We start from the raw sequence: 238,071 nt of genomic DNA on the forward strand, positions 1-238,071 counted from the left end.
TAGCATGTGTGCAAAACAATGACTGGATGCTAACACTGTATGATGTTTAGTAAGATTTAGTTTGTGCACAGGTAGTATGGCAGCATTATAAACATGGATGTGGCATTTTTTTTATCATTTTAGTGTTGTCTCAAAGTAGACAGCTAAAACAGGCAAGAATTAGGTCTTTGTTTTTAAAGGTGTCTTGTCATAAAGAGTTGGGGAAGTTTAGATTTTGACCTAATGGTTGTTGGATGAAACAACAAAAATAGATGGCAATCTGACAGTAATTGAGATATTGTGATACATACATTCAGATTACATTAGTTTCTAAGGGATGTTGAACTAACATACTACAAAAATCTGTTGCTGATAACTACAGCGAGAACACAACAGTTCCCTGCCATCATATTCAGCTCCTGCTTTCTGAAGGCAAAATCTGACAATGTGGCACTAGGACCCTGTGGAGACAGCAGCTCTGGTCCTGTTTCTCGCTGCCTCCTGCTCCATCTCTGCAGTCACTGTGTGTGAGTGGAGGGGGAAAGCAGAGAGTGAGCTGGTGTCTTTGCATGCATTTACATCAGCATCATTTCAGGAAAAAACCTCTGCTGCCACAGCTCAAGTCATCCAGGGAGGAGGATGCACGAGGCAGACCAAGGGATGGGAAGAGACACGGGCTCGTGTGGTGGGGAGCACCTCATCAGCATTTACAAGGTGCAGTGATTGATGTCCACTGTGTGCCTCAGCAGTGGGAGCTACACCAGGTTTTCATCCTCAGAGACCAAAAGCAGCAGACAGCTGCATCAGGAAATACTCTGATTCAGGTACATGATGCTCTCTCTCTGCTTCTCCCCCTCACGCTCCCTGATTCTCACCACATTTCTCGCTTGCTCTCACCCTCTTCCTCTGATCTGCTCTTTACATACTGCTGAGTGCAACGACAAGTCAAATTCAATTGTGATGTGATATATAGAGTATGGGCCTTGCTTTATACAGTGGGTGTAATGCATTAATGATTAATATATAAATGAGTAGGCGGTAAGACATGACTAAACCAGGCAGGAGGGTTAACTGAATTGGGAGTACCCCTATGTGTGATTTAGAGATGTTGCTCATTGAGGGCAGTCATTCATAGGTGATGAAGGAGGTTAGAGCTCAGTTCTTACCCCGATTCATAATGTTGTCACCGCAGACAAGAGCCAGAACATCCCAGGCTTTTGTTACATCTGTGGCAGAGAGCATTCATGGCAGTAAGCAACTGGATTTTCTAGATCTGACACACACTTATAGCAGCAGCCACCCCTGTTTGTTTGTTCTCTGTAGGCAATATGCAGACAGCCTCTGCAACCTATGAATACCCACATGTTTTCCATTTAAAACACTACACTCACTCATATTTAATGGCAGATATGCTACTGTAGTACATGTCCACAAGCAAAATCATTGGATCTCAGACCCACACACTGGGGTACACACTTGTGAGGCCTTCCAGAAATCTGCACTTGTGTGGGTTTTCTTGTTTGCTTGTTTTTTTTTAGCCATGCAGAATCAGTTCAGACTCTGCATATACATATCCAACAAGAGCTCACACAGCAGGTGTAGATGTGATGGAAAAGGACTATCACCTATTTCTTTATACGACTGGTTTTGGGGAACTGGCGTGCATTCGTGCATTGGCAGGATGTGTGCTTGAAAAGTATTCACCACCAGCAGCTCCCCAGCAAAGGAGCAGACTGGATTCATTCTTGAGCGTAATAAAGGTGTAAAGAAGGTGGTCCAAAATCCTTTATTTGTTTATCTTTCTAGAGGATCAGTGTGATCGTACACGTGTGTTTTGGGCATCTTGATTTATGAAGTATAGTCTGTTCAAGTGGCTCAGGTCCTTTGCACGATGATTTGTGGTTGCTGAAATCATTTCACTCCTTCAGTTTTCTCAGCATGTTGCTAAAAAGGTGCCAAGTGTCCCTGCTTTGAATAATGCATACTTAATTGAGTTAATTGGTTTGAGGGCTGGTTTTGGATTACCTTATCAGTTAGAGTGCCTTAACGGAGATTTGAGAGGCTAAGGAGGATTTTATAAAACTTCATTCGAGTGTATAATTCTTAACGATAACTTGGGCAAAAAGTGGAGCTCAGCACGAGTGACGGATTGAATGGATTAGTTCATATGACCAAGAAGTGCAAATAAGGGGTTGATCATTGAAGGGTTACACATGCAAACTCAGGTGGACACATATTTATAATTAATGCTTATCTTTCTGTCTTGTTTTTAGGGTGGGTTGTGACTGATGGCAGACATGGAGACTTTCTAAATGGACAGGAATCATAAAATCAGAACCTCCTGACGATCGCAGCATCATCCTCTGGACTACAAGATAGCCTTTGACCTCATTTTCAAGCCACTGTTTTCTGGCCGTACTTCCTGGCTTTGAAGGATGGGTGATGGGCCTGTGACTGCTCCTGCCTGCCTGCCTCATCCCACCCTTCAATGGAGCCGATGTGGAACTCCTCCCACCCACCTCCACAGCTCATGTCCAACATGTCTGCCTCCTATCTGCCCGAGGGCTGGGCTCTGTCCCAGTCGCTAGCCCTGCTGGCCATGCTGCTCATGGATCTGCTGGCTGTGGTGGGTAATGTGGCTGTCATGGCGGTCATTGCTAAGGCCCCGCAGCTCCACAAGTTTGCCTTTGTTTTCCACCTGTGCGTGGTGGACCTGCTGGCAGCCCTGGTGCTGATGCCTCTCGGCATGCTCTCAAGCCGAGCCTTCTTCGGGGAAGCCCTGTGCCGGAGCTACCTCTTCCTCAGTGTGTGCCTGGTTAGCGCTGCCATCCTCTCTATCTCTGTAATCAATGTGGAGCGGTATTACTACATCATACACCCGATGCGCTATGAAGTGAAGATGACTGTTGGCCTGGTAGCGTCAGTTCTGGTGGGGATATGGGTCAAAGCCTTGGTCATGTCTGTTCTGCCGCTGCTCGCTTGGTTCCTGCAAGGTGGACGAACTCCTCTTCTGGAGAGTAGTGGGGTTGGGGGAGGAGGAGGTGGGGCTGTCCCATCTCCACCTGCTCAGGGTCACAGGCGCTGTTCACTACATTGGACAGGTGGAGGGTCAAACCGTTTGGCCTTTATGGTCCTGTTCACTCTGGTGTATTTCTTGTGTCCACTACTGGTCATTCTTGTTGTGTATTGCAATATGTTCAAAGTGGCTCGGGTAGCAGCCATGCACCATGGGCCTCTGCCTACCTGGATGGACACGCCTCGTCGCCAGCGGTCAGAGTCACTCAGCAGCCGTTCCACTATGGTCACCAGCTCTGGGACGGGGACTGGGACGGGCAGAGCGACTCCGCAGCGTCCCTTTGGGGGAGGAAAGGCTGCAGCAGTGTTGGCAGCAGTCGGCGGACAATTCCTCTGCTGCTGGTTGCCCTACTTTACTTTTCACCTGTATTCTGCACTGGCTGCCAGCCCTCCAGCCACACTCGCCTCGCTGGAGGAGGTGGTCACCTGGATTGGCTACTTCTGCTTCACGTCCAATCCCTTCTTCTACGGCTGTCTCAACAGACAGATCCGGGAGGAGCTGGGCAAGCACCTGCCCTGTCTGTTTCGTCGAGCGGGGGTTGAGTTGGAGGACAGACTGCCCAGCCGTGAAGGATCCATAGAGGAGAATTTCCTTCAGTTTCTTCAGGGCACCGGCTGCAACTTGGATCCTCAAAACTCTCACAGCACCTCCAGCCCTAAAGGGGAGGCCTGCTGCCCTGTGGCTCAGTCCCAACCAGCGGAGCCAGCGCAGCCCATACCGATAGATTTCCGTATCCCTGGACAAATTGCAGAGGAGACTTCAGAGTTTATTGAGACTGAACAGGCGAAAAACAACCATATATACACAGACAATTAAGTTCTAATGTCTTTATTTCCTAAAAAATTATTTCAATCATTCAAATATGAACTGTGCCAGGAGTTATTTCAGTGAAAACATGTTTCTCTATTTCTACTGAAAGCTGTCCAACAGGTAGCTCAGTTAATTAAAATGACTTTAAAGTATATCTTCGAATCATTGCACTTTGCATCATCAGATTTCATCCTTAAAAAGTCACAATTAAATGCAGTTGTTTCAGATGCATTTCTGTTGTTTGTGAACAGGGAAATTACTGCTTGAGTTTAAAAATGGCAAAAACAACCTTCCACACTACACTGCTCAGCTCTGTACAGTACATGGCATTTATGACAACTATTGGTGTAACTTGTTAAAGCCTTTTTAAAGATAAAAACATTGATCATACATATGTTTGATTCGGTGAAGGTCACTTCTTCAGAGTTAAATGTTTTCAGAACATCCCTTTGCTGAAATACACAACTCCCTCACAATTACTGACTTTACTATTGTGTGATGAAGCTCTGCTGTGAGAACAATCACCTTTGGTGTTCAGAAATGAAGATTAAACGGCTCCACACACCAACTGATACTGCATTTGTAACTGCCAAATCAATCATGTTTTTGAGACTCAGCTAAGTTGATTATTTTTGAATAAGTAATGTCAAAGAAGACAGCAATAAAATACACAAAATTACAAGTATTTCGGGAATCAACTGAGGGAATAGCACTACTGTCACTTTTAATTGGTAGCTGTGCTCTCATCAGTGATAATGCCACTTTTAACCCTCATGCCAGTCTAATTATAATCGATTAGGAGGCGTATGTATCGTGGCTGAACTCTCATGGAATTGCAGCGAGTTGTTTACAGATAACCACCTGACTTTTCCTTTCTTTGGTGCTTGTCCAAACACATCTTTTATTTTTATTTCCTGAACAGCAGATCTGTTGTGATTCAGTTCGGGATGCAGGTTAACTTCATAACTCATCTTAAGAGTCACCCAGCTTTCTGCCATGTGATGTATTTATCAGTGTATTTGGATATAGATCTTAAAAATCAGTATTCTCTTCATGACTGCATTACGTTCAAATATGATTCTATTTCTTACATTTGTTAAATGTACTAAATTGTATGTTATGTTTGGTAAAACTGTATAAGTTTGGGTTGTGTGTTTCACCCAGCACACCCATTTTTCTTTTTATTGGTGTAAATTTGTTATGATTTTCATTACAAGGAAGCTGATGTATTTTGACATGTATGCAGTAACTGCCTTCTTTATTTGTTTTTTAACCCAGAAGGAGAATATATTTAGATTTAGTTTGACTCCCCTGCTCATCAGGGTTTTTACAGTACCTCACATGCAGGAAGAAAACATTATGTTACAGTCCTGCGCAGGTCAGTGTCAAGTACGACTCCTGCACACTTTATTCTGATGTTGCAAGGAGAATAAAGCAGGTGCGACTTGCTCGTTTATTAGTAATGAGGGTGCAGAATTTGCTAATCTTTTGATGATGACATGAAGTGGTCTTTTATAGCAAACTGTTAGGGATCAATATGATAAATGTATAATGTTTGATTGAAATGACTTTCTTACGTAACGTGGATACAGGGTTTTTAAGATATTTTTTGAGTGACGATGCCAATCCAAAATCAAAAGCTTGTTGAGCTTGATATCCTCTTTTCATCCCGTCTGAATATCCCAAACTGTGAATGATGTTTGTGTTAGGATTTTCACTTGTTCAGAGGTTGTTTTTTATGCTGTGATTAAAATAAAAGAATGACTTCCACTGTACTGCAAGGACATGAATGTGTTTTAGAAAAATACACGGCTAAAAGTTGAGTGAGAGATGCTGTTGTAATAAAGAGTTTCTATGTTTGTAAAACATTTTGGATGCATTCTCATGATTTTACCAACGTCATGGGGCTGCTGCTCGCACCAATAGAGAAAGACTCCAAATATATGTGGCTTATTTTACCTAGCGTCTTAGTGTGTGTGGCTTAATCGCTCTGCTTTGCTTTGATATTTCATTGCAAAGAGGAGGGTGGGAGGATACAGTTCAAACACTTTGACCTTAAGGTAACATTTAAACTTCAAAAGGCTAAAGCCAGTGGAATGACCTTCATCAGAGAGGAAAGATAAAACCGTCGATAGATAGATAGATAGATAGATACATAGATAGATAGATAGATAGATAGATAGATAGATAGATATGAAATGCATCCTGCCACTGACGCTGTGTGTTCAGTTGGAAGATGCTGGTGTGCGACAGGCCTCACACCTCAACGATGGACCTCAGTCAAACCGCCCCCAGCTTCGCCAGGCTCTGCCATCCCCATGGCAATTATTACCTAGTGACATTTCTCAGTGCTGTAGTGGGCGGGAGGAGGAGCGTACTCTATTGGGAATCCAACAAGACACCCTTATCTGAGACTTCTTAAAATACATTCTCCAGACTAAACCACAGCTGACATTTTTTGTTGGTGTTATTTTTTTTTTTCAGAGTCTTGGGATTGCTTGTATGAGTAGCTCATACTGTAAACTGGAATAATACTCTCTGTTCTATTCTGCTGTTTGGAATGACCTTTGATTATTTCCTGGTACTTTTGGACTGGTTTACATTTGTGTCATATTTGCTGAAAGTGTGTCTGTATTCTGAAAGAAGTACCTGAGACTGATCATCTGTGAAAGAAATTATGTCCCTCGTCTTCCTTCTGTTTCAAGTAGAGTTTGCAAAAATGTACTGTGGTGCACCAAAAACAATTCCAATCAGATATGCAACAGAAAAAAGATTCTCGCTACCTAACGCTAAAACAAATATAATGCAGAAAACAGTCCTGCACAGAGCCATGTTCAGGTGGAATTTAATGCCAATGTATATTGTTCAAGAGAATATTAAGGACTGCTTCATAATTGTGTTAAAACAGCATCTGCAAACATTTCAGGAACAATGAATTGTATTCGTAAATTATAGACATGATGCTTGTATTGTGAAAGTAGAAATCTCCCTTGGAAGATAACGAGATGTGTTATTTAATACCCTGTTTTCTTGGAATTAAATGTGTGAAAGCGCAGGATGGGTAATACATATTTCAAGGTCAGACAGTCTAGGATTTATAAATTACTATGGATCTGTCTGAAGGTCAAAGTCAGGTCTGCTACAAATTCTCAGAAATTGTGGCTGAACTATATTTCCATGCCTGGCTCAATTTCTGTTAAAGTGATGAAGATTTTGTTTCTTTTGCATACTCAGTGTTAAACCAACAAGATGAGCTGAGTGTATGCATGTGTGTATGTGTGAGTGTGACCCCTGGAAGAATAGCCAGTGCTTATGCTGGTGCTAATGGGGATCCAAATAACGAAAGAAAAAGAGCCGAGGAGTCTCACACGCAGCTGTCAGTCAAGTCAATCACTGCTTGTGAGCTGAGGTCAAACTGTCAAACTAGGCAGCACTGATTAAATATGAAACAAAATTCTGTTACTGCATGGCCTATGAAATGTTTTCAGAAACATATTTTAGTGTACTGTTTACCTGTAACATGAGAAATATTGTGACACAGCTGCCATGTTGGACCACAGCGACTTTCTCGTGTTACAACTAAACAGTACACTAAAATATGTTTCTGAAAACAAATAAGGAGAGAAAAAAGCAACCCAGTAATAGTATCTTATTTTATCAGCGCCGCCTAGTTTGACAGTTTGACTGCAGTTCACAGAGCGATTGACATGATTGACAGCTGTGTTACCTCCAGTACTCCTCACCCCTCATTTGTTGTTTTCCTTCACATGCAGTAAGGACATTAGAATCGCTACAAGACAATAGAGTAGGCACAGGAATATGATTTTTTCCACATATTATCTGTCTCATTTAGTGCTGTGTGAATGTAGAGACAGTTTCAGCAAGTATGAAAAAAGTATTTTTACAATGAAAGTTACCTACTACAGCTTTAATATCTACATTTTTCTAAATTTAAATTTGAAGACTTTTATTCTTGCATTTACATTACTTTTTTGTTTTCCCAAATTGATTCCTGTGCTTTAAAAAATGTTACATGATAATGGTATAGTAAAGGTGCTGTGGCTGATAGCACCGGTTGTTCACAATAAAATCAACCTAACCTGATAGTTACTATTGTTGAAATGCACTTTTCATGTATGTGTCAAGATTAGAGCTGCATGCAAACAGAAAAAAATACAAGCACAACACAGGTTGCAAACAAAGGAATTTCAGGTTACAGTAGAAAGTGGAGAACAGAATGTGGAGGCTAGATCAGCCAAAGAAAACAGTGTCAGGCATTTGGCAGTTTGTACTGACTGTACGCCTGGACGAGGGCAAAGAGTGTTTAACTGGAGCAAAGTGATGAACCATGGCCTGGATGCACGAGAGCCCTGAGCGGGAGTAAAAGAGGGAAGTGAGACGGGAATAACCATAAATGCATGTAGATAAGGCATCAGCTTATTATAGAGCAAAGATATGGAACATTAAATAGAGCTACACAAATGCTGTACAACAGACATGTCCAAAGTCCAGGGCTTGTTATTCAAAATATATAACATGTGGTCCACCCCACATTATTGGTTAGTCAAGCAGGTTCAGTTCGTATTTCATCCGTTCACCTATTGATGTTGGGACTATCACACAGTTTGCAGACATGCACCAAGTAGAAACTACACAGGTGGAGCTATTACACTTTCATAAACAGACGGTAAACAAGAAAATGAACAATAACTTAACACCAGATATTTCCTGCTAGGTGGCAGACACGACCACAGCAAAGATGCGTAAAGTCAAGACAACAGTTGAATAACTTTTCACTTAAAGATGAAACAGTTGCGTTTGTCCCATTTATATAAGTATATATATATATGATTTCTTTTAAATAACCCTCCCAGCTCACATCATGTTATCTGGCCCCCATTCAACAAAGTTTTGGACATCTCTGCTGTACAAGCTTGAAGCTGCAGTAATAATTTTCTTTGCCACTTGGGGGCAGTAGAGCTACATGAAACTAAAACACTGACATATTGTCAGTTTATAAAATCTATGTGATCTTAGCGAATGGCTTTTGGAGTCGCGTCTTCGGCCAACACAGTTTCCTGTCTCGCTGTGAAGAGCGCACATGATTATACTGTGATGCTGTTAATCATATGGGATGATTTGATTTCAAATTTACATTTCTGAGAAATTCTGAACAGCAGTCTTCACTGTATTCTGCTGCCACAAGCTGTTCACTGAGTGTTATTTTAGTTGTAGTTGTTACTGCCCTTGTGCCATAAGGGCAATACTGTCACTAAACAAACCCAAAAAAGTTGACTCCAGATGTTTCCTGCTGCCCGCTATCAAGAAGAAGTGAAAGCAGATGGACAAGTGGGTTGCAGCTGGATTCTGTTGCAGAAACAAACCTGGATGAAGACATAGAGGACAAGAAAAAAACAACATGATTTCTTTGTTTCCACCAACTTTTCAGGCACATTATTAGCATTCAACAAAAGAGAGAGATTTACAAAGACAAATAGGCTAAAATAATTTCAATATTTGCAGATGCTACTACATGAATGATATAATCCATAACACAGTTACCTTTGTACTTTTCCGCACATACAACATGTAGCATTGAACACTGATGGTGTTAATATGAGCCTTTTAATGACACTCTGTTGTCTCTTATTATATATAATTAAGAGTCAAACCTTGTACAGCACCAGTGAATATATCAACATCACATCATGATAATATTGTAACAGGATCGACTAAATTACTCTACATCTTATCTGTTGGTTTTAAAAAGGGTCAGTGGGTTTATATTCATGAGTGACACACATGGTGAAATGTTGGACTTCAGTCTTGAAAGCCCTGAGTCAGCCGACGCTGCACTGTATGTGTTCCCATTTTTACTTCACTGGCAGTCGTCCAGTTTGCTTTTGCAAACAGCCTGTCTGGGTGTTGCTTGAACACACCAACTAAGGCTTTTTACAGCTAATTTACTTCTTAGGCCTGGTGCACTGCGTTGAAATAACAAGTGGGATCTGTTTAAGTGGTGATGTATTTTGGTACAACTTTAAGAGACTTTAACTTTAACTGAGTAATACAATTTCTGATACTTTCCACTTTGACTTGACAACATTTCAGAGGGACATATACTTTTTGCACCACTAAATATATTTGACATTTATTACAGTTTAAGATATTAAAAACTTTTATTAAGCATATTAAATACAAATCATTATTGTGCAGTAAATTAAAATATCCAAGATGATATTAAACTGCTAAATTTAGCTTCACCTCGACCTTCTACCTACAAGTACATTTTTATTTTTTATTTTTTAGTTAATTATCTAAGCATACAATATTGTTTCATTTAGTTTTCATTTTTTTTCTGAAGTCTAGTTTTTATTTTTATTTCAGTTTACTGAAATGTTTTTTCACACCTAGTTTTAGTTTCTAGTTTGCTTTAAGTTACCTTAACCTTGCCCTCACTTGACCCCCTCAGACCTGCAAAGGACTGTGTGCTGGAATCGAGCCGGTGGCCCCTGCAGCAAGGACACTGCCTCTACACATTGGGTGCCTGCTCTACCCACTGAGCTACAGGGCACACCAGTACTTTTACTCTTTAAAGTATAAAGTTAAACACATCTGTGAGACAAATTTTGAATGGGAATTTTCTACTTGTAATTGAGTATTTTTACATTGTAGTGCTACTTTTTATATGGTCAATTTCCTTAATCACTAGGTCTGATGAGGGCAAGGTTCTTATTATTAACTAAAACTAAACTAGAAACTAAAACTAGGTGTGAAAAAACATTTCAGTAAACTGAAATAAAAATAAAAACTAGATGTTAGAAAAAAAGACTAACTGAAAGAATATAATTAGCTTAAATAGCTAACTAGTTAGTTATTCAGAAAACATCTTAAGTTTTAGTCTTTGTTGGTCAAATTGATCAACACAGGAGGCACTGGAGCGTATGTTTATTGAGACTATGATGTTTACATGACTGGGGGCTAAATGTCTTCACAAAGTGTTGTGTTTGTACAGTAATACCTACTCTGAATGTCTTCAGTCTTGCCCCTAACAAACCCCCCATATTATAATTAAAATAATACATTCATTTTCCATAACCACTTATTCTGTTGGGAATTGCGGTGGGCTGGAGCCTATCCCTGCTGACATTGGGTGAGAGGCAGGGTACACCCTGGACAGGTCGCCAGACTATCACGGGACTGACACATAGAGACAGACAACCATTCACACTCACATTCACACCTACGGCCAATTTGGAGCGAATTAACCCGCATGTCTTTGGACTGTGGGAGGAAGCCGGAGTACCCAGAAGAACCCATGCTAATTCGGGGAGATCGTGCAGACCCTGCAGAGAGGGGCCCAACCCGGGGTTTGAACCCCCCATCCTGAGTTCAAACCAGGAACCCTCTTGCTGTGAGGCCACAATGCTAACCACTGCACCATGCCTCCACCATGCCTCCCAAATAAATTAATAAATAAATAGATTAAAATAAGATACAAAAAAATAAATAAAAACCAAGCTATAAGTAGAAAAATTAAAAAAGAACTGAAACAAGTAAACATATCCTGGAAACTAACTGAAACGAAGGTGAATTGATAAGAGAAATGAAAAAGAAATAAAAACTAGAGCACTCGGAGAGCGCAGACCTCCGCCAAGCAGCTCGGATTTCCCACCATTTTATTATTTTATCCACTTCGCTTCTTCTGTTCCTTGTCCCATTATCAACCTTTCCTGAAAATTTCATCAAAATCCATTCAAAACTTTTCGAGTTATTTTGCAGACAAACAGACCAACGGCGGCGAAAACATAACCTCCTTGGTGGAGGTAATAAACACTAATGAAAAATACATAAATGTAATATAAGTGACAGGGCCCACCCAGAGTTCACCCCATCCTGAGTACAAACCAGGAACCCTCTTGCTGTGAGGCCACAATGCCTCCCAGATAAATAAATAAATAAATTAATTAAAAATAAAATAAAATAAAATTAAATTAAATACTAAAACAAATTAACATAAACTGAAACAAGTGAACATACTCTGGAAACTAACTGAAACTGAGCTGACCTTTGCCCTCTGCTGACCTTTGGACCACCGCACAGTGTCACAGCGGGCGTCTCCTTTAAAACTTGTTTTAAGGAAACTGCATTTACGTCAAAACAGAAACCCACCTCCTCCAGCACGCGAAGACCGCCTGTGGTAACTAAATATTTACAACCTTAAAAGTATTGTTAATCCATTAATTCAGGTGTGACGTTAACGCGACGTTATTCACTGACGAAAAGTAACTGATGAAACGGTTAAACGTTAACAGCTACCGTTAAAGTCGAGGTAAGTTACCGTGGTCGAGTCCAGCTGTCAACGAGGCAGCGGAAACACATTTAAACATGCAGATATGTGAAGCCTTTTGGTAAAAGTTATCTTCGAGATAACCCAACTGCTCAGGTCTCACTGTTACTGATAGCTTATCAGCTCAGTCGCTAACGCATACGTACTGTCAGTTTAACGTATGTGCTTTGTCTCTGTCTGCAGGACATTTCCTGTCTCGCGCTAACTTCAGTCTGCTTCTGCTCCCAGCTGGTCCTCAACAATGTCAGGTGGTAAGTCTGCAAACAGCGACACGGTGCAAACAGCTGTCATTTAGCACAGGTACTTTGTTATGGACGAGATTACATAACTTGATGCTAGTGTATAATGCCTTTAGTTTGAAAGGTCTGAAGGCAGCTGCTAACCTCCAGCTGCTTTATGTACTTGATGTCAATAAGTCAGAGACACTCTGGCACTTTATCGTCTTCAGTGGCTGTGCAACACCCAAAATGGCTGTTAGAAAAATGGAGTCTGTCCATTACGTTATACAGCCCCAAAATCACAAATTTACCTCAAAGTGCTTTACATAAGACATCCTTTATCAGGGGTGTCAAACTCGTGTGAGTTCACCGGTAACACACAGCCCAATTTAATCTCAGATGGGCCGGACCAATAAAACCATCAAACAATAACCTATGCACGTCATCAGCTCCAAATATTTTCCCTTTTTTGTATAAAGAACTACAAGAACATTCTGTAGATGTTCATCCTTTCACAAAACAGATAAACAGCCTGAGATGTCTCAACAGTATGTCTCAGTGTTGCCACATTCAGGCAGTCTACTTCTCACTGTCATTACATGTGCACTTATCCAAACATTTCCTGATACAGATTCTTTTGAACTGAAGCTGCTGATTGACAATATTTAACATGGTCACAGTAAGTATTCATTATTATATCAGAGAACTGTATTCTGGTCAGGGTGGAAAAGCCTCTGTAATGCATTGCTGAACTTGCTCCTGAAACCTGGCACCCCTTAGTGTAGTCATCTAGTGGGACGGATTGGACACTTAGGTGGGCTGGTTCTGGCCCAGGAGCCATGTGTTTGACACCCCTGCCTTATATCCTTATAGGCCTCTGTCTCAGATAAGGACAAAATAGTAATTATTTGGCATAAATATTCCTCTATTTGTAGTAAAAGTACTAATCTTTTAAAGGTCCAGTGCGAAGGATTTAGGTGGGTATATTGGCAGAAATTAAATTTACTTTAATAAGTATGTTTTCTTTGGTGTATAATCATCTGAAAATAAGAATTGTTTTGTTTTCGTAAATTCAGAATGAGCTGTTTATATCTGCATGGAGCCAGTTCTCATCCACTGAGTCCGCCATGTTGCACTGCCATGTTTCTACAGAACAAACAAAGCAAACACTGGCTATAGACAGGGCCATTCTCATTTTTGTGTCGCCCACTGTTGTTAGCAGCCCCTCCGCAATGAGCTGTGCTGGAAAAACACAGATTTTTTAAAACATGAAACCTTTTTTAACTGGTTTAAAGCCTTAGGTCAGTTTTCTTTGGAAAGGAGTAGACCTATAATTCAGCTCCTGGTAAAAATCTCCTGAATGTCTGGGTCTACAGTTATCAGAAAAAAGGTGAGCACACATTAGCAGGTGCTGAGCTAGCGGCCTACTGCAACGTGCCAAAAACTGTAATGTAAAACTGCTTTATTCACTGTTGGTACCAATTTTGATCTTCTCGAGTCTCATTTTTAAACATTGTGTATGCACAAAAAGAGGCCTGAAAGAGGCATGTGCCTTGATGGGAGAAACTTTGACCCATGCTTAGGAACATTTTGGAGATGGGTAATTGGCGCCGCATATGGTGAGGTGGAAGCCTGATTGTAGAAATCTTTAAATATTTTTTTAGGGGATAATTTGGCTCCAGGTAAAAACCACCTGAACAATGAACACTGAAGGCATCCTTACCAGGAGTTCATGCCTGGCACATGGAGAAGTTTCAGCTGGTTGTAATCTGCAATCCTCACTGCTTGATGCCACTAAATCCTACACACTGTTCATTTAAGATTAATGTTTCAAATGTTGAAAAGTACTGATAAAACTAAACTGGAATAGCTGTTTAAAACAGTTGAGAAGGGAATGTCATTGAAAATTTAATCATGTAATAAAACAAGCTGAAAAAACAAACAAACAAAAAAACATAAGTGCTTAGTTTCAGTTAGGTTTTTGCGAATGGTTACCATCAGTCCTTGTGATTAGCAGAGGCATTGTTAATATGGCTCTGATTTGTCAAATTCTAAAACAATCACAGGTTTGCTTTTCTCATTCATAGGTGTGGCAACATCAGCCTTTGAATGCAAATTGTACTTAATCTAATTAAAGAAAATGTTGCTTTGTTCAGTCGGGTTTGATGGTGTTTTGCATTTCCTATGAAAGGTTTTACATTGAAAGAGAGAGCACTGAGTTTTTTTGGTGTATGGCCTCTGCAAACAAAATGCTGGATTCCATGAGCTTTGCTCTGTGGGAGTGGGGGAAAAAATCCCCAAGCAGCCGGTGATATGCACAGTGGTCTCATTTTTAGCAAAAGGGTGTGCAGACAGACAGCTTAAGCAAACAGGAGGCAAAGAGAAACCCAAAGAAGGAATAACGAGAACAGTCAGGCTGGCATAATTGATCGCTGCTTCCAGGTAAGGCCTTAAGGAATGTGAGTTATTTGGTTTTAGCAAAATATGTGACATAATTGTGGGGGTAGATTTTCATTTCAGACAAATGTAGGCTTCTGTTTTTTACCCTTTGCTGCTGCTGCTGCACCAGATGGTGAGCGTCAGCTCTCTCAAAAACTAGGTCAGATTTCAGAAAAGGCTGAAGACACCCAGAAACAAGATTTTTTACTTTAACTTGGGGAAGATAAACCTTGAATTCTTACACTTATGTCAGTCACCCAGCAGAATATTTATCCTTGAAAGATGTTGTTGCCAGGCTCATCTTACAGAAATGTTTAATTGCAGTTGTTTGATTTTGCTACTACAGCTCTAGTTTCAGTCTTCTAGGCATAGTTTGAATAGATTTGTGATTGGTTTAATCTATGTTTTAAGCTTAATTTCACACAAATTCTAACAGAAAATAGTTTACAGATTTACAGATATCAGTGTGGTCGGTTTCAGTGTTTCGCAGTCTGGTCTCAGGCATAGTTGTGTTTCCAGTGTTGTACAGTTTACTTGCAAAAACTTTCAGCATAATCCTGCAGTTGCAACATCAGTTGTATTCTGAAGTGTTCAGGTGGTTGGACGGTGATCAAGGAAATTAATGATCAACGGTTGGATTTTGAGTTGGTTAGTCAGTTAATAGAGGTACAGTATATCTGAAACTAAGTTCTATGCTGTATGCAGCGAGTATAGATGATCACACTCACTAAATGATCACTATGCTACATTTAAATCATCTGTGAAGCCCCTTATTGCTGTGTTTATTGTTTGTGTAAACAAAATGTTTGTTCTTACGTCTGTATGATTTGATAAACTGAAGCTGCTCGAGCAGAAATTGTGTGCTGAAAAAGAACTAACAGGTTTTTGTCAAACTGCTTAACATGTTCCTACCACTAGATGGAGATCTTTACTTTTTTTTTATAGCTCTCATGCTCTGAGTCAGTGAGTAAGTGAGGGATCTCATAGATCCAAAATACAGTGTTACATAGTCAAAGGTCAGTGTCCTTCAGCTTCAGTAATATAAGATAGATTTGTCACAGTTCTGAAATTATTTTATTGAGTTGTTTTAGTTCTATTCAGCGTAGAACCTGGGAAGTCTGAGATAAGCTTCATATTTTTGAAAAGCCAAATTAGACACGCAATCACAATCAATCACATGTAGTAAAAATGTATTTTTGTGTGAGGAATAATTTTTAGTTTTGGAGTTTATAAGGACTTTCAAAGATTTTTATTTTACATTTAAATGGTTGCATGGGTGTACAGCAGTAGGTGTCAGTAAAGCAATCTTTTGGTAAACAAAAAACCAGCTTTCTTCATTTTACTTTGTTAGGGTCTGCTGACTTGTTGAAGTTTGTGTAGTTACTACAATTTAAATCAGAGCGTGTAATATTATAATAAATGCCATCAATCTACAGGAACCAGATGAGAGGAAGTTGTGTGTGCTTGTCACAGGTTGCATTAGTAACCTTGTTGGGCATTGGTTGTCACTATTTATAATATATCATGTCAGGCGGGCCTTGCTGTGTGTGTTTAGGCTATCTGACTCCCCTCAGAATTTTCCAGCAAAGAAGATTGAGAGTTCACTAGTCAGCTTACACACTAAGCTGGTTTCTGTGCTGATCCACTCTGACCGGTCTGTTTTCTTTGACTTTTTTGTCGCTTGCCTTTCATCTGGATCCCTTTCTCTCGGTTGAATACACATTCTCTGGATATCTTGAGTATCTAATTGCTATTTTTAGATGAGTGGAAAAAACTTTTGTCCTTCACTCACCTTGGCGTTCAGCTGGCGGGGTGCTGTCGGTCTCCATGCTTGCTGCCTGTCATGCTAGCTACACACTTTGATCTGCAATGCCCTCCTCTGTGGCTGTTTTTCCCTGCATCAGCTCCAGGAAGCTCATTCCTTGGTTGCTAGGGCAACCAAGGAGGATGGCCCCCAGCGTGATCTGGGGAAGCCTTGGGCTGCCTTTCAGCTCGTCGCTGTGCAGCATGCCTCCTGACCCGCTGCTGGCTAGGAGGAGGAGGAGCCAAATCTGCAGAGGAGCTTTTCCAGGCCCAGTATGGGTCCTGCTGCCCCGCTGCCCCATCATGAGACAGAGCTCCAGCGTTAGAGCTAGTGCTCCTCTCTCCCTCTGCTGGCCACTGCGCAGCTCTGACTCGCTCTGCTCCAGTAGTAACAGGAGCACAGGCGGCAAGATGTCATCCTCTTCCTTCTCCTCCTCCTCCAACAACGATGGACAAGGAAAGCCTAAATCTAAATCCCCTTTTCACAAAAGGGGGAGCCTGCAAAGCACCACCAGCCCTGGTAAGTTTGGGTGAGAGGGGGTCCCATGTGAGGAATGAGTAAACTCTGAATGTGGAGTCAGAAAATGACACAGATGCTTGGGCAGTGGCTTTTAGGAATGCATGCTGCTCACCAGGAGCACTAAGGGAGGGAACTGAGTTTCCAGAGATGGAGACTACTGCAACTCTGGTTAACAGATCAGTTTTGTTTTGATTCTGTTGTTGGGATGTTGGTTTGATTAGTTTGAAGCTTTGACTGATGTTGTATGTTTAGCATTCAGCATGCGTGCTGCTCTGTGTGGGGCTGTAATGCAATTCACTACCAAAAGTATTTGTCTAAACTAGATGATAACTGTTCAGTAACTGACACTCGGTTCTTACTGTGCAGTAAATATACGATAATAGCTAAACTTAAGCACATTAAAATACATATCAGAATCTTTTTTAATTGATTTTACTGTCTTTTTGTGCATACTGGTGAAAGAACACACTGTATAAGAGCTCCCTTTTTCCGAGTGTTTCCCAAGCTCTTATGTGGGTAGCCCGCTCAAACAGATGTGCACCCATTAGGTTATATATTGATTATTTCTCCTCCAGGGTTGACCTGCTGAACAATGTAAATCATTTTTACAAAGTTATTATGTATTTTACTTTTTTGCATGTTTAATGCAAGAAGGTTAAAGGGATACCCAGCACCCAATGGGCCCCTTTGCCCTCCCCTTATAGCGATAACAGGTTACCATGGGTTTACTGGCTTCTGCTTATCTCATCAGCTTGGGTTAGAAAAAGTGGTGGGATTGTTTTATCTTGCAGCTGCATCCTCCCCAACTGCCAAAATCTCATTGTTTTTATTCAGGGGAATGTGCAGTGACCACATGGAGAAAGAGAAACGTCATTAAAAAACACACATTTTTTGTTTCTGCACATCCTTAAAAAGTCGTAAAATGTCTTAAATTTAATTTTGTAAATATAAGCCTTCGGAAGTATTTAAATTGTCTTAAATTTTAATCTTTATATTTGCACTCTATTCCTCTGCACAGGACTATACATATGTCCTAAACTGTCTTATATTTAATGCTTTTGAAGACCTTTTCAAGATACTTTTCCACCAAATGTTTGATACCTGTAGACACCCTGTAAAAATTATTGCATCCCGCCCTCCCTATACATTTAGGTTAGATTCCTCCAATAGCAGCTCAGAAGTGATAAGGACCTTTGAAGTTGGTGCTAACTGGTCTCTGTGGGGAGAAACTAGAAATTTAGACGCCGAAATGTATTTATGAGGCAATTAAATGTTAATATTGATTTAATTTGAAGCTACTTCCTCAGTGTGCCATAGCACAGCAGCACAAATGTTGAGTGTTTGGAGAGATGCTGCAGCAGATCCCAAGCAGTAACTCACGTTGACACACACTATGCCGTATTTGCTGAGGAAGCCTGTCTTTGCTGCAGTAATAAATAACTTAGAGGTCTCTCCATCCATGCAGTCATTTAAGTCCTCTCAATTAGCCGCTTGGCTGAGCCCCCCTGCACTCCCAGTCCGTCATAAGAGCCACATGTAGGCCACCCATTACAGCACTTCCATCTGACCACGCCAGTCTGTTAGCATTCCCAATGCCAAATTACTGCTGCAGAAACATTTACTGGAGATGCAGCTTTAGCAGTTGGTGTTAAATTCACGTCATGAACTGGAGTCTTCAGCATTTCCTGTGTTACTTCTTGTAGCAGCACCAGGAATAGCTCTGCTCCACAGCAGTTTTCCTTTCAAGAATCTCAGAGGATTTTTTTTTCCCCAAATAAAAAATCTCCAGCACTCTTGCACATTTGAAACAGATATTTTATGTAAGTGTTAGTGTTGATTTGCTGGTGGAAACATTGATTACTCTGCAGGAATCTATCTCTGCCTGCAGGCTGCTTTTACCCACTGGACCTTCATTGCATCACATGAAGCAGAATATGTAATGTCTTGGCTTTGCAGCCAGAGCTATATGACGTGATGTATAGAGGCTATTAAAGTATCTGCCAGAGAAGTGAAGGGAATTCCTCTCGCCAGCATGAGTCACTGCTGCACTTTCTGTTGTGATCTGATCTCAAAAAGAGGCTCTTGCCTTGATCTTCACTAACTTACTGGCCACTAACTTGACACTACCCTCTGCACCTTTTATCTGCAGGATGTTGGGTAGGGTAGCTGTCAGATGATTTTGTTGCAAGAGATTTTCTTTGTTCCTTTTCAGGTTGTGTTGTCAAGTCAATACTATTTGCAAAAAATGCCTCATTATATGGATTTCCCACTGTGGATTTTTTGCTCTGTATGGTGCTGGACAATTTACAGAGAGCAGAGAGGGTCTCTGGCATGTACATTGTGGATACAATTACAGTTTGCCTTTTACTTGAGCAGAAATGAGAAATGATGCTGAAAGCAGTGCCATTTTTTAGTATTTTATACTTAGTGTGAACATGTATTGATTATTCTAAATGAATGCATAGTCTATTCAAACTGCCTACTCCAAATTATGTGCATGCTTCCTGCTCAGTATACATGCTGCTCCATGCTGCAGCTGACTGGTTGCTGTGCTCCCTCCAGCACTCTGGGCTCCCTGTGTTCTGGTTCACAGTTAATCATTTATATATGATCCTGTCATGGCATGTCTCTGTGGGCTCTTAAATTTATGTGTGTTCTTCTGTATGTCATGACTTGCCTGCTCATGTGGGCTCTTTTCTTTTACCACTGGGGGGCTTTGCTGCACTCCTTTCTGAATCATTAGCACATCTACACATTGTTGCCCTATGGACTTTAACCTGCACATCAGGCAACCCCTGTGCCTATCAGTGGGATTATTTCTTTACTTCTAAGAGACGAAGCAGAACCTCAGTGTCACGACACAAGTGAACGTCATTTATGTTGTTAAACTGAACTATTTCGAGCATCGAGGGAACCAGTGACTGTACATTTGGGACTAAGAGCAACCAAAAGGTATGACAGTAATGACTTTGCAGCTCAGAACAGATGATAAATTGTGTTTGAAACCAGGTAGGCCTGTGTGTATATATGGGGACTTTATTTCATTTTGGTAAAGTGTGAAAATCTAGAACACTTTCTTTGAACTGCTTTTTCTACAGTACATTTTAATAGCACCTTCACATGTACATTTACAGTTCTGCACTTTACCATTTCACCACTAGAGGGAGTCTAAGGCACAGAAGTGCTTTGTAAAGTCAGTCCATCAGTTTTAAACAAGTGGTCGTTTGTCAGTGTCTCCGGTCTTTGACTGTCCTGCAGTTGGACATGAGTAAGGACCAGTTTGCTCTGTGTTTGGGTGGAAAATTCCAGGGCTTTCTCCTGCTATGAATAGCTCAGTTGCTTCCCATATATGACAGGAAGTGTGTCAGTTCTGGAAAAGGGATTTTGGAGGACCAGGAACCAAGGCCTGGAAAGCTACAACACCAACAGGTGGGCCTGTTGTTGCTAGGGACGAGTAGATAACCAGCAGAGCCACAATATCTGCCCTTTTAATTGTCACCACACACACACACACACACACACACACACACACACACACACACACACACACACACAAACACGCTCAGAGCCGCTAGACTCAACATCATGCCATCGGACACACCGGGGTGATTTGCAGGTTGACAGATAGTGCTTACACGCATGGTTATGATGGGTTGTATTTCATTGCTGAGGTACAGTTAAGCACGCCGCTTTGGTCTGTCTCTGCTCTCAGCATGGCCCCTAATGAAGATCTGTTTTCATTTAATCCACCTCATTGATCACAGATGAACCAGCGGCAGCTGATGTTTGGTCTCTGACTGGCTTGTTATTGTCCTGTGACCTTAATGAGTCAGTGACTCACTCGCCCACCACTCCCCTGGTCACTTAATGATCTCCACTAATGCACTGTGAAGCGATGCAAACACACATAGAGTTTCTCAACACACACTCATCACAGTTTACTGATCATCAGTGAGCTGTAAAAGTAAATCACACATCCTTGGAGAGCGGGGTGAGATGTGGGCTTTAAATCAATAGATAATATAAATTGTCACTTGTTATGTAGCCCTTGGTTCAGTTAGAAGTGTTCCTTAGTGAGAAAATTGAGCATTCCTTACCAAGACTAAGTCAAGAGCTGAAATGAAAAGTAGATTAGTAGATCGACTTTAAATAGATCAGCAGCTATTTTGATAATCAGATTATCCTTTCAGTTGTTCATTCAGCTCCTGGTTCCAGCTTCTCAAACATGAGACTTTCCTCTGTTGTATATCAGAAACTGTGCCATTTTTTCATTATTTTTTTTACTTTGCACTGACTAAACTATTAATCAGCTAATTGATACAGACGTTCTGTAAACTATCTAGCATTTGTAGTATTCTCTTCGTTCTTCATCATAGGTTTATCAAACGAGACAGCAGATTAGAGCATGAACAGGACAAAGTATGCCAAAGTAAAGATAGCAGTGCCGAGGGGTGTGTGAGTCTGTATTAAAGTTCATAGAAACAGGATGTGTGTTATCAAAAGCCCCCTCACTTCGACATCTCTGTGAAGCAACACTCTTTTTATTGCCTTTGGCTTTCATGCCTGACTCACCTTTGGTCTCGGGAATGGAATATTAACCTCTCGATGTCCAAGCAGTGCTGAGTACAGTGTGCTACATGTTGACAGTGTCGAGTGACAGAGTGATTCTCTTTGCTATATTCAGATATGGTGAGAGGTGGCAAGAGGTTTGGTGTCTGCACAGGGTTGTGGATAATCACAGAGGATTGGAGGGGGAGTGTGAATGTGTGTGTCTGTTTCTTTTGGAATGACTGTAGGGGTGTATATGCAGTTGTCGTGTATGTGTACATCTATGTGTGTGAATTTGGGAGTATACAGTCAGTGTTTTTGTAAACTTGTGTGTGATGGGCTGCAGGGAGGATTCTATTGTTTTGGGAACTGATATTCCTGAGAGATATGCACAACATCAGTGTGGATGCTGAGAACCCTGAGGACTTTTTGTCCCGTTTTATTCACATGGGAATTTCTGTGCAGGGTTAGAGATTAGGTTTGCTTGACAAAGACCTTAACATAATGTTAGCTCTCTTGTTCCTTTGGGAGAAAGGGAGTAGAAAAGGGTGCACAGCTGCTCCTCTGTGCTCTGTTGATTAACGTCTTGGGAAAAAGATGTGTTGAAACAACAGAAGTAAAAGCAGTAAAGCTGGGGCTGAAAATGACTTCAAACCCTAGGTTGTATTTAAGAATTGTGATTTAAAGTAAGAAAGTGGACATGTAGATTGTGAGGCTTTGGGCAGCAAACTTAGCAGCTTGCTCTGATTTTATTGTTGTAAGCAAGTAATGTCATCAATGGCAAACACATACTCAACATCATTTACCCCAAACAAGGGAGGCCATTTTAGTCTTTAATATTAGAGCAGAAAAACTACCAAAGTTCTCAGCAGAGTGTAGATTACTGTTGGGCCAAACACTGGACTGGATTGTTACACTGAATTTAACTAGGTGTGATTGACTCAGTAGCCTTTTCTGAGTGGAAAAGTATGACACCAGTTCCAAACAGAAAACTAGCATCTGACTATCATGTAGCACTGCTTTACATTGGAGCTCACTCTCCACATTAAATCCAATAAATATGCACTTCTGTTAGAATTATGAGACGTAAGCACTTAAAAGATTGGTGACGAGCCGACATGCTATCTTCCTGAGTTTGTAACATTACTTTTTAAAACAGAAAACACAGGTTTTATATTGCGATATTTACTGGATGTGACATACAGTACAGCCACCAGCAAGTTACCTCAGCCTTGCTTGTATTTAGCGATGGTCATTTAGCTTACCAGTAGCTTTCAGCTCCTTGGTGATCCTCCAGTCAGCTATCTCATTTAGGGTGTTGTAGCAAAATAAGGAGGTATCATGTAGATAATTACCCATTTCAACTTCATGAAACAGCCAGTCCTCTTCCATTGCAGTACTTTAAAAACAAGCCACAGGAATAAAGAGAAACATGCCGTCAGACAAAAGTTTAGCTCAAATTGGTGCTTGCTTGTAGCCCGTTAGGACCCCTCTTCCATCGGCTTCAAATCCAAAACATTGTCATATTAGTGAAGTTTTAGTTTTTTTGAGAATTAATTCTGTTATTTCTCTTCTAGTCACCCAAAAAAACACATGAACAATAAAGTAAACAGACACAGTGTGGTCGCTCTCCCCACTCCCAGCTCTGTTGAAACTTGATCTCCTTCATATTGCCGACACTGGCTTTGGCTTGGCAGTAAGCTGCGCATATCCTGTTGGACACTAGTGGCCCCGTTAGTCTGTTTCATATTGCTTATTACTAATGCAATATGAGTTGGATTTAGCGCTATGATACTGTCTGCACAGGTTGCTGATGTAGACTACTTTTTAATTTGCCATAAGGTACCATAATTACAAAGACTGGTTTTGCTGGTTTTCATAAAATCAAACTGCTTGAAGCTTGTACACTGAACTGGATGGGCAAAACCAGAAATTGACCCAACTCTAGTACAGATTTCCCCACATACAGTACAGGCCAAAAGTTTGGACACACCTTCTCATTCAATGCGTTTTCTTTATTTTCATGACTATTTACATTGTAGATTCTCACTGAAGGCATCAAAACTATGAATGAACACATGTGGAGTTATGTACTTAACAAAAAAAGGTGAAATAACTGAAAACATGTTTTATATTCTAGTTTCTTCAAAATAGCCACCCTTTGCTCTGATTACTGCTTTGCACACTCTTGGCATTCTCTCCATGAGCTTCAAGAGGTAGTCACCTGAAATGGTTTCCACTTCACAGGTGTGCCTTATCAGGGTTAATTAGTGGAATTTCTTGCTTTATCAATGGGGTTGGGACCATCAGTTGTGTTGTGCAGAAGTCAGGTTAATACACAGCCGACAGCCCTATTGGACAACTGTTAAAATTCATATTATGGCAAGAACCAATCAGCTAACTAAAGAAAAATGAGTGGCCATCATTACTTTAAGAAATGAAGGTCAGTCAGTCCAGAAAATTGCAAAAACTTTAAATGTGTCCCCAAGTGGAGTTGCAAAAACCATCAAGCGCTACAACGAAACTGGCACACATGAGGACCGACCCAGGAAAGGAAGACCAAGAGTCACCTCTGCTTCTGAGGATAAGTTCATCCGAGTCACCAGCCTCAGAAATCGCAAGTTAACATCAGCTCAGATCAGAGACCAGATTAAATCCACACAGAGTTCTAGCAGCAGACCCATATATAGAACAACTGTTAAGAGGAGACTGCGAATCAGGCCTTCATGGTCAAATAGCTGCTAGGAAACCACTGCTAAGGAGAGGCAAGAAGCAGAAGAGATTTGTTTGGGCCAAGAAACACAAGGAATGGACATTAGACCAGTGGAAATCTGTGCTTTGGTCTGATGAGTCCAAATTTGAGATCTTTGGTTCCAACCGCCGTGTCTTTGTGAGACGCAGAAAAGGTGAACGGATGGATTCCACATGCCTGGTTCCCACTGTGAAGCATGGAGGAGGAGGTGTGATGGTGTGGGGGTGTTTTGCTGGTGACACTGTTGGGGATTTATTCAAAATTGAAGGCACACTGAACCAGCATGGCTACCACAGCATCCTGCAGCGACATGCCATCCCATCCGGTTTGCGTTTAGTTGGACGATCATTTATTTTTCAACAGGACAATGACCCCAAACACACCTCCAGGCTGTGTAAGGGCTATTTGACCAAGAAGGAGAGTGATGGAGTGCTGTGGCAGATGACCTGGCCTCCACAGTCACCGGACCTGAACCCAATCGAGATGGTTTGGGGTGAGCTGGACCGCAGAGTGAAGGCAAAGGGGCCAACAAGTGCTAAACACCTCTGGGAACTTCTTCAAGACTGTTGGAAAACCATTTCAGGTGACTACCTCTTGAAGCTCATGGAGAGAATGCCAAGAGTGTGCAAAGCAGTAATCAGAGCAAAGGGTGGCTATTTTGAAGAAACTAGAATATAAAACATGTTTTCAGTTATTTCACCTTTTTTTGTTAAGTACATAACTCCACATGTGTTCATTCATAGTTTTGATGCCTTCAGTGAGAATCTACAATGTAAATAGTCATGAAAATAAAGAAAACGCATTGAATGAGAAGGTGTGTCCAAACTTTTGGCCTGTACTGTATGTCTGGGCACATGTGGATGGGGAACAGGGAGTGCAGGGCAGGCTGTCTGGTGTGTATGCATTACAATAATATAATGAAGAGGAGACAATATGTAGGTTATATTATCAAGGTGTAACCAGAGTAGAGTAGGCTATATGGAGACAAACCTCGGACACAATGTCCCATAAAACCCCTTCCTACCTCCCTCTCCCCTCCCAAACAAGGAAGAGTTGAATCTCACTCAGTTGTCCCTCCCAGCTCCCTTACAGTCAAGATGGGGGGTAAAGATAACAAAAACAGTGATTTTTTTCATCTTGTATCGTGCCTAACTTTAGTGCATCATTGCATATTGGGTACAAAATTAATCTGCAGATGCTCTGGTTCAAAATGAGAACAACCTTTTTATGGATGGCAGTTTTTTAACCACTACAAAGTCCAAAATTTGGCCTGTGATAGACCAGATAAGGCTTGTTTTTAGTCTGGAAATTCTGTTTGCTACGTGATTTAGTTGAGGTCCTTGAACACACAGTCATAAATGTTCACACAGAATATTAGGCTGATTGGTCCAGTAGTATGCAAGATTACCTGTGTACAAACGCATGATCCCCTCCAGGCTTTCACCTGACGGAGATAAAAATGCCTCAAGATAGTCCAAGTTCACAAAAATATAATGCATGAGAAATCCTCACAAGCTTTTTAGGATAGGTTGCAGGTCACATATATAAATATTTTACTTTTGAAGTGGCTGTAACTTACCAGACAGAGGTGACAGTAGTATTTATGTGTGGAAATCCCCATTAAACACCTCAATGTTCACATTAACTCCTTTATAACTTTCTGCATCTCAGGGCTTGTTTATAGGCTTCTTTAATAAATGACCAGCACACACACACACACACACACACACACACACACACACACACACACACACACACACACACACACACACACAGCTCTGTGAATATTTCGGCAGTCGCTAATTGTTGTACTGACAGTGGCTGGTTGGAAAATTTGAACAAACCTAGCTCCTACCACTATTAAAAGTTAATGTCTTATGCAAATGAACTTGATGTACTCTAGTGTTCTGGCAGAGACAGTTTATTTTGTTGTAATAGGGTTTCATTGATATGAAGTTTATGGTTACAATAAACAAACACAAATAACGGAAACTCATGTGATTGTCTGTTTAGTTGCTAGAGCTGGCTTTGGGTTACAGATTGTGTTGACTGACTTCCTGTCTGAAAAACTGCACACACTGTGCAAAAAAGGTCAAATATTGGACGCCCCACTTCTCACCTTTATGTGGACAAATCTGTTCTTGGCAAAGTACTTCTTGGCTTTAAAATGTCTTAAGTTATCATGATTAGTGTTTTTATGAATAATAGCAAGAGTATTTTAACTGTTTTGCACAAATGAAGTTGATTTCTTGTCATCTCTATCAAATTTTAATCAGCATAGGTACATACACTGATATTGTTAAAAATAAGATGAATGTAAAGGTGGCAAATATGCCTCAGAAATCATTATTTTTTAAACTTGTAAAACTTTTAAGCATTATATTTATCTATTTATTCTTTTTAATTTATTTTAGAACCCCCTCTGTGTTTGCGTGAGTTTTGAAGTAGGTCTTTTTTGAGCAAAAATTTCCAAACAGATTGTTGATTAATGGCGTGGTTAGACCTCAGCTAAGCTGTTAACATCCTGCTCAGTTAGTAAACAGCAGAGAGGATGTGGAAACGCCACTTACCACCTCATTTTAGGTCCATCATGCAACAAGCCACACAGCTTGAGCAATAAGAGCCTTGTGTATTTAGGTCAACTTATTTAAAAAACTGTGGTTGATGGGTAGGTGTTGATTGTGGTTAGCATCTGTCATATGTCTAGGATGTGGTGGTAAAGTTTTCTGTCAATTATGGAGATACATTTAGATTTAAGAACATGGTAGGCACAAAGGCGTGGCCCATTTATCTCTCTGCCTGTCAAACTGGGTTAGTACACAATAGTGAGTTTGGATAGTATGATCATACCAAAGCAGCAAAGATAAAAAACAGTCAGACAAGTAGAGCAACATTACCATCGTAGTTCTTCCTCTGCATCGTGGGTACTGTGTATTGTTGGCATGATGTGTATGTGATGTTGCACAAAACTAGGGATCTTGTCAGAATTCAGTATTTGGTGTGGTTTGTGTGTCCACCTTTTGTGTGTCTTTCACGCTGATGTTTCCTTCTGTCTCTGTGTTCCTAAATTTGTTTGACCTTCATTTGGAAAGTTCTTTGACTAGCTTTGCTTTGAAAAATGATTAAAAATGGGACTTAGTCAGGAGCAGATATCTTGTACACTGTGAAATACAGAGCACACAGACCTGTCTTGTGCCGCATAGAAGTCATGTGAGGAGGAAGGAAGCGGCCTTCGCTTGCATCATGTGATGTAACATGGCAGGCAGCATGTAAAGGAGCTCGCTTGCATGTACACATAATCATATTCTTGCATACCCGTGCTCAGTCATATGAATTTTGACCACACAAACATAAGAAGTTACACTTTAGACATTGATTTTAAATGACAGTCATGAAAAAAGTTTTTATTTAGCTGCAGAGGAAATATTAAGCCAATTAAAACAGATAATATCGAACAACTACAAAGGCTGTATTACACTGCTACAGTCTTGGTAACTACATAAGAAGCAAATCAATTGAGTGCGAATTCAGTGATTTTATTACACATACTAAGAGGAATGTTTGAATCCATGTGCAATACAATATGTGTTTAATGGACATGTTGATTGTTTTTAAATACTGGTATTCATTTCATGGTTTAAAGGTTTTCTGTCATGAGATAATCAAAGCGGTGCATCATGAATAAGAGGTGGGAGGTAGAGAAGAAGTGGGAGTGACCAGAGATGCAGGGCCTCCTCCATTTTACAGCACAATAGAGTCTGAAGTGGTTCACCCCGGTCCCTCCCCTTTTCTGCCACGTGGTATATTCCAACCCAGTATTTAAATCCGGGAGCTTGAAGGCTGTACTGTTCATGCACTGAAAACCGGTGTAATCCAGGAAGCAGCTGAGGGACAGAGGCAGAGAGAGAGAGAGAGAATCAGAGAAAAGAGGAAAAAAACTGTTTCACCAGCACACTGGAGGTGGCGACAGTTACAACAGGAGAAGAAAAGAGAGGAGAAAAAGAGGGGTGGATTGTGTGATCTTGCTGTTAGGGCAGCTTGTGTTTAGAAGAGAGCGTATCCTGTCCCTCTCTTCTCTCTCTTTGCTGTCATTCTCTCTCTTCCACTGTGCCAGCGGGGGAGGGTGCATCGGCCGTCCCAGGCCTAGTTACATGTCCCAGCATCCCGCAAGAGCTCAGACAAGGCCACTGCGACCGTAACGGAGACTGTGAGAACAGGACAAGACAGGGAGATAGAGGTACTGTAACCTATGCTGCCTAATGATGTACAGTACCATATACTGTAGAGCCTTTGAATGTGAATACTGTGTTACGAGAAGTTACAGCAGTTCTGTGTGAAGTATGGTACTTATCACTCTGAAAATACTGCACAAGCAAGCTCATAGTGACAGATGAGGTGTCAGTAAACACAGTTGGTGTGTACTGGAATAAGCTGACAGCATGTAGCAAACAGTGTGAGGAAATGATATAGACATGAGGGGAGGGAGAGAGGAAAAATACGTCATGCATCTGTTAGGTCGGTCTGTTGCTTTGATGCTGATATTTGGAAAGCTTAATGTGTTGCCACAGTTTATTGCAGAGTCTTTCCGTTGCAGTGAGTAAACATTTGGGGCATCAAGTCCCTGCTGCTGTTTTCTACAGTCCTGTATAATGCGGTTATATTGCCCAGTGGATTAATTACTGAGATCCTTGTGTGAGTGTGCAGATGCGAAACTGAACGTATACAGGATATGGCACACGTTCTACAAGAGTGTGCAGTAAATTAGAAAGGCAGCTGCAGCAGAGTTTCACTTGCTGAGAAGGTGCCACTGAAGCTGGAAGAAAATTAACCTATTATTCAGAAGTGCATCTTTATCAACACTGTACTCCTCAGGCAGCTTGTGTGAGTAGACAGATGCTGTGAACTGCTGGAGCCTCAGTTTTAAAAGTCCACCTGAGCATGTTGACCTTCCTGATGTTTATAAGGGCAGCGTTTTTGTGAGAACAGCTGACATATGTTTTGTGCGTTGGCATATGTGATGGGAGTGACAAGTGACTTATCTGTCTTCTCTTAAAGGCTGTTTGTGTTCTACATGTTAAGCTGCGGAGTAGCAGTAAAGGTACATTGCTCTCACCACAGTACTGAGAATTATCTTGGTTTTCCTGCATGCATTGAAGTGTATTTTTGTCTTTCCTGTAGACCTTCATTAAGTTTAAAAAAAGACGAGAAAATCATGCCCCAACTGTTTACAAAGTGAATTTGCAGGCAGCAGTTTTTAGCCGGCAATTTTCACCAGCAGCGTTCGTTCCCCTGTACTGAGCTCTAGTGCTGATAATATATTTTCAAGACGAAGACCCGAAGTAGAGGTTTATTCTCATCTGTGGTTGCTAAGGAACGTCTGAAGCATGTGTCATCACTCTCCCTCTCAGGGAATAAAGTGAAATCTGTTCCTAAACATTGGAGCCACAAACCCAGTAGACCTAAAAGTAAACTGAAACACTTTTTAATGGGACACTACGGTGTATTTTTTTTATACCATTACCAGTTTCTCCCATTCTAAGATACCCATTATGCATTGCTGCTGCGTGACTTCATTGGCTCTGCGTGACTTTTAGCAGTACAGACAACAGGCTCCCTTGTGTTTGCAGTAGTATTTAATATCTCTGCAAATATAAGTAGTCAGCCTTTATTTAATGAATTCGACTCGATGATTGTTCTCATGGTTTGATAATGGCGGAGTTTATGTGTCTGAATAATACATGCACAAACATATGGTTGACTGTAATACTAAGCAGGGCTGGGCAATGTTTCTTTAGCGAGTGTTTATTGATTTTCAGCAGAATCATATGTTATTGTTCTACAACTTTCTGTTGTCGAAGCTAATAATGTAGCGCAAACTGTCAAAGAGGTATTAAAATTGGGTTTTGAAGATGAACTTTGGACACGTATGAAGTCAGGCCTCCTGTAATGTGTAAAAGTGAAACACAATTTAAACATCAGGTAGATTATATTATATATGTTATATTATTTTGAGACCATGTTGCCCAGTCTTGAGGCAGAACTCCCACACCTACATTTCACTGTTGGGCAGAGGGTCATGTGGGCACTTTGCTGCATCTTGCTGCAGGGGAAACCACATTTACTAATAATCCACAGTTTTAATTGAAGGGTCCGAAACTAGGATTGACACAGTCAAGCTTCGTTTTAAAAGAGACTGTCGTGTGCGACAGAATTCACATGTTTTTGTAACCATATTCGTTGTTGTTTAGCCTTTTAAAAGCAACCTTTTCACCGCGGTCAAAAAATTGTTTGCTCTCCAGCTTGCTGCACACAAGGGAAGCATGCAGCTGTATAAACGGGGTGGTCTATCAGCGATCTAGTATGGTGTTATGTCAGGGTGTGTCTAATTAAAAAAAAAAAAGTAAAGAAGAAGGGAGAGAACAGACAGGAGGTTGCTTAGCACAATAGGTCATTTCTCCTTGCAGCTGTAGTCTCCCTCACATCTGGAAAAAAACACATCTGATGAACAGTAAATAAAGGCTAAAAGTATATTTCCCATAAGAGTTGACTCCTCGTCCCTTGGGCATAAAGCCAGCAGAGATCCTAACCCCTTGACATGAAGTGACAAGGAGAATCATCAGTTATTACAAACAGAAACTCCTGCTGGTCGTGTTTGTTTCAGTTGTGAGGTTACATGTGAGAAGATGTGTTAAATTATCCATATCATGTCATCAGCTCTAGTGTCATGCTGGGGCGAACAACGGAGCGAGCAGTGCCTCAATGTGCTAACTGTTCCTTTGCTATTTGTTTACCCAGCACAGTGTGCTTAACGAGTTGAAATGCATGCAGATGAGGCGGTGCAAGGCCAGATGCATTCACCAAAATGCCAGTTACCCTGGGTGTTGTTATTGTGGTGAAGACTGCCTCTTTGACAGCGCACTGAGAATAGTTGTCTAACAACAAGGTCTGTTCCCAGCACAATGTGACGCACTTCATTATTTGGTGATTTAATCAGTAAGCATACTCATTACTTGAGAGATGTGCTCATCAATTACAGGAATAGAATGAATGTAGGAATTAAACTGGGAGATAACTGAAGGGGAAGTGCTGTTCTTCTCTACAGTGGCAGCTAAATCTCATTAATTCTCTGGATATCATAATGTTTATTATCGCAGTGAATGGCTCAGCCAGCAGACCTGATGGAGAAGGTTTGATAACTATGTGGGGCTTATGGCACTTCAGTTGACTAGTTTTGTTGTCAAAATACACTGAAGAGCATATTACAGAAAATACAAATAGTTAAATTGATACAGATTGTTGTGGTCATGAAATATTTTAATGGACATGAGGCTACAATGTTTTTTGTTTTTTTTTTTGTCCTCCAAAACTAGTCTGCTGCCACTTTGGACCCAAGGGACAGGGAGTACGAGACAAGCTGGAAGGATTCTATTGATCCTCAGCTCCTCAGATTCTAGGTGACTGTCTCTCTGGTAGGGTTCAAAGGAACAGGTGGGTAGTGTATGTGGGCGGTGTGCAGACTCAGGTCCCAGGGATGTGAGAGAAAGCCGAGATGGAGAGCTTTGTCAATAACGTGCTGGTCTAAGAAATTATTAATTCATTTTAAAATAGATAAAAACAATGCACTCGCACAGTAAACAGCGTGTTTGAGGTGAGGCTTGAGGCAGGGTTTCTGGCATTCGCATGCATTCTGGATCTGCATAGTGGTTTGAAACCACAAAAAAAGAAGTGCTTATGTCAAGACTTTACAGAAATACTACCCCAAAAAAAGATAAATGGGTGTTTTGTTCCGTACTGATCCAAACTGTCTCCACAGATGAGTGGCACAGACTTAATTTCTCTCAAGGACAAGCCCGCACTCTACAGCCGTCGTGTTTTTTATGGTTGGACTCCATCATAGCCCAGACATCAAAGACGCTGATCTTTATTGATCATGTTATGTCGAATTAAGATATAAAACGGTCAAGACAAATAACAGCACCCATTTCATTCACTTGTCTAGTTGCTATTTGGACTTTTATTTTAAATTAACCATTAACTGAGTGAATCATACCGGCCTTTATGACTAAGTCCTCCCCATCATAAACTTGCCTCTATTGTTGTTTTGATGGTGTGTCTCTTGGCTGTGTTTTTGCTTCTGTTGGTTTTGCATGTCAGTAGAGTGGTTTTTGTAAGAAGCTTGACAGTGCTGATCAGAATATGAGCCAAAACTCAAAGAGAGAATCTGCGGTGCAACGGTTTTTTATTCCTCTGCTTTCCTTTTCTTCCTTTTCCTATTTTTGATTTTGTGGTCTGCTCCCTGTCTGGTTGTGTTTACTTGTTTAGATGTGTGTAGAAAGTCTGTGCTCCCTACTGCCCGTCAGGTCAGTTTATATATATATAGCCCAATATCACAAATCACATTTAATCAACATCATTTGCAGTAAAGGCTTTACAATCTTCGCAGCATATGACATGCTCTATCCTTAGACCCTGGTCCTATACTACCATGATGTCACTGAGATAAATAGAGTCAGGGGTGTTAGATTAAAAGTCATCTGTGTTGGACAGGCCAGGGATTACATGGATACTATACTAGGGATGTGTGTGTGTGTGTGTGTGTGTGTGTGTGTGTGTGTGTGTGTGTGTGTGTGTGTGTGTGTGTGTGTGTCTGCAGTTGAAGTCATCTGTTTGTCCATGTGAAAATAAACATGTCTTTGTAGCCACACACGAGTGCACTGTGCATTTAATCTGATAAAGTAGCTCAGCTGGTATCAGTTTATCACAGAAATATTTGCACAGGCGTTTATGTTAGCTATTATGTTGTAGCAAGAAATGCCAGTATAAATTAGGGATGAAAGAGTTATCAGTTTCATAATAAACTGCAGTAAAATTCCCTGCGGTTTGTGTAACCGTTACAAATTTTATTTATCATTAAAGCCGTGTTTGATGACTGCACTTTGAAAAACTCATGGTAAATATTGTGCAGCATGAAACAAAGTCAATAGCAGTGTCACAGACATATGGCTGCATGGCGCCATCTTTTATGTTAATGCACATTTGATATGGTTTTCATAGGTTTACTTCAGGCATGTAACTATTTTGTTTATTCAAACCAAAGGCGCATAATGCTGCTGATTTGACTTGTCGTTTTCAGTATAAAACTCAGTGAAATGATATCAGTGTGTGTATATCAGAACTTTTAAAACATTTTCAGCACATTTTAACAAAATGGCAATAATACTGATAACTGTGATAATTTTGGTCACTGTAATCATAATATGAAACTTTCATACTATTTCGTATCTAGTAAAGACAAAGATGACAAAGATGAGTTTAAGGTAATTTATGGTGTTTTCATATATAGTTCTCAAAAAACAAACTGAACTCAGTCCTCTTAAAGTGCACCAAAAAGTGGACCTACAGAAAAATGACTCAGTTCTTTTTGAGTTCACATTGTCAATTCATTTGAAAGAGGGCTCAATTCTCTTTCTGGTCCACTTCAGCTCTGACAGGGCCTCAGTCCTCTTTCTATTCACACTAGCCTATATATGATATATATTGACTTTACTTGGACAAGGCACTGCAGTGTGATTATGAAGCCCCACACTTTCAGATGAACTTAAAACTGGAGGAAAACCTTAGAGTTGATGTATTCTACATTCCACATCTGGAGATGTGCAGTATTTTCTGTGGACCAAGCTATTCCTCGTCCTATGTCCTTGCAAGTGTTACAGGCCGACGTGGTTTGGTCTGTTTTTTTTCAAGCGTCCCAGTGCAATAGCACGTGATCTAGAGGGTTAAATACAGTGGCAAAGAGCGCTTTGTGTTCACAGTCCACAGGTTAACTGAACTACACTGCGGACTTGAAGTGAACCGAACTCAGACTTGGAGTGTTCACATATGCACAAAAATGCTGAGTCACCGCTCCGAGTTTGAGCTCTTAAAAGGACCAAGTGTGACAACACCCTTAGAAAGTGTTGTCAACGTTTATTTTTCAACAATAAAAGGGTGTGCACAGTGCATACCGTAATCACAATTATTGAAAAATCCAGTTTATGGAATTCTTCTTGAAATATTTTTGTCATGTGTTTATGCAAGATTTTTTAAAAACTCATATATATAGATATCTACCTCATAATCCAGTATTGGTTGGGCCATAAGGGTGCATGTATGTTCAAACATGTTTTTTTTTTTGTTTTTTTGTTTTTTTTTTAGCAGATTGCGGCATTCTTTTAAAACTTCTGTGTGCAGCATTTAAATGTTTTACAGTGTCATGCTACTATTAGTGTACAGTGGAGTGATACCCTCTGTTTATTCCTTACTGCACAGCCTTGGAGGCAGACGGCAAATGGCAAAGACTAATTGTCACAGGGCAGACGCAGCAACAATAATGGCACCAATTATAGAGGAGAATGAAAACACCACTCCCAAAGCCATAGACCATTATACTTATTATATGCACATAACTATGATACCATTTAAATTATGGCTGTCTTTAAGTACACAAGAATCAGTAAATTTGATGTTCATCAGTGGGATGAGACAAAGGTGTTTTGTCTTTTGGTAGTTTATCAATGAAGAAAGACAACACACACTCTCAAAAAAGAAGAAAAAAAAAGAAAAAAGTCTGGAGGTGCTCGGCAACAGAACAGAACAGTATAAACAAGAAAAAGCCAGCAACACTCGGTATCCTTCATTTCGACAAGTGTCTTCCTCAGTGTGTGAAAAGACAGAAAAGCAGGGTGAGACATGCAGAAATAACCTCCATTCCCAATCACACAGCTGCATGGCATTAGGCAATCACCAGAGCACCAAGCAGAATCCTGGTAATCATAGACAAACATCTCATAGAAGAGAAAAAAGTACAAAACATGTCTCAGTAGGTATTAAATAGACCAATATCAAGAAAACACATCTATAATATAAAGTGCCTAAGAGTAATAAATACTTACTGAGTACACCCAAAAAAATAAATAAATATATACAAAATACTGCTTAGCAGCAAATGGTACAGTAAAAAATATATAAAGTGCCACAGGTCAAAGCAGTAGAACATCATAATATTATTATTATATTATGATGTTCTACTGCTTTGCCTAATGCCATGCAGCTGTGCGATTGGGAATGGAGGTTATTTCTGCATGTCTCACCCTGCTTTTCTGTCTTTTCACACACTGAGGAAGACACTTCTCGAAACCGGTCTGTGTGTTTGATCGCCTGTACCAGTGAGGTATTAAAAGTTGGTAACGAAGGACACCGAGTGTTGCTGGCTTTTTCTTGTTTAGTCTTTTGGTAGTTTTCCACTCTTGTCTTTGGTTTAGTCTGGAGTGGAGCTGGCATCATCTGTTTCCAGCAGGTCTAGAGTGGGGAAGGCCCTTCTGTGTCATTCACAGGTGTGTGTGGGGGTACGCACACGTGTCATTGTGTTCATGTGGGTGAGGGCAAGTCTTTTTCAAGTGTGTGTGCATGCCTGTGTGATTGAAGTGACACAGTATCTATTGGTACAGCTGTCTTTCCTTAAGCCAGCTTCTGTTCTTGGACATAATACAAGGATTTTCATGCAGCCACAGCCACTGTCGCCAGAGCTTCATAGGTAATCATGGTTATGTCCTATTTGCATTTGTTTAACTTCTGGCTGACTGTTTGCAGCTGATGTCTATGTGTTCGATGCCCTCTGTGTAGCTTATAATAGGCTAATGTATCCATGTAGCTGAGGGAAGGAAACAAAGGCGGTTCATGGCCAAAGATTACTCAATCCTGAAAAGTTATATGTTGTGTGTGTGTGTGTGTGGTTATGTGTTACAGGAACTTTTGTAATGACTGGTGGAAGATTTAAATCGACTGGTTTATGAGTTTACATAAAATGAACTGATAGCAGCAGTTGTTCGTATTAGCTGTTTGTCCAGCGTCTGTTGCTTTTAACTGGATAAATGTGTACTTTAGTTTGAAGGATCACAGGAGTCAAAGCTGTATACACACAGTCTGAGGCAAATTTATGCTTGCTAAAATCATAGTTTTCCCCACTCAACCACCACACGTTGCAATCTTTGGTAAACCAAATGTGAGTTATTTTCTGTTTTTGTCTGTGCTGGTAATAGTTAGCTTAGTTTATTTTTACATATTTGCCTGTCTCTGTTTTCAATAGACTGTGAAATGATGAACAATTCTTAAGTTTGCAGAGAGATGGGCATCATTTCCATTGAATTAGCCGTGAGCCGGCAAAGCACCCAGATGGTCCGTGTGTATCTGAACCCTCATGAGTTCAGTCAGTTTCTACACATTGCACATAATGTTGTATGCAGTTGGCTGTACACTGTGACTAATTGGACACTATAAAAAGCCAAGTTAAATGCATGTTTGGGTGTTTAGATAGAGGTCATGAGGGTTGTAAATCCTTCTCTGTCCGAGCTGTTTCAATAGTAAACATTTACTTTGTAAATCACAGGCCTTATCAATTCAATAGTCAATCCTTTGCATAAGCACACACGACATGTAGTATTTTGTGGTTCCAAAAAACCAAACCATGGAGCCATCTCTGGCCAAAGAGAGCCTACTCAAAATATACTGTTTACTATTCAAGAGACAGGGTGGAAGTATTTTTTACTTTTCTGAAATGTTACATAGCTCAGACATGAAAATGTACTTAAATTACTACTCATTACTTTTGTGAAATGTGAGCAGTGTTACATATTTTTCAAAAAAAAGGTTGCAGGTTTAGGCTGTTGAGTGTTTCATTGATGGCACACATGTAGATGCTGTCTTTTATTGCGTCCACAAGGTTCAGTTTTTGCAGTGGACACAAGTATCGACCATTAATCAGTTCTGATTTTGAGGTCATCATTCCACCATGTGTTACTGCCACATACTCTAACTCTGTTTCTGTCTGCCTACAGACCTGTGTGGTGCATCTGGGCCCAAACCCCTCAAGCCCCAGAGATCCCTTCCAGGGACGCCTGTTTCTCTCACACACTACCCAATCGACCTGCGAACATCCATGGAGGAAAAGTACAAAGAGATTGCCGAGGTTAGGATTCAAAGCCACAACGATAGTGTTGCTACCCAGTAAACACACAGACCATAGACTGTAAATAAAGATGGACAACATGACAGCTTCCCAAAAGTAAAGCCAAAACATCTGGATCACCCCTGGTGGCTGGCTGGCTGGCTGCAGTGTAGGTCATAAACCCCACCCCCTCTATTTTAGCGGATGGGACATCGGCCAAACTGAAATTTAAAAATACAAGTGAAATTATTTTTTTTCCCAAAGATAGTTTCTGTCAGTTATGGTAGTTTTTGTCACACTGATGTGTGTCCATGTGTTAATTTTTCTGATAAGTTTAATGTTTAGCTGTTACTTGATGCTAGTTGAGACCTTGATACCACTGCTCCACCCCTCGATCACCACTGTGCACAGTCCAGCTCCAGATGACGTCACCAGAGCAAAATGGCAGCGGTGCTATCAGGGATATTTTGGCTTCATTTTCTTACAGTGGGAGTAAGGGGAGATGCGTCATCCATCTTTATTAAGCAGTCTATGAAACAAACACATCACAATCCATGATTACATTAGATCTCATAGGTGCAGTTTTGCAGTTTTGTGCAGTTTTCCAGCCATTCAGATATTTTAATCAGCTGTAAGTACCATTTGCTTGGATATAAAAATTTGACAGTTAATAATACATATTGGCAAGTTTGAAAAACTTTGCATTCTTAAAGCTACAGCTGGTAACTTATATGAAAATAAGCAGTACAGCAGTACATGAGACACAGTCTGTTTAAAAAAAATCATGTCCCTCCTCCTCTTCCTATTGCCTCTAAAGACATTTAATAGAATCTACTGTGACTCACAGAAAACTACCAATTAGAGCTGAGGAGTCTCTAATGCAGCTGTCAATCATGTCAATCCCTGCTCTTGAACTGCGGTCAAACTGGCAAACTAGGCAGCACTAATCAAATATGAATCAGAATTCTATTACTGCATTGCCTGTTTCTCACCTTTAAACAAATTTTAGTGTACTGTTTAGCTGTAAAATGAGAACATTTGTGGCTTGGCTGCCATTTTGGAAACGCTCAAGTGAAGCACTGTCTACTGGCCAGGCATTTTACAGCTAAACAGTAGACTAAATTTTGTTTTTGAAAACATCTGAGAGGAGAAACAGGCAATGCAGTAACATAATCTTGATTCATATTTGATCAGGGCTGCCTAGCTTGACAGTTTGATCACAGTTCACAAGCAGTGATTGACATGATAGACAGCTGTGCTGGAGACTCCATTGCTCTACTTGTTTTCCTTCAGTTACGTACAGTAATGCCATAAGAAGCACTACAAGGAGACAGAGGAATATGATATTTTCTTTTGCAGATTGTCTGTCCCGTACTACTATGCAGATATGGTGACAGTTTCAGCAAATATGACAAAAAGTTTTTTATTAGAGTTACAAAATATAGCTTAGGATTATTTCAGCTTCCAATATTGTACAGACTTAAGACAAGAAGATTTTGTTTTGTTGATCTACTGAATGAACACCAAAGTAATATTAAAGTGCCTGCCTGTAAAATCAAGAATATTGCTTTCAAAGGGAGATAAGCGAGATCATCTCTCAAATATTGCCTAGAAACATCAGAAACTATGTCAAAGTTCTGACACCAGTTCAATATCTGTGTTGATCTTTCAACGCTTTATTTGACAGTAAATGTAGCAGGTGGTTTTGTTTGATCCCCAGAGTCCTCCTTATGTCTAGAGGTGCATGGATATTGACCTGTTGTCCTGTTTTATGACACCATAAATGGTATATCTTATGTTTGCATCAGGAACTGTTCACTCGCAGCATGACGGAGAGCGAGATGCGGAGTGCTCCCTATGAGTTCCCGGAGGACAGCCCCATCGAACAGCTGGAAGAGCGACGGCACCGCCTAGAGAGGCAAATCAGCCAGGACATTAAGTGAGGAAATACAAACACACTGCACACAAAGCTGGTTAAATGAACTCTTAGCATTATCTCAGACAGACGGACCTCTCCCCTGCCCCGACCTGTCACACATGGTCTCGCCTTCACCCACGCACACAAGCGTATCAGCTTCCAACATGGTGGTTTATGGGCTAACTAACCCACGCAGTCAGTAAACTCGGCTAGCCAGCACACTGCACCTGTCCTGGTGGTCAGTCTTCTTCTACACAAATGTTTATAAGCAGGTGATTTCTGTCTTGTTGCCTGGGGTTGATGCTATCTGCACTTCTAAGCCGATTATTCAGGTGGTTATCTGACACGCACCCCTGCCAGGCCCTGTTTACCAGTCACGGTGTACCACTACTAACTGATGTTATTTTTCTGTTTGTGACATTCTCCTTGATCACTTAATGCCTAATATGCTTTGTGTGCGTGCGGGCGTGCGTGCATGTGCGTGTGTTTGTGAGAGAGAGAGAGAGAGAGAGAGAGAGAGAGAGAGTGCTTGTTTTAAGTGTTGGTTCACGCACTTATTTGGTGTCTTGCCCTTGATGTGCTTAATTTCTTCTCACTACCTCTGATACCCATCTACCCCCTGCCTTGCCCACACTATCCTGCGCCGTTGCGTATCACCCCAAGGCTTGAGCCAGAGATCTTGCGTCGTGCCAAACAGGACTTCATGAAAATCGACAGTGCTGCAGACCTAGAGTGAGTGAGATCTGCCTCAGTATGTATGTATTGTGTTGTGATTTTTCTCTTTGGTTTCCCCAAGTCATCTCTATTTTTCTTGCTCATACTCTTCATCATTACGATATACTTGTCAGTATCTAGTCTCAAAGTATTTAGGAACTCTCGTGTAAGTATTTTCCTCCAGAACCACTGACAGGTTATCAGCATATTGATATGGACTACATCTTCCCTCTGCTGATGACTTGATAGATGTACAAATGTGTACCTTGTTCTTGTGCTTCTGTACTCTCTCTGAAGACAAGTCTTTAGTTTAAAGTCTAAAGTCTGCATTTACTATTTATTTTAAATTAATTTATTAGCTGTTGCAATATGCATACAGTGGGTTTGAAAAGTATTCATATTTATTGACTTTTTGTTAACTTCATTAAAAATGAATGAAAGGAATTCTTAAATCATTCCTGAAATGTCTCCAGATCTTGATAAGAGAACTCATGTCACAGCTTTAGTCAACTGGGTGTTATTTTCAGAAATAGACCTGTGTGTGAATCTTGCATCTAGAAAGGATTTATCGTGAATCCTGCGGGCCCTTAAAATTTTCGAAAGTTTCTGAATTCGAGGAAAAAACCAAGTCAAAGTTGTTGAAAAAATAGACAAAGACATGTGTCACTGTATCACTGTAACCCAGCATCATTCAGATGTGTTCACACGTTCAAGCCTTCCTCTTTAATTGTTGTCCGTGAGCTTCTGTAAAGTCTGCTACTTCTCATTACAGAAATCCTCAGTGTTGTAACAATAATCAACCTTGATCTGTGCCTTAAACTCTGTTGTGTTGAGTCCTTGAATTTGAGGAAACTGGGCCTGGAAAGTTTTGAAAAGTTCTTGACTTTGAGGTTTAAAAAGATCCGGGAATAATCATTTTTCCCCAAGCATTTAAAAGTTGCAGTAACACATGATGGGCTTCATTATTGTGCTGTAAGAACTAAACCACTGCAATCTGCAGGACAGACTACACCTGTGTGCAAAGCTAAAACTTATCCATCACAGCTTATGATGTTGATACAAATTACTGAATAAAGGTCTGGATATGTATGTAAATGAGGAATTTCAGGGTTTTTTTGTGTTAATTAACGTACAGGGGGTCTGAATACTCTCCAAACCTACAGTTTTAAACAGACTGTACTAATGCTGCCATTACAATATTAAAACTGATGCTGCTATTACAACTTAAGAAAACCATGAACATTTTGATTATCTTCTCTATCATTTTCTTTTCTGCTTCTGCTTATATCTACATGCCTTCCATCTCTGTGTCCTCATTTCTGCCTCTGCCTGCCTTTGCCTTATTGTATCCTCTCCTTTTTACTTTCTGTATCTTTTGAGGCTATTGAACGAGAAGAGTGTGGACACCGTTGACGATGGCCTCAAGGAGGGGGGAATGCCACTGGAGAGAGAGTACCAGCGGGTTTCAATATCAGGAGAGGAAAAGTGCGGGGTGAGGAACTTTTTTTTAAGATGATTTTTATGTGTCTTCATAAGCATTTATACTTAAACTCCAGTGAGGTAAATTCCCATTTTCATATTGATATCTTCTAGGTGCCCTTCACTGACCTGGTAGATGCTGCAAAGTGTGTGGTGAAGGCATTATTCATCCGGGAGAAGTACATTAAGAGATCCATGCAGTCCTTTTGTAAGACCACAGCTCACGCTCTGGAGGATCTCGGGATGACGCCTCTGGATCTGGCAGACTATGATGATATAGCTGAGACCCCTGTAGATGCTGGTATCTAATGCACACACTAAACCAATTTACAAGAAAAACAATCAGAAAGTGAATATCAGAGAGGACAGAGCCACATTGTGGAGGCAACACATTGTCAAGTCTTTTTACTGAGTCAAAGGGTTCTTGTTGAACTCCCCAGAGATGACTGCTGTATCCCACAGGAGGCGATAATAGCTGAGCTATAAGCTTTGAAACTGGAGCCAAGAGAAGGTGACAGAGCATTTTTAGTTACTCCATGTATACAGTGGCATAGGAAAAGCATTTAGTTAGACTGTCTCCATCTTTGGCTTCACATTTTGTTCAGGGAATACCTGTCAACAGAGAAGCGACAGGCATTTCAAGAATTCCTGGCGCTCTTCTGCAGGGGAAGCTTTTTTCATATTATACCTCAGAATACCAGGAATGGTTGCACCAGCAGGTGTCATTGGGCTGTTTATATACAAGAGGCATCAGGGGCAGAAGGGGAAATTGCAGCCAAATCCAGCAAGAAATAAAATTAATCAGTAATTATTTTGATTTAACTGTTTTTCATGCAAAAATGCCAGAAATTCTCTGATTCAAATGTGAGGATTTTCTGCTTTTCTTTGTCTTGTATGACCGGAAAATGATAGGAGAATTTACAAAGAATGAATTGCAACTGTTTATCAACATGAATTGTGCATCCCCTGCAACTGCTGTCTGCCTGTTTCAAGCTCCAATTCACAAAAGATATTACACCCATGATATTACAACACAAAAACGCCTCTGAAGTTTTTCAACTGAGAGCAATTTGCTCTTTTTTGCATCTGATTGCACTTACCCATTTGGCAAAATGTAAATGTTGCCTTTGTGCCAAGAACACAGTAGGAAGAACAACAGCAGTTGCAGCAAGTGCAGAGGCATTTCTCAAAACTTAAGGCAATGAATGTAAATCTGACAGAGAGAACCCGTATTTGGGATTTAGTATCCCAGCCTGCTAGTGAGCTTCCATTATCACAGTCTCTCTGAAGATACTAAAAATTCCACTGTAACTGCGTGTGCCTGTTCGCACTGATCTTTGAGAATTGGATTGTTTTTTCAATGAGGCTCATTAGCATAGAAAGGGGACAATTTTGCACCAAATATATGCACATTACTTAACTCAAATATGTGCAAATAGCACAGGGCCACTGAGACAGCATTTACTTGGCAGAGCAGTTAGGGCTGCATTTCAGTCTTTTTGTGGGCGCTTTGAGAATGGCGTGTTTTCCTTTTGTCTTATTTGAGCAGGTTTAGAATTGGCAAAATCTGTGTAACCATTTTGTGTATTTTCCCCTGAATATCTTTACTTTTTGAACTGTTAGTCAGACAAAAACAAGTAATTTAAATGTGTTATCTTCAGCACATGGGAAATTGTGATGGACATTTTCTATTATTGTCTGACATTTAACTGACAAAACTAGTAATCTCTTCATTAAGAGAATACTTACTTGAGCCTCCTTCCATTGGACTTAAGTCTTTCTTCTACCCACTCTTTATGATAAGATTAGCTACTTAATACATTAGCAAAGTGTTTCACCTCTCTGCACACTTGTCTCATGATAAATTAGAGCCAAGGTAAAGTCAAACATTTTTTCCGAAGGCCTTTTCCAGAACCAAAACTAATGGGTGTGTTCAAGCTTGAAGAAGCTCGGCAGTCTTCAAGATGAGCCTTTGAGGCAATACATGAATGTCTATATACTGTATATTGATATTTGACAGCTTGGAAATGCCTGAAAGAAAGTGACGAAGCTGTTAAAATAGTCTCCCCCTCTTTACCGTGGACAAAACAACTGAATAATAAAGTGCATGAACACAACAGCTGTTTATTTTAAATGTATTTTGGTTTATTGTTATTCATCTTGCCAAATTCTAATCTAGATTTAATCATTAAATGAAACCACAGCAGTCACCAGGGACCACTATGTAATAAAATCTCTTGTCTTAGCAGTTACCATGGCATTGTTCATATCTTCTTAGGATAATTATTTTGTTGTATGGGTGATACAACAAAATTAATATCAATGTCCTCTTTTCCAGATGCCCCAGTCCACCCACCTGTCTCAGAGACACACCCTTATGACAAGGACCCCAAGAATTTGCCAGCCGACACAGGATATGGTTGCAAGATGGTGGGTGGGGTAGTCCATGTCTACACCAAGAAAACCAACATGGACAAGTATGTGTTTGTACCAGAGGGATGATGTAATAATTAAAAAATAAAGGGGTGAGTCTGTTGTATAACTTTAATGCTGTTCTCCTTTACAGAAGCTCAGAACTGGACCTGCCCTATCCCGACCTGACGGAGTACATTGGAGACATGAATGTGATGATGGCTCTCATTATCAACGGCCCAGTGTGAGTGCTTCTTTGATACCATCATTCTACAAACGTTTGTATCTCGCTGTCTATTTTAAATGAAATGTCTGTGTTTCCTCTGTGTGGTGGTTACAGGAAGTCGTTCTGCTACCGCCGGCTGCAGTACCTGAGCTCTAAGTTCCAGATGCACATCCTCCTGAATGAGATGAAGGAGCTGGCGGCTCAGAAGAAAGTTCCACACAGAGACTTCTACAACATACGAAAGGCAAGAGCCAACAAATGGCAGTCACAGTCGATGTATCACTGCTATTTTGATAACTACAAAAATGGGACTAACTGGATTCAGGACTGAACTTGAGGCTGAGATCTGAGGTCATATCTGTCTCTCATGTATTCTGCTCTGTTCTAACTCCAGGTGGACACTCACATACACGCATCATCCTGCATGAATCAAAAGCACCTGCTGCGATTCATCAAGAGAGCCATGAAGAAATATCCCGAGGAGATCGTTCACATCGAGCGTGGCCGTGGTCAGACCCTGAAGGAGGTTTTTGAGAGTATGAACCTGACTGCTTTTGACCTGAGTGTGGACACTCTCGACATGCATGCGGTGAGAAATAGGAGCGGCGATCAACAGTATCTAATGAATCTAAATGAACACTTCAACCACAAAGTGATCATTTGTATATCAGATACTCACTGACTTTGAGAAAACTTAAATTTTATCACATGCCTCTGTAGTGAATGAAAATCCAAAACACAGACACAGTCTCATTTATCCAGTTGTATGCTCAGTACTTCCCAAACATGCATTTTCTCTAAAACTTAATTATCTAAAGCACATCCACATGTGAGTAGCACGCCTGAGAAACTGGAATGCACAAGCAGAGTTCAAACACAGGTGCTTGCCCAGGTGTGCTGTTTGAGTATTTGATAAACAAATGGTTGTTTGTGGGTGAAATATTCCTTGAATTATGCACAAAGAAAAACTGTGTAACACATTTCCACACTTTACTTATAAGGACCGCAACACGTTCCATCGATTTGACAAGTTCAATTCCAAATACAACCCCATCGGAGAATCCATCCTCAGAGAGATCTTCATCAAGACCGACAACCACGTCGAAGGAAAATATTTCGCACACATAGTCAAGGTGTGAAATAATTCATATAAAGTATAAACTGTATGCACCTCATCCAAACTTTTTGTCAGTGTATAATCAAACTGATTGAGCGATCTCTCCTCTCACTGTTTGTCCAGGAGGTGATGTTTGACTTGGAGGAGAGTAAGTACCAGAACTCAGAGCTGCGTCTGTCCATCTACGGTCGCTCCCGGGATGAATGGGATAAGCTGGCTCAGTGGGCCGTGAAACATCGAGTGTACTCTGATAACGTGCGCTGGCTTATCCAGATCCCCCGTCTGTTGTAAGTATTCCCAAACTTGATTTGCCTTGAAGCTGTTGAATGTGCAACATTTTGAAGTGGGGAGAGTTAAGCCCCAGTCAAAACCAAGCATCGTGGCAAGCTGTGTATCAAGTGTATTTGCGACATTTTCATAAGAGTGCACATCTCTTCCATGAGGATATAATAACAAGCAGATGCTGGCATGTAATAACACATAAAATAGTAGTTTTACAGTACAACACATGTTCCTCAAACACATAGTTATAATAAGAGCATGAACTAAAAGGAAGTCATTTTTCTGATGCTGGTGAAAGAAGATATCATCCACCCTGTGACCTTTGTTTGATTTCTGAGGTTACGTCCTTGTCTGAAAGAACAGGTGCATGTCATGATGTAAGCTATCTGTCCTTCCTAGATCCAGCTTACTTGAAGGAAAGGAGAGCAAAAGCCCTGTTTCCACCAAGAACTTTCAGTATGGTACCTTTAGAACTGAAAGTAACCCTTCATGATACCTAGACCCTAGCGTTTTCCACCACAAACAGTACTCTTAAATGTGGGCGGAGTTGTTGCCACACTGTCCACAGAATGAGGCTGCACGCTGACATTTTCTAAACCAAAAAAAAAAACAGGTTGCAGTGAGAGTCTCTCTCAATGGGATATTGAAAATAGCGGGTTTGTGCATTCAGTCCTTCTCATGCAAACTCGGGGGTTTAGTCTTGCTGAAGCCCACAAGAACAATGCTCCGCAGCGCTTCTTTCCAAAGATCAAAGATCCACTCATTACTAAAAGTGTATGTCATATAAAAACTAAAGTAATGGTCAGAATTGTCAGTGAAATTTAGATGTGCTGAATGATTAATACCGTCAACTCATTGAGTAACATTACCAGTTCATGTTCCACCTTTAAAGTCGCCGGCAGTTGGCCCAGTGAATTAAGTGTTTGTTTCTCCAACTGCAGCTGTTGCAAGAGGCAGCAACTCATTCTTTCATTTTATAGTTACAGTTTACTAATGAAACTCTCCACAGTATGAACAGTGGTTACATGAGCCTCAAAACCAGCCACAGCTCAGCCCTGAGCAGAGTGACCGTCCACTGTTGACCAATCAACAGACTGCAGTGTTCACAGCTCCACCTTTTAGCACCAGATCTGTGTGCTAGGTACCCCAACAGAGGGGGGACCAAAAATGGGGACAGTATGGAACTGTTTCATGGGTACCATCCACAACTTTTCACAGTGGAAACAGAAAAAAAATGAACCGAACTGAAGTGAATCATACCGTACTGCTTGGTGGAAACAGGGCTAAAGAACTATAACTAACTCCTTAACTAGAGTATACATGGATCACAGCTTCTACTCTTTACAAGAAAAACCTACATTTTAAATAAACTAGTGTTTTTCTGTTTTTCATAACAACAAATGACACTATTCTGTCACCACCTCTCCAGTGACGTGTACCACACAAAGAAGCAGCTGGCCAATTTCCAGGAGTTTTTGGAGAACATCTTCATGCCTCTGTTTGAAGTCACGATCAACCCGCGCAGTCATCCTGAGCTGCATCTCTTCCTGGAGCATGTGAGTATCACCTCATAGGAAATCCAAGCTCCCCTGATGATTCACACTCGAAGAGGCTCATTGTTGCTTTGTTGTTGTTTGGGGCATATGTGTTGACAGGTGGTTGGCTTCGACAGCGTGGACGATGAGTCCAAACCTGAGCACCACATTTTCAATCTTGACAGTCCGCTGCCAGCCAACTGGACAGAAGAAGACAACCCACCCTACTCCTACTACCTCTACTACACCTACGCCAACATGACTGTGCTAAACCACCTGCGGAGGTACATTTATACACACAAGACCTTACACTCATTCATTTATTCACAAAAACACAGATTACACGAGGTTTAATGTTGTTTTTGTAAATGCATTGGTCTGGCACAGGCGGAGAGGCTTCCACACGTTTGTCCTGCGACCTCACTGTGGAGAGGCGGGGCCGATCCACCACCTGGTATCAGGTTTCATGTTGTCAGAGAACATCTCCCATGGACTGCTGCTCAGAAAGGTCAGAAGGGGTCATATTATTCATGGATTTTTCACTAAAAGACTGCTGTTAAAATGTTTAGTTTTACTGAACTGAAGTAACATTAGACTTGCTTAAAGATTTCATGTTTGTTGAATTTTCCCTGTTTGCACAGAAAGGGAAGAAAGCTTAATTAAAGTCCATGGTCATTTTTAGTTGTAAATTGTACTGAATAGGACTGCATTATATTTTGGGAAGCATAAAGAGAGATACAAACTGCTGGATCCCACTTGGCCTTCACTGATGGAATTACTGTACATGCAGGTTCATGATTAATTTGTGTCTCATGTTTTCTCTCTGTTTGATACCCATCAGGCCCCGGTGCTACAGTATCTTTACTACCTGGCTCAGGTTGGCATCGCCATGTCACCACTGAGTAATAACAGCCTGTTCCTCAGTTACCATCGCAACCCACTGCCAGAGTACCTGTCCAGGGGCCTCATGATCTCTCTGTCCACTGATGATCCTCTTCAGTTCCACTTCACCAAGGTCAGTATGATGGACATTTGTCTGAATCTAAGGTACAAAGAAATGATAAGGCTGACATTGTTCTCTGTGTGTCTGTCTGGGCCCAGGAGCCTCTCATGGAGGAGTACAGCATCGCTACTCAGGTGTGGAAACTGAGTTCCTGCGACATGTGCGAGCTGGCGAGAAACAGTGTCCTCATGAGTGGGTTTTCACACAAGGTAAACTCGTCTGTGCCCCTTCTCATTTTATGTATTTAAACAGGTGAAATGTGCTGCCTTCAAATGGAACTTGTGAGGTCGTGGTTATGACATGAGAAGTCGTGGGAGCACTGCTGCTAGGCAACAGTGACTTTTGCCATCCAGAAGCCACCAAGGCTAATAATGTAGCAAGCTAGCGAGTGGGTAAAGTAATGCAGGAAGTGCAAAGGCACAGTGACAGAGAAAAAGGATAAGGACGTTTGAGAATCAGCGTTTTCCTCAGATATATTATAAAATTACGAAGAAAAACTGTATCCGACAAAAATTACAATATATTAACTTACCACCCACTGAAATACTAACTTCCGTGGCCTCTGCCATTTCTGAAAATGTCAGCAAACACATCACAACTCATGAACTCTGAGCTTTCATAAAGTTTGATTTCTAAGGTTGTGAATACCACAAGACGGGCACGCCCACTCTTCTCATGAACACAGTAAACCTGACAGCATTTGAAGGCAGCGATACACTCAGTGGCCACTTTATTAGGCACATCTGTACAATTTAATGCAAGCGAATACAACAGCACCGCTTATCCTTTTATCAAGTTTATAATGTTCAGTTTTTGGTGACATTGTCAGAAATGTATATGTTCAATTGTTACTTACAGGTAGGTCTGTCATGATAATTACATTATTGACATATCAAGGTCAGCAAAAATTATTGAGGTTATATCCATATATCGTATTCGTATCGTTATTGCCCAGTGTGTTTACATGCATGTTTGTTTACATGTGAATGCCATCAACATTTAGTCAATATTATGCCAGAGTAAACAGTCGCCTACCATCAGAAGACTTAGGCCTGATTGCCTGAAATGAATTAACAGGAAAAAGAACTATGCTGAGACATGTTTTTGCTGTCATTGCTGTTTTTTTATGTTTTATTTATTTACGATATTTTAATTTTTTTTTTAAATAGAGGGACATTTTGAATCTAAAAATATCAGACAGATATTGTGTTGATTCGTCTTCGAGCTTCCCACTCATGTAACGTCTCTTAATTCCAGGTCAAAAGCTACTGGTTGGGCCCAAATTACGCCAAGGAGGGTCCTTTGAGCAACGACATCCGTCGCACCAACGTCCCTGATATCCGCGTGGCGTACCGCAGCGAGACACTATCTGAGGAGCTTCAGCTCATCATTCAGGCCGTGCGCACTGAAGAGCTCGACACGATCGATGAGGAGGACTCTCTGTCCATGGGTCCTCTCCCGGGACTACGCTGAAATCACAATAACCAGGACTTGATCCGAATCTCCCAACCTCGTCGTCCACCCAGCATGACACCGAAGAGACGTGGTGCGAGAGTAATTCTGTTGCATCCCACATACAATATAAACACCGCCAACCATCACTATAGAGGTATGCCCTACAAAAGCCAAGGATACAGTGCTGTGACACTGCAGCGTTCTTTGCTTCAGTGTGTTTGAGTCATTTTTAGTTTGCAGGAAATAATTTCACCCCCATATTGTTAAAATTCCAAATTCATAGTGTTCTCCAGCTCGTTTATCTAACCCCTGTTTCTGCTGTTCTCTGTGACATGTTCAGTGTCAGTCAGTCTAATGAGAGGCAGCAGAGATGATCACCACCAGTGTTTCTTACTAATGATAAGCAGAGAAACACAAGCCAGAGACACTCCAGGGCAACATTGTCTCTATTTCTTAGACCATATGTTTGACTTTCCATCCTTCCCTGCCAACATTATCAAATGATTCCTGTGATTTATTCCGTTAGTCAAAGATATATTTTGATTCATCCGACATATTATGTAGCATGTAGTATCTCTGTAGTGTCTGAGCACTACAGAAACACTGACAACCAGCACATTTAAACTTTCCTCAAAGCAAACCTGCTCTGAACGTCACTTAACTTCAACTACACAGTCATGCTGCTTAACTAAACTTAGTGCATCTATCATCTTCATTCTACAAACTTATAATGGAGTACAGATGCAGTTTTATTGGAAAAAAACAGGCGAAGGTTTGACGTACACACACAACCACCTTTGACAGTTTAATGTTTTAAGCTACTTCAGAGCAGGTTAAGCTCGGATATGTACAGTAACTGAATTAGAAGAGAGCGTAACTTCTGTCTGAATGCTGCTGCGCTGGATATCAACCATGCGTGGTGTGGTTTCAGATCATTTATTTGCCAGATTGCACAAACAGAATTGTTCTTCCGTGATTTTTAATGAGCTCAAAAACTGAAACATAAGAGAGAAACTCCACAGCCATCGAGCGAGGAAAGGAGCAAGACTTCCTGTGCTCGACTGTAAACATTCCACAAAACAGACACTCGTCGTTAGCTGCAAAAATCCAGTTAATGTCGAAAATTGTCTTTATACTTGGCTAGATAGTATATTGGGAAATGGGAATTGTAGATTTGAGTTTCAGCACAAATAAGTGTGGATAGGTTTCGCATCGTGCGAGGAGAATGCCCTTACCGTTACCTCACTGGACCCTCTGTCCTTCCTTTGGTCCCTGATTCCACTCATTCCTTCTCTTACAGACAAACCAGAAAGTTGCGGAGTTTTTTCCCCCTTGCATGCCGAGCACTGTACATATGCACCAAGCCAAGTCTTCACAGTGCCTTTCCATTTTTAGCTTTGGGCTAAAAATGCCCAGTCATCACCTGTATTGCATATTTTTCCTCCCTTATGTACAGTAGGCCTCTATACTGTATCCACGCACATGGAACTGAAACCACCTGGCTGCATGCTCGGTGTAAGATAGCTTTTTACCTTTTGAGGAGGAAAACTGATTTGTTTCTAGTTCTCTGCTTCAAAGTGCTTTTTTTGCATGCCTGCACGAGTAATGGATGGCAGGAGAGAATGGGTTCTTTACAGCAAGCTGCAACGTAAAGCATTACTAATTCAGGGCTGCTGACCAGCTTTCCAGTCATAAATCTGTTTGCAGTAAACAGATTTAAACTCAGCATTGTTCACCATGTAGAAACAAGCAAACCATGCTGGGACGTGGTTAAGATTGTTGCATGGTTCTTGTAGCATTTTGTGTTTTTTTTAAAGCTCGCCCCAAAACTGATGAAAGCTGGGATCACATTTTGTATTCACTCATCACGTTATCACACCACTCTACCTGCCACTGGACACGGTCCGTCTTCCCATCAAACTGTGAGTGTTCTTCTTATACCTAGATGCTACTGTCCAGTAATATTTGAATCAGACAACGTCAGCCTTTATTTGAATAACACACTGTAATGTATCAGTACGTATACATGTTTTGTTTTAAAGACGATTACGATGAAAGATGAGAACCTGTATTTGTTCAGCGAGAATATACAGTAGCTTCTAAGTGTTCAAGAGATGCACCAGAGCTGTGTGCTGAACACGGGGAAATGTGCGTGCTTGTTGGATTTCATGTATAAAATGTATTTTTTTAAAGGGGATATAGAGATAAGAAATTTTATATTCACAGTATATTGATGTCAAGGTTTAACAGTTTTTTTGCCATTGATCATTGTGAATTAGCATTATGTCATGAAAATAGAGGGGTTTTTTTTAATACAGTTTGGTTGTTAGCCTTTTAAATTTGTTGATCAGACGCCATATATGAATGTCTGTTCTGCCTTTTTAATAGAGTAGCTGTTGTTCCTCACACTTTGTTCAGTTATTCCTGATCATTCTCAGTTCATTATTACAGCAGTTATTGCACCCCAATACATACTGTAAGTAAATAATAGATACCTCTTACTTTGAAGCCAAAAGTTGTCTCTACAGTAGACAGGCAGACATCTACCTACACACACATACTCTTGTACTTCTGTCTTTGTGAGGATCCTCATTGACATGATAAGTCCCTCCAGGATGTTGCAGGCTGTTTCTGGGATTGTTGCCAGAAAAATTTTATGGCAGCTTTCCTAAAAAATTGTGATGTAACAGTGTTGTGCTGTCTCTGAATCTTTGCCCGTTTTTATAAGCGTTCTGTGGGAAACGCTCAGTACTCACAATAATGAGATTGTGTTGTGTTAGCTGTGTGAAGCTAACAGTTAGCCCTGTCACTAGCCTTATGATAAACAAGAGAGTGCGAGAGTAAGAGAGAGGAGTTGGGCGAATCAAAATTATTTGCGTAGCTCTACAGTGAAATTAGGTTTCACCTGTTTTAAATTATCAGATTTGTGGTGATTGTACAAAATTGCAAGGTCGTGCAGAATTCACAGAGATTGGCTGAATTTGCGTTATTTGTTTCAACTGCAACATCCTGGAGAGACTACTTAATGCATTCTCTAGCCCCTTACCGTATCTTTAACCATCACAACTAAATGTCTAACCCCAACCCTACCCTCAACCTAATTGTAACCTGAACCTTAAAAACAAGTCTTACACTGAGGAAGTCAGGACTGGCCAAAATGTCCTCACTTTTCAAAGTGTCCTCACTCTGTTGGTTAAAAACACATTTGGGTCCTCACTACGCAGCAAGTAGAACACACACACTTGCACAGACTAACTCTTATTTTTAAGTCACAGTATTTGAGTTGGTTTTTTTTCTTTTTTTTCTTTTTTTCTTTTTTTGTTAGTTTGAAAGACTAATTTCAGCCACTGATCTTCACTTTTGTGTTCAATAGCATCAGTCCATAGACTGAAGCACCAAGTTTAATTATGTCCACGTAGTGCAACTTCAGTGTGTTTTTGGCCTTTCCTGGCGTTAATGTTTAATGACCCTCTTATTGACTCTTTAGTAATGTAATTAAGGGAGCAAGTGTTTGACGCCTACACACCCTGCCGTGGTATGTTATCACTGAGAAACAGTCAGAATCTAGACTGACCTTGACCTTTTCCATCCATTTAGTTTTCATACATTGAGCTTTACAACCTGTCGTTTACTGTATTTACTGTACGTCCTCATCATGGTTTCATGTTGTCTCCAACAGTCACCACAGAGCCACTCACAACATAGTGCAGCCTACCTCACTAATACTAATCTCTGATAGCCGTCATGTTGCTGCTCTGTGTTGTTGTCAGTAACAGCACACCACAACTAATGATACTGTTCACTATTGATTAATCCACTGACCCTTTACTGGATTAATCGATTGTTTGCTCTGGAAATGTTAGAAAAATGAGAAACCTGCCCATCATGATTCCCTATAGTGCAACACATCTTCACATTTGAGGAGCTCGAACCAGAACATGTCATTTTTATTTTATCAATCATCACAATTGTTGCTGATCATTCTTTTGACAATCAACTAATCAATTAATTACAGTAAATGATGGCGCATGAGACATAATTCACAAGAGACAGAACAGCATTTAAAGGTACTGTTTTCTCTGAGCAGTAACACAACACAAAAACATAACCGTTAATCAATTATATGCTCTGCAGTATTCACAGATTTATAGTTCACACTGATTTGTTTACTTGTTTATGTACTAACTTCTGCGTGCATTAATTACAAATATTCTGATACTCACACTCGATATGTTTATGTTCAGTTGTTGTTTATCATAAAGTATCTTTGTTTTTACACAATCTTGTAATTTTTTTTTTTTTGACATGGGATTTGTTCTAATTTTGTGTCCATTGATCTGTAGCCATATTATTGCCTGAGATGGATTGCCAGTGTTTAACAGATTGAGATGCCTCTGATAAGGTTCATGTTTAATGTCTCTACAATTAAATAAAGCATGTTTATTCACTAAAACCTTGTATTCTGTCAGATAACTTTTATTTACAGTTTACAGAATGACTACATAGATTCAGCTTTTTCCTCACCACATTTTGTTTTACATAATTTAGACCATTACACTTTATAAAATGTCTTACTGTTAGCATAGCATATACACTGTATCAATGCACTTTAATTTACACTTGATTGAATAACTTACCAACTCATCTGATTTCATGTTTTCTCTGCTAATATACATTTCAAAATTACATTTATATTATTTCATACAAGGTTTTATAGGACAACATGTAATTCCAAACAAGCTGTAAACCAAACCTCATGTATTATTGCTCAATATGATCTGAAATCTCACAGTATGTGGTGACATTGGTGGCTGGTTTTGGTCCATGATGATTTCTTGTTCTTCCTCTTTGATGTTCTCTCTTACGTGGCAGCCTACAGGGTTAAAACAAACAGTCAGGGGTGTCTGTTTTCATCAGTGGAGACAAATGAAGCTGCACAGTGGTGAGTCACTTACAGCCATGGCGGACTTTACTGCTTGTAACTGGAAGAAGACTCGTCCCCCTTCCTCTGGACACACTGTCTTCAGTTCCTCTCTGGTCATCCCCAGCAGCATGGAGCCGCTCAGCACACCCAGACAACGTACAGTGCTGCAAGGGATATTGATCTGTCGTTAATTATCTTTGAGGTTCTTCCAACAACAAAAGTGTTAATTGATCAAAGTGTAACTTGTCAGTTGAGTGCAGGTTTGTAAGTTAACACTGAAGTGAATAAGGGTCTAGCTTCAAAAACACATTTCCATTTTACAGTACTCTGCTTTCTGCAGCCTCTGATTGGCTTACCTTGACATTTTTACCCATCCTCTCCTCCCTAAACCTAACTCATCCAACCAGGCCCTCAAGAACACTGCTCAGCCGTGCAGCCAGTTTTTCCCAGTGGCCACTCGCGAGCAGCAAAAATTAAATATCCCCTGCAGTCCAAAAAGCATTTTCCCCATAGACCTCCATTATAACAGAGACGTCTGTAACACTGTTGAGATGACACCTTGGACTGTAGACAAAGTCAGTCATGTTTCTGTCATGTATTTTTTATCCATGGAAGTTTTATATATGTAAAACTTTCCTCGAGCCAAGAAAAGGGATTTAAAAATGTAAAGTCTATGAGCTGAGCGGGAACTTGTGGAATCGGACCAGCGGGAAACTCACTAGCTCTACTGATCATCAGCTGCATACCCCACAAGTTAGAAACTTTTTTTTTTGGTGTTTGCACCAGGTGAGCAACACCTTTGGAATAAAGAAACACCATTTTGGCATCTGGTATTTAGATATATGCCTTTTATAAATCTATGAATCCAACTGGCTAGCTAACGTTAGCTGAGATGCTAAAGGAGATTGGATGTGTTAAAATGAAGTCCACATTGGCACGCTAACGTTAGCTGAGTTTGTTAAACTGAAGTCCACTGTGCTTACGCTGGATGAGATGCTAGCCAAGGTAAGTTAGAGAAGGGCTGTGAGAAGTGGGAGGGCATGAGTTGCGGCGTAGCTGTGGCCAGATATAAGCTATTGGGCCCTTGCGCCACATGCCCACTTGTTTCTAATCCCACACCTCCAGTTTAATACAGGCTCTCTTTTCAAATCCAAACCAAGACAAGATAAAGTAACCCTGATGACATTAAGTCAACCCTGACATCATCAGGGTTATGACATCATCAAGGTTATTTTGGTCAAGGTTTCTCAAATTCTGGACACTTCCCTCCAGAGCCACAGAAAAACATTATACAACTGTTTTTAAGACCTGAATCTCATACGTAAAATCAGTGAAGTGACCAAAAGCACTAGCAACAAATACACTACAACTCTTAATGTTAATGGAGGCAGTGCCAGTATTTTGGGGGATCCAGTAGCCAGCACATATCTGGGCCTTCCCTCCACGCTCTGGTCATTTCGGCAAACCTCTATGAAAATATATCTGCATGTGCAAGCAGGTAAATAAATGCTGTTCAAACGTGATTGGTCAACACTGCTCATACTACAATGGAAACCAGAACACTCTTGATAGCAAAATGTTGTCTCGTTGCCTACAGATTCATCACACATATGCAGAAATTTGCTGATAGAGAATAAAATTATGCGGATTTGCGTACTAAAAAATGACATGCAATGCAGTAAGGAGAAACAGAAACATACTGTTAGTGGGTATCGACTTTATCAAACATCTTTAACGCAGATAATAAGCTGATTTTAATTTGTAAATTCAGTCATGTACGTGCATCGTTAAAGGCTGATGGAAGTCTATAACTCTATTAAAGTGTTCACATTCAGGTTTAATATAATATAATTATGGTAAGAGACACCACCTCATAGATTTGAGTAGCTTTTTTCAAGTTAAGTGAACTAATATAAACTAGATTTATTGTCTATGTTAACTTAATACTAAATTTAATAACTGTAAGTACTTACATTTTAGTAAAGCCCTTGTCTTCAAGCCAGGCTTTCACGTCTGCAGGCTTGGACCTCTTTGTGAGGACAGGGGAACCTTCAGTCTCCTGAAAATATGTGATGATAATGCTCTGTGATTTTACTGAAATGTAATGATGAAAATTAGACAGTGCATCACATATATAAATAAATTACACTGTGTTAACACAAATTTATATAAACACAATGTTAATGGCATGAAGTGAGGTTTCCAAATATGCTGAATGAGCCACATTTTGTAACCATTCTGCTCATATTTGCATTTGTTTTTGTTTTGTATTGCTGCAGCAGTGACTTTTCTGCTTCGATTTATTCTGGTAAATGTCAGCCAAAAGGTCAAAATCACTGAGAGGTGACACATAATTACTGCTCACACAAGCGCACTGTGTAAGTAGTAAGTGCTCAGTTTACAGTACCATTTTAAACAGTAATTGCATTTCCTCCATTCCCACCAGTGGCTGAGAGAGTGTAATCTGAGACCAATATCCTGTTTTCTGACATTGAAGTCGCTGCTTTCCTTCACAGCACGATCACCCAGTGACTTTCTCAGTCATTGAGGATCCTTTTAAAACAGAGTTTAAGTCGACCTGTGGTGTGCCAGTTCTGCTCACCTCGACATGCTTCTCGTCACTAGCCTCCAGGACATTATTGGGTACAAAGCCCTCGTCCCCTCCGCTGTTCCTCACTTTCCACCACTGCTTCGACTTGTCCAGCAGCTGAGGAGGGACAAAGCAAACAGTAGCCAGGGTGTTGAGGAGCTGTGGCCGTGTTCTTTTCTCTTTTGTCACCACTCAAATAGAACAGAAACAGTAATAAATTCATGTCACTGATGCTCACCTCGACTATGTCTCCTTTCCTGACAGTGAGCTCTCTGTGGTTTCTTGAGATGAAGTCACACACAACACGCATTTGACGCGGTTTGGACTCCCCTGAGCTGAAAATCACAAAGGGCAGCAAAAATGTAAAACTCTGAACATAACACTGAATTATATTTAATGTGCCTGCGCGTACCATGCTTTTTGTGGGGCATGAATTGGTGGTGTCCACTTTTCTGCAGTCTACACACACAAAAAACACGGTCTTGTTATGTTTCTGTCTATCTGTGCTGGTGTCACACTGAATGTTTGATGTGGGGGTTTACCTGGCTGGGTCCAGGTTGTTGACGCTCCTCTCTTCTTATTGGTTCACGGGGTTCAGGTGCGTCAGTCACTTCAGGGGGCTGCCAGCCGTCAAAGAACTCCAGAGTGTACGTTGGGATGTCCTCGTCGTCTTCTGGCCATTTGGTACTGATGATATTGCCAACATCATTATTATCATGACACTTTTCAGGCAGAGACACCACAGTCGGATTTGTTTTACTAAACCAAACTGAAATGCGTGTATAAAAGCAAGTGTCCACTGGTTGACGAATTACTCAGAAGTCCAAACTCTCTGTTTCATATGTATCCTCCCAATGCTGAAACAAAACCTGCAGTTTTGTTAAAACACAGCATAAAATGGAAATACTCACGTATAAGAGCTTTAAAAATGTATTTAACTACAGAGTACTTTACATCCATGACCCTTGAAGTGGACAAAGATGTCCATTTTCTAGAAACTTTTGTAGTGTCCAACAAAAGGTCACAGGCAAGGGTACCCTGTAATGTATTTTTATCCTATCCATGACCCTTCAAGTGGACTGTCATTTAGCCATTTGTTATTGTTGCTGGGATAAAAATGCATTACAGGGTCAAATAATGGATTTTCGTGCTGAAAGTTGAGATTTTGAAATTTCACCCAGATTGACACCCCCATGCAAAAAATCACCCCCTGTGACCTTTTAATTTGTCTGTGAGGGAGTTTTGAATTTTGGAGATGAACAAAAATGTCCAGGGGTAACACAATAGGTCCAACAGTGTCCAGTGTCTCACCTGGGGATGTTCCAGGGGTCGCCCAGTGACTGCCACAGCTGGTCCTCCTCTGTGGAAGCTTCTTCACTCAGGAGACGGAAACACTGAGGCGTCAGCAGCGGCGCCACGATGGTCTGTGGCAGATCCTCAGGGCAGTGAGACACCACCTGATGAGGAAAAGAAAAACTCAGTCTTTTGAACTTTATAACAGCTGTTCAAGTTACTCAGTATTACAACTATTAAAGATTGTTCAAATTTAAGCCATGAAGTCACTTACAAACGCTAATGTGGAGAATAGGGAGTGAACCAATTCAGGAGCGCTGGGGTTATTGATTTTTCCATTGAGGTCCGCCTGTCAAGGGAAACATTTCACTGTTACACACACTGTAAAACTACAGAGTGAACAGGCAACAACTGTGATGATAGTATGTAGATGTGGTTATGTAATGATACATACCAAAAGGTTGAAACCACATTTGATCTTTTGGAAACACACTACAAATTCTGCTGTAGGAGGCATGCCATCCATGACTAAAGAATCAAAAATTAAATCAAAAACACAAGATGAAGACTAATGACTGATGATGTTGAGTATAATATCACATTTTTTTTTACAGAATAGATACAATCATGTATATCTGCCTCCATTTTTTGCATTGAACTACCTTTTCCTTTTTTCTTTTTCTTCTTCTTCTTTGCATTTTTAGCCACGACCGCAGCTACTTTTCCCATGAAGATTTCTAAGTCACTTAAGATATGATTCAGGATATCCTGTAAAGACAGAGAGAAGAATAAAGTCATTCCCTCATTCTTCTTCTCCTAAACATGTTCTAAATGTACAGAAAACAAAATATGTCACAGGCGATCAGTGTGTCAAATATATACTCACTACACTCCTGTTCAGCTCTGTGTATGGGCGTGAAGGAGGTTCTTCTTCGGTGGTGGAGGGCTGCGGTGTTGGTATCTCCTCCCTGGGTGGTGGGGCCTCCTCCTCCTCCTCCTCCTCCTCCTCCTCCCTCTGAGGTACAGCCGGTTCAGGCTCAGGGACGTCTTCCTCTTCGACATGCACAAAAGATGCTAAAGGTTTGTATTGATTTCATATTAATAATCAATGCAGCATTTATTCACAGTATCTCCTGTCACACACTCACCATAGTCAGGGGCCATCCACTCGAGCACCGGGTCAGCTACAGGCCTCTGCCCCTCAGCTTCTGAGGATTGTGAAGCTTCATGAAGGTTTGTCAGTCCCTGGTGTCTGGCTGTTAGGCCTGCATTGCTGCTACAAAGAGCGTGAGAGGCGTTTTAAGGAATTAAATCAATACTCAGGTTTCAGGTATTTGTTCTCACCGATTTGTTGTTCTTACCTGCTCCTTGAATTATCTCTCCTGCGTGACAATGCTCTCGAGAGCTCCTTTTGAACAAAGTCAGCCTGAAAGAACAACAACGGTGACTCACTCGTTTATTTCACAAAACAGTCATAGTAACAGGCATTTCCATGGGTTTATCCTCACCCTGACTTCTTCACACTGAAACATGAAGACAGTGGTGGTTTGTTTTCCATCTGGCTGGACCGACACTGTGAGCAGGGATTTAAACACCCCGGTGTTAAGCACAGCCTTTAGCTCCAGGATGTCACTGAGAGCCATGGACTCCAGCTCCTCCTGAGAAAACACAACAGGTTTGCATACACATAAACAACTTCACAGACCTCTGCATATACATTTAAATCAAAGGAAAGACTAATTTCTTGTACAAAGGCACTCTTAACTTAGAAACAAAGTCTAGAATTAGAATATACAAAACAGTATAAACATCAAAGATACAGTTTATTAGTATGGTTCAGGGCTTCACTGTTTCTTCTCTGAACCGAAATGATATGCAGCTTCTTATTTTTAAAGGATACAGGAAGTGCTGAGTTGAAATGACAGCATGATGCATTCAATTTAACAGGGCAAATGGGAGTAGATTAAAAATAAAAACAGAGAAATACAGAGGGAATGAGAAATAAAGGCCCATGTCTAATGTAGTCTGTTTCAAATTAAGCTGGTACCCTCTGCAGTTGTGATAAGTGAAGATTCAGCTACTATTTGTGAATTTTATTTTTTTTAATAACATTCTCCATTATAAAGAAATAACATTCTTTGCTAGCTTCATGCTGATGGCAGCACTCACTAGGTTGCAAAAGTGTCTCGGCTGTTTCATGCCATAATTTTTCTTTTTTTTACTCTGTATGGAAGTCCCTAGAGGAAATATCAATAAGACTGGGGTGTTGCTGCCATACAGTTGTCCACAGCAGCAGATTGCAGTGTTTCTATTGATCAATGTGATGGCTGTGAGGAGAGAAGTTGCGGAAGTCAGAAAGAAAATAAAACATGCCAGGCTTTTTGTCGGGACCCCATGAGGCATCCCAGTTGTAGTGTTGGTTAATGTCTACTCTGAGACACTATACAGGATAAAACGATGGACTATTGCAAGTGATACACATTTGTTCACGATCTGAGCTGACACCGTAAGGTATCATGTAGTCTGAACCCCGCGTTAGGCACAAACAACTTGGTAAGGTTCATGGAAAGTTCATTATTTTTGGCTGAAATTAGTATTTTATTAAGGATAGGGATTTGAGTCAAAATTTGTACTTTGTAAAGGTTAGCATACCGTCACTGTCATAGTTATAATAACAACAGCACTGTTAAGGTTAGGGAACAATTGTAGTCGTGGTTAAAAGAAACCAATGTTGACTCATAGTAGGAAACTGGAAACAAACTGATTTTTGTCGTTAAAGTCTGAGGTTTATAGAATAACATCGCATGATGACCTCCTTTGCTCCTGGACAAGAGTCATAATTCATACAGACATGAGATATTTGCTGAAATAACAGATTTTTTGGGTGGGACACTCTCAAATATAGAATTGTGCATCATCTGCATAGAAGTGAAAACAGATGCTATGTTTGAAGATGATAGTACATAATGACAGCACATTGCCTGATATCAGACACAATTGTCAATGCGTTACACTGTCCTTTAGTCCAACAGTGTGTCCACTTTAACCAGTTTCTATGAAGAGGAGGACCAGCCAATCACCAAAGACCAACGTATCCACCTGAATCTAATGTCGTATTAAGTCTACAGTGACGTTAAGCCATGTTTTACCAGGGTTTCAATAGTGGAGCAGGGTGAAGTCAAAACAAACTACGATATCGGGGAATATTGACAAGACATGTTGATTTAGAACAACCTCTTTAGCAGCATCTATCTTGTCTATAGTGCTCACCATTGTTATTACTCCTCATAGGTTCAGGCACATCACCTGACAACAGCTTGACAATGACATTAGTCGTGCCCGTTGCGCTGATTGGCTAATCATTAGTCACCCTGAGGTGCTCACTGGTTGTTTTTTTATTTTAACAGAGAAACTGCTTTTTCATGTAAGGAAGTCAGATGAATCAGTCAACTTTAAGTCAGTGGAGTGAGCAGATTCAAAGGTCTGGAGCCAGGAAAGGCATCATTTACAGATGGACAACAATGGGACCAGCACTGAACCTTGGGGTGCACCATATGAACTCCCCATTGGAACCAAAGTGACCTTTTAGATAAGACCTAAACCAGTGCAGAGTTGTGTTCGAGAGAGGCCAATTACCATTTTTAAGATTTCTAAAAGGAGATCGTTATTGACTATACCAAACATAGTGATTCAGTGATTGTGGTGTTCAATAAAGTTGAGATCTGGTGCAGGTAAAGGCCATAACATTTATGATTCACTTCTATTTTTAGCCTCGTCTAATCATCAAGTGAGCCTTTATACCCTGGGTGGAGTCACTGTAATCCTGGAAGAGACTGCTCCTATCAGATTTGTATTTTATTTTTTTTGACCAATCTGTCGGTGTCACACGTTGCTTACCTTGGTTTCAACGTCTGTGAGCATCAGGTTGGCTCCGCGCACCTCCAGCACCATGTTCTGACCCCACACACGACCCATCCCATCCAGCACCTTCAGCCGCTCCACACAGTCCTCTATGTTTCTTAACTCCTTCCCATTCAGGTCACATGTGAACAAGTGCTGCAGCAGAGAGGCATAGAAGCATAACATTAAACATGGCATGATTCAGGAAAGGTTGCTTTATATTGATAATTTTACATATGTTACCTCCACTCTGTACTGCAGTTTGTCCATCATCTTGTTTACTGATACTGCGTACTCCCTCCTTTGCACTGTTCAAACATAAACCAGACCTCTGTGTTACTGTAAAATTAAACTGATCAGGTGTAACCACTGTTTATGTTGAGTACAGCAGTGTTAACTCACAGTAAATTGACTTTGCACTGGGCCTCGACAGATTTGACACCTGTGATGACACCTCATCCATAGTAGAGTAACCACTGTCACAACAAACCCAAGCACTTTTCAACACTGATCATCTGCTGATTAATAGTCATGACTGAACCAATCAATCGATTGATCCATCAACAGCATGAAATTGTTAAATACATACTTAGACTGGAGCGATCCTGCGTAGCTTAGGGTGTCATTGCCAAAGAGACTGTTACTCCTGGACATCTTCAGCACTGACCTAACACACCTGTGGTATCAGATATGATATAAATACACCATACATTTGTAATATCAGTGGTATGAGCAGTGTCAGCAACCTGCACCTGTAATAAATATGTTGGGAAGTTTGTTGTGCCATCAGTGTTGTTTCCAAAGTAGACCAAAGCTTAGACATCTCAAGCTTTGTTAGTTTCAATTTAGAAAAACACAACTTTTACTACATTTACAGACGTCAGAAGCTAGATTAGCCTCAAATAATACCATGTTTATTAACAATAAATTAATAAACAGGTCCTGATAATCATCAATTAGTCATCATCACCTAGCAACAAAGAACTGTGATCAACCTAACATAGCAACGACATCTTGATGGTGCCACTGGAGTATTTTAAAAGTGTGAATATTTTAATTTAAGACAGTTTGTTGACTGTCTTATACCACAACTGTAGATGAAAACCAAATGTTAATGATCTATTTGACTACAGTAGAAGAAACTCAACATATTTCAAACAAAAACACAGCATGGTTGAGGTTATTTAGTCAAGAAAGCCTCTTGTAATCAGATCGGTTCTCAAGATCTTCTCACCATCAGTAATATAAGGAAGATTATGATAAATGAAATGCAAACACACCACAACGCTTCACTACAGATCGTTTACACATATAACAAAGACATGTCCAGTTTAACGTTAAGATTCATAATCAAATGTTCTTACCTTTAACCTCTGGTAGATGAATGTAGCTGTATTATCTATCTTTTAGTACAAACACAACTCATATTTTAATCTCGCACCTCAGTGATCGACATACACCCAAGACTTCCTCGTGAAGCAGAAGGACAAAGTCCAGTGTCAGTAGCAGAACTGTCTGTGGGAGACTGAGTCGAGCCAGTTAAGGGTGTGAGATCTTTAGTGCGGCATCCCATCTGAGCAAAGGTTACAAGATACAACGGAAATCACCCTGGAAAAGCTTAAAGGTCTCCGTGTCTATAAATAAACTTATGTTATCAGCAATGTAACATCAGCAATTTGTCATTTTACAGTGTTGTTAGGTTGAGATTATTGTACCAACTCTTCTTTTTTTTCTTCTTCCTAACTGAAAATGAAAAATTAGTTTACATCACAGTGAATTTAAAATAGATCTACAGAGGAAGACGAGATAGAGAGGTGTTCATTGCATTGCGGTATTGATATTACTAACGTCCCTTCAGGCACATCATAACTTTTTATTTTACTGAAGTTATATCAACAAAGAAGACAAATCTATCAAAGTCAGGTTCATCTCTATTCAACGCCCAGTTTTAAATGCTTTCATGTGTCTTTACCAATACTACTTCCTTCAAAGTGTGTATATGGGGTCAATAAAGAGCAATCAGGGATGGGAAGATGGACAGAGATAGAAATAGAAAATCCCATCAATTTGGTCAACTTTTAACATTTATATACACACACATATATATATATATATATATATATATATATACATTTATTTATTTATTTATTTATTTTGCACACATAAAAAATTCAAAAGAAACCCAAATTAAAGGATAAAAATAAATGTGTCAGGAGAGGTCCCTCATATAAGCCAACAGGCCTTTCTCAAAAGTCAAAGAAACCAACAATTTACAATACAAAAAAGAAAAGAGAGGAAATAGAGAAGAGACCAGACTATACAAAAAACAAAAACAAAAACAAAAATGACAATTAAAACATCCAAAAGCAAAAATCTACACAAATATGTAATTGAAAAACTATTTGAGATCACAAAAACTCAATAGAATTGACAAAAAAGGGCAAAAAAGGGCATATAAAACATACATAAATGCAATGTAGTTAGCCATACACAATTAAACTTCATGAATTAGGTGAAATGACAATTTCCTTTTGAATTTTTTTAAAGATGATGAGCTCATAACAATATGTCTTTTAGCATTCCATATTTACACACCACGATATATGAGGGAAAACTGGCCGTGTTTAGTTTTATAAAAAGAAAGATGAATTTAGCCAACCTGTCTAGTACTATAAGAATGAAATTGGGAATTTAACATGGAAATTTTCTTAAAAGAAGATGGTAAAGAACAGGGTGAAAACATGTGTTTATATATAAAAACACATATCTGATGAATATTGATGTTGTACACAGACAGGATATTCAGGTTTTTGAAGAGAGGGGCAGAGGGATCTGTTGTGTTAACTTTATATCTCTGTCAGTACCATATCAGTCTGCTTGTTAGACTGGCTCCACAATAAAACCACCAGCCCTTACTTTTTATGTCACACTGTCAAACATTAACCAGAACACATTCCTTTGTGATGTAATGAACAAACAACATGACCGTATTTGGCCCAGAGGATCTCATAAAATGTGTGGAAAATATACACAGTAGATTACCAACTAACTAAACCACTGGAGGTCAGCAATGTTGCATGAGCGCATTCAGAAGGTGCAGCGTTGCTGTTAACTCACAGATCTGCCAACCAGTAGCACAAAAATAAACCATCTGTCTGTACAACAAAGCTGATATATTTTACTCCCAGAAAGAAGTTCACTATGTTTCATTTTAGTAATTCATACACTCCAAATTTATTTTGGCATTTTTTTATTGATAAAATAAACATACGATCACAGGATGAATTCAACTAGACATAAAACATATCACTGCACCCCAAAGTGCAGTGGTGTCCATATTAAAACAGATCCATATAGCTGAATGTTGTTTAGTTAAATGGCTGCCTGGATACAATAAATGGCTTAAAAATCAAAGATATGAATACAAAAATACTCTACAATATAAGTTGAAGAATAAAACAGCTGAAGACAAAACTGCAGGTGACCAGAAAACGGATACTGCACCTGATTACATGTGCTGACAGGGTAAATAGATTTCAGACAGCTGTTTAGTTATGACTGAATGGAAAAAACTCATCTGTATTTAAATTCATATTTGCTCATTTCATCCAACATACACAAATCTCATGCTGGATGTGTTGCTTCAAAACATTTTATACAAGGTCAAAAGCTAAAAGGTTCTCTGCTGTTTGACTCCAGGAAAGTTTGGTAATCTCTGACCGATTTTGGATAAATAAGGCAAGGGGCGATTTCTGTAACTCATTAACTATGTTAAATGTTCCCCTGCAGCAAGCAGGACTTTGGCCCATGCAGTCACATCCGGCTCCTGTGCACACAACACAGAGTGAGGCAAGCTTGAAGGCACTACTACTATATACAGAAAAGCTTTGACACAGCACATCACGAGCAAAAAGCATTAAAAATCCTACAGTATAGTGTGCACATTTCTAAATATGATTACACATAAGTACTTCTTTGCTAAAATCAGGTAACTCTCAGTAGCACATAGAGATAAATGATATGTGGTTCACAGTGTGGGCTGCTTCACTGTGCCTGCAGAGCCTGGACGATGTTGAGGCCTGGGCCGGGGGGCAGCGTCCAGCCGTCCTGGCCCTGGTGGGTCTGCAGCAGGCAGTACAGCTGCTTTAGGTGGGTCACTATGTTGTCTTTGATATCTGGGATTGAGATCTGCAGGCGGACGCTGCCGCTGTCGAAGGACCTTGTGTTGTCTCCAGAGAACATCTCACTGATCATTCGGGCCACCACTGGAATGATCTGCAGAGCAGAGGAGGGACAGAGGACCAGTATGAGTCACACGATCAGAGGCTAAAAAAAGACTGTAGCTCATCAAAGAGACCTGTGGTTCACATTAGGTCTGGGCTAATAATAAAATGACACTTTCAAACATAAATTTGGTTTCCAATGATTATGAAAACAACAGTAGAGATAAAGTGATTATAGTGCTGCACTCTGTTTTGCAAGGCTGCCCTGGTTTTATCTGGTGTTATACATCCAGCACACCCCTTTCCTTAGTAGTGGTTCTCAGTGTTGCCAACTTGGTGACTTTCTCACTAGATTTAGGGACTTCTCAGATCCATTTAGTTCATTTCTAAAAAGCAACTAGCAACAAATTTAGTTAATTATTAGGACCATTAGTGAAATGTAAGTAAATATATTTTGCAACTCCAGTTCCAAAAAAAGTTGGGACACTGTGTAAAACATAAAGTAAAACAGAATGCACTGATTTACAATTCCTTTTCAATATACAGTGAGGAAAATAAGTATTCATCACGTCAATTTGTTTTTCCATTGCACATATTTTTCACTGCAGCTATTCACATAAAATTTAGACCAGACATTGGTATTCACTAGATAAAAGTACACAGATAAAGGAATCATAACAATTCAATCCATAAAAATGATGTGCAATAAAGTGGAACAATACAGGGGAAAAAAGTATTGAACACCCTAACAGAAATGTATTTAAAACTTGATAGAGAAACCTTCAAGATGCTTCTTGTATGAAGAAACTATTGTCTCAGTGTTCAGATAAGATTTAGGATGATCTTGAGAAACAAATTTCACTTTCAAAACTTCAACAATTAGTGTCCTCAGATCCCAAACACATACTGAGGGTTGTTAAAAGAGAAGGAGATGTAACACAGTGGTAGACATGTTGCAGCATCAACTTTTTTTTTTTTTTTTTTTTTTTTAACAAAAATCAAGTTTATCAGTTTGAACATTAAATATCTTGTCTTTGTGTTGTATCCAATTAAATATGAGCCAAAAAGGACTTGCAGGTCATTGCATTCTGTTTTTATTTACATTTTCCACAGTGTCCCAATTATTTTGGAATTGGGGTTTTAAATCATTCCTATGCATGCTGCTCGGAGTTATTTTTATACAGTCTACGCTCGGAGTCATCACAGTCTTTCCCTCTCCTCTGGCAACGTGTTCATATTTACTTTTTATTGATTTTACTTATTCATCTCTTTTTTTCACATGTATTTTTTTTTGTTGAACTGTATTCAAAGTCAAGAAAAACCACCACCAGGCCAGTCTTTTTCAAAGTTCAACAAATGCGTTATGTTTCCAAAGTCAATTAGTCATTGTGTTAGATAACTGATCTTAATGTTGACCAAAATAAGCGTGATTATTTTTGCCATTATCAGGCAGGTCCAGTGCCCATGTAACTAGATGAACAGCTGTTCCTCAATATGATTAGAGTTGTGTGAAATATGAGCTGCAGCAAACGAAGCAGCTTTACTTTTATTTTCTGCTCGTGTCTTCTTGCATTTTTCATTCAAAACTTTTTTTTCAAGCAGTGAAATATTCCTTTGTATATCATTATTCTTATGGAGTAAACTTTTCTTTCAACTGATGCAAACAGGGATGAAGTTTGTTCATGCACAGCTATAAAGTGAAGCGTGATAACGGCTGCTTCCTGGCCTGTACTGTCCCACCAAGGTTCATTACTTCTCATTACAAACATTTCTCACCTGAACCATGATGAGTTTCCTCTCTCTGGGCCTCCCATCAGGCCACTCCTCTCCAAAACACAAGCTGATTTCAAACTGTGGAGGGACTGTTGTCTGGCCGCGCTGGTGGGCTATCACACCTGCAAACCATACAAACAGATTCATTAGAATTTCTTCACACAGAGTATTACATTTTTTATGAGCTGCAGAGACCATCATTTAAATAAATTCTACTTATAACTCAAGTTGTTTCCTAATTGTCCCAATAAAAGTGAAAATCCTACTTACCACTGAGAAAAGACTCCAGGCAAAAGAGTTTGACCTTCCTTTGGCGCTCTATAAGATTTGGAGCAGCTGGATTTGGAGCACAGGGACCAGACCAGTACACCTTACACTGGCAGAGACGCACTGCGTAGATATCATGGCCGCTGACCTCCAGGATTAGGCCTCTGTCCATCACGTCCAGCAGGCGGTTAGTGAAAACTCTCTGCTTGTCGTTGGTGATGTGCTCTGTGGTTGGAAAGCGTAGCTGTTCCAGGTTCACCGGCCCGAACAGCTCCTCCTGGTTGACCATGGGGCCGAGGTCCCCGTAGAACAGCCTGCAGCCGTGTGGGTTACTGACGTTCGCTGTGGGACACATCTCCTTCCCTCTGTACAGGAACTGCACCTCCAGGTCTGTCACTGGGTCAGAGACAAATGTAGACACGTTAAAACCATGTTTGATGATGTTTGATGTTATGTATTTGATTTTTGATTTAAAAGGGACAGTTCACCCAAAAACAAAGTTTCTCCTACTCTACCTGAAGTGCCCCCAACATTTGGTTAAGTGTAGGTCAACTGTCATTAAAAACTATGCTGATGAAATTATATAATTGTCTTACTGTCAAAAAATGAATGAATCCTTTTAACATGTAGTGGCTGTGTGGGTTATTTCTCTGTGCCACAGGCCTCCATTTAGGGGTGTAAGTGCTGCAGGACACACCGGAACTCCACCACTTCTTTGCTCCGAGTGAGGAAATAGAATATTCATGTAATCCAATTAAAATTTAACTAATTCTTTTAAGTGCCTGAAGATAAAGCGTCTACCTCCAGGGCTGAAAAATGACGCTGATGCAGAAGAGCCCAAATCTGGAGTTCTTTCAATCACCACTAGATTCTGACTTCAGAGGGGAGTCAGTCCCCACAGACCCCCATGTTAAAATAACAAACTTTACAGCAGAAATAAACATGTTTACATCCTGGTACAAAAACAGTTTTAGTCTCTATAGCTAATTTCAACATTCATGACAACTGTCATGTATGTTATATAGCTCACCCATTGTCATTTTACTAAGGCTTAAAGTTATGCATAATTAAAGGTGGGGATGCTTTGAGTAGCTGGCTCCAAAAATCCAAGTGGGCAATGGCAAAAATATTAAACTCAAAGCCTCAAAATGTGTGTATACAAACCAGTGAGTGTTGTCACGGTGGCTTATTTCTACAGTGTATGTTGTAGATCCAATCATCACTGAAGCGTATGTCATGCAAGAAATCCAGTCACAACACATGTAATGATCAAAGCTGTCATATTGTCATTTAAGGTATGTTGGTGTGTTTAAATCATTTTTATCCCAATTCAAGTCGCTGAAGTGGAAGTTAGCTGCTCGGCCAGCATAAGTCTCTAGTGCGCTTGCCCTATGGGCCCCATAATGTGGAAGACCCAGGTAATTTTGTACTTGGAAATCAAGCTTTTCTGGTTTTATGCACCCCTGAACTACTTTTATAAGAATAAACAAGGCTCTGTCTCCCATGCTGTATCCAATCCTCTTTATACATCCATGAATCAACCCCACATGCTGCTGAATCCTCACCAAAATCACAGCTAAACACAGTCGACAACAAAGAGACAATTACTCCTTTTTGAATATTGTTTAATAAAAACTACAACGCCCAGCTGTTTTAGGGAATTACTGGGTTGAGCTTTGGTAGCAACCCTGAAAGCTACAGCAGGTATCCTCAGCCTGTTGTACTGAATCGATCTAAATGGTGCAGTATGAGAAACTAGAAAACCAACTAGAAGAAGTGCGTGCTTACTCGGGAGGGAACTAATCCATGTTTCTGGAGATGCAAACAAGGCGTCGGGCAGAGGTGGGGGCTGCATTGTGGGATCGGGCAGAGGAGCAGGAGGCATGTCAACAAGGGCTGTGGGCTGCATCTCCACATCCACGGGCTCCTCTTTCAGCCAGGTTTTAACAGGCTCCTCTTTGGGCCAGACCTCATTTGAAGGGGGGCAACTGGGAGGCTGAATGGGGGAGTCTGAGCTCATTGGGGACCACATGATGAGAGGAGACGGACTGGTGCCTGGACGAGGAAAGAGAGAAGAATGAATTAGTTTTTATCAGCAATCGTGTTTCTCTTTGCTTTTTGATATACTGGCAGGGAGTAATAAAGAAAAGCGAAATTGTGAGGAGAAGTCATTCACCATTGGATGGGTATGGAGGGAGAGACTCTGGTGTATTTGGAAGGTCTTCCTCACCCCCATCTTCCTCACCTGGAGTCCAAGAACCAGCATCCGAGGAGCCTGTTGGGCGAGAAACTGTACTTTTAAAAAAAGGGTAAACATGATTATATGTGAGTGAGATGGAGGTAACTTGAGGATGAAGAGACTCAGTCACATTCCATTGCGTCCTATTTACCCTGATTACTTAGGGGCTGTGGGATGTCGCACACATCATAAATCTTCAAAGGATTCATGGGGACCTCTTTGGTGCCATCGTAGACCAGGTTGAATTCTCTGCTTTTGTTCAGCGCACATCGGAGCTGAGCTTTCCACTTAGCAGGATCAGGTTCATCAACTCCCTCCTGGAACTTCCCGGTCTCCACAGCCCACGCCTGGAGGAACATTTTAACAGAACGGAGGTATCAATATTACAGTCCTCTTTGAACACTTTGATTTTGTTGCACAGGATCCATGTTTTCAATTTTTTCCCCAGAGGTAGTTGATGTGGCTTCTGCCCAAAGACATATCCAAGATAATGGACAATATTTTTTACATCATGTAGATGACTGTGCACGAGACATGGTAACAAACCATGGAATGAATTTACAGCTATAGTAGATGTTGAAAAAATTTAAGGGGCGGATCACTGACAAAGACTTTCTTTCTCATGAAGTATGTCTACAATGTCACGCAGTTTCTGTGTTAAACACCAACATGTTTTTGTAACGTTACACCATTCTTTTCTATAAAAACACACACACACACACACACACACACACACACAAAACATTTTTTAACTTTCACATTTCCGTCGGGGTTGCCAAGTGTGCTGGGACAAAGAAGAATGCATTCATTCAAGGAAGGCACGCGATCCATGACTGAATACCTTCAGGTAATCTCATAAAAACGGAAGTAGGATGTCCCAACATCAAATGCAACAACACAAATTAGGGCTGCATGATATGCAAAAAAATTTAAAAAAGCAATTATTTTGACAGGTATTGTGATTACGATATGAGTCGCAACTTTAGTGGGAATAGTCATTTTTGCCTGTCATTTTCATACACATAAAAAAGTATATATATATGTATGTATATGTATGTATATAAAAACTGATGATAATGTTATTTTGCTGGGGTCTGTACCAAACAAGCACGTTCCCTTACATTTGAAATATAATTTGTAGGCTGGGGCATCATGTCAAAGGCCGATCACAACATCCTTATTGCAAAATTACAGAAATATGGCTTCATGATGTTGCTTTATAATGGCTAATGGTACCTCAGGGCTCCATGCCTGGACCTATTTTGATCTTCATTTACATAAATGAACTACCTAGGGTCTGTAAAATTGTACTGCCTTTTTGTATTAGCTGAAGATACATGTCTGGTATCCTCACATAAAAATTTTTAGCACACTCATTCGAGAAGCAAATGAAGAGCTATCGTCTATTTTTAAATGGTTTCAGATGAACAAAGTCTCTGTCAATATAGAAAAATCTAACTTCATGCTATTTTGTAACATAAACAAAAAATATAACAAAGATAACGCTAAAAATGTTCATAGACAACATCAAAATAACTCTGGTTCCTTGCATTAAATTTCTAGGGGTCAACTTGGAAATACCCTATTGAACTTGTCCATAAATAGACAATGAAGTCGATTGGTATCTTAAGTAGTGTTCGTTCATTGGTCGATCATTCCTGTATTTTAACTTTTCATTCCAGCTTAATTTGCCTTCATATTATGTACTGTAATACTGCTTGGACTGCCACATGTCCAGCTTATCTTAATAAGATTTTTCTTATTCAAAAGAAATTTCGGAGAGTGACTAACTTTGCTAAAAAATGCGAATCATCTGCTTCTCTCAAAAAAATATTTATCAATTTTTAATGTTAACATGTAAGAGAATTGTGTATTCATGTATAAATATGTACATCTCACTCATGATTTGCCAGAACTTTTTTAAGTTTTCCTCAGACATTCACTCATTTTCCATGAGATGCTTTAAGGACCTTTATCTTCCGTGTGTTAATCAATATTCACTGAAATACAGAGGACCATCTCTTTGGAACAACATTCTTCATCTCTACAATCATCATCTACTTTATCGTTATTCAAAAAACATCTGAAAGGGACTCTAATTTGCAAAGACTCTTAATGCTTCATTGATTCATTTGTAATTTGTTTGTGTTTCTTTTTTGTAAATTGTACATCTTCAACAATTTTGTAATACTTCTTAGTCTGAAACTCTTATTCGATTATGCAATCTTCACTTTTATCTTTTTCTATTTAGGTATGATTGTTGTTATTTAATGGGGGGGTATCTTCATGAGCCATGTTTGGCTTCTGACCTCTGCTGCACAATGTTTTAACTTTCAATTTCTTGTTCCTGTATTTTCTATACATGTATGTGCAAACAAACTAAACTAATCTCTGCATCACCATAACGGTATGTTGTGACATATTTGACCTGTATCAGAAAATAGTTCCTGCTTTTTGGATATTGCAGTTGGCCATATTGAAATTTCAACACTTTTTAATTTCATTGTTCAGCTCTGACACAAATACATAACACAACTCTAATACCTTCCTACCTCTCCCTGACACTCTACAATGACTCCATGACCTTCCTAATGCTACAAGCCTGAGAGAGGCCTTATGTAAGAGAGTTGCAAAACCAGATGTTGCTCCAGAGACTTTTTAAAGCATTTTTAACAGGTATGAACCAGCATTACCTCGCTTAGACATATAATAAATAACATGAATTAAAAATAACTGAGTGCCCAACTCCCTGCATGTGCAGCAGTGCCAGCATTTCTAACTCCTGTCTGTGTGCCTCAGGGTAAACAAACACTTCATCAGACACTTCTCTTTGAGCTGAACTTTCTGTCACAGTGACATCTGTTAAGTGTTAACCTTAAATATGGTGTCCTCGTCCTCGTGCTGGGGTGTGTGTCGTGTGGCGTGTTTCCACGGGATCCTGAAGCGCATGGCCTCGCGGTCAATCCACACCAGCCCCGGGTACCTGCCGCTGTCCACCTGCGCGACCAGCCAGGGCTTCAGACGGACACGTCGAGGGGTGACCGACATCCTGGCTGACAAGACGACACAAACCGGTCAGTCCACAGCACACTGCTCCTCTGAATGCTCTCTACAGCCAGACAGCTTTAATATACTCAGTGACAAACAATGATGCAGCAGTGTTCACAGAAACCCTGCACGTCCGGATTTTCCAAACATTTTAAACACAGCCTCACTCTGACAGGCGGACAGAACTATGAACTTGTTAATCACATTTCTGCAGCTGCTTCCTGGTGAGACCTTATATGTATGATATGACATCTTTAAATGTGAGAAATACACACGAATTAATCCAAAACTCAAATAACCAAAGCGACCAAACGCGATACTAAAGAACGACACATACCTGTGGCGAACCAGGAAGTTGGAGAGGTCTGTCCTCGTCTGCCTGTGAACCAGCAGCTGGAGATAAAACCGCGTTTCCTGCGAAAATTCCCAAAAACTCCTGCAGAGTTCCTCCAAGGAAAACTTCACAGATAATCTCTTGTACAAAGGAGGGTGAGGACAACGATAAATTAATGTCGGTGGACTCAGAGGAGCCGATGTTGTTCACTCCCGCTCGGCCCTTCCCCTCTCCTCACCGAAACTCAGGTACAGGCGTGACGTCATGCGGCTGACACACCTTTTCTGAGCAGCTGAGGGGGGGGGACGCTTTTCACGAAGCACGTGCACAGGACACTATTTTTTTCACCTGAGCACCTGAGCCTTTCTCTGTGAGCCATGCGCAACCTATAATACTCATAAATAAATAAATACATTTATTATGATTTGTTTTAAATTATTTTTTATACATAAAATATATATAATTATCCCAACCTGACAAAAAAAATCAATATTTTTTGTATGATTTGTTATCATTTTTTTATATATAAAAATAAATTATAACAAATCATATTAATTATAATTATTTTTAATTTATTTGTCAGATTAGGATAATTTCATATAACTGATTATTCTTGGTAAAATATGTCCCTGTGACTTATGCATGTGAAATAAACATCATATTTATTTTATATATTATGTATACTAGTTTTTCATTTTTTTTATATGATTTACTATGCATAAATAATGAAGAAATGATTTTGTAAGGAAATATCTGGTGTTTTTTCATCTTAAATCTTTATTTTTTTGCTTTGACAATAAGGTTGATGACACCACATTTACATTTACATGGTTGTTCTAATATGATTATACAGGCATGATAGCAAACAGTTAAACTGAGTAAACTCTTTCCTTATAAAATTAGATGAGCTACATTGGAATGACTGAATCATCCATTAACAGGAAGGCTGTTAAATTGATTTACTTTTCATTAATTTTAGTACTCTCTTTTTCATTTTCTTCTCTTCATGTTTGTCTAATTTTTTAAATGTACACATTCTTCATTTTTACATTATTTGCTTTGAATAGCGCGAGAAGATACACACACTCTACTGTGTATCTTAAGGCTTAAGGGTTTAACTGGCCGCTGTCTAGACTGCACATCTACTGGCTCACACTGTACACCAGCAGACAATATTTATGACTCACACAGAGCGGGAGTTTCCACTGTAAAGAACAACACATTCACTGTGAGAAGGCACAGCACAAGTGGACGGTTGGTGATGATGATCCTGTCACTAGTAGTAGCCAAAACAGTCCGACAACAACAAGCCACTCCCTGAAACTACTCACGGCTCTGAGAGCGTGTGTCCAACATCCAGCTGTGCAAATTTGTCTTTTGGGCTTCCTGGTTTCGGCATCATATCCATAATGAGCCTGTGGCCACGTGTGTGTAATGCTAATTGTTTGTATTCTAGGATGGATGGTTGTTTGAGGCTGTAGTGTCAGGGTGTGATGGGCTGTTTTGGGTCCAGGTGCCTGTAGCATCACAAAAGGATGAAGGAGCCCCCCAATTATGTATGCAGTGTCTGAAGGTCAGAGCCCCCAACATAATTTTAACATGAAAAGGACTGTGAGGGGTCAACAGATGATCAAAGGGATATAAAAAAGAATCCCTGTTACAGTTGGGTCCATTTGATCAAACTTTGTTCTATCTTTGCCTTCTTGTTATGAAATACTATTTCACAACACTATTTTTAATGGTGATTTTTTTTTATTGTAAATCATTTAGTAATCAATTTAACTATTTGTATCTTTTCTCTATACCCTTTTCTGTATCCTTTATTATGTTTTATATTTTTTGCTCAGTAAAGCACTTTGAATTGCCCTTGTGTATGAAAGGTGCCATACAAATAAAGCTGCCTTGCCATACCGGATTCTTTTCTGTTTTCAGGCCACTACAAATGATTCAAATGAGATGATCCTTGAAGGCAAAACTCCCAGACTGTCCATGGGACACACAAAGTCATTAAAAGAACAAGTGGATAACTTAAGCAAATTTTGCCAGTCGTTCTGTGCACTGATAAAATATTTCTGCTCGGCAAGAGTGTACATGCACGCACACACGCACACACACCATCAACACCCAAATCCATGCACAAACACTATGGACCATCTTGTTTTACAAAATATAAGTTCCATTGGATCTTACAGAGCTGTCAACAACATAAATGTTGTATATGCTTCTTGCTAAACACTTGACAACAACTTTTATTCGGTCTCACAAAGGTACTTTCTGCAACATTTGTCATTTACTTTCAGAAATGTGCACCCATCAAAATTAAGGCTTTTTCTTTTTAACCATAACCTCTCCAGCCAGCAATCACAGCAGCATCCCTAACCAATCTAATGTGGAACTTTAATTCAGGAAAACAGTTGTTAGCTTGTTGTTTCCAGTTACTTTGCTTTTAGTGATGCAACAATTTGAGCGACAACTTTAAGGGAAACAACTGGAAATGCACACATTATGACAGTTGTCCTGAAGAATGATAAACAGTCAAATATAAAAGGATTCAGACCAGAGGCTGATTAAAGGAGAATGTTACACGATTTCGATAAAGCTTTTATTGTTTATTTCAAAATATACAGTACTGCCCAGTGAATCTGCATCAGTGTAGGAAGTGCTCAACATGTGATCTATTCAAAGTATAAATTAGTTTTGTTGTAAAGGCTTTACAAAAATACCTACGCTTCTGTAATGGCTCAAAAAAGAGAAACCTCAGGTAGCTCCACTGTGCAGTAAACTACACTACAATTATAAAAATGAAGGGGTCTCAAATTCTTTTAGTAATTGGCTTTACCTAAACACATAAAGTTCAACATGCACTTAATGTCAAACAGCATGCAGTGGCAATAATGGCACTTAATAGACACTGGACAGAAATTATGTTGTTTTTTTTTCAGAGGAAGCACCTGAACACTGATACAGCTGGAGAATATACGTTATTAACCTGTCTTTGTAATTAGTTTCAGTATTTCAGAAGTAAAAAGACATTTTATCATAAAGCAGCATACTGACTCCATTTTTTTCACCATGACATATTGTCACCATAGTTTAAAAGTATGTGTTTTAGAAGCATGTTAACAGTATTGATAGCAACCTATTTGTCAGAGGAAATTGTTTCCATTGTCCGTTTCTGCAAACCACAAATACATTATATTTGCATGCTTTATTCGCTTCGTATTAATGTTTCTAAAGTGATGTAGCTGAAGAGGTGGAGAGGATGGTGCATGGTGTGTAGCCTGGGCAAGGCGCCTGCCAAGCCGCAGACCACTGCAGACCACCGTTTGAAACCAGCTGTGTTTTAGTGAGTCATTGCTATGTTTGCATCGACTTTTTGGGTTACAAACATGGGTGTTTAGTCGAAATTTGTCTGCGGGGATAGTGGCATAAAAACTGATTGTTTTAAACAAAGACATCACTACTTTTCCTGCCAGGATTGTGCCCCAAAAACTGGGTACTTTAAGCCAAAACATGATCTTTTACTAAACTAACCACTTCATTTTTGTGCCTTAACATAACCACACATTAACCACAGTGTTGTTTAATCATAAAGTTTTAAAGTATCTGCTACACCAGGGGTGTCAAACTCATTTTAGTTCACCAGCCACATACAGTCCGATTTGATCGCAGGTGGGTTGGACCAGTAAAACCATTGCATAACACCTTCAAATTTGACCCTTTTTTTGTTGAAAGAAGAACATTTTTAAAAACGCTAATCCATTTACAAAACAAATGACAAATAGCCTGTGATGCCTTCTGAAGAATAAATGCAATTCAACAATATTTCTCATTTCTTCCACAGACTACAACTCACTGTCGTTACATGTCCATTTATCTATACATTTCCACTCCTGTGTAGTAATCCTGACAACACCACACCAAATTAAACTGACAGAAAGGAACTGTATTCCGGCCAGGTAAAAAGCCTCTGAAGCAGCATTTTACATAAAGAAAGTTACTCCTGCTCCTGAAACCTGGCACCTCTTAGCCTTCACAAGTGCATCACTGTTAGGAGTGCAAGGTCATCCAGTGGGCTGGATTGGACCCTTTGACCCTTACGCCCTGTTTGACACCCCTGTGCTACACAATAACGTGCAGATAAGTAACTTATCCATGGTTTGCAGAGACGTACAATGCCAACCTTTTTATCTGGTGATTGGGTTGGTAGAAGCTTTAATATTTTGGATCGACAGAAAGTCCTTGCTTGGCTCATGGATGTGTGAGGAAAACCATGAGAGATTGGTCCCCATCATTTTATCCTGATGATGACTGGTGGGCTATCCTGAATCCACGTCTCCTGCTGTGGCACAGTTATATAAAAGTGTACAACTTAGGATCCACAGAGTTGGAGAGATTAGCTGTTTTTTGTTTTCATCTCTCCTTGAATTTTCTGGACGATGTGTGTGAGGTCCATACACTCCGTTAGTGTCATCAGCAGCTCTTCGTCATTCTGAATCCCCTCCATGAACTCCTCATAGGATAGTTCACCTGGAAAACAAACACACACACACTGAACTCAAATACTTTAATACTGGTGGCTCGAAATTCATATCTAGTACGTGATTTGCTAAGGTTAAGATATTTAGTTTTACTCCATCTACACCTCCAACACAGCTGATCACCCCCATTAGGTTCCCCTTTTGGTCTTACCATCTCCATTGATGTCAATCTTGTCAAACACCATGTTGGCAAAGTCCTCTGCCGACGTCTCACACGGAATTCCATTGATTGCACGGATAGACTAAACATGACACAAAGAGAGGAGATCATGTCACAATCTGACACATGTAATGTTGCTTATATTTCTCCAACCAGTAGATGTCAGCTCAGTGTCAACTAATTGTGTCTGCACCTTGTATAACACACCCCACAACCCTGAATAGAATAAGCAGTCACAGATAATGAATGAACCTTGTATAACACACTGTACGTTCCGCGACGTTCTTCTAAGCCTGGGGTGGGATTTCAGGGCCTTTTATCTCAACCACACCTAAGTGGTCTGAGCAGGTTGTCTCAGGACAGTCCTGGGATTTTCTCTGGTCTGTCACTAAGCCAGTGCAGGCGAGACGTGGATGAGGAAAAATACGGAGTGAAACAAAGTTCAATCAATATCATTCTTGTAGGGAAAACAACATGATGCTATCATGCTGAGCTTTATTTCACTAAAATTCAACATGGTTTCTTTTTTGTTAGTTGCTTCCCCAGTTATTGTTAATGACCAATAAAAAGAAATGAGGGGTGGGAGCATGAACTTTTTTCAGCCTCTAGAGGGCCTGACAGAAAAAAGTTAGAGAACCACTGTACTAAACTATGCGGCAAGCTTTACCATGAACCCTCATGCACACCTTAATGATGAGAAGCAGCTCATCACGGTCGATGCAGCCGCTTCCATCTATATCATACAGTTTGAAGTACCAGCGGAGCTTCTGCTGCACTCCTCCCTTTAGCACCAGGCTCAGAGCGGCTACATACTCCATGAAATCAATGTAACCATCCTGCAGGAAGAAAAGGAGACCATGAACATTAGCAGAATTAGTCTTTAAAGGCCCAGTTTGTAGGATTTAGTGCCATCTAGCAGTGTGAACTACGTTGGCCGAGGCAGACTCACAAATGGCCCTATCTAGAATCAGTGTTTGGTTTGTACATTCTGGGCTACTGTAGAAACAACATGGCGGACTCTTATTATATTCAATTTCTGCCAATATATCCCCTAAATCCTGCACACTGCCCCTTTAAATGTAACACTTTGCTATTAGAGCTGGGCACTATATCGATATCATATCCAAATGATCTATGATAAGAGACTAGATATCATCTTAGATTTTGGATATTGTAATATCATAACACTGAAAACACACTAAGAAGCAGCAAAGTGCAGCTGGGAGGCGTGTTCATGTGTTTCAGGCAGGAAGAAATTCTTTCTATCATAGGTCAACATGTCACGTGAGTCACAGGACTCTGTTTACTGATTGGCTGCGGGTGTTCTCTGGCTGCAATTCACCGCTAAAAGTTAAACTATCCCCTGCTTTTAGTTTGGCTGCACTTCACCACTGAGTCAAATAAGCTTGGAGTGGCTGCCACAGGGAGGGGGCAGCTGTGCACTGATCAGAAGATCGGCAGTGCGATCCCCGGCTACTCCAGTCAGTATTTAGAAGCATCCTTGGGCAATAGACTGAATCCCAAATTGCTACCGATGGCTGCTCCAACAGTGTGTGAGTGAGTAAATGGTTACTGAATAGCAGGTGGCACCTTGTATGGTAGCCTCGTCTACCAGAATGTGATTGTGTGTGTGAATGGATGAATGTGACTTGTAGTGTAGAAAGCACTTTGAGTGGTCAAAAGACTAGAAAAGAACAATACGAACGCAGTCCATTGACCATTTACCACATCTTTCTACAGACATTGCAAAGCAACCCAATGCACTTTGCTGCTGCGTGGTGTGTTTCTGGGGGTGCTGATTATTAATAAAAATCTCATTGTGTACCTACTTTATGAAAGCACCAATTGTGTCTCAGTATCGATATCAAGGTATTTGGTAAAAAACTATCACGATATCTGATTTTCTCCGTATCGCCCAGCCCTATTCACTCTTCTGATCTACACCCTACAAATAATCTAACAATACAGTCATAAATACTGACTAAACATACTTTCATTGGACAGTCCATATAGGGGGGCAAAGGTTCATCCCCAATTAGTGAGCATAGGCACCTGCTCCTGGTTCACATGTATGTACAAAGAGGTTGTAGGTCAGTTGGGTAAGCTGCGTCCCTGGGATAAGCCCCCTCGCTAATAGAATAAGTTCCTCTCAATTAGATTTCTATTAGCAGAAATAATCTAGAGAAAACATGTAGACACTGAGGCACAGCAGATGTGGGCTACTGCTTTTAAAAACTGAGATGAACATAAACCGGTTTATCTGCTCATACAGTTCTGCTCATATAATCTGCTTATATATATTATATATAAATTTGCTGTTGCGTACCAATAGACATGAAATAGATGTAGTTTCTGGAAACAAAGTATGCAAACAAGTAAACAAGCATGTCGTTTTCTTTTAACTTTGTGGGTTCTTTGATAAGACTGAGGATGATCATTATAATCCTTATCTTGAGGATAGCAGTAGCAGAATATAAATATGATATAACTATAATTTATGTGATTCATATTTGCAGCATTATCATAAGCTGTCTTGCTGCATGTAGATAATTAGATAATTTAATGTGAACCAAACATGTAGCTGTAAATACAGCTGTAAAACATTTCACTGTCAGTGCTGTTTAGCAAAGATGAAAAGTACCTTATGATGAGTACACTTAGATATTCAGCTTTACTGATATAGGCTAGTGACATTAGAATATATAAATATATGAGTCTGCCAGAAAATGACAAATCATCTTACATCATTCATATCAAACGTTGTAAACATGGTCATCACGTAGGCATTTGAAGTATCCGACAGGTTGCTCAGGCCAAAGAACTTCTTGAATTCGTAAAAGGTGAGAAGTCCAGACGGGCACTCAGTCATGAATTTCCTATACCACTGATGACTCTCACATGCTTGTAGTTCCTCCATACTCGACCCAGTGCAGTTCCCCATGTCTGTTTTTCAAAATAAAGATGTAAGAAATCCTGTAAAAACCATAACCAGAATCTGCTGCATCCACCGAGCGTCCAGGCATGGCCTGTGTGCGGACTGCAAACAAGCAGCAGGATTCAGTGTGTGTCTGCGCCAGCCAATCAGGTCTCTGTGCGTCTGTGGGAACGGCTCAGAAGATGTAATCCACTTTGCTTGCCAGCAAAGACTTAACTAATGAAAAAGACCTAAGAGCAGAAATAATACCTTGTGTACAAAATGAGACCAGCTGATCAAAAATTAATATTCAAGATTTCTGACATTTATGAATCAAATATCAGTTTATATTTTATTTATATTTAATCATTATTGTGCTTAATGAACTTTGCAACACAAATGGCTTCATATCATCACTCACCTGTGTGTTTACCTGACCAAAAACGCATCATTTGACTAGTACCTTCTCCTGTATTAAATCAGTTTGTGAAAGAATCGTCTCTTCTTCATGCTTATTTTGGCCTTCAATAAGCAGCCTACTTACAGACTGTGACAGTATTTTAATATTTATTCTCCTTGTTAATGTTTTCAAGCTTCTTTTTATTTCCTGCCTGTTTTGCATTTATGTACACGAGCTTGGATAGTATATAAAGAATGTGTGTACATAATTTATATATATATATATATATATATATATATATATATATATATATAATGTATACAGTACAGGCCAAAAGTTTGGACACACCTTCTCATTCAATGCGTTTTCTTTATTTTCATGACTATTTACATTGTAGATTCTCACTGAAGGCATCAAAACTATAAATGAACACATGTGGAGTTATGTACTTAACAAAAAAAAGGTGAAATAACTGAAAACATGTTTTATATTCTAGTTTCTTCAAAATAGCCACCCTTTGCTCTGATTACTGCTTTGCACACTCTTGGCATTCTCTTGATGAGCTTCAAGAGGTAGTCACCTGAAATGGTTTCCACTTCACAGGTGTGCCTTATCAGGGTTAATTAGTGGAATTTCTTGCTTTATCAATGGGGTTGGGACCATCAGTTGTGTTGTGCAGAAGTCAGGTAATTACAGCCGACAGCACTATTGGACAACTTTTAAAATTCATATTATGGCAAGAACCAATCAGCTAACTAAAGAAAAACGAGTGGCCATCATTACTTTAAGAAATGAAGGTCAGTCAGTCCGGAAAATTGCAAAAACTTTAAATGTGTCCCCAAGTGGAGTCGCAAAAACCATCAAGCGCTACAACGAAACTGGCACACAAGAGTACCGAGCCAGGAAAGGAAGACCAAGAGTCACCTCTGCTTCTGAGGATAAGTTCATCCGAGTCACCAGCCTCAGAAATGGCAAGTTAACAGCAGCTCAGATCAGAGACCAGATGAATGCCACACAGAGTTCTAGCAGCAGACCCATCTCTCTCTTGTTTGGGCCAAGAAACACAAGGAATGGACATTAGACCAGTGGAAATCTGTGCTTTGGTCTGATGAGTCCAAATTTGAGATCTTTGGTTCCAACCGCCGTGTCTTTGTGAGACGCAGAAAAGGTGAACGGATGGATTCCACATGCCTGGTTCCCACTGTGAAGCATGGAGGAGGAGGTGTGATGGTGTGGGGGTGTTTTGCTGGTGACACTGTTGGGGATTTATTCAAAATTGAAGGCACACTGAACCAGCATGGCTACCACAGCATCCTGCAGTGACATGCCATCCCATCCGGTTTGCGTTTAGTTGGACGATCATTTATTTTTCAACAGGACAATGACCCCAAACACACCTCCAGGCTGTGTAAGGGCTATTTGACCAAGAAGGAGAGTGATGGAGTGCTGCGGCAGATGACCTGGCCTCCACAGTCACCGGACCTGAACCCAATCGAGATGGTTTGGGGTGAGCTGGACCGCAGAGTGAAGGCAAAGGGGCCAACAAGTGCTAATCACCTCTGGGAACTCCTTCAAGACTGTTGGAAAACCATTTCAGGTGACTACCTCTTGAAGCTCATGGAGAGAATGCCAAGAGTGTGCAAAGCAGTAATCAGAGCAAAGGGTGGCTATTTTGAAGAAACTAGAATATAAAACATGTTTTCAGTTATTTCACCTTTTTTGTTAAGTACATAACTCCACATGTGTTCATTCATAGTTTTGATGCCTTCAGTGAGAATCTACAATGTAAATAGTCATGAAAATAAAGAAAACGCATTGAATGAGAAGGTGTGTCCAAACTTTTGGCCTGTACTGTATGTTGCTTTCCTGACATGCTCTGTTGATTCACACACAAGACTCTACAGCTCGTGGCTCTGTGAGGCTGTACTTGTTGCTCACATCAGCATGCTAATATGCTCACACTAACACTAGCATGTTGATGTTCAGTATGATGTGCATTTGCACTGTGTTGGTTTAGCATGTTAGCATGCCAGCAGTTGGTAAACAGGACTAAAAAGGAAGTACAGCTGAGGCTGATGAGAATGTCATTAGTTTCACAGGTCTTTGGTCATAAACTAAAATATTAAAGGAAATTTTGACCACATGATGGTGCTAGTGAAAAATCAGGATATCAGAGTTCTTACAAATCATCCTCTGGAGATCGTGTATGCATCAAATTTTCCAAGAAATCATCCAATAGCTGTCGAGATATCTCTATGAAGAACTAAAGGTCAACTTCGTGGTGGCACTAGCAGTAAACAGAGTTACACCAAAGTGAGTGGGATTCAGCCTCTGTAGACTGTGAAAGCCGGTACAAAATTTCATAGCAATCCATCCAATAGATCAGAGATACTCAATATGCTTTGAAAGTGGGCCACCTTTGCAAAATGGCAGGAGGCCAGAGAGCAGTTAATAATCAAACATTAATAACGAATTTATAAATTATAAGCTCGGCCCTGTGTGGGGGTCCCTTCTTGACACTTCTTGATAAACCAGCTCTGTTTTGATGCTTTTTTATGCACTCTGGCAGCTTATGTACACTCTAAGTACATTTCTCAGTGCGAATACATTTATTTTCATTGTGAGTAAGAAAATGGTCGGTGGGCCACCTGCACCTGGCACCCTATCGAGGGTAAGATTTGGCATGTGCACTGTAAACATAGCTGTGGATATATTTAAGTCTGCGCCAAAGTGGTGGACCGACCAACCAACAAACCAGTGTCACCATCCCTAGAGCCACGCCACTAGCACAGCAAAGAAAAACTAAATCAGAAACCATAAATCATAAGGTGAGACTGACTCTGTATATGTGGATGTTCATCTCATTTACTTATGATGTTATGTCTCCCTCCCTGGGCCATGGTCTTTAACGCCAACGTACTATAACTTTCTCACAGGGGAAATGGGGGCCACAGATGCAGTTCAGAGGGAAGTCAACACTGTAAATATATAGCTACCTGTGTTACAGCAGATATTGACATGACCTCAGCCTCACAGCGAGGTGGTCATTGACACACAGGGGAAAAGAGAAGGTAAACTCAGAGATGCATATAGGTACATAAACAAGGAAGCCAACCATAAAATGCAGCCTTAATATATTTTTTATAATATTCAAGACATAGTCTGGCAGTCTGCATGTACAGAGTTTAAGCATAATTAGCCATATTCATAAATCTTCTTTCCTCAAATCCTCTCACCTAGTGATCTCTCAGCTTACCCTAGTTTCACTGGAGGAGTGGCAGTCACTGTTGCTTTAGACCCTCTTAAAGCTCTTCCATCTGCTGTCAGATCCACTGCAGAGGCTGCAGGGATTGCAACAAATATTATCAGATAATAAATGAATCATGCAACACAGATGCATACAGTACGCAGCAACACACAGACCCCACTGTGGACAGTTTTCATTGGAGCCACTCTCTACTGAAGAAATTCTGCTGTCACAAAGAAACTACTACAAAAATGAAAGCATCTTCAGTTTCATTTTTTATTCATATATCATCATGATGGGATGCCAAAAATATTCACAGTCTGTCCATCTTCATTCTTCATTTCCTTTTACTTTAGTAGTATGGACATGTCGAGGCCTGTTTGTGGATGGAATTACATAAGAAGAGGAGGAAAGCAGAATTTGATCAGTAAAAACGCTGTACACTGGTGCCTGTGTTAGCTCTCTCTGCCTTTAGGATGCTGCCATGTTTCAATAAAATATGATAAAAAAAATGTATTAATTGTGTAAAGTGGTGTTGCTACTTTTTAAGCTATTAGAAGACAAAAGAAACCTGTCATCACTGTGCCTCTGTGCACGTAATGAGCATCATGTGGCAATGAATAACTGAGTAAATGCCCGAATGATTAAATGAATGATGGTGTGCTCACATTTTATGATACCCTGGGCAGAGCTGAACTTTACTGTGTGATTAGCACTGAGAAGTTGGTTAAGTGTCAGCGACTCTTGCCAGCACATTCTTTACATTTCCGCCAGCATCAGTCGCCGTGATAAATTCCCACCAAGGACAGAGGAACTGGATGGACCGGTCTGCTTTGTCTCCAGGACAAATGAGGTTTAGGTGCGACAGACAGACGTGAAAGAAAAACTTTGACTGTAGCCAAGAGGAAGAAAAAAACAAGAGTGACTGGACAGCATGAATATTTTACAAACCTTCTGTTATGTAATGAGAAGCAGAGGGCCAAACTGCTGACTTAAAGTTTCTACACTATTTATGGATGATTACATCAGTTAAATAAATATTGGAATGTAAGTATTTCTCAGTATCAGTCTGATCAAGGAAACAGATCAATTATTTGTTTATACAAACCACTAGTGGAGAAATATTCAGGTCCTTTACTTAAGCAAAAGGTGTGATACCCCAGAGTAAGAGTATTATCAACTAAATGTTCTCACTACTTATTTACTTGTATTTGGAATTACATTTTTTAAGTGATATAATTTTCTAAAGCTGAGTTAAGTAAAGAGTGTGAATGTATGGTCATCATATCAAACATGTGACAACAACAACAACAAAACAAACAAAGACACAAACAAAAAACCTTAACTCAAGGTCCCCTTACTGTGCTTTTCAGGTGCTTACAATGGAATCAGCGGTTAAGCTTTTATAGTATGTTGTTATACTGTGTTCTTACAGTACCAACAAATAGTTCCAATACTTAAAATAGTGCAGTGATATCACATTTTAGACATATTCACATTATTTAGACCAAAGTTATAAGATTTTTTAATTTAATTTAATCAATTCAATTCAATTCAATTCAATTCAATCCAATTCGATTCAATTCAGTTCAATTCAATTGTATGTCACTGAGCTCTCTGAGACCTCAGAGACATCCTCCCAGTGCATCTCCAGTGACAGTGTAACAGGGCTGAGTACACTCACTATACCCGAGCACCCCGGCATCGTCAATGACTCCTACAACAACAACGAGCCCTCCTCTTTCCTGTGTTTCTCCACACCTCACTCCTCCATCACATCTCCTTCGATATTCCAGAGACAAGAAGACCTCCAACCCCAGGGCACCACGTTCATCACAGCACTCTGAAGATCGTGAGCTGAATGCTACTCTGTGCCGCAGCAGTTTGTACATCAGGATCAGGAAATGAAAATGAAAGGAGTCCAACTTTGCTGTGCTAAGACTCAATGAATGAAGTTTAACTGTTTTATGACATTTCATTATCATTCTGTGAATTGGAGATTGACACATCATATACATTACCATGATGGTACACCTGTGGTCTGTACATTTGTTTCAGTGAACTAGGTATGAACCAGTGTTTAGATTGTAGAATTTTTTTTTTTTTTTGTATTTTACAAAACAATAAAGAAGCTGTACTCAACAAAGTAACTGAAGCTGTAAAGTAGTGAAGGAAAAACATTATAACAACATTATTATCCTCAGAAATGCCATGGAGTTTAACTTTAAAGTAGTAAAAACTTGTCTCCAGGTTCAACAAATACAGTACTTGAGTTAATGTATTTAGTTACTGCCAACCACTGGTGTTATCTTTGTGTAACTGTCACAGCCTCAGCCCCTCATGACCAAACACACATGATCGTTAAGCTCATATAAACAGACAGTCTGTGAATGCTGTTGTACGTTTGCTGTCAGGGGGTCAGCTCAGTCTGATCTTCTTGATCCTCTTTAGCCTTCAACATCATCTTCACAGTTAGCCTGCTTACAGAGGTCACATGTTTCACCATTCTCGGGTAAATAATACCACAGAGTTCATCAGGTGATACCTGAGTGTGGACGCAGATCTATAATCAAGATTAAGAAAGGATTCATTTCAAAAACTTAATGTTTCAACCATGATTAATGAATAACTGAGCAAACATCCAGAGGGATTAATAGCAGAGTGCTAACTGATTTATTATGCTGAGGCTTCTAGCAAACTGTATGACAAAATGTTGTTAGAGGGTCAAAAAAATGTCAAAAAAATGTTTATGGGCTGGTGTTTTTCAGAGTGAGGTTTATTATCAGGTGGGTTTTCTCCTATATGGAATTAGCCATGGTGTTTGGTGCAATAACCACACAATAAATATGTAAAAATAAAAAGAAATAAAGCCATCAAAGAATAGAAAAATACAATAAAAATGTGATACTATAGAATAAATTATAACATGTCAAATATGTACAATGAAGATATATTCATATATATATATATATATTTTATAACAAACACTCTTATGGATTTATGTTGCTCTTTTTATTTTGTTTAATTTCTCCATGTTTGACCATTCCCTGAACTCCCTGTTGTATTTTGTGATATTTTATGTGCATCTGATGTGATGGAAGTGGTACTCAGGTCATTAAAGCAAAAATAGCAATGCCACGCAAATTTGCACATTAAAATTTCACTTAAATTCAACCAACTAAAACTTCTGTGCTAAGCATGTGATTGCAGTAGCTGAGGCGACAAACGCAAATGACCTTAGAGTCAGTGTTTGGTTGTTCGTTTTGGGTTACATGGCTGTACAACATGGCGGACTCCTTGGTAGAGGGCCCGCTCTGTAGATATAAATGGCTCATTCTAAGAAAACATGACTCTGAGATTCAGGTGATTATAAATGAATTAAAACATGGTAACAATATATGACAGACCAGCAATGCCAGTAGATGCTCCTACAGCCTTCACACTGGACCTTTAAACAAACATACATGAATATAATCAACAAAATGTGCTGAAAGTATCAAAAGTAAAATTACTTATTTTGCAGACTGCCAGTGGATCATTCATCTTCTGTGACAGCTTATCCTGTTGGGGGTCGCAGGGGTACTAGAGCCTATTCTAGCTGACACTGGGCGAGAGACGAGGTGCACCCTGGACAGGGCTGACACATAGAGACAGACAACCATTCATGCTCACATTCACACCACCAAATTTAGAGTCACCGATTAACCTGCATGTCTTTGGACTGTGGGAGTACCCGCAGATAAAACCCATGCTGATACAGGGAGAACATGCAAAGTCTGCAAAGAAGGGCTCCCCCACCCTGGGGTTTGAACCAGGAACCAGGAACCAGGAACCCTCTTGCTGAGAGGCGACAATACTGACCACTGCACCAATGTGCCATGTTCAATCATCATTATTATTATTATTATTATTATTATTATCATTATTGATGCATGCCATGTAAGCAGTACTTGTAATGTAGGTGGTTGAAGTGGATTTAATTTGAATCACTCTATATACTTTTGGTGAGTTTAATCAATAATAATGCATCATATTTCATAAACTGATAATAGGTTTTTTATTCAAAATGTTGCCTCTGAAATGTAGCAGTGTACAAGTATAAAAAACATACAATAGAAATGCATTAAGGTTGTGTTTAAATACTGTTTTTGGGTAAATGTACTTCAGTTAGCTTGTTACTTTCCACCTGGGTCATAATTCAAGCTTTGAAAGGCGCTATAGAAATAAAATATAATAAAGTTTATTTACTTATCATAGGAATTATTGTTTTATTACACATTTATAATCATGGGATTATAAAGAGCAGAATAGCCATTTTATTCCCCATCAGCATCTCACTTCCTGTTGAACACATAAAAACAGCCCCTTGGTGTTACAAAATAAAAACCCCATTTGGTTTTTAATCAAGCTGCTGTAAAGTCCAACATGTTCATGCTGGTGATAATCAAATATAAGCCTGATGTTTCCTCCAGATGAAAACACTGTCACGATGAGGAGGTCCTGCAGTGCAGATATATGACACAGAGCTCTGAAGTGCAGCAGGTGACTCAGTGCGCAGGTGAGATTTGTGCTGGAATGTGTGTGAATAGGAGAGCCGAGGCCTCACCTGTTGGGAGTGTTTGAAAACAGGGAGGCACAGTGAAAGGGGAGTGGGCGGGGTTAGCTCCATTTTCTCCGTCTGTCCCAAAAGTTTGCACCAAATCACAGGAGTCGGGTTTACCTGCTGCGCTGCAGCGGTGCACCTGTCGCCAAAAGGAGCTCACCTGCGCTTTACGTCGGATTTACCTGTTGATCGAAAATGCGTCAATAATCGCTTCCGACCAGTCGTATCTACACACTAACTGATCCATCATGATAAAGAAGGGAGCACGGAATTTTCTGGGTCGAAAGAACCATAGTCTTTTCGACACCAATATCAAAATCAAGGACATGGGTGAGTACACTGCTGACATTTCCCCTAACTATAACCTCATATATAATAAGTATACACTCTGACAATACACAGAAGAATAGCACGACCTTTGTACCTGCTGTGGACACGGACAGAAGTGTTAAAGCCTCGGAGCTCTTATGCAAACTTCATGTTGAAATCTCAACAGTCTTTTAATGACGTGCAGATGAACAGGTGCCATCACACAGGAATATGAGTCATCTTTAAAAACCTGTTAGAGTCTCTTCTTGGCAAATCTGGGTGACCTTGCCTATATGGCTTCACACTGATCTGTCCTCTGTCCTCTGTCCCACACCAGTTGTGTTCACTTGGTTTTTAGTAGATTTGGTGTTGCCTCAACAATGCTTGGAGGAAATAAAGGGTTGTGTAGGCAGAAAGGCTGGAAACTTCAGCCAGGTGGGAGAACTGGTGTAACTGAATAGCTGTAATTGGGATTATGTCTAAAATAGGTGGTTTCAGTGAGTTAGATAGACCAGTATTTAGTGTTCTGGCTTGTCTGGGTGCACTTTATGTGAACATGCCATTCAGCGGTAATCTACGAATCTACATTCACTTGTGCTCTCTTTTTCGGAATTAACCATATTATACTTTTGTTGTGTGGTGGGTTTTTTTATGAAAGAAAGAAAAAAGCAGAAAAGGCTGATTTTTCCCCCATAAAAAAATCTTCCCATAATACTGAGATAATAATCTTGTTAATTAAAAAATGCATTCACTTCCACAGTAACCTCATATTAACCTCATGTACATGACAAAATGGTGAGCCCAGTGTGAGTAAAAGTCATAAGAGTGACTATTCTGATCACAGGTTTTACCTCCTCCACGGTTACCTCCTTAACTTTAGCAAAAATCTACATAATTCTGATCGTAATCATATCTAATAACCAAGATCTTTTCAGATGGAGGCCCCTGAAGCAAATGGAGGTCTGTGACCTAATGGTTATCAATTAAGGGGTCCTTGACATGAAAAAAGTCGCTTATCTTGTCAGGGGCCACGGGGGGGCTGGAGCCTATCCCAGCTGACATCGGGCGAGAGGCAGGGTACACCTTGGACAGGGTCACCAGACTATCACAGGGCTGACACATAGAGACAGACAGCCATTTGCGCTAACCTTCACACCTAAAAAAAATCACATCACTTTTGATTGGATAGCTTCATATCAATACAGCATTTTAGGAACTGGGAAATGTATCAGTATTGGAGCATAGTATAACATCATATAACAGTGTATAATAGATAATATAACAAATAAGTAATCTCCATTTGCTGAGGAGGACCATGATATGGTGTTGAAAGCTCTAGAAATAGATATTGAGTGAACCTTGAGTTCAGTTTTTTTTTAATTAAACACAAAATGTGAAATGGTGTCCATGTATTCATAAGATTGCATGCTTACATTTAAGTCCACTTAAAAGCTTCACCACTGTAGTGGGATAACACCAGACAATATTTACTCTCACCTGTTGAGATCAGTTTACAGGTAAATTGCCCAGGTGCATGGGGCATTAGTTCTGTTTGATTGGCCAGAGCAGGAAACAAGAGGGATTACTATGCAAAGCTGCAACATCAGAGAGAATATTTGTCTATTTAAATCAGGCAGGTGCACAAAAGGGAAACTAATGATTTGGTTAGACTGGTTTAACACCATGGGCAGTGTACTCCCTGTAGTCACTCACACTGAGTTGATCCCACAGTTGTATTTCATTTGGACACCATCATATGTTGTGCATGAACATTACAGTGACGATGTAATGGTTATACTTACAGAGCACAAGAAAAACACTTTCTGCTCCTTGATTAAAATGTGAAGGCCTTTGGCCATTCTTCAGTGAAAGGTGTTGCTGTTGAAGGCAGACAGAACACGCAGACTAATGTTCGTCTTGGTGACAAGTTTCTGTCAACAGTCACTTATTGGACAGACAAGATGAGACGTAAGGAGCGACGAAGGAATGTATAACTCCAGCGACCCCAGATATTATCAGTTAGTTAGAAGAATGTTTTTTGCAGCTGTCTGTCAGTGGTACTGTGTAGAGCTAAAAGTTTAGTGATGGGGTCTTTGTCTCACGCTAGGACTGAATATCCCTTTGAACTTAACACAAGTCATTTGCACCAACAGTGAAGAATTATTTAAATGTCTCATTGTCACTTTGACTTTAAAATGCAGGATCATTATGCCCTGCTGTTTGCACTACAAACAAGAAATATGTTTCACGCTTAAAAACAACATGTGATACCAATGCTTTTAGGTGAAAAATATAGACATCTACCAATCATGGAATGAATTTGTCAAGCAACACATCAAATAAACTATTTCTATTTGGAATTATGATTAACATTATCATGTCTTGTGCTACACGTGTTGTACTTTACTTCAGTTACCACTACCACTAATAGTGAAATTTAAACAAAGATTACAGTCATCCGGTAACTAATTAGTTGTCAACAACAAAACTAAACTTTCACAGCTCATGGGGTCACACAGTGGATCGTTAGGTTGAGTGACAGCTACTAAGAGGCCACATTGGTGCATAACATATCTCATTACCTGTGCAAATGACATGAATGTGCTAATCTTCACCTGAGAGAACAATAGACAGGTGGACACTGTGCAGTTTCAGAGGGTGAAATGTGCTCAAGAGGCTGTCAGCATTTTGGAAACTAATGGATTTCTAGAGAAAAAAGAAAAATCGTAAAAACTGCATTATGTCAGCTGTGACGTGTGTTTATTGTTGTTTTAAACTGAGACATATCTGTGTTCACACTAACCCCATTGTTTGTCATCTCTGGCCAAATTACTCATTGAGCTCTGAGCAGAGATTGATTCATGAACTAAAACTTGCTTTGCAAAGGTGATAAAAGTCTTTTCCCCTTTTTTTCCCTCAGACAATGTGGAGCTGAATCTGGAGTCATCAGCGATCCCAGAGTCAGGAACTGCCAGCGTGCGGGCCAGACCCACCGTCAAACACCACTCTGTGAGTATATAAATAAAACCTCACGCTAATTTACTGCAGATATCCACATTTATCACTCAGTCTCTGACACTGGAATAACAACAGATAAGTGTGTGAGCAGACCCCACCCTGCTGTTCACCTGCAAATGAAGGATTACTTCATCTTGTGCTCGGTATCTGCAGGGCTGCACAGATGCAAATGAATTGATAAAGGACAGTTTAGTGTTTGACTGCGTTTGAATCTGGGTCAGCTTAAACAGACACAGGGACAGGACACGTTACCAAGTGTTGATCAATCATTTGTTAATTTGTAGATTGAGCGTTGGTGTCAGTTGAGTCTGGCAATGTTTGCATATGTTTGGTGAAAGCCACTTTCCCTTAATAACTAGAACATACGTTAACATGCTGAACATGCTAGCATTTTTCTTAAAATCATTTTTAGTATGGCTGTGAAAGATTGCGTAACTCACAACATATTATCCACAATACAGATGGTGTCACCATCCAGGTACGTTACATATACACATACTGTAAAACAATATCTAAATCTGAAAAAAAAAAATCAAGAGTTAGTCATAGACAGTACAGAGCCATATGCATTTATTTATTTCTGTCTGCAAAGTTAATTATATATTTAATAGAAACAACTATACTGGGCACCAGAACTCAAGTACTGTACTGAGTTACGTAAAGTCGCCTTGTGTAGTTCCATTTTATATTACATTATACTTTTACTACGCTTTACTGTTACAGTTATCTGGCACCTACAATCATTTGTAGCTTTTCATATTTATATTTTACATTAAATGATTAGCTTATACAACACAATATGTTGTTATAGATTGAATCAGTGGTTCTCAATCTTTTTGACTTGTGGCCCCTTGTAAAAAAAGATGTGCCAAGCTGGGGTCCCACATGTACATTACGACAATCACAAGGGCCTTCCTGCAGCACAATAAACAATTTAGCTTTTGATAATCAAAGTTCATTTTGCGAATCATACTTTTGTACTTTAACTTAATTTTGAATGCGAGACTTCAAGATAAAATAAAAAGCAAATAAAAGCACATATAAACATCTGTAAGGTATTTGTATTTTTAAATTGTGGTATTGGTACTTTTACTTAAAGCCTCTTCTTGTAACTTCTACAAAAATAACTTTTGTCATATTTATTGAAACTGTCACTACATCCACACAACAGTACACGAGACAATTAATCTATGAAGAAAAATATTGTCCCTCCTCTTCCTCTTATTGCTTCTAATGGCATTTACTAGAATCTACTGATGCACACCAAAGACAAGCAATCACAGCCGATGAGTCTCTAACGCAGCTGTCAGTCATGTCAATCACAGCTCATGAACTGCGGTCAAACTGCCAAACTAATCAGTGCTGATCAAATATGAATCAAGAGTCCGTTACTGTATTGCCTATTTCTTGCTGCAAATGTTTTCAGACACATATTTCAGTGCACTGTTTAGCTGTACAATGAGAAAGTTTGTGACCTGGTGGATGGGCCGTGCTTTGTTTTGGTCCAACATGGTGGCTAGGTCACAAACTTTCTCAATTTACAGCTAAACAGTACACTGAAATAAGTTTCTGAAAATATCTGAGGTGAGAAATGTAGTAACAGAATCTTGATTCATATCTGATCAGCGTTGCCTAGTTTGACTGCAGTTCACAAGCAGTGATTGACATGATTGACAGCTGAGTTACAGACTCCTCGACTCTGATTGGTTGTTTTTGTTCATGTTCATTCTAGCAAGTGCCATTAGAAAACAATATATGGAGACAGAATAACATGGTAATGGTATTTTTCACAGGTTATCTTTCTCACTCACTACTGTGTGGATGTAGTGACAGTTTCTGCAAATATGGCAGTTATTCTTATAACAGTTGCCTGCTGCAGCTTTAAGTAAAAAAATTATATACAGTATACATCTTCCACCAGTGTAGATATCCAAATATACTGTCCTGTTTTAGTATTTAGGCATGTTGGGGAGAGTCACCTTAACTCATAGCCTTACACTAGCAGTCTGTATGACTGTCAGGCTTCCCATCGTCATGGCGCAGATATAAATAAAAACTCATCGCTGCTCTGGTTCACACACCTCAGTGTTTGGGAGTGTTGTGTGAATGGCATGTGCTGGATGTGGCACACCCAGCAGCTCATGGGCAGGACAGCTGGGACTGCTGCGGCAGGTGAAGATGAGTCATAGTGCAGGGAACAAACACATGAAATCAAACTGGATCCTACGCCATCGTTAGTGACACGCCCTCGGCCTGTGAGGCAGTGTTCATACCTTTCTAAGAAACTACATCACTGATTATTACCCAACAGAGAGTCGTGTCATTTAAGGTGTGCTATCAGGCATTAGTCCAATTTATTTTAATCTCAAGTACAAGCATTTAAAAGGCTGAGAAGCAATATACCAGCAACTTTTAGACTGTTATCCATTACCAGCTTAATGAATAAAGCTGTTTTTGAAGTGAAACTGGTGCCATCTTGTTGCTTTATTGTGTTAGCAGATTTCTCAAAGAGCCCGCAGCAAGATGATGTCAATAGGTTCACCAGTAAAAATATGTTGCTGCAATGATTTTTTTCCCTTTCCCTTTTGAAGGGCATATACGCCGTTAACTCTCCTGAACTTGTATTGTGTCAACACAGTCTGTGTTTATTTTTGGTGGCGTTCGAGACATGAGGAAATCTCCCTCCCTCACATACGCACATACAAACACACAGGTATCTAAGTGACAGCCTGCAATTTTCTCAGCCAGCCAGGCTCATATTAACATCAGGAGAATGTGATGAATAATAAGTATATCCTCTGAATCACCGAATGTTCCTCATGAGTGAAGTATGTGTGGTACATGAAAATGATTCCTAAACTTCCACATCAAGTCAAGGCAAACCTGAGAATAGCCTAGTATTTTTGTTACAGAATAAGGGTTAGTAAAACAAAGAGTTGTATTTTATGTCAGAACTACTGTGCTTTTTCTCTTTTGACAAGATTTAACTTAAAATTAGTTGCAAATAAGGCATTTATTCATGGGTTCCTCATAATACCAAGACAAAAGAGCCAGTGGCATTATTTGACGCTTTCGTTCTTTTGATGCCAATAAAGTAGCAAGTATTGAACAAGCAGGTCTGTTTCCAAAGAACACTGGGTGCCACAGTAGTTGGGAACTGGTTTGTTAACTTGTCACTAAAGATAACCTTTTTTCAGCGCCTCTAGAACAGGATATAGCCTTTATGTCATGTTTACTGCTGTTCTTGAACCCTGCTTTGTTTCGTTTGTCTCAAATGTGTTTTTTTCCTCACAGTCCTCCACTGACAGCTTTCAAGGGTTTGCCGTCCCGACACCCAAAGTCCCCCTCCTTCCCCCTGTCAACGGTCCAAAGATCAACGGTTCAAGTGAGCATCTACCTACTTAAATATGTGCTTTATATGTTTAACGGAAACCCCAGAATTTCATTATTTACACTCTGAAGGACCCAGATCATTTGTGGCGCCTTTACTCAGACTCAGTTGATGGATCACAGCAATAAGAATGTCTCTGTAAAGGGCTGAAATGCAGGGCAGGTAAATGTTTGTCCAGGTTGTTGCTCAATAACCCTTATGAATGTGTCCAAACCGCCATACCAGACGGCAAACATATTTACAGAATGGGAGTGTTTGCGTTTATGGGAAGAAGTGGATATCATTCATTTAATTTTGGCTGTGAGCAATCTTAAATCTATGCATGATTACAAAATTGCTTGTTTATCAGGTCTCAAACTCTAGAATGAATTTCAGCATTAAATGTTGATTCTTTATTATTTACTTTTCTCTTCTTTTTTTAAGATGTCTGCTTTTTAGTGAGTTTTTGATAGTAGAGTGAAAGCACATGATCATATCCAGAGACAGTTCAAGAACTTGTGTGTAAATGCTTAAAACATGTACAATTTTGTAAAGGCCCCTGCTGCACCATGTGCTGAACTTTTCTCATTTATTCTCTCTTTTCTTTCTTTCCACAGTCGGTGGAGATCACTTGTCCAATGGATCTGTTATATCTGTGCCTGACCTTGTGGAGGGGGAAATATTTGTTCCTCCTCCTCCCTCTACGGCACCTCCACCCCCTCCAGGCAATTTTATCCCTCCGCCAGACTTCATGGGTGACCTGAACACTCTAAATTATGCAACCCTTCAGTCTCCTTCCATGCCCTCTTCAGAATCAGCCTCACCAGGACCCTTCATGAATGGGGAAGACTTAACCTTCATAAAACCGCCACCAATGGCCCCACCAAAGCCTCCATCTACTTGCTCTACTGGCTCTGTCTCATCTGTACCCATCTCTACTCCATCACCTGTCAAAGTTCCTGATCATCCAGTCTTTGCCCCTCCACAGCCCCCCTCTGAAAGGCAACACAAGAGTCATAAGAAACCTCCTCCAAAACCCATAAGACTGTCCTCTATACCGACACTCGACTCCCCACCACAGACTCCTGCCCCACCTCCACCTGTGCAGACACCCACACTGTCCACTTTCAATCCCCAAAACACAGCAAAGCTTTACAATAATCCTCAGACCTCAATTCTCAGTGGGTATGAGGAGCATGATCCAAAACCCAAGCAGATGTTACTCCTGGAAGATTCTCCTTCTGGTAAGTCTTCCCCAGTGCCTGCCCAGATTGATGGCAAAGCCCCTGAAGTGACTATACCATCTAAACCAGTTCACAAAGATGTCCAGGAGCTGAAGGAGACCTTACAAATTACCCAACCCTCTCAATCACCCTTGCCTGTACCAAACAAGGAGGCTAAAACAAGGATAGTTTCAGCAAAGCCAGAAACAGACAAGCCTCTTCACACTTCACATCAGACATCGCCACAGCTTCAGAAACTGAACGGTACTCGTGTGAATTCAGAGCCCATCGAGGACAAACTCGAAGGATCTCCAAGTCAAGGTCGCAGATTCAGTCCGTTAATAGATCGCAAACTGCGCAACCTGAAGAGCAGTGAGACCAGTGTTGCCCGAGATGGACCTGCAACTTCCCCGCTGGCTCTTCTAATGGCGGCTAAAGAAAGGGACAAGCACAGATCACATCACTCTGTGTTGCGGGAAAACAGTGGCAAGAAGAGTGAGCAGCCCAGTGCAAGCATTCACCCCAGTGACTCCAGTCCCAATTCCTTTATCGTCACCCCAAGATCCAGCTCATCCTCTTCTCTAACATCTCTAGAAAGAGTGCAGGAGAGTCTTAAGTCTGTCAGTCCTGTTGCACATACGCAAACAATTCAGACTCCAGAAAAACCCAGCAGTTCTGCTCTGGTCAAGGATCAGACAGGATCCCCCGGCTCAGCTCTCAGCAGGATGGCTGCATCCCTGAGTGCGACCAACCTGGTTGAGCCAAAACAAAATGCAGTGCAAAGCCCCTCAAAGTCTCAACCCACACAGCAAGAGGATTTGAGTATGCCAGTACTCCCTCCGCCACCAGAGTTTGATGATTTTGATGACTTCATGGAGCCCCCACCTTCCATCCCTCCACCTGACCCTCCCATGAAAAAGGCACCAACACCAACTGTGTTCAATCTCCCTCCATCTCAAGTTCCACCTCCTCCTCCATCTCAAGTTCCACCTCCTCCTCCATCTCAAACTCCTCCTCCTCCTCCATCTCAAATTCCACCTCCTCCACCAACTCAAGTTCCACCTCCTCCGCCAACTCAAGTTCCACCTCCTCCTCCAAATCACATTCCACCTCCTCCTACAAAACCCAAACCTCCAGCAGCTCCAAAACTCCCACCTCCTGAAATCGATGTCAAACCAAAGCAACCACCGCCGACGAAACCCAAGGTGGCCTCTGCTCAGCTACCACCCAATCTTTCACCCAGCCAGGTCACACTCCTGAGCATCTTACAAAAGAAGATGCTTGAAATGGACCACAAAATGGCCCCAGCGAAGGAGGCAGAGTCCAGTTCTGATGACTGGGGCACCCCCTTGTCTGAGGAGGAAAATAAGGTCCCTGTTTTCCCCAGAGCTACACTACCAAGTAAGAATTACCCAGCGGGCAACAAAGCAGCAGCCATGAACATGCAGGAGCTGGAGGGTAAAATGGCCAGGAAATATCAGGACACCTCCTCACTTAAAGTTCCCACCAGGTGAGACTTCCATCACTCAAACATGACACCTTGGGCCTCATTCACTAATATGTGCATAGAAATGTACTTATCACTGTGCGTATATCAGTGAATCAGAATCATTCTGAATTAACAGGCGCATGTCCGCTACTTGCAATCAGTAGTCATGTTGTAATGTCAATTTCCTAGTTATTTAACCCTTTGCCTTTTTAGCGTATTTTCAAAAGAAACCAAACCAATTTGCTCAGATTTCAGAGGTTTAAATGCTTGTGAGAGGCACCTGAATGCAGCACAATAAAATGATGTCTCCTTAGGTTTCACAGGGTTGATACATTTGACCATTGCACTAGTTAAGTAACAGTTTAAAATATTGCTGTCTATTAAAGCCTTTTTGATCAATGTGGATTTGTACGCTTTGCATTTATTCAAAAGGTATGTATTTACATTTTCCAAGACAGCCAGGCCTTCATCACATGTGCGTACGCATAGAATGAGGTGGTTTCTAAATTTGTTTGCAAAGTGGGGCTGCAACTAAGAATTATTTTCATTGTGGATTATTCTGTCGATTATTATCTTAATTAATAGATTAGCTGTTTGGTCAGTCATGAAATGCTGAAAGATGTTGATCAGTGTTTTCCAAACATTCCTAAATGTCTTGTTTTGTCCACAACCCAAAGAAATTCAGTTTACTGTGACAGAGGAGTAGAGAAACCAGAAACATTTGCATTTAAGAAACTGGAGTCAGAGAATTTTGACTTTTTTCTTAAAGAATTACTTAAACCAATTAATTGATTCTCAGATTAGTTGGGTATTAATTTAGTCATTGACAACTAATCGATTAATCTTTGTAGCCCTATCGCAGAGTACGAACAAGTTCGTACGTGTGGTTTAAGCACAGGTTTGAGGGTAAGCACTGTTTGGGAATGAGGCCCAGTAAACCCAGTGTTTGTGTAAAGTATCAACTCACAGTCATAAATGTGTTCTTCTTTTCAGCAATGGGGTGCAGTCAAAACATAAGTACGGTATGACCTTCACAGTTCGGCCTGGAACCAAACAGCCTATTACTCCATACAGAAGAGAGGACCCTTAGTGAGATGTCTTCATGACATAGACATTCTTCTGTTTAGCGCAAATTGCATGTGATTGGATAATGTGAATTTTGCATCAGAGGGAATTTGAACAATGGGGGAAAAGCACTTTGAACAAATGAGGTTAACATTAACAAATATGTTAAGAATGTCTTAAAACAATGGTTTGAATGTGCTCTGAATGTATTTCTCGACCGCTGGAGAACACACCATCACTGTCAAATAGTGTTTTCTGTTTTTGTATTTTATCTTTTTTAATGTTTTATTTTTGCTGCTGCTGTTTTATTCAGTATAGATGTATATGTTGCATATGTTGCCTTTTTAAAAAAGCATTCAATCAGTGCCACATGGATACTATTCATAAACAAATTCTATTAATGAAATTCTTTATGCTTAAGTTATTCACAGCTGTAAAGTGTATGGTGAGTGAATTAAAGCCATAGTTGGTAACTTTTATAAAAAATAACTGTCATATTTGCTGAAACTGTCATGATCCATCCACAGTAGTACATGAAATAGATCACAGCTGAGGAGTCTCTAATGTAGCTGTCAATCATGTCAATAACTGATCATAATTTTAGTTAAACTGTCAAACTTGGCAGCGCTGATCAAATATGAATCAAGATTCTGTTACTGCATTGCCTATTTGTCACCTTATTTGTTTTCATAAACACATTTTAGTGCACTGTTTAGCTGTAAAATGAGAAAGCGTGTCTGGCTGGTTGGCAGTGCTCGATTGTTTTCAACATGGCGGCTGGGTCACAAACTTTCTCATTTTACAGCCAAACAGTACACTAAAATGTGTTATATTATTATATATATTATAGACTCCTCGGCTCTGATTGGTTGTGTTCAAACAGTCTCTGTAGATTCTATGCCATCAGAAGCACTATGAGGAAGAGGAGGACATGATGTTTTTCATACACTATCTGTCTCTTAAAATACAGTTTGGATTTAGTGATAGTTTCAGCAAACATGACAAAATTAACTTTCAGAAAAGTTACCAACTGTATTTTTCATCGACATTACTCTCTGCAAATTCCTGAATAAAGTCTTTGACAGATTTATCTGTAATCTTGATTATAGAATACAATAATAATGTACACTGTAATTATGGTGCATCATGCTTTAGTTACATGTCCCATAACATAAATGTCCTTTCACTGTTACATGTATTACATAGGTCCACTGTAACGGAGCCAACAGTTAATTCAGATGACTGTGTTTATCTCTCAGTAGGATAGTTTCTCATATTTATTGATCAAGGAAATGTTCTTCTGTCTATAATAATGGATATTTAATAGTTATTTTACTGTGGAGTGTATCTACACTCGTGTTTTTATGCTGTACATATCAGTTTATCTGAGATTACAACAGAATTTAAGACATTGTAAGATGTTGTTTTATGTACATGTTAAGGTTGTATAATCAAAATATTTAAAATATTGGTTATAAAAAGTAAAATATTGGTTATAAAAAGTCTTTGAGCAGAGATGTTCATCTATGACAAATGTTGTCCAACAACTACTTAACCGGAAAATAAATCCAAGCAGTAATTGCATCTTTAACAAGTGTCCTAGAGTGTTTTTTGGGGTTGTTGTTTTGCCGTGCAGTATTAAGCTTTTGTGTTTTACTCGAAAAGACAACAGTTCGGCTGACATGGTGCTTTTGGATGTGCATATGAAAAACTTGCAAAGTTGCATAAATTGGGGGTTAAGAGAAGGGAGGCATTAACATAAAGACTTTATTCAGATATATCACAGCGTTTTTTTGTACAAGTCCTAGGGCGGTCAAAAGTTCTTGCAAGATTCTGTCATTGCATTGCCTCAGTTTTAAGAAATATAGTTCAGTGTACAGTTTAGCTGCAAAATGAGAAAGTTTGTGACCCTGCCACCATGTTGGAAACAGTCAGGTAAAAACCAAGCGCCGCCCACTGGCTGAGGCAAACTTTTTCATTTCACAGCTACACTGTAGCTCTAAGCTACTGAGCTGGACAGTTTGACAGCAATTCATTAGAAGTGATTGATGGCTGTGTTAGACATTCCTCTGCTCTGATTGGTTGTTTTCCAACAGTCACAGCTGACTCTGGCAAATGCCATTAAGCAGCACAAGAAGGAGAAACGTTTTTTTTTCACAGATTTTCTGTCTCATACTACTCTCAGGATATAGTGACAGTTTCAGTAAATATGACAAAAAGATATTTTCATAAAAGTTACCAACTCTTGCTTTAATGATGGAGGCAAGACAATGTTCCTGAACTCCTGCATGATGAGCTAAATATGGATACTAGTAATTAAAATGCATCAAAACGCTACATTGTAAGTAAGACACGTAACTTGGCAAACACAGCATGATTACATTTAAGTGTACTATGTTGGCCACAACACCTGTGCTGGTGCCATGTTAAAACTATGGCATCCAAGTTCAGTCTATGTCAGACCCAAGTCAGACTACAGATTAGCAGTGACACTATACAGTCCCTGCTACTCAGTGTACAAATCACACATGTAATCTTGTTTACCTCTGAGCCAACCGCCCACACATGAACAGATAACACACAACACATTACCCTTTGTTGACCCAGCAGTGGGTGCAGGGGGTTCTGTTTTTTTTTTGGTGGTAATTTTTTTCTGTTTTTCGTGGTAATTTTTTTTTCCTGAACGAGGAGACGAGATACTTCAAATATGCTCAGTTTTCTTCCTATAGTCCAGCATTATGTTAGCATACAATAGATTCCAGGAACACAAAGAAATATCAGAATGCTCTTGCTATTACAACATTAAGTTATCTTTAATGTAAAATGATGCTTGATACATACAAATGGGTTGCTTCAAATGTAAGTACACACAGAAATGCTATACAGTATGAAGGAAGTGGCTGGAGAGAGAATGTAACGGTAGAGTAGCGTAGTGCACTGAGGCCAAGAGCAAAAGTCTAAATGTTCTGCACATATCTGGATTACTAAATGACAATGAGTCCACGGATGTATTACATTTAACTGTTGAGACACGCAAAGACGCCCCTCAAAAATAGGGGGGACAGTAATTATCTTAAAATGTACTCTTTCCGAAGAGTGTGAGCATCTGTTGGCTCTAAGAGGAGGAGTCGGGGGCTTCAGCAGCCAGACCCACCGTGTGGTGAAGCACAAGGTGATCCCAGCCTATGGTTGTGAGTGTGTTGGAGCCACCGTGCAGCCAGCACACACCTTTGACAAAGTCCTGATGTTGCCGATCTCTCAATCTGCAGAACAGGAATACATGATAAGTGTTTTGAAATGCTTCAGGAGGTTGAGCATTTGTTTTAGTATGCTGTGAAAGGACTCACATTTCTTGCAGGTCAGAGTTCATGACAGCGAGGGAACAATCATCACTTATGGAGGCTAACAAGGAGGCACTGGGAGAGAAGAAAAACTAGTTATAAGTTTGTAAAGGAGCAATATAAGAGCTAATGATGCTATGGTGCAATTAATGTTTACCTATGTGTAGAGAAGGCGAGCCCATTAACTCTGCGGCTGTGGACGTTCTCCACCCGAGCCGGCTCTGTTCCCAGGAAATCCTTCACAATCACTCTGCCCAGCTCATCACCTGAGGCATAGGAAGCATGATCAGAAATACAGGGACTGCCAATTTAATGTCTGTATCAATCAGTGCTCTGCTGCTGAGCCTTACCAAAAGCAATGGTGCTTCTGTGGTGGGGGTGCCAGGCTACAGTGGTGGGGGAGCATCTGGAGGTCTCTACATCTAAGACAAGCAAAAGACGGCAATGGAATACAATTGAGAAGATGCATTACCATTAAATTATCTATACAAACTATTTGATTCTGGGATGAACAGTCACAAGATCAAGGTTTGTTTAATCAGCTGGACAAACAACCATTAGGTAGCCATCCGACACCGGCACACTGTGAGGATGGATATAGAGGGCTTGGTGAGGACGGAGTATCTACTGCAGCAAGCGATTTTGACTTGACCAGCAGACTTCACAACAAGCTGATTGGCTGTTCAAACAGGTGACGTGCTTTATGTTCTAAAACCAGCTGCTGGCAATTTGACCAATGGAGTTGCAGGTGACATCGAGCTCAGACTGCCAGTTCACACTACTGCAACTTTTCTCTGCAATATTCTAAAACAGTTTTGTCTAGTCGCGAATCTTTGGCCTGATTTGGCCGTTACTTTAAGGGTACTGGTACCATAATTTCTTAAACAATACCCAGCCCTACTTATCGTTAAGCAATACTGATTTTTATTGTAGTAAAAATTAATTTCAAATCTGTCAACAAACTGGCAAAAATGTCTGGTCCTGGTTCTTTGGACAAGTTGCTCACCTATTCTTGAGGCTGGTTTATTTGGCTTCCTCCTGTCCCACATCAGCACACGGCTATCCTTAGAGATGAAGGATAACAACAGGTTGAGTCTGAATAAGGACCAGTATAATCTTACAGTTCTCTTTCTGCTCTTTGTTCCTGCTGGACTATGTGTTGGTGCACAGCTTTGACTGCAGCTTTCTAGTGTTACAGCACAAGAAAAAAAATAACGTCATCCTCACTAAAATGCACATTTTTATGCAGCAAGGTGGTTCAAGATCTAGTTCCATCAGTTACTGTATGTTAGGTATTTGTTTACAACTATGCATGCAAACTGCTGATTAGTATCTTACTTGACCACAGGAGATGAAGAGAGACTCATCTGTGGGGCTACAAGCAACACAGACAACTGGCTGTGTGTGCGCTGGGGAGAGAAAAAGTTAAGGGACATATTTAATTATGTTTTCTTCCCATCTTTGTTAATACAGTGCCTCATGAATGAGTCCTAAAAGCCAGAAATGAGTCAGCACTTTAGCAGTCCTGGTTCCCTTGCCTTGAAGTCAGCAGGATTTTTGAAATGGTTTTTGGTTAGATGCCTGAAATAAGGTCTGTGGTTAACACGAGTTTAAGGGACTGCTTCAAAAATCATATCATAAAAGTGGTGTTTATTTGTGAAGATTATCTTGCTGAACAAAATGTTTAAGTATCATAAACTTCTGTTTGCCAGAGAGCTTATTTTCTGCAATAATCCAAAATCCAATGGAAAGATCCCACAGGCTTTTTGACGAGGGAACCAGGGCAACACACACTTAAAATGTCCTCCCTGGGGCACTCTATAATGACATTTATTATGCAATCATACTTTTGCCAAAACTGTAGAATGCTGCAAATTTATTTTAATTATAGAACATTTAATCTGCTTTAAAACGTAACATAACAGCAGTCAATTGGGGGAAACACTGCGGAATTGTCTTAATTCAAGTTGTTTATGAGAAAATGAAACATTTCAAAAAAGGGCTAAGTCACAGTTTTAGCAAATTATTTAAAAATAAATCTTAGATCTGCACCAGGTGAGAATCACCAAATTTTATTAATTATTATTATTTAGAAAACCTGAGAGAAGTGTCCCCTTACCATAGTAGGTAGTGACAGCTGTCTCCTGACCGAGATCCCAGACTTTAATTCTGCAGTGAAGAAAGGGGAAAATGCGTTTTGAGGAGAGACGGGCGGAAAAACACAAAGCTTAACACATAATCGATCCACATGCTTCTGTTCTACAGCTGTGCATGTATCCATGTAAAACAGGCTCTCACCGACAGTCCATGCTCCCAGTAACGGCACTGCTTGCTCCAGTAACTGGGCTCACTGAGGTAACAATGTGATCATGCTCATGTTTGGTAAAGCGATTCACCAGCAGGCGCTCATCTTCTGCCAGCTCCCACAGCTCCAAGGCACCTGCACAGGAACCAGTCAAACAAAATCCAGTTTAATACTCAAGTCTCAAGACCAGTGCTTTAATAAAAATTGTTAGGAATCTGCTTCTGACCTGAGTCTGATGCAACAACGACAGCCTTTTCTGACACCCATTTGACATCTGTGACTCCAGCCTCAGTCTGCACGCCAGCTTTGCAGAGTCCCTCATTGGGGGCCTGCTCAGGGTCACTGTAGATCCACACAGATCCCTGCCAGCTCCTGCCAGTGAGGCTGGAGGCACCGAGCAGCAGAGTACCATCTGTGAGGAGAGAAAATAAAAGACAAACATTAGAAACACATTTATTTTAATGCTGTCTTTACAGATAATTAAACTGCATTATTAAGAGTCACTCTTTGATTCAGTTAGCATCCAGTCTACACAGCATCTTGTATCTAAGCTGCAAAATGCAATTTGTTTGCCTATCATCAAAACACCTGCTACAAACTGAAGAACCTAGCTGGGCTGCTGAGCATGTGCACCTTTAAAAACAGAGTCTTATTTATCATTTTGGTTTATTGTACACACACCAAATCACCAGAGGACCCTTGAACATCAGCACATATGTAAACAGACTCGAACAATAACCGACTAGCGGCACCACGTGTTTACCTGTGTAACATTCAGCTAGCTTCTCTTGTTACCTACCTGCTCTGTATTGCGCCGAGCACAGGTGCTTCTCCATGCACGCTGGAGCATTGGGGGGGATGTTCCACCGGTTTTCCTTGATCATGCTTGTATCCACTGCACTTTTCATTCAGATACCGCGCCTCTCCAGTGGCTACAGCTCTAATTATCCAAACAACTTTAGCGCGAGCTGTACGTTAGTTAGCTAGCTGGCGCTGTTAGCTCGCAGAGACAGCACCGGTTTCCTCTTTGGTTTATTTGGGGGCAGATAGCTAACACGTTAGCTTGAGTTTGCTGGAATTAGCTGAAGTTGTCGTGTCAAGAATGAATGTTCGAATGAAAAGCAACACATGGGAGCGATGAACAGACACTTCCTGCCCCGGGGCCTCCTCTTCTTCTTCGGTAGTGCGGCCTCTTCTTCTACGTCTTATTTGAGAGTTTGCAGCAGTTGGTTATGTTATTAGTGCAATACTGCCATCGTGTGGAGATAACGAGGACATTTCATTGATTTAATTTAATTTAATTGTTCTGATTTATTTAGTTTGACTCATAAACAACACTCAAATGATACTCTTGAGCAACAAGTAAAAACAAAAAAACACATTTTCATATAAAATATATAAATATATAAAACAAAGCATTAAAATAAAATTGTATTATTAACTTATTATTATTATTATCATTATTATTATTATTATTAGTAGTAGTAGTGCTAGTAGTATTATCATCATAATACTACTATAATATATAGCACAATTCATGCATAAAATGCAACACATAAAAGACAAAACATTTGTGATGGAGAATGATAAATTAAAATTATTATGTATATTATTTAAAAATAATAATAATGATGATAATAATAATAATGATGATGATAATAATAATAATAATAATAATAATAATAATAATAATAATAAAAAATAAAATATAAAGTAAAATTCAGTCAAAACAACAGGCTAAGATAAGATAAAACAACCATCAGTTAAAAATACATTTCAGGAAAAAGTATGTTAAAAAAAGATGTGTCTTAAGATTACATTTAAAAGTTTCATCAGATGTAGAGCCCCTAAGACCCTCAGGTAGACTGTTCCAGAGCTTAGGGGGCATAATTTACAAATGCTGCCTCTCCATGCCTTTTAGTTCTGACCTCTGGAACAATCAAAAGGTTTGAGTCAGAGGATCTTAGGGACCGAGCATGTGCATATATGTTGACTATGTCAGATATGGGCCTGGCCAACCTGAAATCCATTCCAAACCTTGTGCCAAGAAAACATAAAATTCTCTGTCCTATTTAGAGACAATTTAGAAATATGCTCCGTAGGCTTCTGTGATTGTAGTTCTGCTTATCAGTCTTCACCTAGACTATAAAGATGGACTTCACCAAGACATTAAGCCATGTATTCAAAAAAACAGAAGCTGACTGAAACAAAAAGTTGTTTGTCAATCACAGTGTTTCCCTCAGCCTGACCAGGCTACTCTGGTCACAGCTTTACATGAATACATCAGATTTCAAGGCTTATCATAGCAGACGTATGTCAGACATCAACCTTTGTTTAAACACCTCTCTAAGTACAATTTTCAATTTGATTTTGAATATTACCTAATGACACATCAACTTGTCCTGTCAGCATAGTATTTGTTTACTACCTCCTGCAATACAAATGTAATAACCATGAACATTATTTCATTAGAAAACAACTACTTTGATTGAAAGTTTTTGTCAGTTTTATTTGACATTTTCCTTATGTTAGATGGCACTACAGCTAATTATTGTCTTACATGTTTCTTGTGATGTGTCACTTGTTGATACAATATATATAGACCATTTTTGTTTTAAATGATAGGCTACCATTAGTCATTTCTCAAAAATGTGGTATAACCTGCACAAGACTGTAGGAGTGGCAATCATGAATCCTTTTTAAAGGTGTATGAAAGAATAAAGGAAAAGTCATCTCATTGTTTTTGTCAACTCTTTGGAGCTTTTAATCATTTTGTATGACAAGTGACCATAACTTGTAACCATAATCTTGTCTCTTCAATTTACTGACAAAGCAAAAATGATTATTAGTGTCATGTGCTAAAGTGGTTACATGTTTGAGTGTTGTAGAACAGTGTTTTTCAGCCTTTTAGGCTTGAAAACCTGTTAAAAGTAAGTGTTTACTTGTGAAAATAAAGTTACGATGGCTTCGTGGCTTGAAAGCAGCTTTAATTTTGATTAACTTCAGATATCAGTAAGAGAAAAATTCTGACAGTCAAACTGTACTTTGTCATTTGGATTTTTTCTCAGGATGAGTTTAGTGATAAGGCAACAGTAAATTGAAAACTGAAAAAGGAAGACAGAAGACATCAGGAATTCAAGGGATTTGAAATTTATCTTTAAGGTACAGAACTGTCCATTGCACATAGAGAAACAAGCATTAGTTCTCTTGATGATGGTGAAGGTTGCAAAATAAGCCAGTAGGGATACAACATGGTTAAAACAGGATGCATGTATGTGAACATGACTACCTGACGTAGCTGATGTAGTTTTTTATGCAGGTTAGTGGTTTTGTTCGCCGGTTTAATGGCGAGGTGTAAAGCTGAATTCAACAAACAGGAAGTGTGATACTCTTATTTCACTATAAGCAACGTCGTCATTCTTAGGTTTTTTGTTTTAATTGTGCCATGGATATGGCTTATAAATACTTAAGTGGTCACCATTAAGCAACCTGCATATAAAAATGTCCCACATTACAGGGAGAAGAGGGGAAGTTATCTTTGTAATCATGTCAAACGCAGTTTTCACTACCAAGACATTATGTGTGCTCTTATTTTGAAGCCGACCAACCGGAAGTGGCGGTTGATTTGCCGCTACCTTCACACTTCTGTGTCTCGGTCTAAAATCGATAAGTGATTGGCTTTCTTGATTATTAAAGATTTTGTGAGTCTAGTAACGTGCTCCCAGAAGGTAAGCACACAACTATGTCAAGCGGTTACACTGAAATGTTTTCCATTAGGTGTCGTAGTTTGACTCGGCGGTAGCTCTGTAACGTTAGACGCTGTTACAGTGATGCCTTTGTCTCGGCTCTAACTAGTGATGTTAACGGCTAACCGTTGACTGTAGCTAACGTTAGCCGCTCTGTGGTCAGTTTACCTGTCCGCGCGGAGTGACAGGTAGGTGGACAGCTGCTGCCCTGTGTGCTAGCTTATGACTGCTGATGTGTGCACACCGGGCTGCGGTCTGCTCGCAGCTAGCTAGGTGACAATAGAGGAAGTGGTTAACATTTTTTGTGGAGTCAAACCTCCAGACATGCCAGCATCAGTGGTGTCCGCTGCGGGACGTGTCATCTCAGGTGATGGTAATAAACCGGTGTGGTTGTCACCTCTGATCATCTGAAAATACGGAGCATAAAACCACCAGGGGACCAGAGGGCCTGTTGGAAACAGCCTTGAATTGATTATATCTGTTGACATTTGATAGGAGAATTTATATGAATTTAACACCCGTGTCCAGTTGTGTAGAGTAAAGCATTTACTTAGGGTCAAAGTTCATTTGGGGGTGACATGAAGTTACTCAGCATGGATGACATGTTGGTGTCTCCTATCCAAAAGGCATAGGGCTTCCACTACACAAAGTGTGAGCATCTACAACGTTAATGGTACATTATGTGACAATCAACTAAAAATGTAAAATAAACTGTAAGACATTCCAACATTTTTCATTTTAATGTTTCTTCAAAGGTACCCCCAATTTCCTACAGGGGCATGTCATGAGGAAGAAGACGCCACCTTTATACCTTAAGCCTACTTCTGATGTCTGGTCTCTTAGGACACATTCACACTGTCACTATTTGGTCTGCTTTAAACAAATCCTGGTCCGCTTCCACAGATAGTTTGGTTCATTTGGAGTGGTGTGAATGCTCATTCGAACTCTGGTACAGACCAAATGAGCGAACCATGGTCTGCTTGAAAACTGGGGGTCTCGGTTCACTTGCAAGTGAACCCTGGTATGGTTCGCTTACAGTGGGTAATGCAAACGGACTATCCAGCGAACCAAACAGAGGAAGTGATGTAGAGTGCAGTGCATTTTGGGTAGAAAAAAAAACAAAGCCAACAGCGTGAACCAAGAGAAGCAGAGGTAAAAAAAGAAAAAGTTGGAAAATGTCTCGTTGGCAGACGTGGAGTAGTGAGGAGGTGCAGGCGCTTACCCCAAGACTACATAAATTTAATGTTGCTCCATTATTTTTGTGGTGACCAAGCCAGCTGAAGCATAGACATATATCGGCCTACATGTCTATGGGCTGAAGGGGATAGATTTCCGTTTTCGGTCCTGGCCAGTTTTCTTCTTCCTCGTGCTTTTTTTCTTCCTGGTCAGTGGTCGTTTCGGGCAATACCACCCCCCAAACGAGCAGCTGTTGTAGCTGGTGTGGCGAGACATTTGACAAATAAAGGCCTGTCTCAAGTAGACGCCTGGTCTGGTTGCCTAGCAGTTCACTTTTGTTCATTGAGGTTCTTTAGATGTATAAAACTGGGTTGTTGGCTACCTCAAATTATGTGTCCATTCCTTGATTACTCTGCAAGTTATTCATATTTCTTTAAGGGTCCTCAGAGTGAAAGAATCAAAAGGTTTTTTCATGAAAATTAATCCAAGTTGTTAGTATTGTTTTAACAGGATAAAGTGATGTTGATTCATTATGCCGAGTGCTGTAATCCTTGAGTGACATAACTCTTTTGCTGATGCGCTGTCTGTCGGAGGTAGATCAAGTTAATAATTCATAATTGATATACTATCTGAAGCCTCATTTTTATACATATGATATTCATACTGGTTTAAATACAAGAATTGGTTGTAATTTTCTGATTTTTGCTGAGCAACAATTTTGTGTGAAAGGAATTAAAGGCTTGTCCCAAATATAGGCCTGTTGAGTTCAGTGATTTAAGCAAACAATAGCCCGGGCTATTAATTGAACTTTTACAGTATATACCACATATGACTATATCCGTATATCACACAGTGTCTGTGCAGGGAAGAGAGATTACGCATCGTGTTGTTAATGACTGCATGGCAAGCCAAAGCAGAAGTGCCATGTATTTTTAGCAATAAATAAGACACCAGCTGCATATCATGATTCACCATGTTCAAAAAAGATCCCACTCCACATCACCAACCACTGCAGTCAAACACTGAACACTGAAACTTAGCAGAGGGGCTAAATATTGACTTATGTGGCATCTGTACATAATGTCCCCCGCCTCTGACTTCTAGCAAACATGGCAACACCTGAAGTGAGCAAGCACACTGATAGGAGAGATCATTTCTGCCTGCTGTAGTTAGAGTTATAAAATTAGCACATGTTTTAAAATATTTTTTTATTATTATACAATGTTTTTGAGGAAAGGAATGCCATTACTGTTTATTGAGGAACTATATTCTGTATGAGCTGCAAAGATTAGTCGATTAATGGATCAGTTGATCAACAGAAAAATAATGGGCAACTATTTTGATAATTTATTAATTGTTAAAGTTATTTTTCATGCAAAAATGGCAGAAAATGGTGTTTCAGCCTCTCAAATGAGGAGATTTATTGCATTTCTTTGTTATATTTAATATTAAACTGAATATCGTTGGGCTTCAGACAAAACAAGACATTTAAAGACATTGCCTTTGACTTTGAGAAACTGGGATGGACTGTTCTTACTATTTTTGGACATTTTATAGACCAAACAATTTATCGTATTAATGAGAAAATAATTGGCAGATTTATTGCTAATGAAAATAATTGTTGTAGCCCTGGTCTGTATTATTTTGAATAGATGGCAACACTGCCACTAGGTGTAACTGACTGCCTCAAAGCACAGCCAGTGTCCTTGTTAAGCTCATTCTCTCAATCTCTATTGTTTATATCCTGTTTAGATAATGTTGGAAATCAGAATATGTAATGTCATAGCTTGAATGTAGCTCCATGCGGTGATACTTGTTTCTTTACTGGCTCTTTACCTCAGGGGTTCGCCATGGCCTTGAAAAGGAGAAGGGCGACATCCCCGTCAAGCAGTGTGAGTGGAGGAGATTTTGACGATAGCCAGACTTCATCGTTAATGTCTTCAATTGGGAGAAAGAGGAGAAGGACCTCAAACATTCCAACTGTGGATCCTGTAATTTTACAGATTTCTGTTTCTGTTTTTCTCTTTAACATACTGTCAGAATTATACAGCCACACAGATTAACTCGTTGACACGAGAAAGGATGGGTGTATTTTTCAGTGTTTAACTCTTTGCCTTGCAGATTGCTGTTTGTCATGAACTGTACAACACAATCAGGGACTACAAGGATGACCAGGGCAGGATGCTGTGTGAGCTGTTCATCAGAGCCCCCAAACGAAGGTGAGGAAAAGGATGAGTGGTCATACGATATGTAATTACGATATTAATATAACACAAACGTTAGACACAGAAAATTTGTAAGTCCATGTTTCATACAGGAATCAACCGGACTATTACCACGTGGTGTCTCAGCCCATTGACATGATGAAGATCCAGCAGAAATTAAAGATGGAGGAGTACGATGATGTCGAACAACTCACCAGTGATTTTCAGCTGTTATTCAACAATGCAAAAACATATTACAAGGTAAAAAAAAAAAAAACTAAAAATATGCATACGTCTGTTGGCATCTATGCATGGCTCAGGTTGTGCACTTACATGAATTATGTATTGCTTGTGTGTGTCTGTCTAGTCTGACAGTCCTGAGTACAGGGCAGCCTGTAAACTGTGGGACCTCTACCTGCGAACCAAGAATGAATTTGTTCAGAGAGGGGAATATGATGATGATGATGAAGATGGGTACGACGCTCAAGACAATCCAGGAGGGTCCACTGAGGATGAGGTGACACTCACACACATTACTGATAACGCAGATTTAATACGACTCTTCTTTCAGTGTAGATGGAATATATACAGTACACTGTATATCACTGAGGGTGAACAGTATTTCCTTGCTTAAACTGTGTGACTGCTTGTGTGTGACAGACTGCACCTACCTGCTTGAAAGAGGTCCTCGAGCAGCTCCTCGATGCCGTGGTGTCTTACACTGAGCCCACTGGCCGTGTGGTCAGCGAGCTGTTCCAGAAGCTTCCCTCTAAAATGGTACAAGCATCTTCAGTACGACTTAAGATGTTAGCAGTCAAATGAGTGACTTGGCTTTGATGTGTAGTTTGCTTTTTATCATTTAGCAATATCCAGATTACTATGCCATCATTAAGGAACCAATAGATCTGAAAATCGTCGCTCAAAAGATTCAGGTATGCTATTACATCTCCTACATCAAATATGCAGCATGTATCATTTACAGCGTTTTGTCGATAAATGTCCAATATATTTGCTTTCAGTTGAACCACTACAGGAGTGTCAGTGCCATGGCTAAAGATATAGACTTGCTGGTCAAGAATGCCAAAACCTATAATGAGCCTGGTTCTCAAGTGTTTAAGGTGAGTGTGTGTTTGAGAAAATGACACATCCTGGATATCATTAGCTGTGCTTGACACACATACCTGTGACCCGCTCGTTTGTTTCCAGGATGCGAACACAATCAAAAAGATTTTTGCACAAAAGAAGTCTGAGATGGAGCACGGAGAGCCAATCAAGTCCAGCATTCGTATCAGGTGAATAGGAGACAGCTCTTTGAATAATGTGGAATACAGTCATGATTTTAACTGTCGCTCTTCTGTCTGTCTCGGTCAGGAACAGAAGGACTGCCCAGGGAGACCGCCTCTCAGCTATCACCATGGCCCTTCAGTACGAAAGTGATGACGAAGGCATTCTCTCCGGTACATTTTTACCTCATTATTTAACATTCATCAGACATTAAGATGCTTTGTATAATAAATTGTGTCATTTCTCATTTGTATCTCTCAGGCTCTGTCCACTACGACGAAGGGGAATCTGAGGCGGAGAGTATGACCTCTAACATGGACATGAGCAATCCCATCTTCCAGCTGTATGAGGCTGTGCGGGGAGCCAGGAACAGCCAGGGCCAGCTGATCTCTGAGCCCTTCCTGCAGCTGCCATCCAGGAAGGACTACCCCGACTACTACCAGCAGATCAATCAGCCCATCTGCCTCCATCAGATCAAGTATGACAGAACTAGAACTGATCTTAGCCCTGTGTGTCTTTTCATTTGTTTGTGGCCATAAAAACCGAACAAAGTTAATAATCAGCAACATTGAAATCTGTGTTTATTGTTTTTCCTTGCTTAGTGGTGATTTGATATTTTTTATTTATTTTTTTTGCCTCTAAGTCTTTTTTTTTTTTAACCTAAATCCCTTTTAAAAAGTTAATTTAAAGTGGAAAGCCCATTAGTAACAATCGTCTGAGAGAAAACAAAGTATTAATTTGGGGGTTTAATACCAAACAGATCTCTATTTCATTTTCAATTAATTCCCCCCTAAAAAATAGCATGCTTTTATTGTCATTGGTAAGTTTTTTTTCTCAATAGTTTGCATGTGAATATAAATCTGTATATCTATCAACAGAATTTTAGGTTACCTTCTAAAATGTTCTTGGAAAAAAAAAAGTTTATTTATCGGCTAGGTTGAAGTGTTCACTAGATGCTGTGAATTCAGTGTCAGACAACATATCTACCAGAAAATTAAGGCCCTGATCACACAGAAAGTTGTTTGCAGGTTGCCAGGCAACCACGCTGTCACCTCCTTACCCTTACCTTCCAGTGTAATCAATCTAGCATTTATGTGTTTTATTTATTTCACCATAATTAGTATCTAGTTCCTAAAATTTTCAGGCAGAGGGTGCTTGCTGTAGCTCTGGTTGAGTATGAGAGGCTGTCAGCAAATAGTTTGTTGGACGCAGGGAAACAGAGATCTGTGTGGGTACATGACACCCTAGAAAAAGAGGGTGGATCACGGGGAGTACCACCGGCTGGCCCACGAGCTTCACCTCGACAATGGCCATTTCCAGGCATATTTTAGGATGACTCGGGGGCAGTTTGACAACCTGCTGTCTATCGTCAGGCTGTATAGCTCTGGGTATCCAGCAACTGCTAACTGCTAAGAGATGATGTGGGGCGTTTTTCCGCTCTGAGTTGAAGTTTTTTCAACTGGAGGAATTCAGAGCGCTCTGTCAAAAACACCAGGCGCCTAGAGTGCAGAAATGCAAGGTGCATTGCAACGCAACACCGTCAGCAAAAAGCTTCTTTCCCACAAAAAGGCGCCTCCAGCTGCTAGAATGCTTTCTGTGTGATGGGAGCCTTACTATGTCCTACATCAAGGAGTTTGTTCAATAAACCCATTACAATTAGTGTTTTTGTAGTGGCAATAATATATGAATTTGTCTTTTTATACAGCCTCTACAAGCAGAAATTTCACAGAATTTACAGATACTACTTGGATTGAAACACATTTTACTACATTTTCTTTAATTCATGTTTTCATCATTGATTTGTTTTGTTTCACCAACATTCTCTCTTTTTATTTTCTACCCCTACGGCATCACACACACTCAGTGTACAGTACAGTATTTCTGTGCCCTCCTTCCCAAATGTGAGAGCCCGTAATTCCCCACAGGAACAAGATGAAGAGCAACGAATATGAAAGTGTTGAGCATATCGACTCTGATCTGATGCGGATGTTTGAGAATGCCAAGCGCTACAATGTTCCTCACTCGTCCATCTACAAGCGCGCGCTCAAGCTCCAACACATTCAGCAGGTCGGTCCTAATGTACACATTCGTCAGCTTTGTGGTGTTTTTAAAGCATCATAGCCATGTGATGTGTGTTTTATCTGTTACCTGTGTAGATGAAAAAAAAGGAGCTTTTACAGAGAGATGATGATGATGGAGACAGCATGCTCTCCTCCGCCACGTCTGACACCAGCAGCACAAAAAGAAAAAGGTTTGCCATGTTTAATTACTCAGCTCTCTATAGCTACTTTTTATGTGCATGGAGGCAGAGTGACAGATTACTGCGTTTTTTTTCCCAGTCACAAGAAGAATACAAAGAAAAACCGAATGAAAGCTCTCTTTGCTTCTGTGGCTGAGGCGCGAGAAGCCAGCACTGGTCGGAGACTGTGCGAACTCTTCATGGTGAAGCCCTCGAAGAAGGACTATCCTGACTACTACAAAGTCATCCTGGAGCCGATGGACCTCAGGACCATTGAGCACAACATCCGCTCAGACAAGTACGTGACTGAAGATCAAATGGTGGAGGAGATGAAGCTGATGTTCCGCAATGCTCGACACTACAATGAAGAAGGCTCCCAGGTAAGAACTGTTTGCTATTTGTATCTGATTAGATGTAAGTCAAATTCATCCCGGAAGCATAGGCTCCTCATGATGAACTCCTTTGTTATGTTGAAGGTCTACAATGACGCTGACATCCTAGAGAAGATTCTGAAAGACAGACGTAGGGATCTTGGGCCAGCCACAGATGAGGATGACATGATGTCCCCAAAGTTGAAAATAAGTATGTCACTTAAGGCCTTTACACACCAGGGACATCTTTTTCATACAGTTGATTTGAACTTTTTTTCTGCTTTTCATGCTACAGTTTTTTTTGAACAAGGTCAATAAAGCTATCAACCAATCACAATATATTAATGAGGATTATAAAACAACAACATGGAGGCTCTGTAGTCCAAACCAAAACTGCAAACTTAATTACTCCTCTCTACCTTGACAAAGGCAACACATACCAAGGCTATTCACTGAAGCTCAGATACAGTCTTTGACCCAGTGGGAGCTGTGGCATACGGCACATGCATGATGTAATTAGAGCTGTGATATTGGAGGGTTATAGCAGACGGCACTAGATATAAAGAGATGGTGTCCGTTCAGGTGCTTTTTGGGTGCGCTCGGCCTGACAGAACTATTTCGGTGCACTCAAATGGATGGTGGTAGATATATGATAGAATGTTTTCGTATAGAAACCATGTGTTAATGATCTTTTATTAAGGACCTTTTCAGTAATTGCGGATTTGTAATTCTTACCCTTGTCTTTATTTTTTGTATAAAATAAATTCCGTCTCAAGGCCGACTGCGAATGCCTAAGTAAAACGAATCAATCAGCCTTGTGTTCAATGATAGTGCGCCAACCAAACCCTTTGGCAGGTGCAAATCAGATTTAACTGTTTGTGTGTTATATTCCATTTGACATCATATGACTCCTCACTTTAAACTCCTTGATGCATAACAGATCCGCTCCTTACCTTCTTACCTTTTAGAATAAAAGCCTGAGACATATACTTTGCATAACTTTTTACCAGAGGGAACTTAGATTCACTCAAAGCATTTCACTAAAAGGAAATCCAATAAAATAGCTTACAGTAACTTAGGCTATACAAAAACTTGCCTCAGATGGACTGCCAGATGCTGCTCTAAGTCATTAGGAGCCTGATAGTTGTTGCAAATTTGCATTGCTGCTGGTATGAATAGTTTTGATGCGAAATGTTTTGTATGTTCGTGTTGTTTATTCATCACATCCTCGTTGTGTAAAAGCCTTCAGTCAGCTTCAGTGAAGTCTAATCAAATATGTGACATTGTTTCTTTTCAAGCAATGGAAAGACTGGTTATTATTAACACACATACACTTAATTTGATTGCAGGGAAGAACAGCATCACTCTGAAGAAGTCCAAGTACCTGACACCCTTACAGCAGAAGCTCAATGAGCTTTACGAGGCTGTCAAGAACTTCACAGACAAACGAGGCCGTCGCCTCAGCACAATCTTCCTGCGGCTGCCATCTCGTGCGGAGCTGCCTGACTACTACATCGCGATCAAGAAGCCTGTGGACATGGAGAAGATCAAAAGCCACATGTTGGCTAATAAGTACCAGGATGTGGATGCGCTGGTGGAGGACTTGGTGCTCATGTTCAACAATGCCTGCACTTACAACGAGCCCGAGTCTCTGATTTACCGCGACGCCCTCGTCCTCCACAGGGTGCTGTTGGAGACAAGACGTGACCTGGAAGGAGGAGATGACGCCCATGTGCCCGATGTGCCCCGCCTCATCCAGGAACTCATCCGCAGCCTCTTTGTGTCCGTGCTTGGTCACCAAGATGACGAGGGCCGTTGCTACAGTGATTCACTCGCAGAGATCCCTGCCATTGATCCTGCAAATCCTGACAAGCCACCACTCAATTTTGAGATCATCAGGACTAATGTGGATCGAGGGCGTTATAAGAGGCTGGATGTGTTTCAGGACCACATGTTCGAAGTGCTGGAAAAGGCCAGACGATTGAACAGGTGAGGTGCTGTTGACCATCCTGTACAAAATCAAATGGTTGTCTAAACATCTTTTTATGCATTGATGTGGTAGGTTGAATTTTAGTAAAAGAAAGCTGAATTTGTGTTACACCATATGTATATTACAGGACTGATTCTGAGATTTTCGAAGATGCTGTGGAACTGCAGCAGTTCTTCATCCGGATCCGAGACGAGCTGTGTAAGAATGGGGAGATCTTGATGTCGCCTGCTCTCAGCTACACCTCCAAACATCTGCACAGTGATGTGGAAAAGGAGAAGAAAGAGAAGCTTCCCAAGGAGTTTGAGGAGGACAAAATCAAGAGGGAAGAGGAAAAAAGGGGTATTTTGATAAATATATGTTGAAGGTCACAGTATATAAAAGTTCTATCATTTGTTGTCTCATCATATACTGTGGTATTTTTTTAACTGAGTGACTTGTGAATTCCCAGAAGCTGAGAAGAGAGAGGACTCTGTTGGAGGATCGTGGCAGTCTAACCTGCAACGCACATACAGTCAGGACTGCAGCTTTAAAGACAGCATGTACCACGTGGGAGACTATGTGTATGTGGAGCCTGCAGAGCCGAACCTGCAGCCTCATATCATTTACATTGAACGTCTTTGGCAAGATGACACTGGTCAGTCTCATATTACTCTAATCTGACAATAATTAGCTTTTTTGTAAGAAAGGCATGTTGATATTTTCTACTCCAGTTCAGTAAGACATGATTTTTATTGAGACCAGTTCTAATTCATGTTATTTTTCTCACCTTTAATAAATGCAGGTGAGAAGTGGCTGTATGGCTGCTGGTTCTACAGACCAAATGAAACATTTCATCTCGCCACAAGGAAGTTCTTGGAGAAGGAAGTTTTTAAGAGTGACTATTACAACAAAGCTCCAATCAGCAAGATCCTGGGCAAATGTGTGGTCATGTTTGTGAAGGTAAATACTCTTTCTTCCAATATGTTTGGTGCAGGTTTTGTTTCAGAGCTACAGCTGTTTGAGTGTTGATCAAATACTTATGGTGTGTGGGATTGCAGGAGTACTTCAAACTTCACCCAGAAGGCTTCAGAGCCGAGGATGTCTACGTCTGTGAGTCGCGCTACTCTGCCAAGTCCAAGTCCTTCAAGAAGATCAAGATGTGGACCATGCCCTTGAGCTCTGTGCGGTTTGTTCCCAGAGAGGTCCCCTTACCCGTTGTCCGTGTGGCCTCCATGTTTGCCCCCAAACAAGAGGAGAAACCGGCAGAGGTGGTGGAGGAAATCAAAATGACAGATGGTATTGTAGAAAAGGTAAATGCATTCGTTTTCTTCTTTTCCATTAGAAAATGACAGACTACACATGAAATAACGCAACATGTGTCTGCAGGAGAGGGAAGATGTTCCAATGGATATGACCAATGGAGAACCAGGGTGTCAGTACTACGAGCAGCTCTGCTACAACAACCTGTGGCTGAAAGTGGGAGACTGTGTTTACATTGCTTCACATGGACTAGTGCGCCACCGAGTGGGCAGGTAGAGTAAATACATGTCTTTTCAACTGGCCTTTGGGAATGTGGGTCACCTCCTTCCCTTCAATAATGGACACAGTAATGCTATACTGTGGTGTGGTTGGAAGACATGGAGCTTGGCACAGTGGCATGGCAGTTTGTGAATATACAAAGGTTTTCTGATTTAATTTATTTAATGCAGCTTATTTTTTGTATTGTATGTATTGAACAGGATTGAGAAAATGTGGATGCGAGATGGAGCGGGCTACTTCTTTGGTCCAATCTTCATCCATCCAGAGGAAACAGAGCATGAGCCCACGAAGATGTTCTACAAGAAGGAAGTGTTCCTTAGCAACCTCGAGGAGACTTGCCCTATGACCTGCATTATAGGTACCCTTCTTACTGAACATGTGAATGTTGCCAACACTTTAAATGCTGCAGTGGATAAAGTTCCATGCATTCACTGAGTCAGCTTTCTTGTTTCACAGGGAAGTGTGTGGTGTCGTCCTTCAAAGACTACTTGTCCTGTCGGCCAACTGAAGTGCCTGAAGAGAACGTCCTGCTCTGTGAGAGCCGCTACATCGAGAGTGAGAAGCAGATGAAGAAGTTCAAGGGTCTTAAGCGCTTTTCTCTCTCTGGGAAAGTGGTGGAGGATGAAATATACTATTTTAGGTGATAATCCTTTTACATAATTTCATTTAGCTGTTAATTTTACTGTTGGCAGCAGGAGAGGAAAAACAAAAATATTTGTTGAAGAGCTATAAAGTAAACATGCACTGATCCTAAATACAGAGACTTTATATCCGCTTAAATCCTTAAATTGTGTTCATTCGTGATTGAAAAGCTTAAAGTATCGCAGCCAGTTTTTCCTAAATGAAGGATTTATTTTGAGAAGATGGGTAAATTGCACAGTATATTTCTATAACTGATCTTACACAGGAAGCTCATAGTGCCTCAGAAGGAGCCATCCCCTCTGCTGGACAGGAAAATTGAGGAACTGGAGGCCAAGTTTGCTGATATGACAGATGAGGAGCTTGAGGATCTTGGGGATGATGATGGCGAGCTAGGAGACCACTCTCATCCTCGGATGCAGTCTTCCATGTCTAGTGACATGGATATCATGCCTTACACTCCTCCGCAGGTCAGGGTGGAAGAATTTATTTATGAAATGTATATTTCCTCTGCAAACTAACTGGGTTTTGCTATGTGGTGTGTAGCATTTTATCTTTGCAACTACTTCTTCTGTGTTTGATTGCAGTCCACACCAAAATCCATAAAGGGCCTTTCAAAGAAGGAGGGCTCAAAGCGGAAGATCAACATGAGCGGCTACATCCTGTTCAGCAGTGAGATGCGAGCGGTCATCAAAGCCCAGCACCCAGACTTCTCCTTTGGGGAGCTGAGCCGCCTCGTAGGCACAGAGTGGAGAAACCTGGAGAGCTCCAGGAAAGCAGAATATGAAGGTGAGCTTAGATCAGTCATCAAAATGTTTGTGTTTCAAGAATTGTAAAGCACATACAGTTGACACTCTGTGCTTGTCCTGATTGTTTTGCAGAGCGAGCAGCTAAAGTGGCAGAGCAGCAGGAGCGTGACAGGGCCCAGCATCAGACATCCCCTAGAGCAGGTACCCCAGTAGGGGCACTGATGGGTGTGGTGCCTCCCCCAATCCCCATGGGGATGCTAAATCCCAGCATGACGCCTGTGTCAGGTAACCCCTCATAGATGCAGATGGATCCCCAGTGTACACTAGAAGGCTGGAATAAGAAGCTGAACTGCTTGATGTGTTCATATTTTAAGTTCCCTATTTACACCCATGTCAGCATGCTTGTGATGTTGCAGTGTTGTGATTTAATGTTATGTTGCCTCTAACATCATTTTACTTGATTGATGAGCCCAAACATTGATTGTTGTACAGTACATCAACGTATCTGCATTTGAGTGCAGAAAAGAAGTGTAAAGGTTGCTGTACACCATTTAAGGATTGGGACTTAAAATGAATTAGTGCTTGACAGTAGTGCATGTACATTTTTCATTTGTGTGGCTTTTACTTTCATTCATATCCATCATAACTACCTCTGGACTAAACAAAAGCATATATATTATTTTTGAGTGCTTGGTAGTGCATGTAGTTGATGCATGTTCTGACTGATGCATGTTGCTGTCTTGTGTTACTGCTGTTCCTTCCTAAGAAGGTATGATGGGTGCATATAGGTCAGCTATGATGCCCCCGCAGGGCCATGTTGAAGGCATGGTTAGTATGACTGTCATGCCACCACATCACATGGGGGTGCCTGTCTTTCCCCAACATCTCCTACCCGCTATGCCTGGGTTCCCTGGAATGCTGTACTTTGGTAAGAGTGCTGTCATAGCCACCCCACCTGCCATGCAGTTGCTTCCTGTCTACCAATCTGACTTGCTGGAGGGGCTACCTGTACCAATAGGCCGAGGTCCTTAAATTGATGATGACTAGTCAGTTGAGAGCATATTGCCTCAGCTGGAGCTCGGTTATTTGCTCTGCTCAATATCAGTTGGCTTGTTGGCAATATAACATTAGGAGAAATTCAGTGACTCCAAAAAATATACAGATGTTTCAGTTAAAATTTTAAATTAATTGGCATTCCTAAGTGTTCTAATGTAGATAAAAGTGACACTTGTTAATTTCCGTAATGGACCTTTAGATGTAGTATTTGTAATATAAACTGCAATTTTTATAGCATCTTGGTGTTGAATATCCCCACAGGTGTCAATGGCATGGGAGGTGGGCCTGGAGGAGGAAACCATCACGGATCCCAGGTAACCTATAAGGCTCTGTGATCATTGCAAACCATATTTAAGATCAGAGTTTGGGTACATGTTGCTGCCTTGATATGGATCTGTGGTTCAGAGAGGGATAAAGACCTGAATAACATCCAGAAGTTCATAAGGCCACATCAAGCTGTGCTAAAATATCTTCAAGTTTAAGTTTAGTAACTTACAATGAGTTAAAAATACTGCACCATTTGAAGAAACACACTCTAGCTTGTACTTACTTCATATCATTTTAAAACATTTATATAGCTACTTAGGATTTTGCTCTTTTGTAGTTACACCTTCTGTTGTTACATGCCAAATATTATCTTGGTGTTAATTTGTCTTATCATAATAGTAACATAGGTTTGCCAGTCACAGGTGCTGCTGCAGCCAAAGCTGAATAGTAGGCAGGCCTTTACTGCTCATACACTAATACAGAGACAGGCAGGCCATGCAAGGCAATAATCCACACACTAATCCACCAGTGGGCAACAATATCAACATAACTTAAGTACCAAGAAGAGAGCAAAAGCCCACAGATCTGATGATATCACAAAACAAGATTTTACTCTGTAAAACTGGCAATAAAAAAACAAATACCTCCCTCATCGTCAATAATATGACTGCAGTATGGATAAAACCAGAAGTGTTGCCAACTTACCCTTATGCTACGATTAGAAGAACAGTTTGCAGTCATAAATCCCCAACAATAAACCAGTGTATCCATTTCTGTCACACTCGCAAACAGACAAACACACCCTCATAAACATGAGGAAAAAAATCTTTCAGTCTCTGTGTTTCTCAATGATGGTTTAATTCTAACATAATTATTCAGATAACTCTAAACAACAACCTGAACACAAGTTAATGTCCAGTTGTAGATGCCCATCTCAGTTTCATATTCTCTGTTATTCTTTTGTCCATTTTGCAGTACATCAGCTCTTACAGATTATAGCACAGTATCCCTGAAAAAAATCCCACCAACACTAATTTAAAACGGGACACAGAGCTACATGTCAAATGTATAAATTATATAATTGGCTAATTTAAGTCACTGAATTAATTATGGAGTAATTCATTTTTGAAAATTTGTTAAACTTAGCATTTTAAAAATCAATTTAAATTATTTAATTTCCATCTCAATCAAAGAGATAAAGCAAAATTAAAATTAAGGGGCCCCCTCAAGGGGACAGATAACTTTGTAGGAACACAATGCCACCAGAATACAGAGTTACAGGAAAATGGCAGATGCACAGCCCACTGCATGATATTAAATGTTGCCATACAGATTAGAGTGGTGAATGTTTTAAATCAATAAAAAAACAGTACAAATAAATTTATATATTTTTTAATGTGTGATCTTAGGGGCTCCTTTATAGGGCACCTGGTGAGTGGGGTCTGGTCGGATGTACCCCTGCCTCCTTGGATGGCAAACCTTGTTCTTAAAGCCCTAATCAACAGACCACGTACAACCACTATGTGATACTTGTGACTTTTTCCACACACGCCTGTTACAGATTTAGGCTTTAATTATCTGAAGATAGTGATAAAGTGCTGTACGAATTTTAAACTAAATCAGGTAAATAATAGAGTTCTTATAATATTTCCATTAGATGGGTATGATGGGCTCAGGCCAGGCTCCACCGCCGTACCCAGGACAAGGCCAGGTGGGACAACCTGCGCACCAGCAGCCCTCCACCCCAGTGTTTGTGTCCCCACCAGCCAAGTCTCAGCGGCTGCTCCACTCTGAGGCATACCTCAGATATATCGAGGGCCTTACTGCAGAGTCCCCTACTATTAGCAAATGGGACCAAGCTCTCACAGGTAAATCTTGTTTTTTTGTTTTGTTTTGTTTTTTTAATTTTCATGAAATGATGTTCACACTTGCCAACATCTGTTTTTCTGGGTTTTGCTTGTCTAACTTGTATCACTGAACCCTGATTTTAGCATTAATCTACAGCAGACTTTCAGTTTTTTTGCATGCACTTAAATATATTTTTATACACAAATTAAACCTTTGAAATAATATTATATTTACTAATCCCAAATGGTTATTAACAAATCAATGTAGAATGGTGAAAACATTATTGTTATGCTTTATTTGTGCACTTTCAGTTCAAAAACAAGATGTGCGCCTCACAAAAGAGCAAGAGAGCAGACTACCATCCCACTGGCTGAAGAGTAAGGGGGCCCACAAGACAATGGCAGATGCACTTTGGCGACTCCGTGACCTGATGCTGCGAGACACCTTAAACATGCGTCAGACGCACAACCTGTAGCATGCTTGTTTCCTGAGCCTCTGTTCCCTCTGCGCCTGTGAGACAGGAAGAGGGCCAAGCTCACTAAAAAATGTTAACTTTGTGTTTGTCGGTTAAAGATGTGTTTGTAGTTATAAAAGCTGTTTTCTGTGTTAAAGCTGTTTTTTTTTTGTTTTAGTTTTCAGATATACTGTTCTAAGTGCATTATTGTTAATGGCTGTCATTCTGTTATGAATGCCTTCATGCTTTCACTATTAAAAGGTGAAGAGCTCAACTTGGCTATCCTTATTTACTTAATATGGAACCTGCTGTATGTTTGAGATGCATCACTTGAAATATACAATAGCTGAAACTTGCAAATAATGATCACATGTCTAGGTTGTAATTTAAGCATCTTCTAAAAGCTATCCCTGGAAGCAAGGAAACTATAAAAGATAACCTCATACATCTAACATCATATAACCTAGTAGCCTTTTGTAGTTTTCTTGCCTGAATCTAGATGATTAGAAAGTATACATTTCAATTATCAACATAGCCTTGATAAATTGGGCATGATTATTGACATTTAATTGATATACTGAGTGATTTATATAAAGTTCCTGCACTTGACTGAGACCAAGCAAGGGGCGTGTCTTACAGAGTGCCTCTGTCATGTGCGCATGCGCAGTATACTGACCGCGCAGTTCCTTTTGCTCCAGACGTTTGAAAGCTGGCACGACAAGCCCGGTTGTACGGTTTGTGGTGCTCCCCATCCCATCCTGACTGAAATTTACTGTAACGGTAAGGCGTCCCAGTGCTTTAACAGGTATTATATCCAGCAATATGGGATTCAGACTTTTAAACTGCGTCATAGTCCAATAACTTGCGAGTTAATGCGTAATGGTCGGGAATTAGCTAACTTTATGGTTAGCATAAACACACATTAGCAAGCTAGCGCTAACATTAGCAGGCTGACTTGGAGGGGACCACCGCCTGCTGGATCAGTCTATTCACTGGAAACTGGATAATGCTCTCCATGTCACTTTAGGTGTTATGCTTATAGTTCGGGACAGTGGATTAAGATACAATTTACCTTGGATATATCGTATTATCAGATAAAGTTAATGCGATACAGCGATCGCCATGTGCTTATATTTCAACTTATAGAAGACTAGCATTGGACAGCCTTTAAACTGCTAGCCTAGACATTACTCTGCACAAACTGATCTGGAGTCAGCTGAGCCGTCTGAGCTAAAGCCAGATTGAGGCTAAATAACGTTAGGTTAGCTAGCTTGGCTGTTAGCAAGCTAACGTCAAAGGCAGACTGAGTGCGTGTAGCTAACGGTGACCTAAACTAGCAGATGTGTAAACTTGGTATCCAGCACTGCCCTGACTTGGCGAAGAAAGCCGTGAAACACTGAGAGTATTTTAATCACAACGCGGATTGTTTCAACAGTTACATTTAGCACACTTGCTAACTTTTAGGTAGTGTGATTTTTCAGGAACTGGTACACACATTTTAATAAGTCATTGCTAAAATGTTTGTACAAGATCACTCAGCATTTAGTTAAAGGTCCATCTAAGTGTAGTAATGCAATTGGCCTCTAGCAAATTGCAGCCAGACACTGGTGTATGTCTTTCATTCATTCACTCGCCGCTTTCTCGCCCTTAGTTGACGTTACAAGCATGGAGCTGAATGATGCTAACCTACAAACCCTCACCGAGTTCCTCAGGAAAACACTGGACCCAGACCCAACAGTCAGACGTCCAGGTAATACTTTAAAATGACACAGCATGATATCCTAACACGATTTATAAAGAATGTTATCATTGACCTACTTATACAAAGTATTTACCTGATTGTGAAATCTCTGCTTTGAACCACCTGCTCTCTATTTTTCTTTTTTCTTTCTTAGCTGAAAAGTTTCTTGAATCTGTGGAGGGAAACCAGAACTACCCCCTGTTACTACTCACTTTGCTGGAGAAGTCCCAAGACAACGTGATTCGTGTTTGTGCTGCTGTTACATTCAAGAACTACATCAAGAGAAACTGGCGCATTGTGAGTAACATCTGCTTTACATCTTGTTGACTTAAGTGTCTTGTATTTAGATACAGTGTGACTAGATTCACAGTGCATGACCTGCATTAGATTTAATAAAGTATAAAGTACGATTTAGTACGAAGTCTGAACAGAGCCATTGCTAAATACGTTTTGTTGACCTGTATGTATTTCCTAAAGGTTGAAGATGAACCAAACAGAGTCTCTGATACAGACCGAACAGCGATCAAAGCAAACATAGTAAATTTGATGCTCAGCAGCCCGGAACAGATTCAGAAACAGGTACATCTTTACATATTGTAATGCCCAAAAGGGTCTAAAATGAAGGTGTGAAGGAAGATGCTCAGCCAGTCCCCTGTTAATTCTTTGTATTTCCACAGTTAAGTGATGCCATCAGTATCATAGGAAGGGAAGATTTCCCTCAGAAATGGCCTGACCTGCTAACTGAGATGGTGACCCGCTTCAGAAGCGGAGACTTCCACATCATCAATGGAGTGCTTCGCACCGCACATTCCCTCTTCAAGAGGTACAGCTCACTTTTTAATTGTTTAAAATGCTTGATGATAACATTTAAACAGAATTTATAATTTATTTCTGTCCCCTCTTGTATGTTTTTTCAAGGTACCGCCATGAGTTCAAGTCTAATGAGCTTTGGTCAGAGATCAAATTAGTACTGGACACATTTGCCCTACCTCTGACAGAGCTGTTCAAGGTAATGACTTGCAGTTCAATCACCACAGTACTTAAGAGTTGATATAAAATGTGTAACAAATATAATGTTGGACATAGATATAATGAAATTCCAGTGTGAAGAAGTATTTATAGTTTATTTATTTCTTTGCTGTAGGCCACCATTGAGTTGTGTCAGACTCATGCTACAGACGTCAATGCCTTGAAGGTCCTCTTCTCTTCCCTCACACTCATCTCCAAGCTGTTCTACAGTCTTAACTTCCAGGTCAGTCCAATTTATCATTTTTGAAGTTGCGCCCAAGATTAGTGTTGATCATGAAAGATTAATATGAAGTAGCTCTTTTTTGTTGGCTCTTGCTGGTCAGGGAGTCTCATGTCTTTTGCTCTTTTATAAAGCTTATATTGTAGACAATTGTACACCAGGGTGTCAGCACCTCTGGTAGTCATATACACAACAACAGATTATTAAGGGAACATTGAATGTTTGGTAACACTGTAAGTTGACATGAAAGAACAACTTCTGATGGGTTGGCTGGTTGCATACAGTTTGTGTATAGCTTGTAGTAGCTGTTGTGTAAATTATAGTGTGTTTAGCTTCCATTACTGACCCGGTCTTCAACATGTATGAAGTGTTTTTTTAACTCCACTGTGCTGTAAAAATCTATATCAACAACTGCCATCTGGCACTTTGGATGAGATGAAAATATTTTACAGATGTTTCACCATCATAATTGTTTTCACAGGATTAATTAAAGCTGTAAAGAGCCAATCATCTTTCTTGGCATAACAGAAATAAGTCAAACACAGTGATAAAAATCATCCAGAAAAGGTCCAAAATTTATCCAAAGCTAAAATTAAAATGTTAGCTTTATTTATTATTTTGAACAGGAAAGGGACGATATATGATTTTAAAGACACTCAAAATAAATTTGTCGTGATGAATTTACAATATCGGGATGATCATGACTATTGTGTCCAGCAGCACGTGAAAAGACTGCTGGGCAACCAACAATTAAAGAGACTTTGCAAAAACAGGCTGTGCATGCACCAAGCTAAAAAAAATGCAAAAGATTTGAATGGAGCATTGACATATTTTAAGTCGAAAGATATGATGCTATTTCAAATTGTTGAAAAGCCTGGCTTTTTAAGTTTGTGTGCTTGTTTTTCACTAAAAAGATGTGTTGTATATGTGATGCATTCAAATATGTTTCTCAATAGAATGTTAGACAAAGTGATTTCAGTATGTTTGAGTGTCATTTTAAGAGTTTTAAGAAAGTTCTTAGTAATTGTGGCAAGTTAATCATGCACTACCATTAATGTGCGTGATTAGTTTACCCCATGCAGAGGTCAAGTCAGCTCTTGTTTAAGTAAACCGTTAACACTTTCATCAAGGATGTGAAACATTTGCCATCAGCTGTGTTCTGTATTGTTACACAGGACCTTCCAGAGTTTTTTGAAGACAACATGGAAACATGGATGACAAATTTCCACGGCCTACTGACTCTGGATAATAAACTTTTACAAACAGATGTAAGTTGTTTTTTTTTTCCACTCGTGCAATACGTTTTCAACATGGATGTTTTACAAGGTGGTTTTTAACATTTGTGACGTTGTGTCTCTTATGATATCTCCGTAGGACGAGGAGGAGGCAGGTCTCCTGGAGCTGCTGAAGTCTCAGATCTGTGACAACGCTGCTCTCTACGCTCAGAAGTACGATGAAGAATTCCAGCCGTATCTGCCGCGCTTCGTCACTGCTATCTGGAACCTTTTAGTTTCTACTGGCCAGGAAGTCAAATACGACTTGGTGAGAGTGCTGATCCCCGTCCTTTTTTTTTTTTTTTTAAGTTTACTTTCCCTGTACTAACAGTACACCTTGTCTTTGTTGCAGCTTGTAAGCAATGCTATCCAGTTCTTGGCATCAGTCTGTGAAAGGCCACACTACAAGCATCTATTTGAGGACCAGAATACCCTCACTAGCATTTGTGAGAAGGTCATTGTGCCCAACATGGAGTTCAGGAGTAAGTAAATGCTTTGCTCTCATCATAGGATTGTGCCTGGAAATGTCATTAGCAGATGGCTGAGTCAGGGCTCTGCTTACTTGGACACAAACAGGGACTGGTGTGATACTGACCAAGTTGTTTTCAATGCCTGATTAGGTGCAGATGAGGAGGCGTTTGAAGATAACTCTGAGGAATACATCCGAAGGGACCTTGAAGGATCTGGTAAAGATTTGCATTATTGCATATCACCTCCTGTAACAAAAATGAGTCACGTAAATACAGGAAATGATATGTAGTTCCTCCTCACAATTTGAGTTTTGACTGTTGTGTGGTTTGTCAGATTTCATACAGCTATGTAGTTGGTTGGTTTGTTACACCCAACGTTTAAATAGAGGGTTTCCACATAGAAATAATGGACAGCTAACAAAAATGTGCCAGTGATGACCATGTCCTCATTGTCAACCCTTTTCCCATCCTTCCTCAGACATCGACACTCGTCGTAGGGCAGCGTGTGACTTGGTGAGAGGCCTTTGTAAATTTTTCGAGGGCCCTGTCACTGCAATCTTCTCCGGCTATGTGAACTCAATGCTGGCTGAGTACGCCAAGAACCCTGGGCAGAACTGGAAACACAAAGACGCCGCAATCTATTTGGTCACATCGCTGGCGTCGAAAGCACAAACACAGAAGGTAGTGTTGGCCTTTATTTTCAGAGAATTATTGCACATATAAAACTGAATGTTCAATGAATATTTATAAACACTGATATGATTAGAATACTTTGCTCAGTCCTTAAGTTATGGTCTCTTTTCACCAGCATGGAATCACCCAAGCCAACGAGCTGGTGAATCTGAATGAATTCTTTGTGAACCACATTCTCACGGACTTAAAATCACCTAATGGTAAGAACGCTCTTACAGTTCTCAATACAGTGTAGGATTTTAAAATATGTTACAACAGGTGGCTCACTTTGCGTTTGGCTTTTTACAAGATCAGTGAACTGTGGTGACATTTGTGTCCAAATTTATAGGTATAAACACAATTAACATCAGGCACTGATTGTCATTGCAGTTAATGAGTTCCCAGTGCTGAAGGCAGATGCCATCAAGTATGTCATGATCTTCAGAAGCCAGGTATGAGTTCTGACTTTCTCTGCAACTTGTTAGATTTCAAAAGGCAAATTGATCGCGCCACAGAGGGCTTCTTCTCTGTCCCTGTCCCACAGCTTCCTAAGGAGCAGCTGCTGCAGGCAGTTCCTCTCTTGATAAGTCACCTGCAGGCAGAGAGCACAGTGGAGCACACGTACGCTGCCCATGCTTTGGAGAGGCTGTTCACCATGAGAGGCCCCAACAACACCACACTGTAAGTATCAAACAGTACAGTCGAAGATAGTGATATCTGAGACAGAGTATAGCTCACACACATTTTTCCAGATGCATAAAAAGTGAGCCGTAGTTATACAGTGTATTATTCTCTCTTTTTATCCACAAGATTAAAATTCTGTAGTCGCATCTTTGCCCAGCCCAGTTCAGAACAAGGCCATTGTCACAATTTCACATTAGCAGTTTCACATTGGCCGTTTGGACTTAGATTGAACACTGTGAACTTTTTAACTCTGAAATAAATATTTATAGCCACTCAACCTCTCTGTATGTTTTCCAGTATCACGCCTGCAGAGATGGCACCTTTTACTGAACAGCTGCTCAACAACTTGTTCAAGGCCCTGGCTCTCCCTGGCTCCGCAGAAAATGAATACATCATGAAAGGTAAACCTGACTGTCCTCTGTCATCCAAATGCCCTCCATTAATGTTTCCCGGTCAGTGTCAGACCAGCTCCAAAGTTATTTTTAGTTGCTTCATCATGTCTTTTCTTCTCTTTCTCTGTCTGTTTTTTTTTTTTTTTTTTTTTAGCCATCATGCGCAGCTTCTCTCTGCTGCAGGAGGCCATTGTTCCCTACATTCCCACTCTGATTGGTCAGCTCACTCATAAGCTCCTCTTAGTCAGCAAGGTAATACACACTTTGTTACTATTTATGGACAGATAAATTCACCAAGTTGCTGGTTTCTTTAGAGGATGCATGTCAGTTATCCCAAAATCTGTCATCCATTTTCAGAATCCCAGCAAGCCTCACTTTAACCACTACCTGTTTGAGTCCCTGTGCCTGTCGGTCCGTATCACCTGCAAGGCCAACCCCACCACTGTCGGCAGCTTCGAGGAAGCGCTCTTCCCTGTCTTCACTGAGATCCTTCAGAACGATGTCCAGGGTTTGTCATTTACCTGTAGAATCAGTTTATATAAATGTAGATGATATGCTTAGAAACACAGCTGGTGACTGGTAGAGGCAACTCCACTCATCATCCTTTTGTCCTCTGTTGCAGAATTTCTTCCATACGTGTTCCAGGTGATGTCCCTCCTCCTAGAGATGCACACCAGCTCTATTCCCTCTTCCTACATGGCTTTATTCCCTCACCTGCTGCAGCCTGTTCTATGGGAACGGACAGGAAACATCCCCCCTCTGGTGCGCCTGCTTCAGGCTTACCTGGAGAAGGGAGGGGCCTCTATCGCTAGCTCAGCTGCAGATAAAATTGTAAGTGGTGGCAGTGTTGTGAACAGCAGGGAAAGCTGTAATGTGTTAGTTGTCTGCAGTGCCTCATTCATTCATTGTACGACCAGTATGTTAACACTTCTTTCCTGTCTTGCTCATCTGTCCCTCTCAGCCCGGCTTGCTTGGAGTTTTCCAGAAGCTTATTGCCTCTAAGGCCAATGACCATCAAGGTTTTTACCTTCTCAACAGCATCATAGAGCACATGCCCCCGTAAGTCGATGTATAGTCGTGCTCTCTGTGGAATGTTTGTAAAATGCCATACCCAGTGAAATTGATTAGTTAGGTCACGACATGTTTTGTTAACTTTACATGTTTGTCCTTTCTTTTGCCAGAGAATCTATCACTCAGTACAGGAAACAGATCTTCATTTTGCTCTTCCAGAGGCTACAAAGCTCCAAAACCACCAAGTTCATCAAGAGTTAGTACAGTTATCTTATTTTCAACGTTCATGTTCTGTTCAGAGCTAATAATCTGTCAGACATCGTCAGTGACTGAGCATGTCTTTTAACTGCTCATATCAGACAGTGTGGTGTAAATCAGTGGTTCTTAACCTTTTAATGTGTCAAGGACCCCTAAATTTATACATGGACCATTGACCCCTTTTTGATAGGATTGTCTTTAGGGACTGCCGTCCGAAAGATCTTCAGTTGTTACAAATATGATTTAGGCCAGAATTCTTCATTTGGCAACTACAGTTGAGAAGGTAACAGTGGAGGAAGTGAACCCTGTGAGAATAGTCGCTCTTAAACTCTTGCTCACATTGGGCGCACTTCTATACTGAATTAAATAGTGAAAATAAACTATTAACTATTTTCTGGGCCCCCCCTGGAACTCTAGGGATCCCTGGGCCCCTGGTTGAGAGCCACTGGTGTAAATTATCACCAGTTCTAGTATAAACTACAGTCATATAATACTGAATCTCAAGTGTTAATATTTGCACTTGTTTTCCTTTGTCTCTCAGGTTTCTTGGTGTTTATCAACTTGTATTGTGTGAAATACGGAGCCATCGCACTTCAGGAAATTTTCGACAGCATCCAGCCAAAGTAAGTGTGTTTTCAATATAAGCCACAAGATGTTAACAGCAAGCGCACTGATGTTTGACCACAATTATTTAGTGGGTTCATCCATCAGCGCAGCAGTCAGGCAGTGATAATATGACAAGTTCTGTCAACCTTAACGGCACAAAAGATTTATAAGCTGGCTGTTTCTTCTGAAGTTGATGGCCTGCTTGAGTTATTTAAACACATCTTGCTCACAGCAAATAGGACATTTTTTAAGGAATACTCCAGGCTATATGTTTATCAAACACACGTCTCTTTTTAAGCTTGAAAGGTCGCTTGTGGTGAGGGGTGGAAGCCTTAGTTGGCTTGGATTCACAGCGGTTACAAATGGATTTCACAGGCTACCCACTTTAATTACACAATATTTTCAGATCTCAATGCCTTTGCAGGTCTCTGGCGATTCTTGGAAATGTAAGTGCAGAACACCAGAGACAAACTGTCCAGTACTAATCCTGTTTGCCTTTTGTGTTGCAGGATGTTCGGCATGGTGTTGGAGAAAATAATTATTCCAGAAGTTCAAAAGGTGTCTGGACCAGTTGAAAAGAAGATCTGCGCTGTTGGCATCACAAAAGTCCTTACTGAATGTCCTGCAATGATGGACACGGAGTACACTAAACTCTGGTAAGATGTCAGCCTGATGGAAACACGACTTTTGCTTTCTTTCTTTCTCTCTTTTTTTTTTTATTTTTTTTTTTTAAATGCAGTTACTTGGTTAAAACCCCTAGACTCCCACAATCCACCCACAGACCTTATCAGGACTGTGCAGGTGTGAACTGTGTTTGAATGATTTGGTGTTCCTACAGCTTTATGGCAGAAATACTCTCCTGATACATACTGAGTGTTTGTGTTTGTCATCCTGTGTACAACCATAACAGTGATTTGGATTTTTTAATGCATCTGTTCAGGACCCCTCTGCTCCAGGCGCTTATTGGTCTATTCGAGTTGCCAGAAGACGACAGCATCCCAGACGATGAGCACTTCATTGACATTGAGGACACACCGGGCTATCAGACGGCATTCTCGCAACTGGCCTTTGCCGGGAAGAAGGAGCACGACCCGATCGGAGATGCTGTCGGCAATCCCAAGATCCTGCTGGCTCAGTCGCTCCACAAGCTCTCTACTGCCTGTCCAGGAAGGGTACGCTGAGACATGCAGGAAATATTAAGCAGCTCACACCGAAAGTCGTGTTCTGTGGTTATTTATGCTATTAATGAAGTCATAACATTTGTTTGGAGTAAAAGAAATAACGACGGTTCAGAAAGCAGTCAGTGATTGTTTCCTCTTGTCATTTGGTGCAGGTTCCCTCGATGCTGAGCACCAGTCTGAATGCAGAAGCCCTCCAGTTCCTGCAGGGGTACTTACAGGCAGCCACAGTGCAGCTGGTTTGAAACGGATGTGATGGCGTTTGCTCGATAAGGAACAGTGCACTGCAGGGGTAGCCACATGTGACCTCAGGTCACATGACAGACCTGCTTCAGTCTTTACAGATTTGGTTTGACTTGACAGATTACAATGGAATTTGCCAGAGAAGTGATCATTTTGCCTGAATTTAGGGTGTGTTCTCTGATGCAAGAGTGTTTTTTAAGGGTTTTTAAAAACATGACCAAACGTTGACTCAACTGAATTGCATTTTCGTCTTTGGGCCCTTTGTTTGCTGTGTGGGGAAAGCTAACAAGCATTTGGAAATCATAGTCGGATACAATTGTGAGGTTATTAGGATATCAGCAGCAGCAGAGGTATGTTTCAGCAGTATTGTGGAACATCTTAACATAACAATCATATGGGAGGGATTTCTTTAACGCTTCTTTTGTATGTATGAATTCCTTTTCACGGTTATGGAGACTGTAGTCTGTGGCTCAAACATAATGCATAATATTTTTCTGTTGCATGTTTCCCGTAGATTTGTTATCGTCAAGTCTTTGTTTGCGCACTGTTTATGTGAATAAAAAGAGGCACTTGTATAGATCTGTTATCATCGCAGCCTCTTCTCTATGAGCGGTATTTTGATGATTTTATTTTGGGTTGTGAATCTTGCTGGCTCTTTGGCCTCCGTATAGGGCTGAATCAATAACTTGATTTAAGGAGAAGGAATTTCCTCTTCATTCGCACACCCTGGCTGCCCTACAATCCATTTATGACCCAACATGCATGCAGCATAACTGAAGTTACCCTTCAGCCCATTGTTAAATAAACACACAGACATTGGGCTTTCCTTTTATATGACAAAGTGATGTATTGGGAAGATACAGCATGACCCTTTGGTGTCTGCATTGGTCCATAATTTAACAAGGTTATTAGACAGACTGACAGAGAGGTGTTAGGAGGATTTGATATGTCCGTTGGAGGTCTTCAGTTCAACATTCTTGATGAAGGGTAACATGCATTTATCACCTCCCATGAAACGATACGTCGCCACATTTGCCTCCCAGGGGAGCAATCTGAAGAGAAGGAAGGAAACAAATTCCACTTTAATGCATCGTCTTGGTCCAAAGTATTTATTCAAGTATTTTCTTCTAATCAATAATAGCTCTATAGTATACTCACGCTCGTGCTAGAAAGGGGATGTACATGAGACGAGGAATGCAGATCATTTGCTGTTCGGCTAAAATGGCTTTCATTGACTGCTGTACGGTGTAGAGGGGCTCCAGGGGTGGAATTAGACTGCGAAGCTCCTTCCTGGAAAATATCCAACGAAAAAATGTAAAATACGGCGTTATGTTTTCCAGTAATACCGACCATAAAAGTTGGACTGATGAATGGTGGCATCTCACCTGATTTCACAGCCCGCAAACATCCCTGTGTCAACAATATAAGGGCAGACTAATGTAGTTTTGATGCCGTCCATGTCCTCTGCTCGTAACTCGTGCGTCAGCGACTCGTGGAAGCCGACGGCTCCAAATTTACTGGCACAGTAATCCTGCAGGGAGAAAGATACCCGCCATTTAAATGTTCTTAAATAGATTGTTCTAGTAATTGTCTGTTCAGTTTGAAGTTAAGGAAGTCATTAACTGTGTCTTACCTCTACACAGGCAGTGCTGAAGAGTCCAAGAGCACTGGCAACAGTTACAATGTGACCATGGTTCTTTGACTTCATCTGAGGCAGAAAGGCCTTTGTCATCTGTTGGGTTACGAAAGTTTATTTTAGTATAACAAATAAAGATGACCCTGATGAAACAGTAAGTGACAACCTGAGGCAAGCCACTTTACAACACCAAACACAAAAGTTGCTGCATAATACAGGAGAACTTGAAACAACAGGATGCAGAGAACACAGATGCAGAGAGGATTGTGGCTTAGGTTGAAATAAAAAGACTTCTTCCTCCAGGGCTTTCCGGCTGAAAGCCATGAAGGGAAACTTCTCCCATGTGTGGACGTAACTGTGACCTTGACAAAACACTCTAGAGGCCAAATATGTTGAAATATTCCAGCATTTCAGGACAAACCAGCTACTTTTCCTGCACATAAGCATATTAGCCCACAGGTTTACCTTAGTGTCAATACGTTTGCTTTAATTTTCTTAAACAGGTATTTATTTTAAATTAAAATAACATAATTGTGTCTACTGTAGATTTTGTCACAGCCCCCCTTTACTCCATTAAGCTCTTAGACCAAATGCAGCCGACTCCCTCTCAGGGCCCCTGACATGTCAATAATATTTAGTTTAAACTTGTAAAAATCCTGTTTTTCCCATGGCCTCATTGGCGTGGCTGCATCACCAGCTGCACAAAGCGGGCAACTGTTGAAGCATGTGTCATTTATCTCAACTGTGTTAGGGAATATCAAACACAGTATTCTCTCAGGTGATGAGGGCATATTGTTCAGAGATTCCTGCTTTATCCTCTTGAGTCCTGAGCTTTTGTTCGGTATGCATTTTTAATTTGTCCTAGCTATCAGGGATCAGTAGAACCCAATAAGCATTAAAAAAAATTCAGCATTGCCAATGATAAAGTCCAAATGTCCTCAAATGAGAGGAGCACTTCCTAAATAACAGATTCTTAGCTTGTTACTGTTGCTAAAATTAGTCACGTTTGTATGAAACATCAAAATATAAACGTTATTAATCATAAATAAAAAGTTTCAACCATAAATTTTAATCAGGATTTGATCCTTGTCGTCTTTTCGTCAGGATCAGCTGCAGGCTGACTTCGCAAAGATGGCTGCCATCTTGTTTTTTTTAGATGGATTAGTGTATTGTGCTCTCTCTACCACTAGATGGCGCAAAGGTGTCCACGAACTAGGACAACAGGTCTAAGTTAAGTAGTATGAAGTAGAGAGGTCAAATGAGCCTGGTCTCACTCTGAAGTCATCGAAATCAAACCGACGGAAAAAGGTAAATGAAAACGGAAGTGTATTTTGAAAGAAGACATTGCATGTAATAGGCAGAACTTGACACAGAGTCCCAGGACTTCAACAACCAACACACCCAGGGTAGCTCCAGCGTTGTATGTACACATGGAAGGTCCATGACCAAGCAAGTCAATATGTGACGAGGTCAGAGTGAGAATGCGTTGGTCAAAAAACCCCAAAATGTGATGTCCTCATGAGGACGCAGGGTCTAACATGTTTTTTAGGCCATGTCTTTAAAGAGGGGCCTTGTGTCTAAATCATTGTGTCTTAGATTACACTGGGCTCATATGGTGCATATTCCTGGATAAATAGAGTTTATTAAGGAGCCCTGCATCTCAGTGTTGCCCATGCAACCACATACAGTTGACTCTTGTGCAGCTGCCAACTACTCCTAACAGACACTCTCTTTCAGAGCAGGTGCATTGGTCACAACAATAAGCACCTGCCCACTGTACAGTATGTCTGTTGCTGATATCCTTGATATCTGGAGCTAATGAACTTACCGTTTATTATATGAGCATGAGACTGAGGCTGTAAGAGGATCAAGGGCAGAATCACATGCTGTCTGAACTGGTGGGCTCGCGTGGGATCCTTTCACTCTGGGGATGAGTGATTAAGGTTTCCACCACCTACTTTTAACCCCATGTTAACCTGGACACGTTTAACAGTCACAGGCACATGGTGTAGCTACGCAGCGGCACAGGCTGCACTGATCCCTTCACACATCAGTGCGCAAACACAGAGCCGGGCCGGCGGGGACAACTCTGATGAAGTGATGTTACGTAATTCATGTCAGACTGGTGGGTGATGCTTGCCCTGTGTCAAATATGGAGTTTTACGGTTTTAAATGTTTGTGCGTAAAAGGTGCGTCTCACCCAAAACAGCGCGTGGCAGTTGACCAGCAGAGTCCTCTCCAAAAGCTCGTCAGGACAGTCCAACAGCCTCCGCCCGGCCACCACGCCCGCGTTGTTCACCAGTATGGCGACTTCCCCGACCTCTGCTCTCACCCTGTCCGCCGCCTCATAGATGCTCTGCCTCTTGGACAGATCCACCGTGTACGTGTGCACCTGCACCCCCAGCTCCCGGGCCAGCTTGGCGGTCTGCTCGTTGGCAGCCGTGTTGCAGTCCCACAGCACCAGGTGCGCTCCCTCTTTGGCGAACTCCAGGGCGAACAGGCGACCCAGCGCGCCCCCGGCCCCTGTGATCAGACACAGCTCCCCGTCTACGCACTTCAGCCTCGGCCGGAGGAAAGTCTGGATGACGGCACTGAGGATGGAGAGGGTCAGGTCGATGAGCATCAGCACCAGGTCCACGAGAACAATCATGATGCTCCAGTCCTGGTAATGAGCTGCACCAGCAGACCGCCAAGTTAGGGAGTATTAGTTGTTCTCAGAGTGATGCGGGATTGGATGGCCATTTTATATAACGCGTGTGTGTGCGGATTAGGACGCCGACTGATGGTGGCCACCAATAGAGGAGCTTTTTGTCTGATGACCTAGGAGTCTTTTGACTAACCCGTGCACATTCATAACTCATGGTTCATAAACACTGACTGAGTATGAGTGAGACAGGGATTAAGATAACACTCAGGTCCAAAGCCAAAGCCAGCATGTAATACTCTTACATCATAGTGTAGCCCCCATAATATTTACACCCAGGGTGGGTTTTTAAGCATCTGCATTCTGTGTGGGAACCCGAGCAGGCCACAATATAACTCAACATATTTTTAAATTAACTATTAACTAATAGCTTGTTATTGGTCAGACACAAGCAACTGCTTTCCCCCACAAACCCACTTATTCTGGATGCTTCATGCTGAGTGGTGTGAGGTGAGCCAGCTTTCATTTAAGGCATCTTTAAAGTGAGTGCATAACAGTATTGTCTGCAATGAAAATATGTTCATAAATTTAATAATGTGGTAGATATGGTGCATAAATCACGTTGGATATAGAATAAACTGTTTTAAAACATGACTTTCAAAAAAAGTGGTGTCTTGGTTCAACTTGCCCTCGATAAGGGGTAAGTTGAGTCACATGAGGCAAAATCTTACACCCTCTTCTTTTACTTCTCCTACTTGATAAGGCAGCTGTGGCTCAGAGGTCATCCACTAAACAGAAGATCAGTGGTTTGATCCCGGGCTCCTCCAGTCTGCATGTCCAAGTATCCTTGAGCAAGAAACCGAGCCCCAAATTACTCCTGATGGCTGTTCCACTGGTGTGTGAGCATGTTTGAATGGTTACCGAGTAGCAGGTGGCACCATGTATGGTAGCCTCGGCCATCAGTGTGTGAATATGTGTGTGAAAAGGTGAATGTGACGTAGTGTAAAAGCGCTTTGAGTGGTTGAAAGACTAGAAAGGTGCTATACAAGTGCAACCATTTACCATTTTCAGATCCATGTATGGCTTTAAAGTCATCCTGTTGATGTTGCCACCTGACATATGGACGTCCCATTCTGTACCTGTCCCACTGTGCTGTCCTAATCCACAAGAGAAGTTGAAGCCCCTTTGTTTATAGAAGTGTGGCATGATGGTTTCTGGTCTAAAATCCAAAATGTCATATCATTTCAGTGATAAAATGTTAGATTGTAATGCAGAGTTACAGTAGGATAGTACTTTAATAATAATCCAACTTACCCTCATACAGCGGCTCATGACTATGTAGCATTTGTATGACTTTTGGTGCATCACTTTCCATAGGAAAGTGGAGCAACAGTGCATGAGAACAGCCTGAAAAATCAAAGGTGGGCCACTGGTTCAACTCCCCTAAGGCCTTTCGAAGAAGAAGAAGAAGAAGAAGAAGAAGAAGAAGAAGAGAAAGAAGATGTACTTTATTAATCCCTGAAGGAAAATTCAATTTTTCACTCTGTTGTCATATACACACACAGCCCTGGAATACACACACATGCACAAACAGGACCTATACATTAAATGGAGAGATGTCAGAGTGAAGGGGCTGCCTATGTGCAGGTGCCCTGAGCAGTTGGGGGTCCAGTGCCTTGCTCAGGGGCACATTGACAGTGCCCAGGAGGTGAACTGACACCTCTCCAGCTACCAGTCCATGCCCCATATTTGGTCCATATCGGGACTTGAGCTAATGGCCCTCCAGTTCCCAAGCCAAGTCCCTGTGGATACTGCAGCCCCCAAATGGCTCAAATTATTTTTAACAAACTTGCGTATAATCCAGCACTTCAGACCTAACGTCACACAAACAGTATGGCCTCATTTCGTAACTTCCTAAAGCACTAACGCATTTGATTTTTTTTTCTCTGTAGTTGTTTGGAAACAAGAATCATGACTCCCTGAACAGAAAAAAACCTCTTTGAACAGCAAGAAGCAGACTAGTTTTGTCTGTGGTTGCTCAGAACAAAGGTTGGCTCAAGTTCAGGTTCCAGAAGTCCTACATTTCAGGTGCATAAACACTTTCATGTTAATTTGAGGCCTTTTCCGCTTGAAGGATAGGTTCACATTTTTTTCAAAGACAAGGCTGAAATACTGCACCACTGGAAAATCCATACTTGAGCTGTCGAACCTGAACCTTATAGTATGTTTTTCTCAGCAAAGGAGGACTGTGGTTTTAGTCCCCTGTAACATAACTTTGGAACTGCTTCAACCAACCAATCAGTAACTTTTACTTACACACATGAACATGCAAGAATTTTTAAGGTAAGCTAGATTTTTTAATTATTTGGAAAAAAATGAAGAGCCATGGCTCTGAGTAATGACGTCAGAAGCATGCAGTACCTCTAGTTTTTTCTGTGTCTCAGGATTCAGCAGAGTCCTCTCATGTCGAAATGTTCAGTGTCAGGCAAAACCAGCCTGTAATTATGATCAGAGTGGTATGTAGTGCAGAGTGTTTAGTGTTTAAAAGCCCAGTAAAGAGAGACGCCTGGACAAATTAACAAAAGGACTGAGGTCAAGGTATTTCCTTTGTTAGCGTCACTTACAGGTGGATGTAACTGAATATAGCTGCAGTTACTGTTTTCACTGTCATAGCTTTTTTTTGTGTCTACACCCTAAAATGCCGGTCATATTTAAGTTAAAGGTGTTCTTCCTTTTCTTCCTGTAACTGTGGGATACAAAGAACACAGTGTTTGTTGACTAGAATTTTCATGCATCTTTTTATTTATTTATTTATTTATTTTTTTAACATGTTTTAAGTAAGGGTTTCCTGGAAAAGATCACACCTAACAATTTCAGTTCGTATAAAAAGTAACTTGTAACTTTTACTCTGAGCTGTGTTTGACTTTTATATAAGATCTTCGCCTCAGCCACAGCTGAAATCAGTGAGCTACTTTAACACAAGTATATTTTTAGTGTTTCATCCGTGACTGGTGAGCTCTGACGCAGACATTCTTTTCATCTGTTACAGAAAGTTATTCCTGATCCATGATGTGAGGCGGATTATCCAACTCTGAGTGAAATGTTAAGGTGATAAACTGCCCAGCACGTGTGCACAAATCCCTGATGTGTAGCATTCTTCAAAAACTCACATTGTAAAAGAAATGTTTTTCTCCTGCAGATAACATAACACATCACATTCTGTTGTATTAAAACACTTTACTGTACTTAAGTGTTTTTGTTTAAGCTTTTGCTGCAGAGAGAGAAAGATTCTTCCTCATGGAAGTTAAGGTTGTTTGTGTCTTGTAAAAAGCTTAAAGTTGTGACCAGCATCGACTGTGATGTAATCCTCTTCAAAGACGTAGCGTGACGTAATATAACATATCAAATGGTAATCTGCAGCCTGTTTTGTATTTGTGTTTCACTGTAATTGACTGTATCAGCCGATTACAACCCTTTAGCCCACATGCAAAAGACCCAAAGTAGTTAACTGACCCCCACTGAAAAAAGAATAATGAAACAAAATAAGATAAAAAAGAAAAAAAAAGACGTTACTGTATAGGATCATGTTCAGAGGTCAAACGTGACAAAAACAGCAGTTGTAGTGGACATTTAGTCATCATCTTTATATTGGACCAAAATTTTACATTTGCAGACCATTTACGTTACTTATTGAGCAAAATGCCAATCACTTCTCTGCTAAATATTTTGGGATTTGGACTGTTTGATCAGACAAAGCAAGACATGTACAATGTGGAAAATTGTAATGGGCAGTTTGAATTTTTTAAAGGACAACAAAATTAATAATAATAATCTTAAAAAAAGAGTAATTGATATTGAAATAACTTTAAGTCGTAGCCCTACAATTGAATTCTTTAAGGATTAAATTAAACTGTTCCTCATTTTGCTGGTCACCCTGTGAAAGCACCGGTGTTTGAACCTCTGTCTTGGATATTAGGACCAGTGTCGGGGAGTAACTAGTTACATGTACAGACATACAAAATAAATCTCATTGTAATCCATTACAGTTACTGAGAAAAATGTTACTAAATTACAGTTACTAATCAAAATGTTGGTGATTACATCCGAACATATTCTTCTCAGTAAAAAGATTATATGTAGAATATAACATTTGCATCTTTTTGCTGTCAGCAAAGCTGTTGATACAAATTTGAGTGCAACACTTATGCGCTTGTGTCTTTAGGACTCTTAAGCTTTTTTTGCCCAGTTTAAAACATTTGTTAAAAAAGTAATCAAAAAATAATTAAATGTAATAAGTTACATTGCTTTAGTTAATGAGTTACATTACTTACTACATTTTTAACAGGAAAACTAACGATCTGTAAATTGTTCCCAACACTGATTATGAAATATATTCCTCAACATCTGTGCCAGGGGTAGGCAACCTGTGGCTCCCGAGCCACATGTGGCCCCTCCAGTGGCTCTATGTCACAAAAAAATTATATGGAAATGACTAACTTTTTTTTTTACATTTAAATTTCCATTTATCAGTGTTGTAGGCCTAGAGAAATCCTTACATTCTCCAACTGTAAAAATGTGAAGCCCATATATACCGACTTTAAAAAAATATTTCAACTTTTCAACAACAAAAATGTGTAATACATCTACTGCCTGGCACCTTTTCCTCAAAATTTTGGCAAACCTGGATAGCAGTGACTAGTCAGGAGTCTCCCTCGCTGGTTAACAATCAATGCCAAGCCAAAAAAAAAAAAGTAAAAATCTTGGAATAGAATAGATAATTTAGTCGTGTGTGGACAGATTTGTCTGGTTCCACTGCCAGCTCTGCAAAGTTAAAGTAACAAATAATCATAAATAGTTCCCTGAACAGTAGCCACCTTGTCCTAAAACATATTAATGAATGCTCATTTAGACTATTAGTATAGGCTAATTTAAACTTAATAGGCTGCATTACCTTCATTATAAGGCTCAAATATGTTTTGAGGATCTACACAGAATTTAAAAAAAAAAATAAAATAAAATCATTTTTGGTCAAAATATGGCTCTTGTAAAAGTAAAGGTTGGATCTAACCCAGTCTAGAAAGTCATTATCTTTTTTATTGTTATAATTTACTCAGTAAAGCAAGATTTTAAAACTTAACACTGGGGGGAGCTGTTGTATAAGATACACACTTAACATTCACAACCCACAAGCCCAGTCGTTGCACAATCTCACTACTTGCTCTCATGCTTTACACTCCTGTCAGTGTTTTTATAATAACGCATTTGCGTGAATAAAGTGAGGCCCCAGCACTGGATTATCATCTTTTTATTAAGCATCAGTCAGTAAAAGGAGAAAATTGCTTCAAAATTGCTGATCATAGACATTTTTCCTATAGCGTCTTAGATGATATTTACAAGTTCTGTGTGTCAAAGTTTAATAGCGCTACATGCGTTGAACAACAGGAAACCACAAAGATAATATTCTACAAAGTCAAGTGGTACAAAGTATGAAACTTTACAAAACAAACATGTCCCCACACACAGTAAGGGCAGCATACAGACCTGTGTGAGTTGAACAGAGGTGATTTATTCCTTGAAGAAGGGGAAGATTCTTAAATTAAAATTAACTGTGTCTCTTTTTGGCTTTAACCTCTAGTGTGGCGTATTGTGCTTAAATAAACATTGATCCTTATTAACATTGTGCTTTTGGAAACTGTACTGGAACATTTGTATGTTGACATTTTTATTTGCATGGTCACTAGAGAGCAGAGTATTAAATACAGGAACAAATCAATAAAGTGCAGTTCAGAAAACAAGAAACAAAGATATAAAAAGCAATAAGGACATTGTTAACGCTCAACAGAGGAAAGAGTTGTGACCATTTCAATAGACTATGGCTTGTTTGGAAGTCCACTAAGACGACAGGCTCGATTCCAAAGATGTGTCAGTATTTACTGCATGTCTGACTGTTGTGTGATGAATGATAATGAATCTTCGCTGAGTAAAACACCCTCCCTTTTTTATCTCTCCAATCTTTTCTTGTGTTTCTAATGTATTCAGCAGTGAAAGTCAGATGACCATTTGTCAGTTTGACATTTTTATCCCATTATCATTCAGCGTTAAGGGCTGGGCTGTAACAAATCCCACACACCAGTGACTTGTTTGTATAGTTTCCCGTAAGCCTCCGTCACCCCCCCCCCCTTTCTCCACAGTCTTCTGTTACAAAGTTTGTTCCTTCTTCTGGACAAAGACATTGCTGAAACTGAGCCTTTCCTTCTGGCCCAGACCCTCCCTTTGCATGCCCAGGATGATATTTATAGAATCACAGAAATGAACACAAATCCTCAAAAGGATGCCTCAACCCAACTGCCTTTTTCTGCACTGTCATTCTGCACAAAAGACTCAACACACGGCTGGTACTTGTAATGGAAAAACACACATGAGTGCATGAGTGTGCATAATCTGGCTGCGTAACTTTTGTCATTGACAGAGCATGGTGGCGATTGTCCTGTCTGAGAGGATGCTTTAGATCGCAGAAGATGTTTTGAATGATCATCATGTCTGCGTTAAGGATTTGGGCTGAAGATGGTTATGAGGTGGAGGAGCTGATTGTTAGTGATGTCACATGTAATCAGGGTGCACAGCTCTCTGTCACACAGTGCTTGTTCCTCTCCAATTCACACTTCACACTCGCTCCCTCCATAGGTGTAGATAGCTGAAGTGAACATATACACCATAACAACGGCACCTTAGTTTCAGACGTAGGTTACTGCAGTCATGAGCTGCTCTTCTGCAATTTTCTGAGAGGTGTCAGTGTTTCTATGACTAAGTGAACTAAAGGGATGATGTATTATGGATATCTGGAGTTACTTTTCATTTTGGATATCAGATATTAAAATCATGACTAGTAATAATTGGATTGTAGATATCTGTAATGAGAGTTTTTCCTAGAAAGAAGTGAGAAGAGTTCATTCTGAATATCAAAACTGACACTGAAATTGAAAGCCTGAACATAAATGGCAAAAGTGCCATCATCTGTCCTAGGACGAATGTCATCGTGGATGTCTGTAAAACTTTTTTTGACTTGAAAGAACTGAATTACAGATATCTGTGATATATATCCAGTCTGGCTATTAAACATCAAAATGGCCACTTATAGGCAACTTTTTAAGGATTTAAAGCTATCTTAAAGTCCAGGTTAAGCAAAAACAAATGTGTGTAATGAGTTTGTCACACCACAGAAAAATGTGTCTCTAACCAACCCAGCCAAATTTGAATGATTAAAAATCACCAAGTGTAAATACAGTCGATGTCTAGTCAAAGTTTGAGGGTCCTGTCAGCGAGGGGGAAAACAGTCCTTTCCTCCGTTTCTCGTCTGTAAATGCTGGAAAGCGCAGTTTTTAAACTCACGTAGAGCCAGTACTACTTTTACTATAGATATGATTAATTAAACTTTCCATAATATCAGTACCATACAGCCATTAACACTATGATGTATTAGGCTAGCATCATGTTTAATGAATCCAATGCATGTTTCAAGACAGTAGGCTACAGCAGTGTTAATGTTTCTCAAGGCCATTAGCCTAACATTACCAGGCAGGGGTTTGCAACCTCAAGAGCTACAGGTCCGTGGAGGCTCACAACTCCTTTACCAGTGGCAGCACAACCTAACACTGTCTGGATAAAGAGTTAGGCCCTCTTTGCTTAACCAGAAACAGCCCTTAGAATCACCATCGCCATACTCACCAGACTACATGTAAATAAACAATCATTTTAGCATGTATAGAAGCAGCAGATTTTCACAAATAACTTTCAAAAATTCAAGGTTTATTTCAACAGAACCAGAGTTGGTGATTGTTGGAACAGTGGAAAGACAAAAGACAAGATGGTTTCTGTGAATTTAAAAAAAAAATTTCAACTTCTAATGTAGTGTGTTTTACAATGGTAAATTACTGTTTATTTAAATGGAGTCTGGTGGGTTTGACGATAATAATTTTGAGGCTATTTTTGGATAAACAAGGATCTTACTCTTGAACAAAAATGTCTATCTCTGTTGGGATCCTTTCCATAATGTTGTCACACAATTAGAATAACAATCTGAGCTTGTCAGTGACCCCAAAAAGCATTTAAAGTGGAAATAAACTGACAGTGCAAACATGCCCTGAGCATTTGCATTGCAGCCTGATCACTGCTCTCACTCAATACTGGACCAATTTAAAAAAAAATGTTGTTTCCATTGATTACTTAGAAACAAAAACATGGAAAAATATGATCCAGGTTTTTTAAGATTATTTTTGGCGTCTTCTATAGATAGGACAGAACAGGCGTGAAAGGGGGAAAGACAGAGGACGACATGCAGCAAGGGTCTGCTGCTGTGGGCTGGAATTGAGTCCTAGGCTGCTATGGCAAGGACAGTGCCTTTGTACTTGGGGCACCCGCTCTATCCACTGAGATTCTGGGTCACTCTGAAAAACTCCCTTTTGACTCTGGATCTTTAAGTTTATTATTTATGATATGCAGAATGCCACACAGCAAGTCTTCAGCATGGAAGTGAATGCTTTGTTTTCCCCCTCGGTGTAAAAGGATGTGAGGTTTCTTGGGTGTTCCAAAAAATACAAACTGTATCTATATCAAATTAGGTTTTGCATAAATGAGCAGTATTTTATGCTCTGAGACACAGGGGGTGTGAAAGACCTGAAACAAAGATTGAGCCACTGAGCACCGGCAGGCTGTAGTTAGCAGCTAACCCACTAGCATAAAGCACACCCACTCCCAGAGTCGGAGAATGAGCTGTTGCAGAGACAGACCTAAGAGCAGCTAACATTAACACAAAGTCTCAGTCTTTTCACATGTTTTCAACAAGTACTTTCCAACATGTATAATGTGTTTAGAAACAGATTTCTCATTTTACTTTACCTGGACTTTAAATTTAGTTTTGACTAGCACAATCAAAGTTGAAATACATTATCCACTAGAAGGTTATTGTTGATATCTTTATTTATTCTGACTGGTGAGAATGCAATTTTGACTTGAATAAATGCTATAATGGAGACTGGAGTGTGGTTTGATTAAATGTTAAAACAGCTTGTCGCAGCAGTTGCAGGTGAGGAGGGAAAAAGATGAATGGGTGATTGAGTAGATTCATGATCAGAATGTAAACACTGTGTATTTTTGCAATATGTTATTTGAGTCTTCAAGGACTCCGTCTCAACAAATTAGGCTACGTGCTTGCATCAGTTGCGAGCCATCCAGTCATCTCAAGCATCACCATGGAAACAGTGGTCATTCACTCCGCTGAGTGAGTCTGCACCTGTTTGTTTTTGTGCATTGGGCCTTTTTCATGTAAATGTTTGATGCATTTAAGTGTACAGGAAAGACATTAGAGGGAGGGGTGTGGGTATCTAATGCAGCAGCCTGACAGCATAATGACCCAGCTTTCTTTGTGTTTATTTGCCGTACAGTTTGTTTAATTGCCATTTGGGCTCCATTATACAGCGACAGATTCAATGTGCGGGGCAAGCGTCTGGTAAAAGCAAGGCACGGAAATATCTAACTCACATTAAGTCTAATGATTGCAAACAACCGTATAGCGTGAATACTTCTATTTCTTTAAGCGTAAAGATCCACTACTAAAAATAGAGGCATGCGTGCATGTTTTAAAGTTAATAATGCTATAAAACCATGTTTGCATGAGTAATGTAACGAGCACCAGATGATCAACACCCAGATCAGTCATATGTTTGGAGTCAGGTGCATACAGGAAAGCATGATGCAGGGTATTTGGTTGAATACAGACACACATGGTGCTCCATGCTGTTTGTGTGCCTGGGCTGTATGGAGCTGTGAGGTGGCTTTATGTTTAAAAGAGATGTGACGTGAACTTATGTGAGCATAATGTTTTGGATCTCTGGAAGCAAACCACTTCCCAAGATCTACAGCATGTAAATAATCAAATTAGCTTTTGAAATGGATGTAAAATAAAGTGCCATGCTCCCTCTTCATTTCCCGTCTATCCTCTCTTTTCATTCCCCGTCAACATCTCTCCTCCTCAGAGGCCAGACTGCTCTCATCTGTTCACATGTTTGGACCGAATGAGCGAGTATGGCTCCCTGAAATATGTCAGATTTAGAAAAGGAATGCTTAAAATTTCTTACATTTTTGAGATAAAAAAGTAAAACTTGCCCATCGTCTGTACGAATTATCAGAAACAACAATTCTTTGGTTCTTCACATTGCACAAAGGATCGAGGGACAGACATTTACGGGGAGACAGTAGCAAACAATACAAAGTCATCTACTATCATCTAACAAATGCAACTCCATCAAAATAATGCAGTACACGTATCGAAATGCAAAACTACGAGATTAGCACAATATATTTGTCTAAGAGTCCATTCTTTTAGAAAATATCTTAAAAATATAAATTATTTGCATTCTTTACCTTGTACAATAAATGTGTTTCTTTGTAATATTCTACTCTTGTAGTACATGTACAATATTCACACTCCGACAAAACTGGAAGTTCAACATAGAAAATCTCAGTGATTTTCAGTGCTGTTTCTTCAGCTATGGTGATGCTTGTCAGCACTGTTGTTTAATATGAAGTTCGGATTTTCAGCTACAATAGGAATGACGGCTCCTTTCGAAACACCTTTGAGAAAGTTTTTGAAATAACACATAAGACTTTTTGATTTCCTCCAAATTCAAACTCTGATTACAGCAATACAAACACCGATACAAACAAGAATAAAGGAATAAAGAGGTTTTTTTTTCTTCCCTGTGTTCATAAGAAAAATAATTATCACGTTAAGGTGCTCTTTCTTGCCAGCAGTCGGGCACAACAGGAACAAAAAGGAAATCGATGGACGTAGCCTCACAGTATCTCTCTCTGTGTTGTCTAAATGTGTTCTGTGCAGTAAAAAAATATGGATGAGCAAGACGCTAAACTGAAATACTCGATTCTCCTCAAGCTCACACTTCAAGAGATCAAGAACGCTACAATAAATATACTGTATATATGTATGTCTATGTATATCTCTCTGTCCCACTCATACAAACACAAACATAAAACAAGGGTGACAACATCAACTAAGGCCAGTTTTGAGGAAGGAAGTCCAAGAAAGCAAACTATACATTTTCCCAACACACTCTTGCCTATGTAAGGCCGTAATTTTACGCTGTGTAACCAATGACTTAAAGAAAAATGTAAGTTCCTCCTTCACATGTTATTAGAACTATCTCAGCTGAATGAGTTTCCCATTTTGCAGTGCCATGTTTCAATGCCCTCTGTGGTTTGCTACTGATTGGTCAGCTTTTGCTATAGTGGCTTTAAAGTGGTCTCCAGGGATGTCAGAAAAATAGGTTTTTGCTTATAAAAATGATATCCTATACTCTTATGACTAGGCTGTAATTATTATATGATGATCTGGACTAGAACAAATGTATAAATAGTAAAAACTATCAGACGGGCATTCCTCGCCATTTTTAAAACCTCTTAGATCAGAGTCCTCTACTGAGTTAATTAACTTAAGAGTCATTGGCAGGAAAAAGTTCAAGAGCGAAAAAATCTTCCCCGCTGCCAACAACTACTTCCATAGAGAAGCAAGTCATTTTGTAATTCTTTCAATGTTCACAAGTGTTTTCAGTGCCTTTCATATTTTTTGTAAGTTCAGTTTTGCTAAGTCACTGTGCTTCTATATTTCCCTTTCCACTTCCTCCGTGGTCTCTCCCTTATTGTAAGTTTAAGCATTAGAGTGACTCTTGTCTCCCTGAAGTGGCTGTAGTTCCTGAGCCACATGGTTCTCCTGCCCTTCCAGCGGCAGTGTGTTGTTCCCCAGCTTCCTCTGCAGGCCCTCCATGTGGTTGGCCCCTTGTTGGAAGCTGGAGTGAGGGCCAAACTTGGGGCTGGATCTCTCCAGGAGTCTTTGGGATGGGTTGGCGCCTGAGCCATCGTGCAGATGCTCCTCTTCATCCGTGTCAGCGTCAATAAATTTACTGATGGATGCATCGTGGAATGTGAAGAGGGCGCTGGGCAGTAAATTCTCCGGGCTCTTGCTGGGTGTCCTGCTGCTGGCAGTTGTGTAGACGGACACCTCGGGGCTCTGGACTGACGAGCTGTCTGAGAGGGCCCCTGTCCCTGAATCCTCCCCACATCTGAAGTTGACCTTGAGCGAGTGGCTTTTGAGTGGGTTGTTGAAGCGTACACCCCTGGGGCTGTCAGAATATGGGTCGGGCTTGGCGCTACGTCCTGTCAGGGGTGTAGTGGTGCCCTGGGATCCTTCATTCTCATTCTCCAAGGTGGGCTCCAGGCTGGGGTTAGTGCTGACCTTCCCTGGCATGTTGCTGATGGGGCTGTGGGAAAAGCGAGAGCTCTCAGGAAAGTCAGTCGCACAGCTGATGAAGCTGTCAATGCTGGACATGCTCCTCATGTCTGAAACTACCTCTGCTTTGTTCGAGATGGCTTCAGCAGGTATGCTTCCCATCTCTAATTCAGCTTTCTGCCTAACTGCCTTGGATGGTGGCTCTTTTTCTTTGCTGTTGAGGTCGGGGTGTGATTGGACCTTGGCCATCTTGTTGTACACCTCCTCCAGTTTCTGTGCGCTAAGATGCTGAGGGCTGCTGGAGGGCTTGGCCTGCTCTTGGTAGCCTGATTCAAGGGTCTTGGCGGGGCTGCTGGGGCTTTTCTGTGACTTGAGTTTGGGTGGCCCTCTCTGCAGACCAGGAGACACGTGATTATCATGCACCTTTTCCTTCTTTTCACCAGTATTTTCCACCATTATGTCCATGAGCTCTACACTGCGGCCAAATGCATCTTTAATGTTCATAGAAACAATGCTACCATTTCTTTTTGCCCTCTCCAGAGCTTCCCTTCTTTTGATGGCTTTCTCCTGCCTCTTCTGCTCTTTGTAGAACTCAGAGAAATTATTGACGATGATGGGGATAGGTAGGGCTATCACCAGCACCCCGGCAATGCAGCACAAACCTCCAACTATCTTTCCCAGTAAAGTTTTGGGGTAGATATCTCCATAGCCTACTGTTGTCATAGTAATAGTAGCCCACCAGAAGGAAGCTGGGATACTTTTGAACTTGGTGTCCTCTTCATCCTTTTCTGCAAAGAACACCAGACTGGAGAATATCATGATGCCCATGGCCAAGAAAAGGATCAGCAGGCCCAACTCGTTATAGCTCCTTCTGAGAGTGAAGCCCAGTGACTGGAGACCTGTGGAGTGACGAGCCAGCTTTAGAATACGCAAGATCCGCATGATCCTGAAAATCTGAACCACACGACGGACGTTCTGAAATTGTAGCACACTCTTGTTGGATTCTGTCAGGAAGATGGTGACGTAGTAGGGCAGGATGGCCAGCAGGTCGATGATATTTAGAGGACCCTTAAAGAACTTCCACTTGTTGGGGGAGGAGAGGAAGCGAAGCAGGTACTCCATGGTAAACCAGGCAATACACACAGCTTCCACGTGGGCCAGCTGTGGGTTGTCTGTGGACTGACCAAACTCATCTGTGTCCTGCAGCTCTGGAAGGGTGTTCAGAGACAAGGCAATGGTTGACAACACAATGAAGAGGATGGAGACGATTGCCAGGATCTGAAAAACAAAACACAGAAGAAAACAACAATGAAATTACTTAAGTATACACAATAATGTTTGATGAATATATGCCAGTGTTGTATACCCATTTTGTGCTGTTTTCTAGGGATAGCAATGGTAGTTGGGTTTCTACAAACATGGCCGCCAGAGGATTGAAGCCTACTGACTTTGCTGATTTTCTTCTAGTGCCACCATGCGGGGTGACATTGGTGGTTTTCAGTACAAAGTCTTGAAAACCACTGGATGAATTGCAAAGAAATTTGGCAAAGGCATTAGCGTCCCCTTCAGAATGTATCATGACCCCCATGCTTTTCATCTATTGCAATCGTCAGGTCAAAATTTGAGTTCGTCCAATACAGTTATGACCAAAAATCTGAAAAACTATTAACATTCCCATCAGTCTCTGCAGTACTTTGTGTTTAGGGATAATTAGCAAATGTTACCATGCTAATAGAGTAAACAAAGATCTGGAACATGGTAATGATAACCTGCTGAACATAAGCATGTTAACATTATCACTGTAAGCATGTTAGCTTGCTGACATTAGCATTAGGCAAAAAGCATTGCTATGTCTATTTACAGCCTCACAGCGCTGCAAGCATGACTTTAGCAACCTTGGTGGCAGAACAAATTTAGGCATTGTACGTTTCTGTAAAGGATGTTAAATTTGTATACTATTAAGTAACGCATATGCTGACACTTTATATTTCTTTACATTTCAACAATCCTGTGGTTAACATGTGGTTAGGTTTAGGCACAAAAAACACCTGGTGATGGTTAAGAAAAGATCATGTTTTAGCTTAAAAGCCACTTTTGGTGGCACAATCCCAGCTGGAAACATGGCAGTGTGTCAGTAAAAACCAAAAGCTTTTTGTGGCACTATCCTGGCAGGACATGTAGCACCAGGTTGCTAAAAAACACCCACTTTTGGTGGCTAAAAAAGCTGCTGGAAATGCAGTGATGACTTGCTAAAAATACCTGACTTTGCTGTTTGCTGGTGTTGAACAGTGGTCTGCAGCTTGGCAGATGTTATGCTATCCACAATCCCCTTCACCTCCCAATGACAAAGTCAGCTCATATATTACGTCACTTTAGAAATGCTGATATGATATGTATGGAATGGTATCTGCGGTTTGCAGAAGCGTATCATGGCAAAATTTTCTTCTTGGCTGGAAACTTAGGTCTTGTTGATGAAGTTTTCTTGAGGTGACAAACCAAATGCAAACTACTTATCAGCATAGTACCATATGCAAAGTACCATATGCCTATGGATGGATTCAGTCTAATTGCCTGTTCAATCCAGTCTTTTAATCTTTGGGAAACAAGCAGCAAACGTTTGATCATCACTACATGGCTGCACTGATGATGATCGCTTAGACTGAAAGGATTTAAAGACTTAAAGATTAAAAGACTGTACTGAATATGCAATAACTCTGAAGCCATCTGTTTTGTGTTTCTGTGAGGGTCCTTCTCATTACCTTGAACCTGCAGTTGGCACTGCACTAAGTTTTCATTTTGAAAATGATCATAATTATACACATAGCAAGCAAGGAGAAGTAGACTGAGGTGGTATTTCTACAGCATGCATTGCTCATTTTGCCTCAGCTTGCAGTATTAAATGTATATTAAAGGCTGAATGTGACATTGACCAGTGAAGCTAAAGTTAGCAGCTGCCCCTGAACTACATGCTGAAAGTGAAAACGCTCCATCAAATTGAAATAGCGCTTTAATGATGTCCAAGGAAGGTCAGTCCCATGAGAAACTCCATTTCAACGTGTCAGACCGGTGGGGTTCCATTCATGACACCAAATTGCATTTCAGAACTGGCTAAAATATCCCAACTGGCGATGGCATTTTCTGATGATATTTGTTCATGGCCCATTTAACTTCGGAAGTATTCATGAAATGTCATGTCAGCATTTCAAAAGAAATGGGGTCAGAGCTAATGTGATCTCTGGGGCAGATGTTTTTTTTCTTTCTCTTCAAGTCTTGACATATGCGTCACAGAGACAGACAGGAGGGAGACGAGAGAAAGAGAGAGTTTGAGATTGTATTGATACATTTTTAAAACCCCTGCCACACTTATTCTTCACTGACTCTCCATTTCTATTCAGTCTGCTTTAGTCCTTCAATGCCCAAGGCTACAAGGAAACCACATTGTATTACTTGTTTTACAAAGCACACCCTGCATGGTCTGTAAGCCTCCCTGACAGACTGCTGGAGACCTCTGAAGCACTGAGCCACCTACTAATGATATAATCTGCTGAGCACAATAGAGTCTAGTCATAGTGCTGGGGATTAAGATGGCTGCACATTTGTGGGTGTATAGGTGTGCCACACCTATTATTCCTGTCCTGGAGTCAGTGTAAAATCCAACACAAGGTCACTGTGGAGGCTGTGTCCCAGGCCAGTGGCGAGCAGGATTATTCCCTGGCACAAATCAGCAGCCATAAGCTTTAATTAATCTTGACAGGTGACTGCTTGTACACCTACCTTGGCCTTTGAGAAGTAGAGGGACTAAAAGCAGCAAAGCCCTGCTGGGGCACAGGTGAGAAAGGGCAGGAGAAAGTCTAGAGTAAAGGCATTTCAACTTCAGCAGCCAAATAGTTCAGCTGTGAGAAAGGACAGACTAAAAATTTAACTTTATCAGAGCATTCCCTGAAATAGCCTGCCTCCCAGTTTGGCTCCCTTGAGACCAAAGTGATGGATGAAAACTTGCCAATTCGAGCCATTAAAGGTAGAAGTCTTGTTACTAACATTATCATCATCAGTAACAGTAACAGCTGCGACCCCCCAAGTGGCTTCCCCTGGCGAGAATAATTGGAAGCTGATATAACTGTTTTTAAAGGCCCTGGCACACCAAGCTGATGTTTGGCCATTGATCAATGTTGGGCCATCTGTGAGCATCTGTCCAGCATCTGAGCATCACCCTAGTCTTTGCAATGTGTCTCGAACTGCTGGCCCTCGTCAGCTTTTTCCCCCATCAATTCAGCATGTAGCATGGAGCCTGTTGGTAAATGAAATCACTGTGATTGGCAGTTCAGCTCAGCACACAAAAAGAAAGTGAGGAAAGTAAACAAAGGGCTAAAGTCAAGAGGGTGTGAGATTAAAACAAACTTGAAATATGAGGTAGGATTCTTTTTTTTTTTTTTAGCCATTGAGTTCTTTAGCAGAAACGTTTCCTGATGGTTGGTGTTATCATTCACTGGCGCATGGTAAATATGCTCTGTTTAACACTGGGTCATGTTGTTAATGTGCTAACTGGTGTCATGACAGTCTTCCGGTTTCCCTTTTTTAATGATGATTACAGACAACCGCCGTCCGCTGGTATGGAGAGTTATTTCCTCTCACCCAGGCACAGAACGTCCATGCTGGCTGGCCATCAATTGCAGCTTTTGCAGTGTGCTAATGTGCAATTTTTTGGCCGAGACACAGGTGACGTGAGGCAACACAACTGCCAGCCTTTGTCACCACTAGTTCTTTGATGTCAGTTTGGTGCGTCTGGGCCTTAAGAGGCTGTGGCACACTCACAGTACTGGTATCTTGTGAAACTAGACAGCCTAATGCATCCATTGGTACCATCCAGCTTGGCGGCAAGGGGGTTACATAATGCTCCAAATTTAGGCTAAATTTTGGTGAGGGACCAACTGGCATGGCCAATTTAAAGGGTCACTTACAGGTTCTATGGATATCGACAAGTCTCCCGTAAATATAAAGTGTTTTTGTTTTTTTTTTACAAAGCTGACCCTTTCCCAAGTTGCTTGTGGTCAATTCAGAATGGACCCACTACCCACTTTTGGACTGTGACCCAGCAGTTGGGAACCATTGGTCTATGCAAATCAGATAATTAGTAATATTAACTGTAAAATAAGAAACCAAAGACCAATTCCTTAACTCTCCATACTGACATACCTTTCAACTTGCCTATATACTTCCACAGCATTATTGAATTCTTGAAATTCAGTTAACCACTTTTGGTTTTGGTGTGCCACCCCATTCTTTTCAGTGTCCCCATCTGGCCACTATTGTGAAAAATTTCCGAGTGCGCCACTGGTGGAGGTCAGATGATCAGACACAGTCTGAAGAGGTTGTAAAGGGGAACTGTGCCATATGTACATTGATTTAGCAGCAACACACCAACAGACAGTGACGAGAGCAGAGAGGCATTGGCTACTGAGCCTCAGATCTAAAACGGACTGTCCAGTGGAAACCCCACTCATCAGATCAGCACTAATCTATGTTGACGCACTGACCAGACCTGAGCGTCGCTGATAATTCACTCTGAATACAAAAGACAGCATTTGAGACTGAACCTGGGTGTGTCGTGTGTACAGAGAACAACCGGAGCATGACCAGCTCCACCTCCCAACAAATTCTCTCTCTTTCTCACCTTTTCCCCTCTCACCTGGTGAGTACTCCAGAGTGGGGTCAGCCAGAGAGGAGATTATAGGGATGTGATCTCACCACACAGATACAGTACAGATAGAGTGAGAGAAAGAAGTGTCTACCGAGCACACTCAGCACAGTGACAAATCTGTGACACAGAGGGAATGTGGCAAACCCAGTCTGAGCTTTGCAGCAGAAACTTGTAAGTTTCCTTGGTTAGCCAATGTGATGTGATTAATGTATGATTTGTGTGTGTGGGGGTGACACTGTTTCACAAATGAGGAAATGGAATATAATGTAGCTGCCAGACAGAGCAGAGCAGAGCAGAAAGAGAATATGAATGTAAAGGAAATAACGCTAAATTACATTAGGGTGAAAATATTTTGAGTATGCAGTGGGGATATTAAGACACAGATGCACTGTTACAGAGGGTTATGGTAAGTGTTGAGTTGCCTCATTAGCTCTTAATGACGAGCAGTGAGGTCGTGAGGACAGCCCATCCCATTTCCTGTTTGCATAAATGAAAAATAAATCTGATCAAGACCGCTGCTACTTCGACACAACCCTGACACACACTCATCTACAACAAACAAAACCACATGCATAATACACACACACGCACACATATTCACTCCCAGCTCATTAGCCCCAAGCCTCCCTTCCCCACAGGCCAGGAGGCAGGGGACTGAATATTTAATACTCTCCTGAAGTGCAAGCTATCCTGTCCTGGAAAAGGTGTGTGTGAGTGGTTGCTCACTGGGCCATGACGGACTGCAGAGCCAGAGAAGTAGCCTAGTTTTCACACTGCTTTCTCCACACAAGGTTAGTTCTGTGTCATGCTCGATCAAAGGAGGGATGGACAGGGGAAGGAGAGTTTCTATAAACACACAACAGAGGAGTCCTCTGAGAGGGAGCGTCCCCTTGGGATTAGGAGTTCAACAGTTACCTGATGTGAAGCAAGGTTGCGCTTGTTTCATGATGGTCTGAGGGGTTTCTGTACCACATTTCATGGCAATTCATCCAATAGTGTGGAGACATTTCACTCAGAGCCACAAATGTGACTCTGCTGGTGGTGTGGAGGGAAGTCAGAGAGTCACAAAAGTCATTCAGACCATGATTTAGCACAATTTCACAGCAGTCTATCCAATAGATGTTGAAATATTTTTAATCTGGACCAAAGTAGTAGACTAAAAGGCCATCTGAAACTGACAAAATCAAATTTCTTTTGTCAAAATATGGCTAAATAAAAAGTTTCTGTCTTGACCTTACCTATGGCAATGTAAAGCTCACAAGAGACATTTGCATATAGCATGAGAGCCCCATTAGTCCAACACAACTGACAGAAAAATGTTGGCATTATACGTTTCTGCAAACCACAACATGTTACATCTGCAGGTTAATATGCTTTGGATATGTTGAAGCTTTAAGTTTCTTTACATTCCAACAATGCTTTGGTAACGTGTGGTTATGTCTAGGCACAAAAACCACTTGGTTATTGTTAGGAAATGATCACATTTTGGCCTACAACTTGGTTTTGGTGGCACAATCCTGGCAGGAAACGCAACTACAGGTTGCTAAGAAACACCCATGTTTGTTGGCTGAAAAGCTGCTGGAAATGCAGCACTGACCTGCTAAAAAACAATCAGTTTTGGCGATGGTTGGTCTCGAACAGTGGTCTACGCCTTGGCAGTCTCACTTAGATGTCTCATCATCCACCATCCCCTCCACCTCCTGATAACAAAGTCAGCTCATACACTACATCACTTCAGAAAATGATAATGAAAGATATGAAATGTGCAAATGTAGTGTATTTGTGGTTTGCAGGAATACAATTAAGCCAACAATTCTTCTGCCGACTGGGCTGATTAGTCAGAGCCCGATCTAACTCAGCTCACTCATTGGCTTACTTTTGTATTATTTACTGCTTCAGCTCCAGCGCTGTGAGGATCACATCCTCACTCTCAAAATAACTCAAAATAAATAACTCAAAATAACTCTCAAGTGAGTGATCAGGGTGAGATACTGATATCATTACTGTCGAGTGTTTTGCTGGATGAAATTAAAGTTGCTGCTAACATCAGTTAGTGTAGTCCGATTTACAAAACTGACTTGCTACATTTTGGGAGAGATGATCAGGATTTGTAGTTATTGGTGAATCATATAGAGATTTACATAGTGAAGTATTTCACAACAGAGATGCTGGGAGAGATCAGGCAGCAGAGATAAGACAGAAGAAGACACAGCAGCCATGAAAGAAAAGAGAGGAGAGTCACTTAAAGACTGGGGGCGTGTAAGGAATGAATCAAAGCAGAGATACACGACACACGACTGACATTTGGGTCCGAGAACAGACGACATGATGAACAAAGTGGCACTGTAATCACCAGAAAAAACATTTCTGTCTGGTATGTAGGGCTCTCCCTTGCGTCATGCTGTATAAAGTGTTGATTCACTTCGGGTCCCTCCTCATCGTAACTGGATTTGCCCTTTTCACCACATGAGCTGAATCAATGGAGGGATTATGTCACACGGTGACTCACTCACTTTATTTTCTGTGGGCATGTTGAGTGCAAGGTGGCATCTCTAATCCTCTTATTGTACTACTTTGTCTGTGATTTGCCAATAAATGTTTTCTGGCTGGGAGCCCTGACAGCTGACCTTCCTCCTACAGAGTCTGCCGTGGTTCGGCTGGAGCTCCCTCTGTGGGATACAGTGTCAGTGTTTTTGTTTTTAGCCACGACTTCAATGGAAAAAGATGGATGGAATTACGCTGCCGGTAAACAAAATTGAGAAACCTGTAGAAGCCCTTTGCAGCTGTAAACACTTCCTCCCCAGGGTCACGATCACCTTCTTGGAAAGTTCCACACAGGGACCGCGGTGCAGATAAACTACTCTCACCTGGTGCCCTCTCATATAAACTAATGACAATTACCCCTTAACATACAGTTTCCCTCTTTTATGTCCTCTTATGCAATTTTAAAGTTGCCAAAGAATAAGGCTGACAGTACTGTGCATTGACTTCCCTGACCTGTCAGCCCCAAGTGGATTCCTACTGGAGACATAAATCTTTCAAAATAGGACACAGAGTTAAATTCTTTTAAAAGGCCCAATGATTTTCTAACACAGCTGGGCACTGTTGGGTGAAGCAAAGGTTACTCAAACAGACATCAATGCTATTTGTTTGGGACTATTTTTTTTAGCTGTGTTAGTGAGTGTTTATCACAGCAGGACTGTGTATGTTTGGTTCCACTCAAAATAAACTACAGTGCTGATTTTCATGTTAATGAAGAAATATGTCAACAGTGGAGGTCCATTAGCCTGGCACTGCCAGATAAAATTACAGATGTGAGTAAGTCTGGAACCTCTCAGTTTATCTTTTGATTTCCAGGTGGTGTTATCAGCGGCAGTAAAAGAAAATGCCTCTAGATGTAATTAAATAGACTCACAACCAACCAGAGCAACAAAACATATGACATAAGTGTCTAACAAATATAAACAGATGACAGTGTGCAGAGATGAGCTGTGATGGTGCAGCATCAATATGTCAATATTAAGGGTGTATTGGTTCACAGATTTCATGGTTTGGTATGCTGGAACATTGGCTGAGGGGTCGTTTATATTACTATGCTGCTAGGTTAGCTGCTAAGGAGAATCTCTAGCTGTGAGGTGGCTTGTACTTTGGCTCAGTGTGTTTCTGTCCACCACATTCTGCACTTTTATATCAAATGGAAGTATTATAAATGTCTTGTGCATTAATTGTATATGCACACATTATGTAGTCTGACATATTAAGTATCTCTGGAAAGTTTTAAGTCTCCACCAGAGTTTAAAATGAAAGTCTGTGGTGTCGAACGATGTTTGGTGGCATTAGTTTAATGACAGTCCCACCTGCAGGGATTTTAACCTCCCTAACAGTCTTTACTGTTAATACTATAAATGTAGACATTATAAGTCAAAAATGATGAGGCATAAGAGACCGAACAGATTTGAGTCAATGGCAGGATTAACAACTATTTCCTGCAGGCTTGTCAGGGACTGAACAGATGAACACAAACTCTGAGAGATCATTGAGAGGTCAGCTGTCATTCAATGTGTTTTACATATGTTTATTTTAATGCTGCTAAATTTCAAATTTATTTGATTTTTTTCCCATTGTGGAGTTTATTTTAATTGAGTTCATACATTTAGTTTGCAAAGCACTGTAGTATTTAGTATTTCTTGAACACAGCTGTCATGTCCAAAAGGTCAAACTGATGTAAAAAGTTGGCAACCACAGAACAAAAAGAGGAACAATGAACAGCTAAGAGATAATGACAACACGTATTTTACTTTTTATTACTTTACATCACAATCTGGATGAAAGGCATTGAATACTTTCTAGTTACATAACTGCCCCCTGCCAAACTTTCCCATCTGTTTCTAAACCAGATAAAGCATCTCCCAAATTGACAGGACCCCCTGTGTCCGGCACAGATGTGCCCTCCGTCTCATCTGCCTTATTTCACCTTGCCTGCCAACCCTCTCTGTCCAACCTTTGAGCTTATGGCAGGGAGCATGTGCCTATGTGCCGTGTGCTGAGGAGGAGACAGGGAGATGGATTACTGAGCTTGCGGCTACGCGCAGGATGTGTCCTTTCGGAAGTGTGAAGGTGGTGCTGAAATGATGAGGCACAGACACAGGGCATTGTGTGTGTGCTGATACATGTCTTTTTTGTCATTTGCAAAGAGTGATTTCAATGTGTTAGGGTTAGGGTTAGGGTTATCACCTGACAAAAAGAATCGTTGTGTTTTGTCATGTTAGAATGATCCCTCTCTACATAGGGAGCAGGTCCTTGTTTACTGAGTCCACCATTTTGCATTGCCATGTTTCTACGGTAGACCACAACAGACAAACTTAAATGGGGCCATTTGCGTTTTTTGTTTTTCAATACTTTACAAAAAATCCATAAAATCCCAACGTGCATTAGAACTTTTTCATTTCCCATTAATCATCCACCATCCCCATAGATTTATCTTGTGACTCTTTTAAGGGGCCTGACCCTTAGGTTGAAAACCACTGGACAAATCTACTAAACTGAATATAAAGTAGATAAAATTAGCTCCAACTCCAGCAGATACAACATAATCATTTTTAAACAAACAATAATTTTAACAATAATTTAATGACAAAATGACAATAAAAGGCACACTGATTAATATTGTCAGCACATTTTGTTGATAATACTTTGAGGCAGGATTATGACTGCGTAAATTGTACTTGCATTAGAGTGTTGTTGTATTACTTTTTTTTACTGACATAAAAGGTTTGACTGCTTCTTCCACCACTGCTTTTCACAGCACTCAAGCTCATCATTGGGGCTGGCTGGTGTCCACTGAGGCCAGCTGTCTGTATTTTTGGAGAACATGGATGTATTTTTCGCATGAATGACAGAGAGAGGACAGAGAAAAGGAAGAGAGGCGACGTTGTGAAAAATGAAGACATAATAAGAGAGTGACAGAGTGAGGAAATGAGACTGAGAGATGACTCCCCTGTGGCCGATGTACCAACCAGTGCTGTTGCTCTGAGCGTCAGTTTCCCCCTGCTCAAACATCTGTGCTATCACCACCGGCCTTTTGCCTGGGGCAGAAAACCTTGACTCTGAAACATCTGGAACATCTGTGTTATCAGGTGTGCATTGATGAATACACGGCATAAACTGATTCCCTCATGTATGTTGTCAAATATATCTATATATTCCAGAGAATTCAGTAGTAAAACTATCTCATGTGTGCTACGCTGGACTGCTGCAGAACCTCTTACTCTGACTGAGTCATTTCCTAAAGCATATAAATCAGTTTAAGCATGAAATGAAAGACTGATTCAAGATGATTGAGTGATAAAATACCAGACAGGAGCTTCTCTACTGGCAGAGCGAAAAGAGGCTTATAGATCCGCATCATCATCATGATGTAAGACTATTGATTTCAAACTATAAATTGTACCCTGATACTCAGAAATCCCCCTGCTTCCTCCTGCTGTCACCTTTTTATTTTCCATGTGTTAAACGTATTATCTGTAATATGGGTGTCAAAGCTCATCTGCAGCGGAAATGTCACTGCCAAAGCGATGCTGTGAACCAGAATGTGTCAAGTGTTTTCCAAGTGTTATCACTTTCCTGTGTAATGTAAAATGTATTACTGTTTATTTTCTCTACACAGTATCTATCTCAGTATTATGTAAGCTATACTTGTTTTAATGTATAAAAAGTGGTACACATGGTAAAATGTGCGGTGTGTGATTTGGGAGAGGTGGAAATCGGGTCCCATTTTCTGCTCCATTAAATCGCTCAACAAAATCCTGAAATATTCTGGTGCACAGATGCTGAAAATTGGAATATCTGTTTAGTTTGATGTGTTTAAGTTAGCAAACTTTGTCTCAAAAACCAGGAAAAGAAAAGATATATTTTTAGTATTTCAGTTTCTGTTTTGTTTGTTAATTTTCTTTCATTTAAATGTTTGAAGATTGTATATGACAGCAGATGTCATAATTCCCATTTGTAACTGAGGGCTAACAGAGTTCAAGTTCAGGTTGCTTATTCTTATTATGAGCACAATAATTACAGAGAAGCAGCTGCTGGCAATGGAAGTCCTTGGGCTCAGACACCCTCCTACAATGCTCATAAAAAATAATAATAATAATAATAATAATAATAATAATAATCAAAATATAGGGCTAAGATATATCCCAGCTGTCACTGGGCGAGAGACAGGGTACACCCTGGACAGGTCGCCAGACTATCACATGGCTGACACATAGAGACAGACAACCATTCACACTCACATTCACACCTACGGGCAATTTAGAGTCACCAATTAACCTGCATGTCTTTGGACTGTGGGAGGAAGCTGGAATACCCAGAGAAAACCCCACACTGTAACAGAGAGAACATGCAAACTCCTCACAGAAGTATTCAAATCCAGTGGTTAGCATTGTCACCTCACAGCAAGAGGGCTGCTGGGTGGGACCCAGGGTGGGGGAAACCGTCTGTGCAGAGTTTGAATGCACATGTCAACTGTTTTCTCCGACTTCCTCCCACAGTCCAAAGACATGCAGGTTAATTGGTGACTCTAAATTGTCTGTAGGTGTGAATGTGAGCGTGAATGGTTGTCTGTCTCTATGTGTCAGCCCTGTGACAGTCTGGTGACCTGTCCAGGGTGTACCCCGCCTCTCGCCCAGTGTCAGCTGGGATAGGCTCCAGCCCCATCCCTTCAACCATCAATGAAAATAACAAATGATAAAATATAAATAACGTAAAATAAATTTGTATGGACACTATTGCCTCCTGTACAGAACAAATTATGTGGCAAAAAAAAATGGCCTGCTTGATGTACAGTTGAAAGAAAGTGCTGCTGATGACACAAATCTGTTCTTATGAAACAGGTCAAGTTCTATTATTTACCTGTGTCATAATTTTATTAGACTTCATATCAGTACTATAGGCTGTTAAAATAGAGCGTCTCTCCTAATGTGGGGTATTAGATGTGAAAAGATCATACGGTAATTATTTGCTTGACACAGTTTGTCAGTAGTTTATGAATTTGTTGTGAACATGAATGTTGGTTTTGTTTTTGGACTTTATTGTTTGAAAATGTATAGGCAGCATTCTGTATCTGGCTTATGAATTTGCAGAGTTTTGTCCTTTCATACTTAAATATATTAGTGAATGGGGACGTATACTTGTTAGTTTACCACTAAAGGTTTCATACAAAAGAGCAAACTTGTTTCCATGCCATCAGCAGTGATCCACATGAGGTGAAATGAGCTGAACCTTTAATGAACTGTGTGCCGTCCCTCTCCGGACTCTCTGCTGAGTCTGAGGTCTTCCTCACAGCATGTGCCTGTTTGTCTGTATAAGCATGCTGTGGGAACTCTTAGCAGGCTGGGGAGAGTCTCTCTTCCAAGCTGCGGAAGAAAAAAAAAAAAAAAAAAACACCACACACGCACGGCTGAGCCCTACTAATGGAATAAGTATGGCATCTGTGATCCTGAGATGTACAATCCTGATATACAGTGGGCGTTTTTGTGTGGGCCTGAAATGCGGCACACCGGCAAGACTCATAGCTCACAGCACAATCACATCTCCACTCAGCGAAGACACATCACACCCAGCTGAAAATGACAAGTACTCAAAATCTGTCTTTGTTCTTGATACTTGTTTTGTGCAGGCTGGAGCTCCAGCTGTCTCTTGTTGCTATGGTCTTTGCTCACTCTCAAACTGGCAGCAGTGTTGGCAGGCGAATGCGAAAAAAAAAAAAAAAAAGAACAGAATATATCATGCTGAATCACCAGCAGCTCTGTGAAAATGGACCATTTGGCAGCATAGTGCACAACAAAAACATTGTTTTATTTTTCAGCTTTTATTAGGGCCATGCTGGTGTGTTCATTACGCAAGACGATAAGCACCAGCAGAGTAAGCTGCCAGGTTTTAGTGGCGTAATTAACATGTCAATCAGTCTTGTCAAGTCAGGTTTAATTGCAATTACAGCAAGTAATCATCATCAGGAGACAGACAGGCGGCCTAAAGAGAAACAGTGGCCATAAAACACTGCTCGCTTTAATGCAGATTATGACCAGGATGTAAGCAGAGGTCAGGAGATTACATCAGACAATCAAGTTCATGACCTCTGCTAGAGCAAGTGATTTCTTACGATGAATAAATGACAGCAAATGACTGAGTGACTTCCAGTGAAAGCTTTCCTATTCCTGGTCCTGTAACATTAGACTAGACACCACCACACCAATCTGTCAAAGAGGAATATCTCCTCTCTGTCGTCAAGCTCTGCTGTTTACATGTCCCCCATCTCCATGGCTACAAAGTGCAAAGTCTCATCATACTGTACAGTAGGATCCCAGACCTGAAGCTTGATATGAGCCCTTTGCCAAACAGAGGCCGATAAGATACCTTAACTGATCTGGTGTCTGCTGACATCTAAGTAACGTTCACTAAATGTCTCCGGTGACCTGACGCTGTGGCGCTGCAGCCCTGTGCGGTGTTTACCATAAAGAGCAGATGTCACTGGGCTCCTGTGACATGATTGGGTGTCAGCAGCGAGTGGAGAGAGTTACCTGCTCACAGTGAACACCACCTGAAACAGGAGAGGCCCGGTCACTGCCTATAATCTAGCATGATACCAGATCAGTTTCAGTGGTAGACATCAAATGACATTCAAGACTGACAAGGTCTGATGCTCAGGTGTAATCACATGAAAAAAAAACTCTGACTGATGTATTTTAGAGGAATGGTTTGACATTTTGGGAAATCTGCTTATTTGCTATCTTGCCGAGAGTTAGATGAGAGGATCAATACTGCACAGCAATTACAGCAACAAGCTCAGTTTAGCACAGTTAAAGATAAGACTTGAAACAGGGAGAAGCAACCACACTGAGCTCAGACAAAGACCAAAAAAGGGAAAATTGGGTAAATATGCTCATCTGCATGGCAAATATGAAGCTACAGCCAGGAAACAGTTCACTAATGAAGACTGGAAACAGGGTAAACAGCTGGTCGGGCTCTGTTCAGAGAGGTAACAAATCTGCTTACCAGAACCTGTAAATTATTGTTGCTCAAAGTGTGTTCAGCAGGCCAATGAAATACATGCATTATGTTTTAATTGTCAAATTTTCACATGGACTCTTCTCATGAACACAGTAAACAACCCCATTTGAATGCAGCCTAAGTCATCAATGCTCGTGCTGCTGGTTAAAGTTAGTGATTTCATTTGACAACTCAGCAGATAAATGCAGAAGTGACATAAACACTGCATGGTTGAGGAGAAAAGGAGATTTCAAGAAAACCTGATCAACTCTTGAAACTCATGAAATGATTGTACTGTCCTGCCGCCACATTTTCTTCAATGAAAAAAATGGACTCAGTGTGCAAAGGCCTTTACTTTAGGATCTCGGGGGACAAATAAAGTGATCTGCTTTATCTGCAAACAGGTTCTACAACAAGTTCATAGGTTAGGGGCGCATGTGTAAGGTTGAACAGTTCTAACGAGACTTATCTGCCCAGATAATCTGACTTATCTGCCAGTCTGCCCAAAACTTGTGAAAAGTAGTAAAGCTGTAACACAGGCAAGCCATGTGGTACCTCACAAAATTGCTAAGTAAGCTGCAAAGTGATCGAGAGTTTGTGCAGGACTGATTGGTGAAAATGGCCTGAACATGTGCCAGTTACCTAAACTGGCACTCAGTCAGCAAAACCTTGAGTATCCCACGCTAAGTGAACATGTTATATCAAACATGTTTCTTGGAAGAAAATGTAGCGCCCTAATTAGTGAGCTTTAGAGGTGCTGGTCGGGGTATTTTGTTACCTCTAGACAGAACCAGGCCAGCTGTCTTTATGCCAAGCTAACTGGCTGCTGTGGCTGTAGCTTCATATTTAACAAACAGACTTGAGTTGTATCAATCTTCTCATTTAATTCTCAGCAGGAAAGCATGGTTCCCAAAATGTCAAACTATTCCTTCAACACGACGCCTGACTACTGTCAACTGTCCTTTGATGAACTGTCATTTTAGAGCTGGACTTACATCCTTTGATGAAAGTTGTATTGATCCACACTCCATCAGCAGCCTTCAAGTTTTTTTTATTTAGGCTTCTCTGACAATGCCATAATCGCAGCAGAGAAACACTGGTGTGTCACATTTCACCTGTCTGTGAAATTGCTAATGGAACAAAACTAAAATGATCTTAACTGGTCCCAAAGTGCCAGGCCCACCATCAGTGTAGCCATGACAACAAATTCACCAGGTTGCAATTATAGAAAGTGCTGCACCACCGGATGTCTGGCAGGATCGCCTTATGTACCTCTCTCCTCACTGTTACTTTAAATGCATGTGTTGGTCATAGCTTTCTCAAGATATTTCTGTTTGGGCGTCGGATGATAGCAAATGGCTCGCCGTCACGTCAGATGGCTCACACGCTGTGCTCCATTCAACATCATCAGCTCTGCATAGAAATCTGTGATGAGAAAACAAGATGCACAGAGACAGAAATGGCCCACAGTCTTGTTGTAAAAGCACTTGTGCCCCGCTGAGAATTAAGCATTCAGCTGACACAGCACTAAATATCCAAAGTCAGTGTAACAGTGAGGCAACTTTAGATGCAGTCAAGATCTGTTGCTTTTTTTGTTTGCTTGTTTTTTTTTTTTGGTGAGGTGAAGTTCTCAGAAAGGTATAAATGGGATGAAAATATGTACTTTTCTTCGGTAAAACTATTCTAAATACTCAAGTTAGACTCTATGGCAAATCCAATCAAAGAATTCTCGTCTTACAGGTTTAACACAGATGCTAAGTGTAACATAAAACCATCTATTTTTCATTCTGTAGAAGTGAAACACCTGCTGTGTGCTGCGTCTCCTCTTAAATGATTCAGTAGGAGTGGAAGGGCATACCAAAGAACTTCCTGCCTGACCACTGACGACCACAGCTTTGTGTGTGTGTGTGTGTGTGTGTGTGTGTGTGTGTGTCCATCCGTCTCCGTACAGTATGTCTTCTACATCAGTGTCAGACCGCTAAATGTCTCCCTGCCCTGCTCATTTCTGTCCAGCTGCACTGTACTCAGGAGGCCACGGCACTCTGAGACACCCCCTCATCCTCAGTGGTGAAGCGAGGTCAGAGATACATAATGTAGAAAGAGACCAAGAGAAAAAGGATGTTTGAAGTGCGGTGTATGGTGTATAATGTATGCAGCTGGGATGTACAGGCTCTAAAGGGCCCTGAGGCAACAGGCAGAATAAGTAACTTGAGAAATGACCTATTTTCTTAAACACCTCAATGTTAAAGCAAAGCTGTGTAATAGCGATCGACTTTGGAAATAGAGGGATGCAACAAAATTAGTTTTCTGTCCTACAGTCATGGGTGGACATAGTGGGCTCCTGGACACAGACTTGCAAAAGGCCCCACCACCTCTCCAAACAAGCAAGACACACAGACTTTGTAGTTGTTAAGCCTCTTTTTGTTGTCGTTTTGCATCTCTTTGTAGTCACTATGCATCTCTCTGTAGTTTTATGTTTCTCTTTGTAATCATTTTGTGTCTCTTTGTAGTTGCTTTGTAAGTCTTTGTGGTCATTTTGTTTCTCTTTGTGGTCATTTTCTTTCTTTTTGTAATTGCTTTGCTCTTTTGTAGTCATTCTCTGTCGCTTTGTTTTCATTTTATGCCTCTTTGTAGTTGTTCTGTGTCTCTTTGTAGTTGCTTTATGTCTTAAAATTTTGTGTCTCTTTGTGGGCAATTTGTATGTCTTGGTAGCCATTTTGTGTCTCTTTGTAATTGCTTTGCATCTCTTTGTAGTCATTTTGTATCTCTTTGTAGTCATTTTGTGTCTCTTTGTAGTTGCTTTGCGTCTCTTTGTAGTCATTTTGTCTCTCTTTGTGGTTGGTGTGTTTCTGTAGTAGGTTGTTTTCCCCTTTTGTAGTCATATTGTGTCTTTGTCATTTTATGTCTCTCTGTAGTTGTCCTTTTTCTCTTTGTAGTTGCTTTGTATGTCTTTATAGCCATTTTGTGTCTATTTGTAGTCGCTTTGCATCACTCTGTGGTCATTTCATCTCTGTCACAGTTTTGTCTCTTTTTCTAAGTCATTGTGAATCGTATTGTGTCTCTTTGCAGCTGTTTTGCATGTCTTTGTAGCCATTTTATGTTCTTTTGTTGTCATTTTGAGTCTTTCCTGGTCAGTATGGGTCTCTTCAAGTGACAGTTTGCAGGTGAAGTGGGGCCCGGACACTCTGGGTCCCTGGGCCTGTGCCTGGTAGGCCTGTTCAGTGCCTACAACTTAACCAAGAAAAAATGAGAAGAAAGAAAGAAAGAAAAAGAAAGACACTGAGAGTCTGACATTTACAACAAGAACAGTTTAGAGGGATCTAACCTTTAAAAAATGAACATTCACTCTGAGCTTAGAGGCCTGGGATATAAAAATAAATCCATTACAACTGATGTTGAGCCGGAGCCTTTCAATGCAGGCTAAAATAATCAAGAGGGCCGAATGGGAACATACTATACTTACATTACACTGTGTGTTTGTGTTTACAGTGAAATGTGAGAATGGGACGTTTTCGGCCTATGTCGGGGCCATGAGGCCTTTCAGTTATGCTGTAACAAGAGTGCAGAGAGATTGTAATGAGAAAAAAAAGCGTGTCCTGCTGTCTGTCACAACATATGGCACATGTAAACAATAACAGGCGGCTGCATGCGATCTGCGTGAATGACTGAACCAGGATTTGCACACTGGTGATCAAAAACAGAGCTCGCACCATCAGTGCAGAATGCAGAGGGATTAATTGTCATGGTGTAATGACGGAGGAGGAAAGAAAACACAGGCTTACACTCTCTGCCTCTTTCACACTATCTTCTTTCTCCTCTCTTTCTCTCACATATACGTTCACACTTATACAAGCACATGCAAGTTCTTTAACACACACACATAAAGTGGAAGACAGCAGCACAGAGTGTATGCAGATCTCCTTATGGGAAGACTGCAGTACAGTGGGGTATAGCTCAGCTGGTAGTTTCCATGGTGACATGAGGCTTTTTATCATTTGCATAACAGATGCAGCAAAGCATTCACAAAAACAGGACAGAGAAAACAGAGGCCAGGGGACATGTGATCATACTGAACCACACACTGGAGAAAACACAGTTCATAGACACTGAGGATTTCTCTTATTAACACTGAGAGGTCAGCTCACTAAACTTACACAGTACAGCTCTCGGATTTGTAGAAAATGATGCACACATATATCAGAATTTAAATCTCAATAACATTCAAAGCCCACATTCAATCTCCTCCATTAACATAGAAAAAAATAATCAAAACTAGAAACACTTATATCCACTGATGAATTTAAGGGCATCATAAAGAATGCGGTGATAGAGACATGGGCTTGTTTTTCTTGAGAGGCCACTATGTTTGAGTAGTTGGCAGTTTATTATGGGTTTTTTGTATTATATGTTGTATTTGTTGCATTTCAAATGTGTTTCGATTGGCTGTTACCTCAGCCAGGTCTCTGTTTCCAATCTCAATGGGACTTCCTGGTTAAATAGAGGTTAAGTAAAAATAAAAAATAAAAATAAAAATAAATTTATTCTGGATTTTGGATCTTAATTGGTGACTCTAAATTGGCCAGGTGTCTGTCTCTGTGTGTCAGCCCTGCGATAGTCTAGCGACCTGTCCAGGGTGTACCCCGCCTCTTGGCCAATGTCAGCTGGGATAGGCTCCATGCTAACATCTGGGACACATGTAATCTTGGTTCCAAATGTTGTAAATTTCTCCCTGATTTTGGATCATATTCCTGCTGGAACATTTTGGTCATGAAGATTATGGTTTAGAAGCTTTTATTGGTGATTTTTCAGGGTAAAAACTGTCGCTATACTCCATTGCAGTCATTCCCCCAGCCTGCCTACACTGATGCTGCAGAGAAGTCAAGATATGGAATGTAGCATCACAGAGACAGAGTGAATACAGGTGCTCCAGCACAAAGAGTATGAGGAAAATAAACTGTACTATGAGCATTAAAGCATGTACACACATTCTAATGGAAAACCAAAATACAAGTATGAACCTGGAAATGAGTGTAATAGGTCCCCTTTAATTGATAATGAAAATAATTTATAATAATGAGCTAGTTGCAGCCCTAAACCCCACACACACTCTCACACACACACTCACGCACAAATGTGTATTTAATAGGTGCCTCAGGGAAATTGCTTTTTCTTAGCGTCAGCAAGAACAGTCCCACTACAATTCTTCAGTGTAAACTACAATTACCACTACTGCTACTAGACAAGGTCAAATACTCAAAGTTTGTGTGTGCAGCCCTAAATAATGGTGAAGACCATCAAAGAGCTTCACAGTGCCCGTGTTATGTGCAATAAAGGATAAAAACACTCACATCAAGCTCAGACCCTCAATTACAGTAACGAAGCAACAACACAAAGAACTCTATGGAAAAGAAAACTGAATGAACCATGAAAAGAGCCTCATAGAGAGTCAATATTCCAGGACAGCACCCATGCTTTTAACATAAATATCACTAATATACCACTTCAGCTACATTGTTGGCATTGCCTCAGAATATGACATGATATGATGATCCAATTACTGCTGTTTTAGTGAGGTGATTGCCTGTCAGAATCTAGCCTGACTCACTGGATTGTGGCTAGAAACCTGCTGTTGGCTGGCTGTGTCAGTTGGCATTCTCCTCCCCCACCACTATCTGTATGTTACCATTCTCAAAATCCCCTTTATTACCACAGGCAACAGCAACAACTTGGGCACTGAAAATGAAAATTTGGATTGTGAATTAAGGCCTGCTTTGTTCTTTTGGTAAATTGACTCCGTCTTGCAGGACTCTTTTGCCCGATGTTGATGTTTTTTGTTGTTTGGCACGTCTTTCAAAATGTCTTCAGTCATATGATACTTGAATTTGATCCTTTTTCCGCAGGAAGTCTGGATCTGGACTGTCCCGACTCTCCGCTAGATCATCAAACTTTCTGTTGCTGCTGTCTCCAGAGCTGCTGCCTGATTAGCATGAGCTAACACCACAGCAGCATCAACACTGAGCCGTTAAACAGTCCCAACAAACTCAACAGATATTGAAATGGCTCGGCTATGTCGCTAAACCTGTTAATAACCATTAGGTAATGTAAGCTGTGTGATGCTAACAGTTAGCTCTGTCACTGTTTTCCCTCAATAGCAGAATTTTGCAAGGGCACCATCACTGCATTGCGAGCTTAGTGCCACCCAGGGTGATTGTGATTGGTTTAGAGATATAAAAACAATTCAGAGCACTTTTTTCCCCAAAGCAGAATGATACAGTAATGTGTGCTTCCAGACATTGCTCAAGCTCTGACACAGCGTTGTGGAGATAGTTCTGGCAATAGTTCTGGAGACTAGTCAAAACCAGACAGCTGATGTGAAGATATTAAATATAGGTTATATATTATAAATGGGTTAGTTGACGTAGTTGTTTAACAATTTGGTCCCTGTGTCCAGACCTAATCTTGCCATCATAACACTGTTGGAATGAGACTACAGATCGTTAGCAGCTGGCACAGAGCCAGTATCAACTGCAGCAGACTGCTGATTTCCAGTCTGGAGTGGCCGAGCATCCCAGTTGTATAAAGTGGGAATGACAGTCAGTGACGGTGATTTGCAAGTGGAACAAAACCCTAAATAATAGAAGGATGTGTTTAATGCTGCTGCCATCCTCAGGGTTGCTGGAGCTGAGACATTAGGCAGAGAGAAAGAGACGTGTCTCTGGTCAGATTTGAATAGGTGCAATCCAACGGTGCCAGACAAAATCATGATTTAGAAACAAATAACTTTTAATTCTGTGCTCTCAGTCCAATTTCCCAGGCATGGAGCTCAAGTGAAGAGCCACACTCACTGAGGAAAAGGCTAAACACATGTCAGACTGGTGCTTGATGCTCCACACGCTACCTATATCCATCCAGGCCTGCTGTAAACTGGCCGACACTCAAGCACGCTGGCCTGGCCAATCACTGCCATACATGGAGATTCTGACCCCAGATTAAAACGCACTTAAACGTTCTCCCTCTGCTTCTCCTGACCCTCACTTTGCTCTCCTCAACACAACAGTTTTTTTTTGGCAAATGATCAGTTTTACCTACCACTCATTTAGGGTGATCCTCAGTTTACGTGATCTCACCTCACCTCCAGTTCCTCGCCACATTACGGATCGAACTTTACTTTATGTTGAGTAAACAGCACTTTATTGCCTGTCCAATGGGCAGCCACAGACAGTGCTTTCCTTTATGAAAGAAATCAATCAGGGAGCTGTTTTAATTCACAGCTGTTATCCTTCCCGCTACTAATCTGCCTCTTCTGCTGCTAGTGCAGCTGCTGACCTGCCCACAAACTACTGTAGTGGTTAATGTGCCAAAGACAGGCTGCACGGTGTCCTGGCTGGTGCAGAGACCATCCTCCCCTGTTCTGTTGCTGTGACCTGACACTTTGATGTCACTTAAGAGTGCATGTGAAAAGACAGATCAGTAGGGATCAAGGAAGTGACATGTGCACTTTTTGAAATCTCTTGGGACATACATGTATCGTCAGATTTGTTCTTAAAATTCAGCCATATCTCAGTGACACTCCAAACACATGCCTACAGAATATTTCTCTGTCCTTTTAACCAGCTTCCTGTCGTTAATCCCAAATCACTTCATTCCTCACCATCTCTTTCCACGATAACTTCCACTCTATTTGAGTGCTTCTTGTTTTATGGGTACTCTTTCCTCAGTTTTAGCCTCCCTACCTAATCTATATACTGTTCACGCTATCCTCATCATTCTCTTTCAGTGCTTCAGGACCCCAACTGTCTCATCTTACTTACAAAATTTGCTCTATCTCTTAAATTGCCTGACTTTAACAGTTAGTGCATGAGTTGGAGTATAAGTAGCCTAATTAATTTATCTTTATTCTAAGGTTGGGCTCTCCTATTTGAATTTATACACCTTTAACTACAAGATAATTTTGACTATATCCTCTAGACCATTATATAAAATCGTTCTTTGTTTTATTTACGAACTATTTCATATGCTGTGATACATTTCTGCACAAGGCGAAATTAACTGTTGTGCAACTCCCTATGTATACTATATTTGTCCCTATTAAGGATACATGAAATGAGATGAAAATCTGCTTTGTTCAAAGGAAGTATGTTTCACAACAACACATAGCAAGCATTTCTGTAATCACTTTTTGGCATTAGACTCTGAGAGCGAGAGATCACACTAAGATTAGAAAGCAAATCCGTAGTGATTTGGCCACGCTGTTGCTGGCATTAACCACAGAGCCAAGGTTTCCACGGGATAGCCCCTGGGATTTCCGTCTAATACTGATTCTGATCTGGGCAGAGGGTTGATGAGGAGGCTCGAATGAGCAGCCTTCTCATCTCATTTTCTCAAAGCTCTGTCCTGCTGCAAACCCGCTGTGCTGACCACGAGAGGAAGTGTATTACATAAAGGCATAATGAGATAAAAAATGACTTGGACATGCTGTGCTCATCACACTTTGTCTTAGATGGAGAAGACAGAGGGGGGTATATATCTGACAGTGTTAATTACAATTCCTATTTATATGAATATAACAAAAAGTAGCTTTAATTATAATTATTTGTGTTATTTTTTATGACAACAGGTAATTAGCAACCGTACAGCAAGCCTGACAAGCTCTGTTTATCTCTGCATGCTGAAGCAGTGTGCGTGGGGCCATAATGGTGGAGTTTGGAGGGTGGTTTCTATTTTTAGCCTGTTCAAAAACACAAGCAAAAGTGTAAAGAAGGAATAAAACAGTGTGTTTAGCTGCTCTAATGTAAGCTGCAATCGTTAGCATGTCTGGCTAACTAGCTTAGCCTGGTGCTTTTAGTAACTTAGAGTCACTTGCAAGACATCATTAACTAATGACATTATTTTGAATGATTACAGGTTACATTTACAAAAAAAAAGAAAAAAAAAGCACCGTTCTGTGTAATATTTTCCTAATGTGTGGAAGCCTTTTTTATTTTCATGTCTTATAAATAGATTATTAACTGATGAGGATGCTGACTTTTTACTAGGATTTCAGTCTTTTAATGCAATACAATGATGTAGCTAGCCATCAATATTATAAATATTTAATTCAATATTTCAGCCCCCTTTCACAGAATTCTGGTTTCATAACAAGCAGGAAACATTAAAAATTCAGCTGGAGACGGCTTTTTCAACCAATTCATCGAGCTACAGTAATGTTAGCTAAATTAGCTCAGCTTATAAAATCCGACAGCAACAGTTGTCATTTCAGCTGACAAAATCAATTGTCGCCGGCTCGAAATGAGACGAATAAAAATTTCAAGCAGTGAAGCTTTTACTGTTATCATTTTAATGTGCCATGCGAGAAAGGAAAGCTTGATAGGTGTGACAGTAAGTAAGACAGCAGGGCTTAATGAACGGTCAATTAGACACTAAATCAATGAATCCATCAGCTGTAGTGAATTATTAACACTTTGTTGTCTCACTCTCCTCAGCCTTGGCTCTTGGCACACTCACACAGCATGTGAACTATACCATGACTTTCAGGGGAGCTCCCTTTTTTTAAGGGTGTAGGAGCTAACGCAGGACTGATTGTGCTTCTTGTTGCACAAAAACATTCATAGCAAACATCTATGTCTACTTGCTTTATGTCAACACATCTGATATTTATAATAATCAGTTAATGACCACATCAAACCTGCACACAGGTATCAAAACCAAATATCACAGTATGCAATACAGCCAACCAAAGCAGTGCACACTGCAGAGTGATAGATCAAGCCTCTTCAACTGGCGGCCTGCGGGCCACATCTGGCCCAGAAGCAACCTCTGAGTGGCCCGGCTAGGGATGGTACTGAGACCCTGTATGAAACGGCCCTGAGCAAAATGAATCCAGACTGTAGTATCAATAAGCTCTGATGTTATCTGCTTTTTATTGTTACTCTTTAAAGTTTTGGTTTCATGTATCATCATTCTGCAGCCTCTCTCCTGCTTTCTGCATGTTGGGCCTGACCTCCTCCAGACAGCACACACACACACACACACACACACATATGACAGAGTGAAGTCAGAGGACAGTAGAGAGACCGTGGTGCAAATGAAGGGAATATAACTTCAAGATTACTCTCAGTCTCTTACAATAAAATCTTGACCGCTATAAAGCCAATATTTTACCAATAAATGTGTTTAGCATGTAGATAGTGATATTCCTTCTCTGTCCACAATTTTGTGTCCCTTTGTGGTTGTTTTGTCCCTTTTCGTAGTCGTTGTGAGTCTCTCTGTATTTCTTTGCAGCTGTTTTGCATCTCTTTGGAGTTGTTGTGTCTCCAAGTGGTCATTTTGAGTCTCTTTGTAGTTGTTTATGTGTCTGTGTCATCATTTTATGTTCCTTTGTGGTTGTTTTGCCCCGTTTTGTGGTTGTTGTTAGACTCACTGTGTTTCTTTGCAGCTGTTTTTACATCTCTTTTGCCCGATCAGTATTAAGGCATCAAATGGGAGGGTCACGCATCAACACACCAGCATACATCTATAATAGCATAATTTTATGCATGATCCATGATGATGAAGATATATATGATATAAAAATGCAAGGCGAATATTTTAGAGACCCTGCCAAAATTTCCCAAATCAAGTTTTCAGGGGAGCTCATGTCTTATTAAAAGAAGCCAGGCTCCCTCTGGCTCCCCTGTAGTTCGCACCCTGGACTTACACAGTGAGACTTCCCAAACTGTCCCAGTTGAGGCTGCCTCTGTCCTCAGAGAGCTGCATCTGGAACCACAAATGTGTTAATGTAACAACGAGGGAGTCAAGTTTTCCACAGATCACTAACCCTTTCAATTTACATCACGCTACTCAGCTTACACAGGACTCATCGTCTCTCGGCTTCAGTTCTCATGGGAGACGGAGCTGCCGAGAGATGTTTGAGAGATGGATGTCGCACACAGAATGAGACGGCCAGATGATGAATTTCCAACAATTATGGGCTTAAAGTGGCTTCTTGAGACGCATATTATGTGACTCTGCCCCGTGGCATTGGTGTTCATTACCACAAGAGCTAATTTAAAGTGGACAGGAGAGAAAGCAAGGAAGAGAAAGACATGGCAGCAAACTATAATGGAGAGAGTAGATCTTACAAGGGACATCTAAGCACTTTTAGAGAGTAACAGAGCATGAACAGTATGTCATCTTGCACCCCTGGTCTTTATGCCCACTCACCTCCCATCATTTCCTAACCTTCAACCTCTGCCCCACATCCTCTCCTCTCTTCTTCTGCTCGGCCCACTTAAGATCAACCTGCCTATGTATCTCTATGGCCTATATCTCACACCAGACAGAGGCGAGGTGATGTGCTCGTGACTGGTGTCTGGTAGGCGGAGGAAGGAGCGAGAGAAATGAGAGCAGCGAGTAGGCTGAGGCTCTGGCAGTAGACTGGGGAAAACAGGGACTCCTGGGACTGCTGCCTGGAGATTAGTGGGATAGTGATTGAAACTCACACAATCCACCCACTCTGCACTGCCAGACTATCAGCTACACTGGTTCTTACTGTAATGCAGTGCGGTATGCTAAAGGCCAGCATTTAAATTCAGATGAATGCGTGGGACCTTGTTGAGGTCCTTTTTAATGAGGAGCACCTGCATGTGTCAGTCATTCGATGTGCCGATTGGCCGCGGGGCCTCAGGTGAGCTACCTGAGGAGGTGTACTGCCTTTAGCTGCTCCTGAGGGAATTCCTCTGTGGTGTCATCCTGGCAGACAGAGTCATGTACCACTGAGGTGATCTCATAAGTATTGTATGGCTCGCCTACAGTACTCTGCTTCCCAAGGCATCACTGCTGAATGTAATTACAACAACTGAACATTAGTTCCTCCTCAGTCAGCACACCACAGGAGTCTTGCATAATTACCACCGACATCAGCAAACAAAAACCGCAAGGATGTGGCCTTTGATCCTGCCTCACATCACCATGTGTTCATACTGGATTCTACATATTTTAAACTGACTTTTTGCTCTTCTCACTTCAATGTCTGCATCACTGTTTTGGGAAACTGACAGGCCTGGCAGTGCATCTGTTGTCCCATTTACATCCCCAGATGAAAGTTTACAGTAAACTTTGCAACCTGACAGATTAAATACACAGTTCGCTGGCAGACAAACGCAGACTTCCTCTACAGCAGTAACATTTTGAGAGAGACAGAAAGTATGTCCCTATATTCAGTTTTAAATAGAAGCAAAATCAGCTGCAATTCTTTGCTGTGTTGACCCAGAAAAGCTTTTCTTTTCCACGTCGTGCCTCTCTTTCTCTCTTTCTCTCTCACTCAGACAAGCATGATAAATACACACACCCACATACAGTATGTGGTACTGTAAATACAGTGCACACACTCATACTGTGTATCATGCAGACAGGTGTGATAATCTATCTGTGCATTTCTATATAAAATGTGGGCTCTTTAGCCATGTAGAGAATTTATCAGTTTTACAATACCATTTCCACAAAAGCCCATTTCACTCTAGTCTAATACCCGGTGTTACCTGCAGTGAAGTTTGTAGATGTTGAGTGCAGAGCAACGCTGCCTCTGTTGGTCTATAACCTCCTCTTACCGTCTACTCTTTGGCACTTCAGCAGGTTGTCTGTGGAAAATCGTTTCTGGGTTTCTGAGATTCTTCAGAGGTCTATTTGTTCTGTGCCATCAAGTGCAAATGAAACACCCATTAGATACCAATTACAGCAGCCATTAGACAACAAGCACAAACAAGCCCCTGTGCTTTTGGATAAAGTGCACACAGAGCACCACTGGCTAATCCTTATTCAAAGAGATTGTTTTTTGGGGGCATATGGTTAGTTGCTGTCTTGCAGAAAGTTAGATGAGAAAATAAATACCACTCACAAATCGTTTATTCAATATAAAAATAGCACCTGCACCTGATCAGTTTAGCTTAATATTAAGGCTGAAAACAGGAGGAAACAGCTAGTCTGGCTCCAAAGATAACAAACTCCACCTACCAACACCTCTAAAGCCTGAAATACAGGTCTACTTGCTTTTAACCCTGCATTTTGTATGCTTTTCATTTCTTCTGGACTATTGTAAAGCAGCAATACTATTATTGTAAGGCAGCACCTGAGTCCAAGACAAATTTCCCTACAAGGACAATAAAGTGTATTGTATCGCATTGTATCGCACCGCATATCATATATCGTGTATCGTATCGTATTTGTATAGTGAACCAGCTGCATTGTGAATGGAACTGTTTACATACTTGCTTATGTTTCATGCATGTCCCTGGAAGATTCTACCAGAGGGCACATCAGAGAACTTACACCGTATCAGTTTTTCCAATATTTTCCACTGTACGCAGATGTACTGGTCTCAGACTTGTTTCCATGTATTTTTGCAGGCTTCCATGGCAACTCCTAAAATGGTTCTGATCTTTCGCTAGCTATTTTGACCGGCATACCGTCACTGTGCAGTGGTAATGACACACATCAGACAGATGCGGGTAATAGCGGTCTTGGTCTTTTAGCTTGTCTTCAAAACTGTCCACCATTGTCGTCCATGCTGATGTTGCAACTGGCCCTGTTACACACCACACTGCCCCGACCAATCATGTGCATGTTGCATCTTGCAGACCCGTAGCGTTAATTCCTGAGGATGTGCACAACCAATGCTCTGGATGGATATAGAATACGTGAGACAGCCATCATGTGCACACAAATGTGTAGTAGGCTTTATCTCTGGCTGTATGGAACAATGTGTAGGATTTAGTGGCATCCAGTAGTGAGGATCGCAACCAGCTGAAACGTTCCCATCTGCCAATTCCTTCAGTGTTCACTGTTCACCCAGGAGCCAGATTATCTGCAGAGGTCTCTTCCAGGACCAGGTGATTAAAAACACTAAATAAAGCAGTTTCACATTAAAAAAAATCCTGCTTGTCACGGAGAGGCTGCTAACTATGGTGGCCTCTGTGAACATGTGAAAACATGAAGAGCCCTATTTAGAGCCAGTGTTTGGTTTGTCCATTCAGAGCTTCAGTAGAAACATGGCAGACTTCTGAGACAAGGACTAGTTCCCTATGACGACATAAACAGCTCATTCTAAGGTCACAAAAACACAGCGATTCTTATTTTCAGGTGATATAAACAAAAAAAAACATAATTATTATTTTGCATTCCATTTCTACCAATACATGTATATCTACCTAAATCCTACACACTGGACCCTTACTGCTAATTTATTAGCAGCTGAGTTGACGGTCAAACAATGGAAACTCCCAAAAGTTGCTGCACCCAGGCCAAGAAACAGTCAGTCAACAAATGACGCTAAAAACATGACTTGCTGTTTTACACTTTTTTTGTACACAGCAATAAGTGTGAGAATGAGTGAGCTTCAGAGATGTCTGTAGACAGTTACCTCGGCTAGCCTGGCTTTTTCCTGTTTCCAGTCTTTATGCTAAGCTAAGCTAAGCTAACCTGAGCAGCTGCATTGTCCCTGTCCTGTAGCTACTCAGCGTACAGACATGCGAGTGGTGTAGATCTTCTCACCTAACTCTCGACAAAAAAGGGGATAAACATGTTTCCCCAAAATGTTCCCAAACATTTCTCTGCTTACCTCTACACATGATTCTTTTTTTTTTTTTTTTTTTTTTTTTTTTTTTATCAGATTACGTGACATTTCCAGCTACATCAAGGGCCACCAAGTGCACTCACGTCACCACAGATGCTCTGCTATCACACCAATCAGCTAAGTGCCAGTCTATCTAACACCAAACCTTTCTTTCACACTCATATCCTCACACTCTCTCTTTCTGTCTCCCTGTGTGTGGAAGAAAACCTTTGCAGTACCCTATAAACAGAAAGGCAACCCAGGCACTCCAGAATATAAGAGGAAATACAGTATATCAACGGGGAAGGAAATGATATCAGAAAAGAAATATTTGTTTAATATAATATGGATACAAATATTTCATTTATGATGTTTATTGGTTGCTGCTATTATATATAGGTGAGGGCACACCCATTTTGTCTCTTTTAAAAGCCCTGACGAAGACCTACAGTGGCTCACACATGTTGGCTCTTTTCATGATTGAGCAACCACAGTAAAGGCTATCTAATATTTACTTCCTCATTGATATATTTTGTATATTCTGGAGTGCCTGGATTGCCTTATCCTGTTTTTTCCCCGTTTTCCAAGAGCGCCCGACACATTTTTTTTAAATCTGCGTTTGATTAGTCATCTCAACCAGTCATCTCTTTTTTCCTTTGCACAACCCTCTTCTGATTTAGAAAAGAAACATACTTGTGAATCTGACAGTCTGCTGTTGGGAAATTAGACGACTGCCAACCGGTTTGATGTAGTCCAATGAAAAGGTTCCAGCCCGCCACAAACAATCAACAAAATTACAACATCAATGAGTCTATTTAAGGGTGTGTGTGTGTGTGTGTGTGTGTGTGTGTGTGTGTGTGTGTGTGTGTGTGTTTCACGGGGAGAATGAGTGGGAAAATAACAGGCTGAAAAGAAAACGTGTTTAAGAGAAAGCCAGAGAAAGGATGGGAAAATGTGCAAGTTGCGTGCACGCACGTGTGTGTGTGTGTGTGTGTGTGTGTGTGTGTGTGACAGCGTATTTATTTATAGGAGCCCCTTGGGAGAAGAGTGCCATTACCGTGCTAAGGTAGAAAATCTGTTGGGGCTGTGCTAAATGTCACACTAAGGTGGCTTCATCACTCCTCGCAGGCTGTGCCTCATTAGGATGAGCAACACCCTGTATAATATTATCAACCACACCTCCTCTGCAGTGTCCTTCTAAATCACTTCATGCTAACACCATTAAAAACAACCTCCCTGGGGATGGCAGTTGGTAAAAACACAACAGCGTCACAGTTTCCTCTGTAAATTCGTGCTGGGGTTGTTTTCATACAAAATTTGATTAAATAGTAAAAAGAAACAAACTCTATCTTCCGTTTTTCTACACTCTCTGTCGTTATTGATTGCCTTGGTTTGAGTTGCATAAGAATTTAAAGAGAGTAGGCGGACACATTGATCCAGAAATCGAACTGAACTCCCCAGGACTGTTCCTCTCTCAGTAGACAGACACACTACCTTCGTTCTGGGAACTCACACACTGATCCCTAACGCAGCAGCTGCTCCTTTTGGTCCACACAGGTGAGAAGGTCACAACAAAGATCTTATCTCCTTGTGCCAGCTTAATCTGTAATGATCAATAAAGGTGGGGTCACAGGGGAAACCTCTGACCTCTACTCCCACTCAGACCACCTCAAGCTCTGCAGCTGCATAGTCTCTATAAACCACAGTGGGAATTACCTCAGCAACCAAGCAACACAAGCTGCACGTGGGGGCTTGATGAACTCAACCTTCTCACGCTGCAGAGGATCATTTGTGAGGTATATTTTGAAAGGTGCACCAGTCACGCAACTGGATCTAGAGCTGTCTTCTCCACCCATGAATGCACACATCTTGCTCTGAATGCGAGCTGTAAAATGAGAGCCGCAGATGACGGGATTTATACATAGCTCTCGTGTTTGCTTTTTCGTTCTCACTCTATTTGCTGAAGAGCAGAAGCTATTGAGTGAGACGTGTCTGGAGAACAATGGGTTTCTCTCTCACCCATCTGCCTCTACTCCTGCTGACATTTTCACTCAGTCACACACCACGCACACAGCCTCTGCTTTACTCTCTCCGTGTATATCACTTCATTTAGAAACTGCATTTGTCTCAGGTGGATAAACCCGTCTGAAATTAATGTTTACTGTACCGTTGTGTCTAAATGTTTCAGCGGCATCAACCTAAATGGTGCAAGACGATATGCTCATCACAACTGTAACCAGATGCTTTGTTTAATTCGGCCTGTCTACCATGGCAGACATGATGCTCCACAGTGAGAGGCTGGAGGTGATCTTGCGTTAATTGAACCCTGTTGTTGACTGTTCGTCCATGGAGCTTTCAGGTGTTGGGTTCTGTATCAAGTTTAGGTAATTACTGTTGCTCAGTCTGGCAGTAGCTGCGAGCAGCAGCGCACACGTGACTCTTCTGCTTTCATAAAGATGAGGGACTTTCAACAGTATTACATTTTTAATCCAAGAAAATGATCCCAAAGGACCATTTGTATATCAGTTACTCCAGTTACTCATCACATGTTACATTAAATTGGTGAAGAAAAGTTTGGTTTTCACACAAGCTTAAACATGCATGTTTACAGCCTGGTAGAAAAATGATTTTGATCTCTGTAACTAATTTCAACACTTGTGACAACTCTACGAGGGGTTGATTTTTATATAACCCAATTGTATACATTTTATTAAGGTGTAAAGTTACACATAATTAAGGGCGGACCACTTTGAGTGTCCTCGGCTCCTCAGTCAGATTGCTCCTCCACAGCCACAGCCTCTTGCCCAAATATGGTAAAAAATACAAAAGTAAAAAAAAAAACAAGATGGCAACGTTACCTTGCTGAACTTGAGGCTTTTAAATCCATTATTTTTTTTACAGTTAATGAGTACCATAAAACTTCAATTAAGAGCCTAGTCCCAATTAAATGCCCAGTCCCTTTTACTAGTCCGGTGTCGCTACATGTTCTGACAAATAAAGGCCTGTCTCAATTAGAAGCCTTGTCTGGTTGCCAAGCAAGTCATTTTTGTAGAAGTTCTTTGAATGTGTAAAACCAGTCTGTTGACTACCCACTTCAGCCAACATTAGTTAGCTGTTCAGATCACACATATAACTATAAATGTTTATACTTTTGTCAGTAAGTCATTCAGATTTACCTGAATGACCAAAAAAGTGGTGACTGCCTTCTTCTAAAGCTGTCATAAAGTCAGAATATGTGTCCATTCCTCAATTACCTGGTGCTTTATTTATATTCCTTTAGTCTGTATTGGTCCACCAATTAAACCAATCAAAAGTGTTTTTCATAAAAATGAATCCAAGCTGTGAGTATTGTTTTAAAAGGATATGCCAGGTGTCGTAATCCTCGAGTACTGTGAAAAAAAGTATCATAACGTAACACATAATGTCATTCAAAGCCTAATTTTATATCATATAATAATATTCATGCTGGTTCAAATAAACAATTTGATCATATTTCCAATCTTTGCTGAGCAACATTTTTGTGTAAAAGGAATTAAGGTCCTGTCCTACATATACGTCTGTTGAGTTAAGTGATTCAAGCTAATAATAGCCCGGGCCACTAATTGAAGCATTATGGTATAATCATGAAAAAGTCTTAACAAACACAAAAGCGGCTGCATTTAAGTTTTTGTTCAATGTATATACATGTAGATTTGCTGTTATTAAACATGGTTGACTATGACTTTAATTCATTCAAGAATTTTATCTGTTTTTGGATTCTTTGTTCACAGGAGGCGAACATGTTTTCTTCACCAATCCAACACAACACTGGGTGAGGTGTTCAAAGAAAAATGATCATTTGGGGGGTGAAATATTCCTTTAAGCCCCAGGACACGTTCTTCTTCACTTTCTTTTAACAAAGCATTTCTCTGCACACACAACAATAAGCTAATAGATCTAAAAGGAAAAGAAAGACTGATTTGAATGTCTGCTGAACCGCATCTACCCCCTGTGTATCACATGATCAGTCCCATCTAAAATAGGAAGCCTACAGGACACAGACATTATTCAAAGGATGCACTCTGCTCATCATTAAACCATCACAGTGAAAGTGTGATTACAGTATTTTTTGTTGTATGTTCTTTCCCTGAGAATAAACCATGCTCAGTCATTCAGAAAAAAAGCCTTTTGGAGAAATTCTCTGTGAGGGAGCAGCACTGTTCTTGGCAGGAAATTGCTTCAGTATAACTTGCATTACAAATTATAGCACTGCAATCTTTCCTCCCAGACTCAGCCACCTCTGAACACTGCTGAGCTTTCTCCTTCAACCATCTCACATGGCCAGAGGATATGTTGATGAGCAAAGACGAGGAGTGGATATGAATATAGGAAAATCAGCCACACAAAGGGACAAAGCTTTAAACATCCTCAGTTACAATGTGCTTCTTTACTGTAAGCTTGGCAGCTAAGTGACCCGGGATGAGGTGTACATGACGAAGGCTGGTTAAAAATGCACGAGTCATCTTTTTGTCCTGCTGTCACCAACTGATGACACATAGGGTGAAACACGTGTAGCACAAGCCAAAAGAGCAACATAAGAGAGCAGCGTCATAAGGAAAAAATCCGTGCAAGCTCTGAGATGGATTACATAGATTGAGGCTCAACAGAAAAATATATCTGCTGTCAGAAAATGTATTGGACTGAATACAGAATTTCATTGCATTATTCAGTCATGTCTGTCATGCCTGCACGGGTGGCTGGAAACTGACCTTTTCAGTCTCGGCCCGCCGAGTGAGTGATGAAAACCTTGGTGTTGTGTGCAACTGTAGCTTAAGAAGTAGTTTTAGCACGCAATGGCTTTGGGTTCTAATGTCTAACTCTCTGGAAACTTCTGTTTTACTCTGCGGTTGACCATTCAGCCCCTCACCACTCTGCATCTCCCTGAGTGATGTTCTCTCGCTGACAGGCCCGGCTGAATAATGAATGAAGTTCTGCAGCAAAGTAGTCCTCTCTCCGTCCCCACGCGATTGACCTCTCACCTTTTTTAAATGTCAGCCTTCACAGCCTAAAACCCTGTTGCACCAATGTGTGAGGGATATAAGGAAAGTCAGATAAGGCATTGTGCTAAAAATAAAGCCAGGGTTTTGTAGGTCTGTCAAACAGAGATAGTATGCAGTGGGAATCTAGGTGTGTGCATGTGAAGCATGCTGTGTTGCCCCAGCTGGCTTGTGAGATAAGCTAATGTAGCGTAGTAGATCACCTCTCTCCATGGAAACTGCAGGGCAATGCAGGGGTTACAGTTGCATCCCTCTTCCTGAAACCATATGCTCCAAACTGCAACTAGCAGAGAGGAGACATCTGTACCAAGTGGACTGATGGATTTGTCATTTTTTAATTCTACCCACTCAAATCATAATGTCAGCATTTGGCAAATACACATTTGAATCATGATATCCCAAATACTCTAAAAACTGCCACAAGCTGAAACCACCTCCAATACAGAAATCCCTTTATCTTTACAACTACATCAATGTGTTTCCAAGAAAAGCCATAAACCCCACAAACTGATTTTTTTGGCGACTTAGGGCCAGCAGAGAGCAGCTGTAAATACAACATTACACCACACACAAACTTGTTAGCATATAGTTTTCTACTCTCTGACAAGTCCTCCAAACTGTACAACCACATATGTCATTTGTTCCTACCAAGCGGCAACCTCAGGGCTGAAAAAGGATGCCAACATGATAGTGCCAAAAAATGCAGTTCATCAAACGGCCCGCCTTCGGAATCGAATCAATCTCCAAAAAGACACCCATATATTACAAGCTTGAAGCTGACTTTTGGTTTCCCACAGGACAGGAACAGCAGTCTCTTGGGTAAAAGTCCTGTGTTCTATCCACCCTGGCAACCTCCCTATGTTGACTTTGTCACTCTTGATATTTGGTCACCTGACTTCCCTTTTGGCTCCTGCCATAATTACTTCAGCCACTAGAGGTCACCACCTACACTAAACGTAAATATTATTGCAATCATTTTCTTATACAAATAACCAATGGTGTCATTTTGGGAGGGAGGAGGTCTGCTATTTATACATCCGATCCATCAGATACAAAGCAACGTAATCATTCATTTGGAGTTGTACCTCTGTCCACCTATTTAATTTAAGTCCAATATTTTCTTCTCTTTACACACTTTTTTGGGTCTCTTCAGCCACTAAATGCTCCACTTTGTTCACCAGCCAGTTGCTAACATTGTCTGCCTGCTGTTTGGTGCTGAGCGGGTAGCACACACTTGGATTAACAGCACTTTCACTTAAACAGCTGCCTGCTGTGCCTTGAAAACAAAGATGATGAGAGCCATGAGTTGGAAACAGTAAAGTTGTGAGTCAGAAAATCAAAACAAAGAGCTGAAAGATGCTAAAATGCTGTGGAATTAATCATCACAAGCAGCCCCTTTTCACATACACTTAGTCATTGTCAATACAAACATATTGATTATTGTTTCTTTATGAGTGAGACACTTGACTGATGTCAAGCTGTACGCCGGTGGGTAACTGGTGAGGATAGCAACAATGGCGACCGCTACAGATCCTACAGACCACATTAACGATGCTATTGAGGTATTTCGCCACTACTCGCGTTAATGGAGGACCAAATTAAGGAAGCTGCTAAACTGGATTTAACAGCGATGCAGCTGGGCGTGCACGACGACAGAGACATTTTAAACGGGCAATGCTCGCTTGTTTTCGGCACCCCCGGGGCATGGATACTAATAACGTCAGATTCTGGTTGAGTCGTTGATCTCTACTGATTGGTTAGGGAAAAATCAAATTCCCTCCCCCTTGAAAATCGCCTTCAATGGAGGCGATGTCAGACTGAAGGTTCTAGGAGCTTCAGTCTGACACTCAGGCTATATTTTCATGGGAGAACCTCATAACTCCACATTTGGTGATTTCCACATTGTAACCTCAGACGGAGAATTTCATGCCCTTGAACATCCCCTGATCTTGTATGACTGTCTCCACATGCATGATGGACGAACTCCAAAATGCAGCGTGTTTTTCACCACAATATTGAAATTGCTTGAACCATCATACAGCCACACAGGGGAACTGGAATAATGCATAGCCAGCCTGTGCAGGGCCATTTATGCAGTCACATAATTAGTCAAACATGAAAGAGGTCCAGAAGGAGGAGACAGTTTCTGGCAGGAAAAGTGAGCAGTCTGTCCACACTGGTAACACAGCTCCTCTGTCAATGAGGGAAGTCATTTAAGACCACAGGAACAAAATCCTGTTCTTCCAAACAGCGTTCAAAGGAAGAGAAGTTCCTGGGTAAAACCTGAGTTCCTATCCAACTGGTTCTTCAACATCTCAGTACACTGTACATTGTACATTGGATCATGACATTCTCAACACAAAAAAAACAAAAACATATTACTAAACTGGAAAAGTAGAAACTAAATTAACATTTAACAATGGTTGGATCTCCTAACACTACAGATGGAACAACAATGTGCTCTGCATAAAAAAAACAACCTGAACAGTTTAATAAAATATATTCAACAATCCTCAGATGTATCCTGCTGCTGGTGAGCTGATGCAACAACTCAAATATAAATGTAAATGTATGCATATAACTGGGGTAAAATGTTTGTGCATGCTGGAGTGTGCATATGTGTATGTATGAACAGAAATAATTTATAATACTAAAACTATCCCATCCCTCAAAGCTTGCCTGGTATTCACCCAAATCCAAACAGATCACATCCTCCCTTTATTTTATTTCTACAGTATGTCTTTTCTCCTTCTGCCTTTTTCTTTTCTTTTCTTCTTCACATTTTTCTTTATTTATTTTTATTTTTTTTCTTTATTTATATTTATTTTTACATTTTCATTTATCTGTATTTTCAATTCTTACTTTTTTCAAAATATTTTTGTCATTCATTTCTTATTCTTCATGCTCTTGCTATCCTTTTAGGTTTTATCAATCAATAACAACTGTTGTTGCCTTTATATTTGTATGACCATAATGTCGACATGTGAATGCACAAGGGCCTTGTCCATGTGGACACAAGAATTTTTGAAAACAGGGTTTCTCCCTCCTTCGCTTTCAAAAAAATTCCTGTCCACACAAACACTGTTATAAAATATCCCTGTCCAAATAAAAACACAACTGATGCACTGTCAACAACATGCTCAAACCAGCAGACAGCAGCAAAGGAAGAAGATGTTGAAGATGAAGAAAAGCCATTACAGAAAACATCTTCACCCTGGACGGAGTTTCACACAAGGTCCGTTTTCAGAGAGCTTAAACACCGTTGTATGTGGACAAAAAAAACAAAAAGCGTCAGAGCTTAATTGATAAAAATAAAGGGAAAACTAATAATAATAATTTTCAGTAGCAGCTTAATGAAAGAACATGAAACATCTAAAGATTTAGTTGTGAAACATATACAAAACTGGCTCCAATGCAATGTGGAAGCTCTGATTGCAACAAGTCTTTGAAGTCTCGGAGAAATCATTTTGGTTTAGCATATAAGATGCATGTGAAGCACACTCTCGCCAACACACAAACAATTTAATCCTCCTCTCTGCAGTTGGGGTGGATTTTCTCTATCGATTAGCAGCCACTCTGATGGGACGTGTTGGTTCCTTAGGTGAATTTCCATTCGTGTGTTTCCGCACGTTGATCAAATGACATCAAAAGCATGTTTTAAATCAATAATGCTAATGTCTCTCTCTTTACAGCAGAGCTTCATTAGCGTGTGTGTGGGTGCGACTGCACAACGGAGATCTTCATGTGCAGCTCATAAAAGAAGATGAAACTAAAGGGAGATATCATGAAACAGAACTCAGCAGACAACAGGAGAACATGCTAGCACTTTGTGTAGATTAAACCTACAAATAATCTATTTTTCTTTGAGTATGGCTACTAAATATTAATTTTTAATCAATCCGTAGATGTAGACACTGTCGGTCTGAGAGCTGACTATAAAAAGCTAGAAAAGGAATTATCTGTGCGTGTTATGGAGTATGAGGACAGACATAAACAAATTTATCAATACAGTTCTTTCTATCTTTGGAATGGTACAATAATGAGAGCTTACATGCTGATTTTTGTTACTCGGACTCAAATAATGAGAGTGGGGAGTATAATAGAAGAAAACAGAATCAGGGAGATGAGGTGATAAAAAAGCAAGGAAAAGATGGAGAGACTTTGTTTCCCTCCGTCAGTCTGCTGAATGGTCCTCGTGACTCTGTGTAAGCCCACTTGGCGATATATGGCACTGCAATCAGTCTGGCAGCTGGGAAACTGTTTGCTGCTGATTTATGGCGATTCAAAACTCCGTGCACAACGGAAGAGTTGCCGTCACGCAGCAACAAACCTTGAAAACAACTCATAAAACACACTCTGTTGGATAGCCCCATGCCTGGCTGCTAGAATACATACACATACCAATACAGCGGGAGGAAGATGGGGAGGGGAAGGAGAGACAGAAACACGAGGAGACAGAGGAAACTTTCAGCTTCATTACTCAGAGCCACTTCTGAAAATAACAACAGAGGCCATAAAATCATAGTGACTGTACTGCTGCGTCTCCTCCGGTCCCACTGCACTCCCCGTGACACAGTGCTGGAAGTTAGCATGAGTGACTGCACTCCCTCATGCAGAGCTATCAGAAGGCAGTGGCCCATGGGAAGTCACACGTCCCTTTCTAATGGCTGGTCAGGGTGTCCTCGCTCAACCCAGCTTGCCTTACATCTTAATGTGTTTGCCATCGATTTCCTCCCATTCTTACAAAAAGTGGTCTGCCAGGCTGCTGCACGGGGTGAACATATACAGCAGGTAAGAGAACACAGTGAGAGATCTCCACACGGAGCCAGGTTGCACTGAGTAATCTTCACCAACAAAGCAAAGCACTTACAGTGAAGTCAATCGGGCATATCTGATGTGTGGTAAGAAGTGCAGTTAACTGCCTCTAGTCATGGCTGTCTCTGGCTCACTGAGAGGAGAAGTTTCCATGCAATTAGTTCAAACAGCCTCTGCCAAGGCAAAAGAGCTAAGTGTCAGTTTTTATAGCTCAGTATCCTGTTCTGGACCAAAGCTTCAGTGGGTGTAGAGAGCGCTGCGAGGCTTTTAGGAGACACGAATTCAAATTCCCAGAAGTTTTAAAAAAAGTGTGTTAAGTTAAAGTCTGTAAAAACTAAACAGGAACTTGACGATAACACCCTGCTCCTTCTCCTGTTTGTAAGGTGTCAGCACAGTCAGTCAACTCAGCTGACCTTACAGTATGGATTTTGCAGTGCAGCAATTTGTGTTTGCCAGGAATGGATTATCAGTGTCAATTTGTTTGTGTGTGTATGTATGTGTAATTGTCTATGTTACATCTCTTTGTTGTGCTGTGTGTTATGTGTTATAAAATAAATGCAAATAATCATTTAAAAAAGGTCACACAACACACGTTTGTTTTTCATCTTTTATAGGCTCTGACGTGTTGCTCATGCTTAAAATGTTTAAATAAAACCAAGTCATTTAAAGAGTTATCATTTAATTCTAATTCATACTGACAAAGAAAAATGGCTATTTGATCTAGATCCTGGATGCTTTGACCATGTGAGATATAAAACTTTTAGAACCAATTTTAACAATGAATGATGACTTGCCATTAGGTAGGACTTTATTTGGGTAATCTGCTCACAGATATTTTATGAGGTATTTGCAACATCTCAACAGCTCATTCAATTCAACTGTTTTACTCTGTCTGCAGATGTTTATCTATAGAGTATAGGTGACACTTCACTACATATTCTCAGGATTATGGAAAAACTACTGGCCTGACTTTCACAATACATGGAGGAACAGTGTAGCATGGGCCAAGAAAGAACCCATTAATTTTTGGAGTGGCTCCAAATCACACATTATTTTTCGCTTTGCAATAAACAACATTAATAGTCACATTTGGGATTGCTCGCCTCACCTCTCACTTCAGATACCACCAGCAAACATGAGGCAACGGCGCCAGAATGGTGATGGCTAGCAGTGCAGTGCTAACAATGGCAACGGTGCTGATAGAGCTAACTGTTAATGGCATGGATGTATTAAGAGAACTGGATACAGTGTTGGAGGTAAGGCCTCGTTTATTCCTATTAAAGTTGCTCAGTGGCGCATGAAGCCAAAAAAGTTTGACTTCAAGGGTATAAAGTTACTTGGATCTTCTGCATCGTTGGGCCTATTTAGCAAGCACACTACAGTGAGGTCGTGAGCCGAGAAGCTAACTTGCCAAGTGGCTAACTTCCAGTTTAGCCCTCTGCTAACTTGAGAGGGAATAAAATGATTTAATTGTGTAGCACTGCTAGACTTCTTAAGTGTTACTTGACCAAATGGATCAAACCCTGATAGCAAAATGAGTCATTTGGGGGGTTTGTGACGCTCAAACAAAATGTATCAGCTCTTTTATAGACCTCTCTTCCGCCATGTAAGTCTATTGGATAGTCCTTTCAGGTGTCATGTGATTGGAAACTGTAATTCCACTATGAAAATTGGCTTCAAAGCTTAGCGCACTTCCTGGGGACCTGGTTAGTGGGAGTTGGCTCACAGTCAGGGGAATCCAAAGGGTGGGTCTTACACTGGGTCTTTAACTATTGACCACATAGACTGAGTGAATAGTTCAAGTTCAATTTAATTATTCTCAGAATATGTCATGTATTATCACATGCACTCTTTAGATGATCTGGTAAACATAAAAAATAAAGTGTAATTGTTTAATTGTGGAATCTCAACTAATAAACTATTGAAACGTAACAAATACTTTATAAACTATCTGTAGGCAGATGATCCAAGTAAAGTGCTCCCTGCTACAATACTGCACTTTTGTAAAAGTTAATTTTCTTTGTTCACCTGAAAGCACCTGACATCTGATCTTGAAGCTTGAAATATTCCATGAGATTTGACTGAAAGTGGCCTGTCAACATAAGCTAACAACCTCACACGTCATCACATGCTCTAAATTTTGCTACGTCTTGATTGGTGCAGGTCAGTACACGCCATCACCTGTTATCAGCTGATCCCCGCCCTTTTCAAAACCAGTGAAACAAGCACAGACAGAACAGGTGAGATCTCTCGTGATATAAACAAAACTGTTCTGTTCGGACTTTTGCATAGTATTTTGTGCTCATGTATGACTCTGTAACTTCTAGTAAGCTGATTAAGGAAGCAGGTTTTCAGGGTCTTAAAATAAAGCCACTTTCAGAGTTTACGGCAGTGACCGGTGTAATGCCAAACCCCTGGGAGTGTGATTTATAGGTCGACTATGATTCCTCCGAGACCGAGCTGCACCTTAGGGAGAATTGAGCAACAGAGGCAAGCTTAGACATGCTGTGTTACATAGGCTGGTTTCACTCACAAACCCACTTACCCTTTCCTCCCACTGGGCCACGCTAAAAATGACGACATAGGTTTCAGCAGCACTGTTCAACAGCAGCTTATCTTTTATTGATGAAATGATTACCTGCAAGTTTCCCTGAGTTTCCAGGAGTCCATATTGTTATGCTAAATAATTTAGTGGGCAGACCCATGGTGGAAATCCAGACCCAAGTGGGTCTAAAACTATTCAGTAACAACACTCCCCAGCAGAAAGACAGACTATCGAGCACCCCACACACGTGGTGTCCTTCACTGCTGCTCTGAAATGAAAAATGGCTTGTCCAAGCGAGCGCTGGTGCCTATGTGTATTTTTGGGGAGGTTATAACTCCTAAAGTTCAAGGATGAGGTGACATCTGGAGCTATAGATATTCTGGATCACACCTTCTCTCCCCGGCATTAAGTCAAGCCTTATTAATGTGTGATTAAAATTTAATCCCAGCACTGAAAAATAAATGAGGCAGAATATGTGTTGGGGAACAAGCCATTTAACAGATGCAACTCTTCAATTAAGCGTCAGAAACAAGACTGCATTTAATGGCTGCCATTTAACCTCAGATTGACTTTTTTTTGTTTGCACTGTTTTCTGTCTCATGTGGGAAAACTAAACCATGTGGAAATGGCCTATTTGTCAAACAATGGCCGCCTCCATACGCTTGCTTTTTTCAAAAGTTTCTGGGCCCCTTAATTGTAAACACTCTATTGCTGTTGTGTATTTAGCTGGGGACAAGAGCTTGCATGGTAGAATGACCACTGGAGAGGGATGTAAAATTGTCTTCCTATTTCTCTGTTGGTCTGTGTAATTAAATTCAAGCTTATAATGTAGTCACAGTGAAGGAGAGACATGAGCCAATGCTGAAATGTACAATAATGCATGTAAAGAACCTAGACGCATTTCATGAGCTGGAAAATGTGCTTGATAAGGTTTTTTTTAAATGAACGTGTGATCATTATTGATTATTCATTAATGATTGTGCCATGGACCGTGCCCTGAGCCTATTATGAATTTGCAAAGTAAACACTGTTACATAAGAAAACTATTAACATTTGGTCATGCTCCTAAACCATAATTCCCTGTGAACCCATTGAACCATGGCAGAGCTGAGTAAATATTCAGATTCAAACATCTATTTACTCATGCAGCCTCTAATGGCTAAAAGAAACGGGAGAACAGCAAAATGAAAGGTAGCATACAAACACAGATCACAGTGTTTGTATTCAGGAACAGTCAGAGGCATTATCATAAGTTATAATAAGTCAGTGACTAAAACTTTAAAATCAACAACAAGATATAATATCATATAATGAACCACTTTTAAAGCCTGTATAATTAGTTTCATTAATAAGGTGCACAATGACGCAGAGTGGCTTCTCTGTGACCAGTATTCACAGATGTAATATCGAAGGCTAGACAGCTCTGTGAACTGCTACAGAATTTAATTGCTGTTAAAAGCAAGGACAGGTAGGTGCTAGTGTGAAAGTTTGCAGAGGAAAACCCAACAGGTAAACTGTCTACCTGAGATTGCGAGACACTGAATCAGTGGACTTAGGCCCTTGGACTTATTTTTCCCGTCAGCAGCAGCTATAACATTTTATTATTTATACTTTCAACTGTGCAATACTTTACTGATTCAACTGCTAAACTTTACAATATATATTACTGACTGGAATCCCTCTGCAATATTGTGCAGTAATAACTCAGCTGTACAATACTCTGTCATTTAATTCTCTCCTTTTCTGCTCTTGCATTTATAGTTAGCACACTTTCTTATATTTTTATATTGTGTTACATATTGTAGCATAATGCACATTGTTATTGTTATTGTCATATTTCTTATTTCTAATACTATTTTCTTTCTCAGTGTCTATACATAGTATGAGAGTAACTGTCTCCCAATTTCCTCCCAGGGATCAAAACAGTATTTGGAGTCTGAATCTAAATGTATTTTTTGTACTTTGCTTATATTCGCATTTTACATTTGAGCTTACCTCAGCAGAATTTAGAATTAGAAAATTTGTTGTCTACATTTAAAACAGAGGATCTTGTGAAAATAAGATGGTGTCATCTGTGTGTAAATGAGTCTGTGTTGGAAGATTATGTCATTCATTTACACTGGCAGTAATAGCGGGCCCATCATACATCCCTGAGGAACGCCATTGTCAGTTTTAAGGGGGGCTAAATTAATATCAGCAACAATAACCTGAGTTATTGGATGCAACATGCCAGCTTTCATCAAAATCAGCCAATGTGACTCATTAAATTCAACAACAACAACAACAACAACAACAACACTGTGGTGGACAATATTAAAAGCCTTTGGTCGATTAGAGTGTGGTAATCATTTGTTTGTTTGTCTTTTTATCTCTAGAGTTAAAATTACTATGTTATAATCTTAATGGGGCAGTGGCTGATTCATGATCTGATTATTCTAGGGCTTTTTTGTAAGACGGCAGTAGATTCCCTGTGGTTGAAACCTTTATATAAGTGATCACCCAAGAGAATATTTGCTTGTCCAGAGTGTTGGATTTGGGGGATATACTAGCAGAAATTTAATATCAATTTAATATTATTATTATTGTTTTCTTAAGTGGTTAATCACCTGAAAATAAGAGTAGTTGTGTTTTTGTTACCTTAGAATCAGTCGTTTATATCTACATATGGAGCGGGTCCTCTTCCATGGAGCTCACCATGTTGTTTCTACAGTAGACCAGAACAGACAAACCAAACACTGGCTCCAGATAGGGCCATTTGAGTTTTTTTGTGTCGGCCACCGTAGTTCTCCCACACGCCCGGCAGGCTACCTATAAAAAGTACTGCACCAGAATTTGTGTATAACCCATGTAATCAGGAAGGCTTGCAATTATGTGGCCAATACATGGAGAGGAGTAAAGAGGAAAGTAGATAAAGAGTGAAAGTCGGTGTAAGGAGGCAGGTTGGAGTGGTAGATGGGTCAAACAGACACAAAACGTTCCCCAAGGAGACCGGTGTTAGTGTTCCGTGTGAAACCACGTGAACTTTGAATTATTTTAGGTTCGTCATCACCATGTTTCTTCTCCCAAACTTAATCTATGGAACTTTACGCTAAATATGTAACTTGATATTTCATGATGCCATTCGTGGGAGGCTAATTTGTTTCTTATGTAACAAACTATTGAATGTGCACGGGAGAAGTTTCACTTTGTTGCAATCTGCAACTTTGCCACTTGATGCTACTAAATCCTACACACTAGGCCTTTAAATTTGTGGTCAAACAGACATAAAATGATGATCAGTAGCTTCAGCTATGTCATTTCTCTTGAAGACAGGAGTTGTTTTATAGATAAAATATGGGGAAGATGTATTAACATTACAGTTTGACAGAAAGGAAAGGTAAAACCCAGACTGTTCTTCCTGGTTAATCCAACACACTGATTTCCTCTGATGCTGGGAGGTCTGCCAGTCGGCATGAATACCAGAGGACCTGGTGTTGGATGACTCTTTGTCTGTGTGGTTAATTAGAGAACTGTGGGGCATAGAGTGTCATAAATGGAGAATGCCCTGAAGCAATGTGATTGAATATTTAAGAAAAAATAATTAAGAGCCTCTGCAATTCAAGGTCAGAGATGGAGCAGGGTTTTTTTTTCAATAGATGAGCTGAATGAATTATGCAGGAACTCCTGTTCAAGGAGGTGTTTGAAATGTCTCTGAGTAATGATTTGACCATAATATCTTACATGTTTCTGTGCACACAAATGTGATAGCTTCAGGCATTTTTAACTGATACATCAGTGGTAAAAAAAAAAAAAAATCTCAGTTCCATCTCAAAATTAAAACTTTGACATGCTCAGTTGAAGTCTTGCACATTTCTTTTTCACTCTCTAGTAAACGTAGAATGACTTAAACACCACTTAATGTGCAGATCCTTGAAACAGTTGTTGTATTGGTTATATTTGTAGTTATTTAACATTTTTAACTGAATATTGACCCAGTCACATCTTTAAGTCACTTCACTTTAAAATGCTGTTAACATGCCTATAGGCATTGATCCAGCAAAGTGAAGTACTCTTGTTCCTGGAGTGTGAGCTATGAGCCTGTTAATGAGCTGGATGATTGAATACTGATCTGGAAATGAGGCAGGGGTGGCTAATGAAGCCAAGAGGGGGTGATTGTTAAAAGGAGAGGAGGATCAGGGGTGTTAGTGGTGATCTAAAAATATATATTCCGTGAAGTAGTCTATTGCGGTCGTGATATGGATTAAACTCTAACAATAAGTGCCATTCTTCACGTCCTCTCTGGTGTTGCTAATGAAAAACAAACATTCAATAATTAGCCCAAGAGACCAGCGTGCAGACAATACTCGCTCAGGAACAACTATTTGACTGAAACCAATGAAGGGAGACAATGAGGGCTGTCATGTTCTCACCAGCAACATAAAAAGGGGGTTTTAATTGACTTGCCAGAAAAACAGCACCCAGGTCTTTTCTTCTCAGGATAGAACACCTAGTTAAGATTATTGATTAAAGTGGAGTAGCAAAAATAGTTTCCAAAGTCATGCTTTTCAATGCACGCTGATGAATGAGCGAAAGTCTGCAGACAGCTTTGACGTTCACCTCTGAGTACAACAACATCTATTTCTCTGTCTCTCTTCCTCCAGCTGCTGAAAGTGACAGATGAAAAGCACTGGTTCGGGTTAAAAGAAAGTCAGACATCAGATTAAGCCAATCTCAAAGAGCCTCTGGATGTTAAACAAAATTTCCCATGCTCCCCTCCTTGTGTCTTTAACTATTTTTCTAAAATTAAATCCTATTCATCAGGACCAATCTCTGCTCAGCTACCGTCCCTCTACTTCTTGATGGATGAATTGTCCTTTAAAAATTAAGTAACATAGGCCTGTTGGCTGTGTGCCAATGCTACCCTCTCTCAGGTTACCTACTGCTGTCACCAGGGGCGTAACTTTGGTTTGAGAGGTGGTGGGGCACAGTAAAACTGTGGGTCTGAGAGTCCTCCCCCAGAAAAAAAATTACGATTTGAATCCCATTTCCTGCATTTCAACATACATTCAAAGACCACAGAAACCAAAACAAAATCTGGGAAATAATGAAGTTGGTCATCATGCTAAATTCTACTACAATAGTACTAAATATGCTATATATTCTACTTCTGCATGGTGTTTTTTGGGGTATATCAGATCATAATCAGTAGCTCAAGTCACATTCTCAACCAGAATCTGACAGCTGACCAAACAGTAGTGTGTTAAAGGTCCAGTGTGTAATATTTAGGGGGATATAGTGGCACCTAGAGAGGAGGATTGCACATTGCAACCAGCTGAAACCCCTCCTGGTTAGAATTCCTTGAATGTTGGTCATTTTGCCGAATTATCCACAGAGGTCTCTTTCTTTCCCAAAACAAATGGATCAGGTAATTAAAACTAGTAAAAACAATGAATGCAGTGTCATGTAAAAATCTGTGTTTCTGTGACGCTGTTATGTTGTAGAAAGGCCACTAGTCCAGCACCCACTAATTTGTGCTCACCTCATTTCGGATCCAGACATTCAGAATGTTTTTAACATGAGTTATCCCCAGAGGTCTCCTCCTCTCCCAAACAAACAGACCGGGTAAGTAAACCACTAAAAACACTGAATAAAGCAGTTTCACATTACAGATCAGTGTTTCTCTAAAACTGTTTGGCATGTCGGAGACGGGTCTTTAGCCAACACCTACTGTGTGCTCATCATTTTTCTCTTATAGCTTAAGATCTAGATGTTAAGGAAATTTTAAGTCGGAGTCAAATTATTTGCAGACGTCTCTTCCTCTCCTAAACAAATGAATAAGGTGATGATTAAAACAAGCAAAAATATTTAAAAAAAACAAGAACACAAAAACACTTTCAGTCCAGATTCACGTTAAAAAAATTAATGTCTCTCTGACACTGTGTGGCATGTTGCAGATGGACCACTAGTCTAGAACCTGCTAATGTGTGCTCACCTATTTTTTGATCCAGACATTCAGGAGGTTTTGACCATGAACCAAATTATCCGAAAAGGTCTCTTGCTCCCCATATCAAGATCACCCAGTGATTCAAACCGGTGAAGACACGGAAAAATATGTTTCTAGTTTAAAAAAAAAAAATCTGCCTTTTTACGATGCTCTTGTCACAGAGGGGCTGTGACAACACGAATGGCCCAAACTAACCCCAGTGTTTTGACTGTGCTGGGCTACTGTAGAAACATGGCGGTGCAACATGGCAGACTCCATGGACAAGGACCCGCTCCCTATGTAGATGTAAATAGCTCATTGCAAGGTAATGAAAACACAGGTGATTCTTCACTAAAGAAAACATTTCTGCCTGTATATCACCCTAAATCCTAGACACTTGACGTTTAAGCATGATTTTTGTGGCTAAAAAAGTATTTGAAAGTGGGGGTTGGGCACAAACGGCACTTTTAACAGAAAGAGGAAAAACTCCTCACTGGAAAATCTGCCTTCCTCTGACAGTGTGTCTGTTTGGGACATTACCTTAGCAGCAAACGACGAGCTCGGCTTCTCCAGGAGGTCCCAGAGTTTCTTCCTCTTCTCTGAACAACACGTGGTTGTAAACTCCTCTCCATCCCTCTCCCTCATGTTCTCCGCCTCTCTTTTCAGCTCCTCGTTCATCTGCTCCTTCTTTTGGTGGTACCTGGCCTGGCAGCAGGACTCCAGGTAGATCTCATCGATGCCCCAGAAGTCCAGCTCCTGACTGAAGGAGAGGGCGCACATCTCCTCCATCATGTGCAACTTCCCGGTGCGGTAGAAGTTGAGGATGGAGGTGAAGGCGCCGGGGTGTCTGTCGAAAAAGTACTCGTTGGTATCCAAGCTGTAGTCGTCGCATATCTCCATGATAGAGTCGTGGGTGTTGCAGTCTCTCAGTTTGCCCAGTCTGGTGCGGGGCAGCCTGTCCAGCGTCCTCCACAGGACTTCGTGGAGGAGGCCGCCGACGTTGAGTCTCACGCGGCGGGTGTGGGTCTTACTGCGGATGATGTCCATGGTATCCGGCGGCAGCGAGGTGGCCGACCGAGCCCCCGCTTTGATCATCTTCACACAAGTCACTCGGTCACTTTACAAGCCTGGGAGATACAGTCCGGCAGATTAAGTAGACATGGTCCTGCAGCTGACCGCATCAGGGTCTCTCCTCAGTTCATCCTGTGGCTGCAATAAAAAGGAAAAAGAAATAATTGAGGCGCAGTTGCACAGTGAGTGCCGGTGTCCTACAGTAGCAATGTCAGGTGGTTTATCCACTCATCAGAGAAGCAAATAGATATTTTAATCAGCTTTAACAGGCACAGCCGCTTTTCTTGCTGACAAGGGTGGCGGTGAGGGGGGTGGAGAGCCCGGCCAATGATAAACTGGACTCCACTTGTGAGCGCTGTCCGGTGCTGAAGCGCCTGTCTGTCAGTCTGCGGACCGCTGTCTGTCTGTCGCTGTCCGCGGACACCGGTGCTGAAACGCCTCAGCTCGGGTGGGACAGCGATCAATCCCGATGCAAAGGCACCGAGGAGCGACTCATGTGAATATGAACTGTCCTCTGGAGGGATATTAAGCTGGACTACAACTAACACCGATTATCAACTTTGATTAAGAGCCTGTCACACATTATATCAGCCTCTGAGACAGGTGTGCAGTCTGCCCGTGCAGGTGCGGCTGTTTGCTCAAGTTTCAAGCAATTTATAAAGTTAATTTAAGCTGGGCAAATAATAACTATACTATTTTGCGCATATCTGAGTCATGCAACACAAGGGCATTTTGGGGAACTATATGAAGTTACTGTACCTGCATGAGCATGCAATGATGGCCAGCTACGCCAAATAGACAGGAGATAAATATCAAAGTGGAAACAAGTAACCTGGCATGAACACAGCAGAGAGATAATGATACATACGTGTCTCTCGTTTATCCCGATTCACCTCATGGACGCACATCAGCAACATTTCAAGAGTAAACGCGTAAAAACTTAAGTCTGTCCTGGTCTCCGGTGCTCTGCTGGGAGCTGATGGAGGCATCATGAGCTGCGTGGCGACATGGTGAAAAATCTAAGTCTTTTACAGAAATATCAGCATGTCCAGTCCGCCCTGTCCACCCCTCCTGGAGGCGAATCAACAAGTAGACTTTTGAGAGTAGCCGGTAATGCTGTGGGTACCTCTCCTCCACCTGCTCACCGTGTGAGTGCGTGCTAGCCGGCGCCTGTGACTGTGAACGGGATCCTGCAGGGGGCTGATTTCACTCAGGCTCCTCCAGCGGCTGCAGCCTGAGTGAGTTTAACCCTCACAGAGCCAGCGAGCCGCAGCTCGGTGCATCTATTCTGGGTGTCTGCTGTGTGCAGCAGTGTTATAGGTCAGTGAACAGTGTTGGAAGAACTCACATCATTAGGCAGGACTGGATCAAAGGCGTCTTCAGAAGTTACTTCAGATCTATAACTATTAGAGCAAAACTAATTCTATAGGGAGTATATTATAGATCAAATTTAAAGTAAGGCTATTAGTTTAACACACCACATATCCCTTTAGGAACAGGGGGTAAAAAAAAGTGCCACACATTCACCCTACTCTTACAGGCAGACATAGTGTGAGGCCTCCAAGGAATATTATAGTGATCTTTGTCATGGCTGTATCACTGTACAGGCCTAGAGGGCCCATGCCCGGGGGCCCGAGGGCTCAGATAGCCCCTATGTCAGGTTTAGTCATTCATGTCAGTAACAGAGCCCCAGAAGTCCTTAATAAAAGAAAAACTGTAGGTAAGGGGACTTTTGTGTATCTAGGACCAGGTGTCCATTGTGTCGTCCCCTGTCTGTGATCTTGGTCCCAACTGGATGGTGTTTGTTCAATTGTTTGTTCTCTGCAGAGATAACCTAACTCAGTGGTTCCCACCCAGTCCAGCCACAGGGTCCAGATGTCTCCTTAGGGATTAGTTCAAGGTCCACATAGTTTAATATATTCAGCGTCATACTTGAGTTTGGCCATGTCATGGACCTTCTTTCAAGAAGCTGTTTCCTCAACAGCAGGAAACAGCACTATAAAATAAAAGCTCTGTGCTGGATTTACTGGGGCCAATTTTGTCCATAACTGTGCCTTAATGGCTTAAACAGGGTGTCAACTTCTAAAACTGTGAGCAGAAATAAGAGCATATTCTTTGCTGTTCCTCCGCTAACCTGCACTGCACCTTACAGTCTGCGGCCCGTGGTGGATCTGCCCGTAAGTAAGTTACTCTCCACATGACATATAAATCTAAACTTTCCACTCAGCTTCATTCTGCAAACAGTGGGCACGTGTCAGTGCGACAGATGTACAGCCTGCTCAGTTTACAGTACAGACAGTCCCCTCATTATAATGTACTCTCTATGTAACTCACAGAGCCATTCAAACGCATATTAATTACCCCAAAAGCTCAGAGAAACGTGACAACACAAGCTCGTACACAACATATTATTTACATTTATTGATAAATAACAAAATAATTATATACTTTATAATATAAATATGGAATACAAAAGTACAAATGGCATATTAACACTATAAACAAAGTGTTGAAATGTGCATACAAGATAATGTGTTGTTGTTTTCAAAGTCCTAGTGTTTATTCTTTGGCTTGTATCGGACAGGCAAGTCCCCCTCTGGTTGTAGCATCCCAAATCCATAACGACTGGCATTTACCTCCGGCATGTGAGCATTTGGGTCACACAGCTCCAAATCATAGTTAGTCAACACCATGTAAACAAACCTGAAGAGCAAAGCACAAATGAAACATGATATTAGAGCACTGAAGCAGAAACTAAACGTAACAAATTCCTCCAGAGTGGAATATTTGAGGTCTTAACCAGCCGTAAAGTTACATGGTGAACTCATTTTAGGACACTCACTGTCTGATGGTATTGATGGCAAACTGCTTTCCCACACAGCCATTGGTCCCTGCGCCCCATGGCATGGTGTAATATTTCAGCCGCCTCCCTCCTTTATAAAAATCTCTCCTCAACGATCCATCTTGGTTCAGGAAGCGATCGTACTTGTATTTCTGAAAAGGAAACACATTCAGAGTCGAACCAATTAGAAAGGGCAGATTTGTTTAAGAGAATTAGCTTGATCACACAGTTTTAATATCTGTTTATTGGCCTCATTTCTGGAAAACAGAGATTCTTAATGCAGCCTGACTGCAATGTCCTTCCCACGCCCATTAGCCCTGTTTATGTTCCCCTGCTCGGCTAATCCCTCATTGGTCCACAGCTCTGGGTTTGACCTCTCACTGGGTAATACAGGGTCAGCTCTGTGTAGGCGTTGATTCCACCTTGCATAAACAACTACGCTAATTACACTTAAGTCTGCCTCCAACTCGTCCCAAAGACAATTACTACTGTTCCTGTTGGCAGCACGGGAAAGTTTTGACAGGGTGAGGAGGTTGTAGAAAAGTAGTCAGGATGACAAACCTGTGGCTCGTGGTAGATCTCAGGGTCCATCTGGGGGCTGTTGAAGGGGAACAAACACACCCTGTCTCCTTTCCTCAGCAGGTACTCTTGACCATCAGCCATGTGGAGGGTCTTTTCCCGCACTACCTCTCTGGTGATGAAGGGGGCAGCGGTGAGTCTGAGTGTCTCTTCCAAGACGCTCTCTGGAAAGAAGAGGGCAGAGAGAGATGTTGTTAATAACAGCAAAAGAGTAGCAGCATTTTTCTTCATCTGCAATATTTCTTTGTGATCAATTTCTTATTGATATTTTCACATTACTGGGAGTATGACAAGTTGATAGATTGCAAATTAAGAAGATAAATATATATATCAATACATTAATCATGATAGATTTGGTAACAAGGCAACCACAAACATCCATATCCCCCCATTTAGCTCCCTACCACCCCACCTTTCCTTGACCTTATGTACACTGAGAACAGTTGTATTTAGGATTTTATTATAGCTTGTCTCCAGAGTGAAATATTTTCCTTTTTTTCTTGGGTGCATGTTGGCAGCCCAGGGTTCCATGCTTACTATGTCTATGAAGTCAGGGAGCCATCTTTGTATACTGACAGAATGAAGAGTTTTCCATATTTTCTACAAGCTTCATCTGCAATATTTCTCTACTCTTTATGAATTTCATCTATATTGTAATACACGTCTTGTCTATTTGGATTTATAAATCCCATTCCTTTAAACTTAACACTTAGCTGTAGAATTTTCCCTCAAATATTATTCTTTTGCATCATTACATTGTGTTTTTCTGCACTATAAACATACATAATGCGTATTATTCCAGTCTTGAAATGTGAATCCAGACTTTGGTTTCTACCTACAACCAATAAATGTCACTCTGTTTACACAAGCTGGGATCAAGCCCTCACCAAACACAGGGGTGTTCACAGGTCCGTCCAGTAATGAGGTCTCTGAGGTTTCCATCAGTGAGATCCTGCTGAACTCCTTCTTCACTGCTGCCAGAGCTTCGGGATTTGTCAACAAGTAGCCCAGCAGCCAAAATGCAGCAGGACCAACATTACCCTAAAAAGCAAACAAAGTCTCACATGACCACGATGATACGGTTGTCTCTGTCACTCTGGCATTGCATAGTGACAGCACAGGTGGTTTGTTTGGTGATAGCAAATAAGAATACATCAGGACACCCACAGTACTCATGTCTGTCTTTTAGTTAGAGTTGCACATGTTATAATTAAAGTTAAATCTTATTAAGGGAAAAAGACCTAATGAATCTTTACTGCTGACAAGATAAAAAAGAGCAGCTTCCTTTCATGTGTCTGGGATGAGAGGAGCCAAGCTCTGGAAAGTCTCACTGCTGGCAAAGCTCAGCGCGGTAATGGTTTACTTAATAAGGAAAGCCATTGGAAACCTGAGGTCCCCTGCCATCTGCCTGCATCCAAGGGCAGGACAAGCTATGAAGCTATTTGGTTTTACGGCAAACTGCAGCGCTGTCTGCCAGGAGTAGAGACATGACACTGGAAATTTAACACAGTGAATAAGTCCCTACAGAATTGTCTCTCACGTCACTTATTAAAAATACATTAACACTGCTGATGATAGAAGTTTTGTATCCATTACAACACACGTCACAAGATCGTGACATTATCCAAACTTTGGGCAAACATATCAGAGACTTCAAAGTGGCAGAGCTTCCTTAGACACTGACATATTTCACTTGTAACTACCTTTAACCTAAGGGAATATGTCACCCTAAAAATGACCATGTGAATATCAGTCACTCACCCTAGTGTTGTTGAAAATTCAAATTTGGGGTGATTTGTATACACAAGGTCATTTGGGGCGTGGAGTATTCCTTTAGTAATACTATACTGACTGTGATCATAATACTGTGTGTCATTACTGAAGTAAGTGTCATGCAAATACATGTTAATTTCTCTCACCAAAGTTTTAGGAAAGATAAAAAATGTGACTCAGAGACAGAACTTAAGTTATGACTCAAAACTCGTAATCAAATGGAAATAAACTGTCGTGACAAGTACAAAGAGAGGATGAGTAAGCAGCCTGCAGATAAAGGCACATGAAGTAAATATCTGATTAAGGCCTTTGATGCAATAAACCCCTCCAGTAGGGCTGCAGGCACGACTTTAGGAGCACATACTGGGTCCACTTATATGTGAGGAAAAAGTCAAGACCAGGTCAAATCGGTCAAGACTAAAACCAATATAACTGATAACCTAGATTTTGTTTTGCAAATTAAGAAATAAGGGTGGGAAGACACGAAGGTGTGTGCGCACTGTTCCATAACCTAACATTAAAACATCTGATAAACCAATTTAAAGGTTTTTACATTTTCAGGAGATATACCGCAAACTGTGTACTTCAGGGACAGAGAAGAATATCAGTAAAGTTGCCATTTTGTTATATTTTGAGCCAAGACATGACAACATTCAGCTTTTTTAAGTCTAACACCATTAAAAGTAGTCTCAAGACACTGAGTTCAATTACAGTCATATATCTCACAGTCCTGAAACCCTTTATTGGCTTTTACCCTCAGAGGCAGAACAACTGCTGTGAAAGCAGAAGTGAACAGCACACTCATGTGCTGAATAAGAGAACTGCACAGTGGTGGAGGAAGTGCTCCATTTTTATTCTTTAAGTAGAGGTACCAATACCATAGTCCTCCATATAAACCCTGACAAGTACAAAAAGTATAAGAGTATCATCAGCAAAATGTACTTTAATATTCTTTCATATTATGTTATCAGTTAACTAGACTGTTCATACTGATGCAAATGTGTCAGTAGCATTTTACTGTAGCAGCTGGTCAAGGTGGAGTAAGTTTTAACTGCTTTAAATACAGTTAGTTTAGTCCAGGGTCCTAAGATGAATCTAAATGGTCCTCAGATGATTAATGGGGCTGGAAAGAAGAAAAAAGAAAAGTTCCGCTGCACAAAATTCTACTAATTTCTTTGGCTTTTCTCTAATCTTTGCTGTTCTTTGTGAAATATTGGATCATTCTGCATCTTTGGGCCTAAAACTGCGATTTAAATGAAACTGTTTGAGCCGTTTAGAGGGGAAATGTCTCCCATAGATATCTGAGACTTGATTGAGACCTTGATTGATTTTTTATTTTTTGTCCTGGGTTAATTGTCATTAAAATATGTTAAAAACATGTGGGAGCATTATTTGTTACCCAGGTCCTGCAGTGTATAGAATAAATAACATTTAAGACAGACCTATATTAAAGAATTAAATAACCTAAAAGCCTATAATAAGTACAACACGTGGTTAATAAAACAAGCAACACAGTAAAGTACGTAATAGAATGTTAAAGTGTTAAAGGTTACACTCCGCAAGAGCGAAGAGCCGTTGGTTAAATCTGAAACAATGTGCTGTACTTAGTAGGTGAAAAAGTGGTTGAGTAAAAAGTACAGTATTTTGTTCTGATACTTGTTGGCCAAAGCATAAAGTAGCAGACAATTTAAATACTCGTGTAAAGTACCTCAAAACTGTGCCTACGCACAGTACTTGAGTAAATGTTCTCAGTTACTTCCGGCTCCTGGGGACACCACAGAGCTACAGTGGCATCAAGTTCACCTGACTGAGCAGGCAGCTTTCCTAATCTCTATAGGTGATCAGCAACTGAAATTCCTACCTTTCACACACAGTACACACTGATATCTGACTCACCTGTGTGGCCCACAGTTGCATTAGCACCGCTTTCTTCTGAGTGTCTTCATCCGTCCCTTCCTCATGCAGGAGCCGCCTGTAGGCATGAAGCCAAGGGCTCGACCCCGAATCCTCAGTCAGACCTGCTGGAGCCAGAAGCTCCCACAGTCTCTGGCGAACACTGTGGGCTGTCCTCTTCTCCTCTGTCGCACAGATAAACACCACAAAGAGAGTGAGTGAGTCACAGGCCGGACATAAACAGATGAGCTCAATGTGAATGAAAAATACATAAACAGATATAATTGTGCGTAAGAGGTGGGAGAGGAACATTGTGTCAGGTATGACAGGCACGACTCGGGGCGGTGAGCAATAATATTGTAATTGGCTGACTTTTGTGTGTGGAACAAATGCAATTAAAAAACAAAGCTCACATGGAAAGACAAAGCCTGGGGAAATAAGGTGTATGCAGTGAGTTACCAGTACAAGTTAGATCAGAGTCTGCAGAGCGCTGCGATGATGTATTGTGAAAGTCTTTAAAAGACAGGCTCCTACAGTAGACGCTATGTAAGCAATTGAGTGAGTGAAACTCGCCATGGCAACGGCAAAACAAATGTGAAGGAGCATCTATTGATGATGTCAAAGCACGTTAGTGACAATGTAAACAGTGAAAACACATGTTACACCTTCTCCTGACTCATGCTTTGTAATGGTGACACAAACTGACCTACATTTTTATTTTCATTCATGTTGTCATGTGTGATCTCAGATAACCACTGGCTGCAGCAGACACATAAAGTTTTGAGGCATTTAAACGTGAGAGGTGTTCAAGGCGTCACTACCTGGCTTCAGCGTGCCTCTGGCCATTTTGGTCAAGAGTTCATCAAACTTCTTGTACTCCTCGTAGACGCTTGAGGGATCAGTGCCGTTGTTGTTCTGCTCTCCTCCGAACAGCGTCAGGTACCCCGCCCTGCAGAAATAAAAAGAGACAAAGTGTGGGAATGCGGGACTCTCTGGTTGATGAATGGTGGCCCTTTTTTTTTGTCCTGATAGAGAGATTACCAGCCCACACAAATGTTCCTCTTGAAAGCACACAAGCAATCCCCTTTTAACTTGTACTTTTCCACTGGCCCGCACAAGGTGCAGCATCTCATCACACTGGATGTCACCATGTCACCGGAAACACTGCTACCATATAGTGTTTCACATCCCAGATATCTACTCTCTCCTGTGTTTACCAGTGGCACTTCATATCATGAGAGATGGCTACATTTTGAATCTGCCAAAATGCTCCACCGGAAATGTGACCTCGAACATTAGAGTGAAGCAATGAAGTCATCCTACATTTTTCTTGCCCTGTTTACAAACAGAGGATCACAGGACTGACGGGTGTGTAAACTGTTTAGCTGAAAGCTTTTGACATGAATGCATGCTTCTTTTCACATAGTTAAGTGTGTGAGTGTGTGTAGGCAGAAGTGAGGGGCACTCTTACTTGAAAAGTACGCTGTAAGATAAGTCGAAAAGTCCCTTCTCTTTCCAGTCTTTCTGGTTCTGAGGCATGTCGGCATTCAGCGAGGCCTGCAGGTGTCTGCTCATGGTGCCGTTCAGGGCGGCCAAATTCATTCTCTGGAAGTGCCTGCGGACACAAAAGAAGGTGGCAACAAGGTTAATCAATGTTTACCGCTGCATTAAGGTGGGAGTCTTGTAAATCATGTCACACTGATTGATGGTGTTGACATGACACTTGTTATTAAAGCTTCTTGTTGGCCTTATTTTCCCTGAGGTAATGTAAGGTTTTATATTAAGCAAATTTGGGTGGTAACACAATGAGCAAAAAGGGAAAGGAAGACTGTACACTCAATCTGATGCAACCTGAAGAAGGCAGTGTGCCCAAATGTCAGTCTAAAAATAAAAATGATAGCATGGAGTGTGTGGTTTTCCCCTGATTTCCTTGAAGTCTGCCAGCATCTCACCCTGCATCTTTCAGTCATACACAACAAACAAAACCTGTGTAGAGCAACTGAGCAATAACAAAACTAGACGCCCTAAAAATAGGTTTCCAAAAATAGGTGGGGTGTTTTTCAGAAATATCCACAATGACACTATTCATCAGAGTGGAGTGGCCTGATTTCCAGAAGCAAATTTCGTTTCTACATTTACATGAAATGAAAATGAAAATATACAAAACAAGCTTTCAGTTTGCGGCATAAAGATATCAGCGCATACTTTTTCATCATCTCTTTTGCTCTGGCCGGCTGGTGATGCGGCAGCCGCAGATTGAAGATCCTCTCCATGAGGACCTGGGCGTAGCGACTGAAGTCCAGGGAGTCTGAGTCATTGATGACCGTGTCGTAGGAGTGCGGGTCAAGCAGCACTGTCACGTAACGCCCAGCAACACGCACCTGTAGGTCATCAGTGCAGAAGGGAAAATGTATGAGGTGCATACAGCTATTTCTAAGTGTTAAACTGTTTCCTAAAATGTTGTAAACACAGCAATAATATCTTGTATCACAACACTTTATTATACTTATTGTAACGTAGCTCATATCTGAACTGGTTTTGAAGCAAGCAAGTTTATCTGGTTTCTAACGAAGTGCAGTATTCCTTTACTCAGGATCACATTTCCTGGAAAACAACTTCTTACGACCACTCAAATATCAAACTGTGCATTTTGTGTCAGGATGACTGGAAATCATAGTGTATCCTGATGTAAAGTCATGATATTATCCATAACCTGCTGTTACACGAATATAAGCATATTTCTAAATCTCTATAGTATTCTACAGTAACATCTTCCACATCAGATTTTATGGACTAAAACCAAGCAAAAAAGTCTCATTTAAAAACAGGACTCCTCTTCTCTCCTGATGCAACCCTCTAAATTTGCCATGTCATGAAACTGTAAACTTCCACTTTTTTTCTGAGTACTTTACAGACTTCAAAGATGAACTTTTACACTAATATGCGGTCCTTAAATTGCTATGAAAAATAAACATTTAAGTATCCACAGATGTGAGATTGTTGTCAAATGAACATTATGTTTCTTCTACTCACTGTGAAAATGTCTCCATGTTTCTGCTTCATTCGATTCAAGAACTTGGAGGCATCTTTTCCAAACTCAAGTGCATGACCTAACCATGGGATCACTCCTTTGTCTAAAGGTGGATCTGTCTTGGATCTAAAAATATATTTAAAAAAAAAAAACCCAACAACATTAAAGTGATTTTAATTACATAAAGTTGCTTCTTTTAAGAGGCACATATGTCTGTTTAGCACTTAATCTTATCTGACATGACAGTATTAAAGGTGGGGACGCAAACTAAACATACAGTCCTGCACAACAAACAACACTGCGTCTCTGTCTTTTGAAACATGCATATCCTTTGTTGCCTGCCACATTGCAATAACATTAGTATTTGCCGTCAGTGTACACACAGTGCAGTCTGTTTTTATGACTAACTTTTATCAAGAGATTAGTCACTGAGGTAAAGATCATACATAACAATAGAAGGGATTAGTTAAACAAATATAATGACATCACAGATTCATCACAGCATCATTTTGTTATTTGTAATCTGCTCAAAAGAAAACAAAAAGCACTTCAAGTGTGAAGAGACGCTTCTAAATTTAACACTGTAGTAGTTAAACCACATCCCTCAGACTGGAGTAGGACCAAACTAAACTAATAAAACAAATGGGTTTGCTTGAGGTGATGAAAACACACATCAGTTTACTAGACTATAATAGTTTTAATTGTTGTCACCAAAGTTTTATAGTTATTTGGGAGCAGAAGTAGGTCAAGTGGGTTTTAAAGCAGCCTCTGATTTACATCACAACACTCAACAAAAACACATATAGTATTAGAAAATGTTGATAAGGAGTATTTCCACTGCTGGGAAACATGACGTATTTAAACATGCACACATAACAACACAAGTGAACCACGCAGTCACTCACCTCGACCTGTGTGTGAGGATAAAATAAAGCAGCACAGCTTGGACAAGCAGGAAAACGGTCCAGATCATCTCGTGTGTTTACGTCCCGGCCGCGCAGAGTCAATTGAGTCCCGTCGGTCCTCACGTGGCTCTTTATGAGCCCGCATTACGTCATGCTATCTTGCTGCTGACGCCATCTCGTGAGTAACCTGCCTCGACCCAGTGACTGACGGGACGAGACGAAACGAAACGCTGTTATTCCCCACCACGTTTAGCAGGCTGCTCAGCTGTTAGATATTATTTATTAATGTTGTTTGTGCCAACACATGAAGGTGGTGACCTTGGAAATCCTATAATAACATCATGCTTTAGTTAAGCACTTACACAGATGGGAGGCAAATTAAAGGCAAAACCTGGATAACAGACTGGATAAACACACCAAATACAGATGTTTCTGTGCACCAATCACTGAATGGTGAGTTTGGAACATGACGAGAATAAAATGCTTTTTAAATCAGCAGATTTGGGGCCAACAAATAAAACAATGCGCTCTGCCACCATCTCCATATGACTAAAACGATCTGACGCATTTATCTTTAAATAGTTAGTGTTTCTTTCCCTCTTTTGCAATGGAAATCTCCATTTCAATAAGATTATCGGACTAAATAAAGGTACATAAATGAGGAAATATCTTGTGGAGGAACTCAAATAGAGTTTCACAGACTTGGCAACGAGCACTGAAACTGTTTTGGAGGCTCCTGGTGGCCTCACTCCATACTTCATGTTCATTTTACCTTTAGTTTGTCACCCATCTGTATCTGTTATTCTCAAACTGCAAAAAATAAATATCTAAATAAAAACAGTTAACCCTACAACAGTGTAAAGCAATACTAATAAAAACTGCATCTGTGATTCATTCCTATCAAGACCCAAATTAAATCTACATTAAATTCGCAGCAGAAACTTCTACGCATACATGTTATGGCTTTCTCATGTTTCTTCTTTCTGATAATTATGACATGAACTGCTGAACAATTCTACTGTATTTTCCCCATTCTTTTCCCCTCAGGGCTTTAACCTTGGTAATACTTTATTGGAGGTTTAAGGAAGTGAAATGCTGCATGCAAATGTTCACGAAGCCTGCAAGTTGCAACTGAAACTCACTCTGAGTCACACGCAAACACTTCCTTTTCTCTTATTACCTCCACAGGTCCCATGCTCCTGCTGTGTACTCAGGTCAGCACGTAAATATGGAGGAACTGGGAAAAAAAAAAAAAGAGACACACCTTTTCTTGACGTGCTGGCTGGCAGGTAGCTGGAAATTAAAGGTGTACTATGCAGGATTTTTTTTTTTAAACACTATGTTTTAACTGGAAGAAGAGAAAGATATCCCCATGGAGAAATTAAATTTTTCCACTCTGTTGTCATTTGCACACAGGCCTGAAATGCCCACACGTATACATACAGGACCTGTACATGCAATGAATTAAGGTATGTCAGAGTAAGAGGGCTGGGCACATTGGCAGTGCCTGGGAGACCAACTGGCACCTCTCCAGCTGCCAGTCCTCCCTCCATATTTGGTATGGGGACTTAAGCCTGTGACCCTCCGGTGCTGAACCCAAGTCCCCATGGACTTAGCTACAGCTGCCCCTCTCAGTAATCCCTCTCAATCATCCCTCTAGAGGTGTGTGGCAGAGTGTTTATCCACAGAGATCCTGCCCTCTTCCTGAATTTTCTTCTTATTTTAAAAAGGTAGCAAACTTGTCAGACTGTCTAAGAGGAAGCTACAGAATTTGGGACACAGGACAGAAAAAGAACATGGTGAACAAGAGTGAATCTGGGGCTGGCTTTCACTGTCTGTGCCCATACTGTTTACAAACTGTACCTGACATTTCCTGCATAGCATACCTTTAAAGCAAAAGTAGGGGAAAGCACACACTCACACTGTGTGGCTTTCCCTTACTTTTTTCCCAAGCACATCAATTATAAAATAATAAAAATAAAAGTACAACTTCCCATTCTACTCAGCACTGGTCTGTTTGTTGTAAATGTATCACTGACAAACTTATGTAATGTGAAGAATATTTAGATCAAGTGACATTTTGTTTGATTAATTTTATTTATTAATCAGAACAATATGGCAATGTGCAGTTGTCTTGTGACGTGGACACAGCAGGTCTGAGGTGTGCAGTGAAACAACCTTCAGCATGTCTCTGAGCAGCAATATGACACATGAACTCAATCAAACAGTATGTGTGAGAACCATTAAACTGCTGCTAAGCATTACAATAGCTTTTCACTTTCCAGTTAGCCATCGAACTTAATATGAAATACAAAAACGATACACTAAAACTGTTTGGCAAGCTTCACCAGAGAACCTGAAACCTGAAAAAAAAAAAAAACAAAAAAACATTAGATCAGTAAAGAGAATATAAATAATGTTGATCCTACATGGCCTCAGATATGACTCCAGAACTTAAAATACAGGATGTGACTTAAGAGAGCTCCTTGTCATCCTTGTCATTCCCCTCTGCATTAGCCGTTCCCCGTGATTCATAGATGTCCTCCGGAGTTTGGCCAAACAAGGCCGCGGTCCGCTTGAGGAGGTAGACTCCAGCATGTAAACCCCCGACGTTGACCCAAACAATGTGCAGCTTCCTCCACAGCCCTCCCATCCTGGAGACAGCCTGGAGACGACATAAATCTTTTAAGGACAAACTAACAAATGAGACATTTGTTTTGTGTAAAACATGATCTCTGCACAAATACAGCTGGTTAAAGTCTTTTTCCATGACTCAAGAGACTGAGCTGAGTTAAACCTGCATCACTCAAACTGTGGGGAGATTATTTAGAGATGATTTTGGGGTAAATTGAGTGTGCACGCAAGCTTTTAAGCAGAAGGGCCACATTAGATTGTTTAAAGTTGATGGAGAGCTGCATAAACATAAAAAAGCTCAGTGGCATTTACAAATGATCACAATTGATGGACTGAAGAAGAGGAAATCAAAACCAGTAACACTGGAATTTTCCATTTCACACCATTTATTATATAATATTAATCACTTTTTAAATTTGACCAAATCTGGGGAATCCCATTTACCACAACAGTCAGCAGTAAACTGTGCCACTGACCGAAGTGACTCATGACCCGATTTCGATGTCCAAAATTTTCATAGCTTCTTCTTTTAACCTGATTTACCATTTTACTATTTTACTCTCAGAAGTTTATTGTTAATTTTAAACAACAATTTTAAAAAACCCCACCAACTCATTGACCTCATAGATAAGCTTTTTCGCAAAACTGCTCTTGGTTGGCACTATCAGTCTGTCTATGAGTTCGCCACTTCTGTCCAGACTTAAATATCTGGTCCTCAGATGATGGACTTTGGTAACCCTCTGACTTTATCTCTAACACCACTATCTTGTCAAAATTATAATTTTCGCAAGACTTTGGTTTAGAACCATATACTTGCAAAACTGATACAATTTTCAGCTGCCCAACCTGTACTGTGTTTAGTACCAAGTCACAACTGTTAGCACGCTAACATGCTAAATAAAAGATGGTGACCATTAGACCTGCTTATCATCAGCATGTTAGCATGCTAACCTTTGTATTTAGCTCAAAGCAACGCTGTGCTGCATTACAGCCTCAGAGGGTCACTAGCATGGCAGTGGACACTTAGTCTCCTTATCCTTAGTCTCTATATACAGACTCCACATTCAGTGAATGTAGGCAAACCCCGGAGATCTTGCCTCCAGAAGAAGAGCGGAAGAGCCCTGGTTTCCGGTTGTAGGCTATTTGTAGTCCGCGTGATACTGACCAATCACGTTTGAGCCGGCTGCAGTTGTTGCCAGGTTAAACGGTCCGTGTGGTGAACTAACGAGGCGGAACATAATTGGCGTCACTGCAAACTCTGAATCCATCGCAATGGTTCAGCATATTTACTTATATATAAATGGAAGTCGGAAACAGAAATTCGCCTCCTCCGCCCAAAAAGCACCCCAGAGGCTGTATCACCGTCTGCCGGAAGTCAGACGCCGAATACAGCCGATGGGTTCCGAGAATGCCTTATCCGAAGAAGTAACGAGATAGACTGATTGCTCTACTCTACTGAAAGTCATACAGGTGTGTCTCATTTATGTGTAAAGAACAGATGTTCAGTCTATATCTTATAGGACATGACTGGTTACTAAGCAAAGTCTACAACCACTGAGAGAGGTGTGCATACAGTATGTTGTTGAGGTCTAAATGCACACTCTTTGACAGATTCAGACTGTTGGTTGATGATTTGCAAAACCACAGGTATTTAAGTTAGACAAATACTCATACAGATGTGATAAGAGTGCTGTGATGACTGATCCTTATAACATATATCTGCATATGAATGCAGAATCTGAAGGCAACAGGACAATGTTTTTGAAACTGAAGCGTTCTGGTTTTTGTTTGTAGTCTGAGTAGAATCTACTGACCATGTTTGAGCGGGCTTTGGTTGCAAGCAGGTAAACAGTCCGTGTGGAGAGCAAAATAGGCAGGACGCATAAGATGAAATGCAATCTGGACACCCGGAATCTTGTCTGACGATTTAACTATTTATTTGCTTCTTTTCTTTTATCTTCATTCATATGCAGATATCTATTTAGAGAGATTAGTGCGAGAGGAACTCCAACTCAATTCTTGCACCTCAAGTTGCTAATCTGACTGTAAACAATGACTGCACCTGGAAGAGGAAGGCTTTGCTCAGATTATGAGATTGTTTGATGAGACTCTTTGTAGCTAGCAGTCTGAGGATATGGTGTATCAGGACACTTAAAGTGTTGTTCCAGTCAGTGGTTTAACCATTAATATAAATCAGGGAGCATTGTGCAGCGAGTTAAACTGCAGGTAACCATAGCAACAAAAGTGCTTCATGCCATATGCCATACTATGACGCTGGCATGTGTCAGCCGTCAGTGATGAACGTTTTTTCACTGTCTGGGTTGGCACATTGTGGTTACTGTGAAATTACTCAACACTACCCAACATGGTTAGCATGTGTTGCACTGTGTGGTTTAGGAAGCCTGTCCATTTAAGGAATGAGACTTTTGTCTCCTTCACTCTGTGGCCTCAGGCTGTCATTTATTTCTACTGAATATAGCAAATAATGTTACACATGCTGGCTACCACTATTTCTTCCTTTTAAACTGTGGTCATGTCCAGCCCTGTTGGTGAACATTTGTTACCAAAAGAGGATTACTGCTCAGATATACAGACGCATAAAGTGACTGTGGTCAGCCTCACCATCCGGCTGACAAGTTGACCACTGAGGAACACCAAAAAAGAAACAACTTTTAAATTACTTATTTTTAGAATCGCTACCATGGCAACAGGTTGTGTCCCTGTACATTCAGTGTACTATTTAGTTTATTCTTGACACGCCTCCATCTCAAGCTCACTGAGGTGTAGAAAAAGCACAACCACTGATTATATAAGGGTGGAGATACAAAGAAATCAAACTGTTCATGGGTGGAACACATTATGCATTGTCTTACTGTGCGAGGAACACGCGTCTACGCCACGCAAATGGCAGTGCATTAGAGGGCACGCAGGTTTTAGCCACACCCCAGCCCCCAGCGACGGTTAAGGATAATTACAACACTTTATTGTACTGCTGAGCAGGTCCAGCTACCTGTTGCGACCATAGAATAATGAATAAATTTTTTGTTCCGCAATACCTATTATTGTTACTATTATTAGCTTGGCATAGGAAAAAGGTTGTATCTTTACCTTAATTATCACTGATTAAAGCATCACGTATGGAGCATGTTCCATGACATGAATTGAATCAGTTGCATGTTGAATCTCTCAAATAGTGATCACGTGTGTCCGATATGATGCAGCCTTAATGAAGGGCTCAAAAGAGGCAACACGTGTTCAAACTCGAGAAACTGGATTCTTTTTTTTGTTTATGAATTAAAGTCAAGAGGCACAACAAACGCAGCTGGTGACCGTATTAAGTATGTTGTCTCAGTGTTAGTTGATGCACCCAGTTACACCCAGTTTGTGTCGTCCACATAGGTTTAAGAACTTATTGTTGTTCATTCAGCCGTTTGTTTACTGGTGTGGGGTACATGCTGCTTTATGGATTATAAGGCTACTAGGAAAGGCAGTTGTTGCAGCCTTATCAGGTGGTCTGCTGCGTGCATAGGCTGCCAACATCTGGATTAACATTTGGTTCGAGTGAAGAACAGCGAGCACGATTTCGTTATCAGGAAGACGGTGGCAGGCTAGGACTCGCACTGTGATTTATTAGAAAGTTCTCATGTAATGGTATCTTACTTTCCTGGAAAAATTGTGTAACATCTTAGCTGAAAATCCTGTTATCTGCATGAGCACGGCAGTTACCTTGGCAAAGCATTTCTTGTCTTGCGTCAACAGGACAGCCTTCCCTGAGCCTGGTGTGCACACACGGGCCATTTCTCTCAGACAGGAGGGATAAAGGTCCCAGTTCTTCTTCCTAGAGCCCATTCTTCAAGAAAACAATGGAAAGATTTTACTTCATGGTTGGCGTGAAAGTGCTGAAAGATAAATACACTATTACATATTTTCTGTTCAAAATATATTTCAACCAACAGCTAAAACACCAAGGTCACATTACAGTCAGCTTAGACCTCGGCTGAGGCATTTAAGTATTCAAAACTCACTCAGCATCATTTCTACATATAATCAACCATGTAGTGTACACCACTGTTATTACCTCTTCCCAAAGGGCATGTCAGTGATGACAATGTCAACAGAGCCGGTCCTTATGGGTAAATTGCACAGATCCCACTGCACTGTGTCAATGGGCAATCCAGATGCGCTGTTTGAAAAGATCCAGAAAGGAATAAAGAGCATGACAGTCAGTAACTACACAAAATTGTACATCAAAACTACCTCGTCATGACAGTCAGCTCTCACCTGCCCTTGTCTGCCCTCCGTTTTTGGATGTGACATATATTATTGACAGTGCGGTTAACTGCCATGTCGTTGTTGTCACCAGCAACGTAGAATGAGCTGTTAAATTCAATGGCCCCCTGGTGAAGAAAAGCAAAACACACTATTTTATACTGCAAACATACTGTTAGAATAGTATAGTCTAGGCACAGATATGTCTCACCTCCAATGGTATAGCTCCAGTCCCGCACATTGGATCAAATATTATATCTGACAACCGAGGTTTACACAGCCTGTCAACAGATGATACAGTGTGAATACAACACCAAAGCAATATGATGGTTAGTCTCTATATACAGACTCCACATTCGGTGAATGTAGGCAAACCCCGGAGATCTTGCCTCCGGAAGAAGAGCGGAAGAGCCCTGGTTTCCGGTTGTAGGCTGTTTGTAGTCCGTGTGATATTGACCAATCACGTTTGAGCCAGCTGCAGTTGTTGCCAGGTTAAACGGTCCGTGCGGTGAACTAACGAGGCGGAACATAATTGGCGTCACTGCAAACTCTGAATCCATCGCAATGGTTCAGCATAATTACTTAAAACGGAAGTCGGAAACGGAAATTCGCCTCCTTCGCCCAAATCAAACCGGAATGCCAAAAAATCGGGGGTCTGCCCCCAGAGGCTGTATTCGCCGTCTGCCGGAAGTCAGACACCGAATACAGCCGATGGGTTCCGAGAATGAGCTTGACTCAATTGTTTGTAACAATGTCTAATAACTGCACTTAGCACCAGCAGAAACAGTTTTAACTGCCAGAACACTGAACATGACTAGTAAAAACAAAGTGGATAAATGAGTGAACAATACTGCCCTAAGACATTTTACATCACACCCATCCACACCTTTCCTCCCTCAACATCATAATTTGTATCTGATGCACCCTTCACTTCCAAAATAACAACTATCACTTCATTAAGAACCAAATAAAATTGGAACAAGGAGAGTCTTTAAATGTGAAATACTTGAATTGTAGCACTACCTAACAACAGCGCTTTGTGTTTTAACTTGGGAGGGACTCATAACACAGTTCTTGCGTACTGTCTAATTGGAATATTACAGTAATGACTCATATGTGTGAACTAATTTCCTCAGTCTAAACCACAAACCACTGCCCTTCCTCTATGGTGACTGAAATTACCGAAGGCTTTGAACTCAATAATCTTCACCAACTACTGTACCCAATTCCAACTCAGCACTATTCCTACTTTCTACTGTGGGCTTAAAAGCACCACAGGGCCCTGTTGTGGTCCCACTACTACTGTTCATGCTTCATTTATAAGTCTGATGATGCTGAAACAACAACATCCAAATATTAGCTGAACCAGAACAAGTAATAAAACTGAACTGAATCCATGAGCAAACTGAGTTACATGCTCCTCTTTATGGAAAATGTTAGCAGAAGTGTTTTTTTTTTTGTCTATTTTGTTACGTCCAAAAATAACCACAAGGTGTGACTTGCATATTTATCTCAACAGAGGAGAGTTGTTCTTGGCTAGTGTGATGATATTGTATATTCCTGGTATTCAGTCAGGTGAAGTACTTAGTCATGTCGCATTTAGATGGAAGAATTGTTGCACAACCCCATCAATGTGTTTTGAAAATATTCAAAATATTCAAAATATTCGCTTTTGTCAACTTTTCTTTGTATGTGTTCACAGACAAAGGCGAAGATGAAAATTTAGTGTTTGTTTGTCCCTTATCTTCGGCTCATTGCACCTTTTCCTTCAGGTGTATCTATTTGAATGAGTGGGAGTAGACCAACATGTTCAAATCTGCTGTAACTGTGGATGACAGTCTGCAATTGTTGCTCAGCACTTGTTTTGTCACCAACTCTTCCTCCTTCCTCCAAAACTTTGGTAGCGGTCCAAGGTGATCACACCTGTTATCGACAGTGTCATCATGAAAGAGGTTAAAAGTGGAAATTTGTTTTTATGGCTTAAACTTTGTCACATCAACATGACCTTCACTTTGTGAACCAAAAATCACCAAATTTGGAATTAAAGACGTATTTCACTGCTGGAAAGATGGTCTTTTGGTATAACTAGGCTGACTATTCAGTAGAAAGACATAAATACTTTTGAAATTGGTGCTATATGACCAGAGAGAACAGAGAAAAGGGACTGTAGCATTCACTTTTGCTCAAGAGATATAAAGCCTGCAACTACGAGAATGCATGGCGCCACACCGGACCAATAAACGCTGGTGGGTAACGAAATGTACACATGTCCATTCTGACACGGGAAACAATATGACAGCCAGCTGGTGATAAATGATCTCAAATTACAGCAAGCTAGAATATGTTTCTGAAAACATCTGAGGCGTGAAATAGGCGACGCAGTAACAGACTCTTAGTTTGTATTTGATTAGCGCTGCCTAGTTTTGCAGTTCCAACGAAGTTTGAGAGAATGAGAGAAAGGGGTGGGTCTCTCTGGCAGTGGGTGTGCAAAAATGAGGAACAATCTGTAGTTTAATCAACAGCCTCGGTGCCAGTGAAAATCGATTTGAAAATCAGATTTGAGCTGGGAGATGAGCGGGGATCTGGGCGCTGGTAAGATGGAGGGAAGTTTACCAGAGTTCATTTACACATACTACCCACATTGTAATGACACAAAGCTGGCTGAACATCAGCAAAGTAAGTACCCCTTTAAATAATACAGATATTAACTAAATACTACACCGATCAGCCAAAACATTAAAACCACTAAAAGGTGACGTGAACAACACTGATCATCTTGTTACAATGCAATGTTCTATTGGGAAACCTTTGGGTTTGGACATTCATTTGGTTGCCACCAGACACGCTCCAACCACCTAAACACCAGTACAGACAAGGTATCCCCCCTTATGGCAGCCGGACTCCCCAGTAGCATTGGCCCCCCAGCTGGACAATGCACCATGCCACACCACAAAAACTGCTCAAGAGTGGCCCGAGGAACGTGACAGAGACCTCAAGGCATTGACTTGACCTCCAAATTCCACAAATTCCAGTCTGATCCAACATCTGTGGGATGTCCTGTTACCCCACCTCGCAACCCATGGGACTCAAAAAATCTGAAGCCAATGTGTTGGTGCCAGACACCAAAGAACACTCTCCAGAGGTCCTGCGTTCATATCTTGACTGGTCAGAGCCAAGCCCAGTCCAAGTAGGACCCACCATGGCTCAGGGGTACCTCTGGGGTACCAGCACATCCCTTAAATATTCGATTAGATTGGGATCTGGGGTATTTGAAGGCCAGGTTGACACCTTGAGCTCTTTCTCATTCCTGGGGTCATTCCTGAGCAGTGTTTATGGTGTGGCAGTCAATGTGGACTTTTAAACAAATTCAAGATCTCAACAACATCCACATAAAATCTCTGACAGAGCTTCAACAGTGTTGTAGAATTACCTGAGCATGCCGTAGCACAAGGTGGACCGCAGAGTTGTGGGTCCAAAGTGACTGATGTTTCTCCTGTGAAGACTCTCTTCTGTGAGCGCAATGCCGATCACCACCTCTACATTGTGTATGTTTACCAACACCTATAGTAGAGAAGCATACAGTGCATAATTAAAAAATACCAAAACAATTATTCATGTAACCACGAATACAGTTTTATATTCTGTGGAACTGAAGAACGTCAGAAAATTAATCACCAACTATTTTAGTTTGGATTTATTCTGAATTCAATATATGTCAATAAAATATCTTGTGGTTTTGGACTGTTGCTTTGACAAACCAAGCAGCTGAAAACATCATCTTCGGCTCTGAAAACTTGATATGGTCATTTTTTAAAAATATTTTTTGACAATGATTAATAATTGATAAATTGAGAAACTAATCTGCTGATTAATATTGAAAACAATAGTTTCAGGCCTGATATTCCACTCTATTATCTATAATACACAAGCAAACACAAACATCCATCCTACAAAGGGCAATTTAGTAATTATTATAATTCATCTAAATATGCATATAAATATCAGCTGAGCCAGAATCAGCACTAAAACTAAATTACTGTGGAAGTCAAATTACAAACATCTTGTAACAGCCACAGATTGTTATCAGTGTGTGAACACCATTTAAACTCAATTTAAAAAACAGTCATCTCTGCCGTTTGATACAATGCAGCATTTGTCAACTTGTCACATAACGTGAGCAGCTTATCTTAATGGAAAATATCACTCAAGGGAGTTGTTAGTTTTTCTTTTGTTACTCCTTAAACTAAACATTAGGTTATGCCTTCTAAATATCTGAACAGGCAGAGTTTGTTTTGGCCAGAGTGATGGTATTCACTTTGCGTCAGTCCAAGCATGCCTACCTCGATGTCAAACTTTGTCATGTCTGCTTTCCACTGGAAGAATTCCTGCACGGCTCCACCAAAGTCTCTGGCTACCTCATTAGAGGAAAAGCTGTGTTTGTCACCGGCCCTGTTGCACGTCACGCGAAACTTGATAAGCTTGGCCTCAGGTGCTGTCTCCTCTGACTCCTGTGTGCTGGCCTCTGCGTCAGGCATGCTCTCTGCCTGCATCTGGCTCTCAGCATCAGACGCCTCCTGAGATGGCTCTTGCTGCTCGCTGTCAGCCACAGTTGCATCAGTGGCCTCACTATTCGGTTTGACTTTGGTGCTATTTCCTCCTCTCCGGAAGCCTTTCTTCTTTTTTAGGGTGCCATTTAGTTTCCAAACCTCCAAAGCATTAGTCCAGGGGAGTTTGGAGGCAAGCTGCTGCAACTCCATCAAAGTCTCCTCCTACAAAAGAAACACAGTTTATTACCCTGATGATAATGTGCTCGACATCAGATACAACAGAACAAAGCTGGCTGCAAGTTACCTTTGATTCTTTGAACTGGTAATTATCGAATTCCTCAACCACGACAAACAGGTTGTCCACAGACCTCAGAAGATGGACCTTGAGTGCGGAATTCAATGAACAACACTGTGATTTCTAAGCTGTTTTTACACCTGGCCAAATTAAACAGAGGTTTTGACTCTTTAACCATTCAACATTAAAGCAACGCTCCCTAAGGGTATAATACAATTTGACAGTGAGACACACCTTGGAAGAACAAGGCATGCATTGGCTCCAGGTTCCCTACCTGAAAAAGCTTGTCAGTGGTTATTGGAAAGTATATACGACCACGATCTTTGCTGATTCGTGCATCAACCCCAATTTTCTCCTTGACCTCCTCTGCAGCAGTGTGCTCAAACCCTGTGGGCACGGTTGCTCCAATGGTGACAGTGATGACGTCCCCAGTGGTGGCATCATCCTCAGTGGCAGGGCCTGGCTCTGCAGCCACATCTTCCTGGGAGGACATGCTGAATAAGTGGGCTGCACCTCACTAGACACAGAGGTGTAACTAGAGGATGTATATGTATATATGTATCACAGCTGGTGCCAAACTCAGAGGCTCATGGGTGACACCTGGAGAGAGACAGAGACATTCAAACTATCAGCACAGCATAGGTAAGATAATTAGCAAGGGAGCAACGTGTTATAGAGACCTCTATCATGCTATCATGTCGTCATAAATTAGCAATACATTATATTCGTTTAAACACTGTGAATAAACCTGTAACGTTAACGTTATTGCCGTAAACGCAACGTTGCCGTTTAACTTAGCTAGCTAACGTTAGCTTAAAGGAGCTAAAAAGTTGTTGCAAATACAGAACAAGCTAACCGCCGCCACATCATGCTACGTGTTTGTATAATGGACACACCGGTTGAACTGTACCAGTTAATGACAATAGTAGAAGAGTAATTTATAATAAACTTGCTAACTACAGCCAGACCAACCTGTCAAACACGAGGCGACATGTTTTCACCATGGATGTTTGAACTCACCATGAGCAGCAGCAACAACACGGAGACTTCCGGTGGAAGTCCTCCAGAATAAAAGACTCACCTCCACTTATTTAATCTGAGAATTTCAACAAACTAAATGTCTAAATCAGGGGTGTCAAACTAATTTTAGTTCATGTGCCACATACGGTCCGACGATGACAAACAGCCTGTGATTTCCTCAGAGGAATAAATGCAATTTGAACAACAGTCTCAGTTTTGCATTTTTCTGTACATTTCCACTCCTGTGTAGTAATCCTGACATTACAACACCAAACTAAAGTGGAAGCTATTGAGGAAGCATGTTGAGTCTTTCCCTGCATCACAAACCATTTACAAATCAAAAGTTTTGGCAGTAGCAATAGGGTTCCACCAATATTTAAAAAAAAAAAAAGAAAAGAAAAAAAAGAGTTAATCTGATACAGATTCTTTTGTACTGATACTGCTGACTGACAATATTTTGCACAATGTTCAGTATCTTTAGAATATGACCAACCACAGGAAGTATGCATTGCTTTTTCAGAGAACTGATATTCTGGTCAATGTGGAAAAACCTCTGAGGCAGCATTTTACATTAAGGAAGCAATTCAGTGTTTATCTCTTAGCCTTCACAAGTGCATCACTTTTAATTGTACAAAGTTATCCAGTGGGCCTGATTAGATCCTGTGGTTCTGGCCCCCGGACCATATGTTTGACACCCCTGGTCCAAATACCCACACACTACAAGCTGTGACATTTTGAAAATAGTATACAGTGTCCATTGTACAGTTATTATTAAAGTTTCATGCACAAACTATAGGTCTTTGTCAAAACACTTACATTTACACACAGATATTTTCTTTCTTTCTTTCTTTCTTTCTTTCTTTCTTTGAATATATGTAAACTATTCCAGAGGATTGTCAAAAAATGTTTTCACATTTTTATTTCTGAATATTGCTGAAATTACATATAAGCTATCGTTCAGAAAAGGATAGATTTCACTGATTTTTTTCCATAACTGTCTGGCATCATTGTCCATATAATAATAATAATAATAATAATAATAATAATGTTTATTTATAGAGCATCAAAATACACCTTACAAAGTGATTCACAAGGCAGCAAAAAAGAAAACATACAAGTCATAAAATTAACATGTTTTAAAAGAAAAAACACTAAAAAATTAGAAACAGTTTTGTGTAACGTATAAAAAATGACTACATAGCCAAGTTTCTCCCTAAAGTGCTTGGTGAAGAAAATTTTGACGGTCCCATTACTGTTGATCGTGCACACAGGAGCCTAGCCCCAAAACCACGCAATGGCGAACGACCCCGACCCATAATTGCACGCCTTCATTACTACTCGGATAAAGAAAAGATCATGTCGCTGTCCCGAACCAAAGGCAAGCTGTTCCACGAGGGATCACTGATTCACATCTTCCCTGATATGAGCCCAGAAGTAGGACGTCAGCGTGCAGCTTTCAACCAGGTGAAAGCTAAACTCCGCAATGCTGGAACCCCGTACAGGATGCTTTTCCCTGCGAAGCTTGAGATTACAGTGGACGGCACCAGGAAGACTTTCAGCGACCCGCAGGCAGTGGAGAAATTCATCGAGTCCACTGCACCAGCACCTCCGCCGGAGGACGAATAAGCAGTGACCACACAAAGCAGATCTTGACGGTAACATTATGGCCAACACAAACTGAGTAAAGAACTATCAAGGTACCCAGAACTCTTCCCATTTAATTTTCTGTTCTTTGTTTTATGTCATAGCTGTATGTTTTTGCGCACAAATGCGTTAGCACATATTTACCTGTATTTTATTTAGGTGATTTGATATATTTGCCTGACGGGTAACTAATACATTATTACATAATTATTACCTATTTTACTTTATTTCTGTTATATTACTTATTTATTTTCATATCTATGTTTCAGTATTAGAGAAATTTGATTTGTTTATAATAAATATGTATACAGGTCAAATATAGGGAAAACGGTCTGGAAGAAAGAAATTATTTTAGGAGCTTAGTGGTAAGTCTAATGTTTTCACACCTCCTTGAGTTTGCAAACTCTTTTTCTTATTTGTACATGCTTTGTACAGGTTCTAACAGAGCTGTTGGCTCAGGGGAACGTTGGGTTGGGACAGGGTTTGTTGTTTTTAGAGTTTTTGCTTTGTTCTGTGTTTTCACCTGCACTACTAGAAGATGTAACTTTTACTTTTCTTGGAGACGGTCCACAAAAACAAAGTCAGATAATTTATTTACTCAACTATACAGCAATGGCTAAAAACAATAATTTGGATTTTCCTGGATATCAAAGTGTTGTAAAAATAATTTCATGGAACTGTAAAGGTCTCAATGGAGCTATAAAACGAGAGAATATATTATCTCATTTAAAAAAATTAGAGATGGATATCGGGTTTTTACAAGAGACTCACTTGAAAGACCAAGACCATAAAAGACTGAAAACTAAATGGATTGGACAGGTGTACCACTCTAACTTTCCGGTTAAAAACAGAGGTGCAGCGATAATTATTAAAAAATCTATTCCTTTCTCGGCATCAAAAGTAATAGCTGATTCTCGTGGACGATATGTTATTGTTACCGGTAAATTATATAATAAATGAGTTACTTTAGCAAGTATTTATGCCCCCAATATTGATGAGACATTCATTATGTCATTTTTTGCAGCATTACCCAATATGGACTCCCACCAATTGATTATTGGAGGGGATTTCAACCTGGTGTTAGATCCCAAAATCGATAGATCATCACAGAAACCATGTAACATACCTAAATCCGCTAAAGCCATTCATAGATTCATGAATACTTATAAATTGTTTGATCCTTTCAGATCTTTGTCACCTAACACAAAAAAGTACTCATATTTTTCTCCAGTTCACCATTCTTTTTCAAGAATTGACTTCTTTTTAATAGATTATGCATACTTAACAAATATCAAACATTGCGATTACGAAGCGATTGTCCTGTCTGACCATTGTCCAGTATCACTCCATATAAAGATAGGACACATTCCAACAACCAGGAAATGGAGGTTTAACAACTCTCTCTTATCAGACCCCAATATAGTAGAAGAACTGAAAAAACAAATTGAATTTTTTCTCCAGACAAATGATGATCCAGATATCACTAGATCCACTTTATGGGAAACATTTAAGGTATACTTAAGAGGCCAGATTATTTCCTTGAATAATACGAAAAATAAACAACAACGGGAAAAGGAGTCAAAGATTACCGAAGAACTGATAGAAATTGATAGAAAATATGCTATCTCCCCCGCACCAGACTTGTATAAAAAAAGACAGTCATTACAGACGGAACTTAATCTACTATACACAGCAGAAACTACCAAATGGCTGACACAACTTAGGCACAAACATTATGAATATGGAGAGAAAACAGGTAAACTATTAGCCCAACAAATAAAAGCAGAAGCAGCATCAAGACTAATTACGGAAATACGAACAGACACTGGCCAGATAACAAAAGACCCTAAATTAATAAATGATACATTTAAAATTTTTATTCTAAACTCTATTCATCAGAGTCCAAAAATGATTCAAATTCAATAGGAAAATTTTTTGATAAGCTTCAAATACCCACTATAAGCCTGGAAAACAAAAACCTATTAGATCAACCTATATCGAAAGATGAAATTAAGCAAGCTATACAGAATATGCAAAACTCTAAATGCCCTGGCCCTAACAGGTACAGTGCAGAATTTTATAAGGCTTTTATTGAACAGGTTTCCCCTCTTTTACTAAATGTTTATAACGAAGCACTATTAACAGGCTCACTGCCCCCAACACTATATGATGCTTGTATTTCTCTAATTTATAAAACAGGTAAAGACCCATTAAACCCAGGCTCATATAGGCCTATAAGCCTACTAAATGTAGACAACAAAATATTGGCAAAAATACTGGCTATGCGTTTAGAATCAGTCCTTCCAACTGTTGTGTCTACAGATCAAACTGGCTTTATAAAAGATAGGCAGTTGTTTTTCAACATAAGAAGACTGTTCAATATTATTTATACCAAAAACTCAAGCAAACGAGAGTTGGAAATACTACTCTCATTAGATGCCGAGAAGGCCTTCGACAGGGTCGAGTGGGATTTTCTCTTCTCGGCCCTGTCGAAGTTTGGATTTGGCCATTACTATATCTCTCTCATAAAATTGCTTTATTTTCAACCTAAGGCATCTGTACAAACAAATAATTTGATCTCAAGCTCTTTTCCTCTCCATCGTTCAACACGACAAGGATGCCCCTTGTCTCCCCTATTATTTGCTCTGGCCATAGAGCCCCTTGCTATTCTGCTCCGCTCCACAGTAGACTATAAAGGGATTACAAGAGAAGGTATTGAGCATAAAGTATCTTTGTACGCAGATGATCTGTTACTATACATTTCAGACCCACCCACATCCCTTCCAAAGGTCATGGCCATATTATCTGACTTTGGCAGAATATCGGGATACAAAATTAATCTGTCGAAAAGTATACTGTTCCCAATCAGTTCCATAGCAAAGGACAAGGTAAATACGTAGACACCACTCCCCTTCACTATCTCAAACAACTTTAAGTATCTTGGGATAAATATAACACAAGAAATCTCTGGCCTCTTTAGTAAAAACTTTATGACCCTATATCAACAAACGGTACAACAGGTCAAAAGGTGGTCTGGCCTTCCCATCTCTCTCGCTGGTCAAATAAATATTATTAGAATGAACGTTCTACCAAAATATTTATTTTTATTCCAATGCATTCCAATGCATTCCAATGCATTTTTTTTACAAAAATAGATTCTTTAATTACGTCCTTTATCTGGAATAAAAAGACACCAAGAATTAAAAAAACCTTTTTACAAAGACCAAAACCGTTGGGGGGGATGGGACTGCCAAACTTCCGACTTTATTACTGGTCTTGCAACATTCGATGTATGTCATTTTGGAAAGGTGCTCTCAATCCTGATTGGGAACAGATGGAAAATCAATCTTTTTCCCCTAATACATTGAAATCACTGTTCTATTACACCTCCAATCTATCTCAATTTAAATGTCAGAACCCTGTGGTTTCCCACTCACTCAAAATTTGGTCTCAGATTCGAAGACACTTTAGGTGGAATCAGTGTTCGACTCTGACACCATTGATTGATAATCAAGCACAAAGCCTGTTTTCAGGTAAAACATTTCAACAATGGGATATTAAAGGTGTTCATGTAATCAAAGATCTATTTATTAACAAATCATTTCCTACATTCGAACAACTACGAGATAAATTCAATATTGAAAATAAGGACTTTTATAAATATTTGCAAATACGCAATTTTGCAAAGACAATATTTCCTTCTTTTCCCAATCAACCACAAGAGTATCCTATGGATAATGTGTTGTTAAATGATCCACTCAAGAAAGGATCGATTTCCAAAATATATAATGGCCTGTCACAGATGGAATGTGCAATCTCAATTGACCATATAAAAGATGCTTGGAACAAAAACTTGGGAGTAAACATCACAGAAGAACAATGGATTGTGGCTCAGGAACGGGTTCACTCTTCTTCAATCTGTATCCGACATGGACTTCTGCAGTTTAAAATTCTACATCGACTACATTTATCCAAACAAAGACTCTCCAGGATGTTTCCAGGAGTGGACGCCTCTTGTGTCCGCTGTGGCCAGGTGCCTGCATCACTATCCCATACATTTTGGAACTGTCCCAACATTTCCCCCTACTGGACTAAAATAATAGACACTTTGTCTGAAATTTTAAAAGTTCATCTTCCAGCAGACCCAGTAATGTCATTGTTTGGAGTTGTTCCTACCGATTTGTCCCTGAACAGGTCACAAATTAATGTGATATGTTTTGTGATGATATTGGCCAGACGCCTAATCTTACTAAATTGGAAAAACAAGATTCCTCCTACCCATCAAAACCTCCTTAGAGATGTAATGCAACACTTACAGTTAGAGAAAATTAAGTACTCTATTAAGCAGAAAGAACATGAATTCTACAAAATCTGGCAACCTTTCATTAGCTATTATAACAGGTAAAATTTGGACTGCCCTCATCTTATGTTAATTTTAAACCTTTATACATCTGTATCTTAAATATGTGCAGGTTTTTTTTTTTTTTGGAGGGGGGGGGTTGTTGTTGTTGTCGTTTGTTTGCTTTTTTTTAATTCAAGTCATTGAAAAGGTTTCAATAAAAATAATTGGGAAAAAAATGACTACATAAAAGACAGTTCAATTGAAATTTAAACTAAAGTAAAATCAGGAAAGGTTCTCCAGTAAAAGTTTGTTTCCCAACCGATTTCCATATGACCATATGAATCATAATGGGGTACTGCACAACTGCTGGTTCCGTAATGGCAATTTAACACTCTGCTGTCTTACATACTCCACATATAAGTATAAACACTTGTGCTGTATGTAAAATCACATAGCTGAGGGGCAGAGGGAGCCTTTAATCACAATTTCACTTGCAGATGTGGTAAATATATAAATACAGTATTTTCATTTCCCTGATAAGAACCCATTCCGACAAAAGTTATGCTTATATATTCAACTTCAGAATTAGGTATAAACATTTATTTAACCCACCTATGCAACCCTATGATACATTCAAATGTATGTACATTAACTGCATTAGTTCAGGGGCCTATCTTTACAAACAGCAAGCATCCATCTTATTTACAAGCCAGCTGTAAAACGATTTCATTTATCCCTTTCAGCCTTTGTTTCCATTGTTACAAAGTCTGTTTAGATCAGTTATTAGATAATTGTATTGTTTATTGGACTCAACTCAAGGGACAGAGCTGTTGTGTATAAAACACTGAACACTGTATGATACATTCTGAGTGAAAACAGGTGGACGTAACTAAACATGTTCTTCATATTGTTTGTTTGAAAATAATTTTCATTTGCTTGTGACAAGAGAGATTTCAGTTCCAACACTGTGTCCAGATAAACTGATCCTGTCTTGTGTGGTTAATCCAGTAAAATCCCAAAGCAAGACTCACAAGGTCCACAAGTTGTTTGTGGAATAATATGTGACTAAATGCTTTACTGAGTGAGAGCTGTTCTTTTTTTTTTTACCACTCAGCTGGGAGAGCCTCTCAGCTGTCAAAGTGCTAAACTCTATTAACAGTTACATGGATGCACACACATACACACTCACATATGGACTCAGGATGTTTGAAATAAAACAACATGGTAAATATAGGAATGAAATAAATAAAAGTGTATAGTTCAGACAACAGGAGATGTCTACAAGTTGAAGCCAACTGAATTTTTTTAGCCTTGAAGGAATTTCATTTCACACCCTCAGATAAAACAAATACTTAAGTAAAATTAAGACTAAAGGAAAATCCTCCATTGCAAGCAAAAGTTTTTTTCATACAGAACTTTGTTTAAATACAAGTAATTAATTTTATCAGCAAAATGTGCAAAAAATGTTTTTTTTAATCTATCTATGGGAAATGTGTGCCTCATATGAATTTTAGGTTAAATAAAACACAAGTAATCTATTTTTAGAGACAGTCGCTGTATTCAGAATACCACCAATTTAAACTGTGATTGTAACAGAACAGAGTACATTTACTCATATTTTGTATTTTGAATACCTAACGCTGTAACTTACTCCCCAACCCTGGCTACTACTAGTACTCTAGTTGCCATTAATCACCTGTGGAACAATGTATAATAGAGTGATGACTATAACTGACTGGACGACGTCACAGTCGTTAATTTGGTGTTTTGGAGGGCCCCCTGCTGGCTGGGGCCGGAAGCAGCTCTGCTATCACTTCGGTTTTTTTACAAATTGCAGCAGTTTACAGTTTCTCTAAAACTTGTATTTTTATATGCATGGTAGAGAAATCTAGCAGGTTATCTCATATTTGATATGTTTATACAATTTCTCACATCAGTTTTCAACTCATCCACACATTACATCTCCACCTGCTCATGACTTGTTTGAGCAGGTGAAGTAAAATCTTACAATGGTGTTTAAAATAACATCTGTTTTTATATTGTGCTCCTCACTTATTCTTATTGCTTCTTATTACTTTTCACAATTTATGTGATCTTATATGTATTGTTTTTTGGAACATCAACTGGTTCCCTGAATCTCATTTGCCAAAATCAACAGTTTTGGCAAATGGGTTCTGTTCTAACTTTGAACTCACATACAAAGACTTATACACTATAACAATAACAATAACTAATTAAGCCATAGGTATTCTTTAAAATAATATCTAAAAAATATTAATAATATTTCATGACAATAACTATAACACATTATAAAGCATTTTATGGTAGCTACAAGGTCAAGTATCAGTATATGGGCATGGTGCTTAAATGCCTAATTACATTATTAAGCTATTAAAAATGCTTTTATTTTGAAAGCCGCCAAAAGTCCAAACAGGAAATGTAGCTAGTGTCTGTTTGACTCATCTTGACCACGTGTTTTCAGTTTTCATTTATTTCCACTGGCGACCATTTCCGGGTACAGCTTTTCCATAAGTGATCGGGAGAGGGCGCCACGATATAAGTATTATTTTGTCTTAGGTGGGAAACACTGAACAAAACCACTCACTGTACATGTAAACAACAAACAATAAAGAGGCAGAATTTAAAGTAGTGCATGAAAAAAGAGTGATGTCACACTTAACTTATCCCCACCACAATGAAAAGCAAAGAAAGCAGGATAATAGACATACCAGAGACAGCAAAACAAACTCAGGGACATCTAGTGGGAAAGAATGGAGAAATTATAAGGGAATACAATAATCCTTTCTTCTCCCACATTGCTGTCTGTACTTACATGTTGTTATTCACATTTACCAGCGGTTGTAATTCATTATATGGACATAGACAGAGATTCAACAGTTTTCTAAATATGTGTTTGAATGAAGTACATGTATCAACAATGGGCATTCAGTTTAAACACATATCAGAATAGTCACTCACATTGACAATATGCAGCTAGATTTTGTTTTTTCCTAGCTTACAGTAACATGGCCAAATAGACCTCCATTGATTTTTAAAATGAAAAATATGAGTCTCTTCCACGGCCAGCCTGGGTGTCTCAGGCCTTTAAAGTCGCCCATAATCTCCTCACTCGACTTATCATTTGTGATTAATGTAGTTTATGTAAAGCGTGTTGATAAGAATAACTGTCTCCTCCTCTGTGTCACATTTCCTAGTGTGATTAATTGAACCTGTGAGTGGTACAAGCAGCAGCTTTAGCTCAGTGAGATAATTCTCTATCTTTTAGCAAACACCTGTGGGAATAAAGAGAGCGTTTCATTTTGAATTGTACTATTTCTACTGCACTGTAGTTACATCCAGTTTAAAGCAGCAGCAGGATTACAGGAACACATCTTACATGATTTTATTTGCAGGAAGAAGAAAAACACACATATCATAGCTTGTTTCACATCTCTCCACACTACACACAGTATGTTTATCGAAATGTTTTGTTGTTTTTCTAACTTCTTGCCGCAGGTCAACTTCAGTCTTTCCAACTTCTTCGTAAGTGTGAAGTCTGCGAGACACGTGGGCGTGTGTTCATGTCAGGGAACAAAAAGTCCTGCACAGCAGATGGCCAGTGTTGCACAGAGCACAGTCAGACACGCCAAACTTTTGCCAACTTAATGATCTTAGGAACATTAGCAACACACATTTGCTTATTTTCTGCTAAGAAAATAAGCAAATAGTGGCTGACAGTGAAAAGAAACTAAGAAAAAGTAGTGCAGCTCTAGGCTTTGCTGTTTGACAGAGGATCACACAAACACAGTCCTGTTTGACTGTGTGTTACTCAGGTGTTATCCATGCAGGTAGACGTGGTGAGAAGCTTCTATCCTCACATGTAACTCAGCTGCAGCAACATGCAATGTGGAGAAAAGACAAGCATGCAGGAATAAGGGAATATCCTCTGAGCAGTCAGGTATGATAAATCCTGTGGGATTTTTCTCCCAGTGTTGAGAAGACCCTCACTGAGATTACTCTTCAGATCCTCCTCTCAGTGTGGTATTACTTCTTAGTATCAAAGTAACATTTGCAGACAGATGAGCCTACTTCTCAGGGAAGAAATTAGAATATCAAACAGACGTCTCTTTCTTGGCATGAGTGATGATTGGCTGCTGACAGTGTGAATCAGCATCAAGGCATACGTATCCAAGACTGCAACAGAGGTTGTCACTAGTTTGCATTTAATTGTGTTGCACTAGAATAAAGTTCTAACAAAAGTCAGAGCCTCTGTATTCTTTGAGGAACAGAAATGAAAACTTGAGACATTTGTGCCACATATGAACCATAATAAATAAATAAATTAGAGGGGGGCTGGAGCCTATCCCAGCTGACATTGGGCGAGAGGCGGGGTACACCCTGGACAGGTCACCAGACTATCACAGGGCTGACACACAGAGACAAACAACCATTCACGCTCACATTCACACCTACAGACAATTTAGAGTCACCAGTTAACCTGCATGTCTTTGGACTGTGGGAGGAAGCTGGAGCACCCGGAGAAAACCCCACACAGACACGGGGAGAACATGTAAACTCCACACATAAGGGCTCCCCCACCCTGGAGTTCACGCCCTGGGTTGGAACCAGGAACCCTCTTGCTGTGAGGTGACAATGCTGGTCTTATATACACTCAGAATGCATTTGAAAATGTATTTAGTGATCAAAATATTGCTTCCACTAAAATGCACTGCACATGTATGTTTATATAGGATACATTCTGCAGAAGTGTTTGTTTTAAATCCTAGAAATTAGTTGTGACATCTCTAATTATAGATTAAACAACAGTTGATGTAAAATGAAACATGATAAAAGTGCAGTCTGAATCTGAGGTAATATGGGACGTTAACAAATCAGAGGCAGTGGCAACCCAAAAGATGGCCAGGGGCCTCCATGGCCACGCCCCCCAACCACCTGACCCCCACAACCCCCTCTCAAAAACAACAGAAAATAATCAGAGGCCTTTTAAACTACAGTAGGTTTGTTTCCTGTAAATGTTTTCTCCTTACAAGTGATGCACTCCTTCGAATAAAAGCTGTATACTTGTTTTTTTAAGTAAAAGGACAAGCAGCTTATTTGCATTGCATTTGCATTTTCCCATCTGAGACACATTGCCCGTGTGCGACCTCTTTTATCTAAAGACGACACAGAAACACTTGTTCATGCTTTTATCTCCAACAGACTTGACTACTGTACTGCCTTGTTCTCAGGCCTCTCAGAGAAATCTTTAAACAACTTTAAACATCAAGAACACATAGCTCCGGATTTGAAGGCTCTTCATCAGCTTCCCCTTCATCTTAGAATTCATTTTAAAATATTGCTTTTAGTTTTTGAATCTCTTATTGGACTTATTGGTCCTGACTAGTTATCTAATATGTTGGTCAGATACATTGCCTCTAGATCCCTAAGATGTCTCCCAGAGTAGAATTAAAAAGTACCTTGGTGCTGCGTTCAGTGTCGTTTGCCCTCGTCTCTGGAACAAAGTCTGACGACCTTCCAGAGGTCGTCAGACTCTCTGATTCAGGAGACAGCTTCAAATAAAATCTTACAATCTATCTTTTTAGACTTGCAGTTTTATAGCTTCTATTTAATTATTTTTTATGTGTGTGTCTGTGTGAATGTGTGATTGTTTATTATTTGAATCTTATTTACTCTATCTTATACTGTTTTTATGTGTATTTTGTCATTTATTATGTAAAGAACTTTGAACTTTTCATTATTATTATTATTATTATTATTATTATAATTTTTTGAAGAATGAGTCATCTAACATGTATAGATACACAACATATTAAAACAGGATTCTTGTGGAGCACAAAATGTTCACTGCACTGCTATTAGTCTATCTATGCACATCAGATAATTAGCAACATGAACTATAAAGAAGCAAGAAACCAAAGTGTATCAGTGATTCCTTAATTCTTATATTGACATATTTTTCAAATAGCCTACATACAGTGCTTCAACAGCTTTAAAGAATCCCTGAAATTCAGTTATGACTTTCCACAATTTTTGGAGTCGCAACAGATCAGAGGAGTGTGCACTTTTTACCTCATATTTAATAAATGCCATTGGTTATTATTATCTTTGTAACAAATCTATTTTACAGTTTAATAAAGGTAGGATACAGGCTAAAATTGTTTTATTGATTCCAAAATACGCCAAACTTTAATGCTGACTGGATGTAAAAGGCAGCTGATTGCTGCAGACCCTGACTCGGCAACTTGTAGGCAAACAGCAAGAAGCAATATATCTGCACATTGCAACCTTTACATAACATCAGATTATTTCCATGAGGATCAGTGGGGCATGCCCGGCAGTCCTGTGGATTCAAAACAGGGAAACCTGTTACATCACATGCTGCCTGTTTGAAGATTCCTCTGAGTCCCACAGGGCAAAGATCTTTTAAATTCAAAGAGGTGTAATTATGAGTGATATGCCAATTGATACATGTCCGTGCAAAGATTCCTCTGCATGAAGAAGAGGAAAAATAGGAAGAAGCAGCCTCCAAGGCTTATCTGCTGTGTTCTCTCCCACACTTTTGATTATCACCTTGAACACCCTCACATTAGCTTTCACTAATACGTTTTCTTTCCTCAACTTACTGTGTGACATTTTCTCTAAAGAGTTTGAAATGCAAGTGTGGATTCAGAGGTAATAGATATTAGTATCTATTAATGTAAATAAGTTGGTGAAGGGGCCCACATTGTCACTATTATGTGACATTCAGTACATGCTAGTTAACAGAGGTGTTAGGAGACAATTCACAGTAAGATGTCCTTGTGACTGTATCCATGACAACCTGGGTTTGGGTCACTTGGCAACCTCTGTTTGAAGTCGTCCCCTAGTTTTTGGACACTTTCTGCTGTCAAATGATCCAATGCATGTCAAAGGAATGATATTTAAAACT

General features: G+C 40.5%; 13 protein-coding genes across 25 annotated transcripts; 5 read left to right on the forward strand and 8 right to left on the reverse strand.

The window, feature by feature from the left end:
* Positions 1 to 523: 523 nt before the first annotated feature.
* Positions 524 to 6,958, forward strand: LOC125890340 (G-protein coupled receptor 61-like). Its single transcript, XM_049578962.1, has 2 exons — positions 524 to 803; positions 2,253 to 6,958. The coding sequence occupies exon 2, from the start codon at positions 2,468 to 2,470 to the stop codon at positions 3,869 to 3,871; it is 1,404 nt and encodes a 467-aa protein (XP_049434919.1). The 5' UTR covers positions 524 to 803; positions 2,253 to 2,467; the 3' UTR covers positions 3,872 to 6,958.
* A 5,050-nt stretch (positions 6,959 to 12,008) lies between these two features.
* Positions 12,009 to 53,334, forward strand: LOC125889826 (AMP deaminase 2-like). 7 transcript variants are annotated; one of them, XM_049578404.1, is made up of 19 exons: positions 12,009 to 12,065; positions 12,399 to 12,466; positions 37,368 to 37,498; positions 39,286 to 39,416; positions 40,059 to 40,127; positions 41,490 to 41,601; positions 41,703 to 41,889; positions 43,927 to 44,065; positions 44,155 to 44,244; positions 44,341 to 44,470; positions 44,621 to 44,815; positions 45,228 to 45,359; positions 45,467 to 45,630; positions 47,055 to 47,181; positions 47,281 to 47,444; positions 47,548 to 47,668; positions 48,002 to 48,175; positions 48,262 to 48,372; positions 49,421 to 53,334. In XM_049578404.1, exons 2-19 carry the CDS (start codon positions 12,457 to 12,459, stop codon positions 49,634 to 49,636), a joined length of 2,403 nt encoding a protein of 800 aa, XP_049434361.1. In that variant the 5' UTR covers positions 12,009 to 12,065; positions 12,399 to 12,456; the 3' UTR covers positions 49,637 to 53,334. The 7 variants fall into 7 exon arrangements, with proteins under 7 accessions (XP_049434361.1, XP_049434192.1, XP_049434274.1 ...); XM_049578235.1 differs by having other exon boundaries at positions 12,017 to 12,197; XM_049578317.1 differs by lacking the exon at positions 12,009 to 12,065 and adding an exon at positions 12,204 to 12,311.
* Positions 53,335 to 53,547: 213 nt separating this feature from the next.
* On the reverse strand, positions 53,548 to 63,860 carry eps8l3a (EPS8-like 3a). Of its 3 annotated transcripts, none has more exons than XM_049578778.1 (20): positions 63,690 to 63,860; positions 62,915 to 63,001; positions 62,728 to 62,801; positions 62,569 to 62,633; positions 62,323 to 62,481; positions 59,934 to 60,083; positions 59,787 to 59,851; positions 59,574 to 59,698; positions 59,312 to 59,499; positions 59,088 to 59,193; positions 58,880 to 58,953; positions 58,700 to 58,774; positions 58,444 to 58,589; positions 57,675 to 57,819; positions 57,545 to 57,591; positions 57,371 to 57,467; positions 57,145 to 57,249; positions 56,516 to 56,601; positions 54,574 to 54,706; positions 53,548 to 54,491 (listed from the first exon to the last, which is right to left on the reverse strand). In XM_049578778.1, the coding sequence occupies exons 2-20, from the start codon at positions 62,977 to 62,979 to the stop codon at positions 54,480 to 54,482; spliced, it is 1,917 nt and encodes a 638-aa protein (XP_049434735.1). In that variant the 5' UTR covers positions 62,980 to 63,001; positions 63,690 to 63,860; the 3' UTR covers positions 53,548 to 54,479. The 3 variants fall into 3 exon arrangements, with proteins under 3 accessions (XP_049434735.1, XP_049434653.1, XP_049434812.1); XM_049578696.1 differs by having other exon boundaries at positions 59,574 to 59,701; XM_049578855.1 differs by having other exon boundaries at positions 59,312 to 59,478; positions 59,574 to 59,701; positions 63,690 to 63,859.
* Positions 63,861 to 65,557: 1,697 nt separating this feature from the next.
* Positions 65,558 to 74,460, reverse strand: irf6 (interferon regulatory factor 6). 2 transcript variants are annotated; one of them, XM_049582916.1, is made up of 8 exons: positions 74,213 to 74,460; positions 73,702 to 73,876; positions 70,979 to 71,174; positions 70,765 to 70,863; positions 70,377 to 70,643; positions 68,592 to 68,984; positions 68,325 to 68,443; positions 65,558 to 66,600 (listed from the first exon to the last, which is right to left on the reverse strand). In XM_049582916.1, the coding sequence occupies exons 2-8, from the start codon at positions 73,873 to 73,875 to the stop codon at positions 66,370 to 66,372; spliced, it is 1,479 nt and encodes a 492-aa protein (XP_049438873.1). In that variant the 5' UTR covers position 73,876; positions 74,213 to 74,460; the 3' UTR covers positions 65,558 to 66,369. The 2 variants fall into 2 exon arrangements, with proteins under 2 accessions (XP_049438873.1, XP_049438863.1); XM_049582906.1 differs by having other exon boundaries at positions 73,702 to 73,880.
* Positions 74,461 to 78,605: 4,145 nt separating this feature from the next.
* On the reverse strand, positions 78,606 to 81,851 carry si:ch211-103a14.5 (guanylyl cyclase-activating protein 1). Its single transcript, XM_049575846.1, has 4 exons — positions 81,654 to 81,851; positions 79,597 to 79,746; positions 78,902 to 78,992; positions 78,606 to 78,739 (listed from the first exon to the last, which is right to left on the reverse strand). Exons 1-4 carry the CDS (start codon positions 81,849 to 81,851, stop codon positions 78,606 to 78,608), a joined length of 573 nt encoding a protein of 190 aa, XP_049431803.1.
* Positions 81,852 to 90,161: 8,310 nt separating this feature from the next.
* LOC125893252 (uncharacterized) lies at positions 90,162 to 102,142 on the forward strand. The gene is made up of 5 exons (XM_049583820.1): positions 90,162 to 90,404; positions 93,304 to 93,392; positions 96,696 to 96,786; positions 97,389 to 99,504; positions 100,477 to 102,142. The coding sequence occupies exons 1-5, from the start codon at positions 90,323 to 90,325 to the stop codon at positions 100,571 to 100,573; spliced, it is 2,475 nt and encodes an 824-aa protein (XP_049439777.1). The 5' UTR covers positions 90,162 to 90,322; the 3' UTR covers positions 100,574 to 102,142.
* A 210-nt stretch (positions 102,143 to 102,352) lies between these two features.
* On the reverse strand, positions 102,353 to 107,387 carry wdr77 (WD repeat domain 77). The gene is made up of 10 exons (XM_049588287.1): positions 106,994 to 107,387; positions 106,421 to 106,606; positions 106,188 to 106,329; positions 106,009 to 106,058; positions 105,228 to 105,298; positions 104,896 to 104,953; positions 104,240 to 104,311; positions 104,047 to 104,155; positions 103,896 to 103,964; positions 102,353 to 103,811 (listed from the first exon to the last, which is right to left on the reverse strand). The coding sequence occupies exons 1-10, from the start codon at positions 107,100 to 107,102 to the stop codon at positions 103,664 to 103,666; spliced, it is 1,014 nt and encodes a 337-aa protein (XP_049444244.1). The 5' UTR covers positions 107,103 to 107,387; the 3' UTR covers positions 102,353 to 103,663.
* Positions 107,388 to 109,812: 2,425 nt separating this feature from the next.
* LOC125891488 (protein polybromo-1-like) lies at positions 109,813 to 126,009 on the forward strand. 2 transcript variants are annotated; one of them, XM_049580825.1, is made up of 30 exons: positions 109,813 to 109,922; positions 112,958 to 113,107; positions 113,238 to 113,335; positions 113,434 to 113,581; positions 113,688 to 113,837; positions 113,981 to 114,097; positions 114,184 to 114,252; positions 114,340 to 114,438; positions 114,527 to 114,612; positions 114,692 to 114,777; positions 114,866 to 115,082; positions 116,530 to 116,671; positions 116,761 to 116,855; positions 116,944 to 117,223; positions 117,320 to 117,425; positions 118,564 to 119,203; positions 119,332 to 119,543; positions 119,653 to 119,838; positions 119,986 to 120,143; positions 120,242 to 120,493; positions 120,570 to 120,715; positions 120,923 to 121,080; positions 121,179 to 121,362; positions 121,630 to 121,831; positions 121,949 to 122,150; positions 122,243 to 122,395; positions 122,877 to 123,038; positions 123,428 to 123,480; positions 125,091 to 125,301; positions 125,593 to 126,009. In XM_049580825.1, exons 2-30 carry the CDS (start codon positions 112,967 to 112,969, stop codon positions 125,754 to 125,756), a joined length of 4,917 nt encoding a protein of 1,638 aa, XP_049436782.1. In that variant the 5' UTR covers positions 109,813 to 109,922; positions 112,958 to 112,966; the 3' UTR covers positions 125,757 to 126,009. The 2 variants fall into 2 exon arrangements, with proteins under 2 accessions (XP_049436782.1, XP_049436790.1); XM_049580833.1 differs by having other exon boundaries at positions 122,880 to 123,038.
* Positions 126,010 to 126,412: 403 nt separating this feature from the next.
* Positions 126,413 to 136,092, forward strand: cse1l (CSE1 chromosome segregation 1-like (yeast)). 2 transcript variants are annotated; one of them, XM_049584757.1, is made up of 25 exons: positions 126,413 to 126,515; positions 127,387 to 127,485; positions 127,631 to 127,773; positions 127,954 to 128,055; positions 128,154 to 128,299; positions 128,395 to 128,485; positions 128,621 to 128,728; positions 129,901 to 129,993; positions 130,100 to 130,267; positions 130,352 to 130,481; positions 130,620 to 130,685; positions 130,948 to 131,150; positions 131,278 to 131,362; positions 131,532 to 131,593; positions 131,686 to 131,822; positions 132,123 to 132,226; positions 132,372 to 132,469; positions 132,575 to 132,725; positions 132,840 to 133,048; positions 133,179 to 133,276; positions 133,399 to 133,484; positions 134,028 to 134,109; positions 134,602 to 134,748; positions 135,033 to 135,264; positions 135,426 to 136,092. In XM_049584757.1, exons 2-25 carry the CDS (start codon positions 127,401 to 127,403, stop codon positions 135,513 to 135,515), a joined length of 2,916 nt encoding a protein of 971 aa, XP_049440714.1. In that variant the 5' UTR covers positions 126,413 to 126,515; positions 127,387 to 127,400; the 3' UTR covers positions 135,516 to 136,092. The 2 variants fall into 2 exon arrangements, with proteins under 2 accessions (XP_049440714.1, XP_049440721.1); XM_049584764.1 differs by having other exon boundaries at positions 126,421 to 126,540.
* Positions 136,093 to 136,383: 291 nt separating this feature from the next.
* LOC125890628 (retinol dehydrogenase 10-B-like) lies at positions 136,384 to 139,872 on the reverse strand. Its single transcript, XM_049579355.1, has 5 exons — positions 139,350 to 139,872; positions 137,147 to 137,245; positions 136,899 to 137,044; positions 136,672 to 136,803; positions 136,384 to 136,565 (listed from the first exon to the last, which is right to left on the reverse strand). Exons 1-5 carry the CDS (start codon positions 139,797 to 139,799, stop codon positions 136,445 to 136,447), a joined length of 948 nt encoding a protein of 315 aa, XP_049435312.1. The 5' UTR covers positions 139,800 to 139,872; the 3' UTR covers positions 136,384 to 136,444.
* Positions 139,873 to 150,359: 10,487 nt separating this feature from the next.
* On the reverse strand, positions 150,360 to 202,505 carry LOC125896716 (potassium voltage-gated channel subfamily B member 1-like). The gene is made up of 3 exons (XM_049589547.1): positions 202,217 to 202,505; positions 200,818 to 201,486; positions 150,360 to 153,369 (listed from the first exon to the last, which is right to left on the reverse strand). Exons 2-3 carry the CDS (start codon positions 201,370 to 201,372, stop codon positions 151,513 to 151,515), a joined length of 2,412 nt encoding a protein of 803 aa, XP_049445504.1. The 5' UTR covers positions 201,373 to 201,486; positions 202,217 to 202,505; the 3' UTR covers positions 150,360 to 151,512.
* Positions 202,506 to 203,745: 1,240 nt separating this feature from the next.
* Positions 203,746 to 212,523, reverse strand: LOC125887345 (prostacyclin synthase-like). Its single transcript, XM_049574090.1, has 10 exons — positions 212,372 to 212,523; positions 211,469 to 211,592; positions 210,641 to 210,816; positions 209,907 to 210,050; positions 209,257 to 209,384; positions 208,439 to 208,620; positions 205,657 to 205,810; positions 204,752 to 204,933; positions 204,191 to 204,342; positions 203,746 to 204,051 (listed from the first exon to the last, which is right to left on the reverse strand). Exons 1-10 carry the CDS (start codon positions 212,437 to 212,439, stop codon positions 203,901 to 203,903), a joined length of 1,461 nt encoding a protein of 486 aa, XP_049430047.1. The 5' UTR covers positions 212,440 to 212,523; the 3' UTR covers positions 203,746 to 203,900.
* A 1,926-nt stretch (positions 212,524 to 214,449) lies between these two features.
* On the reverse strand, positions 214,450 to 225,200 carry thumpd3 (THUMP domain containing 3). 2 transcript variants are annotated; one of them, XM_049574075.1, is made up of 11 exons: positions 225,089 to 225,200; positions 224,391 to 224,716; positions 224,126 to 224,203; positions 223,615 to 224,043; positions 222,705 to 222,835; positions 219,486 to 219,555; positions 219,287 to 219,402; positions 219,084 to 219,188; positions 218,732 to 218,855; positions 214,835 to 215,036; positions 214,450 to 214,734 (listed from the first exon to the last, which is right to left on the reverse strand). In XM_049574075.1, the coding sequence occupies exons 2-10, from the start codon at positions 224,607 to 224,609 to the stop codon at positions 214,845 to 214,847; spliced, it is 1,464 nt and encodes a 487-aa protein (XP_049430032.1). In that variant the 5' UTR covers positions 224,610 to 224,716; positions 225,089 to 225,200; the 3' UTR covers positions 214,450 to 214,734; positions 214,835 to 214,844. The 2 variants fall into 2 exon arrangements, with proteins under 2 accessions (XP_049430032.1, XP_049430023.1); XM_049574066.1 differs by having other exon boundaries at positions 214,450 to 215,036.
* Positions 225,201 to 238,071: the final 12,871 nt, after the last annotated feature.

The sequence above is a fragment of the Epinephelus fuscoguttatus genome, linkage group LG1 (assembly GCF_011397635.1).
Source record: "Epinephelus fuscoguttatus linkage group LG1, E.fuscoguttatus.final_Chr_v1".
NCBI classification, from domain to species: Eukaryota; Metazoa; Chordata; class Actinopteri; order Perciformes; family Serranidae; genus Epinephelus; species Epinephelus fuscoguttatus.

Coding starts and splice junctions, on each gene's coding strand:
- LOC125890340 (XM_049578962.1), top strand. CDS start 2,468: ATGGAGCCGATGTGGAACTCCTCCCACCCACCTCCACAGCTCATGTCC.
- LOC125889826 (XM_049578057.1), top strand. CDS start 16,742: ATGCCCTCCTCTGTGGCTGTTTTTCCCTGCATCAGCTCCAGGAAGCTC. Junction 44,245..44,340: donor CTCATTATCAACGGCCCAGT/GTGAGTGCTTCT, acceptor TGGTGGTTACAG/GAAGTCGTTCTGCTACCGCC. Junction 44,471..44,620: donor ACTTCTACAACATACGAAAG/GCAAGAGCCAAC, acceptor TTCTAACTCCAG/GTGGACACTCACATACACGC.
- eps8l3a (XM_049578696.1), bottom strand. CDS start 62,979: ATGTCCAGGAGTAACAGTCTCTTTGGCAATGACACCCTAAGCTACGCA. Junction 62,482..62,568: donor AACTGCAGTACAGAGTGGAG/GTAACATATGTA, acceptor TCTCTGCTGCAG/CACTTGTTCACATGTGACCT. Junction 59,194..59,311: donor CAGAGCTGAACAGGAGTGTA/GTGAGTATATAT, acceptor CTGTCTTTACAG/GATATCCTGAATCATATCTT.
- irf6 (XM_049582916.1), bottom strand. CDS start 73,875: ATGTCGGTCACCCCTCGACGTGTCCGTCTGAAGCCCTGGCTGGTCGCG. Junction 71,175..73,701: donor ACGAGGACACCATATTTAAG/GTTAACACTTAA, acceptor ATGTTCCTCCAG/GCGTGGGCTGTGGAGACCGG. Junction 70,644..70,764: donor CCCTCCATACCCATCCAATG/GTGAATGACTTC, acceptor TTCCTCGTCCAG/GCACCAGTCCGTCTCCTCTC.
- si:ch211-103a14.5 (XM_049575846.1), bottom strand. CDS start 81,851: ATGGGGAACTGCACTGGGTCGAGTATGGAGGAACTACAAGCATGTGAG. Junction 79,747..81,653: donor CAACGTTTGATATGAATGAT/GTAAGATGATTT, acceptor TTCTTCCTGCAG/GATGGTTACATTGATTTCAT. Junction 78,740..78,901: donor GATTGACATCAATGGAGATG/GTAAGACCAAAA, acceptor TTTGTTTTCCAG/GTGAACTATCCTATGAGGAG.
- LOC125893252 (XM_049583820.1), top strand. CDS start 90,323: ATGATAAAGAAGGGAGCACGGAATTTTCTGGGTCGAAAGAACCATAGT. Junction 93,393..96,695: donor CCACCGTCAAACACCACTCT/GTGAGTATATAA, acceptor TTTTCCTCACAG/TCCTCCACTGACAGCTTTCA. Junction 99,505..100,476: donor TCACTTAAAGTTCCCACCAG/GTGAGACTTCCA, acceptor TCTTCTTTTCAG/CAATGGGGTGCAGTCAAAAC.
- wdr77 (XM_049588287.1), bottom strand. CDS start 107,102: ATGAAAAGTGCAGTGGATACAAGCATGATCAAGGAAAACCGGTGGAAC. Junction 106,059..106,187: donor ACTGGGAGCATGGACTGTCG/GTGAGAGCCTGT, acceptor TCTTCACTGCAG/AATTAAAGTCTGGGATCTCG. Junction 104,156..104,239: donor CAGAAGCACCATTGCTTTTG/GTAAGGCTCAGC, acceptor CCTATGCCTCAG/GTGATGAGCTGGGCAGAGTG.
- LOC125891488 (XM_049580825.1), top strand. CDS start 112,967: ATGGCCTTGAAAAGGAGAAGGGCGACATCCCCGTCAAGCAGTGTGAGT. Junction 113,336..113,433: donor ATCAGAGCCCCCAAACGAAG/GTGAGGAAAAGG, acceptor TGTTTCATACAG/GAATCAACCGGACTATTACC. Junction 120,494..120,569: donor CAGATGGTATTGTAGAAAAG/GTAAATGCATTC, acceptor ATGTGTCTGCAG/GAGAGGGAAGATGTTCCAAT.
- cse1l (XM_049584757.1), top strand. CDS start 127,401: ATGGAGCTGAATGATGCTAACCTACAAACCCTCACCGAGTTCCTCAGG. Junction 130,686..130,947: donor AAGGGACCTTGAAGGATCTG/GTAAAGATTTGC, acceptor ATCCTTCCTCAG/ACATCGACACTCGTCGTAGG. Junction 132,470..132,574: donor AGCTCCTCTTAGTCAGCAAG/GTAATACACACT, acceptor ATCCATTTTCAG/AATCCCAGCAAGCCTCACTT.
- LOC125890628 (XM_049579355.1), bottom strand. CDS start 139,799: ATGATTGTTCTCGTGGACCTGGTGCTGATGCTCATCGACCTGACCCTC. Junction 137,246..139,349: donor ACTGCCACGCGCTGTTTTGG/GTGAGACGCACC, acceptor GTAACCCAACAG/ATGACAAAGGCCTTTCTGCC. Junction 136,804..136,898: donor TTTGCGGGCTGTGAAATCAG/GTGAGATGCCAC, acceptor GATATTTTCCAG/GAAGGAGCTTCGCAGTCTAA.
- LOC125896716 (XM_049589547.1), bottom strand. CDS start 201,372: ATGATCAAAGCGGGGGCTCGGTCGGCCACCTCGCTGCCGCCGGATACC. Junction 153,370..200,817: donor GCTCGTCGTTTGCTGCTAAG/GTAATGTCCCAA, acceptor TTTGTTTTTCAG/ATCCTGGCAATCGTCTCCAT.
- LOC125887345 (XM_049574090.1), bottom strand. CDS start 212,439: ATGATCTGGACCGTTTTCCTGCTTGTCCAAGCTGTGCTGCTTTATTTT. Junction 204,343..204,751: donor AGATCTACCACGAGCCACAG/GTTTGTCATCCT, acceptor TTTCCTTTTCAG/AAATACAAGTACGATCGCTT. Junction 204,052..204,190: donor GCCATCAATACCATCAGACA/GTGAGTGTCCTA, acceptor TTTGCTCTTCAG/GTTTGTTTACATGGTGTTGA.
- thumpd3 (XM_049574075.1), bottom strand. CDS start 224,609: ATGTCCTCCCAGGAAGATGTGGCTGCAGAGCCAGGCCCTGCCACTGAG. Junction 219,403..219,485: donor CTGGAGCTATACCATTGGAG/GTGAGACATATC, acceptor TTTCTTCACCAG/GGGGCCATTGAATTTAACAG. Junction 219,189..219,286: donor CGGAGGGCAGACAAGGGCAG/GTGAGAGCTGAC, acceptor CTTTTCAAACAG/CGCATCTGGATTGCCCATTG.